The sequence below is a fragment of the Rhinolophus sinicus genome, chromosome 1, assembly GCF_057876585.1.
Source record: "Rhinolophus sinicus isolate RSI-liver-muscle chromosome 1, RSI-T2T, whole genome shotgun sequence".
In the NCBI taxonomy this organism is placed as follows: domain Eukaryota; kingdom Metazoa; phylum Chordata; class Mammalia; order Chiroptera; family Rhinolophidae; genus Rhinolophus; species Rhinolophus sinicus.
The window spans coordinates 75589011-75852742 of NC_142501.1; the positions used below are offsets into that span (position 1 = coordinate 75589011).

Here is a 263732-nt window from a genome sequence, read left to right on the forward strand (position 1 = left end):
TGTATATTATTCAGGGCAGAATATATCAAAAATGTTTATTTCTTCAGTTTCCCCCCTTCTTTTTCTTCAGCCTTTTAAAACAAAAATCTAGTTATTTTGTGACCTAGATGTTTAGTGGAATTTAAACAGTGAAAAGTTGGGGCAGCTTAGCTCAAAAAAGCTTAGGTCTAATGCACTTTAGAAAACTGGTAATAAAACTGTTACAATAAGATAGAATTATTTGTTACATTATAGAATCATAAACGTGTTTTTATTTTGAATTTATTACTTTGTAATCTGGTCATTTTGTAGGCATGGAACAGCAATATGACACTCCCTATACCACTTACCTAAGAGAAACAGCACTATGTTGTTTATATAGCACTTAACCCAAGAGAACTTTTCCAAAATGAAAGAAATGTATTTATTTAGATATATAATAAAATAGGAAAATAAATACTTCATTCTATACCCAATCCTTTTGGACTGCAACTCTGTCAGATGTGCATTACCCCTGTTGAACATGCACGTTCAAGACACAAGAGACCACACACGTACAGCGTACAACAGGGAACATCACAGAAAAAGACTGCTTATCAGCCAGCTTTCATCTTCGCAACCAAAGGTTTTCATCAGTAAGATATGGCTAATGGATAGTCAATAATTGTTAATGGAGTTTGCTCTGTATGCTGCTTATCATGACAAAGTGAGGGACACTTACGAGGCTATTATGTCCTATGGGAAATACATGGTTCTAGTTTGGAGGAAATTTGGCACTCTGGATACTTTCTTACAACAGACTCAGTGTTTCGGACTAGCCAGGAAAGACTAAGTGGTAATAAACGTTTAAGGAAGAGAATAAAATAGCCTAATGGATTAATGAAATCTACTTTACCTTTTTTTTTAACTTTTTTTTATTTTAAGTGTTTTCCAGGACCCATCAGCTCCAAGTCAAGTAGTTGTTTCTCTAGTTGTGGAGGGCACAGCTCACAGTGACCCATGTGGGGATCGAACTGGCAACCTTGTTGTGAAGAGCACTGCGCTCTAACCAACTGAGCCATCCGCCCACGCCCTACTTTACTTTTTATATGAATCTCTCCTATAGTTCTATAGCTGCTTTCCATTTGGCTCTGAAGTATTTGCATATGAAATTCATTTTTATAGAGGACAAACAACAACAGTAATATCTATCATTCTGTGAGCATGCACAGGGAAAATACTGGGTAGCAGAAAGAAGAGAATTCAATTCTTGTATTAATTTAAACACAAGTCCTGTACCAAAGTTTCCAACTGAAAGTGTGTCTTATCTAGTTACAGATGTGTTATTAGATTGGGGTTGGATCTTGGACAAATCTAGATTGCAAAATGATCTGATATTTCATATTTCAATGGAATATTACCTTCATATGTATTCACAAGTCTATGTTTGCAGCTAAGAAAAAGCACAGGTTTAATTTAGAAACCACCAAATGTTTATGTAAATGAAATCTTGTGCTACAAAGCTACTATCTTGAAACTCACTGTTAGCATTATTTTTTACCCACTTATTATCATAAAAAACTAGTTCTCAGATTCTGCATACAGACAGCTTTATGTAAAATATATAAACATTTGTCCAAATTGGTACACAGATTGCATAAATATGGCAATTAAGATTGCATTTACATATGTGCATGTACAATGTTGTGCAAATTATCACAATATTACAATTTCAAAAATTATTCAAATTGGAATCAAAATAAAGCAATTAGTGGAAAAATACCCATGCAGAATTAAAATATCTCAGAACAAAATTTCAAATGTCTTCAGTAAAAGTTCACACATTTAAAATAGTTTTATTCGTTTTATTTGTATATGTCAAAATACATTTTTTATTTCCAAAATAGTGGGTTTTGCAACTAGTTTCATGCAGAAACAAGGTCTGCTCAATACTACCAATAAAATCAATATAGCACAGTAGCTGTTCAGTTTTAGATACAAAGAATAAATAACCTAAATACAAAACACTAAAATATTAGAAACATGTATTTAATCATTCTTCACAGGCATCCAAACTTCACAAATATAATCCTTAGCATGCCTAACTGTTGTGCAACCAGAACACGTTGCAGTCATTCAAACTGGTCAATTAGCTGTATATTTTATGTCCACATAAGACCATGGAAATTCTCTATATTCAGACCCACCATTCATACAGTTCAAATATAACCCCAAATAAAATTCCCACAACTATCCTTGTACCTTTAAAAATCAAGAATCCTGAGCTTGGTAGTAAGAGCATAACCTTATATCTTCATAAAACCAATCAAGAGAGAGGACTTGAAATCCTGCTTACCAAAACACCTTTTCCCAACCCTAAAGTAATCTAAAATAGGCAGTAGAACACAATGACCTTTTAAAATGGAGGGGTACAAATTCACATTTAATATAGTATACAATACAATCAATAATACAATTAGCTACTATAAGCTTTACAATGTACAATTTACTTAAATGGCTGAACTGTTCAGTGGTTAAGGAGACAGTTATGTGCCAGAAAGATGGAATAGTTTTTTGCATGGTTCAATGAAAATATAAAAGCTATTTGTCCAAATAAAAGCCATCTTCACTATGTACTTGGTTTTACTTTTTTGTCTTTTGTTTTTTTAAAAGGCCACTGAAATGTATAAAATGGTCTGAACATGATGATGGTATCAAAGTCAATGCCTCTTCACATGGCAATAACAGTGCATTTAACATGAACTCACGGGTAGGTCTGCAAATGATTTCATAGCATCACTTTGGCTAGCACAACAGTTTTAGACAGCACTCAGATAAATATAGGTATGTGAAATGTGAAGCAATTATCTTATGCAACTTTAATTATGGTTGAATACTATCAAATGAAAACTGAAAATAAAAGTAAAAGCACTTTACAGTAGAAAACTTTTGTAAAGATAGGGCTCCACATGATGTGTTAAAGTCTTTATATCACATTGTTAGCAAATTTTGTTTTTAACACTAATATGGAGTAGCCTACTTTGCATTAACAGACATTTGAAATAAGAAAATAGTCAAGCATGCCATGTGGTGGTTTAAAAATCAAAACAATACACTTATTTATATATACAGCATCACTCAGTACCTGCTAAAATGAAAGTGAAGATTATAGAATCTAACTTCTTGTACTGCAATAGTAAAAAACAAACAAAAACAAAAAAAAGTGACCAATGAAGGCAGAAAATAGGACTTAAAAGAATCTAATCTCAACTGACTTTAAAGCATTCATATAGGAAATAAATGCATATTGCACAAACAGTGAAAGCCAATGTTCCACCAAGCAATTCAGTTCCAGGTGGGAGGAGACAACACGGCATTTGCCTAGTACATGACAATGACCTCAGAAGAACAAGTGTTCTTTTCACTAAATGAGAAAGCTGTGAAAACATAGAAGAGTCTGCCACATGAAGAGTTAGAAGGAAAAACATACAAACCCAAACTTAGATGTAAAGCAAAAAAAAGTATTTAAATATTGAAAAACTGGAAACTGTGGCACATCAAAAAATGCTGAATAACTGTCTTCTGTGAGAGCTGAAAGTTTTTGTTGACACAAAAGTATTTATGTACAACTAAGGCTTACTGGTTAATTATCTGAGGCATATCTGGCCTTGAACACTTTCCTTATATGCTGGAGCTGTAAACAAGTTTTCTCAGTCATTAAAAAAAAAATCTTCTCAGCAGCTGCATTAACATGAAACAATGGTCTTGATACAAGAAAAAAAAAAAAAAAAAAAACAGAAAATAAAACAAAACAGAACAAAACTCCTAGATAAGAGGGCATTTGGCAGGATATCCGAAAACGACAGTCTCCAAGGGATCTTCCCAGGCTTCCAGTGACTGTCAATTATGGTCCACTGGGTTACTAATATGTGCAATTCCGTTACTTGCTGCTTTTTAAAAATTATTTGGAAAGTTTGCTTATAACTCTGATCAAGGCCCCATTTTCATCCTTTAGCCTCTGGTTGTCTGCTTTTAGGTCTGGTAACATCTATGAGGGAAAAAAATGAAGAAAAAGTTTTGCTTCAATAAAGATAAAATATTAGTCTTAATAAATGTTATATTTTCACCACAAGACACATGAACAAGCTTTGTCAGTTATATTTATTTCTAGTGGCTAAAACATATATCAGGAAGAAAAGAAAAAAAAAACCAAAAAAACAAACCTCTGATTTGTGCAGCTAATTAGTTTAATAAATGATGGAATGAAAGGTTTATTCTCCCAAGTTATCAACTGAAATGTACTAAACCACTTGATATTATGACTTACAAGCACACCATATTAGAGCAGCCAAGAAAATGAAGCCTGTTTTTGTTAGGACAAAAGAGAGCTTGAAGGGAGCTCCTTTAAGAGTTCCTGTCAGTACCTAAACCAAGGCTTTTGCTTTATTTATGTCAGACCTCAAACCATAATACTTACATAATTTCACAACAAAACCAGCCTATCTGGGAAAAGTCTTGAGGTTACTAGATTTGTTCTAAATCATTAAAATTCCTTAAACAATTCACCTATAGTACTAGTTTAAGTGCATAGTACAATGTCTGATCCAAAAATAGGTGCTCATTAAATGGCAACAAAGCAGTTACTATTATCAGAATAAAATAATTTATAAGCCAAAGTAGTTAAGTCACTATTTATGACAATATTCAAGCATAGGAAAAATAACCAGTATTTGGAGCAAAGAGGAAAACATACCTTCAGATCCTCAAAACAGAGCAAATTAATGTTCTGTTTTACAGACAAACTGAAGGACGGGGTGAAAATGTTTAAACTGGAATTTCCACTAAGAAGGATTTATATTACATTTGCTCTACCAGATTTGCTAGGAAATGGAGTAACTTATATTTTGGACGTTAAAATGTACTTTCCAAGATATGTATTTAGTCCTCTTCCTCAGTTTTTAAAATGTACTAGATTACTGAATTTGATAAAAATAAAATTTCTACTTGCAAAACTACTTAAGCAAAATCTTTTCTATGAAGAGTTTACTTTTATGCGCACCCAATCAATTTTTACCTAGGTTCAAATGGATAGATATAAAATACAGTAATCTGAAGTTTATGTATTAAGATACTTCTGCAATACAGAACTAAGTGAATATTAATTAAAATGGCTATGACTAAAAATGACATTCTTTTGAAAAACAGAACACATGGTTAATCTTCAGCTTCAACATATATTAATTATATGTAAAATACATTTTATATTGTTTATATTCCACTTTCTTTCTAGTAATTTTAAATAGCAATATTTTTAAGCCAAAAAATCTCTCTTCAGCCAAAAAATGTGTACAAACATTTTTGCAAAAGTGCAGACAAGTCTTTTATTTAAATTCCTAAATCATTCCCTAAGTTTTTTGTAGTTTATCAGTCTCAATATACAATTAGTGACTTTCTAACATTCTGAGAAGCCATGCATAATTAAACAGTTATATGATAAGCTCCAGACAAAATGGCATTAATTTGTAAAAGTGAACTCAAGACACGCTTACTGATACAAAAACACCTGCCTGGCTCTACCAAGAAGAAATGATGAAACTATAAATTATAGGTTCACAGACTGCAGTTTCCTACAGAACCCTGAGCGCTTGGCTACCACTCTCGTCAAGGCCCTATTCTCAGTCAGCAGTCGTTCATTTAACTCTCTCAGAGTTTGAATCTGCTTTATTTGGTGCAGGTTCTGCAGAAATCAGAACATAAAGAAATAGCAAGTAAAAAATAAGAAAATGGAAAAGAGTACAATAAAAATATAAAGAAGCACAGATAATGAATATAAGGAAAAAATTAAGTCTTAAAAGAATATCCCATGAGATTTAACCACATTAAAACAGCGTAGTCCTAAAATTCCCTATCAAACAAAATACATAAGCAAACAAAATTCAAAAAATTTGTCTCCAAAGCCATTCCATAATAATGTTCTAATAAGTAACCAAATAATTCAATATTAAAACTTTTAAATTTTAAATTCAAATTCTATGTACACAATTTCCTATGCATTAGTTCCTTAATTCATAGTATGACAGAGATATTTTATGCAAGACGATATGATAAGGGTTAATCAATTAACGACGCTATTTTATCCCTGCAAAAAGTGTTCCTTCCAACATACAAAACAGTAATTTTCACAGGTAATGCAGAGTTTAATAAAATATAGCTCTGCCTGTCCACTACTCTAATGTCCTTTATTTTCACAGGAGAGTATTTTTATATTGATCCCCCAAGAAACAGAGTAGGTGAAATGTGAAGAATAAATGGTAAATCTCAAATCTTATAGTCATTATTGTCTAATCTGTTCTATGCCTGAGCTTCAAAAGTGCCAAAAAATTGATTAGCATAAGATTTGCATTTTTAATACTCTCCTAGACCACTTAAAACCTGGATTTAGGAAGAAAGAGAAGCATAGATACAGATAAATCACAAACTGCATAAACAGCTTTGAGAACACAACATCTGTTACAGTACCATGTAAAATCTGAGTTCATAAACAGCACTCTCTCTCATAAGCAGCACGGTTTACTTACTTTGAGCTCTTCTTCCATTTCAGATATTCTTCTTTCTAGAGCTCTTCGTTCCTAGATCAATTCAAGGTACCAATATTAATTATATAATTATTATATTCTTAATTTTTCTTCTAAATTGTGAAATAGTGACACTTTAAAATGAAAAATCAAATCAGGAGCAGTGTAGAAAAAGATGTGATGCCAGTGATGTGTAAAGAGCTTTCCAAAATTTGAGAAAAATACAAAGATCATTATTTCCACTACTTTCTATAAGCTTTTTCTTTAAAGCTTTGATTTTCTGGCGAGATGCTACATGTTTAAAGTATTATTTTAGTTCATGTAAAACTCAAGGATAGAGTAAACCGGTACTGAAGACTGAGGCTTGTACAGAAAGAAAAAAAAAAAAAAAACTCACACAGAGATGCAATTATTCTACAGTGACAGAAGCAGAAAAGCAACAAGCAAACATGCCTAAAATACGGGTACTTTAAAATTTCAGTTAGGATCTAAGAGAAGTTCATCTCTTCCACCTGCAATGTTCACTAGCCATTATTTGTCCAACTGGCTTTATAGCTTTTTATTTAGGTTGATACTGTGTAGCATTAATGCAGTGAATCTAAGGAAGAAGCAACCGCAGCACTTATTTTATTTTAAACTACCTTATTTCAAAGAGTGACAGGCAAAGGCAACATACATTAATTATTGCAGTGTTCTGTTTTATTCCCCCTTAAATCGTAAGCATTCTAGGGTGTTACGCAAAAAGCAAGCAGCAGTAATTAATGTGCTGTAAAACTTTGGTTAGGTCATACCGCCCAGAAGATACTGACTCTTGCCGGTCACCTTTCAGATACAAACCATTTAAATTTAGTTTAATCATACTGAAACTATTTCCAAGACATTCTTTCCCAGATTAATAATTAATGTTCATATTTAGTGAAGCAGTACATTTACCTGTAAATGTTAATGTCTTTAGGGTATGTGATTTAAAAAAATAGATGGAATCCTACTAATAGTTTTGTATGTACCATGTTATTCTATTACCAGCATATTTGAACATTATTACATAGACAAAAATGTTATTTTCTATAAATAGACCTTTCTCCTAGTTAATAATGCAGCCATGACAAATTCATAAAAACCACTGCACTTTTTAAAATAGGACATATAGTGTCATATTTAATCCTCATAACTTAGTGAAATACCAGAAATAACATTATTTTATCCAAATGATAGGTAACCAACCACCCCATCATCCTCCATTTTATTAGGTGCCTTCAAGATTTTAACTACTTAGTGGTAAAGCAAGAACAGTATCAAACTGCCCTGGTGCCAAATTGACAATTGTAAAGTTGCAGGCAATTTTTCATGTCTAACAAATAAACTTTTTAACATTAAAAATGCACGTAAAGGTGCAAGCAATTTCTTATGTATGACAAATAAACTTAACAACATTAAAAAATACGGTTAAAAGAAAATGCATATAAAGTGCTTAGCCCAGTACCTGTCTGGTACATAAAAAGAGTGCTGACTAAATATTAGTATTTATCATTAATAATACTATGATTACCCCTGTCTGTTACATTGAGAGTGGTTTAGCTACTTTGTAATTTATCTGCATTTGACAGGCACAAAAAAGAGAAGGCCAGATTAGAACATCAGAATACAAAAACATGTATCGTGTGTGCTTAAGCCTAGATAAAACAAAGGACAGACATCAAAGTATCAGTTACCTTTGATGACAGGATTATGGATGGTTTTATTTTTTTCTTTTGCTAAAATTTTTGTAATAAACATTGTTTTCAAAAGAATTAAAATATTCTTTAAAAATCTGTCTCAAAATACTATTTTAATAAACTATTTTCTGTCATCTATGTCTTTCATCTCAAAAAGTAGTATGGATAACAGAGAAATGAGAGATTTTTACTATTTCTGCATATCTTAGACATAAAATTCAATAAGTTATATTGTGAAAGGATATAATCAATACTAAATTTTATAAAATAAGTGAGTCTAAATTTTTTGCAACTATTAGTTATGCCAATAGCTTTTTAAATGGCCCAGAACAGTAATTTTTAAAACTTGCTGAAATCATAAGGTACAATTTAGTAAACCACACAGACATTAACAGACTATTTATTTATTATATATATATATATATATATTTTTTTTTAAAATAATTTCTCTCTCTCTGTCAGAAAGGTAAATTGGCTATTTTAAAAATGGAATGGAAGAAAGTATTTTTATATCAACTGTTCCTGATTATTTATTCTTTCTTCGATCTAGAGATCATAGTTACCCAGGAATTTCTTTGGTCGAAACCCTGCAAATCTAGCCACTGCTCACTTGCATTACAGATACTTTTTGAGCACTTTTCCTTTAACTTTTGAAGATTTGAACATTCTTAACTGCTCAGACTAAACTTGTAGAGTTATTCCTATGGTCCTGAGCAATGATATTAACAAATGGAAAGAAAAACAAGTGAATATATCATAGCAGATTAAAAAAATTGTAAAAAGACAATATGGCAAAAGGATTTTCTTGTAATCATTTTTTGTTTAAAATATTCTACTTAAGTTAAATACTTAAACTCAAAATTAAATAAAACATTATTAAATTAACTTTAAAAAGAATTTGAAAGTTTGATGTCCCCACAATCTTCAAAACCTTTATTTCAAGAATACATGTATACATGTTTAAAATGTTTTAAGTATATCACCACAGAAAACCAAAGACAGAGATAAATGGCATTTTAAAAATAGGAGATTCACTATCACAATGTGTATATTTCAGAATCAAGGCTAGATATTTTTTAATCTACGGAAAGAGTAATATGTAAAATCAAGTCTTATTTATTAACAAGGCAATCTCACAATCAGAGACACTCCACAGAACTCTATGTAGAAGCTAAGCTAGAAAACATTTTAATTAAATTAATGAGTACAGTAGTACCTCGGTTTTCGAACCTCTCTGTTGACGAACATTTTGGTTTATGAGTGCTGTAAACCGGAAGTAAATGCTTCGGTTTTCGAACATGACTCAGAAGTCGAATATGTCACACAGCTTCCGCTGAGTGCAAGATCCTGAGGCCTAGCTGTCGGCTGTTTTCGAATGTTTCAGAGCTCGTGGATTATGTTAAAAAACCGAGGTAGCACTGTATTCATTTACACCAAAACTACCATCTATAAAAATAAAAACTAAAGGAAAAGAACGCCTACCATTGCTTATAAAAAACAATAAAGGGGGACAATGATTAGTTATTCAATAAGACGGACACTTACCCTTTTTTCCATTTCCAATAGTGACCTATCAGCAAATCTTTCTTGTCTCTGCAAGAAAATAAGAAATGTATAAGGAATCTAAGCACAATAAAATGGGGGTGGGGTGGGGAGAGAACCATGGTAACTCTCCTCTAGTGTTCAAAGAAATCACACTACTCAGGTGAGTAATACACAGGTACAAGGAAAGGAAAGAGAAAACGAGGTTTGTACTGAAATAACAAAGAGTTAAATAAATGTTTAGAAACAGAATGGTCACAGCTCTCAGGCACTACATACTCCTTTTACTCAGGTCTTTACATACTTTGCTAGGGGGAAGGATGTGTGAATATTGAGGAACAAAACCAAGAACACCCTACTTTTCCCTCCTATGCCCAAGCTCTTTCCTTTCCTATACCCCCAGGAGGAGTGGCTGATCTGAACGCGCAGATTCCAGTACCTTGACAGAAATGTGATTATAACCAGGTTGAGTGACTTTGTATCCATGCAGTCAGACTAATAAACTGTCCTTCTGGTCCTCTCTCACTGCTCTGTCTCTGTCTCTGTCTCTGTCTCTGTCTGTCTCTCTCTGTCTCTCTCTCTCTCTCGTTTTCTTTTCCAATCATCCATGCTCCAGAATTGGTAAGAGGGTTCTACCTACCGTTAGTTATAAGAAATCCTAGCTATATAATAGCTTTTCTTGTCTTAGAAAAGTGAGCTCAGGTCTCCCATTTTTTCTGCTTCTTGTGCTATGCAACCAACTCAAAGTTGATAAAATCCTGTTATTTAGGGGTGGAAAAGGACCCTGGGGGTTTTAAGCCACATATTGCACCCAATATCTGAGAGTTCTGCATCTGGATATTGAGCACAGGCTCAGTTAAAAACAAGTGTTATCTTAGTTGTTACTTACATTGACCTTTGTACGTACATGTCCCTTGGGATTCCTGCTTAATTTGCTGAATAACTCATTTACCAAAAAATGATTTTTGACAACTTTAACAAGAATGCTCTTTTACAACTATTAACTGCCAAATATGCTTAAAAATATATATATATATTTCTCTACATAATTTTCTCTTCTGTCAACCCTTTATACATTCATGTTTTAGCATCACCAAGACTTGAAACCAAGTTACTTTTTAATCTCTTTTTCACAATGTCTTTTTTATGGTTAAGGAATATAAAATGTATAGATGTAATCACGGCCAGGTATCCTTACTATTTTTTTTTAATTGTTGTTATTTTAAATGGTTTTATGTTTTTGTGCTCTTTCTGGAAAAAACAAAAGTTGATGTATCCCAATTGCTTATTGTTATAAATCAAATTCAGAATTTCTAATACGATGAGTGTTTCAGCTAATTCTGATTTCTTTTTGATGTTTTTAAATTTAAGTCTATATTTTAATAGCTAGAAATATTAAACAAAGACTAATATAATACTGGAGGACATATAAATGAATCCTAAAAACACTTAAAAGACTGAAAAACTTCAAAATTACCTTCAAAAGCACCTGAAAAAAATCCGAAATAGCTGGAACAATGCTATCGCATGTAATTTAAATAAATTTTAGATAAAAAATTAGCATTTCACTGGAGACCTTTTTTCATATAGGAATATTTTCACAATTTTATGATGTATCTGGGAATTTCTTAGGTTAAAAAAATTAACTTCAGTTAATATTTTTGGTAAAGATTCTAGTTAAAACTTATGTTAAAATCACTACTAGTAAATTTGGTGAACTGATATTTGACAAAATGATTAGTCATCAAACCAGTTTCTGGTAAACTAGCCTATTTCCCACCCTTGAAGACAAGGAGGAGGGTGGGGGGGCTTAGGCAGAATTCAAGGATTCGAGAGTCCCTTGGTTAAATACTATCAAATACACCTAAATGTCAAGATTAATTTTTAGTAGGATGATAGTTCCCTTGGAAAAATTCCATGCAAATATCAAAATTGCCACCTCTACGTATATTCATGAAAAGCATGGAAGTAATGCTGAAAAAAAAAAAAATCAGGTGGAAGGATTCACAGCAGACTTAAATACTCAGGATAATCTAAAGATGAATGAAAAGTGTAATGTTTATCCGTTTTAATTTTACATATATCCCTAAATTTTGAAAACATTTAGTTTTTCCAACTAATATTAACTTTGAATACCTCACTATCTTATACTTTGAATTACCCTTCCCTTAATTAATTCAGTATATTGGGCACGACACTCAATGCCTGTGACGGCAGAAACTGTCATATCGTTTAACCCAGTGCTGTGTTTCTCTGTCCACAGTCCACACGATCAGAAATTTGTTTAGGACCCAAAGGCAGTTTGCTGTTAAGTTATCCGGTGTTCTACCAAATGGTCACTAAGGGCCCTGACTAAAAGCATTGCTCCATGCTGATAGTAACTGGCTAATTTTACCAGTCCCCTCACCTCTCTTGTAGAGACTGCAGGAGAGACACACAGGAAGTATTAGATAACAACAGGGTGGGCAGAAGAGCAAAAACAAAGAAGCAGTAAGCAGTGGAAACACAGATCAGCTGAGTCACCACAATGATAGAACACGACACTAGAGAACAGTGGACATTTTTATACAGAAAACATTATTACCAAATCTCTAGTGCTCAAGCTATTTTCAGAGGACTAGTTATGATGTTTTTATGTGTGAAGGCTCACTAAGCTACCAATGCAAGCTGAAGAATGATGACATTCCAGTTTACCATGAAGCCTAAGTATAAGCCAGCAAGTTTTAACATGTATGACATTCCAAGGTTTTATGACACCTCACTACGAAATGTGTTCTTGTTCAGCCTTACTTTTCTGTGTAATGTTTTCCCATTTTTAAAATTAAATCTTTTCCCATTTTTAAAATTAAACTTATTGGAGTGACATTGGTTAGTAAAATTACATAGGTTTCAAGTGTACAATTCTGTAATACACTATCTGTATATCTATCACATTGTGTGCTCACCACCCAGAGTCTAGTCTCCTTCCGTCACCAAATATTTACCCTTTTCATCCTCTCACCAGACCCATTCTCTCTGGTATCCACCGTACTGTTATCTGTGTCTGTGAGTTTGCTTTGTTTGTTCTGTGTATCTTTAGCATACACTTATTAACTGATGAAATCTGAAGAGCCCTCATAACCTCCTAAGGTTAGCTTGGCCACAGCAATTTTAGCACAGCTTCCATTTTGCACAGACACAATTACTTCACAATGTAATAGTGGCTAACAATGACAACAAAAAGCCATTTGGTAACAAGTGTAAGGTGCACACAGAGAAGTAATTTTAAAAGTTATGAAAAAGATGGATGTAAATGAATGGCCAAAGAAAGTATGCAGTATTATTTAAAGAACTGGAGATGACATTTTAGATCAGTGCTTTCCAACTGGATTCCAAAAGTTGTACTGCAGAAATGTGTTTATGCTAAAAAGTCGCAGGTTAAATTTAAACAAGTTAGTGTTCTTAAAAATTTTAGGACCTCTTAGAGTCTTTAACATATAAATAGACCCTATAAAACCTCCACGATGTAAAATATACAGTTTTCCCCATGTTTCTTGGATCACAAAGCTCTTTCTTTTAAAGTGGGGCAGGAGGAAAATGAGGAGACACTGTGCTTATTACTGTCTCCCAGAATGGTGTTCTATGGAAAAAGAGCTTGGGAAACAACAATTAGATCATATACATCCTAGATCAATGTGCAAGCCTGTGAGTTCTGTTTGGCTACCCCAGTTTTCTTGTCTAAATTGTCTCCTCTAGGCTGTTGCAACAGAAAGAAGGTAATAGTTATGACTAAAATTACCTTCTTCCAGAATTATTATCAAATCACTGTTTTTTGAACTGGAAATACTAATAAAAACGATAACAAAGAAATGTTACACCTCTAAGAAGATTCTGCGTAATTGCTTTTAATACCTTGATACTTTGGTATGCTAGAAATAACCGCTTAAGTCCCAAATGTATCACAACATAGGTGTTAAAAAGGCTTAAAAATATTTTGTCTTTCCATTATGAGGCTATATGTCTATATTTTTAATTTATTTTAGAAAAAAGTACGTGAAGTTATCTGCAAACTGTATTATCTTGTTTTCTTCTTACTAATAAATAAGCTATTATCAGGAACTAAACTTACGTTTAGAGCTAACACTAGAGAACACTTCAATGCAGTATTTTAGATAAAATAAATCACAACCATTATGTTTAGAATAATAAAGAGAAAAAGTTACAAACCTGAGTGGCCTTTTCCAACTGCAATTTAAGATCTGTGAGTTCCATATTTGTATCATGTAGCTGTGCTTTCAGCTTTTCATTTTCAGCTAGAATTTGTTCATAAAGCTATAAAAACAAGGAGAGAACCAATTACTTTTCTGCTCTCCTAATATTTTAAGATTTCTTTTTACTTCCCAATATTAAAATAGAAAGATTAATGTAACATATGAGCTATTAAATGATACATTAAAATACATTTTAATGCTTTGTGGCTGCAAGGCAGAAATTTTTGGTTATGCAGATATGTTTGTCCTACATAAACTCTTAAGCACTAATTCTAGTATTTAAAATTTAAGACATTGCTGAATAATCTGACTTTTCGGTTTCCATTAAAAAAATTCAGCTACATGATAAAGAGGGACCACGTATGTGCAGAGCAATGACAGCTGCTTATTCGTGGTCTCTGAGCTTTTCTGCCTATCATTCCCTCATGAATTCCTGACAATGCGATGGAGTATAAGTTGCATTTATCATTATACTTACATTATTTTTACTAACGTTGTTAAAAGGAAAATGAACTATTTCTAGAACACTTTCATAACACCTGAATCTACTACATCTTTTTCCCTCATCTCTACAACTACCACCATAGATAGTGATAATCATCTCTTATCTAGACTATTCTAATACTAGAATTGTTCTCCTGACCTCCATCTAATCTGTTTTATACAGAGCAGCAAGAGTCAACTTTTCAAAATGATTTTCATATGGCAAACGTTCTATCACCTACCCTCATACATTAAAAACCTATGAATGGCTTCCCAATGTTCTCAATATAGGATATCCTTAAAGTAGCCTGTAAGGCACTATGTTCTTGGTCCCAGCCCACACACCTAGCTGCAATCCTATAGCATCACCCCTCCGTTTCATTAGCCATAAAGAAAACTTAATTACTTCAATGCATCATATACCCTTTCCACTATCAGCTCTATGTGCTCGCAGTTCACTCCCTCTGCAATACTTTGTCCCACTGTTGCCAGTTAACTACTAATTATCCTTCTGTTCTTGGCTGAAACTTCACTTCCTTAGGAAATCCATCCTCAAGCCCTGTCACTTTCCTTTGCGTATGTTTATAAAATTGTTTCATTAATTTCTAAAACTTTATATAACTTTGTTATACACTTTATAAAACTGTTCGAGGATAATTGTTTCAATTTTTAAACTATACATTCATTACTGTGATTGTATGATACTGTCTGATTCTCCCACTACATGGAAGATGCCCGTAAGAGCAGAGACAGTATCTCCCTCTCCCTCTCCCAGGAGCAGAAGCTCACTACTTAGCACAGTTCAGTGTTTAGTTATTTACTGAATGAATGAATGACTGAATCTTATTCTTAAGGTAAAATGATCCCCTACCTTCCTTCTCTTGCTGATGTGGCTTGTAAGAAAGTGAGTAACTGAAATAGCTGTCAAATACCTGGGGACATGTACAAATTTCACAAGTCTTTTTCCCCCTCCAACGAACTTTATCAGGTTTATTCCACGCTCATAATATGAAGAATCATAACAGTAAGAATCCTATATTGCTGACTTTCCACTTATTTCTTAATTACTTCCATCCTTAATCATTAACAGCAGTTGAGCTACCACAAGTTTTTCAGTTACCGAGAGAAAACTATATTCTCCTAGGAAAAGCCATATTCTTTGGCTGCTTTCTATTAACAAATAAAGAAAAGTGTGTGTGTGTGCTTGCTGCGTTCGTTTCCTCTCTCTCTCTCTCTCTCTCTTACCTCAATGTCCCTTTATAGCTCAGTCACTGTATAAGTACTGATCCGTGACATTTAAATGCGAAATACAGTACTGGGTAATTTTCCCCCTTCCTTTAAAACAAACAAACAAACAAACAAACAAACAATTTATGTTCTACTTACCATTAATTGACCCAAACTGAAAATTAAAGTAAGTTATTTCAAGATACTGATTTCATTATGAGTTTCTAGGAATATCTCAACATAATGTATCTGAATAAACAGATTATTTTTAATTAAATATAACTAAATAACCCAGGTACCTTTTTAAAGTCCGTTGAGTCATCCTTTTCTAGCCTGCTACTGTAAGGTTTTCTTTCTTCTAAGTAACTGTATGATCCAGAGCGACCCAGCAAGGAATCATACCGATCACTAGCTGATGTGGAACTGGTTTCGTATCTTCAAAAGACGAGTTTCAGTCAAAATCTCAATTAGAGGCTTTCGCAACTTACATTAACATGCATCCTAGTATATATTAACTTTATGTTCCAAATAGTAGGTAACTTTCTCCCTCATCTGTTAACTAATCAAGTTTTGCAATATATCATAAACGGGAAATTATTTTTAATATTACTAATTTCCATTATTTGTGGAAGGGATTCAATATTTTTATATCTTAAGTCAAAACTAGTTTCACATGACAAATTATTTCAAAAATTTTAAATTGTACATTTTTCTTTCAATATTAACATCTGTGAAATCAGAACATGGCTTACAATTGATAGTGTATTATGGTTTAATTGATAGCACTTTTCATTTTTTCCAGTCATATATCATTTTGCTTTAAAATTAGTAATACCTTTTGATTTGATGAAGTAACTATATAGTCTATCCAAAGTGACAATAGGTTTGTCCTAAACAAGGAAAACACATCTCATTTGTAAACGAGAATTCTCTTATCTGGTTCTGAACTTGGGTTACATTATCTGATGAATGCTATTGCCTCTGTATTTCAATTTAATACAATTATCAGAATACAAAAATTTGTTCTTGGTTTTACAAGGCTCTGGTTAACAATTATGGGTAAGAGAAACAGAATGGAGGTTTAGATTCAAGGCTATTATGGAAGTTCTCTAAAAAGATCAACAATTTGAGCTAGATAACACTTCTTAAGAGTCTTCATTGGCTTTCTTTTATTTAAAGCAGAGATGAGAGAAGATTCTGAACACCTAATGAAATACATTTCTGGTGGGTTTCAGCAGCCTCTGATTTTAATAATGAGATAGTCATCGCTGAAGTAACTTAGGAAGCTTAGGACAACTTAAGATAATTTATCACTCCTAAAAACATTTAACAAAAATTGTCTTTCTTAAGGGACTTACTGTGACTACTGAACTAGAATCCTTTGACAAAGAAAGCTAATAACAGTGACTAGGATATCTAAACATTGATAGATTTTTATTACACAAAATATTTCATCAACTTCTAAAATCCATAAATATCTAGCAACATAGTCTTAGAAATGATAAAAACAAGAAAGTGATCAGGAAAAAAAGAGGTAAAACATACCTTGAAATGGAATCCGTCTAGAAAAAAAGAGAAAAGCAAACATAGGCATATTAAATTTTTATGCTTTCATTAAAGTAACTTACTGATTAATCAAGTATATTTAACATAATATCAATATTGTTTTCTCACTATTAAACTAACATCTATTTACTATGTATGTTTTAATTTTAATGTGGTTGTTCTGAGAAAGAAGTTCTAAAGCACAGAATCACTGTATATTTTTATAAGCACAATACCATACAATTACATTTGGCAATTTCTGGTCATATGTTGTGAATTCCTACAAATGCCACCATATCTTATTTTTTAATCAGGAAAAAAAAAAGTAGAGACTAAGATACATATCCACTACCTATACCCGTTCAGCTGGAGAAAGTAACATATTCACATTTAAGAAAAGTCAAGTTTACTATGTGACATCTCAAAGCAACTATTGTTCCTTTTATTTTTTTTATTTTTGAGGCAATAAAATGAGACAAACAAATGAATACCTAAGGTATTTTATACACAACAGCATACACACATCTTGTTTAAAATTTACTTTCTTGGAAGTCCAGCTATACATCCTTCAAGGTTTAGAAATCATGAGACAGAAAATTAAGATAATTTTAATTTTCCTAAGCTAATGGTATGCTATATTGAAGCTCCAATAACGCTCTTATCTAAGTGGTGAAATAATAGGATAAAAATAAACTTCTTGGGGGCCAAAGTAGGTTTGTTTTGGTGGTCACCTCTAGTTCTTTCTCTTTCTATTGAAACACTCACTGAATCAATAATTTTCTGTAAGGTAACTAACTGTTCACAAATGGTGCGTTAAATTCCTGAATTTAGATATTTGTATTTTCCCATTATACTTATCTTTGATTGCACTGTAAAATTACTAGGTTCCTTTGGGACTGTTTGAAGTCTAATTCACACTAAAAATGTCTTACTAAAGTCTATTTAAATTCCTTTTGCAAAACTAATTTTGTACTTGTTCACTATTTTTTTATCTAATGCTTTATTTTATTGATTTATTCTTTAGTTTTATAACAATAAACAATTTTGAAGTTAAATTTTAATTCTCAAGACATTCAAATTCAGGGAATGGCCGGTTAACTCAATTGGTTAGAGCGTGGTGCTAATAACACCAAGGTGGACAGGTCGATCCCCACATGGGCCACTGTGAGCTACACCCTCCTTACAAAAAAAAAAAGATATTCAAATTCATAAGCTACTAAGAGAGTAGATCTTGAAAGTTTTCATCACGAGGAAAAAACTGTAATAACTATGGTGATGGATGTTAACTAGACTTATCATGGTGATCATTTCTCAACATATACAAATAAATCGTTATTTTGTATACTTGAAACTAATATTATGTTATATGCCAATTATATATCAAAAGAAAAGAGCAGAAACAAACAAAAGTTATTCAAATTCAGGAAAACACCTATGCATGAAATAAAATGTGTGCACATCAAATAAAAATATCACATTTCACCTCAGGTTTGCACTCTGGTTCACTGATTTAAAATTCAAGAGTAAATAAAAACTCTAAGCAATCACAGAAATCACTGAAATTCTATTTCTTTTTCTTTAAAAGTCATGGTGCCATCATTTTAAAAAAATATTTTTAAATTATGGTAAGAAACACATGACATAAAATTTACCACCTAAACCACTTTTAAGAATATAGTTCAGCAGTGCTAACTATATTCACGTTATGCAACAGATCTCTAGAACTTTTTCTGTTGTCGTTTGTTTTTAAAGGAAGGTGCAGCTCACAGCGGCCCACATGGGGATCGAACTGGCAACCACGCTCTAACCACCTGAGCCAACCGGCCAACGACCCTCTGGAATTTTTTCATCTTGCAAAACTGAAACTCTGTACCCACTGAATAATTCCAGATATCCTCCTATCTCCAACCCCGGGCAACCACAGCTCTACTGTTTCTATGAGTTTGAATACTTTAGATACATCATATAAGTGGAATCAAACAGTATGTGTTTTTTTGTGTGTGTGACCAGCTTCTCTCACTTAGCATAATGTCCTTGCTCCTTATGTTTCAATTTTTTTTCCAAGGTAAAAATACCCTTTTAATTTTTCTGATTACAGTACCATAAGCTCATATAAAAGCACAATATAAAAAGTTCCTCTATAATTCCCAATCCCTCCAATCCCCTAGATAACCGCTGTTAACCATTTTTGTACTCATATCTATGTGAACATGTAAAATATCTATCTATGCAAAGACATTTTATTTAATCTATTCCCTACCAATAGACATTTAGGGTGTTTTCGATAATTTGCTTTAAGAGCCATACTGCTATGAACACCTTGTGGATTTATTTTTATATTCTTCAGTCATTTCTTTGGGAATAAATTTCTAGAAGTGAAAATTGCTAAGCTAAAAGGCATGAGCCGTTTTTTGGAAAGCTTCTGATATGTATTGTTAAACTGATCTCCAGAAAGGATGAATTTATTTCAGCCCCAAAATCTTACATGAAAATGCCATTTTAATAATAATCATGCCAAATCTGGGCATTATTAACCTTTGTCAATTTTATTTTTGTATTGTTATGTCTGGTTATTATTGAGATTAAATGCATTTTAAGCTTATTGGCCATTAATATTTCATCATTTGTAAATTTATAAATTTGATATATTATGCCCCCATTTATTTTTTATTGTCTTTTATACAGCATAAATATTAATCTTTTAAATGTTATAAAAGAAGGCTAAGATTATTTACTTTAACTCAGCAAAAATGTGTCTCAACTTTAGTAACGGTGTCTTTTCTGCTACAGTCTAGTTTTATGTTTAAATAATCAAATCTATTAATCTTAACGGTTACTTGCTTTAGTGTCATACTTAAATTCTTGATTAATTACTAATGTCCTCTGCATACTAAGTTTTACCATCCAATATTTTAATGAAAGGGAATCATAACCCAAGCAACAGAAGTCCAATTTTTGAAATAATAAACAATATTGGTAAGTAATTCAAGCTTTCTGTGATAAAATTTATTAACTTTCTTTTAACTTATATCCTGAAGGCAGACAGCTTGAACTTCATATGCTGTGCAGAATTTTGAAGAACTTTTTGGCATCTGACAATTTACTTTTTTGAAAAGTACATGCCAGAAAACCACTTTCAATGTGGTTAACTTAAGAGTCCATAACAAAACTACTACTGAGTTTATAGAATCTAAGTGTGTTTGATAACAAGTGTTACTGAGTTTATCAAACACTCTTCTGAGGTGATGATAACACTATTTCAGAAACTGCACAGAAGAATTTTACTGCTCATACTTTTTAACAGAAAAGGAAAGGCTAATGCTACAAATCTGCAAAAGAGAGCAGCACCCTTGTTGGGTAGAAGCACTTTCCCCGTCTTCTGTAGAAGCCACCGGGTTAATGTCTGAACTTCCTCCTTTTCCTCATGGTGTAGCAGTCATTAGGTTTAGGTGAGATGGTACCCAGATCACATTAGTAGCAAAATGTCTTGTCTGACCTAAGCCAATTATCATAATCCCAGCCCTATGAGGTAAACCTGCCTGAGGACGAAGCTGACATAAGAGGTTTGGTTAATGTAAGTGGACTACAATAAATTCTCTTTTTTTAATCCAGTTTGAGTTGTATTTTCTGTTACTTGCAATTCAAAGAATGCCGGCACAAAGCAAGAAATAAACCACCCCCTATTTAAAATGAATAAAAACTATTTAAACTGTCTGAAACTAAGAAAATTTTTCTTAGAAAAATGTTCTACTCAACCTTAATGTATCTCATGTATAATTTTAACAGTGAAACTTAAACAACATGTATCAATATGTTTCAAAGTCACAATTTTGGAAACTGGAATATCTTTTCCTTCCAACCCTGGCTTTGTGGGACATGAGGTCTGTGCCTGACAGGGCAGTGAGAAGTGTCAGCTGGGGATGGTGTACTAATTCCCTCCTTCTTGTTTACCTGACCACTGTTTTTCCTTGAAAGATGGGAATTCACAGATACTGGGAAAGAAAGATGATGGACAAGTTTATAGAGTATTATGAACAAGAGACATAAGTGAACTGGAGGGAGTGCTGACAACTGACAGGCAAAGGGTTTAAAAGTGACAGAGCTTTAGTCCTGCAAATAATTTACCCTTAGAAGTAATTAATTTCTCAATCTGTCTGCCTGGTCACCTAAAGATAAAATAAAAAGTACCACTTGGGTTAGGAAAACTTGGTCCTAAAAGTAATATCCACAGCACGGATAACCAACTTCTGGTCATTTCTCACATTACTGTAGCTGTAGATCCTTGATGACTAAAGGAAATCTTAACAGCTCTATTTAGGAACTCTGAGTCAAAATGAAGAAGACAACCAGAATGTCATTTCAGGCTAGATAGTGCTGAGTTTACAAGATTAGAACTCATGTTGTACAGCTCTATCATGCTGTACAGCTCTGTCATATGAAAGAACTCTTTCAAGTATCTCAGTTTTCTGCACAGCCAAACAACAGGCAAATGGGGGCAGTGGGAGCTAGTAGGAAGAAACTTTCAGCATTTGTTAGCCATGCAACCTTCAGTATTTCAAACTTGTCTTAGTTTCTTGGTCAGTATTAAAGACACAAATCCTTATTCAAAAGACTATTGGAAAGATCAGTTGTGATAATGAATGCAAAAGTCCTTTAGAGACTCTAAATTTCTAAACAAATGTAAAGAAAATTTAAAAAGCCTACTGTCTCCTCCAGAACATAACTCTGCCATTTACAAAACTAAAATCTAGGTCTGGTAACGTATCTACTACTTTTGGATATCCTTCAGATCATTTTTTTGGTCAAGGGTACTATTCTCTTTTTGTTTATTTCTTTTCAACTTTGAAGATTAATTTAATACAATAAACTACATCCACTTACAGTATACAGTTTGATGAGTTTTGACAGTTGTATATATCCACCACTATAATCAAGATGCAGATGACGGCCATTGCCTCTAAAATACTCTTTGCGCTCCTTTCTGGTCCCTCCACCCTTGATCCCAGAGAACCACTGATAAGTCTATCCAGCATGCAGGTATATTGTGCAGTAACTCATGCATGAATAAACATAAAGACAAGTAAAAAGTAATCCTTAAACAATACAAATACTTCTAAATGCAAAAAATAAAGCTTTTTACCTGAGTTTCCTTCTTATTAGATCCCTCTTCTGTGTCTGATTGTTGTTCTTGTTCATTTTCATCACTCTAAAATAGATTAATTTATTTTAGAAAAGTTAAATTTCAAAACTTAGTATTTATATACTTTAGGGTTTTTCTAATATAAAATGGCCCTTGAGAAAAATCTACCAGGAAACAGATCAAAAGGAAAACTGATTTTTAAATAGGATTTTGTCTACCCTATTTAGAGAAAGCCTATTTTGTCTGCATGGCACAATCGAAGTAGGTTAGCACACATGGTGAAGAAAGACCATCCACCTAACAACCTGATTTAGGAAAAACTTTCATATTGGGGATGAGAAAGTTGGAGGACTAGCAAGAAAAAGAAGATATTCCATTTTATATTGTAATGATAATGTATGTACTTTAATAGTCAATATACGCACAATTTAGCTGCTCAACTATAATAAGGCCACAAAAATAGTAAAGTCATTATCATAAGCAAGAAAAGCTGGATTATATAAGCTTGGCAAGATTTATGCAACAGCTTTATTATGTTTAGATAGTTAATCCATCTAAAAATTTCTTGGGAGTTTGCAGCACACCAAATAGAAAATCAAAGTCTCAGCAAGCTAAAAGCTTAGAATCCCTATATTCTATTAGAGGACCTTGAACATCTCAAGAAGCCTTAAAGAACCAAAAGAAAAAAAAGAAAAAAGGGGAAACCTGCATTCAAACATATCTGGCTCCAGGCTCACTATAAAAATACCACAGGCTTTAAAACTAGACCATCCTAGTTTCATATGGTATAGTTATTTTCAGCTATGTGACTTAGGGCAGATTTATTTTATATTTCTCTGAGCCACAGTAACCTTATCCATAAAAATGAGGATAAAAACTTTACACAATTGTTCTAAGGATTACAGAATCCATATGAGCTACCATTTTGGTACCTAGTAAAAATGATATGTGAACACAAGGCTTGTAACAGAGGAAATCAATGCTGCTGCTGCTACATTATTTACTAATATATTAATTCCACATCATGAACTGATCGTTTTTATGCATTGCAGTTTCTTTTATGGGAGAACAGAGGAACTGGAAATAAAAAAGGGGGGGAGGTTCAGAGGTCCTGAAAAGTACAGACAAAAAAAAAAAAAGGAACCTAATAATACAATAGAGCAAAAAGCTGCCTAATACACACTACCCTTTCTTTGACGGAGCCCTTGGTTCGTTCTTTTTGTATGTTGTCTGATATAGGTTCAAATGTGTGGGTATGAAGGGGAAAGGAGATCTGTGCTTTGATGATTGGTGAGAACACAATTCAATGCAGGCTCAAGTTAAAAAGATAAGTATTGCCAATATGGATCTCAGAAAAGATCCTTATAATGCTGGTCAAGTGTATGACTCCAGAAAGTGGAGTTTTGAAGGGAGAGCTGGTCGGAATAAAACCAGGGAAAAAGAAATACTATACTATCATAAATACAGCTTTGACTATGAAACTAATACATGAGTTAATAAGAAGATAATTTTAAGTGATAAGTTACTACATTAGGGTGTTAAGACTGTGGTTTTATTTTACTGTTATCAAAATGTTACCCAGCAGTCAATTAAAATCAGTCACACATCATATACTTCCTAATGGAGGAGCAAAAATACCTGGTCAAAAGAATATTGAACCAGAATCTGATCAATTACCTACCTGCAACTACCAATTGATAGGAAATAGAAAAAAACTACATGATTGTGTTAAAGTACGTTTTAGGGATATGAGAGCCCAGTTCACTAGAAAATAATTATAAGAAAAAAATGGGATGGAGGGAGAAACTCACTGGTTGAAAGAGACTTGAAAGAAATATTTAATCATAATGTATGGTCCTTACCTGGATCCTAATCAAACCTGCAAAGTATAAAACTGTAACAACAAAACATTTATGGCATACATGAATTAACTGGACATTAAAACTGACTGGATATTCAATATTAAGGATTTAGTGTTAATTTATTTAACAATAAATGTGATCATGGTATTGTGATAATTTATTATGTGACAACGTATTGTGGTTACTTGTTTAAAAATAAAATTTTAATAATTAAAAAAATGCTTATCTCCTATAAGTACATACTGAAATTTTTACAGATAAAACACGTCTAAGATTTGCTTCAAAATAATATGGGAGTTGGGGAAGTGGTGAGGATTTAGCTTAAATAATGATAACTGGGGTAGGGTCAATAATACTTCTCTGTTAGTTTTGTACTGTTGAACTTTTCTGCATTAAAAATTAAAAAAAGAAAAAGGAAAAAAACCCAAGAGGTTAAAAGAAAAACAAAACAAGACGAACAAATTATGTGCCGTTCTGTAGTTATACGTTGCAATGAAACAGTATAGGGACTTCTGTGGGGCCCAGGTGAGAAAGGCTCACCTGAGTCCTGGGTGAGTCTTCCCAAGATCTCTGGTGCTGGAGGAATCGTCAAACTACGGATTACCCATATATGCTTTGACACATGCTTTAGACGTTTTTTTTTAATGGAAGCCACGCAACTACCCTAAAAACTGAATGTATGTATTATAGAACAGACCTATGGCCAATGTTGGCTGAGTCTACATAGAACTATGCTTTGTGTTGTTCTGGGACAAACCTTTTGACTTGTTAGCTATACTATTCAGCCATAGCTCATTGTGCTTTTGAATATGTTGGTGGTGGTGTCATGTGTTCTGGACCATCAAAGGAGCTTATAATTCAAAATCTAGATACTGTTTTTGCAGAAAATCTTAAGTTGATATTTTTACGGTATCCAAAGAGGTGACACTGTGGTTGCAAAAAGCCCGAGTGATCCAAAATCAAATATTTGTAAAAGAGTAATTGGTTTGGAAGGAGACAAAAATCCTCATCAACAGTCTATCAGATATCTTTAAAAGCCATACTTATGTGCCAACGGGTCATATTTGGTTAGAAGGTGATAATCTACAGAATTCTACAGATTCAGGTACTATGGACCCATTCATGTGGAATGGACTAATAAGAGGATGTATCTTCTTTAAGATTTGGCTTCTGAATGATTTTGGATTCTGCCCCCTTCTCTACCCCCCCCCCCCCCCCACCGCCACTATGGTTCAAGCCGCTGTTTCTCAGTCTAGTTGTGTAGGACACAGCTCCCTGGCCCATGCGGGTATTATGAGCCTTGCGCTGCCCCCGGGCTGAGGCAGTCGGTTGCAAGTCATCGGTCGGTCACTCACAGCAGCTTATCGCAGCTCTCGCCGGCCGCTGGCCACTCATGCTGGCTACCAGCTGCTTATGGCAGCACATGGCAACCGGTGGCAGCTCACACCAACCTCTGGCTGCTCTGGCTGCTCACGGCAGCCCAGCTCCAGGGACAGCCATTGTTTATAACCTTAGCTGTAGAGGGTGCAGCTCACTGGCCCATGTGGGAATCGAACTGGCGACCTCGGCGTTAGGAGCACGGGGCTCCAAACACCTGAGCCACTGGGCAGGCCCTGATTTTGGATTTCTACATGATAGACCTAATGGCCACAGATTTTCTGATGATTAGCAAGCAATTCTTTTTTGATTTGATTATTATCTCCTGATCAAGTGAATTTGTTATTGCCACTGAAACCATGTACTTTCTAATAAACTATCTGCTATTCAAAAAAAAGTATAACTTGCACATTAACAGTGCTACCCCACAGCTCTCTTGTCCTCCTGCGTATGACTAGCAATGCCAGGCAGACAATTAAGGAACAGGAAAAAAAAATGAAATTATACAGAATTGTTATAATTTGGTAAGTAAAGCACTGCTTCTATCCCGCATCACTTGAGATGGAAATAACTGTTATGTATATCTTATAATCATATTCATGAAAATGGGATTAAATATAAAACATCTTTCTTTCAAGAATCTCTAAGGGAGCATTATTATCAATATATGCATATTGAGCGGCAGTCATTATTTTTATTACAAAATCAGGACAGAGCTCAAGCATTTAAGTAATACCAAAAATCTAAATAGCTGGTAACTATCCTTTAGGAAGAACTATTCTTATTTAGTAACGTGGCTCAAAACATACATAGTGATGATCTAAAGAGTATATACATATATATGTGTGTGTGTGTGTATATGTATATACACACACATATATACACTCACACACACACATATATATATGAGGAATGTAAGAAATTATTAGTGTGTACTTTTGAAAAGATTAAGCATACTATCAAGGAGTTTTATTTTAATAGGTTCTCACATCTTGTGTCCAAAACGAAACTCCTGTAGATCTTCTTTTCTCTCTTGGTCGCCGTCGTTCTCTGATTGATTTAGGTTGTGATTTATCTTCTCCTTCTTTTTCCTCTTCTCTCTTTTCTCCTTCTGTTAAGGATTACAGTGCATCACATGGCAGCAATGTACCTTGGCAGTATTTTGCAAGGCAAATGTGAAAACAGTTCTAAGTCAACCTCCTTTATGAAGCCTCTAAAATTCTCTCCAATGATTGTTAAATTTTGTCCTCTCAGTGCTCCTGTACCACTTGTTTTAAACATGTATCTGTACCTCTCACTAGATACGTTCTTGAGGATCAAGACAGAACTAATTTTAATTAACTTCATTTTCCTAGTGCCTAAAACAAAGGTTTTGCTCAAAAGAAGCATTTAATAATATTTGTTGAACAGAAAATAATTGAATACTAACAAGAGAATGGGGCTCCACTTACTAATGCCTGATAGGGAGGTAGTTATTATACCCAAAGTTAACACTTCAAAAAAATAAACAAACACACACTCCTTAATGATGGAATAGCTAGTTGGCATCATATAAATTAATCAGTTTCTGCTTCTACTATTCCCAGTCCTCATTCAACAGAATACATACAGTATTCATTTCATTTCTATTAGATAGCATTTAGCAGTATATTCTTTTTTCTTTTTTTTTTGGAAAAATTATTTTTCTTTCATTAAAAGCAAATCAACGTGTAAAAAAAAAAAAGCTAGTCCTAAAATTATTTCCTTCCTGGGACAGTTAAAATGGCTTCAGACATATACATATACTAAAAGAATATTAGGGCTTTTGAATATGCTTTAAAAAGTACATATATAGATCAAAGTAACGTTAAAATGATGTTTTAAAGGCTCCCTGCGTCATTAGCAAAGAGTCACAGCAAAAAAGACATCTCAAAATTACAGTACTAACAGAGGTTTTTAAAGTTATTTTTGGAATCAGTTTAGAGCAAAGATCTCCAACTCCGATGCCTACAGTGGCAGTCTAAGTAATATAATGTGTAATGTGGGTCGGGGGGCACTATTACAAGGGGGTGGGGGCCACTACTACTTGGCTCCAGCCAACTGATGACATTGAGAATTCAGAACCAGTGATGCCAAATGTTCTAGTTATTCAACAGAGATGGAAATCTGAACTTTTATGCGAATGTCCCTAATTTTAAACGTTGGATCAAAATTCTTATAAAAATTATGTGGGCATCTCAACTTAGTGTAGCACCAAAGAAACTCAATGACCAACAAAAGAAAAGCCAGTTGGAAATTAGGAAAAACTTAATTTTCTGAAGTTTAGCCTACATAATTACTGCTATTATCATGACTAATATTATGAGATTTTGCTTTTAAAACATAAAATGCCTATAATTAGAAGTAATTTTATTTAGTAGCCATCTCTGTCTTAAGGCAGAATTAGAATTTAAATAGAAAGTTTATAAGAAATAATAGGAAATGTTAACAGTGAGTGTGAGTATGCCAATCTAGCTGAAAAAAAAAATCTATTTCTCAAGAAATGAGCAATTTGCTTTAGCAAGGACATTACATGTGGTAAGTGATTTTAGTTTAAAACAATTTCACGAAAAACATTTAAAAGATATGATCTACATAATAGGTAAGAAATAACTTAAAGCACTAATAAACTGCTCCTAGAAACAGTCACCCACCAGTTCTTCTATACTGACTTTTTTATCTTGGTAGACATAAAGATTTTTGTGACACCTTAGTTTACAAAGATATACATATCAATGCCAGGTCATATAATTTTCTATTTTTATTTTCTACTTTTCTCATTCTCAAAGATCATATCATTTAGGCAGAATGACTCCCAGTTTAGATTGTTGTTTCTTTTCTGTTGAAATATTAATTAGGGAAAATCAATTTAAAGGATTATTTGAAGGAAACTAAGTGTTTTCAAAATTTGGTCTTCTTACCTCTTTCATTTTCTTTTGTTAATCCTCTTGAGTAAGCAGAAGTTATACCTACAAGACTATTTGGCCTGTTCAGTTGACTTGAAGCGTAGAGTGAACTGCTCATGGTAGAAAGTGAAGAGGATGGAGTGGATGAACTGGATGATGATACTGATCTGTAACGCTGATAAGTCTGTGAAATATTAATATTAAATATTATAAATATAACTGTGAAATATTAATATTAAAACACACCTGAAATATTAAACACAGTTAAAAACATACAGAACACTTAAATTCACTTAAGTGGAAAAATAAAATTCTAATCATGTCAAAATAATTCAGATTTCTAATTAAAATCTTATTGAATATTTTGTATATAGTTTGTTGATATATAAATCTCTTTGTGTTTTGAGTCACAAGAACTATTATCTACCACTTGACCTCGCTGTGTCATTGGTATTCTGTTACCTCATCATATGATCTGGAGTACTTTTGTTTATATTCATCTTCTCTAGATGTTTCTGACTCTTTCTTTTCTTCTTGCTTCTCTTTATCCTGTTTTTCTTTTTCCTCTTTTTCTTTTTCTTCATTTTCTTGTTCTCTGGTTCGGGTAGAACGACTTCTTCCTATTGTTTTTTCAGCTTCCTGAAGATCAGTCAATGTCACCCCCTGCACATAAAAAAGATAAATTTAATTATGAGAGGCATTAAAGCTCGTTTCAAACAAACATTTTATAAGTAAATTAAATATTAATGTATTAAAATTCAAATATGCATATTTGGAATTGGTTTGGAAATTGAAACAACTTCTACTTAGCAGGTTACATTCATTCTATGAAGAACCATCAGGAGCAAGCACAGTAACAGGCACTGGGGAAGATATCAAATATGTGTGAGAAAAATGTCTTTATATTCAAGTAGTTAACAGACTAGCATAGGAGACGACAGAAATATGAATATAAATATTCCCAAAATTTCAGCAAAAGGAAAAGGCAAAAATACATTGTTTATATTAAATTTATACATTATTTATGTTTTTACATATGTATATGCACACAGAAATTTCAGTAAAGAAGTAACTTTGAAGGTCAAGCCCTGCTTAAGGATCAAACAGCTGAATCTAGACTTTGGTGCTCCTCAAAAGGAGGAAAGGAAAGCCACAAAGGGATATATGGATGTAATTAGAATGGCAAGGAGGAGGTAAGGAGATGATAACTAGTCTGAGTGACATTTTTCTCATACTTGCACAGTAACTGTCTGATATACCTAATTGAACTATTTGCCTCAACTCTATATATTCACAGAATTCTTTAGTAATTGTTAGACATCATATAAGATTAATTCATTTTAACACTTATCAAATACTCTGTGCCAGAGACAATATTAGGAACAAAAAAATACTGAGGTACAAGGCATATGCTAATTAGATTAAATATAATATTAACAGCATAACCATATAAAAAGGTTACGGGAGGAGTCCTAAAGGCAACCTTTATCTTTAAAGATTCACTCACATTATATACTGACATCAATAATTTCACACAGAAGTGAATAGGGAAAAGCAATTTATTTTGAAGTTTTATATATTACACACATTAAATATACCTGTGTTGATCTTCTAGACTGTCTTGCTTGTCTAGATCTTGCTTTTCTTTGGGATTCAGACTCTTCATCTCTAACAGGAGTGAGGTATGATCTATAGTAATAAATAAAATTATTAGTTGGAGATATAATACCTAGGAAGGTAATTAGATACAAATGTATGTGAATGAAACATGTAAGTTTAGCATTTTAAAGGGTTTTAAGAAAAGGAGTCTTCAGAAAATGGTTACACGCACTCCAAAATTCAACAATGCAATCTGATAGATAAGTTTTCAGATTAGACAGAACTAATATTAACATATCATATTTTTCAAGTTCTTCCTAACTACAGTTTCTTTTTGTTTTTTAAAAAAACAAATAATGCCATTCCTTTTAATTTCTTTTTTGATTCCCTGTAACACCACCCTACGTCATAGGTGAAGTGATCTGGCTAAACTCTAGACTGTCTGCGTCTTTTATGGTAGAATGGTTAGTTAGGACTGAACGCAACATTCAGGATATGGGATGACTAGTGCGTAAGCAGCACTCCTGCAGTCTCGTCATTGTATATTTACTAATGATGTTTTTGGCAGACATCATACTCTTGTTCAGACTTTTGAGTTCTTTAAAAATTCAAGGGGTTTTATACATGAACTGCTTTAAAATTAGCATTACTCTTGAGTAATTGATTTTCTGATATAAAGAAGAGGATTTGGCATTTATCCTCAGTAAACTTCATCTTATAAGTCTATTTTCTATCCTGTCTTAAGACACGCATAATTTCAAAAGCATGCAATCTATGTCAAGAGTTAAACGATTAATTAAAGGGCTGAACAAGCAAAAACAAGTCCTGCAATACAAAAAAAAAAATCTTCCCTCCAATGATCAGTATTACTTAGGAGTTTTCTTTTTTTACTGCAGGGCTCTGTGTTATAATTTTCATTCTGTCTATATATCACCTCTCTAGAGGTTTAAGTTTTTTATTTAGATACAGCAGATACTTCCTATTTTTATAACTCTAATGACTTTTCTGGGACAAGTAATATAAAGGGAGAAGAAAGAGAATAACCAGTAAACTTGTTTTTAATTTAAGAACATTAACTCTGGAATATGAGGGAGTTGTTTGTTGAAGTTGGTTTTTTAATTTGGAAAATGGTATATATACTCTTCTCTAGGAAAATCACAACATATTAAAAGGTGTAAGTACTGAGGGAAGACACTGGTTTATATTTAACCTAGCATTTCCCAAAGTCATTTAAGGAGGAAACACTTTTTTTTTCCTTTGGTGGTCCACTGATTAAATGTGGACAAGTGTTCCATGAGATATCAGCTTAGAAAATATGGTCCAGTGGCTATTGTTTTATCCATTCATTTAATACTTATTTATACACCAACTGGTCCTATGCAATTTACTGCTTTTTAGATAAGAAGAAAATAATACAAGGAGATGAAACCTAAACGTGACAGCAAATCTGGTTAAACAAAAAGTTTATAGCAGCCCATATGTCTGCATATCACTTCAGAATTTCATGAGCTGCTCTAAAAGTAAGCATGAGCATGGACTATTGAATTCTAACTCCTATGAATATGGTCAAACTTTTCCTATTTAGTTTAGAACAGGGAAATTTGCATTGCCACTTTGCCGTTTTAACCTATGGCAAATAGCACTAATCAACCATCCCACTCTCCTTCAAGGAGCCTAGATTCTTTTCTAACACAGTTTCAAGTTGCCATGAAAGTTAATAAATCTATTTATCATATCTGGTTTAATATATGCAGGTTGGGGGGATAAAAATTAACAGTCAAAAGACTTGTAAAATCTGATTCATTTAAATTTTCCATACATTTGCATGGAATAAAATACATTTCATGGAATAAAATACAGGTTAGGGGAATAAAAATTAATAGTCAAAAGACTTGTAAAATCTGTTCATTTAAATTTTACATACATTTGCATAAAAATCTAGCCTATCGATTTGTAACACATATATTTCCTACATTTGACAGTCCCCATGTGATATTCAGATCTTTTCTCTATCCTTGAGGTGTCTGTACAGAGAAGACGTCTAAGAATAGGATTGAGAGTAGAAAAATAATTCATATATTTTATGCATTTTTAATTCCAAAGAGCTGATCATTAAAAAGACGGCTGAATATACGAAACACCACTGCTGCCTTAATCTTTACTATATCATACTGCCATACTAGATCTCTTCCTTATAACTACAAGGGAATATAAGCTTACTCCTTGGTAGTCTTCTGGTAGTCTTAGATTGCTAATTATTTTCTGAGCAACTTAAAGGTTGTTATTTTCAAATTAAGGATTTTTTTCAATAAATACAATTACTCCAAATATATTTCACTGGCATTTATTGGCTGAAATATTTATATTGACTTATAGTATTTACATTTTGGCTAGTCAACCAAATTACAGCTCTTAAAACCTGAACACCTACTCTTGTTTCACTCAGCTTTTTTCCTTCCAGAGGGAAGATAAATGGGCAAATGGAAGATGACTGAGCCAATGGGAAATGAGTGTAGTTACATTAAAGCAACAGTTCCATGTGAATCCATGCTACAAATATGAAGTTATCAGAAAGGTACTGTCTTGCAGTTTAAAAAGACTATGGAGAAGCAGAAATACTTAAACAATGAAAGAATTTGCTATTATGCTCCATCTATTTAAAGCTAGCTTCTCCTCCTTACTCCCCATTAATCCATTCATTGGACACCTTAACAAAAACAGTACCCTTCATCTAAACCTGACCCATAAAAACAGGAAAATTCTAAAATACGATAGAATTTAATAGTGTGCATGCTAACTTTACATAATATCCAAAAGTACGTATGCGAGGGTACCAAACGGTATAAATGTATTGACTTATCTTTGGTCAGCCACAATATGTTCTTAAATCATCATACGTCTATACATTTGGAGGCAAATTTTCAATCATATACATTTCAAAACAATTAATGAAATCTCATTAAAAGACAAACAGAAAAGGCCAGCAATATATTCAAATTCGCAAACAAATGTTTGACGTAAAACAAAACACAAACATTAATATTACTGCAAACATCATTGACACAATGTTAGACAAACAAAATTTCTGTACTAGAGACCAGGAAAAATGTCAATAGACACATTTTGTTGCTTATGCTATTACAATTTGCTATCCTTACAATATCTCTAAATATTTAATTCTTAATATCCAATGTCTTCTAGGATTAATTCTAAAAAGTTGAAACTCAACTCTCTCTAACAATATAAAAAATAAAGAAATCTGAGATTAAAGAATCATAATTTGTTCTGAAACAACAGGAGATTTCGGGGAGCTATCCACTGGACTTTGTCACTGGAAAAAATTTTAAAGCATGGAATGCTACAGATTAAGGATTTTGGAAGTTAAAAATTATATAAATCAAACACCTCATTTTACAGAAAAAAATTCTGATCCAGAGAGAACTCTAACTTTAGGATTAAGACAGAGGAAGGAGAAAAAAACCATGGACTTCTAACCATATCCAACCTTCAACTTGCCCCTACTCCCAGCCCCATATAAGCAAAACCCTCAAATTTATTTTCACTAGAAGAGAAGAGGGGATGCCTAAGCTCCTTTAATTTTTGTTGGCTGTATGGTCTTATTGAGAATACTTCAAAAATCTAAAACTGACTTAAATTTATAGAAAAATAAACAAAGAATAATTAAAATATGATATGACCTATGCTGGTATTCAAATCACAAAATTAGAACTGCTTATAGTGGTCTTATAGAAGTATCACTAAATTTCACCATAAAAATAGAGATAAAATGTAAATATATGGACAGAAACTAAAGATCAATGATAGGAAAGAAAATTAACATCTAAAAATTTAACATTTTGTTACTTTTCATATATTCACTACAAATCCTACTCTAACGTACTTTGCAAGGCTCCAGAAACAAAGGATGTACAAGACTGTCTGTTTATGAGCACTCTGTGCCAGATATAAAAGAAAGTTAATCTGGTCGATATTTTAGTAAGGAAAATATCAGTTATGTAGCTAGTTTAATTTTATAAGAATGAAATATTTAAAAAGGTCACAGTTAGATTCCTAAGATTTTCCTCTTAAGAGGAAAAACAAAAGTCAAAGCTAAGGACTATGCATGATATAGCAGAAAGAACACTGGACTGATTCTTCTGCAATCTTGGGCATAACCTTAGCTCGCATACTAATTAACTATATAAAAGTGGAAAAGTCACTTAATATCTCCGGATCTCAGTTTACTTCTGTAAATTGAGGATATCACAAAAGATAATAGGTAAGTTCCTTTCCACATCTATAATTCCATACCATTAACAGTAGCAGGAACAAGTGAGTAATGCTCGTAAATGCATTAAAGCACACAAAATAAGGTCACAGACCCTTTAAAAAATATAATTAATGAATGCCTTTATGTACCAAAATTAAAACTAAGTGAATGTATTAACATAGTTAAAATTATTTGGCTTATACATATGCACAAGAATCCTTTCTTCATCAAGAGAATCTTAAAATGAAATTCTCAATAACAAAAACAGTTTAACATCCATCAGATTTCTGAATAATAGGAGGAAACAATGAGAAAAATAAGAAAACCTGTTTTTGTCATGTTACATCTGGTTTTCCATGAGTGTGACTATGGGTGTTTAGATCTTCATCACAGAAACATTTTGAGTTAAAAGGGCCATTAAGAAAAAACTAACGTGGCTAAGTAAGAAGACAACTTTCTGGCTCGCTGCCTTAAACAAAAAACATCTGTCAGTGGTAGGTTATCAAGCCTAAGTGCTAATAATAGCTAATTAGATCAATTGGCATAGTTCTGAGCTGCTACAGGTTATTTCATTTATTAACCTACTGGAGAGATGGTTACCAACTTTACAAGATGGAAAAACAAAACAAACAACTTTCATCACCGGGCAAGGTATTATCAGCGGTCCCGTGAGGACCTTTACACACCTGCGTCTCTCCCTGACCTCTGATGTGGAGGAAACAGTGCCAGCAGTAGTTGTAGTCAGGGTTGTGGTAGAGGCTGCAGCATTTACAACAGTTGGAGCAACAGGGATGGTCACTGCCGTAGGAACACTGTCCTTTTCTTTTTCAGTACTATCCTCAGCCCACAAACGATTTGAGGTACTATAACATCACAAGCAGCAACACAAAAAGAGAAAAGGAAAACAGCTAAACAATGAAAGCACTTTCTAGCAGCTGAAAACACGTGATTACAGGGATGGATTTTTTTAAAACACAAGGCAAGATCTCTTTTCATCTAGGAACCAAAAAGCTCACCCAGAGCTGTCACAGAGAAAAATTTATATTTTAAGCAGCCTAATTCAAGGCAAGTTCGTCATTCAGGAACTTAATTTTTTTACCCCCCAGACATGCATAACTGCCTCTTTTTGGAATGGAACCAATTTTTATTTGTAAATAATTTTAACAAGGTAAATGAAAAAATCCAGAGCCCCACAATCTTCTAAACAGAAACGCATGCACGTACATAAGCACACAGTAAGCCTGAACACAAAATGTATCTGTGACTCACCTGCTTTGTGTGCCTGCTGAGGAAGAACCCGTTGTAATCTTTGTAGTAGTGCTTGTGCTGGAAAGCAGGCTTTTCTGAAGCCCAGCTGCAGAGGTAACTGTTGGTGTTGATGTGGTGCTTGGAACACTAGAACTAATCAAATCATCTTGTCTTCTACCAAAGGAGCAACTAAAGGAAAGAGTCATATCTATATAGGATGTGTCTGTATGTGTATTCTATAATTAAGGTCTATACATTATACAGATTCCCAAGGCTAGGAAAAATCTAAAAAGCTGTGTTCCTAAATACACCACCAGCTCCAGCACCAAGAGTTGCACCCACAACTTGCTAGAGTCTAGATGAGTTCACTAATTTGGTAGTGTATCGTTTTACTGCCTCCCCCTCTCCCTTGCCAAGACTCAAAGATGATCTGATCTGATAGTTTACATTTCTGGAATTGTTCCAGACCAGACGGTCATGCCAGGCTGGGTCTGAGAAAAACACTTTGGTTTGGTTTTACTCAGGGCAAGTTAAGACTTTGATATTTTTGAAGAAAATTGTTGCAGCAATGGGTCACACCCCTAGGAACAACTCATGCCTATATTACACTTTTCATCTTTTACCTTTCTTTTTGGTTGCTTTTAGCAGATAAACAATTTATAGTCCCTCTCCCCCAATATGATATTACCAACATTCTCATTCAAGGCATTTCCATAGCTCTGAGTTCTAAGACAAGTGAAAACTTCCCAGGTTACCAAATTATGACCAGACTGATTAAGAAACTGATCAATTTCAATGGCTCTAGTCAATTACATAAGAATTTTCTTTGTAATATGCTACAATCTAAAAGATATTTCATAATATATCAGTTTTAATTAAATATATAGCAGTCCTCAAATAATGTTGTTTTGCTTAAGATCATTTCATTACAAGATTGATGAGACACCGTAGGAATGTAACTCTCATTCATACCAATTAGCCCATGATAAAATTAGTTTCGTTATACATCATTTTGTTTAAGCAGAACCTACTGATAACGTTATCTGAGAGCTCACTGTAATACAACAGGAAGGAATTACTAGGAGCAAATTTCCACCCATCTTTAAATATATATTCTGTGTCTTTAAATGAAGTTTTATGTAAACAACAAATGCTATATTTAAGAAAAGTACATATTTTCCTATGTGATATTAAATTGAGGTGTCTAAACAAATTGCCTTATATTTTTATAGAATACACGAAAGTTACTTAAGAATTATATTATTACCTTTTATGATAAGTTGATCCTTCATTAATTGAGCTATTCCTTTTGAGATCATCTTCCCATTTTCTTCTTGTATAAGAACTACTTGTTCGCAAACTTGAAGAGTCTCTGTGAAAAGAATATTGTTCAGATTCTGGTAGATAATTTGTAAACAGTGTTAAGCTGAATATTAATTAATAAACATTAGAAGTAGAAACTAGAGAAATCTCTTGGGAAAATACTTTGGAATATTTATTAAGAAGTGGAAGTAATTCAAGTTCTAAGAGTCTATCCCTAAGGTATAATCCTAATTACAGAACAGAAATTCCGATATTTACAGAAGTTTAATTTATGGTCATGAAATATCAGACAATTTAAATGTCCACAGTTTGAGGAGAGAAAATGGTTACTTTAAGCTCAGCAGATCTACTCTACTGAACATTATGTATTGATGAAAAACAATGCTTATTGAAAATATACATTATCATCCAAGAATATGCATGAAATGTTAGATGAAAAAAAAATCAAGACACAAAACTGGACGCTATAACATGATTACAATTATATTAAAAAGCTCTCACACTCTATTGCTGAAAACCGGGAAGAAACAAACTAAATTAAGGGCTTTTTTCTCCCTTTTTTTTCTTTTTCTATTTATTCCAAATATTTGGAGAGCATGTGCTAGTTTGTGACCTCACCTGTCACCACAGTCTCCTCATTCTGTTCTAACCACATGCCTTTTTGTTGTTGTTGCCTATTCATGAACATACAAAGCCAGAATGTCCGGAAGAGCACTTGGTGTTCTCTTTATCAGGAATACTCTCCATCTCTTACCGTAATCCATATCACATAATTACAACAATGCTCATGCTTTAACTCTCATAATAGACAATCAAGATTTTATAGTAAAAACATAAAGCAAATCATAGTGAATCCACCTGTTTTCTTTCTCTTCAATGTCAGATGTACTGGCTAGTCGTCTTGGTATTGTAGGTGCAACATATGCAAGCCGAGTTCCTTTACTATCTTTCTCCTACACAACAGGGGGAAAAAATGAGTGAAAATAAATCTCTGTGATACTTATAGGTGCTGCTAAGAGATTAAAGAGTATCCAAAATGTATAATTACACAGCCATCACAGTTCACTTTATAGTATTTCCTCAGTTCCTACCTAAACTCTAAAATTGGTGTCTATCAAAAGTACTGTAACCACTAAAGGACAGCCTGTTCAAATAAATTTTCTTTTCTTTCTCCAAGAAAAATTCCTCTGCAGTTTAATGACTTTTTTTAAAACTTCTGTAACAGATTATTTAAAGTAACATAGTATCATTAGGTAAAATATCCTTCTATATCCCAAAGAAATAAGGCCTCAAATATGGCTCATTGATATGTCTCAATCACTTATGTTATATAAGGTATTTACTACCCTGACATCCTATCCTTTAAAACATTAAAATAGTCAAAACAAAACAATTTAGCTTATATTTATCCAAATCAGGTAGAGTGTGTAGTTACAATGGCACCTGATACAGTCTCATTATATTAGCATCAAGTAGTTGGAAACAAATGGACAATACATTTATACAAAATAAATTAAAATTACTTGATGAGAAATTCCATTTCTGAATTTCTAATACAAGGAAAACACTCCTAAATAGAGGAAAAAACTATATGGAAAAAAACACCCAATTGAAAAACGCAGTAGAAAATAAATAATCCAACTACATAAAATAACAATGAATGAACTGTGGTACACTGTATTTGATGAAATTTTATACTGCCTTTCAAAATGTAATTAAAACTACTTATTAAAAGTTGCTTATGATGTATCAGATGCAAATTAGGTAACGAAATCGCAGATACTGGATGAATACAAACTATGAGCATAATCACCTTCGAGAATAAATGTGTTCCTAAACTCTGGAAAACTTCCCTAATAAACAAAATAAGCTTGCCTCTTGATACATTTTATTATAAATTCACAAGTAAGATAAAGGGTTCCTTTACTTGAGTATAATCTGATCCTCCCAATACTTAAAATTCCACACAGATATTTAAGGCAGGTAGGTACATTTGTATTGTCATGTAATGCATTAAGTCAGGTGAACTATTAATAAGTTGAAACACAGATCTAATGATATACAGTAGAAAATCCACCATATTTGATATTCCTGGAAAATAAATCATAAGAGTTTTTATAGAAACCAGACTGTGAAATAGATTACCTTTTCTTTATTATCCAAAGAGGAGGAAAGTCTGGGACTTGAAGCTGAACGCATAACACCTGCAGTGTCTTTTTCTTTCTGAGCCTCTTTAGATGCTGTGATTTCTGCAAGTGCACCGTAACTGCCAGTTTTTCTAAGTCCTAACCTCCAAGATGCAGGAGACTCGTCTTTTCTCTCTTCTTCTTTGGAAGAAATTTTTGCAGCTGAGGTTGGAAACTTTTTATTTTATTTTTAAGGAAAAGAAAAAAGAATTATCAAGACCTATTAGTCCTTAAGCTGGAAAAGCTAAGTTCACAGATAAAATGTCTAAAGTTATAGTTAATAGTTTCAGGAGAAACATTTTTACTAAGTAGGTTAATATCTTAGTCAAAAGTGTAAAGATCGAAAACTGAAAAAAGGAATGAACTACCTTTCCAGAAGTTAGATTTAAGAAAACACACTCCACACTTTATATCACGCAGAAATATTATGATGCAAATATACAGAACAGAAATGAGCACACCATAAGGACTTAAAACCATGCATCTTTGGAACCAATATTCATATTAAAGTTGTTATGTTGTAACCTAACAGAAATCCTTGCACATAGAAATGCCTCACCATAGATTTTTCACCCTTATTGGGCACAAGAACAATGCCAGTTTTGCGCAAGCCCTGCCTCCATGATGCAGGATCTACTGATTCCACCACAGGCATGATGGGAGCAATGAAATCATACTAAAGCCAATTAAAATAAGACAGGTAAAGAGATAAAGATCGAAAGCATGAAACAGAAAAGGAAGTTATGAGCAAAACACACTTTTTTCTTTTTTAAAAGAATATTATAATAAATTAAAGCCCAGTAACTGGGTAAGAAATCCAATCTTTGAAAGTCACTGGGAACGAGTTCCACTTTCATCATGAGAGAATCTGAAAAGAATCTAATAGAGAAATTTCTAAAGCAGTTAAAGGCATATAGAGCAGATAATATTATATGTGAGTGAACAAACTACTGCAATTCAATTTTACTTTTATTCATTTATATATTTGGATTAAACACTTTTAAAATCCAGCATAAAAAAAGGAATACTGATATATTTTCTAATTATAATACTTATTTCAGTAATATTTTTAGTGTAATAACCTTATACTAACTGCTTGATTTTTCCACCAAACATTAATATAAACATTTCAAACTAAAAAGTATTTTTCTGTACAAATATTTATTTCATTTCCAGGGATTTCCTTCCAACAGCCCTAAAAATGAAAAATCTGTTATCTTTAACTAGTTCACTTCACCAACTTCATTTACGGAATTTAAATATTCAACCACAGTTAAATATAGGTGGGTAAACATAGTAACTTAACTAGTTGCTACAAGCATAGGCTATAGGTACTTAAAAAAAAAAAAGACCCTTTCTTTCATATTTATTGCCAAAGTTTGCTATAATTAGCAGTTTAATAGAGCTCGTTAAAATATCCATAATGTCAGAGGGCTACTTCACAGATAAGTGTTACACCTTTGATACTTCCAGTAATTAATTCCTATCAATAGGGTCGATAACAGTCACAGGATATATACACAGCATTCCCCAGTTTCCAGAATGTGCACTGAGGCATTCCAGGGCGCCAGAACAGAATCACAGGGGTGCTATGAGATACTTGAAACATTTTGAGAGAAGCACAGTGACATCTGTTGGACATTGCTCAAACTGCCATTATTAACTTATTTGCACTTACTTAATTCATAAATGAAACAAATAGGTATTTCTTTTGGCCAAGTGGCACTAAGAAAAAAATTAGTAAAACACCAGGGGCTGCTTCGTTGACCGCTAAGTTCAGGAACCTCTACAGTATCTTTATGTTATATGAAGGTGCTGAGGTGACTGGTTATTCATTTCTGAGACTGAAGGCATAGTACTCCAGACCAGGGGTTGGCAAACTCTTTTCAGTAAAGGGCCAGATTGTAAATTTACACTTTGAGACCACAGTCTCTGTTGTAACTTCTCATCTGTGTTGCTGTAGCACAAAAGCAGCCACAGGTAATACCTATGTGAATAAATGCGGCTGTGTTCCAATAGATATTTAGGAATATTGGAATTTCAATTTGTGTCACAAAAATCTTCTTTTTATCCCACCCTTGACAACCATTAAAAAAATGTAAAAACCATTCTTAACTTGTGGGCTGTGAAAAACAGGTAATGTGGGCTGACTTTGGCCCACAGACCATAGTTACTAACTCCACCCTAAAATCCACCCCACACTGGAAACCAATGTTACTTCCTCCATAATAGAATAGTCAGATAGCAGATAACATTTACTGAATGTTACAACAGAAGCTTACATTTAATAAATTTAATTGATAACAGATGTTTACTGGTGCCAGGCCCTTTGCTAAGTGTTTTACATGGGTTAGTTCATTTAATCCTTAAAATCACCCATGGAAATACTATTATTACTGTTATTTTAGAGTTGCGAAAAGAGAGGCAGTATTATCAATTTTGAAATGGACATTTGTTGCAGTCTGTCTAACATGAATTTGCATTTAAGTTCTGGTTTATGTGTTTAAAAGCACCTTTCAATTTTTCTTGGTGTATAAATGAACCTCTGAAATACTCAACTATACCTACTCCCTGAACTCTCCTTTTGGCTTTTATAACAAGACACCATTTTAACTTGCCTACTTTTCTGATCCCCCCCTTTCTTGGTCTTTTTGTTATTGTTAGCAACTTTCCTTGTCATAGCCCTGTAACATAAGCACTCAAAGAGACTGTTCTCCGATTTCCCATCTTCCCTTTCCACTTTCTTCTCCCAAGGGTTGGGAGTAAGCTCTTCTCTACTTCCTCAGGCTAAATGTTAATTATATTCCGCTTATTCTCAGATTTGTTACTCTCTAGCTCAGTCTAACTCCTAAATTCCCAGTCCTGAATTTCTATTTACCTGCAGAATGGACGATCTAGAACAATAATCAGAACCTGAAACTCAACATACCTAAAACCAAACACCTTTGTTTCCAAACCAACCCTTAGTTCCCTATTTCTGTCAATGGCACTAATAACCTCTTCAATCTCCTATTTTTGAAACTTCATACTCATGTTAGACTTAGACTTCTCTGTCATCTTCCTCCATAAGTGCTAAGTCTCTAAATCTCCTTCTCTCTTTTACAAGACCACTGCCACTTCTCTAGTTTACATTCTTATCCTGGGCAACTTCAATGACTCTACTAAACCTCTCAACCAGCCTCTCGCCTTCAAACAAACCTGTACATTGCTGTCAGAATAATATTCTATAAAAAATAATTCTCTCCTCCTGTTCAAACATCTTCTATAATTCTCTACTAATATAATTCTCTATTAAATTACAAGAATGTTACCACAGAAATGAAGACATTCCACAATTTGGCTCTGTATATATACCCTATACGTCAATCAAACTAGACAATCCATTTTTCATGGAAAATACTCCACATTATCCCTACTTGGCTCACACTGTTTTCTTCTCTCCCTTCCAACAAACTGTACAAATCTTCCTTGTCTTTGTTTAGTTGAAATACTATCTACTCATGCAGGATCTCAAATGTGCTAATTCCATTACCACAAATCAAATATGATTTCTTTCATTTTTAAATCATTCTACATTTGTACATTTATTGGCATACTTCATATACTTACAGCATATATAGTCTTTTATTACATTATTATGCTTAGAAACTGGATTTAATTAACCAAAACATTTAATTCAAGAACATTCTAATTTTTATGATCTAGTAAAGAAAAACTAGTTTATACTTATTGGAATTTATGCTCATACATAAAAAGATCAGTAATCTTTTTCAGAGATCCCAACAATATTTATTTTCACTAGAGAGTTATATAAATTTGTTAGTTAAAATTTTAAATCATAAAATCAAACTGATGGTTTTATAGCTAACATCTCCATAAATCATAGGCTTGATCTCATTGCTATAGAAATAGTTCTTTATTTTCAGCTGAAGAGTTGAGTACTTAAGGGAAGATCACTTAAACACATTCATGTTTCTCTGTAGTTATCCTGAGTTATTATGAAATATAAGTGATATTTAATACTGTTTTAGAGCTTCCCGGTTTGTGATCTATTCCTTGCCATGAGATCACACGTGTACATGTGTGTGTGTGTGTGTGTGTGCATGCGCGTAGTCTATGCACTGGTGGATGAAGCTAAAGAACTTAAGATAACTTTGTCTAAATATCAAAAGCAGAGTAGTGAGTGCGAATCTAAGAATAGATGGAACTCTTTAACTGCATAATCTTTTAAGATGCAGTTACAAATTAACAATTCATGTAAAAAAATTGTATACCAGGTCTCTAAAATACAGGAAAAATCTTGAACCAAACTTAAGAAACACTATAATGCTAAATTAAAGTACATAAAGTATCACTGAACATAACAACAGGTCTTTAAAATCATACAATACTGATAAAAAGATTGCTTCATCCATTAAAATAACACTTCAAATGTTTTGTATACCATGACTTTATTGCTTTGAATAAAATTTGGATACAAAACCTTAAAAACAAAGACTGAAACAATACAATCTTCAAAGTAAGTTATGATGCTTGAAATTGAGAATTGGAATTTCTAAATAGTCACATTAAAGAAGCAAATAGTTGTCATTGGATCAATTTAATTACAGAATCAGAAGTAATTCTGAATAAGAATTTTATAAGCAAAGAGGTTATTAGCCCACTAATCTAACAGAGTTATTAAGCTACCTGCTTTAAGTTAGGGCAATAGGCATAAATCGGGAATTTGTCATAAATCTGGGGCTATGCTTGAGAAAAATATAGTTGATCATAAGGAGTATACTATAATTATTTGACTATGGTAGGAAGATTGCTTAGTAAATACTCAAAAGAAGACAGTCAGTTTTTAGGCCGGCTATTCCAAGGGGATGGGGCTTTTGGGAACTTCTGATAATCCTACAGTTCTAGGAGATAATAAATCAAAAGAGCTAAAGTTTAGTATTCATTGGAGAAGTACATAGGGGTTCTAGAATTAAATAAAACTTTAATGAAGCAGCTGATAGTGATACCAGTTATGGCATGATAACCATCTTAAAATTCTGCAGACCGGCAGCTTCTGGAGAATTTCATTTTAAAGCATATATAATTATGATCATGAACATGGGTTCTAACTGAATACAAGAAGCCTTAAGTTCTAGAACACAGAAGGTAAGATAACTCATTGATACAGTTTCCTAATATTCAAACCATACCAGTGAAATCCATACATTTTTACCACTAAGAATTCACATTATTGCTTTCCTTAGGAAAAGTTTTAGAGGAGAATTATTACTAACAGTATGGATTTAAACAACATTCTCTAGTTTATGATTTTAGAAGATTCACATTTTGACCCGTTAGAGTCAAATCCAAAGATTAGCAAGACTGACGCTGTGATAGAAATAGTGATTTAAAACAGGGATTTCAAATCAGTCCTCAAACCCATGCAAACCAAATAATGTCAGACAAGTAACAAAATCAGAAGTCCAACGGCAGAGACATGACAACTAAACAAAATGTGCAATCGTTGAGGGGATTCTTGATTTGAAAAAACAAAACAGTTCAAAAGACATTACTAGAAGGACAATCGGGAAAATGTTGAGTATGGTCCTTAGTGAACAAAGCTAATAGTATTATATCAAAGTTAAATTTCCTAAGTATGATAATTTTAGAGTAGGAGTGAAGGATAATGACTTTGTACTTAGGAGATACATACTGAAGTATTTAGAGGTCAAGTGTTACATTGACTGGAACCAATTGTTAAATGGTTCTGAAAAAAACAAAACAAAACTGCCTGCGAACAGAGAGGGAAAAGAATATGTTGATTAAAGACAAGTAAGGCTGGTGGAAAGAAGTCTTTAAAAAAAGTAGGTAAAAAAACAAAACAGAATCCTTAATCTTTAATTTGGGTTAAAAGAAGTACAGGTTCTGGAGTAGTAGTACCCTGTTTCTCTAAAAATAAGACCTAGCCGGACAATCAGCTCTAATGTGTCTTTTGGAGCAAAAATTAATATAAGACCCAGTATTATATATTATATTAATTATATTAATCATATTATATTAATCATATCGTATCATATATTATATTATACCCGGTCTTATAGTAAAATAAGACTGGGTCTTATATTAATTTTTGCTCCAAAAGACGCATTAGAGCTGATGGTCCAGCTAGGTCTTATTTTCAGGGAAACATGGTAGGAAAACAAAGTCTTTAAAAAGATCAACATACTAGAAGGAAAGCAATGTTTGGTAGAGAAAAGAAAGCAAAAAAAAAGAGAGAATAAATGGAGAACCAAATAAGGGACAAGAGGAAGAAACGAAACTAATATTTTGGGAGGGTTAGTCACTAGCCAGGCTCTCTCAACCAAAGCTTACAAGGTTAACTTACTTTCTCTATTTATTCTTTTTGTTTTACCTTTTTGAGCAGATAAGGAAGATAGTAACTCACTCAAGCTCATAACAACTTATAAAAGGTGGTGGAATCAGGAGCTAATCTCTGGTTTCTCATCCTAGATTATGCTCTTACTGGTGTACCATACTTGCATGCTTGGTGCTTTGTACTGAGTTAGAAAATCTAGATTCTAGTTCTCTCATTGACTTGTGGTAGTACTTCTGGTGCTTAATTGATGCTCATATGAAATTATCAAGCTGCACCTTTACTTATCAGAGATAAAAGATATGATGAAGTCCGTGTTTCTCAAAAGTTCAACAGAAATAAAATTTACCATGATTAGTTTTCATAAGAATTTTAATGTCATTTATTTCTGACAACTATCAACTGTAATATGAATGGCAAAAAGTATTTACAAAAAGAATATAATGTAGTTCAGAGGAAACCTCAGTCAAATTAAAGAAAAATATATTCTTATTCTAAAACCTTAAATATTTTCAGAATGAACTATAAAAATTTGTAACTTAATGCTTTAGCCCAAATGGTACGTAAACAGGATATATGTATTTTTCACAAACACAATTTTGGCTTACCTTTTTAACAGGTGATGTAGGTGTTGCCTGGCCAGATGACACTGTAGGTGTTGTAACAGCTACAGGAGCTGCTTGTGTACTAGAAGTATTGGCATTAGTTACAGAAGCCATGGGTTTTGTCTTATCTATTTTAACAAAAAAGAACAACATTAAGAGTCAAGATTCTACATTAATTCGGTTTTAATGGGTAGGAAAATATTATTTTACATTCTATTTTTTACGGTTTTGCTAATTTAAAGTCTTTTTCTACTACTACCATTTTAACAAGTGAATTTTTTTAAAGGAGTTTCTAGAAATGTCTCAGTATGTATGCTGAAGTAAGTAAGATTACATGAAGAAACACAACAAAGCTTCTAAATGAAAAGCACAAATAGAGTCTGACTTTTGTGCCTTTAACACTATGGAAATTTAAAAAATCTTTAAAATTAATATTTAAAATTTGAATGCATGAATACAATGTAACAAAAAAAATTACAAGAGCCATGCAATTTTCTAATGGATAAACAACTTACATTGCTTATCTAATATTGATGGCTCCTCTATATTCCAGGAAATCTAAAAATGGTTTTTGTCAATAACCAGTTTATATTCCTGTCAAACAGCATGCTTCAATGTCATAAAGAGCATGCCTTTTCACCCCTAAAAAGTCTATAGTTAAATGGGCATACTATCAGCTGAATTAGGTCAAATCTCTTTTCACAATGTATTAAAATAATTTCCAACTAATAGTGAGTGAATCACTTAGAAAAAGATTTTTAAAAATATTAGAAAAATCAATCTGATGCTAGAAAAAATTCAAAGACTGTATTTGACATATAAATCAGATTGGCTTTTAGCAAAATGGCCACATAAATTTAAATCTTTAAATTAACTGGAATTTATAAATGAGCTAGAAAAGCTTCCTTTCCAAATGGTCAGAAGTCATTTTATCTAGTTTGAAAGTCCTCTTTTGGTTTCAAAATGAGGCAGGACAGGTTTCGGGAACAAGTATAACAAGTATAGTGCTTTAAAATCCTATGGTATTACTCATTTTTATTATACTACCTCTCTCCTTCCTGTAGGTCAGTTTTCCAAAGAAATCTTCCACCTTAAGTTATCATCATTATATGCTGTTATACTTTATAAGTCGATAATATGAAAATATCCTTAATCTTTAGGGCAAGTATAAACATCCCACTAACAATCTGAATTTGCAATGACTCATTCAGTTCTATTTGTGACTAAGAAAATATCCGTAAGATGTCAATAAGGTGAAAAGCATAATATTTCAAATTATACCAAAGGAGAAGGCCCAACTGCCACATCTAAAAATCACTACAACCTTAGCTTTGCAAATAAACGGAATGAGCTAGACTCTCAGTCTAATAAACTTTATTCTCATTGCTAAATAATACTCCTTTTCCTTCAACAGAAGCTAGTCTATTCAGCAAAGTACAAATCATATATAACTTAACTAGACCATCCTTCTGGAAAACAATCCACCTAACTGGGGAGAGTAATTAAACAAATATTATTAAGTGCCTCCAGACTTCAAGTACTGTCATAGGTGCTAGGGATGTATCAGTCAATGAAAAGACAAAATATCTTAACAGCATAGAGCTTACAGTCTAGTAAAGGAATAAGACAAAATTCAAGAGATTTTCTTTCATTTTTATATTCTCCTTTCCCCCTATTTTCTCTTGATTTAAAATTTTGTTTTATATCAGTGAAATCTACACACCAAAGAATGCATATGCATGCATGAAAACATTTGTTTGGTTTAAGAATAATAGCGACACAAACTCCAGGTGCCCACCATCCAACTCAAGTAAACATTATCGATATTGTTGAAGCTCTTCTATTCATTCGATTTCAATGAAGAATGAAAATTTCAAAACCTAAAGGAAAAAACCACTAAAAGCAAAAATATACCTTCCTTTTTTCTCATTCCCTCAACTACCTCTCAAATTTATAAATCATTTGAAAGTAAATTAAACTTTTGGTTAAATTCCTATTTTATTTCACCTGACTTATGAAAAGAACACTGATAAAAAAAAGCTTTATGAAACAAAATTCAGCAAAATACCTATTTTACATCAAATAGTTTCCCAAGGAAACAATTTTACAAAAAGTAGAAAAAAGAAACAGTTTAGAAATTGTCAAATCAAGCTGTAGCTCTACAGGGAAATAGCTGCTTTCTCAAGCTTGCCAAATAAAGTATGATAAAGCCTTGTTGATATTAAAAGAGCGAGAGGGGAAGAAACCACACAGCATTTACATGGATTAATTCTTGAGACAGAGTCAAATTTTCCTGGCACAACTGACCACTAGCAACAGGAAGAACAAAATTATCATAGTACAATGCTTCAGAGGAACATTTAAAGTTAGCTCAGTGAGAAACTGGAGTGATTGGTATGCTTCAACTCCAAACAGGGAACTAATACAATGCAATTTGAGGGTAATTAGTCCTTTTTATATTTATAGAATTTAGAGAACTGGCTAGATCATCTAGTTTAATTGTTCTCATTTTACAAGCAAGGATATTTGAACCAAAAGAGGCTGAGAGAATTGCAGGTGGCAAGAATGGCCTAAATCTGAAGTCTATTTGTTTTAAATAGATCCTTAGTGCCTAACATTGAACAGTGATTTGTATAGGAGCAGCCAATTAAGCAAAAACTCAGATAACAAAATCTCAGAAATCACTGCAAGATACCTAGACTTCCAATTCTTGAATTCTATTACATAAGTAGTAAAAGCCTTGACACACGAATTAGGAGATCTGGGTACTAGTCCTGCTTTCTCTTGCACATGTGCATATAGTGTGATTTGTAATTACATATTTTCTATATACTGGGGGTCAAAGTCTGTCTCAGAGGGAGAAAATTAACTACATAAAAACAACTTTAAATACTTGCAAAAGTATCTGAGGCAATTTAAATGTCAATGATATCATTTCATTTTTCAGTTTTAGTAAAAAGAACAAGGGAAATAGCACAAATTTAAAGCGTTATTAAAGTAAGCATGTATATTGATCATATTTAAATTAGTAGTTTCATTTTATACATACAAAAGCAAACACTTGAAAAGTAATTGTTATATAGTATCCATGTAAATCAGATACTATTATCCTGATTTTACAGAGAAATCTGAGATTACATAAATTACACATCTACAAGTACATGCATGAATCAGTCTGTGTTCTTAAACACTGTGCATGCTGATTCTTTTTGCTTTTATAATTAGAAATATTTTAATTAGCATGTTATACAAATAAATTATAATATTCAATGACTACCTGTTGCTTTAGCTTCCAATTTTACCCAGGCTACTGTCTCACCAAGGTAAAAGATACACTGGCTCACCTGACCAGCAATGTGATAGCAATAAATAAAAAAAAATGAAAGCCCCAAGTGACTAGAATCTAGCCATTTATAAATCTCAAAAACTGTTTATCACCCAACAATAATTTACCTGTAGGATTAGCAAGGTTCAAGAAAATAAAGGAATCTAAAACACATTACCTGGCAACATAACTAGCCTATATCTGTTTAACAACATATTGTTTTCAATGGGAAACAGAATTATCAGTATGTTCCTTGACATGTGTTTATTTAGTAAACTTTAGCTTCTCACATTTTTTTATATGAAACATTTTGTTGAGTGCATAAAAATTATTCAAAACTGTTGTTGTTTCTAAAGGAAATATAGGGAGCCCAAGAAATTCTAGGGCTCTACTGGTCTTTATCAATAACCACCAAACTGGTTCTGATCATGATGACCATTTTTTCACTGATTAAGTCTTAATGGAAATGGCATTTTGTTTTCTTATAAAGTTATGTTAAAATGACAGGTTATACAACTCAAAGATGGCAATACTGGAATCTCATGCTGTTCAGAAGTTTTAAGTCATTAACTGGTACAGAATAATGTTAATTTAATGTTAATTTAAAATGTTAATTTAAAAAAGGAAATTTGTAAACAAAACCTACAAAAACATGTGGGCCAGAGGAAAAAAAATGCAGAAACAATATCCTTGATAATAAAAAGGACTAGAATGTAAATTATAGAAGCCTTATAAAGCAATTTGGCAGCATCTATGAAAATAAAAAAATGTGACTAATAATTCAATGTTAAAGTCTATCTATTAGGGAAACCTCTGCAAACATACCACCAAGAGGCAATTACACAAATGATCACTGCAGCATCATTTGCAACAAGAAAAACTGGGAATAAGGCAAATATTTATCACAAGGGAAATGGATGTATTTGATGAATACTATAAAACAACTAAAGGGATAAGTTAAGTAGATAAAGATATAGATAGATATGAACAAATAAAAAAAAAAAAACACTTTCAAGTGAAAGAAAGCAAGCTGCATAACAACTCCTAGGGTGTAAAAATAGAAACACAAAACTACCTTATAATTACTATGTATGACTTCTGAGTATACCTGTAAGAGTATAAAAATGGACTAGAAGATTACAGAAAAAAACTCATAACGGTGATTGTCTTTGGGAAGAAAGGAAAGTAGACTAGGATTCATGGTTAAAGAAGACAACTGGAATGTTTTAATCTTATTAAAAAGAGAATTTTAAGTGAATATAGCTAAATATCAATAACCGTTAAGTCTATGTATTTGGAATATGAATATTATATGTTTCTGTGTCTTTAAAATTTCTCAAACAAAGCTAATTTGCCCATACTCCCATAGGAAAGTATCTTGCTTCATGTCCCACTTTCTAATTACTATTTCTTAGGTAATGTTTGGGATGCTGCAGGGACCAGCTTTCTAGACTTCTGGGCCTCAGAAAGCAGCTGGAATATCCTTGAACTGCTGGAAACCCACTTACACCCTATCTGCAACACAACATTCTATGGGAGATTTAGGAGCCTCTTCACCTTCAAACCTAAAAATATAGGTCAGAAAAACACAGAGATGAACAAAAGCCTCCAGGTAATTAGAGAACAATAATATCACAGCTATACTTAGGGATTCAATACTCCATGAATTAGGTAACTTCCTGGCTTAGTAGGTATCTGAACAAGTAGCAAATCAGTCTGAAAAGTTTCAAAATTAAAACCTGATCTCTTACTTTACACTAAGTGTCACTGAAAATCCCTTTACCCTTCCAGTTGTACCTGTTTCAGCCTCTGATTCTGAGTCATCTTCTTCGTCTTCTTCACTGGAGCAGCTAGATTCGTCTTTCTTTCCTTCTTCTTCATCATCAACCTTTTCCTGTTCCAGAGATTCAATACGGGTCGCATTTTTCTCAGGCTCAATAATCAAGGTTTCTTTGCTGTGAAAGGAAAATAGCTTTCAAATAATTATAAACACAAAAGGTCAAAATACATTAATTTTTTCCCCAGGTCCACAAAATCTAACAATCATGTCTGCAGCCATCATGCCAACTCATTCCCAACAGTAACAATACCTACTTTAATATTTTACTTACTTTTTAAAGGTCTTCTGTGACTGATTATTGTCCATATTGGCGGTTGATTCAATTAGTGGAGATTTCTTCTCCCGTTTTTCACTGTGGAGCTTTAGAAAAGTTATGCAAAGGAAAATAAGAATACTATTAAAATAATATTAATAAGTAAAATACTGAATTTAAAATAGTAACAAAGTGGTTTTCCAAACACAAAACAAAAACAAAACAAATGATGTATATTGTACCTGAAAAGGTCCTGGATAAAATAAAAAAGATTAGACAGCCCAAAAGCTCCAGGAAGGACTAAGTTGGATTTGTTAGATCCCTCCAACTTTAGTTCACGGAAAATGTCAGGGTCCAATCATTACTTAGGACGTCTGGGGATACTTTACTTAAACGTCTACGGTATTTCCTAGTCTTATCACTCCTTGCTTATCTAGAGCCTGTCATTTGAGAAATCTGAGATTTTATAGTCTCCACTTTCTAAGCAAACTATCTTATGAAATCATAAAAACATGTTCTTGAGAATATATACATCATTGAAGTATTCATTTTGCGAACAGAGGTTAGAGAAATGGGAGTAAGCAACAGAAAGACAAAGCACTGTTACTCCTTTATTTGTTGATCACTGTCATTTAGTTTGACTCCCAAGAATAATTTAAACCAAAAGGTACAAACATCACAAGAATACTTTTCTTAACTGTTTGAAATTCAAAGCTATTAAGATAATTCACTAATACAGACAATTTTTTGACAGTCTTCAAACATACCAGATTTTGTTTCTTTTGCAACTCTTCTAAATATCCTAAAATGTCTTCATCTGCTACATCAAAGGCTGTCTGGCCCTAGGTAGGAAACAAGGCAGGTAGTGATGGTAAAAAGTCAATAAATTATAAAATGCCTTTGGTGATTCTGTATGATTATATAAAAAGAAGTTAGATAACATTTTCTATGGTAGTTATAAAATATAGTACATATGACTCAGAGGAGATTAGGAGAAATCCATGTCAGAAGCAGATGATAAACCTCCCCTTACCTTTTTTGGTAACACCTTTATTTAGATGTAATTCACATACCATACAAACCACCCATTTAAAGCATACAATTCGATGGTTTGTAGTATATTTACAGAGTTTTACAACCATCAACACAATCAATTTTACAACATTTTCATCACCCTCAAGAAACGACACACTCATTAGCAGTCACCGCTCCACTTTCTCATCTCCACTAGGCTGAGGCAACCACTAATCTACTCTGTTACTATGGATCCACCTATTCTGGACATTTCATGTAAATGGAATCACATGATCCTTTGTGACTGCCATTTTTTACTGCGTAATGTTTTCAACGTCATTCATGTAGCATGTAACTACTTCACTCCTTTTTATTGCTGAATAATACTGCATTGTATGACAACACAGTTACTAATCTATTCATCAGTTGATGAAAATTTGCTTTTGCTTTCTGGTTTTTGGCTATACATAATGAGAAATACTGCTATGAACATTCGTGTACAGTTTTTGTGTGAACATGGGTGTTCATTTTCTTGGATATATAACCATGAGTGAAATTATTGGGTCATATGGTAACTACTCCATGTTTAACCTTTTGTGGCCTTATTTCTTTTTGATACCTCCATAAAAGTTAACTATATTTTTAGTAGAGTAATAAAATAAAAACATATATTTCTAAACTGCTTAAAGTTTAGCCAGCCACAGGTATGGCTTAGTTTCAAAAATTAGTCCAGATGAACATCTGTCGATCTATTTTTATGCACTGTGGAAAAGAAAATTTCAAAGAGCTGTTGACCAAACATAGTAAGGATTTTTCCTAGTGCTTGCATTAGTCCTTATAATAACCTTACTGGTACAAGTTTCCAGAATGCCAAAAAGTTCATTATTTAGAATATATTCTACCGAATATGTTAGCCAATGTATGATTCTTTCTTAGAAAAAATTCCACTTACTCTTTCATTTAAAAACAAAACTACAACCCTCAATTCTATACCAATATAGGATGTTGACATCTACTTACATAGGAGTTAAATTTTCCAACACTATAAAACGAAATATAAGCTACTCTACATTTGAGCTACTTTTTCCAGTGTCTGTTTATAAAATAAAAGATATGGTCTATGACATATATCTTAAAAGTACATAAAATGCTGCTTTATTAAGATAGGGGAATGTTTGTATTTAAATTTTACAAGCTTCAAAAAAAACTTTTATGTCTACCTTTTCTTGTTAGAACATCTTCCAGTAGGAATTTAAGAGGCAATCTATTCTTCACCACTCAGTTCAAAAGTTTTAGCTTTAATCAATCTTTTTCCCCCATTTCCACCTTGAGTATTAAATGCTAAGAATTAAATTCCCAAAGAATAAAGGGCTCTGAAACAAGTTACTGGCTCCAAATTTGAGGGTGACTTTTAGATTAGCAATACATGTTAATCTCAGCTTTGCTGTATCATACTGTCTTTGTATGGTTAGTTTACAATGTTACACACGCTATACTTATTAAGCAAACTGTGTTCAAGATCATGTTATCATGTGGAAATATCTCACTGGCTTCTTTTTAAGTATTACTTTAAGCACTTATCCTTCTCATATACGAAATACCACACCTTGGAGCATTTTTTGAATTGTAATAAAATTTTAGCAGCAATGAAATGCAATGGGTTATTTTAGTAACCACGGAATTTTCCTTTACAAGAGTAAGAAATTGGATCGCCTTACTAACCTTTCTTTTCACTTTCTCCCTTGATAAAGGAGTCTACTTTGCAAGCAGCAGCTGATAGAGAATAAAAACTAAAGTAAAATGTAGGCTATAAACATAGAAAAGTTTCTAATTTAAAAGAAAAAGCACACTTCAACTTAACCATGCTCTTTAAAAACCAATCAATAGGACAGTTATAAAGCTAACCAACTGTATAATTATAAACATCACCTGATTCATAGCTACTATAAGGCTACTATCCTTTGTTAATGGGGCACTAATGAAGTAGGGCATATAAGCTGTCACTCAAAACAACCAGGAAACAACTGAGGACAGCACAATGTTGAGGTATGAAAAAATAACTCTATCAGTCTAGAAAATTATCTTTAAAAAAAAAAAATCACTGCTTAAAAAACAATCAGTCCAATACATTGGTAAATTACAAGAGCCATATTAGAGCCATTGCTTAAGTCTGTAACTTCATAGTCTCTCCATTCTTCTTTCCTGATTTATTCGAACTGAACTGCTTTTGAGCTAGCATATCTCTTCACCTTCACAACCAGTGAGGTAGTCAGGACAAGCATGATTATGATTCCCATTGTATAGATGAGGAAACCCAGGCTCTGAATGTATGATATTTATCCAAGGTCATGCAGGTAATGAATGGAAAGTGGAACTACAATCCAGGTCTGTATTGCATCATCTTTATAGAAAACAAGAATACGCTCAGATAAAATTAGGGGGGGAAAATCTTTGTGCCCATTAGTAACAGAAGCAGTTTTGTTACTCATTTAAATCCTTACAGTGACAGCTATGAAGCTACTTGTTTACTAATGATTGTAACACTGCATTCAAAGAAAATTCCAACTAGAAATGCACCTTAGCTAATATTTCAAAAGGGTCAATATCTGGGTACATTCTAGTATAACAATTCTTTTAATAAGTTAAGAAAGTGAAATAAAAATCTTTGTATTTAAAATCTGTATCACATAATTTATAACGAGTTAAAATGACAGCAAATTTGTTTTATAGTTTGTAAGTTAAAGAAACGAGATCAAAATCTGTACATACTGTAATTTTAGAACATTTTCCTCACTTTCATGTAGAAAAACTTTCAAGCTTTCTATATGATTTATTGCATTTTCCATATTATCTATTTCCCCAAATTATGTTTTGCATTAGTAGAAAAATCATCTAAACTCTGAAAGTACCTTATGCACATTTCTTGATATCATTTTTTAAAAGAAATTTAGTAAAAACCTTTAATCTACAGGTACCGAAGGTACCAATGACAAGATAAATTCATACAGGCAGGCTTACACAATGAAGACTAATTTGTTTGATTGAACATGAAATATAACATGTTATTTTAAAATGTAGCCAATGAAAACAAACAGCCTAACTTACATAGGCAAAATTATAAAATTAAGTCTTACAAAAATATCTTCAATTACAATATAATTTTCAAAAAATAAAGCTTGTATTTGGGTATATTTATACTACAAGGGCCTTTAAAATTCTCTCTACATATTATGTAGCTCCTTGCTAGTAGCAGGTGTCTTGAAAATTTTGATATTTTAAAAGAAAATCTTATTTTGATAAAAATTTTAAAATCCTATTTTTAGAACTTATGAGTTAGTATCTGGAAAAATAAAACATATGAGAAATAAAAACATAAGAAAAGTTGCAGAAGAACTTAGCGGAATAAAAGGAAACAATTATTAGGGCGCTAGGAAAATTATTTGACTTCTCTGATCATGTTCCTGAATCTTCAAAACTCAGATAACAACTTCACAGCGTTGTTAAAAGGATAGCACTGTCCTAAAATAAGTTGAAAACTATAAAATTCTAAAGAAGTATGAGGCACAACTCTTTTAAGATCATATAAAGATGCACTAAAGTTATGAAATGAGGTGATAAGATATTAAAATATAGGGTGACACACGAAACTGCTACTACAGTGATACAGAAACAAAAGAAGATAAAACAAAGATTTTATAGGTAGTTTTCCTCCTAGAGCATATTACGAATTGTATGGCACAGGAATTAGACAATTATAGAACAGATGCAAGATACTTTTTCTCATACATACTATATGTTGTGTATGTTTCACTAGCAAAACAACATGAAGTAGGAAGTGGTATAATCTTTTTGGAAAACCATTTCAATTAACAAGGTTCTCTCTTCTGGTCCTTATCCAGAGGTCACTATCACTGAATGAACCAGCATCAGCTCTGCCCATTTTACTGGACAAGTGGCCTGCAGGAGACACTATTTGGAAAAGAGAGGAATGCAGAACAGAGAGAAGGTAACAGGTATTCATTCATTCACTAATTTCTTCAGAAAAATCCCAAGAGCTGGGGGAATTTCTACAAAGAAGAGGAATATGAATTGTCAAGCTAAAATTAGTTGGCCTTTCACTAAAATTAAATAGTATCAATATTTTGTCTTCTAATGCTAACTACAGAACAAAAAACTGTTATAATAAAAAAAATAAGAGAAAGCAAATTATCAAGTTTTGATAAAAATTTAGATTGAAGACTATTATATGTAAGTGCAAACCTACACTTACAGATGGATCACTCGCAAACATTTTTTATCCTCACTTTTCCGAAGATTTTCAAAACCTCCTATGATTTTCTTGTTTGCACATTTTTTTACTTAAAATACAGTTATAAATACATATTGGGGATGCCAAAAAAATGTACACACATGACTTGTCTTCATCTTTTGTTATTGGTATACATTGAGTATTACAATTTTAATACAGTTTTTTCCTTTCTTAAAATGTGTATGAGTATACAATGTTTTTGGCACCTTCTGTATATGAAATACTCCAGAAAGAGAAAAGGAATTCAGAGTACTTCTTTCTGTTTTTATGTCAGCAACTGGGACATGAATCTGTACCATTATGAACCTCAACCTCTAACCATGTACCCGTAGGAAAATCTTGGGCATGTAGTATTCTCTATTCCCTTTGCAGATCACCGATTAGAAACTGCAGTTACTAGAGTAACCAACACCAGCACCTATATTAATGGATACAATAGAATCAGATGTACATGTCTGAATAAAGATGAAATTATTTTTAGAAACCCTGCTAAGTAATTTACATTAGCCTATAAATGTAATCTGTAAGGGATATTCTATGGCAGGTAAGGGTAGTTAAGCTCACTAGAAGCTCAATAAATGATCTTTATCATGCACCAACAGAGTGAACTAGTAAGAAGGAACTAGTAAGAAGAGTGGGAACTAGTAAGAAGAGTGGTGACACTGATGGGATGTGACAGGGAGCAGAGGAGAAAAATCTAATCTACTAAGGACTCTGAAAACTTGAGCATGTTCATGATTTTGTGAAAAGCACTTACATGACATTTGCTCCTCCCTTCTCTCTACCGAAATGGGTAATATTTAAGTATACCATTTACCTCACTAAACTTTTCTCATCTGCAAAACTAGGAGACCAGATGTTGCATCTCAATGATCTTCTTTGGCACACAACTATATTTTTAAATATTCTCCAATATCCATGTCTCTTAAAAAGCTTATAAGCAAGTTAGTAAGACTATCAGCTACAGAGAATTAGGAACACATAGTAATGCAAAATTTTCTTAATTTATGAAATCCTAAGAATATAATTTCAATGGAAGTACCCAAATCTACTCTCTATACATATAGTAATGATTACTGAAAGAGTAACACTTTTTTCTTGGCAGAATAAGGCCAAAACCACCTCACACGTAGCTGAAAAAGACTTAAACAATTAGTTAACAATAAAAATCAGTAAGTAATTGACAAAACATTGTTTTGTATAGTTAATAAAAAACACAATTATAAAATTTATATTCTTTTAATATTTTTTGAGACTAAAACTGTATTTCAAAAAGTTAAAACATTGAAAAGGCCTACCACTTTGTTGACCATGTCCATATCACACAGATTGTCCACTAAAATTCGACACGCTTCTTCTTTACCCCAGTGAGCTGCAGCATGAAGAGGTGTCCAGCCATCATAATCTTTAATATTAACATCATAGCCTGCCTGTATTAAAAGTCTAAAGAAATTACAGTAATTAGATAATCATTACAATATAGAAATAAGTAAACATAATCAACAGCTTTATACCATGCGAGTTAACAAAAATTGGCAATATAATTCTCTTTTTATAGTTCAATACCCCTTCTCCTCAACAAATTAACTAGGGCAAACGAAAGTAATACTCAGAAAACACTGGCAAAGAGGATCTTGAGCTACTGCCATAATAATACATTAAGCTTTAATTAATGCCTAATGACTGTAAGTCTTAAATAGTTTGGTGTGACACTGATTAATTCTTGTTAATATGTTTTGTAATTAACATTTTCAGAGGAAAGCCTATGATTTTTCCAGGTGAGATCCAAAACTACTGGATCATTTGTACGTTAAACTGATTTATTGCAGGACATGTCCTCAGGTGTCCATATGATACAGCACACCAGGTTAAATGTATTCTAAAAATACACTGGGCATCAAACAAGCTCATTTTGTAGTGTTTTTGTTGCCTTACAGTTGAAGAACTGGTTTATGAATGTTTCATGAACCTTTATGATCTTCTATGGGAAATTTTCATAGGAAAATGACAATCTGACTATTAGGAACAAAGCAAAACAAATATTCCAAGAGGTCATGTCTACTTTTCTGCAGCAGTAGACAGCAAATATTCCAATCATCAACAAAGCTAGAAAATAGAAATACATTTTATTACAACACAAAGAATTGCACAAAATATGTTAGTATGCCCTTCTAACTGTATATTGACATCGACCTTTATTTTATTTAGAAATTGAGCTCCCAGAGAGCAAAGAATGGCTCTATAAATTGCACAAAGCACAGCCTCACACACACAGGCGAAACACTAAGTACTTCACAACTCAGGAAATCTGGTGACCTTTACCTTACTTTCCAAGACACTGAGCTTGAGAACAACTTCTTTTTACCTAAGGATGAGGTAGTGACAGCTAACACATAACCATTTATTTATGCTTTAGAAACTGATTCCCTAATGCTTAGTATCTAAAGTACCTAATGCTGTTTCCAATTCTGGCTCCATAAGAGAACCATCTGAAGAGTTTATTAAGAAAAAAAAAAAGATTGCCCAGCTCCACCCCAGCATATTGGAAGATGGGCCCTGGAAATCTGTATTTTTTTTTAAAAAAATATTTCATTTGCTCATTTGTGAGATTGAATTTTTTTCATGTGTTCATTGACTGCTCCAGTTCTTTCTTTTTCCTTTTTTATGGGGGGTGGGGTGAGGGGAACAGGACTTTATTGGGGAACAGTGTGTACTTCCAGGATTATTTTTTTTTCCAAGTCAAGTTGTCCTTTCAGTCTTAGTTGTGGAGGGCGCAGTTCAGCTCCAGGTCCAGTTGCCGTTGCTAGTTGCAGGGGGCGCAGCCCACCATCCCTCGCGGGAGTCGAACCGGCAACCTTGTGGTTGAGAGGATGCGCTCCAACCAACTGAGCCATCCGAGAGCTCAGCGGCAGCTCAGCTCAAGGTGCCGTGTTCAACCTTAGTTGCTGGGGGCGGAGCCCACCATCTCTTATGGGACTCAAGGAATTGAACTGGCAACCTTGTGGTTGAGAGCCCACTGGCCCATGTGGGAATCGAACTGGCAGCCTTTAGAGTTAGGAGCATGGAGCTCCAACCGTCTGAGCCACCGGGCCGGCCCTGGAAATCTGTATTTTTAACAAGTCCCCCATATAATTCTCCTATCATTGCCTGTCACCTGCAGACCAACATTTAAGAGCCATCGATCTTGTGAAGAACAGGCTAACACATATAAACCCAGAGATTTAAGTTAAAAAAAAAAATACATCCATTAACGTATACGTTACCAGAAACTTTATAACAGAGACAGAAATAATACTGGGATATAAGATAAAAACAAATCTCCCATTGGAAAATATGAACTATAGTACTATTAAATAGCCTGAATGATGTCAAAATATAAGTACTTGGGAGTTTGTGTGGAGAGCAAAGAGTCAGGAAGGTAGATACACCTCCCCCTTAACCCCCCAACCACAAACATATAGTTCTCTTTATATGCCAGGCCATACAAAGACACTCAAAAATGTAAGACAGTACTTATTGTATTAAGGAGCTTCTGATGGAGGACAAAAGTTAAGTAAAACAATCAACCCTCACAGATTCTGTGATGGAGATGCAATGGGAGTACAGAACTGAGAAACATCAAAATCAATTGAATGGTGTTGTATGTGTTTGGGAGGAGGGGTAAGTGGGGAGATTACATTTGAAAAAGATATCTTCTATTTATTTTTCATTTCATATGTACTTTTATATATTTATTTTCATAAGTAATATATTCACAAGGTTCAAAAACATAAAAGAATAAATGGCTACATAGGAAAGTCACTCTCCCACTGCTGACCTTTAGTAACCAGATTCCCCTCCCTATACATAACCATACTAATTTTGATTGTGTCCTTAGAGAAATTTTAGGCATATAAGCAAATACAATTAAAAATATTTTAAATAACAGAAATGTATACTTCTCTCTTTGGTTTCAACACTTAATACTAGTGCTCTTTCCATATGTTTGTAATGTTTTAATTGATACAGAGTATTCAAGTGAAAGGATGTATCATAATCTTTTCAACTATTCTCCTACTATTATAAACAATGCTGCTATGTGAGTGTGAGAATACCTTTAAAAAAATACTCCCAAAGGTAGAAGTGCTAAGTCAAAGAGTAATTGTTACTTTGACAGAATTTGCTCAAGTGTCATTTACACTTCCACCAGTAATGTAAGAGGGCTTTTCCCTGAACGTTGCCAATGCAGGGTACCAAATGTTTTGATCTTTGTCAATATGATAGATGAAAAATGGTAATTCATTATAGCTTTATCTGCACGTATTATGAATGAGGTTGAGCATTTTGTTGTTGTTGTTGTTATAAGCTTAAGAGCCCTAAACTGAGCCAAAGGATTGAAAGGAATTTGCCTCCAAGTTGAAGAGATGGTGAATAAAGATATCTAGACAAACAAGAGCAGGCATTAAGACATCATAACAGAACTTCAAGAAGATATATAGCTGGAATAATGCATGCTTGAGGAGCAATGGTAGCAGCTTAGTTTAAAAGAGGAACCAGTGGTCAGATGACAAATGGTCTTACGTGCCAAGCTGAGGAATTTAATATATACGCTGACCTCCACTGAGAATCTTAATGAAGGATTTTAAGAGCCTGGATAACCTAATTGCAAAGACCACTTGGAAGAAGTCTAGAAACCTATTTTACAATGTAATCCAATGTGTGTGTGTGTGTGTGTGTGTGTGTGTGTGTGTGTGTGTGTGTGTTGTATGTTTACAGAAACAAGAGTTTTAAGAAACAATATTTACCTTTACCATATGCAATACTACTTGATATTTTCAATTCTCTCTTTAAAAAATGCTGTTGGTGACTAAGTTCATTTCATGACCTGCTAATGGGGTCTGAAAATTTGAAAAGTTTTGGATTAGACAGAAACAAATGTGGGACAAGAAAACTAATTAAAAGTTAACTTACTACTCTAGGAAAAGGCTTAAGCTATTGAAGTGAGTAGGGATTGAACAGAGGAAATCTGGAAATAGCTGACCCACTTAAACTTCACCGTTTTTACTGAGGAGAGGGAATAAGAACGTGGTATTAGAAGCCCAAGAGAACAAAAGGGTGCAGCTGATTTTGCTGAGGGCCAATCTTACTTCCTTTCACATACATACATATAACAAAAGTTATACAAGGAATCATTGTTTTCACATAGTTGCCAACACCTTTGTATTGCATAAGTAAAAAACAAAACAAAAAATTATTGTGACATAAAGAAGCTTTGTTCCAAGGAAATTTGCTGATCAATGTATTTGCTGATCAATAAGTTGCTTATGGCTTGACATTTAATATTATGCTAATAGCATTCGAGTCTCAATGTTCATGTAGTAAAAAGAAACTGTATTTTAGATAAATTACAGGTAAATAAATATTCAATAGGAACCAAGCTCTCAGAATATATTAACAGAAATATGTTTATATATGACACTGTTCTTAGTCTCAGCAACTAGAGTCAGACAATCTGGGAATCTCAAAATGACTCTGTAATAATGTATTAGCTCAGAAGGTAGCACATAGTGGTTGTCTGACACTTAAATTTAACTTACTGGAAAATTAAAACTAAAGAAAACAACAGCAGAAAAATCAAAATTTGAGAGTCAAAGAAAGCTTTAGAAACAAAGCAATAATATCCAAGGTAGTTTTTCTTTCTATAAATGTACACTGAATAACATTTATAAGCTGTTTCAAAATGTTTGCAGGTATCTTAAGAAAAGGAATAATGAAATAAAGAAAACAAACCAAAGTAGGAAAACAACTGTGAAAAACAATACTTACTTTAAAACTTCTGTATAGCCTTTAGCAGCTGCAACGTGAAGTGCTGTACCTCCAGATTTTGCATGTCGGACGTCATTTATGTGGCCACTATTCAGCCACTGTCTTGCATCTCTTAGCATTATCCGTTCTTCTTCCTTTCGAGCTGCTTCTATGTCAACCCCTGATAAAATTAAAATTGTTTTTAGTTTTTCTTCATAGAAAACGCTCTTTCTATATGATGGGAAATAAAATTATCTAAAATATTTCAAGTTTAAATGAAAACAAAAAGTGAAATTATACTTTTGAAAACTGGACTGCTGATAACAAACTGGTTAAAGGCAGAAATGTGGGAAGATTGTAGGTATTTTTAGCCTTCTTTACTTATAGTTTAGTTCTCGTCCTACAATATCATTTTGGCTCTCTTTTGACCTATTCTGATTATTCATTTTGTTTTTAAAAATCTCAATATTTCTCTAGGTATACCATCTCTTGGTCTAAAAAATGCTTTCTAAAAAAATCAATCATAGGTAATTAAGTCTCAAATGTCTATCTACTGCTTTGACCAATTCTATGAACTCCAGCCTACTAGATATAAATGTTTATTGTACACTTCAACTTGGAGGTGCTGTCTTGATCTAAAATTGACTAGACCTTAAAACAGATTACTTCTCTACCAAACTCTCTTTCCTTTTCCAACATAGTACATTGTTCATATCATTAGTTTTATAATTTTAATAACTTATATAGATGTTCATTAATTTAAAAGAATTCATTAAGCACTGTACTAGGCGGACATAATAATAATAATAAGAGTGGGGAGATTTCATAAAGGAAAAGGATGCTATAGTTGTTACCTTCAAAGAGATCAACTTCCTGAGAAAAAAATTAAAATAGAAAACATAATCCTGAAATTCATGAATGACTTCATGTTGTCTTATGGGTTCACCTGCTATTTATTTAATAAACAGCACATACCACAATGTACTTATTATCTACACTTACTTGAAGATCATGAGTTTCTTTTCTATGAATTTATTAAAGGTAAAGATACTGCTTTTTTTATCTTGTATTCCCATTGTATGAGGATGAGTACCTGATACCAAGTAAAAGGGATAAGTAAATGTTTACTAAATGAGTAATTAATTAACGAGTGAAAAACAATTATACACACACATGTCCTCCGTTAAGATCTCTCCTATAATTCACATTCATGTGTCCAACTACCTGTCCAGGACTTTTTTTTTGATTGATTTATTCATCCATCCATCCATGCATGTATCCACCCAATCATTCAATATGTATTAAGCGCCTACTATGTGTCAGGTACCTTTATAAGGTCCTATGGGTACAGAAGTTAACTTATTATATGGCAGAAGATGATCTATGAAGAAAACTGAAGCAGGTAAAAGGACAGACGATAATGAAAAAAGAGGTGTTACTTCATAGGGGTTGGTGTCGAACAGTCTCTTTGATAAGGTGACACTTACATCAAGAAGTGAAATGAGTGACAGTCGTACTGAAACCTGGGAAAACATTCCAGGCAAAGGGAAGTACTAGCAGGCTCTGAGGTAGAAGCCTGCTTGGCCTGTTTTGTTTAGAAGGCTCGGGTATCTACAATGGACAGGATGGCCTGAGCTGGCTTAATGGGATCACTTAAACTGAAAATTAAGAGTAGAAACTGAGGTATTAATTTGGAGGCTACTGCAATAATTCAGGCGAGAGATGATGATTATTAAAACCACAGTAGTAGCAGTGAAGTTGGTAAAGAGGTTAGATTTTGGATTCTTCAAAGCACACCGACAGAATCTGCTGTTAGTTTGGATGTAGGAGAAAAAGAGAATTCAAGGATGAATCACAGGTTTTTGGCCTGAGCAATTTGAAAAACTAAATTTTCAATATAAAAAATGTGAAGTTTGAGATGCCCTAACAGACATGTAACTGGAGATATCAAGTAGTCAGTTGGATATCTGAGCCTAGAGAACAGAAATGATGTTAAGACTAGGCTAATAATATAATAAAATAATATGCCACGGGCACCTCAACTCAAGGCTAAAATCTTACCTCCGTTTTCCCCAGCCCATCTGCTTGCTGCTGTCTTGTCCTTACTATACTAGGTACCACCACTTAACCAGCAACCTGGAAGACATCCTTAACCCGTCCCTTTCATCACCAGATTTGGAGTTGCCATCTCCTAGGCCGTCTTCTTGGCCATCTTCGCTCATGTCTTACGTCTCCCACTTTGACTACTCCTACTGGCCTTGAACTCATTCAGCCTCAGTCCCTCCTGATTCATTCCGCATACCAACGTCATACTAGTTTTTCTGTATCAAAATATGATTTGCCTCACTTTTCTACATAAATGGCTCACCTCCTATAAGACAAAGATCAAGCACTGTACTGTAGCACACAAAGCCTTTTATGATTCGGTCTCAACGCTTTTTTAAGTCTCCTCTATCATCACCCAGTGCTCTAACCATCTAGATCACTGCATAGCTCCCCACGTGCATCATGCTTGCATGCTGTTGTGCAAGCTATCACCCTCTCCCTGGATTGTGCTCTTATCTTGCCTGCTTAGCAAATTACCATTTATTCAAGATACAGCTACACTGGTCAATTGAAGCTCCATCTTTAAAAAACCGACTATAATTGAAAAAAAATTTAATTCCAAGATTACACCAGTACAGATAATCTTTAAACTAGAGGTTGTAATCTCATTACCACATGTGAAAGAAACTTGCAGCAAGGATTTCTCAAATAGACTTTATAAAAAATAACAAACATATACACCATAGATAAGTGAACAAAATCTATTATAATCTTTATTTAAAAACTATTACAATTTCCTTAATAAAGCAATTTTATATATTAAAAATTTCCCACCAAAAGATAATCAGCCCATCTTATTTAAGATGCCTTTAATGTAACTCAGAAAAAAAATTATAAAGCCTATAATACGGGGGTGCCAAAAAATGTATACAAGTAGACACTTTGGTCAACGTTGCTCAAGCAGTAGTTGCTGTAATCATAAGTGTCTAGAAGCTGATGGAAACCACTTTGAGAACCTCTTGTAATTGCAGAAGTCAAATGTGATTTGTATTCATCTTTTGTTGTTGGTATATATTGAATATTATCATTTTAATACAGTTTTTCCTTCTTAAAATGTGTATACATTTTTTGGCACCCTCTGTACATTAAAAGTAACTTTTTTACACCCAAAAAATAAACAATCCAATTAAAAACTGGGCAGAAGACCTGAATAACCATTTCTCCAAAGAGGACATACAGATGGCCAATAGACACACAAAAAGATGCTCAACGTCACACTGGTTAGAATGGCTGTCATCAACAAACAAGTGTTGGCGAGAATGTGGAGAAAAGGGAACCCTTGTGCACTGTTGGTGGGATTGCAAACTGGTGTAGCCACCATGGAAAACAGTATGGAGGTTCCTCAAAAAATTAAAACTAGAACTACCTTATGACCCAGCTATTTCACTCCCGGGTATTTATCCAGAGAAATGCAAAACATTAATTTGAAAAGATATATGCACCCCTATGTTTACCGCAGTGTTATTCACAATAGCCAAGATATGGAAATGGAAATGCCCATCAATAGACAATTGGATAAAGAAACTGTGGTACATATATACAATGGAGTATTACTCTGCCATAAAAAAGAATGGAATCTTACTATTTCCAACAACATGAATGGACCTAGAGGATATTGTACCAGGTGAAATAAATCAGACTGAGAAAGACAAACACCATATGATCTCACTTATATGTGGAATCTAAAGAACAGAACAAACAAACAAAAAAACCAACCCAGAAACAGACTCATACAGAGAACAAACTGATGGTTGCTAGAATGGGGGTGGGGGGGGTTCGGGGGGTGGGTGAGAAGGTGAAGGGATTAGGAAGTACAAATTGGTACTTTACAAAACAGTCACAGGGATGGGAAATACAGACAATAATATTGTGTCAGATGGGTAATAGACTTACGGGGGGGATCACTTTACAAATTATGTAAATGCCTAACCGCTATATGCTGTTCACCTGAAACTAGTATGAAATAATATTGAATGTCAACTATAATTAAAAAAACATAGTCATAGAATGTACAGTGCAGGGAATATAGTCGATAGTATTGTAACAGCTATGTAGTGTCAAATGGTTAGTAGACTTGTTGGGGTTACCACTTTGTGAGGTGCGTAAATGTCTAATCACTGTTGTTTTGTATACCTGGAACTAATAAAACAAATGATCTTTTTACTAAATGATTTTTCTCAGACTGATTTTATTTTCTTATGCTTTATTCATTTACTATGTCTTTTAAAACATGGATCTCTTTATTATCTATGTTTTTGGCTTTCACCAACTTAAACCTTCTAACTTTCACTGTTCCAAATTTCCTCTGGACTTGAAATAAAAAATACCTACTTGTTGTTGTAGGTTTATATACTTTTATATTATATTCATATAATTACAAAGCAATTACCCTTTTTTGCGTCCAAATCGTGCTCTTAAATGAATTACATAAAAACAAAAGTTTACAATTAAAGTATATCTGAAGGGGCACTTTCTTATGCTTAAGAAGATTCAGTTAGAAAACTAGTCCCTTGTTATTAATTTTTTTAAAAAAATATTACTGATTATATATAGTTATAGACCCTACTTAGTTCATTAAAATTTTTAAAAAAATTCATTGTACCATATATTACAATACTTGCTTTCTAATCCCAGTGCTTTAACTAGATAGTGACCTTGAGAAAGCCACAACTTTAAATATTAGGATAATGGGTTAAGAACACAGACACTGAAACTAGGCTTCGGGGTTTCAATACCTGATCTACCACTACTACATTATCTTGGGCAAGACTCTTTAATCTATGCTAATGCTCAGTCTCTTTATTTGTAAACTGGGGTAATTAAAGTACCTATCCCATAGAGTTGTTGTGAGGATTAAATTAATTGATGTATGTGACTGCTTAGATCAGGAGTAAGCACTAAGGTGTTAACAATCATTATAAGGTCTAAAAGTCTGTGATTCTACTTCTGTTTTTTTGTTTTATGGTCCAATAGAAAGAAAATCCTATAATCCATTTAACTGGACTTTAATTTACCTACTATAATCACAGGGGTTTTAAACAATGAAAACAATAGATATTAAAACTAAATTGGGTATGACATAATAAAGTAATCAGACTATTTAACATCTGTCACTACTATTAAAAAAACAAAACAAAACAAACAAAGCAGTAAATTTTAGATCGAAATGTAGCCAGATCTTTTAGGTAAGAAAAAATAAAATCAAACTGGAATTTGGTCAGCTGAGAAATATAAAATTTGACTTGTGTCACAAACAAAATAAAGAAAAATTGCATTAAAATATAAACCAGAAATAGTTTTAGCTATTGTTCAATCATTACTATTTTCAAAGGCAATTTACTTAAACATAAGTTGTTATTGATCAAATATATTAGAGTAAGAACTAAGAACCAAAAGAATGATTAAAGAATTTAAAAGCATTAAATAATAACTTATACCAGGATAAACAATTTGAGAAATCTTATTATTAGATACATATTTAGAGTGTGTTTTTTGTAATTATTAAAATCTGTTAGATATGTCTCTATTTTATGGTTTCTTTGGAATATAATTATGCTATATAAATTCATGTATTCCCATTATATAACAAAACAAACATCATTAAGTATTTTCTAGGAGACATTTTTAATAAAACGTAGTCTGGTACAGTAATGAAGAATGTGGGCTCAAGTTATGTCATACTGTTTGGCACTGAACTACAGCACCACGTCCTACCTGTATGACCTTGGGCAAATCATTGAGTCTCAATTTCTCATCTGTAAAATGGGGATAATAGTGTTGACTTCTTAGAATTGCTCTGAGGATGAAATGAAATGATATAATGCACATAAAAAGTTCTTTGCTCAATGCCTGGCCTATAATCAGCATTAGTAAGAGTTAGCTACTATTATTAGATTGGTGCAAAAGAAATTACGCTTTAAAAGGTTAATAACTGCAAAAACTGCAATTACTTTTGCACCAACCTAATATTAGCTCTTCACTTTTCAGTTCCAGGGTCATCTCATCTACCTTTCCCCAGAATTCTCCCCCATGTAATATTCTCCCAGATTTACATTTCCCTTCCTGACATCTCCTAATTTCCAACAGTGCACTAAACACTGTCATCTAGATATCCTTCAGGCACCACAAGCTCAATATATCCCAAAACAAACTCATGTATTTCCTAAATCTGTTCCTGCTTCATCTCACAATTTCCTATATAAATTCATCCAGTCATCACTTCTTAAACTGAAAACTTCAGGAGGCAAATGAGTTCTTCCTTAATCTCCACATTCAATTCTTCACCAAAGTGTTTTAATTTTACTTTAATATTTCCTCTTTAAAAGTAATCGTTATGGCTCTTACTTTCACCTGAACTAATATTTAAGAGCCTTCAAAGAAGGCATGTCACCATGCACTCCCCCCACCCCCATCCCCATTTTAATTCATCCTCCAAACCATCATCAGTTTTATTACTAAAAACCAAATCCAACTGGGTTAATTTCCTGCTGACATCTTTGTTGCATCTGTCTAATGCCTACAAAATTGATGTCCTTCCCCATAGGGCTCTGGGATAATCATTTCAGTTCTCACCTCCAACTCCTAATTCCATCCTGACTTTCTATCTCCATTACAATTCTAATGAATTCTTCACATAGAGCAGGCTATGTCTCCAATTCCTTTCCTTTGCACATGCTAATAGCCCTGGCTGACATGACTTTGCTGTCCACCACCTCCCTCCGCTGTCAAGGAAACTCCTTCTCAAATGTCATCATTCTGACTAGTGTAAGCAGTTAGTCATAGCCTTTTCTGTTCTCCCACAACATCCTGCTCCTATCTATATTTTAGCACATAGGACACTGCACTGTAATGTGGTTTGTATATGTGCCACTTCTACTTCATTGTGAAATTCTTAAGAACAAAGGTTGTCTTCTTTTTTCTTCAATACATTTCCTAGCACATTAATCAATACTGAATGAATCATTTTAATTAAAATCAGCATTGCTAACAATAGAAGGAAACCAAAGGAAAGATGTTTTCAGTACATCTCCATGCATTTCTTATGTCATATTAATCACTAGCTAATATTAGATAGTATAAAAAGATTTTAACCGTTGTTTTACAGGAAACTGTTATCTGGCCACTCATTTGGGCAAGATGGGCAGATAAGGTACTCACTCTTCTTTCTAGGTTGTGTGCTTGGTATCTATTTTTCTGGTTTTCTCAAGTCTTGAAGATCCCACTACTCCAGAATGCCTGCCTAGAACATAGTTGTTAGAAGCTGTTCTGTGTACGAGTACTTATCTAAGCCTCAGTTTATGACTATTTTTCTAACGTGTGTGTTTTGTTTCTCCTGGGCTCCAGGTTATCTTCAACCATTTGTTATAATGCTTCATTCTATTTAGGCATTTAAATATTCCCAGTTTTAGTGCCTAAGATTTTTTTTTTTAAACAACTGAGTAGTCATCATGAATTTTCCTAATCACAAGAAATAAAAATCTCTTTTTAACGGACTGGCCTAGCTTCTATTCCTTTGCGTCTATTTCCTGATGAACCACACTTCGGCAGGAGTCTACCCTCTACAGCAATATCCATATCCTTCCTTTATCTTTTAACTTTAGCAAAACACAGTTGCCTTCTGATAATACCCATTTAATCACTGCCATAATGAAATATAGTAGAAATAACATACAGTAATTTCATTAATTTCTATATTTTTAATTGTAAACTACACATGAAATTTACCATCTTAATAACCATTTTTTAAGTAATAGTTCAGTAGTGTTAAGTAAAATGATAGGGTCTCCAGAACTCTTTTCATCTTGCAAGACTTAATGCTCTACCCATTAAACAACAAATCCCATTCCTACCTCCTCCCGGCTCCCAACAATCATCATTCCACTTTCTCTATGAATTTGACTACTTGAGGAACCTCATATAAGAGGAATCATTCAGCATTTGTTTTTTATTTCACTTAATGTAATATGCTCAAGGTTCATCCTGGCTGTAGCATGTGTCATTATTTCCTTAATACGGAAAAGTATTCCATTGTTTATTTGTGTGTGTGTGTGTGTGTGTGTGTGTGTGTGTGTGTGTGTATGTATCACATTTTGTTTATCCATTCATCCATTCATCTGTTGGTTGGCGACCATCTTTTGGTTATTGTGAATAATGTCACAAATATCTCTTTGATACCTTCCTCTTAATTCTTTGGGTATATACCCAGAAGAGGAATTGCTGGATTATACACATATATATTATATATAAAGTAACTACTTTATCATGGTATAATTCATACACCATTTAAAGTACACAGTTCAGTGATTTTTAGTAAATTTTTAGAGTTGTGCTACGATTACTACAGTTTTAGAACACCTATCACTCCTAAATCTACCCATAAGCAATCACTTCTCATTTATAAATTGACACCACCCAAAATTTATATCTCCAGCCAGTACCTCTCTCTACTCACGTATTCAACTACTTGGATATCTAATAGGTAAAAAAACAAAACAAAAAACTTAATATGATTTGAACCTCTTAACTTTCCCTACAAAACCTACTTTCCCCACATTATTCACCTCTCAAATAGAAACTTTATCCATTCAGTTGCTCAAACCAAAAATCTTAGAATTGCCCCTGCCTTCTTCTTTCTTACACACCCTACACTTAATCACTCAAATCTGTTGCCACGCAGCAGCCTATCTGTCTGTCCCCTCGTACCTACCCCTAAAGAAAGAAGAGTCTGTGAGACGGATCCTTTCAGGGACTTTGCTTCACCTTTGTGCTTACACCTTATGTCTCCGTTTGGCCCCAGGGGATGGCTGGTCAGCCAATGATGAGTAAGATTGGGGTGGGGGGACAACTCAAGCCAAGCGCAGTTGAATGGGGACCAACAGGAGAACCCACAGGGTTCACAGAGGTGGGCACAGCCCCCCACCTTCCCCCGGCTAAGGAAGGAGAGCCTCTGCCTCAGTGGCTGCATTCCTTCCCACAACCTGCAGGGGAAGTGACTCAATGATGTGCTCTCGGTCTATTCATAAGCATAAAGGTTTTGTCCCTTGGGGAAGTACATACATCCTGAGACTTACAGTCCAGCTGCCTGCAGGCAAGGGTGATTTGCTTAAATCAGTTTCCTATTATAATATGTGGGATTCACAGATCTTGAAATTGACAAGCTTTATCTCCTTTACTTCCCCACCTAACTAATAAAAGCTATGCGTAGGCTTATTGGGGTCCAGTCCTTGAGGCTGGAGTCCCTTGGCCCCGCTTGCACTCTATTCATGGCTACTGTCTTTTCTTAATCCTGCGCTGTCCTCCTCGCTCTACACAACCCTCGCCGCATAGGACGCGACACAAATCCTCTTGATCATTCAAAACGATATCTAAAATCCAACCTCTCCTCATCACTTTGTCTACTACTACTCTGCTTCTGCTACTGCCATTCTACTTCTGCCCTTACTTTCCTACAATCTTTTCTCAACACAACAGCCACAGAGATCCTTTCTGAAGTCAGACAGATCATGTCACTTCTCTACCTCAAACCCTCCAATGGTTCCTTATTTCACTCAGATGAAAAGCCCAAGTGCTTCCAATGGCCCATAAGGCCTTGTGTAATGTAGTCCTCTGCGACTTCTGTGACTTCATCTCCATCCAGACTTCCTTGTTCTGCCTGTTCCAATCACACTAGTAGTCTGCTTGCTATGTCTCTGAATATACCAAGTACCCTCCCATCTTTGCACTCGTTGCTTCTGTGCCTGGAATGTTCTTTCCCCAGTGTCGTGCTCGGAGGCCTTCTCGCCGCGCCATCTTTCAGGCGGGGCGGCCTGCGGGGTCTCTGCTCCAGCTCCCCACACAAGAACGCAGAACATGGTGAGGCTGAAAAGGAACAGAGTCGAGAGAGTGGAGAAGAGTTGTCCGTCGGTCGGTCGGTTGGCGGAAAAGCGGACGGCAGGTCGGCGTCTGGTGGGCCCAGCCTCCAGTGAGACTGTGGTGGTATGGCTCCCCTACCTATGGCTCCGTGGGTGTTCCTTTTCTGCCTCACCATATCCTGCGTTCTTGTGTGGGGAGCGGGAGCAGAGACCCCGCAGGCCGCCCCGCCTGAAAGAGGGCGCCGCGAGAAGGCTTCCGCGCACGACACCCAGATTCACATGATTCATCCCCTCATCTCATTCAGATCTGAGCTTAAATACCACCTAATCAGTGAGGACTTCTTGACTGCTCTGTTTAAATTTACAATGTGTCACCTTCACCCTATACACTTCTTATCCTCTCTGCCTGTTTTATTTCTCTTCAAAGCTTATTACCACAGAATATTAAGAAGATGCAGAATTGAGAATGATGTACTTTTTCAAATAGAATCACACTGCACGTTAGGTAAGCTGATTTTTCAGCTTACCATGGTTGTCCTTTAATGTCAACAATCATTTTATTGAAAAAGTCAAGTATCATATTCTTTCTAAAACCGTTTTAAACACTTTTCCCATTTAAGTTGCTGTTAGTTACCTTGCCGATTAACTTCATTTTGAAGGAGCTCCTCCATCGCCTCCTCCTCAGCAATATCTAAAGGCGTGTCTCCCTCACTGTTGACGGCCCCTACGTGTGCGCCCTGACCAATCAAAAACCTGTAAAATCAAAGGGAAAACAGTTAAGCAATGAGTATATCACTGAAATAAGACTAAATGCACAGCCAATGAAGAAAACTCCTACATAAACACAGCAATAAAAACCAAGGATAGTATATGTATTACACAATTTTTAAAAGACTACCATGGAGCATGTTTTGTTTTTGTAATTTGTATTTCTTAACTTTTCTATTATGTACACACATTGCTTTACTAACACAAAATAATGTTTAATAGTAATTAGAAAGTCTTTCATAGGATCACTTCAGACTGTCTCCACTGCGATTTTTCATTGTCTCCATACCGACTGGTTTCCTAACCGAATTCCATGCTCCCAGTCTCATGCCATAAGCAACAGTTCTTAACGTGGGACCCATGGGCAAAATATAGCAGACCATTCAACTCACACAGGTATCTTAAAATATTATTTATGCTCATCACTATTTTGAAATTAATTATTAGACCAACCATTAGGTCTTCTTACTTAATGTGTCAAAGAAGCACATATATAACTATACCACCACAAATGTGTTTTTCTAATATTTTGATAAATGAAATCCAATATAATTGGTTTTTCATTGTACTTGTATTTTATGCATCCAAAACACAATCCTGAGAAAATGTCCACAGACTTCATCAAACCTGCCCAAGGGATCCAGATACAAAAAAGCTTACCAATCTCTTTCATTGTGTCAACCACACATCTCCTAGAATCATCTATTAGGTTGATGCAAAAGTAATTGCAGTTTTTGCAATTACCGCAATTACTTTTGCACCAGCCTAATGTTTAACATGACCAGTGTCAATTCCCAACTTAAAAATTTTTGAATGGTTGTAGCATACTAGGAGAAAACACACATGGCCTTAAATAATTTAGTTTTATATTCCTTTTCAGCCTCATTCCTCTTCTTTCCTGTGTCACACTTTAGGCTTCAATAAGGAACTGTTTATAGTTCCAAATTAAACCATGCTCTTTGGCATCCCTGATTTTACCTTTCTGTATGTAAAGAATGAGCTTTTTTTCTCTATGTCCCTAACCAACTTAACTCTTATCTGTATTTTTTTTCAGACTACATAAAAATATTCTCATTATAAAAACAGTAAAAAAAAAAAAAAAGTTAAAAAAAGAAAGAACTTCTTTATACCTCTTCTTCTACGACGATCCCTTCTCACATATATATTATCAATAGTAAGGCAAGTATGTTTCCAGTACCTTTGCTCTTAATTTATATATGGGTGTATATAAACATATATACAGTTACTTTTGAGGTTCTTTTTATAAAACAAAAATTAATGGGACTATTTTAAATGCACTGTAATACAATGCTTCCCCCTTCCAATAGCTGTGAATATTCCACAGTATGACTGGATCACACTTTTATTTAATACCATCCTCCTAATGGACATGTTCTGAAATGGACACTTGATATTATCAATCTTTAAAAATTTTCCGAGCATGATGTGAATAAAACATTTTATCATTGTTTTAACTTGTTATTTCCTAATTACTCATGAGGTTAAAAGTATTTCGATGTTGACCGGCATTTGTATTTTCTCCTTTTCTGAACTTCTTATTTACATCTTTTCCTTGTACTTCTAATGTGTTCATTAATTCAACAAACACTTATGGGGTGTTGTTATGGACTGAAATGTTTGTGTCTTCTCCAAATTCATGCTGAAACCCTAAACTTCAATGTGATGCTATTAGGAGGTGGGGCTTGTGGGAGGTAATTAGGTTTAGATGAGGTCATGAGAGTGGAGCGCCCATGATGGGATTAGTGTTCTTGCGTAAGAGGAAGAGACTAGCTAGAGCTCACTACTTCCTCTCTGCCAGAGGATACAGCAAGGTGACAGTGATCTGCAAGGCAAGAGCCCTCACCAGACACAGAACCGGCCAGCACCTGTATCTTGGCCTCTGTAGTCTCCAGCACTGGGAGAAATAAATGCCTGTTGTTTCAGCCACCCAGTCTATGGTATTTTGTTACAGCAGCCAAAGTTGACTAAGTCAGGTGTCTGGTATGTATCTCGCACTATGTTTCATGCCAGGAATCCAATGGTAAGCAAAAATAAAGATGGATTTTCCCCTCGAAAGTTCCCAGTTTAGTAGAAGAGTAGATGAATAAAAACTAAGATGTCTTTTTATAAAAGTAATATAGCTATTTATTCAGCCTCTTGTCATGCCAAAACATTTTGTGTATAACCACTATAATTAGCACACCCTTTGTAAGAGGGAAAATTGTACATCAAATTGTATTTCACGCTACCTCAGTATATAAACATGTAAAGCGAAAATGACTTATTAAGTTCTTTTCAAGTTCTTTTAACATTACTAGTAAACAATTCTGCAGGCGATATAAGGCACAAAATCTCGGTAAAATGACAAAGAAAGCGCAATAATGTAATTCTCACCTAAGTTTAACTTGTCATAATTTGTGAAGACTATCCAATGACAAACTTTTAAAATGTTGTATTTACCAAGATTCTGGCAACAGCTTTATGTAACAACACAATATACCACACCTGTCACTCAACTTGTATATGGTTATGTCTCAACTTCAATATGAAGCTGTTACCCCACACCCCTCCCCCCAAAAATAAAAAACTTGCTTTTCACATGCTAAATATCTTAGCAAGAATGCCATTAAATGCAGTAAAGATTGAAGATAGCAAAAATAAAGTTAATAAGAGCTAAACATTACAGCCTATACAAAATTCATACCCCCAAAAAAAAACAAAAAACCACAAACTATTACTGGTTACATAAAATTTTCCTGACTGGGTAAAACATAAAAAAGTATAAAACATGCATTTTAGAATCTTTAGCTATCAAGTTCAATTAAGTACCCGTGTCTATTTGAAATGACTCCTCTCCAAAGCCAAAATGTAGCCAAATTAATTCAAATGTAAGACATTCTAATGCTAAAAAAATCAGTCAGTATTACTGAAGTGGAGGTAAATCCCAGAGCTTCTGGGGTTTTCTCGGACTGCAAAAGGCTGTTTCGCCGGTTACTCAAAGCAGCACATGACAAGAGTCCAAGGATGTCACTAAGCTCAGTAAAGGCTGAGGCTGCCATACCAACTGTGACTCCCCACGAAGCACGGCTACTGTGTCTGCAAAAATAGGACGGATGAGGATAAAAAGCATGCTATTCTTGTAGGTAAAGAAACAGCAATCCACCCTCCTCCAACCCTAGAAGATCCTTCCCTAGGTAAATAAAACATACGAGGGGAAAAATTAAAATACACTTATCTACAGAGTAAGTATTTTGAAATATCAATGTAACCCCTACCTCAAAAACGTTACTTAAAAGCCACCTGATCATTTCTGATTACATCTTAATGATGTACCCAGATTCATTTTCTGTTATCATTAAATACTTATAGTAAAAAATATTAACATTATCCCCAAATATCAACCACTAGTACATGACTGTAGCGTATTATCTCCCAGGGTTATTAAGCAATAGAAGAGAAAAAGACAGATGTTCGAGCAGCAAGCAACTATTACGGCCTTTTTACACAGCGGCATTGGAGTTGCCATTAAATAGTTCCGGAATAATTCTAAAAACAAGAAAATTCATGCATTTTAGAAAATATGGCATAATTTTCACAGGTGTGATTCCCTCAAACACTGCACTTGCGTTTTAAAAGAATCCTGACTTTTATTAATGTTATGGTGAGTCAGGACTTGACATAGCAGCCTTCTTTTTCTTTTTCTTACTGTGTTTCTTATGCTTTATCTTTGTTTTTTTCCTGTTGCTTTTTCTTGTTCTTCACTGCTTTTCTTCTTTTTCACTCATACGCCAATATAATCTGACCTAATAAAGTCTCAGATGATAAAGGTTTTTCTTCAGGATACGTCTCCCTCTTTTCGCTGAGACTTGGAACACCTTTTCTTTCTTTGTTGCATCCTTTGACTTTTCTTTTTTAAACTACTTACTGTCTGACTCCGTTTCTGACTTGGAGCTATCAGAAGGTGGATGTGAATGGTTCTTTTTCTTTTTCCTTATTTCTTATTCTCATTCTCATCTTCAGAATCCAAAGAACTGCTGGAAGAATCAGAGCTTGATGAAGATAAATACCTACCAGATTTCTTTTCTTTTTTCTTTATTGTTTTTCGGACGAGCTCTCATCTCCACTTAATAATTTCTCCCTGTGTTTTATTAGTTCTTTCTTGCAGTTCTCATTCATTTTTTCTTCAAATTCAGCTAATGCCTTGCAGTATTTTTGTTTTCCAGTTGTTCTTTCACTTCTTCCCTGGTAGGCCTTGGTCAATTCAGATAATCTTGGATCATTGGCCCCGAAGACTGGATTGGACCCCTTGATCTGGCCATGGCTACTGGGTTCATATAGATCACCCACGGTGCTGGACTGAGCCCAGTCAGAGGCTGAGGGAGGCCGGGCCAGCAGAACAACCAAAGCGGGCCTGCCCAGGTCCTTGGGTTGACTCCCTATAAGCCTCATGCCAGATAATTTTGTGGTGTCTAGGAGTAAATAATAGGATAATTTGATTTAGTGAGGTCAGGAAAGAATTCTCTGAATATGTAGGTACTAACAAAAATAATGGAAAGACAGTGTGTTCCAGGAAGAGAGAACAAAAGGCACCAAACACTGTGACAGGAAGTGTGTATGGCTAGACAAGGGCCAGGTTCATATTCCCGCGAGTAACTGAAATAAATGATCAATCTCTATATATTTCTGTCTCTGACACCTCACCCCACACACACATGCCTCCAAAGTCGGTGAGTGTTTTTTGGGGTAAGATGCTTACATGATTAGATACGTGTTTCAAAACGATCATTTTGTACAGTATGGAAAATAAATTAGAATGGAGAAAGAATAAAAGGCAGACCAGTTAAGTAGATACAGCAGTAATATAGAAAATCATGTTGGAAGCTTGAATTTGATGGAGGAAATGATGAATTTCAGAGAGACCTAAGAGATACTGGGAGATCAGCTGGATATGAGAAATAAGGGTGAAAAAGGTGTCTAGGATAAAGTGAAGTTCTTGACATATGCTGTAATGGATGGTGGTGCTAATTAATGATATGCAGGAAACTTAAGGTATTCCCTACATCTGACAAATAGCTGTACTACAAATATTTTTCCATATTGTCACTGCCTTAAGAAAAAACTTTCCTTATTTTGTATTTAACTGAATTTTAAAGGTTGTATGAGTCAGGTTTGTCAATTTGTCAAGGGCTTTAAGAAGGCCCTTTCCATCTAGCTATATGTATCTACGTGGAGATGTAACTTTTACACACACACACACACACACACTATACACACAGAAAAAGAATGAAAAAATATACACTATAAAGTTAGTAATTACCTGTAAGAGGTAGGGTTAGGAGGGATTTGTATTAGTTGTATTTCTTCGGTGATAAGAGAAGTAATTTTTGTTATTCAAGTTTTCTGCAGCAAGCTTTGTTTTGTGTGTCAGACCACAAAATGGCTACCATATCATTTCGTAGCCTGACATTTTCACACTTCACAATATGTTGTAAACATTTTTTTCCTGTACAAAGTAATGTTTCATTTTTATGATTTTCATGGTACTTTTACAAACAGAAGTCATACTTGAATTGAGGTTATTTTTTTTTTTAAACTGTAATATGAAACTAAACAAGAACATTTATGTACTGCAAATAAATGAATCTGAAGCAAAAAAGAAGAAAGATGTAAGTGGAGTAAGAAACTGTACTATGCTCCAAGAGAATATGAAATTATTCTGTTAGGCAAAAATCTCAACCAAATAATTAGGGATATTTCCACATAAAACCACTTCTATTTTGTTTAGGTACAGTATTAGAAATCATTCACTGGATATAAAGACTGAGAACAAAAGGAATACCTCAATGTAGCTACTGTGCTTGCAGCAGAGGGAGCTATATATGGGAAGCAGAGTCTCAAGGAAATACAAGGTCAAAGCCAACTACAGACAATCTAAAATTTATATAAACAGGAAGGATGTTAAGAGAAACTAAGACGAGCAAAGCTCCAAAACTACTAGCAGGAAGTAGAGCCCGGAGTACTCCCTGAGCCAAAAGTTTGTGTGTGTGTGTGTGTATACAGACACACATACACACACATGTGCGCGAATACAATTTCCAAGCCTCTTCTGCACTCCTACTATTACTTGCAATGTAAATATATTAAAAAATATATATTAAAATGAATAAAATCCCATGGTATTAATTCTTATCTATCATGAGTAGTCTCAAAAACCATTCACAAATGTTGGTTAGTAGGAAAAAAACCATAAATGTGTAAGTTCTGCAGACTTTGGTTAGACTCCAAACTCTGCCTTGGACAGTAGTGTGACATTCATTAACTTAAAACATTTAAAGCCCTGTTTATAGCTGACTTACAGGGCTGTGTGAAGTTTAAATGAGTCATCTCATGTAATGTCTAAAAATAAAATTAAAATTCTGTTACCACATCATGTAAAATCATGACATTTACAAAGTAATGTTTAAGATAATGTGAAACAAAATATAGCCTATCTGAAATAACACAAATTCACTTTGAGGGACACTGAAAACAGATGCCTAGACTTCCTTCAGAACAAAAAAGCTAGGGTATTCTATTATAAGCAGTTCTTGTGACTGCTAATTAAGAAAAATATACTCTATTTATTTTAAGATTTCTTGGGAAAACAACAACACAAAGATTTCTCAGAGGAGTCCCAAACTGAAAATCAGAAGATTGGGCTGTGTCTCAGATGGGCAACTTTTTGTAATACTTCAGGGGTGTTGGGGCGGGGTGGTGGTGGAAAAAAGCAGGCTTTTATTTCCTTAACGATGGTTAATGATTTCCTCAAGTAATACAAAGGGGGCTAAAATAGGAGATGCCACTTAGTGAATGATGACATTCTTTATAAATTGTGTAAGTCAATAATGGTTAATTACCAGGTTTATTGAGATTTACAATAATCTACAGCTTTGAGTCAACGAATAACCTAACAAAAGATGTAAAATTGTTAACCAAGTTATTGGTTGAAATTTGGACACGGTAAATAAATATTCAGGCAGTATTCTACCTGTTATAGAATCACTCAGTGTTAACTGAATTTGGAAGACAAATTTTGACAGTGTCTCTTAATTAACTTGGATTCTGAGTTTTGTCAAAAATCAAACTACAGAAGAAATTGAGAAAAAAAAGTTCATTTAAAAATTTTGATCTTTTAATTGAAAATCTTTCTTTAAATCAGAGGCTGAGAACACAGTGATCAGAGACAAGGAGAAAGTAACTTCATCAGCAAGAGCTCGATATACTTAGTGTCCAAATTTAATGAACATTGACTTCCTTATGTACTGCAGGAAAACTAGTATCAAAAGTCATTTTAACCAATACATGAATTTTTAAAATTCAGAGTATAAAGTTAAAAAAGGGAATTCTGTCACATAGATGAACCTCAAGGCCATTATGCTAAGCAAAATAAGACTGCCACAAAAGGACAAATGCTTTGATTCCACTCATATTAAGTACCTAAAAGTTGCCAAAATCACAGAAACAGAAAATAGAAAGGTTGTTACCAAGGGCGGGAAGGAGAGGGATAGGGAAATTACTCTTTAGTGGGTAATTTTTCGAGATGAAAAATTCTAGAGATCTATTGCACAACAATAAACACCACCACTGAACGGTGCACGTAAAAATGGTTAAGATGATAAATGTAATATTCTGTATCTTTAATCACAATAAAAATATTTTTAAAATATCAGGAAGTTTGGATACCAGTGAAATAGTTGTTTCTTGAAAAGCCAAATGAATTACTCAAAGCTATCATATGAGACAGAAGTTATGAAAACTAAGCTATCTGAACTTTTCAAAGATGGGTAAGTAGAACGTTACACTAGTAACTTCAGAAATAAATACTACTTTCTTTTGGAAGTCTCTGAAAGAAACAAAAATCATAAAATAAGTGTAAAAATCTTACGCATCTTCAGTGGGAATGCACTTTGCTATTTCATTTTTGACGTTCTATATCACGTTGAAAATAGTTATAAGAGTAAGAATCCAAACAAAAGTTCTGACTTGGGAATTTTAGAAGTTTTTAAAAAAATAATTTCTTTTCTTTCAGCACTTGACAAATGTGCCACTTCCTTCTGGCCCCCATGGTTTCTGATGATAAATCTGTCATTCAATTTTTTCAAGATGATGCAGTTTCTTTTTCATAGCTTTCAATATTTTTAATTTTTTTAGTTTTTCAGAGGTTTGTATATGGCATGTCTTGGTGTGGACGGCTTTGGTTTATCCTGTTTGGAATATGCTAACCTTCTTGAATCCGCAGGTTAACATCTTTTGCAGTTTGGGTAAGAGTTTGGACATCATTTATCATTTCTTTAACTACTTTTCCAGCCATGCCCTCTTTTTCCTCTTCTTCTGGGACTCCAATAGTACAAACGTTAGCTCTTCATTACAGTCCCATGGGCCACTGAAGCTCTGTTAATTTTGTTTTAGTCTGTTTTCTCTGTCGCTCAGATTCGAATAATTTATTGTTCTATTTTTCAGTTCACTAATTCTTTCTTCTATCTCCTCCATTCTGCTGTTGGGCCTATTCATTGAATTTTTATTATTTTTGCTATTAATTTTTCAGTTCTAAAATTACCATTTGGTTCTTCATATCTTCTATTTCTTTGCAGACTTTCTATTTTTTTTCCTGAGACTTATTTTTTCATTTGTTTCAAGCATACTCATAATTGCTGTTAAAGCATTTTTATGATAGCTGCTCTATAATCTGTGGCAGATAATTTTAAGATTAATGTTGCTGTTATAACAATGTTGGTCTCTATTGATTATCTTCCTTCATTTGAGATTTTCCTTGGTATGACAATTGATTTTCAATTGAAATCTGGACACTTTGAGTAATGTTATGAGACTCCAGATCTTACTGAAATCTATGCCAGCGGGTTTTGTATGGCCCTGCTCCAGCAGAGGAAGGTGGGGAGGTGCCATCTCGTTATTACAATGTGGGGAATAAGTCCAGGTTCCCCACTTAGCCTCCACTGATACCAGAGATGAGGCAGCAGCTTGTTATCTGTGGCTCCTCACCGCACCTTCATTGACACCCCCCTGGCTGAGAAGGGTGTGAGTGCCATTCTCCATGTAGCCTCCCCTGGCACCATGACGGAAGGGAGGCAGGACTCTTCTGCTTGGAGATGGTGAAAGTATTCACTTTCCACTAGGCCCCTTTGGACACCAGGGAGGAGGTAAGAGCTCCTTCTTACTGCCAGGTGAGGGTGGAAGTCCAGGCTTCCCACATGTTCTCCACTGCAAGTGAGGGAAGGGCCAGTTAACCATCTGATGGGGATAAAAGTCTTGTCTGGCTCTGTATCTAGCCTCATCTGACATCACTACAGTGTGGATGTTGGGGTGTTTTTACAGCCTAGTAAGGGTGGAAGTCCACACTCCCTAAGTGGCCCTTGCTGGTGAGGATGTGGGTGGGACCAAGATTTTTTTTTCCCAGTAGTGTATGGCTGGAGTAGAGTGGTAATTTATTTATTTACTTTTAAAGTTTTCTGTCTTGCTAGGGGTTCCTCTCCCAGTATTTGGCCAAAGAGATAAAAGGCTTTTTTGATCTGCGCCCATCAATGCTTTGGATTATCAGTTTCTTCAACTCCAAGGGTCGGATATATGAGGCAAAAAAGCAAGCCAGAAAACAAACCATTGTGTCATTCTTTGGGTCTCGAGATCCCTAGCTGCTCTGTGTTCTTCTCTCCATCGTTTAGAGTCTCCTTATGTTTATATATAATGTTCAGGGTTCTTAGTTATACTTTGAAGAAAGAACAGGGGAAAAAGTATCTATTCTATTTACTTGGAGGCAGGAATTCTCTCTCCCAATTTTAACTGTGAAGAAATTGTGAAGTTTATAATAATACCAATTTTTAATCTTTAAAAAAAATTCAATTTGCCAAAACCCCACAGGTGGAAGTATTATTTTTGTATATAAATCATGTTATTAGCACAATTGTTAGTAGTCCTGACACCTTGCCAAATTTTAATTTCTGACATCAAAGTTCCATAATTATGCTAGATAAAATTATGCCAATAGAAAAGACCAGGTTAACACTTGTGAGAGAAATGAGTCTATTTGTGAAACTGAGCTCTATTTTCCAGTTGTCTAGGCACCTGAATTGACATTTGTAGAAAAACAAATTCAAAATGTAGGGAAGCATTTTATTCCTCCCTTCTCTTTGCAAAGTCACTGTTAAATATAGGAAATCCTGAAGGTTCTGTTTTCAGCATTTCCAATTTCTCTCAATTATTCCCCTAAAGCAGCAGCTTTATGCTTTTTTGATCATGTACTAATTCCTGAAAACACACATTCATTCATTAAAATCAATTACTTTGTTACTTTATTGTTGCAGTTCTCAATTTCTAGAGGCAAAAATCCTACTCATTGCATAGCAATTCTAAGATATTAATTTCCTCTACATTTTAATATCACTGAAATCTTCTACAATTAATGGATCTTACAATAAATGATTTTTTAAAATGGAAACTGGCCAGGTGGCAGACAAGATGTACTTGTCAATATCTGTCCGCATGCGACCCTTGTCACAGCTCTTCATATTATTCACACTTCAATTGATTTATGTGCATTGCTGGTACCTAATCTGTTGAGCTTAAATGTTTAAAATGTTTTCCTGGATGTTGTCTGAGACTTTTTATTGATACCTTCTGGTAAGATCAAGAAAGTACCAACATCGAAACATACAGAATGAATATCAGTGGCTTAGAAGAAAATGCCAAAGACATAGTCTAATACTATTAAGCGCTCTATAACCAAATGCATTAATATTTTTATAAACCAGCGAAGACTGTGGCTGAGTGAGACACAGGGAAGCTGGAGTCCCAGGCCTTCCTCTTAAAGGGCCTGCACATGGACTTACTTGCTGACAGACTCACTTACTCGGAGCTGCACTGCTGGGGCAGCAGCCTGAGAGGTGCCAGAAATACACAAGGAAAAACTGAATTGTCTGGCTTCAGGGCAAGAGCTGGAGGGGCAGCTTTCCCACAGACAGAAAAGTTGGCAGAACCCATTGTTCCTTTGTTGAGCCCTTCGCCTACCCAGCCTGCAGACCAAATTGAGTGCCATATCTAAGTCTCCATCTACTTAGCTAACACCATTTGCCCCACCCTGGTAATTCCCTGAGATCTTGCTCCACCAAACTTGTGGGCTCACCCAAGCCAATTCCAGAGGTTTTTCCATACAAACAGCCTGACTTGGCTCATGCTGTGGAGTTTTCTATACTCTCTCAAAGGTTCACAAACCCCAAACAAGCAGCATCTAGCTTTGGCATGCCCTATACTGCTTGCTGAGCAGCCCCATGTCTGGTATTAGCGGCAGCGGCAGCTGGCCTCGGTTCACAGCTTAGCCCCTCCCAGGCACCTCCAAGCACAGCCCAAGTGGCAGCCATCTGCAGACTGCTTTCTTGCTCGTACCAAGTGGCCCTGTGAAGAGCACGGGCAGTGGCTGACCTTGGCCCGAATCATAGCCACTCCCACGAAGCCCCAGAACCAACATACTGGGTGGTATGTCCAGCTTCAGGCTACATCAGAGCACCCCCCAACCATCTCCATGAACAATAACAAACAACACACCTAAGGCAGCCTCAGCAGGCTGTTAAAGTCATTCCTGCTCCATAGGCTCAGCCCCTGCACAACAGCTCCTCTACTGTAGTCACAGCCAGGCCTCATAACCAATCAGTCCGAGGGTTAATTTCTCCCACTGATGTACCAACAGCAACCAAGGCTCAATGACAACAGAAGAGCACATACAACCCACACAAGGGACACACCTGCAGCACCTGGCTGAGGTGACCAGGGAGACTGTGCCACTGAGCCCCACTGGACACCTGTTACAGAAGACCACTCTACCAAGACTGGGAGGCATAGCAGCCATACTTAATACATAGAAACAAACACAGGGAGGCAGCCAAAATGGGAGAAAAAGAAACATATCCCAAATGAAAGATCAGAAAAAAGCTCTAGAAAAAGAACTAAACAAAATGGAGACAAGCAATCTACCAGATGCAGAGTTCAAAACACTGGTTATAAGGATGCTCGGTGATCTCAGGGAGAATTTCAACAAAGAGACGGGAAACATAAAAATGGGCATAGAAAACACAAAAAAGAACCAGTCAAAAATGAAGACTATAATAAAGAATACATTAATGGGAACCAACTATAGATTAGATGAAGCAGAGGATATAATTTTGGAAGCTAAAGTAGCAGAAAATACCCAATCAGAACAGTAAAAATAGAATCCAAAAAAATGAGGATAGCTTAAGGAGCCGCTGGGACAATATCAAGTGTACCAATATTCACATCATAGGGGTACCAGAAGGAGAAGAGAGAGAGAGCAATAAATTGAAAAATGCATTTGAAGAAATAATGATGCAAAATTTTCCTAACCTGGTGAAGGAAATACAGACAAGCCCAAAAAGCACAGAGTCCCAAACAAGATGAACTCAAAGAGGCCCACAGCAAGACACATCGTAATTAAAATGCCAAAGGTTAAAGACAAAGAGAGAATCTTAAAAGCAGCAAGAGAAAATCAGTTAGTTACCTACAATAGAGGTCCCATGAGACTGTCAGCTGATTTCTCAACAGAAAGTTTGCAGGTTAGAAGGAACTCGCACGAAACATTAAAAGTGATGAAAATTAAGCACCTACAAAGAAGATTACTTTACCCAGCAAAACCATCATTTAGAATCAAAGGACTAAGAAAAAGAGCTTCCCAGTGAAGTAAAAGCTAAAGGAGTTCATTAATACCAAACCAGTATTACCTGAAGTCTTAGACACTTCTTTAGTAAGAAGAAAACAAAACAAAAATACGAATAATAAAATGGCAGTAACTACACATCTATCAACAATTACTTTAAATGTAAATGAATTAAATGCTCCAATCAAAAACATAGGGTGGCTGAATGGATAAGAAAACAAGACAATAAAATGCTGCCTACAAGAGACTTGTTTCAGATTGCAAGACACACACAGACCAAAAGTAAAGGGATGGAAAAAGACATTTCATGAAAATGGGTGTGTGTGTGGGGTGTGTGTGTGTGTGTGTGTGTGTGTGTGCGTGTGGGGGTGGGGGGGGTGGTAAAACAAAACAAACAAAAAACTGGAGTAGCAATACTCATACCAGACAAAACAGATTTTAAAAATAAAGACTATAACAAGAGACAAAGAACCCAGTAATTACCCTTCTGGGTATTTATCTGAAGAAACACAAAACATTAATTTGAAAAGACATATGCATCCGTATGTTCACTGCAGCATTATTTACAATAGCCAAGATATGGAAACAACCTAAGTGTCCATCAATAGATGAATGGATAAAGATGTGGTATACACACACAATGGAATATTACTCAGCCATAAAAAAGAATGAAATATTGCCATCCGCAACAACATGCATGAACCTAGAGGATATTATGCTAAGTGAAATAAGTCAGGCAGAGAAAGACAAATGCCATATGATTTCACTTACGTATGGAATCTAAAAGACAAAATAAACAAAACAGAAACAAATTCATAGATACACAGAGAACATTTTGATGGTTGACAAATAGGAGGGGGTTGGCGGGTGGTTGAAAAAGGAGAAGGGATTAAGAGGTACAAATTGGTTGTTAGAAAATAGTCATGGAGATGTAAAGTACAGCATAGGGAACACAGTCAATGATATTATGATAACTATGCATGATGTCAGATGGGCAATGGATTTATTGGGTGATCACTTCATAAGTTATATGAGTATAAATGTCTAATCACTATGCTGTACACCTGAAACTAATATTGTATGTCAAGTGTAATTGAAACATAAAAAAATCATTTAAAAAAATTTACAGGGGCGGCCAATGGCTCAGTTGGTTAAAGCATGAGCTCTTAACAACAAGGTTGCCGGTTCAATTCCCACATGGGATGGTGGGCTGTGACCCCTGCAACTAAAGATTGAAAACAACGACTGGACTTGGAGTTGAGCTGCGCCCTCCACAACTAGATTGAAGGACAATGACTTGACTTGGAGCTGATGGGTCCTGGAGAAACACAGTTCCCCAATATTCCCCAAAAAAAAAATAAATAAAAAATAAAAAAGTTACACTAAGTGGGATAAGCAAAGACTTCCCAGTCTTACCAGCTAGTCTCCGTATTCCACTAATGTTCTTCTCCTCCAAAAACTATAGCTCCAGAGAAACCCTTTTATCCACTGCAATCAGACCTGATATTTGCTTGGTTAACCAGAAAAGCTGATTAAAAAAGGGAATAATAAAACATAATACATATATGAAATAAATGTAAATAAGACATTTATTTCAACATAAAAGATCGGAGAATGTCTCCAATGACTTAAATCCACGCTGCTTTGCTTGCGATAACCATACCCAGAATGTGTTGTCTAAGACTCCCAAGTGCTTTTAAAGTGAAGGAAAAACTTGAAGTAAACAGAAAAACAGTCTAGATATTTTTTCTCTCAGTCTTTCAGTGGCCATACCCACATCTGATTAAACAGCAATTGTATTTTGGGGGCCTTGCCTTTATTGAGTGTTTCTGGAGTGTTTACCTAAGTTATAGTAACAATTTTATTTTTTGTACACATTTCGTCAATTTGGGGGCCATCTGGTTAAATTACTTAACCACTAACAAGTTCAACAGGCATCAAAAGGCGAAAACACACACTAACTTTTGGTAGTCTTGCAAATCAGCTGGTGGAAATGGAAGTGAGTGAGCTTAGCAGAAGTAGCCTATTAGCTGCAGTGTTCATTTTAACAACTTTATGGGAATCAGTACGTTTTAATGAAGAAATACTAAATGTTAGCTAATGCAGTGAAAGAACTTTACATATATTATTTCTCATGAATAACGTGACTTTATTCAGGCAGCTCCAATTCCCAAAGACAAAAACTCTGTTCATTGTTAAATATAAAAATGTCGCTTTCTTTGCTTTCTTTAGAATCTTTCTCTGATTGGCCTAACCAGAATTAATCAGTTCTTCCTCAGTGTTCCTTGTACATCTGTTGGTCCATTTATTCTATCTAGTATTAGTTAATTGACTTCCCATGTATCTGTAAGCTTGAAGATTAGGGACTGTGTTGCAGTAATTTTTATATCTCACAATGCCTAACCCTGCAATAGGAGACAGTTGTGCGATAATGGAAAGAACATCAGAATTTGAGTGAGAATGAGGGTCCAGTCCTAACTGAAATGGAAGTCACAGTGAACATTCTCATAGTTGTTAAAAAATGGAATAAGAATGTATGAATACATTTTTACAGTTTTAGACAAATGTATCTCATTGTCATTATCACAAGACGTAAATATCTCTCAAATAAAATTTTACTATTTTCATAGGATCCTTTCACCTTGAGACTTCTAATCAAAATACATGGTCTGGTTTACACTAATAAAGTATCATTTTCATAAGAAATATGTAAATAAAACAAATATTCATGGATTTGCCGACTGTTCTTGGGGCTCAAATACTCACATATCAAAGTAAATGGCTATATCACTCTCTTCTGCTCCTCTCATCTAGTTAGGGTCGTCCTAAGACAAAATTATAATAATCCAGGAGGATCAAGAGTTTATGTCTTTTTCACTAAAAGTAACCAAAAACTGCATTATGTATAATAACTAATTTAGCTAACATTTACTGAATATGTGCCACATATTATGCTGAGTGTCTTATACACATTATCTCATTTAATCTTCAAAATGATCTTATAAAGCAGGACAAGTATTAACATTTCCATTTTATAGATGAAGAGACAGAGATTCAGAGAAGCTGGCAATCTGTCCAAAGTTAACAGCAACTATTTGGCAGAGTTAAGATTTAAACAGAGTTGTCTGATTCCTGAGCTTGAGCTCAGTAATGCTATTTCTTCCTGGCGTGGTGAAGTTTATGTATTTCTTAAATTGGTAAAAATATCTGATTTTCTTTTTTTACCCAAAATAACATTATGTAATTCCAGACATCAGCAGGTTCAGACTATGAAGCAAGACGTCTCGTTTGTTTAAAGGCTAGACCAGTGTGACTGAGAGAGCTCAGAGAAGAGTGGAGGAAATGAAGTCAGAAAGGTGACGGGACCAAACAATAGCATGGTAGGCCACCAGAACTCTGGCTTCTATCCCAGATGCATTATGAATCACTGGAGGACTAATAATAAAAATGTGATGTTATCCCACTTACAATATTTTAAAAGGATCATTCTGGCTGCTGTATGGAAAATAGATGGGTAGAAGAGGATGGTTATAGTTAGAATTACTGCAACGTCAATAATTCCAGCGAAAAACAAGAGTCCAGGATCAAGGAGAAAAAAAAGAGGTGATGAAAAGTAGATACTGGATATATTTTGAAGGGTAAGCCAAGAAAAATCTTGAGAACACTGGTGGATGTTTATGGAATAAAGGTTACAGTGAAAAAAAAGCCAAGCTATAAATGAGCCACCACAAATATTTAAAAGTTTTCGTATCCTTAAATAGTTGTTCTTTAATGATCAAATGACAAAGAGCTAATGAAACTTTTTCTTTGCTGTAAATGAAATCATGAAAATGTCACTGAATGCAATTCTACCAGCATTTTATAATGATACGAAATCCTCAACAGTAGTATCTTTAAAACTAGAAGAAAAATGTTAAATGTACTAATTAATCAATATTCCATTCTAGTATATGAAACTACATAATGATAGCCTAATACAGGCCTAATTTTCTCCATTATTGGAAAATTTTATGGCAAACCCTAAAGAAACTCAAGATTAAAGCATTCCTTAAGCATCTGTAGTGGAGCCCTAAACAAGAAATATGGTGATGAAAATACAAAAAAAAAAAAAAAAAATTATATCAGAATAATAATCACATCAATAACTAAAATGCTAATAAAACAAGTCATTTAAGTTTTATTATTCAAATGCAAAATATCTGTCACATAAACAAAAATCCCTATGATTTGCAAGAATACAGAAAGACAATTCCAAGGCTAAAACTGTAGTCATTCAAATAAGTAAAATTCATTGGTTAATCAAAAGGGACAAGCTGAATAAACTACAATGACATACTAAACAACGGAGTACTAAACCTAAAAAGAACAATTACAAAATAACTATATTCCACTATATAGTGATCTCCATAATAGACTGTTATGTGAAAAAACAAAGTGGAGAAATACTCGTATGTGTATGATATTCTACCATTTATTTACAAAGGTGGAAAAATACTGATTTTAAAAAACACTTACATTAAAAAACACACTGGGATAAAATGCAAAATTAAAAACGGTTACCTATATAGGATGTCGGAGGAAATAGGGTGGTAGAGCAGCGATTGCCATTAGAACCTGATATTTTATATAAATTATAAAACAAAATTAAATTTAAAACAAGTAAATTCTAAAAAATAAATAAAATTAAACAATGAACCTAATTTCATGTGTGTGCGTGTGTATATATATATTTGGTGACATAATCACAGAAAAAAAAATACTTCAAGTAATTTCAACACAGTTATTTGATGGTACGTATGGCTAAGGTATCCAAGTGGGATACCTTAAGGACAAAATGAAATGTTCTCCCCTTACCCCTGCCAAAAAAACCCCAACCAACCCAACAAAAAAACTTCAGATTGCTTTCAGTAATAATGTTGTTGGTGGTATTGTTGTTATAGACAGTTTAATATATGTGTAACACAGAATGAAGCAAATTAGTAATTATGTATTATTTTAATACTATAGATCCTGGCAATCAAGTGAGGGAGAAAGGAAATACTGATCAAAGAGAGAAGAGATTAAAGAAAAATTCACCTTGGTGCTGAATCTGAATCGGAAACAATGACCAGCAGTAACAATGAACACGGCTAGCACCCATTACAAGAAGAGGGCTCCTTGGAGAAACGGCAAGTCTAGACCCAGGGCAGGAATGTAACTGATGTCTGGAACTGTGATACTGAAGGGCAAGGAAGCTTTTAAAGATCACTTTATTTGATCATGTTCCAAGGACTCAGATGCCAGCATGAAGAGACTCTTAGTGACCAAAGATGGTACAATTTGCTAATCAATAAGGATAATAACAAATGGATTGAAACACATCAACTATATTTAAATGCAGGAGCTCCTAAAGTTACTTAGACCTCAATAAAACCAATCAGTCCTTTTTGAAGGTAACTAGTGAACCAACTCATTATTTAAAAACTCAGTATACAGAAGGAAAGAGTAATATATCCTATCTTTCCTATAAAATTTGTACTAGGGCATAGCCAAATAGTAGATATGAGGAAGTTTCTTTTACAGAAATATTCCAGCTAATAAATGAAAAAGAATGACAAAATTAAAATGCTACTATTGTATAGTTCTTATGTTTTCATCCAATTATTTCTTAAGTGAGGGGACTTGGTTTTCAATGCTTTGCACAGTCATAATTTAAATTATAACATAATTTAGTTAGTTTACAGTGAGAGAGCTATAACTAATTGATTGTTATAAATTGTAACGATAAATTGAATACATGGTTTCTTGGGCTCCACAATTGTTTGTTTTTTTCCTAATATGTTGAATTTTTCTTCTAATCCATAGCCCTATGACATCAACACTATAATTTTTAGGAAAGAATACCTTGATATGACAGCGAGAAATTCCATACTGCCTCTATTAGTTTGCTGGTGCTAACAAAATGCCATAGATTAACTGCTTCAAACAATAAAACTTTATTTTCTCCTAGTTCTAGGGGCTGGAAGTCCAAGATCAAAGTGTTGGAAAGTTTCTGAGGCTTCTCTCCTTGGCTTGCAGACGGCTGCCTTTTCGCAGTATCCTCCCACGGTCTTTTTTCTCTGGGTGCACGCCCTGGTGTCTTTTTGTGCCCAAATTTCCTCTTCTTATAAGGATATCAGTAAGACTGTATTAGAACACACTCTCTAGGTCTCATTTTAACTTAATTGTCTCTTTAAAGGCTCCAATTCTACAGTAACATTCCAAGGTTCTGGGGGTTATAGTTTCAACACATAAATTTTGTAAAGACACAAGTCAGCCCCTAACACTGCTAACTCAGTCACCAAAGGAGAGAATGATGCTAATGCACACATTTCACCACCTGACCCACCAGTATTTAGTAAAACAATACGAATGCTGAACATTAACATCATACTCCCAAACTCACCTCATTTATACTTCTTCCAATCCAATCTGGAGAAGGGGCATTATTAAACAATCTCCACTTTTTTAGTTTTCCCTACGATTTCTACCTTATTCAAAGCGGGGAGAGGCTGAGAGTAATCATTTCCATGAAAAGGTGAGAAAATCAAGCCAGAATGTGAAGAGCTATCATTCACCTATTCACTTGGCTTCTGGCAGGTTACACACCAGTTATGAAACTGTTAAATGTTTAGAAACTAAACTGTAAATTTGCATTCTTTGCTCCACTATCTCCAATACAGGTCAAAAATTTAGAACTCACTGTATCTTAATCATCCTCAAATCCTCAGAGTAAAATATCTGCGTTTCACTGTTTGTTTCACCTCCCATTTCAATAGGCTTGAATTAGTACTATTCTGTGCATAATGCAGTTGGTAAAGAAGAATGTAAACAACTGATATGTTAGAGACGATGACGAATCAGCCAGGAACATCAGAAAGGTTTCTAGAAGAAGCGACACTTACACAAACTGCATTTTAAGAGGTTTGTCAGGAGCTGGTCAAGTAAAGAAGTGAGGCAAATGAACCACTGTGAACAAAGACACATTGATGTGAGCCAGCAGGAAATGGGAAACTAAAAGTAGCTCAGTAGTGACAAAGTGAAAAATGTGGAAAGCAATGAGAAATAAGAGCTAGGAAGATGCCAGATCATTCCCAAATCATTATATTATTTCACAAATAATATTAATCATAGAGGCTAAGTAGCTTAGCCAAGGGCACAAAGCTAGTGAATGCTGAACCAGGATTTCAAAAAAAAAAAATTAACTCCAAATACTCTACTTAACAGAGTGACCCAATATTCCTATGTCATTCCTGGGTTATAACTATTGTCTCTACATCATTAACAGGGCCTTTTACTCTACAAACGTTCTGATTTGGGGGATATCTTCACTCTGTCTCTTAAGCCATCATGCTCTATTTATCTAGGCCAAAGAAAACTAGGGTTTCATTAACTTCTCACACTCATTAGTGAAATTGTGGAAAAATATAATGCTGATAAAAATAATCACGCATTTGGAAGAGTCTGGGGCCATCATCACCCAGTATATACTAGTTAGTACAAACAACCCAGTATATACTTGTTAAATTGTGTTTTATACAACATTGTCATTGAAGTGCAAAAAAGCAAAAGTCATCATTTTTCTAATTTCAATTTGGTTCAAAGAAACTGTGGATTTCTATACTTCAGTTATACTTCTTTTTATGCAGGATAATATATAGCCATAAATTCTAACTGCCTATAAAAAGGTAGTTAAAATCAGCACAACTCTAGTCAACCTTGGCCAAACAGATCTCTTGTTTGCACAGGTCCTATGAAGCATATATGCCATACCCTACCTTCCAAAAAATAAAAAGTTGTAGTTACTCTACTGAAAATATTAACACCTGCAGCAGGCTGCTCACCCTCCTCATACGTGTTTACTGGCATATAAAAAAACTGAATATGCCAGATACTTGCTTTTCCCAGAGTAGATATGGGCAAATGACCAAGCCAGGCCAAAGGAAATCCCTTAAGGGGAAATAAGCCACAGTCAGAGGGCGCTCCAGGACAGATTCCCCTCCTTGACAAATACAGAATATGGAGAAGACTATCCCACACCCCACCCAATTTTTATTTTGCTCTTGGGATATGCACCTGTAAAAACCCAATTCAGGAGTTGTAGCAATCACCTTGTGACCAGGAGGGTCAAGGCTAAGAATAAAATCCATATTGGGAAAGTCAGAAAAAGACAAGGACTGAAAGACCCCAGGCCCTTGATGACATCACGGAGAAACTGAATAAAACTGAATGCCCTCCCTCCCTCTAAACTACATGTCATCCTGTATAATAAGAGCCCTTACTCTTTAGGTTATTTTAAATTTGATACTTGCAGCTAAAATCATCCCAACTGACACAATGGGTTATCAATCAAGTCTATGGAAATTATTTCATAGGAAATTATTCAGGATAATTATCATTGAGTTTTCAAACTCAGAAGCACAAATTTAAAAAAAAGGAAACACAAGGATTAAACACCTGAAAAAAGAAGTTGGGTTTTCATTTTCCCAGGGGAGATAAATGAGATAATGGTCAAAAGTTAACACATACTGAGTATTTCCTATGGCCAAGTACTATGCTTGATGGGTTCTTCAGTTAACCCTCACAACAAACCTAGCAAATGGTATTCCCATTCTATAGAGGAGAAAACTGAAGCTTATAGAAGTTAAGCAATTTGTCCAAGGTTAGATCCCTTGAGAGTGGGTGAGGAAGCCTTCATAATCCACATCAGTTGACTCCAGAGCCTAAATACCAAATATTTAAGGATGGCTAAAGATAAAGGTATTTTTTTTTTATAAAGAAAAGATCCAAGTCCTCAGATGAGCATGAAAAGAACAGAAAGGAGTAAGGAACTTCAGAACCATGCTTATAATTATAAACGACTACTATTGTTTTGCAATGGCAAAAAGACCTCCTCATTTTACACCAAAGAAATCAAGGCCCAGAAAGAGGAAACCAATTACCAAAAGATGTAGTACAGTTAGTGTTCAAGTCGGTAATAAAACTCAACTCAGATCTTATGATTCCCAGGCCAGAGCACTTTTCTTTTCACCAAACACGGCCTCAATGTAAACGTAAGTATTGTTATCCCCAATACATATGGAAGGGGAATGTGAAATCCACAAAGAAAATTATGAAGCCTTACTAAGGGAGGCCCCATAGAATACAACTCCCATATTCAATATTTATAGTTGAAAAGCTTTGATGTGAGCAGGTAGACAACAAAACTTTACGGTGTTGACACAAATCAGAAAAAAAATTATTTAATTAAAAATTATTTTGTCAGGCCATCTACACTCTCCTATTACAAGTGTAAAGAATGAAATTTTCTTGGAAAGTACCTGCCCGTTAAAGGTAGTTAAGAATACAATGACTATTCTCACTGACTTTTATAAAAAAACATTTCTAGAAAACAATCTTAATAAAAAACTAAGCAAGCATAAATACATTGACTAATTTGAGAACTATGTATTTATCATATTCTCCCTATAGCAAAGTAACCAAATTAAAAAGTACTGTTAATTTCCCCTAACAATTCATGGTTATACAGGGATAGACTAGGTTGTTAAATATGAATATTAACTGAATCATTTGACAATTCTCTACATGAAGACAAGGAGAGGGGATTTGCAGTTAACAAAAAAGTTCCCTCATTTTATCATTAACAACAATTTCTGTAAAATCTCAAGGCTTTAAATTTTCATTTGGATAAAAGTAAATAGAGAACTAGCTTACTCGGCAATATCAAGATATCCACAGGAAGCAGCTGCATGTAGTGGTATCCAGCCTTCATTATCAGGTTGATTAATATTTGCTCCATTTTCTACCAGAAACTTCACCATATCAACATTATCATCAATGCAAGCCTAAAAACACAAAAGAAAGCATTAGAAAAAATTTGAATCAACACTCCCAATAATACACCAATAGAATAAAACTCTTCTTTTGTCGCTTTTATAACATATCCTCCACAAATTAGTCTGCTTCTATCTTGATTGTACTGCCACCCAGCAGGCCAATGTACTAAGTAAATTGTAATATAGTCCTTATTCAGATACACGTACAACAGTAGTGTATGAGACTACTCTTTATGTCACCCCATGAGGAAAACAAGTACACTTCATTAAATTGAAAACAATCAAAACATTGTAATTAAGTATCACTAATACCTTCTATAGCAGTGGTTCCCAAAATGTGGTTTGCTGAGGGGGGAGCGATCCTTTCTGGGAGTTGACACGGTCAAAACTATTTTCAAAATAATACTAAGACGGTATTTCCCCCTTTCACTGTGTTGACATGTGCATTTGTGGGTACAAAAGCACCAGTGGTAAAACTGCTTGTGCCTTACCACAAATTAAAGTAGTGGCAAAAAAAAAAAAAAATTCAAACCAAACTAACAATTACTGTCTTCCCTATGTACTCAGTTTTTAAAATGCTATTTTTACTTATTAATGTTCTTTACAAAGCACTACAAAATTATAAACTATTAAAATCTGACTCTTAAATATGCATCGTTTCATAGTCTGTGGAACAAGGTAGAAGTATGCATAAAGTACTTCTTACAAGGATGACTGCCCTGATGAAAGGCACTTGTGCAACAGGTGCGAGCTGAACTAGCCACTTTTTCCATGCAGTATCATTTTTACTTAAATAACAAACTACAGTTCGCCTAACTTGGATTTTTGGCAGGAATTTTCTTGAAAATGAACAAAGTAAGCCTGTCATTTCAAGAAAAACAACTAAAAGTATTTGTTGTCCATGATAAATTCAAGCTTTCAAGAGTAAAATAATTAGTTATTTTAATTTAAAAAGTTAATCATGCAACATGGGCAAAGTTCTGCTATTTTAAAATAATAGTTAAAATCCTCAGTTTTAACCTCTAGTATTGTAAACATTAATATATACAACCCACAAAAGCTCTTTTGGGGTTCCTTCAATAATTTTTAAGAGTAAAAGGGGGTCCTGAGATGAAAAAGTTTCAGAACCTCAGCTTGTAGTAAATAAGGGAACTTTTATCAATGCTTACTTTGTACCAAGTAGTATGACTCGTGCTTTATCTATTTTACTGATTTATATGTTACCCTCACAGAAACCATTATGAGAACAAGAATTTTGCTGTATCCCCAGCACTTTGTACAGTTCTTGGCACATGGTAAGGGGCTCAATAAATGAATGAATGGACGAGAAAGCAAAGAGCTTAAGTAGCTTGAATAAGCCACACAGGTGAGAAATGATAGCGCTGAGATTCTAACACAGATGTTCACATTCCAAAAAACAGGCTTTTTACACATTTAACGCTGCTTTCCACAGATGCTCCCGGTTCATCAATGTATTTCTCACCTATATGCCATCTCTGCAGCAGGATATCATGCATTCTAGGCACTTAAGTGTTATATAAAAATGAAACCTATTTTTCTTTACCTATCATAGAAGCAATTAGCATTTTCTTAGGGGGGAAATGACAAAGCTGGTGTCAACAAAAGCACTAAAAACAAAATACATCTAAAGTGGAAAAGCACTGACAGGGAATCATAGTTTTTGGCTCTAGGCTTTAGTTCTGACTCTGCGACAAATTTTGTAGCTGTGGACAAGCAACTTAATCTTTTGGGGCTTTGCTATCTTTATCATTCAAGTGAAGGGAAGAAACTAAAATTCCATAAGACGTTTAACATTTTTATGTATGCATGATTCTCCCCCTTAGAACGAGTTACAAACAACCTGATGGCCAGGTCCCAAAGAGCCCCGAACACTACCTTACACACAGCAGACGGGAAATGAATATGTAAGCACTATTCATATGAACTTTAAGTATGCACTGCTTGGGAAAAGAACTGGTTTTTATCAAGGAGCAGTGGTTAAAGAAAGAATAGGAGAGATTTCAGAACCATAGCTATCTAATAACAAAAGAAACATCCAAATTCTATAGTCTTAGAAAGTAGTTTATAAGATGTTATTTAAGATAGATGAAGACTCGCAGTGGCTTGAAATAACAGACCTATTTATAAGCTTAATCATTAATTTTCCTTTAAAAAAGATATTAAACGCTATGCTCCCTTTCTCTCAACCTCTTTTAATTCCTACAGACTCCAAAACAGTATTTTGAGTTTTATCATCAATTTAAAAATACGAAACTCTATTCGATAAATGCATCCAATACAAATATGATTCTCTTTTTTAAAAGTAGAGAATGTCAAGCAAACAAGAAATAATTCTTTATAAAGGGAAATGGGAAAATGCTCACAATATATTAAGTTTTTAAAAAAGGATGCAAGACAATTAGCCAAATGAGTCCAATTTTACTATAAATTATGTACACCAAAATACTAGAATGCTATATATAGTCATTATCATTGGTTGCGAGACTGAACAATTTATATTTTCTTCTTTAAACTTTCCTTTATTTTCAAAATGTTTACAATGAATAGGTAGTGTTTACATAAAAAGAAAATCTAACAATATCTAAAGAAAATCTAAAATATCACCAGGGACATAAAGAGATCTTCTTGTGACTAAGATGGTCTCATTAAGGAGTATATATAATTGAGCTAGGTTTTGAAGATTACATAGGAGTTGTTCCCTTAGCAAGTTAACTGGAAGGAACTTCAATGAACAAATGTACTATGATTAAAAACATGCATGGAATAAACCAAACAGCAAGTCACCCAGTGGTATAGAGTATCTGTAAATCACAAAATAGTATAAGACTAAAAGGTATAAATATGTATCAGGTAAAAGATCTGAATATACTGCAAAGGTGACTGGATTTGATATTATAGGTTGTTTTAAATCTACTTTTTACACTTACACATCAAAGGAATCTGCACTCCCATCAGTAACAGTAGCTCAATTCAGCAGCAAGGAGAAGTAGGAGCAAACATTTTAGAATTTCAAGATGATGTCTGAGAAGCTATTCAGAGTTTTCAAGCACAGGGGTTGAAATGATCAGATCAGTATTTCAGAAAGATTACTGGAAGCAATCAATATTAGGATGGAAGAGCCTGAACCGAGCAACAGCAGTTACACAGAATGGGTCTATATTACGAAAAACTTAGGAGAAAATGTACAAGTTTAACACTTTGCGTACGGATCACGAGAATCTTCGTTTTTTTTCCTGAGCCATGCATTAAGGACAGATAACGAGAATTCTCGTTTTCACTGTTGACTCTTCTTACTTTGCATATTTTATTGAATTATTTGTGTTTCGTTAATATCAAGGAATACAATCTGGCCAGGCTCTCGGGAGATTTGGCCACGCATCATCTGGAGCCCACAGTGGGAAGAGGAAAGAAAAAATATCACACACGGGTGTGTAAAGTGTGCACATCAAAAAAAGTGAGAAGTGAAACTCGGTACATATGCAATTTTTGCAGTGTCCCGCTGCACAAAGGAAGCTGCTTTCTGCAGTATCACACCAGGAGGGATTACTAACATCATAGGTGAGTAAATCCTAAAAAATTCCATAGAAAAATAATAAATGACATAGAAGCATTTACGCTTTAAAGAGAAGAGTACATTTTAAAGTAGTTTCTTTTAAAAACCTGCCGGAACAGAGGGGTATGAGGGATTTAAACCCCGCTGTACGCAACGTGTTAATTAAAGATTGAATATGAAGAATGAAGGACAGGGAGAAGCCATTCATGGAAATAAATACCACAGATTCAAAGAGCAGGTTGGGAAAAGATGATTTTTTAGCTTTGGATATGCTGAATTTATACGTCTGTACACCTAACTAACCATGCATATACAGTGCTCAACTGGATACGCAGATCTTTGAAAATAAATGTGGGATTAATATATCAATTTGGGAATTATCTTCATTAAGGTAGTAATTAAAACATGGGACCTGAAATCAAAGTGATTATGAAAACTTTAAGAAAAGGGTTAAGGTTAAATTATAACCAGTATACTCAATGTAGACATCAAAGACATCTCTGGTATTTTATTCATTTAGTTCAAGAGAGAGAAATTTCTGAAGTTTACCATCTAGTAAGGAAGATAAACACACAGTAGATGCTATATCAAAAGGAATATGATAAATACAATTATAGAGCCGTGCATTGCTAATGGTGGAAGCTCAGGGGAAAAAGAGCTACAAAGGAATGCTGGTAGTCAGGGATTATTTCCTGAAGGAGGCTCTCCACCTGAGCTTAACATGTGAACAAATGAAGACACTTCCTGGGGTATGCAAAGTCACATGGTGAGTGGAAAGACAGGTAGGACCCGGAATAGAGGCTCGTCTGCCTTATCTTATCTGAGTAATTCTTTGACATTGAAGATAAAAAATTCTCAGGACGAATGGTTAATTTTTCAAGTTTTTCCATTTTAGGAAGGTGCTTGCCTTGGTCCTTTGAAAATATTAACATACAGGAATGGTTATTTCCCAGTAAATGAGCACTGCTGATTTTGATGTAAAATGATTATGTTTTTCAATTTATTACAGTAAGAAACACCAACAATACCTAAACACCAAAAATACCTAAAGCAGTTAATGCTACATCTGCATGTTCCTTTATTTTGTTATAAGCTTTTGAAATATTTTAATATAAATTAAATGTAAAAACAATATCACAAAAATACACATTATATGTAAATCTCAAGTTTGTGGTATAAATTGTTCCAAGTATTCTCCTGAACATTTATAAAGCATATACAAGAAACTGGGAAAAGCATGCCCATAAAAACATTGTTGCTAAGAGAATCAAAAGCTAGCACAAGCAACACATTAAGACACATGATTTGCTGATTATAAATAATTGACTCAATTTGATCAGTTTATTAAGCCATATAGAAAAAAAAAGAACGGCTCAAATATACTTCCAAAATCTTATCTGACGTGGCTTATCTTAAATGTTTATGGAATACATATCCAGAGCAATTACCAATAATAAATGGCTGTATAATGACACTTTTGTCATTTAAATTCAGGTACAGGCAATTTTGTCAACTTGAGCTATAAACTAATTCAACAAGGTAGTTCAAGTATATTAAACATCTGTTTTTATTTTAAAGGGGGCCTATTATTTTTCTCAGCAAGTTAGCTTAAGGATCAATTTTGTTCCCCACACATTTTAAGGAAAAAGTTAAGCAGCTTAATAACAGAAAGTTCAATACAGGAGCTTATACAACATTGGCTCAAAGTAGACAGAGTTCATGGCTTAAAACAGATTTGGGGTGGGGCATATGTATCTTAAAAAATCATTAAATTTCATTTCTAAGAGATAAAAACAAATGTGTTTAGCCACTATGTAATTCAACTGAGTAAAATGACAATCACAAATTTAGTAGTATTGGAAATACATTCTAACACTGTTATATTCCTTTGCATGAAAGCGGTTTTGTTAAAAGTATAGACTCTTAAGGGTCAGACTAGACAGTCTGGGATTAACCCAGTTCTGCCACTTGCTGGCCAGGATGTCATTAGGTAAATCACTTAACATCCTGTGTGCCATGGTTTGCCCTGGAAAATGAGGATAATAACAGTTCCCACCTCAAAAGTTTATTATGAGAGGTATATGAATTAATATATAAAGCACTTAAAACGGTACCTGCCCCAAAGTGCTATTGTTACATCAATACATAATCCACATTCTACATCATCCATTTACATTTTTCTTTTTTAAAATTTTTATCCAAAACTTACTTTTTCATCCTTCTACAAATTACAAAACAAAATTAAATGGTGGAGAGTTGTTAAATATTCCCTTTAGTATCACTACTTTTGGTAAAAGTTCCATCCACCAAAGTTTTTGAAGAGGATGATTAAATTTTAATCTTAGAAAATCTTAGGGATTTCAAACCTTCAAACACTTTTAAAGTTTTATATAAGTTCATTCATATAAATTATATACAATGCAGGAGAGTAAAGCAAAAGACTTAGTTGTATAATGTAACAATAGCAACTTAGGTGAAAATGTCATTTTAGCCAATTAGTTGAAATACTTGCAATTTGTGCCTAATCACTAGTAATACAGTTAATTATTGATAAATGATAGGCAAATTAATTTGAGACAAAAGTTCTCTAAATCAATTTTCACTTCTTTGAAACAACTCTTTATGACTCTTAGGAAGGAAAACTCAGTTCTGTTCAACTGGTGGGGACAGAAATTTGTAGATACACCAGAAAATCACCCAAGCCCTACGCATTCTGAGTGAGACACAGATGTCAGTCACGATGCTTATAGAGGAAAGGAACTGGAGCTATCACAACAAGCTTTTGTTGTATTTTAAAGAAAACGGAATTTAGACATATCAAAGAAAGAATTATGGGTATGGTTATACAAGAAAATGAAAAACTCCAAGCACTACTTCTATACTAAATAATAAAAAACAAACACCTTGATTTCGCATTAAGACTGGCAAATAAATGAACATATCTTTGGAGCATAATCTTAGGAGGTCATCTATTATATGTAGTTATGGAAACAGCTAACGAGTTCAGCATTGCATTTAAGTTTAAATGCTTTTGCCTTTCTACTCTTAGCATATAAGTAGGAAATCTAGATATAAAAATAAAAACCTGACCTCATAATAAATAATATATTCACACGATAAAATGACTGGAACAATACATTCAAAATAGGTCATACACAATGGCTAGACCATGGGAAATTGTTCATTTGGATTAAGAAAAGTTCAGGCTCACAGACTCATATATGTAGTAGTATCCTACAGAAAATACAGGAGACACAATGCCCGACTAGCAGAAGACCTAAATATATCTTTGTGGACTGAATGAACTAGACAAGGCAAGTATAGGCTGTAAGAAAATCTGAGAAAACATTTTTGAGATAAAAAAAAAAAAAGTTTCTAGGGTAAAAGTAATCTAAGTAAACATCCCTATTTAAACATCCATACTTCACCCAACAAGTACTGTTTCCCCGAAAATAAGATGTAGCCAGACAACCAGCTCAAATGCATCTTTTGGAGCAAAAATTAATATAAGACCTGGTCTTAGATTATAGTAAAATAAGACCCAGTATTATATTATATTATTGTACCTGGTATTATATGTTATATTATATTATATATTATATCCGGTATTATAGTAAAATAAGACTGGGTCTTATGTTAATTTGTGCCCCAAAAGACGCAGTAGAGCTTATTGCCCAGCTAGGTCTGATGTTCAGGGAAACATGGCACTAAATACTTGAATGAGAATGTCCCAAACAGGAAACCATAATATTCAAAGATTAAAGTACACCCTTTATCTACTCTTATTACACAGCACTGTATTTCCTTTATTGATAAATATCTATAAAGTACTAAGTTATTAAACCTAGATATTTAGAGGCCAACACTTTTACTTGGGGACTTAGTAAGGGAAGAGCATTTTTTTAGAGTTTAGAATCCTTAGGGACATATATAAGAAATCGCCTTGTTAAGATCATTCTCTCACAGTTTTTATTGATTACCTACTATGTATAACAGATTGAGTCAGCCATTTTGATGGCTACAAGGATCAGCAATAGACAGTACATTCTCTATTTCCTTCAGGCACAGTGCCTGGCATACAGCAAGTACATAATAAACATATGCAGAATGAATCAAAATAAAATGCTAACTTCTCCTTAATCAGTAAGCATTTATAACCTACTGTGTCTATGTACAAGGTCTGACAAGTTTGTGAACTTGTTGTAACGATGTTGCTAATCTTTTCTGATATAAGAGGGATTATTCTCTATGAATTTGTACGAACTGGACACACAGTTAACCAAGTTTACTATTTGGAAGTGCTGAAAAGGCTGCATGAAAAAGTTAGACGACCTGAACTTTTCACCAACAATTCATGGCTCTTGCATCACGACAATGCACCAGCTCACATGGCACTGTCTGTGAGGGAGTTTTTATCCAGTAAACAAATAACTGTATTGGAATACCCTCCCTGCTCACCTGATCGGGCCCCCAATGACTTCTTTCTTTATCCGAAGATAAAGGAAATATTGGAAGGAAGACATTTTGATGACATTCAGGACATCAAGGATAACATGACGACAGCTCTGATGGCCACTCCAGAGAAAGAGTTCCAAAACTACTTTGAAGGATGGAGTAGACGCTGGCATTGGTGCACAGCTTCCCAAGGGGAGTACTTCGAAGGTGACCATAGTGATATTCAGCAATGAGGTATGTAGCACTTTTTCTAGGATGAGTTCACGAACTTAACTGCCAGACCTCGTATACATAAAACTATACTAAGTAACTGTGTGAGACATGATGCCTTTATTGTTTCACGTTTTCCAGTCCTTTCTTCCAAATAGATTATAGTCCCTTAAGAATGGAAACTGCCCACTATACACAACAGCCAAAACATGGAAACAACCGAAATGCCCATCGGTAGATGACTGGATTAAGAAACTGTGGTACATTTATACGATGGAGTATTATGCAGTCATAAAGAAAAAAGAAATCTTACCATTTGCAACAACATGGATGGACCTAGAGAACATTATGTTAAGTGAAATAAGTCAGACAGAGAAAGACAAATACCATATGATCTCACTTATACGTGGAATCTAAAGAAAATAATAAATGAATGAACTAATCAGAAACAGTCTCAGAGACATAGAGGAAAAACTGAGGGTTGCTAGATGGGAGGGGGGTGGGGATAAGGGGGAAGGTGAGGGGATTAGAAAGCACAGTCGGTAACCACAAGATTGCCACGGGGATACAAAAGTTCATTTGGGGAATGTAATCAATAATGTTGTGAAGATTTTGTAGGGTATCCGATGGACTCTTGTCTCATTAGGGAGACCACCTCAGGGAAGATGTAGATGCCTGATCACCGCACTGTACACCCGAAGCTGAAGCTGAACAATAATGAATGTCAACTACAAGTTTATATATTACGTATATAGTTACAACAAGTGGAATATAGCATTAGGAATGTAGACAGTGGGAATGTAATGGCTCTGTGTGATGTCAGAGGGGTAGGGAATGGGGTAGAGGGGTTGACACAGTGTGATGGATATAAATGATAAACGTCTATTACTTTGTTTTGTGCACCTGAAACTAACAAAATAACACGTTGCATACGGCAGGGTTTAAATCCCTCGTGAAGATTCTCGTGATCCGTACGCAACGTGTTAAAAAAAAAAGAATGGAAACTGCCTTACATACGCATAATACCTACCAGTGCTACTCAATACATTTTTTTAATGGAGTAAAACAAATGATTATGCAGTACTGTCCTCAGGATGCTTATAATCTAATTAGGAAATTAAGATAAGCAAATAAAGAAATAAACTAAGCAATTTATATAAGTATAATAGCATTAATAAAGGAAAAGTCAGCATGTGAGTAGAGGGAAATGAGTTAAAAAAAACCTTTCTGGGGAAAATAAATCTTTTGCCAAGTTTTGTTACTGGCTGGGCTCTGGAGTTAGATGAGAAAGCAGGAACAGATAGCTGTTCTCCTTGTTGAATTCTTTTATTAGACATGGTCGAAACTAACCTGTGAGTGTTTAATCAATGTATACATATTAGTAAGAAAATAATTTAGTTTCAGTGGAAGAAATAAAAGAATCGGCCTATTTCATTCAATTAAAAAAACCCAACAAGTTATAAGAGTATGTATTATCTTGGTACTGACAGGCCTAATCAAGAGTCTAGAATACATGCCAATATTAATTAACTGAAGTCAAAGTCGCTGACTCATTTTCCATAAGCTTATCTATAGTGAGGACATAAAATTCTTATGGCTTTCCAAAATAAAACAAAAGATTCACAGTTGTTAGTTATCTAATTGTTTCTTGACGAATTTCTCCAGTGTTCAGCAAAATATGTGGCCAATAAAGAGCATAGATTATTCATGAATTCAACAAATATTTATTGAGTGCCAACTAAAGCCAGACACTAGGCTAGTTGATAGGAATGAGTACACTGGTGAAGGATACAGAGCCGATTTCTGCACTCATAGAGCTTAGCATCCAGAAGGCAAGACAGATAACTAAACAAATAATAACAAAAAGAAATATGATAAATGGTATGGCCTTAACCAGATTACTTAACCTAGATTTTGGAAAGAGGAGAAATTAGAATCTCTGAAGGTGGTGCCCAGAATTTCCACTTTAAAGAAGTCCCCCATCTAATTTGTAAAAACACACTAGACTGAGAACCACTGATACCCATGGTGATTGAAACTAGATAAATAAATGACAAGACACAGGCAGCATATATAAAATGCTACTGGAAAAAGTCTATGCCAAACCTGGGAGGCAATAACTATTAGAGGGGAGGCAAAATGGAAAAAAGAAAAGTATGTAAGTATGCAAAAATCTAGATAGAAAAAACAGTGTGGAAAGAAAATACAACCTGACAAACCAAAGGCAATGCACCACATTTTGGTGCTACTTAATAACATATTGAATAAAACGAGATGAAAGGTAAGATGATAAACCTTATTTAAGAATAAAATCGGGCAATGAAAAGAACAAAATATATCCAGAAATCAAGATAAGATGGTCAAAGACTCATAATAAGCCAATCAAAAAGAATGTAAATATTATAATTTCTTAGCAAGGTACAAATATTAATATGGCTAACAAAATGAGATGGGGGAAAGCAAAAACAGATGAGTGCTGACTTCCTTCTCTTTCCTAGAATCTTTCTAAAATGGGAGCATGGTTTAAAAAATCTTATTGCAATGTATTCATAGCCTATTTTTCTAATGTTAAAGAATATTTAAGGAAATACTCTCTGGTTGCAAAAAACATTATCTAAAATTTGACCACTACTTCATTCTTTAGTTGTTTTTTTTTTTTAGCAAATTAAACCCAAACAAAATTTAACACTTTCTAATTAAAATAGTTACATAATATGTGTCCATTTAAATAAAAGTATGTCAAAGGATTTGCATAGAGATTCTGAAATGTTCCCTAAACGAATGATGTTTGTGGATAATTAACATCCACTGAGCAATTACTATTACTTTTTAGCATACAGCACAGTGTTTAGCTCAAAGTTAAAAAAGCCAAACCCTGCCTGCGATAAACTCACAGTCCAATTAGAAATAAACATATACTTAGATAAAATTACGAAATGATCTTATCTCCTTTATCTCAAATTCTCCTCATCCTAATATACCTGGATTATTTCAGTATACCTTTTCTGAAACATGAAGAATTAATGTCAAATTTTTAAAAATTTAGATTGTGTGTGTGTGTGTGTGTGTATAAATTCAAATTGATGAAAAGGGGATGGACTTGGAAAGAGAAAGGCAATTTTTTTTGGTCATCTCAGGATATGGATAGGGGAATAAAAGCAGGGAAGAGGCAATCTAAACCTTGGAAGTATATTCCTGCATCCTTTTCAGAAAGGAAACAACAAAGATGTCTAACAAAGGCTGAGAACCTGGTAGTTGTTTTGCTATCTTCAGATATGCTTCAACAAAAACTACCAAGGATGAAGTTGAAATATGTAATTCTGGGTCATGGGGAAGGAAATTGAAAAGAACAATCTTATTTGGCTACTTTAACCAAATTTTTTTTTTTTTTTTCCATTTTAGACTACCAAGCTACTCTGCATTTCTGGGACCACTGATGGAGGAGTTTAGGAAGCAGTAGTTAATACTTCAAGTCACAAAATTAAGAGGGGCACCATTCTGGTGGAGAGCGGGGGCGGCGGGGGGGGGAAGCAAAGATATAATTGACTTTCAAGTATTTTGTTGAACACTAAGAAACAGAGAAATAAACAGCTCCTAGTAAGCAAAGCATAGTAAACAGCAACCAACCGTATTTACTAATATAAATTGAGGTATGTAAAACGCCACAAAATTATTTTATTTTAGTTTGCTAATTATGGTAAGTAGCCACTAAGATGGCAAATGATCCCTGCCTCATGGTAGTCACACCTGTATGTAAATTCCTCCCCTTGAGCGTGGGCTAGACCAATCAATGACTTGCTTCTAATAAACTGAATGAACTAGAAGTGATGGGGTGGCCCTTTTGAGACTAGGTTTTAAAAAGATTGTAGCTTTCATCCTGGCATTGTTCCCTCCCTCCCTCCCCCCCTCCCTCCCTCCCTCTCTCGTATCACCCACAACCTGAGTGCATTCAACTGCCAGTAGAAGAGGCAGTCATGTGGAGAGCCCATGTGGCAAGGCCTGCCAATCACCACATGAGTGAGCTGTGAAGTGCATCCCTACCTACCTCCAGCCTCCCCGCCCCATCCTCCTTAAGTCTTCAGATGAGATCAGAGTCCCAGCCAAGAACTGAGGGCAGTGTCTTGTGTGAGACCTTGAGCCAGAAGCACCTAGCTAAGTCACATCCAAATTCCTGAACAATAGAAAATGTGAGATAATAAATATTTAGTATTTTAAGTTTAAGGATAATTCTCTGTGCAGCAATAAATAATAGCTACATTGCTAGATTACTGACGAAGGTAGAGGCATTTATATTAGCTTTCTTTGCTTCAGCTTGTATATGTATTCAAACATCACGTTCCCTTCTCTTCTTAATCTCTAATCTGTCTTTTCTCCTGTATTTTAACTCCTCTTAAATGTCATCAGTTAGTCCTTTAAGCTAAAGTTATCTAAATTTAGACCTAACCCTCCATTTCCACAAATTCAAAGCTCTAATCACACTGAACCATCCTCCATTCCTTGAAATGCCAAAACAATCTGAAGTCATAAATTCAAAATAAATAAGAATCACCTGATCATGTGCCAGTACTCACGCTTGGTGAGTCAAAAGGCATAAAAGCATAACCTTCTTAACTAACGAGAGCTATCCTAAAAAAATAATAAAAATTATTATTCCTTCAATGTTTACTTTTGAGGAGGGAAGGCATATGAATAGCAACCAGGAAGCTTTTATATTAGGATGGTGCAAAATTGCGGTTTTTTGCAATTATTTTTAACCTTTTAAAGGGCAATTACTTTTGCAGCAACCTAATACAATCCTCTGCATTGAGGAAAAGGGATATGTATAAATTTGTATTGCATAATTCATTCATTCAATCATCTTGCCCAAATTGTTATGAAAAGATGCTAATACTTGTATATTTACAGATAATAAAGTTTTAACACTCCTTCAAATGTAAATCACTACTTGTCAAAAGAGAAAGTAATAAGGCAGAAATAAGAATACCTAAATATTCAATTTGCCTCCTGAAACAACTGTCAGGATGAAGCCCTTTTGAAAGCAATTTATCCCCAAAATTTACTGCAGTATTTCCCAAACTGTTTCTAAAAAACTACTGAACTAGAAAAGTTAATAAACTTTTTTGACAAAAAGGCTCTTAAAAACGATTAAATTTAGGAAATACTGGAACAAAACAGATTTCTTTACTGCAGAACTTGTCAACAAATCCCATTTCCCCCTAACATTTATTTTTATTACCAAAATCTATTTTTATGTCTAAATTGAGGCACACATTTTGGTAACCACTGTCCCATACATACAATCTATCTATAATATAATAAATGTGTACATCACTGCACTGTGAATTCTAAGTCACTCTCAGAACAGATAATCGATAATGGATTAATAATTTCACAATTTTAGTCCTTTAGGGGGAAAACTTTGTATGCAGATTTTATGCACCAATAACTACATGGATCCAAGAAACTTCTGAACGGTCTTTATACTGCTTATCTAAACTAGACACTCAACGATTAACACGGCTGACTCCCACTACAAATGAGATTTTCATCTTTGGGATGGTTCTCCACCTCTCTAAAAAACGCAGGTAGGTATTCCTGCCAGAAACACAGAAGCTACAAAACTCTGCTGAGGCAGACATGACAAATAAAAAGTATTCCGATATAAAAAGTATTCAGATAAAAATCCCAGTGCTAAAAACCCTACAAAATCCACATTCTTAGTTCCATCACAAAAAAGCAGGTTAACCTGGTGGGAGGAGTTGTCAAGAAAAAGTAACCTAATAAAATTTCAATTCTTTTGATAACAACAATTAACCAAGGTAGTTTGGGCTATTGTAACTTCTCTGGAAGAAGACAAAAGGGTACCCGAGTGATGGCTGAGGCGTTGCTGGACCCTACAGACTGCTCCTTTATTTCTAAGGCCTTCCACAGCCCGTGTTAATACAGCTACAGTTAAATCATTCTCTCCTTCCATGTTACGTAAGACTGAACATATGTGTCCTAACACACTTAAGGCATTGTATGATAATTATCTACCCAAATGTACTAACTCTGCATTCATTTTCCTTTCCTTCTGCCTCCACTATACTGTTCTCAAAGGCAAGGACTCCATTATATAGAGGGTACCAAAAAAATGTATACACATTTTAAGAAAGGAAAAAACTGTATTAAAATTGTAATACTCAATATACACTGATAACAGAAGATGAATACAAGTCATGTGTATACATTTTTTTGGCACTCCAGGTATATTCAAAACTTAGTATCTAGAATACATTAGTCAGTAATCAAATGTTGAACGGAGGAACCTACAAGTATGATTTAGCTTCATTGGTAGGACTCAGAAACCGATTGCTGATTCTTTGTCACCTGTGGAAGACAATATCAGAGAAATCAATTTTTCCATGTCATATCTGACTTACTACAGGAGGATGGATACGTTACAAAACATTTTGCAATCTTATTATCTTAGGGGGAATAATATCTTCTCTTTTCCTACACGAAAAAATGTGTAACTCATACGAAATTTAATACCTACAAAATAGTAAACTATCTTGTAGTCAAATGTACAAATGAGTGATACTCATGATCACGCAAAAAAAAAAGAAAGAAAAAAAAAATCACATTCTTCAAAGCTAACGGATGACCAGAGCTGAAATGATCATAGCAGTGCAGAAATAAGTTACTGTTTTAACAGCCCTTTGTTTTGGCCACTCTTGAATATTCACACCATTTTCACCTGTGTCCCCTAACCAGGTAGGGGGAATTCCAAGGCAGGAAAGACTCCAAGCAAATGATTTCACTTTCACTTTCTGTAATACCTGCCATTAACGAAACCTACACTTCCCATGGTACCACATGCAGATATCAGATATGATCCCCTCCTCTCCCTCATAGTGACATAAAATAAAACAGAATTGTCTCTAAGTTTCCTTTTTTTAAAAAAAATCAAATTATATAACCAATAGCATGTAATGTTTTGTTAAAATAACATTAGCATTCTAGCATAAAACTACTGCCACAAAAGGAATTTCTTCCACTACTAAGACTCCCCATGCACATCAAGTTCTTAGTAATTTAGCTACTGTGGTAATAAAGGCGGCCAAGACAGCGCTGAAGACAAAGTGAAAGAAAGCCAGCTAGTTCGTTTTATTTTTTTTGTTTTGGAGTGCTGCCTTGCATTTCCCTGAAAGTCTAAAAGCTAAGTCTTGACCATATAAGGCCTTGGGATTCCCATGGATGGAAACGCCTAGACAACAGTCAAATCTAATAACCTTAAAATATACCAAACACAGGTACTGAACTACCATGAGAGGATTTTTAAAAAATTCTAGTTTCACTTAATTCTCGCAAATAATCTCAAAAGTGTTCCTGCAAAACAATACAATCAAATCAATAGAACATATATTAATCATTGAAATTTCCTAAAAAACAAACAAAACAACTTTTGATGACAATCTTCCTAAAGTCTGTTACACATTCCTTTGTCATTTCAAACAAGGACAAAAAATGTAATTTAACTTTTCTCTATTAACTAATTATGGTATCGACTATTAAACTCAAATATTACACAACAATGTCCTTCTTGCCAATAGTTTAGGCAGCCAAAAGGATACCTAAAATGCTTTTTGGGAATAGATTGTCTTGGATTTTGCTTCCATTTGTCACCTCTTTAAATTACCTGATAGCCTCCTGTTTTTCATTTTAATTCGTAGCTCTTAATTTGCCAAACATTAAAAAATAATTCAGCCTAATATAGGAGTACATAGAAACTATGTGAGGACTTCTCCCGAGTAAAATGAAGGTACTTGTACTTAAGAGTGGATTTGTTATGTCTGTTCCAGTTCTATGAGTAATGCTTATTTTCCAGTTACTCTTTAAATCATAAAATTTCCAATATGAGACAAAAAATTATTGAACAATTATGCCCTGTAAAATGCAGAGGGCTGACCAATAACCAAATAACATCAAAACTTACAACTGCTGAAAATAAGAAAACTAATAAATTTTATTGGCAATGTTTCCTCTGCATGGCAGTAATTCAGAACAATCACGTGACGCAACTAGTGATCATTTCAGAGCTCTGGGAAAAACAGTGGTGACCCTAAGAAAATGCAGACCTCAGATAAGAGTTTACTTTTATATTGTTTATATTTTATTTACAACTTTGCATGCTCATATGTTTAGAATAATAAAATGTACTAATAACTTAGTGATTTCATTTTCAAAAATTAAGGAGCAACAAAAAAAAGAAAAAGTAGAAGTTCATTTTATAGAACTTAGCAATGTGTCAAGTTTAATAATGGAATAGTCATGTGTGATACAAATGGAAGTCTTTTCTGTTATAGCTGTTTCATGTTATAATAATATGAGAACAGAATACATAAATAAGACATGGAGGTAAACCCCAAAGCTCGACTTTATGACAATAATAAACTTCCTCTTCCAGAAAACCGAAGCCTGTTTCTGGGCTTTAACGCTCCTCACCAGCACTACTACACTGTTCAGACCTTTACAACAATTACTGAGTGTCATTTATTAGGTACAATATGCTGGGCATATAAAGATGAATCATACTGATACAGATACTCATGAAATCTATGATTTTAATTGGGAGCCAAAGAGGAAATAAGGCGACCTTTTTTCATAGGACAAGTGCTATTATGTTGCAGGAGCTCGGTAGATAGGAATAGTCTGGGGGAGGAATCAGGGCTTCTAGGAGAACCTAAACCATGTCTTTAAGGATAAAAAAATTGTGAAGGTTAAACAACTTTCCTAAAGGGGTGGGGGGGCAGTATAGCAGGTAGAGAGCGTGGGTATTGCTGAAGGATCATCAAGTTCGAGAAGGGATGGGAAGGTGATTAGGGAGAATTAAGTAGAGATGAGAGGGGGAGATAGTGGCTGGCCTCATAAACCAGGCTAAGGAGGCAAAATTTACTCTGTACACAGTATTTGCCAAATATGAATAATATAAGGGGATCCCTCTAAAAAGAAAAAAAATTCCCACAGACTTCCCTAAAATTGACTGAAATTATATTTATCCTGCTATTTAAAGAGCTACCAACATAAACCCAGGCCTTTATATGTGCTTTCGTACATGTAGAAATCAAAACAAATTTATACATTTTCTCACCATTGTTTTCTTTAGTTTGTAAAGCAAGTCTGTGATCTCATTTGTCTGGGTATTGACCCCCACCCATTGCAACCATGACATTTTCCTTAAATTCATCTTGGTCTTTCCTCATTTGTCTATGACAGTTAATCTATTATATTTGGTATCAACTCCAACATAAATGGAAATGTATGCAACTGAAACTAGGAAGCAATATCCAGCTGTAAGACGTTCATTCATTTGCTGTCTATCTACCCATCTACGTAGCTACTCATGCTCATATATTTAGATTATCTTCACAATGAAACCTCGAGAATTAAAACACTCTTGCTGAACAGAGTCAATGGAATCGTAATAGATATATATGATTACAGAGGGGCAATAGATTGGGGGAGAGGGGTTATCACTTTGTGAGGGGTGAAATATCTAACTAGTGCATTGTTTGGTACACCTGAAACTAGTATTAAAAAAAAGAAAATTCTTGCTGAGATGGAGTTTAAGAGAGTTTTAAGACTCCTAAACTTCTGGCTTATGTGATTAGGTGGAGGATAATGCCACCATTTCCAAGTTTGTCACCTCTAAGATCTCAGGATTCTGAAATTCCCAGAGAAGAGTATGTATCTCATCCTCCATTTCATCTCTTCCTCCCTCTTTTGACTGAACCAACAAATCTCTCCCGTCCTTCTCCTTCCCCCCACTCCTTGTGAATTCCTGATTCTTGACCCCTTCCAATTCTTTCCAGTCCATTCACAGGCTTTACTTGCCTGCTGTCTATTTCAACTATATCGATTCACCACCCCAGAATGCCTTGTAACTCTAGGGCTGATTAAAAAAAAAGAATTTCTAATGACTTCATATATAGATGGCTTCTACTTTTCTATGTTCATGTTTCAATATTTCACCCTATGCTTCAGCCAAACTGAACTACTCACTAGTCCAATTTTTATCCTGGTATTTCTTCTAATGCTGCTCCCCCCTCCTATAGTGCTTTTCCCCTACACCTCTGCCTATCCCTAGCCTCCACTCCCCAAATCCTTTCCATCCCTCCACATCCTAAAAACTACATAAAACATAAAAATATTTCCTGATACTACCTTCAACATATATCCCCCCCTTTCTCCCCATTTTATTACAAAATGTTCATACAGCAAAGCTGAACAAATTTTACTGTAAATATGTATGTATCCGCCATCTAGATTCTACTACTAGCATGTTACTACTTGCTTTGGCACATATCTATACATCTTGTCATTACTTTATCCAGCTGTTAATCTAGCTTCTTTGAAATGTGTTGAAAAAGTAGAACTGTAGAAATTGGTATAATTAGTAAATTATCTCTGTAAATATTTCAGCATATGTATCACTGAGTTCAGTATTTGCCTAGTTTTCTTTTTATGCAAAATGTATATACTATGAAATACAGGGATCTTATATGTACAGCAGGTGTGTTTTAACCAATGCATAAACCTGTGTAAGCTAACCCCCTCTCCAGATTTAGAACATTAACATGACTTCCGAAAGTTGCTTCAGGTCCCTTTCTAGTCAAAGCCCCCACCACACAGACACACGCACTCAGAGGTAACCACTATTGTTGTTTCTTTTTTTCCCACCTTAAGCAAGATGTGGCCATTTAAAAAGTCATGTTAGTGGAATTCTTGAATAGATGCTTATTTTGTGAAAGATTTCTTTAAACAAAATGTGTATGAGGTTCATACTGTTTATCAGTTCATCTATAGTTATCTTTTTTATTGCCTAGTAGTTTATCCATCCCCCTATTGATGAATAATACTTGGGCTGTTTCCCGTTTTCAATTATTAAGAATAATGATGCTATGAACATTCTGGGACAAGTCTTTTTAGAATATATGTTTTCATTTCTCTTAGGTAAACATTAGGAGTGGAATTTTTGGGCAGGTGCACATTTACTTTTATAAGAAAATGATAAACATTTTCCCAAGGTAATTGTACCATTTATATCTCCATCAACAATGAGAGTTCTAATTGCTCCATATCCTCGCCAACATTTGATGATGTAAGTTTTCTTTCATTTAGCCACTGACTGGTGTAACACCCCCCCTTTATGAGGAAGTGGCACTGGGCTGTACCTTTCATCCTGTTCTGCATGGTATTACTTATGTGTGCACTTGACATGCCTCTATTAGACTATAGAATTCTTGAAGTTACAAATTGTGTTAGCCTTCTTTTTCCCCTACAATGTTTATAGCACAGTGCTTTGAACATGCTGGAAAATAAATATCAGTTTATCTAAATTACTTATTAAAATTTATTTGTCCTTCTTGTTGTAGTTAAGCCATGAAAAAAACGCAAAAAGGCACATCTGTGAAACGAGGCTACAATCAAGGGTTGGAAACTACCCTTCAATTTATTTCTTCCAGAAACAGATTTAGGTTTCTGTCTGGGATTTTAAAATATTTTCTAAAGTGTATCTTCACACAATCTGGAATGGTAATTCTCCGTAACTTAAGCACAGTATACGGCTTCAGAAAGTATACCCACTGAATTTTAAGGAAAGGAAAAGGCTCCAGAATAGTAATCACAGATAGATCAAATCAAGCCAGCAGCCAATGAGATGTCCTGTACCACACTACAGGATTGTCCACCCATTAAAAATCTTAATTTACTCACCCGCACATCTACGCATCAAGTAAATTAGGAAGAACAATTTCCAAATATCCACTTCTATTCAAACCCTAAGACTGAGGTCTTTGAAATGGATTATTGTGAAGAGAATGCCTACAATCAGTATTTTAGTTAATGTGCTAGGTGCTATGGCTACAAAGACAAAATTAAGGAACTTATATTTTACTGAAAGAGACAGTCAAGTCAATAAACAATCACAGAACTGTTAGAGAAATATGCCAAGTGTTCAAGGACAACACACAAGAGGGCTCTAGATCAGGAAGGAACAAGTTAGGATAAGTTTCTTGGCAAAAGTGACTGCATGAGATACCCAGTCATGTGAGCCAGAAAAACAGGGGTCATCCACGAAAGTTAAAACACTCAGTAGTAATCATGCTTAAGCACCAGCTCTCTCTACAGCAACTGATCTTCAAAGGGGTTCCTACTGACATTTGGGTTCTTGATGTGAGAGCTAAAGGACATTCGATTTGTTTTAAATAAAGCCACTACAAAAGGTTGCATACTGTTTTTTGTGTGACTATGTTTTCATTTTTCTCGAAGAAAAAGTAAGCTTTCTTTAACTTGCTCCTCCCTTTTGGGAGTCATTCCAAAAACACCCAAAGAAACGCACAGCTTCCTTAAAGGTAAATAAGTATTACCACACAGTAATAGTAAGTTATTTGCTAACTGAACCTGCCAAAAAGAAAGAGGTAAGAAAGCGAAAAAGCAAAGTAAAAACTAGACTGAAATTCAAAGAGAAGCTACTGAATTTTTAAATTTAACCATCCAACAATTATTTAGTGAGTATTCACTATGAGCCAGGCACTGTGAAAAATGCTTGGACTTCAATGCTAGACAAATCAACAAATAAGTAAATAAATAATTGCATAATTACTCCCTAAGAACAGGTCTGCAAGAACAGAGCGGTGATAGGAACAGGTCTGTGGAGAGTAAGACCGGGATCCCTGTCAGCGAAGGCTTCCTCCCGGAAGTCACAAAGCTTAAGGAATAGGAGTTAGTCGAGAGGTGGAGAGGTTGTTTCAGGCAAAGAGAAAAACACACTGGGGCTGGAGGTATGAAGATATTTAAGGGTCTGAAGAAAGTGTAGCTAGAATGTAGATGAACAAGAGGAAGAGACTACAAGTCAGCAGAATCCTTATCGGTCTTGTTAAGGATTTGGGATCTTTGTCCCTAACAAATTTGTTCAACTTGGACAGTGTCAATTACTTTATACCTGACAATTCATTTAAAAGGGAGAGAGAGAAATCCAAAGCTGATTTCAATTTCAAGTCTATAATAAATATTCTCTAACAGAACATCATTTTCTTACAGATAATATCAGTACCAATATTGAAAGTGAAATCTGACATTTCTTCTTAAGCCCTCTTATTACTATTACTTTTTATATATTCAGTATTTCATCTAATCCTCACAATGCGTCCAATTTTTCTAGCAAACACTAGGCTAGATCTTTGAAATTTTTGATTCCCAAATTGAAAAAAAATAGTGTGAGATTCTTATTGTAAAATTATAAAATTCCACTCAACTTTTATCTGATACACAAAAGATGGTTTTCAAAGAGATAAACAATAAATGTTGAACTTGGAAAATAACTTTTTTTTGAAAGTCGTGCTTCCATGCTGTTTACCACATAAAGTCATTTTTAACTGATTCTACCTAAAATACCAATCAAGCAGAACCTACTCTTTTGTATTATTCTAAATATCACAATCTGGATCTTGATAAGACTGGATCTTGATAAGACTGTATCTTTTAGTTTTATGCATATATACTTTATCTATTTTACATATTACAATTCTTTGGGAAAATTAAGGTAAATATAAAGACAATCATGAACTCACATCTTTTCCAAAAAAAAAAAAAAAATTAATGTAAAACCACATAACACTATTACTGACTATCTAACCCATTTCTCCTCTACTCAATACCTCTGCCTCTCCCCCTATGCTACATTAGATTATTCCCCCGGAAAATCTGCTTGTGTATATCATTTACAAACAGGACAACAATTACTTTTATGTAAAAGTTCTTCCCTTTTCTTCCCAATTCTGCTTGACTAGAATGAAATGATACCATTTATATGGTTTCAAATCATACTATATATGGTATTTAATTAAACAGAGAGAAAATGTTCCAAAGTCATTTCAGATACTTCAATTTTGTACCCCCAAAAAGACAAGGCAAATACTTTGTATTTGTGCCCCAATACCTAACAAAAAGTCCGAAACAGAGTAGTTACTCAAATATTAGCTCCCTTTCCCTCTGGTAGGAAAGACTGTGCTAGGTAGTTTCACATATACCATCTCATTTCATCCTCTGAAAACCCTGCTGCAGAACATAATTATCCTTACTTAGCAGACTCTGAAGGGAAAAGGACGCAGGGAGATGAAATAGCTCAATGCACTGGTAGTTGTTCTTCCCTCTACACTTCACTAGCTCTCTATTTCTTAAACTCTGATATCACCCTACAAAATTACACATATTAAGCAAGCGACTGTTTAATAAACTTGAAAATACCTGCAGATTTCACTTGTTCCATATTCAACTTTTTAAAAGGCAACAACTCTAGATGCTTACAAGGGCCAAACAAAAGTGTGTGTGGTATAGCAGTAAAGGAGGAAAAAAGGTGAGAAAAAAGCAACTGTATTTCTTCAAGACACGTTGAAGCATCTTCACTTTATTTGAAGTGAATACCAATACAACATAAAAGTTCAAATATAAATACAAAAACATTTCCCAAACCCAAAATAGCAAAATTCGTGTTTGAAAATCAACTTTAACACATTATAGTGTAATTTAACTCACAGATGGCTTGGCTAATCTTTCTTCCAGCTGCCATGTTACTAAAATAATCTTTCTCCATTAATTCTATTCATGTTTTACTACAGCTATTATTTTGCTGCTTGGTATACTTAAAAGCCTTCAAACAATTTTTTATAGGCCATTCTGCAAAATTCCGTGTAAGCATTCTAGCAAAATAAAACTGAAAAACCCACTAATCTAAAGACAGCACCAGCAGAGCTTCATAACATAAACTAAAATGGTAACAATAATTGAGAGCTGGAGCTACATAAAGAAAAGTTGTTCAAACATCCTATTCTAGAATCTTTTTTCTTTCCTTTTCTTTTTCTTTTTTTCCTAAAGGAGAGGCATACAATAACTGAGTATTCCAAATCTTCTTCCCTACTTCTCCTGGCAATCATTTTCCAGGCTTTCATCATCCACATTTCCAATTAAACAAATTTTTGTACGTTTGTTTACGTTTTTGCTTCATTCTTAATTCTTATGTATTTTTAATTATGATTTTGACTCAAGCGTTTTCTGTAGAACCACTAAAATAAATTATGAAATGGATTTCATTTACACACACTTTTGACAATTTATATAATCTACTTGTAATATATTTAGATGCTAAAAATTATCCATATCTCTAAACTCATCTGAATGGGGGTGAGATGTGTACAGTACAAGTAAGGCTAGAGTAAAACAGACTCCCATTCAAGAGGGCAATTAGGTTGGTGCAATCCTTTGGGAGCAATTTGGTAATGCTTATATAAAATGGTTTAAAATATTCCTTCATTTTAACCCAGAAGATTCAGTTCTGAGAATCTATGCTAAAGAAATTATGATACTTTCACTGAAAAAAAAAATCTTCTTTTTATTAGTTTCAGGTTGTACAAAACAATGCAATAGGTAGACATTTCATCCCTCACAAAGTGATAACCCCCTCCCCCCAATCTATTGCCCCTTTGATATATCTATTACAATTCCATTGACTCTATTCCCTATGCTATACTCCATATCCTGTGACTATATATACTAATTACAGTCGACATACAATATTATTCAGCCTCAGGTGTACAGTGCAGTGGTCAGGTGTCTACGCAGTCCATGAAGTGGTCTCCCTAATAAGACATGTGCCCATCTTGACACCCTACAAAATCTTTACATTATTGATTGTATGAAAACAATTCTTATACATTAAAGTGTTCACCAAAATATAAGTGCCAGAGCAAGCACACAATAAATATTTGCTGGTTGAAAAAAATGAATAAATTAATGAATGAGTAAGCTGTGAATAATAAAAACCTAGAAACAGAATTGAAATGGTTAAGAAAAGTATAAACATCCAAATGAATACTATTCAATAGTAAAAATTTAAAAAAAATAGCTATATGGTAAGTTGGATTAAAAAACTGTACCTGAAGTACAATCACAAGTATATAAAAAATACACACAAACACCTATGCAAGGTAGAGGGACTACAAGGAAAAAACACCCATCTACTAACACAGAATAAAGGGACTATTCTTTTCTTTCTTTAGTATTTGCGAAGTTTTCTGTAGAGCAGATATATAACCATTAAATTTTTTTTTAAAAGCTAAAAACTGAACATTTAACAAATGTCAGCAGAAAAAAAATCAGCTTGCTTTGTACTGCTTATTTTATATAAAACTGATACTTCATAAATTACCTAAGTTTATCTTTACCCATGCATAATTAAATTTTAAAATGTATTTCATTAATATGTAAATACAGGTTACAATAATTCTCTGGCTCCTCTCACTCAATGGTCCCTTAGGTATATTTCTATGAGACAGACAAGAGAGGCAGGTGGGAGGAGTGCAGCTGCCATCTAGAAAAGCCCTTATGAAAAACATTAAGAAGAAAATTAAAATGTGTTTTGATAAATTTCCCAATTATCGTAAAAAATTAAGACAAGTACTAAACCTTTTCTTAGTTCTACTGGAACTCATTTGCTCCTGATTTTTAATCTATAATAAACATATGTTGGCTTTCAAAAAACAACTGAAAATATAAAACTGAACTCTTGAAATTGGGGGGGAAAATTGAGCGTCCAAAGACACTCAGCCTATGCTAACAAAAAAGATCATCAAGTTAAAGAAAACAAAATAAAAACAAAAATTTCAAAGTACAGAATATTTCCTTGGAAGGGGATGAAAAGAAGACACTGGTAAACAGCAAGCACATTCAAAGGAAGATAAAAGTTCATTCTGCTACTGTCTGCTTTCACTAATGGTGGCTTAACCTAATTTTATTACTCTATATAAAAATAAATCTATTTTCTTAAAAAGTTGGAAAACAGCTATACTGTATGGTACATAGTCAATAAGGGTTTATAGTATTTTATATAGCGTAATCTCCATTCGTAGTCCAGGAGCAACCAGATTGCTTGCTACAGTAAATTTCCAAACATATAAATCGTGTGTCTGGGACTGGGAAAGTTTAGTTAGGCTACTAACTCACAATTCATTTTTCCTATATAAAGCTTTCTTTAAACAATGTTAAATTTTACAGTGTCTTGCAGAGTAATTAAAGAGTAGAATCTTTCTGGAAAACTCACTTCTATTTAAAACAGGGTGATAATCCAAAGCATTTTATTTAATTATTTCAGATCTTCAAGAAGTATATTGCTTGCAGTACTATAAGTATCTATGGTAACTACCATCCCTAAACTAGGCTCTAGCTTTACTTTAATTCCAAAATAGGAAGAGAGCAGTTAATAATAGAAAAAACCCAGATGCCTTTGACTTTCCTGCTGAAACTAGGAACTGCTTTTCTTGTAGTCTTGGTTTTTTATCTCCCTGTCATCCACAGTCCTGTAAAACATAGAGGTTCTAAACTTGGAATCAGATTATCCAATAAAAACAAACAAGCTTTTAGTAATGGAAAAAATGACTTAATATAGGAGCAGAAGCTAGCAGAAAAGCAGGTATGAGATCCCATGTATGTAAATTGAAAATGAAACAGAAGCATTTAATAAGGCTTTTTACACAACATCTGACAAAAGGAACATTTTGAAGAATTTAATGGAAAACATAAAAAGCTCACATAAGACCTGTGACCTGCTATTCTGTTATATTTTAGTCATTATATGTTCAGTTAACATTTTTCAAGTATAAGTATGTAGAACCAAGGACTGATAATATAAAAATTAACCATATCCAACAGGGTCCTAAATTTCTTTTCTGACAGCACCCACGATCACAAACCCCAAGCCCTGGGACAGTAGAGCACGCTGGCTTGCAGAAGCCAAACCTTGGTGCTTTCCTCGCTGTATCTATAAAGGGAAATTTCTTGGAACACTCCATTGGTACAGCTTTAGAAGGTAACTGACCTACCGGATCTGCTCCGGATCTGCTCCGGCCTATCTATTGTCCTATAATTTAGCCGCAGGGATTCTGAGGATACTACAGACAGACTCTGGTGATTCCAGCAGTCCACAGGGACTATAACATAGTGTTTAAGAGAACAGTGTTGAGTCAAACTGTCCAGGTTTAACTCCCAGCTCTGCAATGTATGAGCTTTGTCACGACCTTGCAGTCACAACTGTACCTCCTTTTCTTCATTGGTTTAATGAAGTAATAAGAATAAAAATATTTACTTCATATTATTGTTGTGAGACACTATAACAGCCTACAACAGTCTCTGTTACATAAACACTATTATAAAAGTGTTCACTATATGTTATTCCAATGAAATTGGTCCCTCTGAAGATGCAGAAATGTTCTAAGAACCGGTTATGAAGTGAACGTTCTATGCCCTAACCATAGCCTCTCTTTAAGGCCATATTTTTGTTGTTTTTACAACAAAGAGGAATCATTTTTTAAACTGACAACAAATCATATTTCTCATTTGGGTGGTAGTAAAGAAGAAAGGAGTTTACTGGGTGAGAAAAGCCCTATGTGAGTTAATCTAAAAGACTCAACTAAAACGGGGATGGGACAATTATGACATCTATTAGGTTGGTGCAAAAGTTAGTAAGTTTAAAAGGTTAAAAATAATTGCAAAAACCGCAATTACTTTTGCACCAACCTAATAATTAAAATGAACCTTAAAGTATATTTCAAAATGTAATATCCATGAAGTAGTTTGTTCTTAAAATTTTTTTAAATGATCTTATAAGAGCTACATAAAATTAAAATGCCTTAAATTTGGTTTATTCTACTATGAATTTCACTAAAAAATGTAGGATTAATACACTACTAGGACATTTAAAAAAACCCTCAAATTTCAAGGGTCAGTCACAGTACAAAGATGAATACTAATATTAACAGTTCAAATTATTTAAAATTTTGTCAATTTAGTGTTAAGTATATGCAATTCTGTTAAAGCACAGAATGTAATGGCTAAGAAAGTTAGTATTACTCACGAACAGGGAAAGCAGAAAAAAGTATCAATTCCTAACTTCTTATAGCTTCTAATATAAATCACCCTGTAACTTAAACACAAAATTCTACAGATTGAAATTATTAAAAAATACATTTTTCGGTAAATAGGAAACTTATAGTATCAAATAAAATCAAAGGGAGACCCAAAGCAGTATTCTCACTGCAGAAATGGCTTCCCAGCTGCCGAGTCCTAATCTACTTACTTCCCAGAACTATCAAAGTAATCCTCCTACAGTAGACCTTAGTTCATTCACTCTACTGTTGTTACAAATTCTTCACCAATGTATAAATCAAGCCCATACTTCCAGACTTGCCAGGATCGCTCCACCCAACCTTTCTTCACAGACTCTGCTCTATTTCCTAAAACCAAACCTCCTTCAGGCTCAAATTCCATTTCTGTCACTTGGGTTCAGCTCCTCCCTCACTCATGCCTTTCAGCACATTTTAAAGATTGTGAATAATTCTAGCAAAATTTGCTTAACCTTGTGTTATGAATCATCTCTCAAACATACTGACCAAAGAATTCTTCCCCACCCCCAACCCCCTTACCACGCCTTTTAACATTTTGTGAAATACCAGTGTTCAATTTAAGAGCCATCTGAAAAAAGATCTCCAGTCTGAACTACTGCAATAGCCTCGGGAACTGGTCTCCCAGTAGAAATCCTTCCCCACCACCACCCCAATCTTTTCTATAAGCAGCAGTTGTCTCTTAAAAATGCAAATCTGATGACATTATGGGAATTACAAGTCTCGGGTGCATTTCTAGAGCTCTTTGTATGAAATGTGATTGAACAGGGTTTCTAGGGTTCTACTAGATCTGACCTCTATCTACGTCTTCATATCTTCTGTAGCACCATTCTTCCCCTCACCCACTGTGCTTGTCACACTTCTAGTTCTTCCTTTGAGCCTTGCTTCCTCCCCCTCCTTCCTATGAAAGACCTTTATATGTATTTCCTTTGGCCAGAAACTGTTTCTTTACCTTTTACCACCAAGAATCTACCTCTCCACCCTCTACCAACTCTTTACCTATTCATATCTCCGTTCTAGGTTCAATCATCACTTCTACAGAGACCCCATCCAAAGTCTCAAAACCTTTTGCTCCCTTATAATATTATTATTTATTTATTGAAATATGTTTGACATATATATTTTATACCTTTCCTTCAAAATACTTAACACAACTTGCATTGATTATTTGATTAATGAGAGCAAAGTCTTGTCTCCTTTTGCTAATCTCTGTACTCCCTAGCTCTTAGCAACAAGCCTGACACATACAAGGCACTCAACAGACATTTGTTAAATTCATGAAACACTGACAGTTCAATCACCAACTAATAAGAGAATACCTACCATCTATAAATATAAATTCTAATATTTTTATAATGAATCAATTTAACAAGGAGCCTCAGCAGAGTGCTGTGAAATGTTAGCTTTAAAGTATATATTAATACACAAACTGAATGTTTCCATTGGTATGAAGAGTGTCCAACCCAGCAAGAGAACCACGCTCTGAATACATGTGAAACGTCACATACTTCTTATACCAGCAGTGTGTGAGAAGACTAGTTTCTCCACATTCTTCTCAGCATGTAGTATTATCAGTCTTTTAAATTTCAGCCATTCTGGTGGATTTATACTGACACCTTACTGTGGTCTTGATTTGCATTTCTGATGACTGATACTGAATAACTCTTTGTACTTTTATCACCACTTGAGTATTTTCTTTTGTGATGTGCCAATCAATATTTACGTCTTTCTGAACTCACTTAATTCTAGCTTTATGTCTCCCTCATCTCCTCAAAATACACTACACTTAGAATTACACTTAGAGTAGGTATGTTTGTTCAGAGGGACCCAGCCCATCACCCAGTGTTGAAGACCTAATATAGTAGATCCACCACCTAAGGTGGATCAATTGGTCCCTTTTCTGGAAATAGGGAATTATTAGAACTCAAAAGGAAATCAATCTCTCTAGCTATCTAGACCAAAAGACAAACTCTGGAATTGTTGGTCGCTTATATTTTGCCTTCTGAACTGGGAAAACAAGAAATCTAGTTGGCTATAAAAAAGAATAAAGTGGATTTGTTAAAAACAATAATGAGAAACTTAGACGACTTCCTGGGCTGCATATAGTTCCTGGTTCTAATTCATTCCAGAAGCCCAAATTCTATGAGATCCTCTACAATCTTACACTGAATTACTTTATTCGGGCTAGTGCCAATGGCCTTTTCTTACTTAACGAGGAAGCCTAACTAATATATGCAAGAGGTTCTTCTACCATTTCCTACTAGTGGTTGGTATGTGGTTTTGAAAATAGGTTCCCTTCTTTTTCTGAAGGGCTCAGAAAGAAAATAGTTGAGTTGATGGTTTGGGGGGAAGGTCGGATCTTAGAGCATATGAATAACTGCAAGTCAGGTGTGTAATTATGCATAAATTTGTTAATAATTCTATAGAAAACAGTATTGGAATACTTGCATATGTTTGTTTTTCTCTATAGAATTGTTCTACAAAGCCATTCCCCTGGTGGGTAATCAAAAAAGGCTATAACTGGTAAGCGCTGCCGAAACAGTAGACAAATATCAAACTGCAGAACTAGATCCAGTTCTACAGATGTGATCTCACAGTATAGAGGAACAGATTTTTTAAAAATCTAGGCTAAAAGTTAATTTAATTTAGTTTACAGTGAATTAGTATGTTTTAAAATTATTATACTATTGTCAGATACTGAGCTTGCTGTTAAACTTTCAGTGACTTTTTTCTCATGTTTGTCAAAGATGATGTCTACCAACCTGTACAACGTTTTAATGCAAATTTTACATTAATACTCATTATCTTTTCATCTCATTGCTTAAAGCCTACTTTTGTATGCTTTCTGAAGTTCTCTCGCAGCTCTACAGTTCTATTTACTAAAATGCTGAATAGCATAGGGTAAAGATTAGAACACAAGGACCACTACTTTACTCTTCCTCCTGGGTTGACAGAGAGAGATTAATCAGTAGGCTGACATGTATAATAGTGGTTCATCCAGCGGTTAATCCATCTAATCCTGCTAATAGTCATGCCAGATTTTTGTCACATTAACCACAAAGATCTAACAAGAGCCAGTCCAAGTGCTTTAATAAAAAACAAGCTATACTCGGTTTGCAACATTTCCCTCATTTAAATTTATCAACTCTGTCAAAAAAGGAAGCAAGGACAGGTCAACACAACTTGTTTTCAGAAACCTAAAATCGGCATCTGGTAATCAAGACATAATCTTCTAAAACTACTTTTCAATAATGGATATTAGATTTTCCCTTTAGAGCAGAAGACCATTTTAAACAAATGTACACGAAATTAAATGCCTTGCCAACAGTTATTTCCTTCCTTTTCCTGCTCCAGTTTACAACTATTAAAAGCCTTCTTTTCATTGTCTTCAAAAATATTCTCACAAAATTCATATTAACTCTGAGCTTCAATTCTTGAATCTACAAGATCTGTGACCATTGTTTTTTCAATTCATTTTAAAACCATCATTAAATGCTTTTTATATTCATATAAAACAGAGCAAAAGAGCTCACTGTATATAAAAAAAATGCTTTTCTAGATCTTTCCTCTACCTGTCCCCCACTGAAACTGTTTAAAATTCTGAAATCCAAATTCTATGTTTTAAAATTCCTTTATCCCTTAAAAACTATCTGCCTTTTTGGGAATTATGCTTATCTTAGTCTACTTGCCAAAAGTTTCAAAATACATCCAACTAAACCCTAATTTATTTTCTTACTTGTTTTAAAAACTCTCCCAACGTGTCCATCACATAGTCAGCCAGTCTTTCCTTATGAAATAAAAGGTTAAGAGAAAATGCAGGCATAATGCAGAAATACTTAACCATCAAACACCAGCTTCCTTGAGTGGCCAAAGACTAAAATTCATTAATTATGGCATTGTCTCTACATTTAATCCTTAATACATTAATGAAAGTAACCATTTCAACATTATTCTCCATTTCAGATTCATCTTCACCATTTTTTTTCTGCTTGTTGTAAAAGATCCAAAGATGCCATAATTCAAAGTATGCTATATTTTCTTCCCATACATAACTAATCATTGTTAATAAAGTGGGATAATTTCCCCAGGTATTTTTTCTATACAATTTGCCTCCAAATTGAATCATACCATATATATATATTACCTTGCAACTAACTTTTTGACACTTCAGTGATTTTTGAAAACGAACAATTTATATACTATCAGTCTATTTCATACATAAAACAAGCAAACATATTACCACCATCCCCTACCTCAAGACTGGCTTTAAACGTCAAGGTGGGTTGAAAAGAGAAGATGATACCATGTTAATTTTGAGTTAAAGTTTAACATATAATAACCATTTCCTGTTTCATCTAAGCCCAAACAAGACTAATTACGAAACAAGTCTAATTACACTTGCTCAAGATCAAAATAAACCACACTTTTTTGTACAACTGCTACTTTCCTCATTAACTGTACAACTTTAAAAAACATTAAAATCTGCAAAAAAGTCGCAAATAAAGCAAGTCTTGCAACATTTTAGGCAAAAACAGAAAAAAGTACTAAAATATATTCGGTAAAAGAAAAATATATCAAGGTGTAAGTTTCTTAGTTATAATTAATATTTTACCTTTATTTCCCCTGAAGACAACATTTCGTAAATTTAAATTCTCTAACTGCTCAATTCTTAGCAAAAACCCAACATGCTCTGAGAAAATGTACTCTCACCTCTTATTTTAACCTATGACCTTATATTCACACTGCGTTATTTCAGGCAATAAAAGCTGTTTAGTTTGTCACTACTGCCACCCCTTTATTCCTCTCCAACAGGCCTGTGCTCCACCCCTCTCCCATACCTCTAAAAAACACTCTCTCCTCACCCACACTATCATAAAGGTAAATTTGGCTAGACTTAGAAGTTCTTAAGTAATTCTTCTAAACTGAAAAGTACAGGAAAAAAAACACAAAATTTTGCATGGATTTTTATTTGATAGTTCACCAAAACCCTAAAAAAAATCTAACCGTCTTTATTTATCCTGTGGGTTTTCTGTAGTCTCATAAATTGTTTTCTATTTGGTATTCACACTACCAGAGAACCAGAAATACCTAAGAAAAGAGGTTAAGTCGAAGACAAAACAAAACAAAAAACACCTCCAAATAAGATTTTGACCTATTATTTCTAGTTTGGCAACCCCTTCTGTATGCTGGCTCAACATCCTGTACATGCTTTAGCATACATTTTATACTTGAATGTAATTTCTTGTTTACTGCCTGTCTCCCCCATTTTCATTCAAATATACTCCGCCCCTGAGCTATACAGTAAGTACATGAAGTGTTTACTGAGTGAATACATGCTGTGAAAAGCACCTCCGTTCACCTAGTTGTCCAAACCAGGAACAAAGTGCACACACATCTTTGACTCATTCCCTCAGGCCAATCCAGTTCCAATTCCTACTACCAATTCTACTTCTTAAATATGTCTTGAGTACGTCTACTATTTTCTAACTCCACTGCCACTGAGCTAGTTTATCTCTTAGCTACTCAACTTCCTAAACTAGTCTGCCTGCCTCCAGTCTTGTCCTGAAATGCACTGAAAAGATGCATTCTCCACACTAAAGCCAGTGATTTTTTCTTAAAGAGAAAATTTGATTGTCCCATTTAACCTGATTAAAATCCTTCAACATTTCTGTTCAAGTCTTTGCATATGCTATTCCCTCTCTCTGAAATAGTTTCCCATACTCTTCCCTCCCTCACAACCTGGGATAACTGTTGTTACTCATCACTCAGCATCTCAAACATCAACTCTCTCCTTCTCTCTCCCCAAATCTAAGTGAAATGTGCTTCAGGAACTTCCATAGCACTCTGTACTACCACCATTACATACCATTACCTGTAACTGACAGAAATGTGTACTTGCCTGTACAGTTATTTATATATCCTAGTACACTGCAAGCTGTGTTAGGGCAGGAATGTCTGGCTGTCTTCTCTGCCATCATAACTACAGTGACAAATACCAAGCCTAGGATGGGTTTGGGGGATGGGCAAATTAATACAGCCTCTGCCAGTGCCTCAATTTTTTGTAGTGAACACACATCAACACACATCACACATTAGTTGATAGACTAATTTGTGTTGTTTCCATTTTTTGGTCTATTATTAATAATGCTTCTATAAACATTAATGTACGCATTTTTGTGTAGATGTTTTCAATTCTCATGAACATATTCTCTACTCACCTAGAAGTAGAATTGCTGGGTTATATGCTTTGAAAGTGGTTGTACCATTTTACATTACCACCAGCAGTGTACAAGGGTCCTAATTTCGCCAAACCATAATCAATACTTACTATCTGTTGCTTTTATTATAGTCATTCTAGTGCATGTAGAAAAGTACCTCATTACGATTTTGATTTGCACTTCCCTGATGGCTAAGTAATTTCATTTTACTGTAAACTCCATGAGGGGAATGTTGATATCTGTTTTGCTTTGAAATATATCCCCCAATACTTAATAGTGTATAGCACAGAGTAAGCCTTTAACTCTGTTATATGAATATATAAAAGCTAGTATGAATCTAGGAGTATTTTTTTCAGGTGTAATGGAAGTTATTGACTGTACGTGGGAAGTGAAGGAGAAAACAGAAGATTACCCTGAAATTTTAGTTTGATAAATGGAAGAGTGATGATAGCAAAAATAAGATGTGGATTATATAAAAAGAAGAGATCACATAGAAAGAAAACAGTTGAAACTGTAAGAATGAATGATACTGAAAAGAAAAAAATAGAGACATACAACAACACTGAAACATTCTTCTTCAAGAAAGAAAAGAAATAGATCAAAAAGGGAAACTGAACAGAGAAATTCAGAGGCTAAAGAAAGAGGGAGCAGGGCTCAAAATATCTGTGAAGTTACCTATAACTTAAACATAAGTTTCTCAGGGACGTCTTTTCTGACATTCTAAGTTATCTCCACCTAATACAAACTTTCATCCCACCCAAACCTCTATTCTGACATTTACTAAAATTGTAATTACTTGTTCATACTGCCACTTACACTAAATTGTACACCACATGCAGGCAGGGACCATTGCTTTGAGAGATTGGCACAGGGCCAGGCATACTGTAAATAATGATTCATAGATTTGTTGCATGAATGAGTTAATCACTAACTTAAATGAATAGCACCATATTATCTAGAAAATACTGTTTAATATATTAAAAAACTGCAAATTGTATTAAATACACACACAGTGACACAGTAATAAAACAGACTGCCCTATGAGAAACTTAGAGAAGGAAGATGACATCACATTATGACTATAACAAATGTGTCTTCAGGACTACTTTCAAGGTTAATCTTCTATACTAGATATACTACGTAGGGACTACTGAAAATGTATTTTGCATAAATAAGCATTAAAACAGCATGGTACTTTGAGCAAAACATATAAAATTGCAGGTGAAATTTCTAAGAAACAATCCTAGCAATACAATGTCACAAGTGAGCAAAGATGTACATAGTATAATATTCACCATATAAAAAGAATTTGAAAATATACTAAATATTCATCACCGGACAACTAGGAAAATAAATTTTCCTAGTAGAAATCAAACAGTAGAATCAATATTAATCAACACAGAAATGTTTCTAAAAATTTGTAATTTAAAAAACAGGTTATAAACCAGAAAATTAAGAATAATTATAGAAAATTATGTATTAGAGGTAGATAAACGGAGTTTACCAAAGTTTTAAACGGGGCTACCTCCAGGCCTGAAAATTTGAATAGCATTTAATTTCTTGTCTTACATTTTTCTTTGACGTTTTAATTACTTAAATAATTGTTTTTCTTAAATTTTTATTTGAGATAAAATACATATAGAACAGTAATAAACTTGAAAGTCAGCCATGTTTAAAAATAAAATGAAGACAGGGAAGACAAAAAGCAAGAGTAAAAGGCATTGAAGGCTTAATGATTACTTACGGCATTTTCATGTACAACGTAAGAAATAAAAACGCTGAGAAGAAGTTTAAAGACATTTTACTATAAAGATGATGGTTGGACGAGTTAAACAGCAATAGACTTTTTGAAAGGGAAAAACCTTGAACATGAGGCGAAGTTTTTATGCAGATTGTTCCATGTACTTGGAAAGGATATAGAAAATTGCTGAACATGTCGTCTGTTCTAATCTTTTTAAGAAAAACTATGCTAATTAACATATTTTAGAGTAAACAATAGTTCTTGACAAAACAGTCTCATGATCTGGCAACAACAGCATCAAATTCTTTTGTGGAAATCACAAACATTCACAAAAAAATAAACAAAAAACAAATCAAGTTCAAATTACAAGCTATAACTTTGATTTGTTTCATGCAAAATCTAGAACACAAATGAGAGTACACTACGTTAATCATAAAGAAACTCTAAAGCATTATGAAGTCCAAACAAGAGTTAACTAAAATCCAAGATGGACTTTTTATGATCATGTTCCAATGAGGAGTAAGCTTTTTAGAAAATACCTAATCACTGATAGTATTTATTACCCACAATCTACCTACCCATTAAACTTGTCTCCAAATAACTATCATTTTCAAAATTTAAAAACTCTCTTGAAAGAAAAAAAACAAAAAAACTCAAAGGTGAGGATATTCAAAAGAATGTTCTCAAGCTCAAGTTCCAATAGAAGACTTCCAGAAATGTTCGAAGCAAAAGCATAAATATTGGAGTAAGTTTATAACCATCTAAAATAATTTTGAAGGCAAATAAAATGTACCGGGTGGGGTGGGGTGTGTGTGCCAAAAAATGTATACACATGACTTGTATTCATCTTGTTATCAGTATATATTATTACAATTTTAACACAGTTTTTTCCTTTCTTAAAATGTGTATGCATTTTTTCGTCACCCTCTGTATATACTTTAGTATTTTTAATACAAAATAAAGGTAATTGGGGGTCTGGGAGTGTGTGTTTTAACAGTTAATCCAGGAAAATACACTTTCCCACATGGCTGACTTCTAAGAGGGTATCAATTAAAATCTCATAAAATTTCTCATATGAGAAAATATCATAACCTTATATTTTGCTTAGAGAACATATGTTAAATAACAAAAAATGTAATTTCAGCTCAAATATGGGTCAGTAATTAAGTTAAAGTAATGTTTTTTATTCACTGAGGCTCTCCCTGCAGAATATCACACTCAATGCACATAATGTATTTAAATAGATTACTAAAAAGGTGACAGCTGAGGAATGCCTCATTTCTTTCTATGGTTTCTACTGAATGTCATTTCAGAAATGCCTATATAACACATGACAATGTGGAATGTCTCCACCCATGAAAGAACATTCAAGTCGAGCAGGCACACTTAGGGCAGTAACACAGAGCTCAAGTTTGTCTTTTTATGGTTAGCCAGCACAATAATGAAAAGATAAACAACCAAAATACTAATAAGGTCAGAAAATACTGACATACAGGGATCCACAGTGAAAATATTCTTTAGAAAAAAAGTGATTAAAATTGTTGGAAAACATGAATTAGTTTCTAATGCCAGTATACTAGGGATTCCTTTTCTAAACAAACATCCAATAATTTGTTTAAAGAAATTCATTTTTAAAAAGTTAACATAAACTGAGCATAATTCTACTTGTATTGATAATCAGGAATATATTTCATTTCAAAAATAAATCTAAGATCCTGCCAAACTTAGATGCAATAATGGGTGCCTTTACATTATAAGTATTATAAAAACTATTGGTATAAGCTTTTTTATTAGAACAGTTTTAATGTTTGTTAGCTCTGTTATATTTACCCACACAAACTGTGATAATTCTGTTTTCTAAGAACGCTGCCCTTCACAAGATTAGTCTACATTGTGTTCATTTTTTAAATCAACACACATTTACTGTACACCTGCTTTAAAAAAATGCAGATACCAAAGGGGATTTAAAGAAAAATGAATCAAAGTCCCTATTGAAGGAATTCACTATTTTGTCTGCAGATAAGATATACGAACAATAGCAGGTAGTGTATAAGTGCCAAACTTGGGGTTTAAACAGTAAGTTAGAGAATCAGTGTGCCCCAGTGCTCAAGCAAGCCCACACTTCGTGCTCTGAGCTGTTCCTTAATGTAAATAAGCTGGCAAATACATTCCAGAGGAAGATTACATGTGCAAAGGCTTATAGAAGTATAAATATGAAACCAGTGGTACCTAAAGAAAGGTTTCACCAATCTTCTGAATCTCTTCAGGTAAATTCCTTTTTGCTCCTTACTGAGTAATCAGGAGCTGGGCATTTGCACCCTGATAATCTAGCCTGCCACACCACCTGCACTCTCATAGCTTACCCAAAAGGAGGACATAGTTATGAAATCTGTTCACCCCCAATTACTCTATTTGCATAAAAGAGCACCAAAAATATCTGTTGTCAATACAGCAATATAGACTGATATGAGTCCCCACTGTCCTTTATTCAGACATATCCATATCCTGTATCCTTAAAATATTATTTTTCTTTATGAAATGATAGAGGGTGATCAGCTTGTTTGTTTTTAATGCCCTAAACATGGTAAAATAAAAATTAGGCTATCCTCTTTTAGTCATCAAAATTTTTTTAAATATGTTGTTGGTCCATGAAATGTAAAATTCTGGGAATCGATGATTTGATGGGCAACAAGCAAATCACATTTCAAATGGTGCTCTCACTTATTACTAATGAGGGAAAAAAATTATATTGCTTTTTCCAAGTTAAGACCTGAAACATAATTTGGCTAAATTTTGCAAAATGATTTAAGGAATGGAATATTCTTATAACTTGGCTATTCCTACTAAAAAAAAGGCTTCCTATTAAAATCAAACATGACTAACATTAAAAAGTTTGTTTTACTAATTCAGGAGTTAATTCAAGTATCTTTATTAGCATTTCATGTAATGTCTCAAGTCCTATTTATAAATACCAATAATCACTGCACAGAAAGTAAATTGCAGGAGAGTCAGCTACATGGTAGTAATAAATTGGAGGTTGTTTTTCTTTCTTCCTATCTTTCTTTTACTATCACTGATAGGAGTGTACTAAAATGTATCTCTTTTCATTAAATGAGGTAAGAATGTGTATGTATAAAATGTTTACTATAAATGAGTATATATAAATGCCTAAAACAATATAAATTGTTATTAGGATAAAGGTAAATTAAGACGTTTAAAGATTAAACTATGTCCCCAAAAAGGAAGAGTTTTTGTTGCTGTTGTAACTTCCTTTGCAATTTCCCAAAGCACATGATCAAATATTTTGCATATAATGGTTAGTAAAACACAATGTTGGCAGTTATTAAAATTTAGGACAGATTCTGAGATTAATTTAGATATAGTACGACTGCTTTTCAATTACCATAGAAAGTTCTTAAAGATGTTGGCTATGTAAAACAAAAGTACCATAGATGAAGGAAAAATTACATATATGTGTTTCATTTGATTTTCTGCTGACTAACGGGAAACCTCCAACTACTAATCAACAACCATAATGACTGGAAGATTTAAGAATACATACTTCATCAGTTAAAAGAAGACCGCCAGCATAGTGTTAAGTCTGGGCTTTGGAACCAGAGCAACCTAAGTTAGAGCCCAGCTCTGACGTTTATTATCTTAGTAACCTTGATCAAGAGAAAGGGGGCATTGTGAGAATTAAATGAGATACTGGTTGCAAAGGCACCTCCCGTAGTGTTTCACATGTAACAAATCCGCAGCAAATGTTCACCAGCCAATTCCACTCCTCAATAAAAGCCTGTGATAAGTCGTGGTTACTACATATTTAACCCCAACTTAAATAAACACAAAATGACTGTTAGAGGTCTTCAACCTTTCAAAGATGTATGCGTATACCAAAAGGCCAAAACTCCATCCTTTCAACATGATTATGGAACCTCACAAACTTTCAAAAGAAAAGTGGGATAAAAATGGCAATTTTTTGCAGGCAGAGGTGCAATGAAAATAGCAATTTGGGAAGTGTCAAGAATATGTTACAGCAGTAACAGAACAATATTTTTTTATATACCTGCCCCAAAAGGTTCCTAAATAGTTATATATTAAAAATTATGACTAGATTTTCTTAAAGCACAACTACTTATTCTTATTCGAAGAGTATTTGTAAATATGGTGACAAATGGATGATGAAAAAAAAATGTCCTCTATTCCATCTAGTGCTTCTACCTGGCTACACTAGAAAATGCTCAGTCACCGCGTGCAATCACACTGTAGCTGAGGCACATGAAAGATGGTCTTGGTTGTGACACTTCAAAGTCAGACCACAAAACTGTTGCCAGGAAGCACAAAGGCAGCAGTGCAGAGAAGGCATTATAACGGCAGCAGTGTGGGCTCTGATACCCTACCAGCACAACCCATATATGGCGAGGGTTGTCCATTTATTTGCAGGAAATGAGGAGCCAGTACAGGGTTCGAAGTTGTGTTTGTTTGCTTAGGTGGGGGGCTTTAAAACATGAATTTAGAATGATTTCAACAAAAAATTTTAAGAGCCATCAGCATAAAGTATAATCATTTTTTAACAAGAAAATTATGGAGAGAAAATAATTTAAACTGCATTCTTTCAAACACAGATTTTAATATTATTTAATATTCTTCCAAGATCTTAACATCCCCCACCAAAAAAAGGGTAAACAATTATAAACTTTATATTTAGCTATAAATAGATGTCTCCTATATACCAGTTACACTTTTGTTTAACAAGAGTCTCAGTGTCAGCTGCTTCCAGTCTCTTTTCCTTCTGGTTGGAAAACACTTTTAAGTAGCCCTATTAGAATACTTTTAAAAAAGAGTTACATTTCAGATTACAATTCAGTGAAAACGGATTGGTTGAGAAGATTAAGCACTTAAGAAAAGACTGCACAAAAGTATTCCTTTTACTGACAAGGGGGGAGTTACATATTTTTACAAAGAAGCTTCAAATGGCTCCCTTAGAAATTGATAAAACTTGTATTTTAAGGGCAAAAGGATTTAATACAAAATTATCTGCAAGTCTGTGTTCAAAAGTAAAAGGAAGACTTCAGTGTTTTAAAATTATAATCGCACAGAACACGGATCTTATTTTGTATTCCTCTATAGGACCTAGTTCAGACCCTTATAAAGAAGGCAGCAAATTAATGACTCAACTAAATATTTTTCTATCACTTAACCAAGACTTAAACTGGTTTAGGATTTTTTAATAGGAAGGAGGTTAATATTAAGATTTTTTAAAAATCACAAGATACTGAAAAAAAAATATACAGAAGATCCACAACAAAGTTTTTCATTTCTTTATAAATATAAAAGTTCTACTATGTGTGAGAACAATAAGTATCTGGATGTGAAGGTTTTAAAGATTCATCTCCCAACATACAAATAACAAAAAACTTCACATCTATGATACAAGCAAAAGATACAATTCAATAAATCTCTAGTGAGCACCTACTATGCTCTGGAAATACAAAAATGTGGAAGTCTGGGTCCTTAGAATCACCCAGACAAGACAAACTTACAAACACTATTCAGTAGGAAGTCTCTTAATAGCAGCAGAGAGGCCAAGTGTAAGTTACAGCGAGCACCCCGGAGGACAGTGTCTCTCCAGAACCATAGTATTACACGAACTCATAAGACAGAAAGTTCTCTTCTGGCTGGCAACTGGGTTGAACCCTGAAGAACTAGGATTTTGACTGGCAAAGGAGAGGGAGGATACTCTAGCGGCGGAAAAAGCATGTTGAAAGGCATGGAAATAAAAAAGCAAAGCGTAAAGGACATAACACAATGGAGATGCACCAGGTATAAGCTAAGTGGTGAAACACTTTAAATGTGAATTTAAGGAGAGGAGTGACACAAAATGACATTGTTAAAAGATTAATCTGATAGCAATATGAATGCTGGATTGGACCAAGGAGAGGAGAGGTGGGGAAAGCAATTAGCTATTACTATACTCCAGGGATAAAAATAATAAAGTTATGAACTAAGTTGATAGTGAGAGTGACAAGGAAAAGAATTGATGCAAAGGCAATTTTGACGAAGACTGACTGAATATATGCAAACAAGGGGATGAGAAAACAATTAAAATGTTTAAAGCTTGATCTAGAAATTAATGACATCATTAACAGAAACAGGCATCAATGAGAAGAGTAGGCTTGGTGAAGAATGATAAGTTTCATTTCCAGGTTGAAGTGATAAAAGTAGATTATACAACTTAATTACAATTATGAAAATACATGTCTGAATAAGGTCCTTTGACGAAATCACAACGGTAAATAAATGTAAATGCAACACAGTAGTTGCTAATTCTATGGCAATGGGGGTGACTTCTATTTACTATATTACAACTAAAAGATATATTTCAAAATATAAAATCACAATATATGAATAAATATTTCATTTTAAATCAATACTTCATCATCAATAGAAAAATGGAAATGAGGGATTGGAGCTCCGCAGAAATGCGAGAACTGGAAATTGACTTGGAAGTCACTGGCACAGAGGAAGCAGATTAAGATTTTAAGGTAAAATCGAAAGGCCAAACTAAAAACTATTGGAGATCTCAGTCCTGCATTTTATGCACATCAGTATTACTAAGAATCAGCAATAAAGTACTATATAGAAAGCTCTATTACTACTCTCCTAAAATCTTTATAAACTGAAATACAGATCACACAGTATAAAACGCTACCAGATAGCTCTATAATATCAGAGTTGATTATCACCCAATGTAAAACTGAAAATCTACTGTAGACCTCAGTTCTAAAAAAATCAGATATTTATATCATAATATCCCTACATTTTCCAGCTATGGGAGTGTGTGTGTGTGTGTGTGTGTGTGTGTGTGTGTGTGTGTGTGTGTGGAAGCTATTCTAGAGGACAGGATAGGAAAGTTGACAAGAAACACTGCTTTTTATCCTATATGGGAGACATAACTGGGGGTGCCAGAAATATGTATACACATGACTTGCATTCATCTTTTGTTATCGGTATATATATTATTACAATTTTAATACAGTTTTTTCCTTTCTTAAAATGTGTACATTTTTTGGCACCCTCTGTATTTCTATACAAAAAGAAGAACTGCAAACTGATTATCTTTTGACTTCTAGTGACAGCACATTTAACCAATTAAGAAATAAACTTGTAAACATAAGATACTTATATTAAAACTGGGAGTAAAATATTAGACTCACATTTGTGTATTGTGAAGCCTCTAAGAAACTTTTCTCCTGACAGTGAAATTTAGAATACTTGATCAAAATCAAAAAAAAAAAGGAAATGAATATTCCAAAAGACTAACCAATAATTAACCTAAGAAAAACATTTTAGGTATCCTATGATCTTTCTAGAGGTTAAATAAAAAAACAAAACAAAACATCTATTTAAGGACTATAAAACAAATCAGGGGTCAACTTTACATTTTTATAATTTAAGTATTTAAAACAAGTAGCATTCAAGAGATTCCTTAAAAGCCTAACATTTTCTTGCAATTCTTTTTAAAAGAGTTTTATTTATCACCTTTCACTATCTGTTGTCCTGAATTTGCTTCAGGCAAACTCCTTGTGCTCGCAATCACTATGGGGGAAAAAGTACAAGTATTTAATAAAAGAAATGAGAGTGGAGAAAACACAATAAAAAATTTAATGCTTAATATTTTAAAGACTTTGACTTCACTGATTTAAGGAACTGGCAGACCAATTACAAAAAGATATTATGCATCAACGTGGAAACTTATGCTTAAGCCCTTGTCAGTTAAAACAAAATACCGAATAAAGACTACACACCTATATAATGCAAAACTAACCACTGAATTCAGTTAATGAGGAAAACACTGATAAGTCTGATAATTCTTGCAACATGTCCAAATTGAGAGGGAGGAAAGAAAAAACCTTTAAGAAGACTGTTATATGTATTTTCTCTTCCTACCTAAAACAATAATATTAAGTGTTAGGAATTTTCCTCTTCCTCCAAGCCAATACAATTGGGTTCCTCCACAGCAGTAATAAGTTTAAACTTCTATCTGACAATTTTAATAAAACATATTGATGTAAACCATTATCCAATTGTATCCTGACCTCAAGCGTATAACTGTCTTTCAAAATCAATTCCATACCAACATGTGTAAATCACACCTGAAAGAAATTTGAAAAGATTCATCTCATATAATTACATTATCATTTTTAATCCAAAACTTACTTTCATTCTCAACACCATGTTTTTAGAATCTAGAGATATGTTATGCCTTAAAATAAACCTCAGCCAAATAAAAAGCTTGATACACATTACAGACTCTACATTAATGGAACAGATAAAGATATAAAGACCATGCTATATTTTTACTAGGCGCCACATTCTGAATTCCAGATTTGTCCTGCAATTTGTCTGTCATTTCAGTTCATCCAGTCAACTTTGTAAACAAAGGCTATAAGCCAAGTTTGATATGAGAATTCAATTAACCAAAACTTAAAGTGATCTTCATTCCCTAAACAGGAAGCAGTAAAAAGAAAAATGCCACTACACACCTCTCTTTTAAAAAGTCAGCAAGGTGATGTGTATAAAATACAGTCTTAAGTTTCAACCTCCCAGACAAGTTTTTAATATTAATCAAAATAAAGCTGCAATCTTCCACATATAACGAAGGCAACTTTGAGATAGTGTACAAGTCTTTGCATTGTAAGGGGAAGCTTTGCTGTAAAGTTGTTTTCTAGTAAATTCCAAGTGCCCACTAAGAAAATGGAAAGTCTATGTCTTGTCACCTATTACCATCACTTAAAAATTACTTTTTATGCAGAATTCTACGCGGTTGTGTTGCTTTTGGCCTGTTAAAGGCAAAGGAACATTATCTCTGGATTGCCAATAGTTTCTCCTTATTTGGCTAACATTGAGAGATCCCAATCGGACTACTATAAAACTTTAACATGCACAAAGCATCCATTTTGAGAAAAGTTTGTGACCAGCTTTCTTTTTTCCCACCCCCAAAAGAAAAATCAGAGCCTGGTAACCGTCTTTGAAAAGACTGCCCCGTGTTTATTCCTCTCTTTCGAACCCCAGTGCACACCCAGGACCTGGGGCTCAAGGATCTCTGACACTGCGGCAAACTCTTCCCCTAGTTGAAGAGACTCTTCACTACGTTCCGCTCCCGCGGTGGGCAAGCCCTTGTGAACGTTTCCTTACCCCATCCCCTCCCTTTCGGCCGGTGCAGATCAGCTAATTACACCCCATTTTACCCTCCCCAGTGACCAAGAGTAATAAAGAAGAAAACAGGAAATCGTTCGCTCAGGGCACTCGGCTTAGGGCTCTTGATTACTATCATCATCACCATCATCATCATCACCAACATTGTCATTTGTAATCAAGTCCTAAAGACCACAACAAATCCAATGCCCACATATAAGCCAAAGACGTCCATCTGCCCAAGCGTCCCTAATGCCCCTTGTTGGTCGTTTTCTTCAGCATCCCCCGTCCTCCAAGTATATCACTGACATGGGGGCCCAGGCACAACCACCCCACAACCCTCCCGGTCTCGACCTCAAATCCCAGACGCATGTCCACATATGGCCCTGGAGCCCCAAGCCGACCACAGTCCCTTTTCCCCTCTGCCCCGGAAATCACCCGGTTCCCAACTCCACCACCAAATGGTCTGAAGGGGGCCTCGAGCCCCAGCGCTCTTCCTCCACCAGTTTTCTCCCTCCTTCCCTCCCTCCAACGCGAGAAGCCGCCCCCTCACCCCGCAGCAGGGAGTCTGCTGCCGCCCCCAGCCTCAGGAAGCCCAGAGCAGAGGGGAGGCCCGGCGCGAGGCCGATGAGAACCCGCACGGTCAGAGAGCAGGCGGCGGGGCGCACAGACCTGGTGCAAGGCAGTGAGTCCGTCCACATTGGCGTAATTGATGTCGGCGCCGCGATGCAGCAGCTTGAGGACCTCGTCCGTGTCGCCGCTGGAACAAGCAGCCAGGAAGACGGCGCCATCGTCGAACTTCACCTTGGTCTTCTGGCGCTTCACCACAGGAGGCTCGAGGTCCGTCTCGGAGCCGATCCAGCGCTTCAGCTGCTCGTTCCGCTTCTGCTTCGCGTCCGCCATCTTCATCCCCTCTCCTGCCGCCGGGTCTTCTTATCACGAGGGGGGGAAGGGGAGGCGGAGAGGGAAGAGAGGGGAGGCAGGGGGTGTGTGACTGTTTCTATGAGTGCGGGCCAGAGGAGGGCTGGGAACCGGGAGGAGACGCTTGAGACTTCCAGTATCCCACAGAGCACTGGGGCGGCGCGCCCGGCAGAGCGGACCTCCCTTTCTACCACCGAAGCCCTCCCGCCCCCAGCCGGCCACCCGTCACCCGCGGCCAATCTAACGTAACTTCGCGAGATCCGGACAGGGAGGCGCCCTTCGGCCAGTGCGCATGCGTCCTAGGCCTGCGCCCGGCCCAGGAAGAGCGCTCCCGCGAACTGTGGCGGGGGCGGACGGGCCACCGGAGGGAAGCGGGTGTGGTCCAGTCCGCCCGGGCTGCGGGGCCTGGGACCAACCTGTATGGGCGGAGACAGGGAAGGGAGGCTGTCCTGCCCCGCCGAGGGTTCCTGAGGTTCCGGAGGCCAACAGTCGGGCTGTACGGCGCCTCTCTCCGGGGCAGTCCTGACTCCGGGGTAGTCTCAGCTCTGCCGAGTCGTCTGCTCAGGGAGGATTTTCCTATTGGCTGCGTTATTTGAATAGAATGGAGGATAGGTTGTGAATTAGGCGTTTGTGATTTCTCTAAGGAACTCGGGCGAACGCTCTTTTAAAAATGGGGTTTGTGTACACGAAGGGCTTTGGTGCTAGCCAGATCTGGGCCGAAGTGGCCGCCTGGTGACAAGGGTGACAAGGGTTGACCTGCGGTAATTGTGATTTCCTCCCAACCTCCACAGTAGAAACGTCTTTCCTTTTACGCTTGTTTTTTTTTTTTTTTTTGGTGGTGGTTGTTGCTTTGTTTTGTTTTTTCTCTACGCGTGTTTTGGGTCCTCTTCCCTTTCCTTCAACACTTTAAGCCTGTCGGGTACTACCCATTAGCTTAGTTCAGCCTTGTGAGTGGTTCTGACCTTTTAAGGGATTTCTGGTTCCTGCTCCATCGCTTTCTAAGGATGAGTAAAGACCCAGCAGCTTCTAGAGTTCAAAAGGAATGTTAATATTACGCAATTAGTTCAACCGGTGTTGAAGACATGCTATGAGCCAGTCATTGTTCTAGCTAGGCACTGTTGATAGAATGAGGACAATGACATAGTTAAACCACCTTTGAGGTCACGTGTTCAAAAAACGTTGTGATTTATAGTAATAAAAAAGGCTTTAATTTTGTCTTGATGACTCGACACTTCCCCCCCACACACGATTAGTAACAAATACTAATGTCTTTTGAGTCATCTATTTGTATTCACCAACTGATATCCTAAACGTTCCACCATTTTCATCCACTACATTGCAGTCTATCATGTTAAGAAATAAAATGACGGTAGACTAGGAAACCACTTGCTTGTAAGACTGAATTTTCTGAACTGCAATTACTAGGATAGTAATAGAACCCAAGTTAGGGTAAAAATATTTCCCCTGAAAATGTAGAAATAGAAAGTGACATGCATAAAATGCACCAATGGTAGTATCAGACCTTTGAATAATGATGGTGTTAGATGATGAAGAATTCTGTCAGCACTAAAATATGAAATTCCTATTCACTTAAAAAAAAACTCCAGAATACAGCTCTTAGCATAAACGATAGGACTTTGAGGATTGCCTCGTCAGCTCCTCCATTACCTAGAAAAACTGACAGCTCATCCTTACTCTTTCCCAAGAATGTTGTGGTTTATTCGGTAGTTCTTAAAAGGGACCTGGAATACAGATTGGTATGTCAAGTTTTCATTTGAGCAAGAGTTTGGTGGGAAGTGTGCTATTTCAGATTCAAGCACTTCAGGATGTAAAATTAATAAAAACAGTTTTTTAAAAAAACAAACAAGTATCAGTTCCCAAAGGCTACCAGTCAAAACGTTTATCAAGCAAAACAAAAACCCACCTGGGCCATTAATGTATGCAAGTTTCACGGAGTTTAGCTTTCCTTCCCCAGCTCTAAGGGTCTATGTTCATCTTATTGGAAGCACTCTTAAATGGCCAGCTGCTTGGATTTTTTAAGGGAGGATTGTAAAAAAATATATTATTAAATTAATGATACTAAAGACCTATGCCTAATTCCTGAGCAGGCAAAACTTTTTATTTAAAAAACAACACATTACCTTAATAGCCTAGTGAACTTAAAAATTGAAGCAGAAGAAAAAATTGAGAAATGCAAATATTTTCATTTCCTAATGGCCTCTAAGTAGATTGGGGTGTGAGGACACTTTTCAGCACCTTTCAGGCAAATTAATCCCTAAAATAGAAGTGCAAATTAAACTATATTAATTTGCTAATTGTTTTTCTTTGTTGCAGCACATCATTAATCATGTTGGGGTATTTACTTATTACAGACAGAAGGTTGTCAGAAGAGGATCTGCCCATATCTTTTTCAAAGCTTAATTACACTATGGATATCCCCTACTAACCATTAAGTTACTTGTTAATTATGATCAATTTGAAGACTTTTTAATTAAATCATAAATTTATTTTAAATGCTCACACCTACAAAGCTTAGATTTTTTTCTGTGCTCTCTGTCTGATGTACCATCACCTAAAGTGTCCATGATAATATGGCACTATACTTACAGTCAAGTTTATTATTAGCTAAACAACTAGAGAATATAATACAAAAGCTTGTGTGTGGATGGCCTTAGCTTAGTACCAACCTATGCAATGTGGAGATTGATTTATTTGTTTGTTTATTATTGAACCTAAACTTGAAAATATCTGTTTTGATTATGTAGCAATATGTGACAGGATAAGAAAAGGAAAAATTTTAAGTCAACCCAAGTAAAAAAAAATAATTTCACAGTTAGTCTTTTTTCTAGTACAAGATTAGTTATTTGTCATTTGGTAAAAACCTTTTTTACATGTAAAAAGAAGTTAGTCTCTGTTACAAAGAAAATAGTTAAGAGCTCCTGGGATCTAAGTTGTTTCTTTGCTTGTTTGATTGATAGCTCATTGCTTTGCTGACCGTTACAATCTTTATAAAATAATAATGAAGGTGTATGTCATTAATACAAAATAATATACCAGATTTTTTTATAAACCAACTTTCTGTTCAGTGAATCTTTTTTTTCCCATTAACTTTTATTATACAGTTGGAAATGTATGTAGGTACAAAGTGTATATAAGATATTGATAAGTGCTTTTAAGTCATACATTTAAATTCTCCTCATCCCTAATTCAAACCTTCTAATTTACATTTAAGACTGGAGAATACAATAGTCAGCAAGGCATTGGTCTTATCTCCTGTACTCTACTACATCTGGGCTAGGCTCTCTTACATTGTATAATGATTTCTTTCCAATGTTTTTTAGGAACCTGAAGAAAAATTTGTAATCTGCTAGCATTCTAAGATACTCAGTCCCACTCAAGTTGTTGACTGGAACCAACACTGAACCACCCTAAAATTGCTTCAGACTCTACTTTTAGACCAATCCTGATTTCTGGATCATAGCATCTAACTCCTTGCTTTGCCCCTGGGTTACAAAGTCAGCCTCACTCCCCAGACCTAGTGGTTCCTTCCACAACTCTGAAATTCAGCTTGTTTTTGACTCTCCAGGGGAAATTCTCTGCCACATCTGGCTTCATTCCAAGAACTTAACTCTAGCAGTTGCTTGTGGTTGATATTCCCATGAAGTTCCCTGGTCCCCACAAACGGAATCATAAGTGTCTGGCAACAATCCCTAGTACAAGCATGGTGCTAAAATCCCTAGTACAAGCATGGTGCTAAAGAGATGATAACTTGCCTCTAATGCACATGACCTTCAACCTGTGTTATTCAGTGTCAGAACATCATGTGGCCATCCATATGAATCCCTTAATTTAGTGTTTCCCAAACTCACAATTTTTGCCTGCTCTAGGGAACACAAATATTAATTAACAAATGCTATTATCAATGAATAAATATTAACCTTTTAAAAAACTTAGATTTTTAAAAATAGGTTTATTTTAAAAAGAAACATTATGTCTTTCATAAATAGAAAACATTTCCAATTGACATAAATAAAAGAAGGACCTTAAAAACAAGTGTAATGAAAACAAAACAGTGTTATTCTAGTTAGATACCCTATCAAGGATCTGAGCCCAAGGCTGGCTCTCAGTTTGTTAAAAAAAAGGAAGATTGGTAAGGGTTGGACGCATTAGCTTCAACCTGATATTTTTCTGCTTAATATAATCAAGAAGATTAAAGGGTACTGAAAAAAGAATAGCTTTTTTGCTGAGTGGCTTCACTGGTATTTTAATATCCCATCTGTCTAAAATTACCTCATGTACCACCAGTCTACATGTCCCACACTTTGAAAAACACTGGCTGACTTTAATTACCATGTATAATAATTATTATAATTAATGTAGTGAAGGTTACAAGAAAGACCTCTGTGACACACCCACCTTGGCGTATCAAGGCAGGCCATTGGAAGGCCCATTTATATGAAAGTATCTATGAGCTCTGAGAGAAAACATGAAGGAAACTTCACAACTAAGAGGCATCTGCCATAGCATTGAAATTGTAAGAACAACTAAAAGCTGCTCCAACATCTACAAGGAGAATTTTGGTGTATGAACTCCATCTCGGAGCACTAGCATTTAGTTGAGGGATTCATTCAAATGTCATTCAACTCAAATCCTAGGAAAAGCTTCTAAATTCTTCCAGAGACCAGAGTGCAAAAACAGAGTAGGATACAACTGAGAATAAATACGTGCAGTGGTCACAGACACAGCATCACTGGTAAAGGCTATGCCCAGTTTTGGCAGGTGGAAATACCGTCAGTTTCATGTGGTTGTTTTAAGATTAAATGAATAATGTGTGTGAGGAAGAAAATAAAATTGAAATTTTGTTTGTTTTCTTGTATTTGCTTCTTTTCCTTCCTCCATTTAAGCTGAGAGCAACTCTGCTTCCTTGCCTCAGGGTATGTTTGCAGCAGGGAAGAAAGCAGAAGTTGCTTTCAAAACAGGTTCCTTCCTGGCTTGAAGTGGCCACCCCCAAATTTCTATTTAATAAGTTTGGGGCTAGCAATCTGGTTATGGTGTACCAAGTGGCTAGGGATTTATTGAAGCTGCATTTGCAGAGTATTATCAATACAAACAGGAACATTTTCTACATTTGCTTTTATTCTCACTCTTAAAAATGTCAATTCATAATATCATATAATATTATTTGTATTTAGGATGGAGAAGGAGGAACCAAGCAGAGGGGTTCTTCAAAGCTATCCTTGGGTACTGCCATGGGAAATAAAGATTTCGCTGAGAATAAAAAGTGATGTCTGGGCTAAAAGGATGAGAAAGAAATCAGTGGGTCTCTAGAGCAGTGGGAATTTGTTCCCGGATCCCTGGAACGTCCCTAGAATGTGACAGGATTTCAGACTAAATAGTTGAATGCTGCATTGGAGAGGCTGAAACTACCACTAGGCCTGGGACAACCACTAGAGATTCCCACTAGCCAAACATGGCTGGTGCTGTGGTCTGGAAGTTTGTGTGCCCCCAAATCTCCTTTGTTGAAATTCTAATTCCCAAGGTGATAGTATTAGGAGGTAGGGCCTTTGAGAGGTGGTTAGGTCACATTAGTGCCCTTATAAAAGAGGCTCCAGAAAGCTCCCTGTCTCCTTCCACCATGTGACGACACAGTGACTCTGAAAAAGACTACCGTCTATGAACCAGGAAGGGAGCTCTCACCAGACACTGAATCTGCAAGTGCCCTGATCTTAAGACTTCTCAGCCTCCAGAACTGTGAGAAATGTTGCTTATAAGCTGCCTCGTTTATCATATTTTGTTATAGCAGTCAGGATGGACTAAAGCACCTGGAATCTAGCAGTTTGGTAGACATGAGCTGGATCAGTCAATACAGATTGATTGACACCTATCTTTATCAATCATTCTAGGTTCTGGGGATAGAGGATGACTAAAACAAATGAAGTGCCTACCTTCCACAAGCTTACATTCTAGTAGGGAGGGATATAAAATGAACCCCCCTTTTTTTTTGAATTTTTGTAAGAGTTTGTTTGAGCCGAATTGACAACATATGGAAGGGGAGCAAGATATCAAATGTTCCTGAATATATTTTAAATGAATAAATAAATTCAGATATTGTAAGTGTAGTGAAAAAAATATTAGGATGAGAGAAATAAAAGACAATGTGTGAAGTTACTGGTGGGGGACATGGGGTAGGGAAGAAGAATTACTTTAGTTAATCAGTAAAGTTCTGCACTGAGGGAATATGCAGGTTTTGTGGTGTCTGACGTTTATGCAGTTTGGGGGTCCTCTTTAAGAAAAAGGATATAAAATTACAAATACTCAAGTATAGGGTCTTGGAAAGGACCCATTCAGGTGAGAAACCCCGAAGTTTCACAGTAAATCTGCCCCTAGCTGGGACTTGAATGTCAAAAGAGATCATGCAGATGAGGATAAGTGTCGCCGTATTAGCTATGAGCAAATATGACTGATGACCACAGTAGCACCATGTAGTATGATCTCAGAACTTGGCACACAATTCTGGTGAAGTGAAAGACATCCAAGAATGACTGATGTGGAGTTCTCTACTAGTCAGGTGTTAATGTTGAAACGAAGTTCTTTATAGAAAATTAGGAAACATGAGGAGTCTTTAAAGTGAGATTCATTCCCAGTACACATGTAAAGAGCCTTGCATATAGTTGCCATATAGTTCATTTTCTATTGGTGCTGTAAGAAATTACCAGCCATGTAACACTTTATAGCAGTACCCATTTATTATCTCACAGTTCTGTAGCTCAGAAATCCCGGTCCGGGCTCTATGCTTAGGGTATTATCACAACGCCACAGGCAAGGTGTCTGCTGGGCTGGGCTCTTATCTGGAGGATCTTGGGAGCTCATTCAAGTTGCAGTTGCAGGACTGACGTCCCCATTTCCTTGGTGGTGGTGGACTGTGAGTCATTCTCAGCAGCTAGAAAGCTCTCCGTATTTCATACACACGGGCCTTCTACCTTCAAAGCCAGCCATGTGTCCAATCCTCATACTTTGCTTCCTCTCTCTGACTTCCCCTTTTGCTTCCATCCTGAGAGAGTCGTCTGCTTTTAAGAGTTGCTGAGATTAGATAATCTCCCTAATTTAAGGTCAATTGACCACATAACAGAGCCTAATAACAGCAGGAAAGGAAGACATTTTGATGACATTCAGGACATCAAGGGTTATACGACAACAGCTCTCATGGCCATTCCAGAAAAAGAGTTCCAAAATTACTTTGAAGGGTGGACTAGGTTCTGGCGTCGGTGCATAGCTTCCCAAGGGGAGTACTTTGAAGGTGACCGTAGTGATATTCAGCAATGAGGTATGTAGCACTTTTTCTAGGATGAGTTCACAAACTTAATTGTCAGATCTTCATAGTTAGTGGCTTTAAACAACACAAATTTTTAAATCATAGTTTCTGTGGGTGAGCAGTCTGGCACATTTTAGATGCATCCTCTGTTCATGTTTTTTTTGGGCTGAAATCAAGATGTTGTTGCCAGCTGCATCCTCAACTGAGGCTCAGGGTCCTTTTCCAAGATCACTGGCTGTTGGCAGCATTGAATTCCCTGTAGTTGTAGAACTGAGGTTCCCATTTTCTTGCTGGCTATCAGCCGGAGGCTGCTGTCAGCTCCTAGAAGCTGCTTTCAGGTCCTGTCATGTGACCTCCTTAATAGGCAGCTCACAACACGGTGTCCACGCCAGTAGGAGAATCTCCTTCCAGGAAGAGCCCAGTCCCTTTTTTAAGAGCTTTCCCTATAAACTCAGGCCCACTCAGGATAATCTCCTTTTTAAAAATTTTGTTTTTCATATTTTAAAATTAAAAAGATTTTTGTGTTAAAATATATATAACATAAAGCTTACCAGTTTAAGTGTACAGTTTGTGGCATTAAGTACATTCGCATTGCTGTGCAACCATCGCCATCCATCCACAGAGATTTTCCATCTAGAAAAACTGAAACTCTGTACCCGTTAAATAGTAACTCCATCCCCTCACCTCTCAGTCCCTGGAAACCATCATTCTACTTTCTGTGTCTATGAATTTGAATATTCTGTGTACCTCATATGAGAGGACTCATACAGTATTTATCCTTTTGTGACTGGCTTACTTCACTTAATGTCCTCAAGGTTTTTCCATGTTGTAGCATGTGTCCGAATTTTCTTCCTTTTTTAAGGCTGAATAATAATCCATTGTATATGTATACCACATTTTGTTTATCCATTCATCTGCCAATGGAAACTTGGAATATTTCCACCTTTTGGCTATTGTGAATGATAGTGCTATAAAAATGGGTGTACAGATATCTTTTGGTGCCTCTACTTTAAACTCTTTGCATATATACTCAGAAGTGGAATTGCTGGATCATATGGCAATTCTAGTTTTAATTTTTTGAAGAACCATCATACTGTTCTTCATAACATCTGCACCATTTTACATTCCCACCAGCAGGAATGTCTGCTTTAGATTAATTCAAAATCAACTGGTTTGGAACATTAATTACAACCTCAGAATTCCTTCACCTTTTTCCATATAATATAACCTAATAACAGGTGTGAAATTCATTGTATTCACAGTTCCTCCCAACACACCAGATGATTATACATATTATGTACACCAGGGACAAGAACCTTTGGGGACATCTTAGAATTCTGCCTACCAGTTCCATAAGCAGAAAAGATATTTATGGAGAGGATGTTGAATGGTTCCAAAATTAGTGGGAAGGCTGGAGAATGAACCTCAAAAATGAGCAGGAACAAAATATAAAGCAGATAACAACAAACATTGTCAAGATCACACAATATGAAAATTCTGATAGAGTGACATTGTTGGTGCCACCACCACCAGATAGTAATTGTTATAACAACTGTGGTAACCAGCTTCAAGAGGGCCCCCAATAAACCCCACCTTGTGATAGTCACACCCTATCTAGTGCTCTGCTTTGTCCCTGTGTTGTTTTGTGACCAATAGCATACAGCACAAGTGATGAGATGTCAGTTCCAAGATTAGGTGCTAGAAGACACTGTGGCTTCAGTCTTTGTTGCTCTTTCACTCTCTAGAATCACTCACCCTGTGGGGCTGTCATGTGTGAAGACACTCAGGCAACTTGTGGAGAGACCTACCTGGGGAGAAACTGAAGGCTCCAGCTAAGTGAATGAGCCTTCTTAGAAGCCGCTCATCCAGTCCCAGTCACGCCTTCGGTTCTGGCTGCCAATGAACTAGTGGTTTCTACATCTTCAGAGGATATTAAGCAAACGTGGATATGGAAAAGAGATTATATGTACATGGAATATCTAAATTATTTACCATCTAGCTTTTACAGATAAGGTTTTCTTACCCTTTTTCCACCATCACTGAGAACAATCATGAATTCTTCTTTCAGCTTTCCAACATTTTCTTCAAATTCAAAATCCTTATCATGAATATGCCATTGGTCAAGCTTAACTGCTGCAGCATTGGAAGACAGAAGGTCTAACCCCATGTAGCTTCTGCAGTGGGTGACATGGTCCTTTCTTCTAACAAGTTTCACAAAATGAGAATTGTCACCAATTAAAAGGTATTCAGATGTCAGAAAAATGGCATGACTCCCTCTAAACCAATCAGGTTTGACCTCCTTAGCATCTAGCTGACAAAGTGGATTTGGCCAGATGATGGTGCCCTAAAACGACGGTAGCATTCTTATCATCCCCCACTTTGGTTCCTGTAATGCTTATTTTTATAGATTTTCTTTCATTTTGGAAACTACCCCATATCCTTCCAATAAATTTATTTTTTGCTTAAAACTAGAGGCAATTTCTTTGCTAGCAACAAAGAACCTATCTGGTAACACTATTATTATTATTGTGTGAAGAAGATCATCAGAGAAAGTTTTCAAGGTTGTTAATAACATTCTATTTCTCTAAGATATTTTGTTCCACCAAGTGAGAACTTTTCACCATAGGAAATATTTCATAATCACTTTTCACAAGCAAATGGAATCAAGATATATGTTTCTGAACCCCGGCATAATAACGATGAGCAGAAAATTATATACTCATTATAAAACATAAGATTTAAAACTAAAGAATAAATGTTCAGTAATTTCTTTCCACAGATCTATAACTATTCTAGAAGTTGTGTGTCAGAACCCAACTCCCTCTATTTTGTTAACTATCTTTTAAAATTAGTTTATATCATTAATTTATTCAGTTGTTCATTCAATAAATATTTATGAGCACCTGTCATGTGCCGAGCCCAATATTAGTGCTACAGTTATAACCAGGTAAACATATATTCCCTACAATCAACAGCTTATGCGGGGCAGTAACTCAATACCACGATCAAACATAGCACGATGAGTAGCAGAATAGCCTCCATTATGTGCCCTTATATTATCTATAATATATTTTTGCCAAATTTGAATAACCTGAGTCTAACCAGGCCTTTTAGATCAAATATCACTTTGTAAGAAATAAGGAGACTGGAAGAACATATTAAATGATACCATAAGAATTCAATCAGAAAAACACAGATGTAGGGTAGTTTACAGGACATTTGGCCTGGTCTCTTAAAAAAATAAAATAAAATCAGTGTTGTAAAAAATTACACAAGGGAGGATGTTTTACATTAAAAGAGACTGAAAAACATAACCAAATTAAACATGTAAATTTTGGTTAGGTTCTGGCTTGAAAAAAGTTATAATTGATTATGGGAAAAAATTGAGTATAGATTGGTTTTTAGATTGATACTAGGAATTTTTGTTGTTATTTGTGTTCTAAGATGTGGTGATAATGTTGTGATTATGGAATCTGTCCTTAATTTAGGGAGATGTATGTATAAAGTGTCATGATTTTTGACAACATTTATTTCAAATGGTTTAGCAAAATAAAAAAATAAATACAAACACATAAATAGGTAAGCCAACTGGCAAGACGTTAACAATTTCTGAATCTAGCTAATGGGTATTCAAGTGTTTATTATACTATTCTTTTGACTTTTCTGTTTGAAAATTTTCATAATAAAATGTTGAGAAGGAAAAAGATCCTATTGTGGTTTGTGGTTTCTAATGCCCAGAGGCATTTGGAAATGTGGATTGGTGGTATTTTCGGTTATTAAAATGACTGGGGAGCACTACTGTGATTTAGTGGGGAGGGAGGTGGCATGGATGCTAAATAACTTGCAATACGAAGGATTTCTCCACACAACAATGAATTACCGTTCTCAAAATGACAATATCTCCCTTGTTGAGAAATCCTAAAAATAAACCAAAAAGCTCTTCCAAATACATCCTCTCTTCCCTCCATGTACAATTCTAGTGTTTATTCTTCAACCCACAAAAAATAATCAGGTAAACTTTATTCATGGTTTCCACTTCCTCATTTTCTACTTATTCCTTACTTCACTCTAGTTTGGTTTCACAACCACCTTTCCTTAAAAACTGGTCTTATCAAGATGGTCACTAATGCTATTGCTAAATCCATGGACATTTTGAAATATTTGATACGATGAATACTTCCTCCTTCTTAAAAATCTCTCCTCATCTCCCATGATACCACTTTCTGCTGCTTTTCCTCCAAATTTTCCAACTGCTTTTAAGACTCCTCTCTACCTACATCTTATTTCACAGGATTTCGTCTGTAGCCCTCTTTTCTTTTCCTTTTACAAGGTTTTTCTCAGATGCCGCCCCCCAAGACCAGATATTACATCTAAGTTCCATACCTATTTATAAATTGCCTACTGACATGAAAAAATATTCAAGAGGAATATGTGGATTCTTGGGAATTAGAAAGTTGTCAGGTGGCATATTTCTCCCTTTCTTCTTTTCTCTCTTTTTCTCTATTACTCTTTCTCTATACCTCTATTTCTCTACCTCCCTCTCCTTATATCTCTTTTTCTTTGTCTCTCACTTTCTGCCCAAATCTCAGTTTCTCTTTTCCTCACTGCTGCCTTAATTTTTCTCTCCTTCCATTTTTTTGTTTCCCTCTCTGCATCCTTTCTTCCCCCTCTCTAAATCTTTCCATCTTGGCTTCCCCCTTCCTTCCCTTCTTTTTTTTTCTCTTCACTTCCCCCTCCCTTTCCTTTTGTATCTCTTTCTTTTTCTATTTTGCATCATCTTTCATCACTTATTTTATGTATTTCTTTACACTTCTTTCCTGAAGGATGCCTTACTTTAAACTGAAAATATTATGAAGATTCTAAAATCAATTTTAGGTCCCATCAATGTTTTCTGAAATACAAAACTTCTCCAAAGTCTGGAGATTATAGAAGGCTCAGCAATCTATGGCAGTATTGAGAAATTGGAGGACATAAAAGGCCTCAGAGTAGCTAATGTAAATGTCTCAAACCCCACGAGCTCCTGTCCTTCACGTAAGAGTTCCTACCTTTTCCTATCCAGGTTCTCATTCTTAGCCTGCAGGAAATTAGAGGAAGAAGTCAGAAGAGGGGTGCTGCTAAAGTCACATTCTTGGCAGTAAGTAACAGGAGGGACTTGAAAAGCAAAATATTATATAGATTAAAAACTATAATAACAAAAAGCAGACACAAGAACTGAGAATATATAACAGCATGAACCCAGTATATAACAGCATGAACCCAGTCAACGCAAGGGCAAATTGGCCTATGCTCTTCAGTAGTCTCGAAGAAATCTTTACCTAATAGTGGATATTATAATGAACTATGGAGAAAGTTTCAAATTTTATTTAGCTATTTAAGAAAGCAGGAACATGCTTTATGAATATTTTGGTAAAATGATAAAAAGTGTGACCCTGCAAATGTAAGCTCTGGACATCAACAAAATTTAGATATAAGGAACACCACATTTTCAGATTATTTAAATTAAAAGTTAATTATATTTAATAAAGTCTGTTAGCTTTTTTTCCATTGTTGCAGGAGAAAATATAATGAATTCATAAATTTAACTTTTGGCATAGTAGAGTCCAACAGATCCTAAGACACTAATGCCTATAAAATTAGAAATTTTAAATGATTAAAAAAAGAGTACTAGAGGTCTGCTTCAACCTCATCTTATGCACAAGCACAAAACTGTAGATAAAAGACAAACTTCCTTCTGCCCAGAAATATCAGTTAGCAAGTTTTTACATTCCTTACTGGTTAATAGTGAAAATGGATCATGAGGGTATGTTTTCATTCTTCAGTTAGTTCTAAGGTCCATTAAGGCAGACTTAATTTCTTCTATTCGCCTACATTATGAAGCACCATGTTTCTCATGTTGTGCATGCTTGAAAAATGCTTATAAATGATTAACTGACATAGTCTAGTTTGCAAGTGGGGCTATAGCAAACATAATAGATTCTTTTCAAATGTACTACATACATGGACATGGCAAATATTTCTCCAAATGCTCCTCAGAGTTATTTTGAGTAGGTTTTGTTTTCTAGTTATAAAGTTAATTTATTCTCATTACAAACTTAACAGGAAATAATAAAAATATCAAGAAGAAAATGATGTCACATAATTCTATTACTCAGAGATCTGCTAAAATTTTGGCACACATTTTCCAGATTTTTTTCCTTTGAATACATTCATGAATACATACATATTTGTTTGTTTCTTTTTTTGATTGAAGTATAATTGACATATAATGTATTAGTTTCAGATGTACAACCTAATGATTCGAGATATTTGTACATATTACAAAACAATCACCACAATAAGTCTAGTTAACATTTGTAACTACACATAATGACAGTTTTTTTCCTTATGAAGAGAACTACTAAGATTTACTCTCTTGGCAACTTTCAAATATGCAATACAGTATTATTAACTATAGTTACCATGCTGTGCTTTACATCCCCATGGCCTGTTTATTTTAAAACTGGAAGTTTCTACTTTGATACATTTCTCCCATCTCTCAACCCCCACCTCTGGCAACCACCAGTCTGTTTTCTGTATCTATGAGCCTATATATATATATGTATTGCAGATTTCACATATGAGTGAAATCATAAGATATCTGTCTTTCTCTGTCTGATTTATTGTACTTAACATAATGTCCTGAAGTGCCATCCATGTTGTGACAAATGGCAAGATTTCATTTTTTTTAATGACCGAATAATATTACATTGTGATATGTACAACATTTTCTTCATCCAATCATCCACTGATGGACACTTAGGTTGTTTCCATATCTTGGCTATTGTGAAAAATGCTGCAATAAATATGGGGTTCATATATCTTTTTGAGTTAATGTTTTCATTTTCTTTGGATAAATACCCAGCAGTGGAATCACGTGGTAGTTCTATTTTTAACTTTTTGAGGAACTTCCACACTGTTTTCCATAGTGGCTGCACCAATGTACATTCCTACCAACAGTGCATGAGGGTACCCTTTTCTCCACATCCTTGCCAACACTTGTTATTTCTTGTCTTTTTGATAACAGCCATTCTAACAGGTGTGAGGTGATTTTGAATCATGGTGATTTTGAACAGGTTTATTTAAAAAAAAAACAGAAATGAGATCACCTTACACATACAGTTTAAGAACCATCTTTTTCATTTAGCCGTGTATCACGGACATCTTCCCGTGTCAATGAATATAGGTCTACAGCACATAAATGTCATTCTATACACTGTATTTTATTAATCTTCTTTTGGTAATTTTTTCAGACATTTAAAACATTTTTTATTATTAAAAAAAGCATAGTTGAACGTTTTTCACTCTTTCTTAAGGAAAACGTCTTTCTTAAGGAAAAATTCCTTGACGTGAAATTGCATAACAGGAGTTTGAGCTCTCAGCATGAGATCAGTGTATACCGACTGATCATCAGACAATATAACTGATGGATAGGGACACAACGATTGTTAAGCTAATATGGAATGGCTAATATTTTAACTATATGAAGTTATATTACAAAAGTATATTTTTGAGGTACTAACAGGTATTTTGAAATGGTTGTTTAGTAAGACAATTTTTGAGAATCTTTGTTGTAAGGTTTTGGGTAAACTCAATACATTGTTAACCATCAAAGTCTTGATATCAATGTCTGCCATGGGGAAATACCAAACCACAGATGCTCCTGTGGTTGATATTAGCTGTGATGTGAACTGTGAATAATGTTCCCTACCAATGATAGCGTGATTCTTTATAACTGTAATTTGGTTATCACATATCAATGGAAGTGGTAAACTCATATTAAATCCTCTTCTGGCAACTCAGAGATCTTGAGCTTTTACCCTTCAGTGACTAACTCGTTAGTTGAGTTTTCGATGAACTCATAGCCAGACAAATTTATGAATTCTTGGAAGTACTATATGAGGCAGTTAACATAACAAAGTGAACATATTAGCATGGTGTTTAGGAGAATGGATACGCTTTGCTATTTGACAGTTTGGGATGGACTCACACTGTTCTCTCTAGGAGAAGTAACAACTTTTTTAAGCCCTAGTTTTCTCATTTTAAAAATGGAGATGAAAATAATCTTTGTTGTTGAGAGGGTCATATGAGGCAATGCAAGGTGCCTATCATACGGTAAATGCTCAAAAAATATCAGTCTTTCTCCCTCATAATCCTAATGATGCTCCATATCCAGTAGGTACTAATTAATGTTGTTGAGACATGAGTGTTCAATCTCAACATATTAACAATCACCATTAAAATTAATTCCATATTCACGTAGAGTTTTGTGAGTTTTGTATAATTTTGTATGTAGTCATAGAAATATGTAACACCAACTAATTTTATTGTTAGAAAGAAGCCTAAATTAGTGAAAAATAGGAATTACAAAATTTGTAATAAAGTAAAGATATTACTTTTAAATTTATTTAATAATTGCAAGTAAACTAAAAGGAGTGTTTTCAATAAGTTCTTTGAGGGAATACATTTTGTTATAGAGGTAAAGCTAGTGCTTTTTCACTACTAGATTGCTAGTAAGTTATTGTGTGTTACTCAAACTTCTTGAGGTACCTGCACAAGTAATTTAAAACATTTTTTCCCTGAAATCTCATTCTCTTAGAAAATTCTTTACTTACAATTAAACGCAAAATTTGTGAACCTAGATTTTCAAAAGTACAGGTTGGCTTACTGTGATTTTCCTCACTGTGTTTTTTTCCCCTTTAAGTTAGCTATATAAAGGAAAAATAACCTTTCTTTGAGACCATTTAGAATTTAATTTCAAATGTAACATTGAAAGCAATGTAAGGTTTAAACTAAATCACTGTAAAGCAATGTATTAGAGACCCTGGGGCAACTTCAATCTAATTCAACCAAAAAATATTAAGCTCATATTATAAGTCCAGCATTGTGTTAGGAATACAAAGATGAATTTACTGTGGATGCTAATGCTGGGAGGGAATTTAGAGGTAATTTAATACAAACCCCTTAGTGGACAGAGGAAGAAATTAAGGCCTCTGAGAGATAAAGTGGCTTTCCCATAGTTAGTAGATCAGTAGTAGAGCCAAGATTAGAACATTCCCAATTTGGTATTCCTTGCATAGCCTCACACTCACTGCCCCAAGGTTGGACAAAAGATACTTGGTACACTTTTCCCATTGAATAGAGCTCTTGTGTTTGGGCTATCCCAACAAAGCAGGTCGGGAAAATTTCCAGGAAAGTTAGCATCTCAAAATAGCAGCAGGTCACTGCAGCTTTGTTCCTAACTCTGCAAGACTGAAAGAAATTCTAATTATACAATTGGCACTGGACAAACAGTTCCTCTCAACAAACATCTGAGTGCTTACTATGCGCCTAGTTCTGTGTTATACTCTAGGAATACAAAGTAGACTCCAAACAGTCCTATCCTTAAGAAACTAATAGTCTAATGGAAGAAACAAACCTGTAAGGAGGTAATTTCAGTAGCATTACACAGCCCAAACCAATGCCTAGGAAAACACATACCAATTTTTTAAAAAATCATTATTTGTTAAAATTTTGTTATGTTTAGGGTGTTATGGCCAAGCACAAATACCCAAATCCTACTTCAACACCCCTCAAGAAGTTACTATAGCATTATCTGTTAAAATTTTTAAAAATTTGTTAAAATTTGTTAAAATGCAAAAGAAATAATGGAAAAGTAAAGCGAAGTTGACATTTTGACTCCTCACCTGAAGAGGAATATCATATACTAAACTGCAGTTTTAGAGGATCAACCATTTTTCGAATCTAATTGGATTTAAATGACCTAAGTCCAAAGGACCATCTAGCACTCAAACCCACATTTTAGGTGTTATTCTGGTCACTTGGAACAAAAATTAGTGTGAAATAGAGATGAGCTAGCTGATCAGGCCTCTGACATTCTGGGTTAGCCCCAGTCTTACTGCTCTGATGGCCTGGAAGGGAGTGAATCAGAGAGAGCACCTACCTTTAATATTTAACACTTGGAAATCTTACCCACTATCAAATATTGCCTAATCAGTGACTTTATTTTTTTTTAAAGATTTTCATTAAAATATAGCTAACATAAAATCTTATATTACTTTTATGTGTACAAACAGTTATTCAACATTTTGTATACCTAAAGAAGTGATCACCATAAGTCCAACAAACATCTGACATAGTACTATGCTATCACAATATTATTGACTATATTCCCCATGCTGCACGTTACATCCCCATGACTTATTTGTTTTATACCTTGAAATTTGTACCTCTTATTTCTCTTCACCTTTTCCCTGCATTTTCTAATTTTTCAATTACAATTGACATTCAATATTACTTTATATTAATTTTAGGGGTACAGCATAGTGGTCAGACATTTATATAATTTAAGAAGTGATCCTTTTGACTAGTTGTGGGGACAGAGCCCCAGAAAGCAGTTTCCAGGTTCTCGGCCTCACATAGGAAGCTCCTGGCTCAGGTAGTAAATGGCCATCAACTGTGATTGCATGGCCATCAGCTGTGGCTAGTTGGCCGTCAGCTGTAACCAGTGAGCCATTGGCCACTAATATAACTGCTGTGGCTACGCTAGCAGAAAGAGAAGAGGAGAAAGAATGGGGGCTAGCAAGAAGATGGTGGCTGGGCTGGCAAGCGTGGATGGCGGTTTGTGGACAGTGTGGATCCAGCCCCCAGTGAGAGTATAGTGCCGCCAGAGAGAATATAGTGGGATGACTCCCCTACCTATGGCTCTGTGAGTGTTCCTTTTTGGCCTCACCATATCCTGCGTTCTTGTGTGGGGAGTGGGAGCAGAGACCCCGCAGGCCGCCCCGCACAACAAATGGCGCAGCGAGCAGGGTCTCCCGCACGACACTAGTCTAGTACCCAACTGGCACTATACATAGTTATTACCATATTATTGACTATAGCCCCTATGCTTCACTTTATATCCCTGTGACTATTTTGTAACTACAAATTTGTACTTCTTAATCCCTTTACCTGTTTCACCCTGTCCCCCAAGCCCCTTCTCATCTATTACCCCTATAAATCTAGCACACATCTGACACCATACATAGTTATTACAACATTATTGACTATATTCCTTATGCTATACCCTACATCTCCATGAGTACTTTGTAACAACCAATTTGTACTTCTTAATCCCTTCCCATTTTTCACCCATTCCCAAAATCCCTCCCACCTGGCAACGATCAAAATGTTCTCTGTATCTATGAGTTTGTTTCTGTTTTGTTTGTTTGTTTATTTTGTTCTTTAAATTCCATATATAAATGAAATCACATTGCATCGGTTTTTCTCTGACATACTTCACTCAGCCCAATACCCTTCAGATCCATCCATACCACTGCAGATGGTGAGGATGCATTCCCTTCCATAGGAAAGCAATTTTCCATTGTATATATGTATCACCTCCTCTTTATCCAGTCATCCATTGACAGACACCCAGGCTGCTGCCACTTCTTGGCCAATGCAAACAATGCTGTAATGAACATATGGATATACACATTCCCTCGAAGTAGCCTTTTGGGTTTCTTTGGATTATTACCCAGAGGTGGGACTGTTGAGTCCTTCTTTGTCGCTTGTTACAGACTTTGTTTTAAAGTCTATTTTGTCTGGTATAAGCATTGCTACCACAGCTTTTTTGTTTGTTTCCATTTTCATGAAATATATATTTCCCCATTCCTTTACTTTCAGTCTGTGTGTCTTTTGATCTGAAGTGAGTCTCTTGCAGGCCCTATGTCTTTTGATTGGAGCATTTAGTCCATTTACGTTTAAAGTAATTGTTGATAGATATATAGTTATTACCATTTTATTATTAATATTTTTTATCTTTATTTATTTATTTTTGGTCTTAAAGAAGTCACTCTAACATTCTTTGTAATACTGGTTTGGTGGTGAGGCGCTCCTTTAGCTTTTTCTTGTCTGGGAAGCCCTTTATCTGTCCTTCAGTTTTTTGCTGGGTAGAGTAATCTTGGTTGTACGTCCTTGCTTTTCATCACTTTCAATATTTTGTGTCAATCCCTTTTGGCTTGCAAAGTTGCTGTTGAGAAATCAGCTGACAGTCTTATGGTAGCTCCCTTGTAGGTAACTAACTGCTTTCCTCTTGCTTCTTTTAAGATTCTTTCTTTGCCTTTAACCTTTGGCATTTTAATTATGATGTGTCTTGGTGAGGGCCTATTTGGGTTCATCTTGTTTGGGACTTTGTGCTTCCTGGGCTTGTGTATTTATTTTCTTTGCCAGCTTAGGAACGTTTTCCACCATTATTTCTTAAAATAGGATTTCAATTCCTTGCTCTCTCTCTTCTTCTTCTTCTTCTGGTACCCCTATAATGCAAATATTAGTATGCTTGAGGTTGTCCCAGAGGCCCCTTAAACTTTCCTCATTTTGGGGGATTTGTTTTTCTTTATGCTGTTCTAATTGGGTGTTTTCTGCTACCTTATCTTCTAAATTGCTGATTTGATCCTCTGCTTCATTTAGTGGTACTATTGATTCCATCTACTGCATTCCTCATTTCAGTTATTGAATTCTTTATTTCTGACCTGTCCTTGTTTATATTTTCTATCTCCATTTTTATGTTTCCTATGTCTTTGTTGAAGTTCTCCCTGTGATGATTGAGCATCCTTATAACAAGTGTTTGGAACTGTGTGTCTGGTAAATTGCTTGTCTCCACTTTGTTTAATTCTTTTTCTGGAGCTTTGTTCTGTTCTTTTATTTGGGAAATGTATCTTTATCTCCCTATTTTGGCTGCCTTCCTGTATTTGTTTCTATGTAGGGCTGCTATGCCTCCTGGTCTTAGTAAAGTGGCCTTACGTAGTAGGTGTCCTGTGGGGCACAGTGGTGCAGTTTCCCTGGTCACCAGAGCCAGGTGCTCCAGGTGGGTCCTTTGTGTGGGTTGTGTGCCCTCCTGTTGTAGTTGAGACTTGATTGCTGTTTGCACATCAATGGGAGGGATTGACCCTTATGCTGATTGGTTGTGAGGACTGGCTGTGACTACAGTGGAGGAGTTGTTCTGCAGGGGCTGACCCTATAGAGCAGGGTTTGCTCTAGCGGGGCTCTGGTGCCTGCCCAGTCTGCCCTTTGGGTGTGTCGTACTTGGAGGGGGCCGGGGTATTCTCTGGCCCAGTTCGAAGCTGGGTTGTGGTCCTCCTAGAATGGGACCTGCTGCAGGCCAAGTTCAGCTGCAGTCTGTGCCTTTGCCCGGGACTACCTAGCATGAGCGCCAAAGCAATCCCCAGATAGCCACCACCTGTATTGTGCTTGGAAGTGCCTTGAGATGCCAAGCTGCGAACAAAGCAGCTGCTACTAATGCCAGGCTTAGGGCTGCTCAGCCAGAGATATGGGACATGCTGAAGCCAGATGCTGCTTGTTTGGGTTTTGTGAACCTTTGTGAGATTTTAGGAAAGTTGGCAGCATGAGCGAAGTCAGGCCGTTTATGTTGAAAACCCCCTGGAAGCTTTGGATGTGCAGGAAAGTTGAGTTGGGCGTGGTCTTAGGACATCACTAGGGTGGGGCAGAGGAAAGGTGATAGCCAATTTGATAGAGACTCAGATATGGCATCTGCCTGCATATGCACACAGGGAGCAGGAAGGACTCAACAAAGAAACAATGGCTTCTAGCAGCTACTCCATCCAGGAGAAAGCTGTCCCTCCAGCCTTCACCCTGAAGCTAGACAACTTGATTTCTCCCTGTATGTCCCTGATGCCTGTTGAGCCACTGTACCAGCACTGGAGCTCAGAGTGGGTGAGTCCATCAGCGAGTAAGTTGTGCATGGGCCCCTTAAGAGGAATGCTTGGGAGTGCAGCCACCCTCTATCTCTCTCAGCCACAATGGTTTCTGCTGTTTTTCACGACCAGAAGTTATGGGGACTTCTCTCCCTGGCAATGAAATCCTGGGCTGGGGAGGGGCTAGGGCCTCTCACTCCTCAGGGGGAGGGACTTCCACAGCCAGATATTTCTCCCAATTTTTAATGGTCACACACAGGTGTGGGACCAGCCCTTTCCATGTCTCTGACCCTCCTACCAGTCTCGAGGTGGCTTCTTCTGTATGCCTGTAGTTGTGGGACTTTAGTTCAGCTAGACTTCAGGCGGTTCTCAATAATGGTTGTTCTGTGGTTTAGTTGTAACTAGTGTGGTCCTGAGAGGAGGTGAGCAAAGCATTTACTTATTCTTCCATCTGGATTGGAAATCTCCCTAATCAGTGACTTTAAATCTAATCAACCCCTCCTTTCTACCTGGATAGTTTGGTGCCCTTGCCTAACGCATTATTTCCTCCCTAGAGTGTTCTTTTCCCTTCCTGCCCGAATATCTCCTTGAAAACTCCACTTAAATTTTATTTACAAAACCTTTCTTTTTTAATGTTAGCAGATTGGAATTAATCCTTTTCATTATACCCGATCACCTTTTATGCTTATACACATATGAACACCTAAGATGCTTAGACTTAGTTTCCTCTCCCAAGTCAACAGAAGAGGTGAAAATTTCAACAGAACTGACCATACACAGAGTTTTAAATATTTTAAAATATTTTAGATGATTCATGAGAAGCAACACAAACATTTTGAATGATTATACCTCTACAATTTTACTGTGAACCCAATTTTATTTTTGAAACTCTTGCTCAGTTAATCTTGGCATTACACAAGAAACAGTCTGACATAATCTGATGGTTATCTCATAAGGAAGTGCAACTACATACAGTAAAAAGCAACAACATGGTAGCTTTGGTTCACAAAGTTTTGCTTTTAATTTTGTATTTCCATAAACCTGATCTAAGCAACTAATAATATAAGTTGTGAATTTTTTTAAATTTATCACTTTTGAATGATACTGGGCTCATAAATTTTTACCTGTCAAATCTCAATGGTTCCAAAAAACAAAACAAAACAAAACAAAACAAAAAAACCCCACATTTTTATACTCCCATGGAAATAAGTACTTAATTAGCTTGTTTTTCAGATTAGTCTGCAGGAGGGTTAACCATTTGATTTACATAAGCAATTCAATTGAACACACATTGATTGTGTGTCTACTATGTGGCAGGCCCTATGCCAGGTGCTGGGAATACAAAGATGAAGCATTCACAGTGTGTAAAGGTAGATACATTAGACAGCTATAATAATATATTGACGTGTGCTATTGGAGCAGTAGGAGCATAGAAAGGCAGAACATGGAGGCATAATTCTTCCTGGGTGAAAAGGAGAGCAGTCTTGGAGAAAAGCAAATATTGACATCATTGCCACTCTAACATGACGTCCAATTTCAGCTTCCCCCACAGGGCTTCTTGACATTCTGATTTTATACCCCAATCCAGCTGCTTCTTCCATTCCCTTCACCAGCTATTCCAACAATCACCATCCTTTAGGTAACTCAACACTTCTCTTGTGTTTTATCTTCTTTTCCTTGTTCTCTTCCCTTCCAGCAAACTACCAGAAAAAATGGTTTTTCTCACATGAACTACCTGAACTTCCTGCTCTTCTTCTCCCCCAACCCAAGTATTTCAAATGATATATGCTTTTCTGAGTGAATGCGTGTATTCTCCCATGACGCCCAGCTCAAAGCAGTGGCTCAGTTACAACTTGTTGCTTTTATTAAAACAGTATACTGTGGCTATTGGTATATAGGCTATTGGTTATCAAAGCTGGCTGATTACCAGAGTTTTCTGCAAAACTGAAACATATATGGAATCTTATTCAAGAAAATTACATTTGTGTTTGCCCTTTGACCCAGTAATCCTACTTCTGGGAATCAACTCTGAAGACTTGTTGATTTAATAAAATATGACACCTCTATTTTAATTATTATGCAGCTATAAAAAGAATAAGAAAAATCTCTATGATATATAGCTAAGTGAAAAAAATGTCATGGTACATATATTTTGTTTGTTTTTGTTAAAAGGAACACTGGTACTATAATCAAGGAACTAAAATAATTGTTATCTATAGGGTGATTTTGGAATGAAATGGAGGGGGGAGGGAAAGATTTGACACTTAGAAACCTAAGTATGCTTTTTTATTTAATTTAGCTTTCGAATCATGTAAATATTTTTATATTAAAAAACACAGGATTAATTTAAAAAGAAAAAACCTCTAAAAACAAAAAAGAGATGTAAATAAACCTTAACTGTATATCAAATTGCTAACATAATCACATAGACAAAAAAAATTTGTTTCCAGTGAAATTTGAATTTAATACTCTGTGCATCCTTAGTGAGATATAATCTAAGGACTGAAAGAACAATAAGAACACTTAAATATCACTTACTGATTTTATTGTTAGTAGTAATGTCATTATTATAATTGTTTAATCATTGCATATTTTGGGGAAAAAATAAGTGTTTCAGGAACAATATTTCATGTAAGAAAAGGACACATGAAATGAAATCAAAGAAGTTAAGAAAAAAATTAAGAAGTTAAAAAAAAATCCTGTAATGTTAAATTTGAATGGCAAATATTGATATGCACTCTATCTATATATCTGTCTATCATCTATCAATCTAATGTATATATATGTCATATATGGTACATATATGATATACATTATATATATTATATACATATTATATATATATATATATCTTTACTGAAAAGATCTAGAAGCAATGACAACTCTATAGTGCCCAGATCTTGTTTATTTATTCAATTCTCTGAAAGAAACCAGGTTTACTTAAAGAAATGGCTTATGCCAAGTCTGAGACAGTTAGGTAAAAATTGAGCTTGCAATATCTTGCGGCAGAAAGCTAGAAAGTCCTCAAACATAGGAGATGGTTTGAAGCAGCTTCCATACCAAGTTTGGAAGAAATTAACCATCTGAGAAGAATAACCAAATGATTAGAAAACATTGAATGAAATAAATTCATGAGTTCATGGCTTCCATTAATGAAATTTGTAAGAAATTAAGCATCCCTCCTAAATAAGTAAATTATCATAAAATGTTAAATAAATAAATAAATAAATAAATAAATCCATGAGTTCTGAGGAGAGAGAGAGAGAGAGAGAGAGAGAGAGAGAGAGAGAGAAACTCATTTGCCACCTTTGGAGGTGACATAGCAATACCTTACTCTGGAAATAGGTAAGAAACTATTTATGTCTTTTGAAACCAATTAATATGTGACAGCTCTCTCTCTCTCTCTCTCTCTCTCTCTCTCTCTCTCTCTCTCTCTCTTTTAATAAAAGAATGAGAGCTTATTAATATGAAAGAAATAATACAATGAGAAAAATCACCATTTGGAAACTTTAATGCAATTATTGATTCAGGGAAGGATAATCAATAGAAGCCCAAATTATTAGGTAAGAAGATGGGGCAAAGCATATTTGCAGAGTGTGTCCAAGTAGCACCACAGATTACTTGTTATTTGCAAAGGGAAAGAAAACCTTCCTTTTGCAGTGGAGACACCTGATCACTTAAGATAACTATCAAACTTAGTGTCACTGACAGACAAGCTGAATTATGTGGCCACAGGATTAGAGTGTCAGTGTGAAGTATTTGTGCCCCCAATTTTTAAACTAAAGTTAATCAAGTTTTAGACCCCGTTCCCAGTTTACAGGAAAAGGAATAAAAAAGAACTAGTTTAATGACACCAGAAGGAAAGTCAAATTGCCAAAAGGCCATTTTTGTACGTAGCTAGCAAAAGGGTTTGAGCAGAGAAGCCTGAAGGATCTTTGCATTTAGAAAGTAGATAGGCAGGGCTGTGTCCCTCAGCTATTATTAAAAGCTGTATTCCTTCACAAGCATAATATGCTGCTGCTGCTGGTCTGCGCATTTTACCCAAACACAAAGGAAGATTTTTTTTGTTTTACAGAACAATTCCAATTTAAACGTGAGGAAGCAATTCAAATTTCAGAAACATTGAATTCTACCTGGAATGGAAGACCTTTCTCTAGATAAAAGAACTGTTCTTGTCTAAATTCAGGCATTTTGATTGCTTGGTTCCACTGATCTCTTTTTGCTGCTTGCTGCATTAAGTTCTTATTGAATGTGCACTTGCCTTCTTTGCAATGAAGGCAAATTAATCCCTAACATTGATTTTTTAAATGTTGTTTAGACTTCTAACTGGATCATTTCTTGTTGATGCTGTTATCCTGCTATGACATCTGGACTTAGTGAATGGCACTGAAAATCACCTCTCTCCAATTAGATTTAAGCTTAGGTGAAATAGCAGAGAAATGTGTGATTCATTTCTTCCCCACAGAATGGAGAGAGCTTAGATTAAGGGATCTCCTTGATTTGGAGGGGAGAGAGTGAGGGAGATGGCAGAGCAGCTACGTTCTGTTTTTGAAAGGAGAAAATTCAGGCTCACCCTTTTGGAGCTGCCAGGCAGCATAGCTTCTTAGTAGAACTGTCCTATTTTTGCCATTGGCAACTCCACCCTTGCCGCTCCCAGAAACAACCTCTAGTTTCCCCTCTTTTTGAACTATGCCATTTTCTTCCCCTACCAGTCTGCACCTATCATTACTGTTTAATAATAATTAAATAAAGTTCCCTGTATAGTTTGGAGGAATCAATTTATTTTATAGTCTTGCTACATTTCTGTTAAACCTTAGGTAATATTCCTGTCTTGTATATGTGAGTGCAAGAACTAGATCACTGGTAGAAAAATAGTTACTTTACTGTATATATGGAGAGAACGCTTTATAGTTTTACAATAATGCACTGTCATGGGCTAAGCTAATAGCTCTCAGTGTGTAATTTCTAGACTTGCAACATTAGCATCATCTGGCAACTGGTTAAAATTGCAAAATTTTGGGCTTGAACTCAGACTTGCTAAATCAGATACACTGTGGATAGAGCCCAGGAATCTGTGTTTTCACAAACCCTCTAGGTGATTTCTTATGCATACTAAAATTTGGGAACCAGTTTAAGCCACGAGATTCCCTATGTTCCTTTATTAAGTCAGCAAACATGTTTAACACCTTCTGTGTACTATGATCCACAAAAAATATAACATCCTCTGTCCTGAGGGTGAGTAGGGAGAACAGGTTTACACAAAAAGCTATAAGAAGCACTTATTATAATTTCCCCAACTTCTGGGTGTCCTCAGATTAGGGTCTGTAGGTCTGAGTGGGTGAACCATGTTAGCCAATGCCGACGAGGCTAACCTGACCCATGTATTTGTAGAAAAGAACAGCTCTTGATGTGGCTGAGGACAAAGAGTGAGTTTTCAGACTCTCAGAGTGTAAAAAGAAGACCCCATTCTATTTTATGTTGAGGAAAACTAGCTGGTAAAGAGCATTGAGAAATGGTGGGAGAGGTGGTAGGAGAACTGGGATGATCTGGTTTGAAGGGAAAATTATGCCCTGTCTGTGAACACGGTATTATCTGTATATATACCTGTTGACTCAGCTGGTTAGAGTTCCATCACAGATTCAGTTCCCTACAGAGACTGGACAAATTATTCCTGCTCTTGGGGACAGTCTACATCCCACTTACAAATAATCCAAATCATCAAGTGAAATGGGGGGAAAGTTACGCGTTCATTGCTATTCCTGGGGAAGTAACTGGAGGCTACTGAAGGTGAGTGGGAGTACCATCTTTGTAGGAGGTAGTAAGTAATAAATGGTAAATTTCTCAAATTATTTCCCAAAGCTATCATTGGTACAAAGAATTGTTACTTTTTTTCAGACAAAGTTATTGTTAGGAAGAAAGAACATAATTTCTCAAGGAAATTATGTTTAACTTAATGGTAATATAATTTTTAGGTTATATAACTTCTAAAATGTTTCATTTGGTAAAATCAGTTCATTTAAATATTCACATCAGCACGTAAAATATGTAGCTCTTTTTCTATGCACATTAAACAGATCTTAGAGATATTAAAAAAATTTAGAGGTTAATCTCTTGCATCCTTATAAGGAGGCAAAAATTAAATGCCTCACTTTTAAATATAGCAGACTGCATCCACTAACATTAGCTAAGGATGCCTCAATGTTTCCATGCAAAATGTTGTTTTTAACTCAGCCTTAGGAAAATGACTCAAGGTAAAACTTGAACGATACAGCTATCAGCAGACTGTTCTATAAGGCTTCTCAGTGTAAAGTTATCACGATGATGGACAGTGTGGTGGTTTATCCGTATGCCCGCTTTTCCCCTGCATCTAATACTTGAACAAATAGGGAAAGTTTATAGAGCACATAATAATAATAATGAAAGTCAATGGCAAAAACATACTTCTCCTACATGCTTTAAGGAAAACCCTCAAATATTGTTTTTTTAAAAATCACTTTTAAAGAAATAAAAAGCATAGATACTTCCCCCTGCTGATGGCGGGGTTCTTGATCTTAGGCTACCTCCATGGAAATATGCTATGTTTTGTAATGTTATTTGTCAATTATCATTAAGAATGCTTTTCTAGTGAAGGGGTAAATAATTATATGGAAATCTGAACTTACAAAAGTATTTTTTTAAAAACTGATAATCTGCTGAGTAGAAAGACTTGACTTTCTGGTTTTTAAAACAACTAGCAAAAAGGATTTTGTTTTGTTTTTGTTTAAGGATCATAAGACCCTTACAAAGGATCATTTTGAAAGCTAATAAAGAGAATACTTCAGTCAACATATCAGTATCCTCCACTATGGGGTAGGAAGGAAACAGGGAAAATAAACTTTTGATTAACCAATTTACTGGGTAATTAAATTAGTCTCTATGGAAACCAGGAATTGCAACCTCCAATGTCCCCAGGAGCCAGGCAGGTAACATGAATGATGCAGCAGTCTGTGTGTGCGAAGCATGGAGACAATCCTTGAACTGAAGAATCACACCCCGTTTAAAGGGAGTAGCAGTAATCGGCTTAGTCCATATAGTAATGACAGTCCAATATTTCCAGATCTTTTGATTGGTTTCTGTTTGCATGTCAGTGGGAGGGATTGACCCTCAGGCTAATTGCTGTGAGGCCTGACTGTGACTGCAGTGGAGGAGCTGCTGTGTAGGGCTGACCCTATGGAGCAGGTTCGCTTTAGCAGGAATCTGGTGCCTGCCCAGTGTGTCATCCACGGAAGCAGCTGGGTGGTGCTTCAGCTTGATCTGAAGCTGGCCATCGGGCATGCCAGGCCTGGACCCCCTGGAGGGGCCTCACTGCAGGCCAAGTTCAGCCTCAGTCTGTGCCCTGCCCAGGGCCAGGTGGCATGAGCCACAAAGCAGTCCGTCGATGGCCACCACCCATGCTGGGCTTGGAGCTACCTCAAGAGGCTAAGCTGTGAACTGAGATTGGCTACCACTAAAACTGGGCTTGGGGCTGCTCAGCAGGAAGTGTGGGACACGCCAAAGCCAGCTGCTGCTTGTTTGGGTTTTGCGAACCTTTGAGAGATTTTAGGAAAGTCTGCAGTATGAGCCAAGACAGGCTGTTTGTATGGAAAAGCCACTGGAAGTGGGTTTTGTGGGCCTGAAAGGTATGTGGAACAGAGTCTCAGGGAATGACAGGGTGGGGCAGACGATGTTAGCCAGGTTGATGGAGACTCAGATTTTGCGGCCACCTGCCGCCTGCATCAGCATACCAGGAGTGGGGAGGGCTCAACAAAGAAACAATGGACTCCACCAGCACCTGTGTCTGGGAGAAAGCTACCCTTCCAGCTCCCAGACTCTGAACCCAGACAACCTTGTTCCACCCCGCTGCCACTCCACATGCCACAGCATTTCTTAAGGCTCTGTCCCGCACTGGAGCTCAAAGTGAGGGAGCCCGTCAGCCAGTAAGTCCAGGTGTGGGTTCTTTAAGAGGAGGGCCTGGGACTGCAGCCTCCCTCCATTTCATTCAGCCACAATCTCTGCTTGTTTTCACAGCCAGAAATTATGCTTATGAGAATATCTTTCCTTGGCACTGGATCCCTGGGTTGGGGAACCTTTGCTCCTCCCAAGGGACATCCAAAGCCAAGATAGCCCTTTTGATTTTTAATGGTCAGGTGTGGTTGTGGGACCAACCCATTCTGAGTGTCTGACCCTCCTACCATTCTCGAGGTGACTTCTTCTGTATGTCCTTAGAGGTAGGAATTTGTTTCAGCTATACATCAAGCTATTCTCAATGATGGTTGTTCTGTAGTTTAGTTGTAATTTTGATGCGGTCACGAGAGGAGACAAGCACAGCATTTACCTACTCCACCATCTTGACTGGAAATCTCCTCTTCATTTAACTTCTAACACAACATGTATCATCAATACAAACAGGCAATCCTTGCCATGAACGAGTGATCTTGTTTTATAAATTAAAGAGATGCATGTTGACGAAAAACTAAAGAATAGTGAGTTTTACTTTTTGTATTGATAGCTTAAAATTGTCATCATCTCAAGTGCGTATTAAATGTGTTAGAGGGTATACCTTTTTAAAGTAAACTTTTAAAATTGGAGTATAAAACCCATAAATCATTACATAGCTTAATAAATTTTTACAAAGTAAACACAAGGCTGTGTATTATTTTCAAAGGACCAAATTTTAAATCTTTTGGAATGACTTGACAATGCATTTTACATGTTTGGTTATCTCTGAAAATAACATTATCTTTAAATTGTGCCTTTTTTGTTTTTGTGCCCTTGATCCTTTGGTTAAACTTTAGATAACTTATTTTTATAAAGCATCCATCACCTATAGTCTTTTCATTACACAGCTCTAAGGCTGTGTCTTAAGCAAATTCATCAGTCTTACTTGTAAGTTATTCATTGGAGTTACAAGGCGAACATTCTCTAACATGACACTTATTTTTTGAAAAGAAGGGACATTAGTCACGGTATCTAAAAGTGTATAAATATTGGTAAGTACTTTTACCCTTTAAAATTTGTTCATTTTCACATAAACTTTTTTGCAGGAAACGGTAAGAGGAAGCACATTCAAAAATTTTTCGTTATTAGAATCAAAGTCTATCATAGATTTAAGCAATTTTACTACAAAACACATACCTATAAACATATTATGTAATGTCTCTTGTCTGAATAGTTAAAGCAGGTCACATATTACATCAAAACAAAGATAAACACATGTGGTAACCTAGAAACATGATTAAAATTCTTTTATCTTACATAATCAAAGCATCATCTAAGTAGGTGAGCCAAAATGATTACATATTAATCTATAAATTCAGAAGAAAATTCAATGTCTGCTCATAGAGTGTTATGTTCTTGTGTCTACTAGGAATTTTTTTATGGATTATTTAGATGAGGTTAGAATATTATGGTAGAGTTTTCAAACTGGTGCCCAAAGATACTCTGGATCTTCTCCAGAATGATGGTGCAAAGTAGGCTATGTATAATTATAATTGAGGGAGACAGCCCAAGTTTGGAATGTTTTCTTTCATTTTCACAAATATAATATGCATATTACAGAACCATAGGCCATTGAACCTGCAAATTGCTAATGAAAGTAAATCATGTTGTCTAAGCATAAGATTCCAATAAAGTAGAATTTTGTCTACTAGTTCAGAAAAAGTATGGTCCGTTGCACTGAAAGTGCCAAGGAAAATTCTTTACACTTGGTCTCAAGATAAGCCACTCTTAGTTTTGTGTATGGTCATGTGATTAGCAGAGAGTTGGTAGTATCTATTGGTCCAGTCTTGCTTTTAAATGTATAAATACTTGATGATTAGGTTCATTTTGATAGACACTATGTCAGGTACTGAGGATTTAAAGATGAACTCTCATGTTTAAGAAATTCAGTATCCAGCCAGAGAGGCTGACACATAAACCCATAATCACAATATAATATTGTAAATGTTAAGTAGTAACCAAGCACAGAATTCTGTGGAAACCCAGAGGAACTATGTGGACCATGGTTTTCAGGAATGTATCTCAAAGTAGGGAATCCAGTGAGGGGACAATTGCAGTGCTTTTCACAAATGATGAGGGCCTGAATCATGGCAACAGTTTTTGGGGTGGGCAGAAGGGGTTGGAGTCAAGCAATATATAAGAGGAAAGTTTTGATGATTGACTAGATAAGAGAAAGAATAGAGATAGAGACAGAGAGAGACAGAGACAGAGAGAGTGAGAGCGAGAGAGCAAGAGGCACGGAGAGACAGAGAGCGATAGAGACGATGGACAGATTTCTGGCTTAGATGAAGGTGCTACTAACTGAGATTGAGACTGGCAATATAGGAGAAGAGCCAGGTTTGGAAGAAAATATTGTATTGGTTGGGGCAAGGAGAGGTGGAAGCTGCAGTTAGGTATCTGTGGCACATCTTTGTAGATAATATTCAACATGCAGTTTAATATAATAATCTGAAACATGCTTAAAGGTAAAGTATCTGTATGGGAGAAGATACGCAAGACCTAATAAAGTAAGAGATAATAATGGGTTGCCATGGTGACACTCTGAACCTTACTATCACCCTGATCTTTCTACATCTAACATCTTAAATACTTCTGTATTCTCTAATTCATCATTGAATGCTACCACCACCTTTGCTTCAGCAAAGCCTTCTCTGTCAGTACAAGTGGTGACTGTGAAGCTGACCCTATGCTATTCCCCAAGAGGCTTTAGACAATCAGCACTTTGCCTTCCCCTAACTCCCATGATTGGCTCAAAAACAATGTATGTTCCAAGCAAAAGCAATGCTATATACTCCCCCCTCCCCCCAATTCATATGTGTGAAAGACTTTGCCTTTCTTTTGCTGGATGAGACTAGGGAAGCATATAGTAGCTGGTGGTCTGAGAATGGAGTCATCCAAAGGAAAAATGGAGAGACCACATCCTGATGCTAATATTTGGGCCCTGCATTCAGCTGCTGCTGACGTCAAAGCTAAACCTGGATTCCTTGGTTATGTTATTATTTTTTTGCTGTTGTTTAAAAGAATTTGTGTTGGGGCTTGCTACAACTGAAAAAAAAATCTTACTTTATTCATAATTTATTTACTCAGTAGATAATCATTGAGGATGCACGATCTGTCAGGAATTGGCGAGGTGCTGTGGACATAGGAGAGAAGGATCAGAGGCAGGCCCTACCCTCAGGAAGCTCACAGCTGACTGCAGGACTCTTATTAGTTTTTCCCGAGGTTGACTTCATGCCTTCCTGGACTTCTGCCAGGACTTCCATTGACAGATACCTCTGATTCTGGACTTGGTTTGCCAGGTCTTCTAAAGTCCCTACCACTGAATAGGCAAATAATTCATTCTCTTGTCTGGAGAGCTTCATAATTACAGGCCATCAACAACATGGGCAATCTTGCTCTGGTTGGTCTCACTAGACTCTGGGTCTCAACTATTGCCTGTCTGACCTATACCACTGCTATCCTAGCTTTAGTACGTTACTTCTCATGCTTTACTTTATTTGTTGGTTTCTGATGTCACAAAAAATAAAGATTAAATACTGTTAAAAAGTCAGATGGTAAAAAGGAAGGTGGGGACTGCTGTGAGCTAGGAAAAGTTAGGTGCATATTCATTATACATGTATTCTTTCATAGAAGCACTTCAGAGTCATTTTGGTGGATAAGTGAATATAAGTCATCATAAATTGACATTGACTGACCACATAATTGTCCTCTTTCCTTCCTTCCCTCCTTGTCTCTCTTTCTCCTCCCCTCCCTCCCTTCAAAATATATTTATTAAACCAATTCTTGGTACTGCTCTGGGGCTTGAAGTACAGATTCAAACCTGCAAAATCCTTGTCCTTATGAAAATTGCCTTCTGTTGGAACAAGGCATTGAATTCAGAGATTTGACACGTAATTCCATTTGAACTATACAGTAATTCATTTTTACAAATAAGGAAATGGAGACTATGGGGTATGAGTATGTGATTTGTCCAAGATCAGAGCAAAGGCCGAGACAGGATTCTAACCCCAGTGTTTCTGACTCTAAAGCCCATGTCTACAGCAGAAGAAATCAAGCTAAGCACTTCAGTTGTGTGAAGAAAAATAGAGCAAGTTACATGGGAGACAGTGATGGCGCCAGAGAAGGTTTAGTTCTAGAGGTAGAGCCGGGATCTGAATTAGGTCGTGTGGAAACCTCAGCTTTGCAGGCACAGGGAATATCGTGTGCAGCAGGGGCTTTCTGAATGCATCTGAGGCTCTCAAGGAGGGCCGTGCAATGAAGGGGAGCGTGGCAGGAGAGGAGGTCACAGGATAGATAGTGGCCTTGTGATGAAGACGCACTGCATGGACCACAGTAAGGACTCTGGCTTTAATGATACTCGTTACTCTGATCCAGTTCTAAAAATGCTAGCTCTTTCTGGTCAAGGTTCAGAGGGTTGAGAAAGAATGAATCAGAGATAGACTTTGAGAGCTCAGGGAGTGTGTGAAGCAGTGGAGATAACAATGGTCAGGCTTTGGCCCAGCTCATATCCCACAGTGGAACCACACCCTGCTTGGATTTCATTTCTATCTTTGAACTGGAGTTGGAGCAAATGGGAGGGGAGGGTCAAACTGCATCCCTGGAAGAATTCTGTTCTGATCTCTCTACTCTGCCTGGGCAGAGAAAAAGGAAGATCGGCATAAGTGGGTGTGAGATTAGAGCAGAATTATGCAGCTGATACTCTGTTCAAAAGGAATTCCAGTGTTCACCCCTGCTCCAAAATATCACTGGGTATTTCTGCCAACACAAAAAATTGACACTGCAATGTTATGCTGATTCGCTCTTCACGTTATCAGGAAGTACATTTGTATAACTCTTTATAACTCAAAGATATAAAGAAAGTCAAACAGAAGACCCTATATAATGTGATCTCTAAACTTGTCCTTATCTTATAGTTTAGAGTAAATCTCTCTGAAAGTATTGGCTAATTTTTACTGCTTGGATAAATCTTCACTATTTGCTTTAAATGGTAGGCCTAAGAGAGATTTTCTTTCATCTACATTTTCTCTGTTGAATGGGAATTCGTTCCATAGTAGAAAAAAAGAAACTTTCTTAAAATAACAAAGACATAAACATTCCATATGAAAAACATTTGACATTAGAATTGGATGAAAGTAAATGACAGTATTCAGCTTTGGGTTTGGCAGAACAGAAGAGCAGAATAGAATAAAATAGAATCAGGTATTGTGAGAGCTTAGATATTCTTTAAATCATCTCTGATTTTTTTTTTTTTTACACGAGACAATTAAGTTTGGAGAAGTTAAACTTAAGTTTGAAGCTTGTTTTCCAATCTTTAAGTAACCTGTTCTCTCTGTTTTAACTTTTAGTTATCCCTGGGCTTGTGAAAGGTAGTCATTTTATTATGATTGTATTTCTGTAGATGACCATGAGTATTATGGTGAAGAATGTCTCCATGGGGTTGGTGATAATATTTTGGGGAGAATTTGCTATTTCTCTATATACAAGGTAAGACAATTAAGTTCGTGAAGTCATTTTAGAAAGAGTGCTACATACCTCATTGCTGAATATCATTACCATTACCTTCGAAGTATTCCCCTTGGGAAGCTGCACTGACGCCAACACCTAGTCCACTCTTCAAAGCAATTTTGGAACTCTTTTTCTGGAATGGCCAGCAGAGCTGTCATCGTATTACCCTTGATGTCCTGAATGTCATCAAAATGTCTTCCTTCCAATATTTCCTGATCTTTGGGTAAAGAAAGAAGTCATTGGGGCTAGCTCAGGTGAGTAGGGAGGGTGTTCCAATATAGTTGTTCGTTTACTTGCTAAAAACTCCCTCACAGACAGTGCCGTGGGAGCTGGTGAATTGTCATGATGCAAGAGCCATGAATTGTTGGCAAAAAATTCAGGTCGTCTAACTTTTTCACACAGCCTTTTCAGCACTTCCAAATAGTAAACTTGGTTAACTGCCTAGTTGGTGCAAATTCGTAATGAATAATCCCTCTGATATCAAAAAAAGGTTAGCAACATTGTTGCAACAAGTTCGAGAACTTAGTTGTCAAACCTCTGTATCGCTATCTCTGTATTTATATCTATATCTATGTCTGTGTCTATATGTATTTTTTAAACTGTAATCGCAGGAAAAAAATACATTTTATATTGGGATGCAGCACACAAACACACAACTAAAGCAAAAGTTATTTTTTTCCTTCTCTTTGCTCATCTTCTCTATTCTTCATTTTATTATTTTCGGTTTAAGAACTCTAGTTCCAACCCACTGAAATAATTTCATAATCCACTTATAGGTCTCAACTCAGGTAGAAAAGAAAGTATAATTTTGAAAAAAAAATTGGCTAATGGTGAAAATCTATAATTGCTATAAAAGGAAGCTGGGGGTTATTTTGGGATCATATTCCTAGGCTTTGGTGGTTGCTGCCCTAGAATCAACCCATTCTCTACTCCTGGGCTAGATGGGCAATGGCCATGAGATTGTTCTCAAATAGCATTTGTTATCTCCTTATCTCTTTATTCTTAATGTCACTAATTAGCTGAATTGATCTTGAACAACCAGAAAGAATAGTCACAAGTTCTTGAAGCACTTGCTGACTTACTCAAAGCACTTGCTGTATACGCTAAGCTGTAAGTATATGCTTATAGCTTTCAATAGGCCGAGCGAGGGAAGTTGAAAGAGAGCAAAGGTCATTACTGCATTCACACAGCAAGCTCAATTATGAACCCAAAGTTCACCTAGAACTTTCAACAAGATGAAGATGCTGTTGTCCAATACATTAAAATCATGTGAATCCTACAGAAGTTAATGATTTTGGATGGCTCTAGACCATAAATCTCCATAAATCTCTCAGAATACATGCTATCAATTTCCTGTTCTTTTTTATTCATTAGATAAAAGAACTGTGTTGAAAACTCACTGTAGGGGACAGGTTTTTTTTATTTTCCAACTCAATATTCATGAACTCTTCCCTTGGTAAAGTATTAACTTCTGTTTCCTCTTGGTATCATCTCCCTATCTCCTCTAAGTTCCTGCAGTATAAGTCATGATGTTAGGGACCCATTCTCAGCACTGTTAGCGGGATTTTGCAGTACTCCACCCTATGCACCCCCAACACTGCTTATTGTGCTTGAACCCCAAAGCATATTCAACCTCACTCTAAACTTCAGGACCAATATTAAAGAGAAATAACAGTAACCTAAAGAATTCTGTGATGCAGCATTATGAGTTTTGCTCCTATATTGTTTACTGACTTTGTGCCTTACTTCTAATAATGAGCCACCCACCTTCATACCTGGGGCCTGAGTCGCTGCATGTAATTTGTCCTTGAAAATCTGATGCTTTACCTGACTCTCGCTTGGTTTTAGAGAGTTAGATTATGACTGCACAATTGTCTATCTTCACTGGTACTGCTGTCAGCTTTTCTGAAAGCTCCTGGAGGATTGGATTATAGTCATTAGGCATCTCATGGTTAGGAGTGTTCCTATTTCCTTGTAAAAGCCACCTGAGGGACTCTTTTCCTGGGCTACCCCCTGTTGTTTGTTGTAATGTTTCAGATAATGAGTATTGTTCTCTCACTGGGCCTTCTCCCAGCATCTGTGGCTGAGTTGGTTCCAAATGTCTGCCCCACTCCCATGGATGAGTCTGTTATCAGAACTGAGCCCCTCCTTTATTTCCCTGCTGTTAACTGGACTATATCTGGTGGATTCTCAAGATACATGAAACTAACTTTTTGTTATCTTCCACAAGTCCAGCGTAGTATCTTGCTCAGGAAATAGTTGTTGAATAAGCACGTCCAGTTGAAAATTAGTATCATTTGTCACAGATATTTTGTTGGAAGGGTCAGATTGACTCACAAAAAGAAAACTTGTATCTTGATAACTTTTAAGTGAGAAAAATTTGAGAAGAATGTGCCTACTTTAAGATTTATTATGAAATAAATGTAAAATGGCCAAGTTCAGAGGATCTTTATTTAATGGCAATATTCAAACTGTTTCATTTTGGTGCTACAACTTTTGAACGTGGTCCATGTAACCTCAAATAGCTTTACAAATTTATTTATTATTATAAAATTAAAACACTATAATGTTATTATATGAAACTGTTTTCTGATGCAGCAAATTAAGAAGGAAAGAAAGAAAGAAAGAAAGAAAGAAAGAAAGAAAGAAAGAAAGAAAGAAAGAAAGAAAGAAAGAAAGAAAAAGGAAGAAAGAAAAGGTTGTTTTCATTGTAGTCCCCAGATGGTACTAACCCAGAAGTCATGACCTCTATTGTGTTCACTTGGGAACACTATTTTGAAGAACCTAAGAACTAGGTTCAATTAATATTTATGTGCCAAGTTTTGATTGGAAAAAACAACAACACCCTGTTAATAGAGAAAAAATAGATTGTCTGCTTGCTAAGGAAATACATTAGATTTGAAGTGCAGTGACTGAAAGTGCGTTATGTTGATAAGTTAAATGTAAATTAACTAACAAAAACATACTAGTTACAGTTCCCTGAAAATGCACACAGGATTCTAAAGGATTGAAAAGTTCTCTAAAGGGTCTTTGTGGGTTTGGATATTCAATAATTTAAAAACACAGCTGAAACATTTATTTAGTCCTTCTTACAGATAAGCTTATCAACCTTGCATAGAGATGTTTTCTCTTGTTTTGGGGTCTGAGAGCTGCAAAATAGGAGATTCAGCTGGAAAGGGATAAATACGGAAAGGAAAATTAGTGTAGCAAGAGAGAATGCTGGACAAAAAGTGCTGCTAAAATTGCTTTAAATGCAACATCATGGGCCATTTGCATTTTTTACCAATTCTGCTTAAGCACCAGAATATTAAAACTAGCTTTCAAGGAGCTCCCTGTCTCAGCACAAAAGCAGACATACAAACAAACAATTGCGATATAATGTAATGACAGAGCAGTGGAATGAGAGACCAACTATCTGGATAAGTGAGTCATGAAGGTTTCACAGTGTAGGTCTCACAGGGGATAAGAATTTGCTGGATGGACAGGAAAAGAAAGGCATTGCAAAGCAGAGAATAGGTAGAGCAAAGGCATCAACTTGGGAAAGTGCCTGGTGTTGTTGAGGAAAATGGTGAATGGCCCAGTGCGGCTCTAGTTAAAATACATATTGGGAAAGGGGCTATTGGCATGAAATGACGAGAAAGATGGATTGGGACTAAATGATGAAGGACTTTGTATATGAGTCAGAGGTTTTGGACCAAATCTTAGCAGCCTTTTCTTTTTTAATAAAAGAATTTAACATGACGAATGTACATTACCTCATTTTTACATCACAGTACAACAGGCCCGTTAAATAGGAGACACGTGGAAGCAACTGATTTCTCTGCTGAACACAGCCTTGTTTATACTCTTTTCAAGGCTAGTTACATGATGATATGATTTCCTTAGATGACCACCATTCAAGTAGTGTTTTGTGGCCCCTACTTGTGATCACTGCACATTCATCTACATCTAGGATTCATAAAAGGAAAAAATCCCTTTAATATTCCTTGGACATGTCTGCTATGATTTAATTTCAATGATAACTTCTTGTCCTTAAATTTTTTCAGCTTGGGAGGGTGAGCTTTGCTCGTGGTGTCTACTCAGTGGGCTTCGTGTTGCCTTGAAACGGAACTTGCAGTCTCCCTCACACTCTCACAGTTTTTAAAGAGGAAAATGGCACCGATATATCCAACAGTCTTTTCTAGGCTAATCTACTTGGGCCACTATGTCCCGGGCCTTGTTAGAGGAAACTCCTGCCCTCTGGGTCATGGCCACCTCTCACTCATACTCTCCAACCTTAGCTAAGAAATCCATCTCATGCCCCTTTTATCTTTCCTTACCACTCCTCCCAAACTTTCACAGCTTCCTTAAAACCTACCAAGTGCCAATATCCCCTTCCTTTCTTCTTTCAAGCAACTGGTGATTGCCTTTACTTCCCACACCATATTTGATCCCTGGAAGATCCATTGTTTTTATGTCGTTAACCTAGGCCAGTTAACACCCTATCATGGTCATCCCCGGCATTGGTGGCCCTGGACATGTGACCTCCCCATTAATGCAAGCAAGATCTGTGCCTGTATCAGAGAGTAGAGTATTCATCTGTTTAATCCATATGATTGAGTATCATTATATGAGAGATATTTTAGGCACTGGGGGAACAATGAAGAATAGAACAAACGAGACATCTGCTACCAGGAAGTTTACGGCCTATAATAGTGGTTGGCAAACTACAGCATGTGGATCAAGTCTGGCCTACCATCTGTTTTTGAATATAAAGCTTTATTGAAGCACTGTCCCATCCATTTTTGGGGGATTGTCGATGGCTAGTTTCATACTAAAAGGACAGAGTTGTGTCGTTGCAACAGAGATTATATGACCTGAAAAGCCCATATGTGTACTAGTTCGCATTTTACAGAAAAAAGTTTGCTGATCTCTGATGCAGAACAGTGCTTCTTGAACTATCTGTAATGAAAGATCAGTGGTATTTTATATTTTATTTTATTGGGAGAACATCACTTAACATAAGATCTACCTTCTTAGCCAAGATTTAAGTGTAAAATATATTATCATTGACTACAGATGCAGTGTTGTACAGAAGACCTCCTGAACTTACTCATCTTGCTTGACTGAAACTTTATGCCCATTGATTAATAATTCCGCACTTCTCCCTGTCTTCACCTCCTGGCAATCACCATTCTACTCTTTGATTCTATGAAGCTGATTACTTTAGATATCTCATATAACTGGTAGTATTTAATACAGTCATGTGTCCCATAACAATGGGGATTTGTTCTGAGAAATATGTCGTTAGGCGATATTGTTGTTGTTTTTAGTATTGCCTACTACATATCTAGGCTGGATGGTGCAGCCTATTGCTCCTGGGCTACAAACTGTACAGCATGTTACTGTACTGAATACTGTAGGCAATTGTAATGCAATGGTAAGTATTTATGTATCTAAACATAAGAAGGTACAATCAAAATATGGTATAAAAGATAAAAAATAATACACCTGTATATGGCACTTCCCATAACTAGAGCTTGCAGGACTGGAAATTGCTTTGGGTGAGTCAGTGAATGAGCGGTGAGTAAATATAAAGGTTTAGAACATTACTATACACTACTGTAGACTTTAAAAACACTGTACACTTAGGCTACAGTAAATTTATTTAAAAAATAGTGTAGCATTGCACTCCAATGCTATGACAGCTACAACTTCACTAGACGGAAGGAGATTTCAGCTCCATTAAAATCTGTTGTATATGCTGTCCGTTGTTGACTAGAATGTTATGCGATGCATGACTGTATTTGTCTTTCTGTGATTGGCTTATTTCACTGAGCATGTCCTCAAGGTTCATTCATGTTGTTGCGTATTGCAGAATATCCTTTTTTTCCCCTTAAGGGCAAATAGTGATCCATTATATGTATATACCACATTTTCTTTATCCATTCAATTGTTGATGGGCAATTAAGTTGTTTCTATATCTTGGCTATTGTGAATAGTGCGGCAATGAACATAAAAGTCCTAATATCTGTTCAGAGATCTTGAGTTCAATTCTTTTGGATTAATACCCAGAAGTGGAATTGCTGGATCATATGATAGTTCTATTGTTAATTTTTTCAGGAATCTCCACCCTGTTTTCTATAGCAGCTGAACCATTTTGTATTCCCACCAACATTGTACAAGGGTTCCAATTTCTCTACATCCTCACCAATACTTCTTATCTTTTTTTTTGATAATAGCCATCCTGACAGGTGTGGTGATAGCTCATTGGTTTTGATTTGCATTTCCCACACTGTTTGCTGAAGAGACTATCCTGTTCCCATTGTGTATTCTTGGTAATCTTATTGAAGATTAGATAACCGTATATGCATGGATTTATTTCTGGGCTCTTTACAATGTTGCATTGGTCTATATTTCTTCTTTATGTTTTGATTACTATAATATTGTGTTATATTGTTTTAATTACTGTAGCTTTGCAATATATTTTGAAATTACGAAGTGTGCTATCTCCAGCCTTGTTCTTCTTTGTCATGGCTGTTCATGGTCTTTTGTGGTTTTATATTAATTTTATAATTGTGTTTTTCTGTTTTTGTAAAAAAGAAATTCCATTGGGATATTGATAATGATTGCACTGAATCTGTAGATCATTTTGGGTAGAATGAACATTTTAACAATATTATTCCAGTCAATAAACACAGAATGTCTTTTCATTTGTGTCTTGTTTTACATATTTCTTTATTCAGTGTTTCATAGTTTTTAGTATACAAGTCTTCACCTCTTTTTAAATTTATTCTTAAGTATTTTATTCTTTTGGGTGTTATTGTAAATGGGATTGTTTTCATAATTTTCTTTTCAGATAGTTCATTGTTGTTTTATATAAATGCAAATGATTTTTGTATGTCGATTATGTATCCTGCAACTTTACTGAATTTGTTTATTAGTTCTGTTTTTTTATTTTAATGGTGCTTTAGGGTTTTCTGTATATCTTATAGTTTGTATACTCTATAGTATACATCGTGACTGCAAGTAGGAACAATTTTACTTCTTCCTTTTTAATCTGGAGGCCTTTAATTTCTATTTCTTTCCTAATTTCTCTAGCCAGGGCTTTCAGTACTACCTTAGGTAGAAATGGTGAGAATGGGCCTGCTTGTCTTGTTCATGATCTTAAAGTAAAAGCTTTCAGGTTTTCACCATTGAGTATGATAGCTTTGGGCTTATCATACATAGTCTTTATTATGTTGAGGTACATTCCTTCAATACCTAGTTTGCTGAGAGTTTTATCATAAAAGAGTGTTGGACTTTTTCAAATGCTTTCTCTGCATCTATTGAGATGATCATATGATTTTTATTCTTTAGTCTATTAATATTGCATATCACATTAATTGGTATTCATGTTGAAATATCCTTATATTTAGGGATAATTTCCACTTGGTCATGGTGCATTATCATTTTAATATGTTGTTGAATTTTGTTTGCTAATATTTTGTAGAGGATTTTTGCATGTATTTTTATCAGGGATAATGACATGTAGTATTCCTGTGTTTTTGTCTGGATTTTGTACCAAGGTAATTCTAGTCTCTTAAAAGGAGTTTGGAAGGGTTCCCCCCCGTCTTCAAAGAGAAGGATTGGCATTAGTTCTTTAAATGTTTAGTAGAATTCATCAGTGAAGCCATCTAGTCCTGTGCTTTTCTTTGTTGGAGGTTTTTGATTACTGATTCAATCTCTTTACTGGTTTTAGGTTTATTCATACTTCCTATTTATTCATGATTTAGTCATGGAAGTTTATTTTGTTTCCAGGAATTTATCCATTTCTTCTAGGTTATTGAATTTGTTGTTATGTAGTTGTTCACAGTAGTCTCATGATTATTTTTCTTTCTGTGGCATCAGTAATAATGTCTCTTATTTCATTTCTGATTTTATTTATTGGAAACTTCTCTTTTCTTCTTAGTCTAGCCAAGTGTTTGTCAATTTGTTTATCTTTTAAATAACCAACTCTTAGTTTCATTGCTTTTTTCTATTGTCGTTTTCTTTTCTTTTTAATTACTTCTGCTCTTTGTTGTTTCTTTCTTTCTGCTAACTTTGGACTTACCTTGCTCTTTTTATAGTTTCTTGAGGTATAAAGGTAGGTTGTTTATTTGAAATCCTTCTTCTTTTTTAATGTAGTTATGTATCATTATGACCTTCCCTGTTAGTACTGATTTTGTGGCATCTCATGCATTTTGTTGTGTTTTCATTTTTGTTTTTCTCAAAGTATTTCCCAATTTTCTTTTTGATTTCTTCTTTGAACCAGTGGTTGTTCAAGAGTATGTTGTTTAATTTTCACATGTGTGAAGTTTTCAGTTTTTCTTCTATTGATTTCTAGTTTCATTACATTATGGTCAGAAAAGATACATAGTTTTATTTCAATCTTCTTAAAATTTTTAAGACTTGTTTTTTGACCTAACGTGATCTATCCTGGAGAAAGATCTGTGTATACTTGAAAAGAATGTGCAGCTTACTGTTGTTAGGTGAAATGTTCTGTATAAGTTTATTAGGCCCATTTTTTCTATAGTGTTATTTAAGCCCTCTGTTTCTTTATTGATCTTTTGTCCAGATGTTCCTGTACATTATTAAGAGTAGGGAAATGAAGTCTCCTATTATTGGTTTATTGTTGTTTATTTCTCCTTTCAGTTCTGTCAGTGTTTGCTGTATAAATACAGGTGCTCTGACATTGGGTGCATATATATTTCTAGTTGTTATATCTTCCTGCTGGATTGATCCTTTTTTTTTTTTGAGCCTGGGGCCTGACTTCCCTGAGCTCAGTTTCCTCCTCTGGAAAGTGTGAGAACTTCAGGTTGCCCGAGGACTTGGTATGTCATATTACTATCACATTGTTCTCACCCTCACACCTCACGGTGCAGCAGGGCAGAAAGCTATGCACAGTCCTTTTCTCCCTGAACCTCATGACCACCCTGTGAGGCCCATAGCACTGGATGGTGAGCCCTCCACGTCCCAGTTGAGGAGACACAAAAGCCCACAGAGAGGCAGTGGCCATCCCAGGGGCCCAAGGAGGACAGGCCATTTGCCCCTCCCATTTAGAAGCTGTGTCCCAGCTGCCCCACCCCACTGGAGTCTCTGGATCCTTTTATTATTATGCAATGTCTTTTTTTCTCTCTTCTGATTTTTTTTTAACTTAAAATCTATTTTGTCTAATGTAATATAGCTACCCCTGCTCTCTTTTGATTACCATTTACATGGATACCTTTCCCATGACTTCACTTTCATCTTATGTGTGTCCTTAAGTCTAAAATGAGTTTCTTGTAGACAGCATACAGGTGAGTCTTGGTTTTCTTTCTTCTTTTTAAATCCACTCAGCCACTCTGTCTTTTGATTGGAGAATTTAATCCATTTATATTTAAAGTTATTATTGATAGTGTAGGCCTTACTATTACCATTATGTTAGTTGTTTTCTGAGAAGATTGGTTAAATTAAAAAATAAATTGTGGACAGACACCTTTGTAGGTTATAATAAAAATAAATCACTAGAAAAACAAAATAAAAAATCAATGAAAAATAAAAGCCCTAATTAATATATATCAAATTGCTATAAGAGTTTCTAAGCAGTTAATCTTAATTTTTATATTTATGTCCTGGAGGATGAATAATGAATAGTTTGCACTGGCCAGTAGACCATACTACAAGTAGTATTAGTCTAGACGGAAAGACAGAAATCAACCAAATAATACAAATACTTATCCTAGATCAAAACATTTACAATTGGCACAATCTATGTAAAAAGAATGTACTTACTATGTACATGTAAACTCAAGTAAATTCATCAAGGTCAAAGATTTTCAAACCAAAGCCTGCCACGCCTGGGATACAAGATTTCCCTGTGAGTTCTTGGGCACATATAAGTTTACGAGGGTCAGTTAATACATATTAAATTTTCATATTTATTCCTTCTGAAAATTGATCTACCTGAGAATTTCCCTGTGGTCAAGAGTCATTGTATATCTTCTTTGCTGCCTTTCCTTTTACAATTGTCCTTCTCTCACTTGACTAAAAAAAGGCCCATTATCTCTCTCCCATCTTCAATCTTAGCATACTGCAAATATGCAATATTTTATGATTTTTGCAATTATTGATGTTTAAAACTAATGATAACAAGAAGACTTTTAATGAGACACAGATCATTGTGGTTATAGGGAAAACCCACTTAATTTCAATTTATATACAAAGTTTTATTGCAAAGAAACATTATAGATGTGATTGATATGTGATGGAAAACACAAAATATATTGTTACACAATTTTGTGAGGCATGTGAAAAGAAAATAAGAATTGAAGGAGCAAAAAGAACTGTTAAAGAATAAGTTGTTTACATGCTTTTAAAATGAATAATGGTGGTGTCAAATCATCATATTATTTACATTCTTTCTGATACATTTAAAAAAGTGTTATAACTATTTTATGTTTAAAATGTCAACATATACAATATGTTGGATTTGCATCTTTTGTTACTATTAACATATTAACTTATGGGGGGGGAATTTTATATTTAGATTTGAACATGATGGAGGGGCTTCATAGTATTTAAATGTTCTTTAAACATATACTCACGTAAAAATGTTTCAAGATGCTACTTCTATTATATTTCCCATTGTAACCGGATTACTGCCCACAAGCCCTTCCTATATAGAATTAGGAATCCTCGGCTACTCTGGAGCAAATAACGTCTTTGTTTAGAATTGCTGATGACTTCTGGATGGTTGCATATTGTCTATGGGAGTCAAACGAAATTAGCAGAAATTTTGTCTGTGTAACCGGTAGAAGAGTTTAAGCTTCAGACTTGGGTAGAATGGATGGACCTTTCAGTTTAAGTGTAAGCAGTAACATTAGGTTATTTGAGGTTAAGAAACACATATGGAAACAGTAAAATGTATGCCTGTGTTTTTTCTTCTTTTGATAAAATTTTACTTTTCTCTCAGAAAAGGTTGAAAGTATGCTTTCTCATTCCTTCCATATTTCATACTGTGACATGGAGATAATCTTGCTGAAACAATGTTATTCTACATGCTTTCCTTGTATCCAAAGCAAATACTAGTTTCCAGTCCTTTGTATTTTTTCAAATAGGACTGTTAGAGATCTCAGTTATGAACTGTATTCATTGTTATAGCTAGAAGGCTTGGCAAGTGTTTTTTAATGAAACATTGTATACCTTATTAGGTTTGCTACTTTTTTTTTTTTTTAACAAAGGAGATAGGGAAGAATAAGTCAATGGAATGTTTTAAAAACACTTTAGCTGATTTTCTAATAAGGAAAAAAGTGAATTGTACTAGCACACTAATCACCTTTTAAAAATATATGAGGATGAATGTCATTTTAATAAAACTTTAATTTCTCTTTAACAGAAATGTCCTTTCCACTATAGTTCATATTAATTATTACTATTAAAGCCAACTATGAAAAAGCTAAAAATAAGGCATAATTTGTCTTCTAATTGGAATATTTTGATTTTCCATAGTTCCCACCAGTTTTCCTGTAGAAATAAGAGGAATAAAACTTGCATTTATTTGATCCGTGAAGTTGAATACTTAGTGGGGAATCTATCCAGACAAATTTCTTTGTGAACTGTCCATTCTACCACAAGGATGTCTCCATCACCTAATAGTTCTTTTTCTATGAAAAGGCACACTTCCAAAGTACTCAATTGACTGGACCAGAGGTTGCAGTCTGCCTCTTCTCCCCAACCTGAGCTGAGCCAATCAGACTCTCTCCTGGGAATTTATAGTGGGAGCTGAGAGACTGGAATTTGTTCTTCACCTGTGACAGGGCCTACTGCTTGTTACCCTGGAGCTAGGGATATAGCCTACCTTTGGGAAAGAACTGGATTATCCTTAACATTAATGGGACAAGGAGCAACAGTAGAGGTGGTGATCCCAACATCATGTGTTTAAATATTGGAAAGACATAAATTAAGAAGCCAAACTATTAAATAAGATATTGTCTGTCTTCCTATCTTGACAAATATAATTCAGAACAACCTGGGAAGAGAGGTTTGAAAATTCTGAGACTCCTCAGAATTCCATAACAGAAAGTGACTCTGGGGGAGAGAAGAAGTCTGTAGCCTCTCCTCTTTCCGTTAAGCACAGTGGGCCATGCATTGCGTATACATGGACACTCCACAAGTTCATTTGAGCACCATTCTCCTTGACCATGCTTTGGGCCCAGAAGTGCGCACCTGCAGAACAGTTGTCTTAGGAAGACAGACCCAGGAAAGAGGCTGGTGCAGGCTTAGAAATAAACTCATGTCCACTGGGGGCAGGGAATTCTGGGGACTCAAGTGCCCAGAGCACATTCTGGAAGGAGCTCTGTGGGCTCTGGAAAGACACAGTTATTTTTTTTTTAATAGATTTATGTTTTGGGAGCAGTTTTAGGTTCACAGCAATACTGAGTAGATGATACAGACAGCTCCTATATACTCCATGCCCCCCTGCCCCTGCCATACAGGGGAGAGGCTTTGCATGTGTGAGGGCATAATCTTTTTTTTTTTTTTTTTTTTTTAATTATTTCTATACTATACATTTGTAGACTTCTACCCATTTAAAAACAAAATTTTATTGGGGGTGGTGCTTGGCCTGGTGGCTCAGGCGGTTAGAGCTCCGTGCTCCTAATTCCGGAGGTGCCGGTTCGATTCCCACATGGGCCAGTGGGCTCTCAACCACAATGTTGCTGGTTCAACTCCTCCAGTCCTGTAAGGGATGGTGGGCTCTGCCCCCTGCAACTAAGATTGAACATGACACCTTGAGCTGAGCTGCCTTCCGGATGGCTCAGTTGGTTGGAGCGCAGGCTCTCAACCACAAGGTTGCCAGTTCAATTCCTTGAGTCCCGCAAGGGATGGTGGGCTGCGCCCCCTACAACTAGCAACAGCAACTGAACCTGGAGCTGAGCTGCACCCTCCACAACTAAGACTGAAAGGACAACAACTTGACTTGGAAAAAAGTCCTGGAAGTATACACTGTTCCCCAATAAAGTCCTGTTCCCCGAAAAAAAATTTTATTGGGGAATATTGGGGACAGTATGTTCCTCCAGGCACATCAGCTCCAAGTCACCGTCCCCCAATCCAGCCATGGAGGGCACAGCCCAGCCCCAAGTCCAGTCACTGCTTTCAAGCTCTAGTTAAGGGGCACAGCCCACCATTCCATGCATGAACTGTATTGGCAACCCTGTCATTCAGAGCCTGTGCTCCAACCAACTGAGCCATCCGGCTGCCCCAGGACATAATCTTTTTAACCCTGTTAACTCCTTGCCTCATGCGGAAGGGCACAGTAAGGGAAGAGCAAGAGTGGGTCCCTCTAAAATTCTGAGCCTAGGGCACAGGTCCTTCTTGCCTGGATCTAAGGGTAGTATTGGAGAAGAGTAAGGTAGACTGTAGTGATAAAACAAGAGACAAGACAGAAAGAGTCCCAGGGTACTCCCAATTTCTGGCTTTAGTCCCTTGTAAGGCTCTGCTATTTCCCTGCTCTAGTTTTTTTGTTGTTGTTATTGTTGTGTGTTTTTTTTTTAAGAAGCCATGGCATTCTTATAAAGCATTTCTCTATTTTTTTGTGTGTGCTTGTGTTTTTTATTATAAATTTTAAGGATTTTATTAAAATACAGCTAATGTACAATATTGTATTACTTTCAGGTGTGCACCACAGTTATTCAATATTTATGTACCCAAGGGAGTGATCACCATGGTAAGTCCAGCAAACACCTGACACCGTACCACACTATCACAATATTATTGACTATATTCCCTATGCTGTACATTATATCCCCATGACTTATTTATTTCATACCTGGAAATTTGAACCTCTTATTGTCTTATCTTTTCCTCCCATTTTTAAGTTTTCAAATACAGTTTACATTCAATATTATTTTATATTAATTTCAGGTGTATAGCATAGTGGTTGGATATTTATATAATTTAAGATGTGATTCCCCTGACTAGTCTAGTACCCACCTGGCACTAATCATAGTTATTGCCATATTATTGACTATATTCCCTATGCTTTACTTTACATCCCTGTGTCTATTTAGTAACTACCAATTTGTACTTCTGAACCCCTTTACCTTTTTCATGCTGTCCCCCACCCCCCCATCTATCACCCAGATAAATCTAGTACTCATTTGACACCATACATAGTTATTACAATAGTATTGGCTATATTCCTATACTATACCCTACTTCCCCATGACTACTTTGTAACAACCAATTTGTACTTCTTAATCCCTTCTTTTTTACCCATCCCAACCCCCCTCCCATCTGGCAACTATCAAAATGTTCTCTGTATCTATGAGTTTTCTGTTTTGTTTGTTTGTTTTTTTGTTCTTTAGATTCAAGTTATAAGTGAAATCATATGACATTTGTCTTTCTCTGTCTGACTTACTCCACTCAGCACAATACCCTCTAGGTCCATCCATGTTGTTGCAGATGGCAAGATTTCATTCTTTTTTATGGCTGTGTAATATTCCACTGTATATATGAGGTCAACAATTAAAGTTGAGAACTCATCCTAGAAAAAGTGCTACATACCTCATTGCTAAATATCACTATGGTTACCTTCGAAGTGCTCCCCTTCGGAAGCTTTGCACCAATGCCAGAGCCTAGTCTACCCTTCAAAGCAATTTTGGAACTCTTTTCCTGGAATGGGCATCAGAGCTGTTGTTGTATTACCCTTGATGTCCTAAATGTCATCCAAATGTCTTCTTTTCAATATTTCCTTCATCTTTGGGTAAAGAAAGAAGTCATTGGCGGCCAGATAAGGTGTGTAGGGAGAATGTTCCAATACAGTTATTTGTTTACTAGCTAAAACCTCCTTCACAGACAGTGCTGTGTGAGCTGGTGCGTTGTCGTGATGCAAGGGCCATGAATTGTTGGCGAAAAGTTCAGGTTGTTTAACATTTTTATGTAACCTTTTCAGCACTTCCAAATAGTAAACTTGGTTAACTGTCCATTTGGTACAAATTCATACTGAATAATCCCTCTTATATAAAAAATGTTAGCAACATTGTTGCAACAAGTTCATAAACTTAATTGTCACACCTCGTATGTACCACCTCTTCTTTATCTGTTCATCCATTCAAGGGACACCCAGGTTGCCTTCACATCTTGGTTACTGTAAATAATACTGTAGTGAACATATGGATGAGCACATCCCTTGAAGTAGCATTTTGGGTTTCTTTGGATAAATACCCACAAGTGGGATTATTACGTCCTTCTTTGTCTCTTGTTATAGCCTTTGTTTTAAAGTCTATTTAGTCTGGTATAAGTATTGCTAGCCTATCATTTTTTTCTTCTTTCCATTTTCATGAAATATCTTTTTCCATTTTTTTACTTTCAGTCTGTGTGTATCTTTCGATCTGAAGTGAGTCTCTTGTAGGCAGCATTTTATGGTCTTGTTTTCTTATCCATTCAGCTCTTTATATGTCCTTTGATACTAAATGATAGCTTTGCTGGGTAGAGTAATCTTGGTTGTAGGCCCCTGCTTTTCATCACTTTGGATATTTCCTGCCAATCCCTTCTGGTCTGAAAAGTTATTGTTGAGAAATCAGCTGACAGTCATATGGGAGCTCCCTTGTAAGTAACTAACTGCTTTTCTTTTGCTGCTTTTAAGATTTTTTTTTTAACCTTTGCCATTTTAATTACCATGTGTCTTGGTGTTGGCCTCTTTGGGTTCATCATTATTTCTTATAATAGGTTTTCAATCCTTGCTTTTTTCCATCTCCTTCTCATACCCCTATGATGTGAATATTAGTAAGCTTGATTTGTCCCTGAGGCCTCTTAAACTGTCTGCATCTATTTGGATTCTTTTTTCTTTTTGCTGTTCTTATTGGGTCTTTTCTGTTACCTTATCTTGAAATTGCTGATAAGACCCTGTGCTTCATCTAATCTTCTGTTGATTTCCTCTACTGTAGTCTTCATTTCAGTTAGTGTATTCTTCATTTCTTAATGGTTCTTTTTTATGCTTTCTATCTCCATTTTTGTATTTCCTGTCTCTGTGTTGAAGTTCTCCCTGAGATCTCTGAGCATCCTTATAACCAGTGTTTTGAACTCTATGTCTGGTAGATTGCTCATGCCCATTTTGTTTAGTTCTTTTTGTGGAGCTTTGTTCTGTTATTTTATTTGTCTCCCCATTTTGACTGCCTCCCTTTGTTTGTTTCTATGTATTATGTAGGGCTGCTATGTTTCCCAGTCTTAGTAGGGTGGCCTCAGTAGAGTCCTTATCCTGTGGAGCCCAGTGGTGCAGTCTCCTTGATCACCAGAACTGGGTTCTCCAGGTGTGTCCCTTGTATGGGTTGTGTATGCTGTCCTGGTGTAATTGAGCCTTGGTTGCTTTTGCATATCAGTAGGAGGGATTGAGTCTCATGCTGATTATTTGTGGAGACTGGATGTGACTACAGTGGAAGAGTTGTGGTATAAAGGCTGACCCTGCAGAACAGGATTCACTTTAGCAGGGCTCTACTGCTTGCCCAGTTTGCCCTTTGGGTGTGTCATCCTTAGAGGCAGCAGGGTAATGCTCTGGCTTGGTCTGAAGCTGGCCACTGGGTGTTCCAGCCCCATTGCCTCCTGGGAGGGGACCTGTCATAGACCAAATTCAGCTGCATCCTGTACCCTTTCCAGGGCCACCTGGCATGAGCTACAGAACAATCTGCTGCCCGTGCTGTGCTTGGAGGTGCCTTGAGGGGCCAAGCTGACAACCAAAGCTGGGTGTTGCTAGTGCCAAGCTCAGCCAGAGATACCAGACATGCCAAGGCCAGATGCTGCTTGTTTTGGTTTTGTGAGTCTTTGTGAGATTTTAGGAAAGTCTGCAGCATGAACCAAGGCAGGCGGTTGGTATCAAAAAGCCAATGAACGTGGCTTGGGTGTGACCAAAAGGTGGGTGGGGCAGGGGTCTCAGAGAATGTCCAGGGTGGAGCCATGTTGATGAAGACTCAAATATGGCAGCTGCTTGCATGTGTATGCCAGGAAGGAGGAGAGCTTAACAAAGCAACAGTGGGTTCTGGCAGCTCCTTGGTTTGGGAGAAAGCTGCCCCGTCCTGCCCTTGCTCTGAAGCCAGACAATTCAGTTCCTTCCCGTATGTCTCTGGTGCCTTTTGAGCTGCTGCTCTAGTGTTGGAGCTCAGAGTGAATGAGTCCATCAGTGAGTACATCCATGCATAGGCCCTTTAAGAGGAACACCTTGGAATGTAGCCACTCTTGTCTCACCAAGACACAATCTCCGTTGGTTTTCACAGGCATAAGTTATGGGGATTTCTCTCCTTGGCACTGAAACCCTGGGCTGGGGAGGGGCCGGGATCTTTCGCTCCTCAGGGATGGATCTCCGTAGCCAAGATACTCCTCCCGATTTATTTTTTTAACACTGGTATAGGGTATTTATTTATTTATTTATTTCTAGATTGGCTAACAATTTTTTTTTAACATTAAAAAAAAATTAGTTTCAGGTGTACAAAACAATGTAATAGTTAGACATTTATCATTTACAGCCCTCACGCAGTGATAACCCTCCTCCCCCCATATCCCTCCCGATTTTTAACAGTCACATGCAGGTGTGGGACCAGCTTGTCTGCATCTCTGTCTCTCCTACTAGTCTTGAGGTGGCTTCTTCTGCCTGTCCTTAGTTATAGGACCTCAATTCAGCTAGACTTCAGGCAATTCTTAATGATGGTTGTTCTATAATTTAGTTGTATTTATGATGTGGTAGTGAGAGGAGGTAAGCACAGCATTTACCTACTCCGCCATCTTGACCAAAATTCCACATTTCTCCATTTTTTAAAACCTAGTTTTATATGGTTTATATTACTTGTGATCAATGAGACCTGACTAAGAGAACCAGGACATCCTAGTAGCAGAGTTTTAGTTGTCAATACTATTAAAATTTCATTACCTGAATTTATATATTCATGATGTGTTTACAAAGTGATTTCACAATCACTTTATAATCTCCACAATACCTTGTGAGTTAAGAATCACAATTCCAAATTTGCAGATATCGAAATGGAAGCTCAACAAACTTGTCCAAACTTCCGAATAAGATTTCCTTGTGGTGAAGAAAGGGGACTTGGATATATTACTCTCAAATACTGGTGTGCATGAGAAATTACATTAGCAGGGGCTAACTGTGAAGTTAGGTGGATAACTCTTCCCACAAAAGCTATTCGAAACAAGGTAACAGTAGATTAGAACATCATTTGTATTCATTTTTAAAGCAAACATAATCCTTTAGAAATTTCCTTTGAAGAGAGTGCAAATGGCAAGAATAAGAGACTTCGACTGTCAACATCTTTTCACTAGTGTTGTACACACAGTGCTAAGCCAAAGGTACACTTTCTAAGTGTGGGTGTGCAAGATGGAAACCCAAGAAGAACTCTTTCTAGACACCAACAGGAAGTTGGGATGGGAAAGGAAAGCTGGTGTTAAATCTCCACCTGAGGTATGTGGGAGTGCTTCAGATTTGTCAGGAATCCACAAGTATCTGGTACTATTTCTGGTTACAGAATGGAAGTGAAGGTGTGGAGTCCAACTCCTTCAGTTTTGGCAATATGTTTCCCTGAAAATGGGGCAGGCACACAGAGAATAAATCTGCTGGAGGTTAATAACCCCTTTGGGTAGCCCAAGGAATACTGTGTGAGTGTGTGTGTGTGTGTGTGTGTGTGTGTGTGTCCCTCAAGCCAACTAATATAACACTATTGGTATGGAACAAAGAGACTCCAGAAGATTAAGCACAAATGAAAAAATAGATCTTAAATAAATAAGATTTATCATGGTGTTTGGATGCAGGCTAAGCAAAGGAGGATTTTAAGAGCTTTATCTAATGAATGTGGAATGGGAGGTGCGGTTAGTGTTTGAGTTCCCTCAGGTCAAAGACTGAAGAGTAAAACCTCAGTAGTGACCATGGCATCACAGATATGGTTATTGCTCAAACAGAGTAGAGCAGCTTCTTAGAGGCTCTTTAGGTGAAGGTTCAGGATCCAGCTTTGTGGTGATGGGGAATGGGGGATGGGAGGTGATGGGGAAGAGGCCTGATAAACAGGCCCGCTTATTCTGAGAACTAGAGCTGGGTGTGCTGAAGGAGGAAAACATGCAGAATTTTGATTTATCTTCACTTTCACTATGTATCTGCCTATGCCAGTCTTATGTGGCTTTCTGGTGTGAGGTGTTTTGGCCTAATAGCCTGTATTTTAGATTCTTAAGAAATCCTTGCTATATAGCTCTGTGTTTTCCCCACAATACATTAGGTTGCCTTGATCATTTTGAAAGAGTTTTGTGTGAGATTAAAAAATATACTAATTGTATATATTTGATAGAATTCAATAGTGAAACTATCTGGGCTTAGGGCTTTCTTTGTAGGAATGTCTGTTGAAAATGAATTTAATTTCTTCAATAGGTATAAGGCTATCCAGATTTATTATTTCATCTGTGCCAGTTTTGGTAAGATGTATTTTTTGAAGGTATTTGTCCATTTCATTTAAGTTGTTTAATGTATGACATAAAATTGCAAATATTATTTGTTATTCTTTTAATGTATATGGGATCTGTAGTGATATGCCCTCTTTACTTTCTAATATTTTGTAATTTGTGTTTTTCCTTTGTATTTCCTAATCAGTCTAATAATGGGTTTATCAATTTTGTTGGTCTTATCCAAGAATCAGCTTTTGGCTTTGTAAATTTTCTCTATTATTTGTTTTCTATTTCATTGATTTTTTTCCCTTTATTATTTTGTTCATTTACTTTCTTTGGCTTTTCTTTGCTGTTGTCTTTCTAGTCTCCTAAGGTGATTTTATATCTTTTTTCTTTTTCAATGTAAGCATTTAAAGCTATAAATTTTCCTCAAAGCATAAATTTTGATACATTGTATTTTCCTTGATATTTAGTTGGAAATCCCACAAAATTTGAAATGTATTTTCATTGTCATTATTTTTGAAATATTTCTAATTTCCTTGTGATTCCTTTATTAATACATAAGTTATTTAAAAGTGTGTTATCTAATTTGTAAATATTTGGGGTATTTTAAATATTTTATTATTATTGGTTTCTAAACTATGTTCATTATGGTCATAATATGGTCAGACAACAAACTTTATTTAGGATTTCATCTTATAAATTTATTTAAACTTTATTTAGACTTGTTTTAGAGCCCAGAATATGCTCTATTTTGGTCCATATTCCATGTGAACTTGAAGAAAATGTGTTTTCTGTTTTTGTTGGGTGTAGTATTGTTTAAACATCTTTAGGTTAAGCAGGTTGATACTGTTTTTTTAATTCTTCTGTTTTTACTGAGTTTGTCCTGTTCTATCAATTGCTGAGAGGAGTGTTAAAATTTCCAGTGGCAGCTTTGTTTATATTTCTACTTAATTTTGTCAACTTTTGTTTCATAATTTTGGATGCTCTATTATTAAGTACATGCAGATTTATGTTCATCATTTATTCCTGATGACTTACCTTTAAATTGTTATGAAATGTCTCTATCTCTGGTAATGGTCTTTGTCTTAAAGTCTATTTGGACAGATACTAATATGTCCCTCTACCTTTCTTATACTTGCTATTTACATAATACATCTTTTTTCATCCAGTTACTTTCATCCAGTCTGTGTATTTATATTTAAAGTTGTTTTTTCTAGGCAGCATATAGTTGTTGCTTCTTAATCCATTCTAAACTCTTTCTTATTTTATAATCTTTATTTCTATTTTTTTGTCTTGTCTTATTTTGTTGGTAGGATCTCTAGTAGTATACTGAATAATAACAGTGATAATACTATTCCTTGTCTTGTTCTGGATCCTAAGGAAAGGTATCTAAAATTTCCCCATTTATTGTAATATTTGCATTAGTTATTTTGCAGAAAGTCTTGATCAAATTGATGAAGTTCTACTTCTAGTGTTTTTAGTTTTTCCTACATATATATATATATATATATATATATATATATATATATATATATGTGTGTGTTAAATTTATCAAATGCTTTTTTTTTTAGAATCTACTTAAATTACTAATTTTCGGCAATTTTTTCTTATTTGGATTAAGAATAATAAAATTAGTTTGTTTTTTAATTCTTTGATTAATTTGTATAAGAAAGGAATTAATTCTTACATAAAATTTTGGGAGCATACACATGTAAAATAATTTGCACATGGGGCTTTTTGGGTGGTTTTTAAAGAGGTCTTTGATTAATATTTCAATTTACTTATTGGATATTAATTTATTCAAGCTTTCAATTTAAAGTAAATTTATTAATTTCATCTAGTTTTCACACTTATTGGCATATAGTTGTTTGTAGTATTTTTTCAACCTCTGTTGTATTTTCAGTTGTTTGTATTTATTTCTCATTTTGTCTGATTTTAAAAGACATAGATTACATTGCTCCAAGTAGGGGAAGAGAGATAATCCTCGGAATGGAGAACCTGTGGGCTAGACCACTTTCATGCACACAGTCTTCTCTCTCTCACCATCTCCCATCAGGTGTTCTACTCCAGTGACTTTTCCCAGTGCATGGATCTTTTTAAGGAGTTGTCTTCCCAGCTGTAACTATAAATTATGGCAGATTGGAATAGAGGGGGAGGAAAAAGAGTAAAGATTTGAAGGAAGTGAATGCTCAGGATGGGATGCAGCCTGCCTATACTTACAGTTTTTCAGTCTAACCCCAGCTGAGCTCCTGTGCTCTCCTGATGCTATTCTCCACCATTTTGCTGGTTCTGGGCTGATCTCTTTTACTCTGGCAAAGAGATGAGCAATGACATTTTAGGGTAGCATTATGGAAATAAATGAGCACCATTAGAAAGCTCATCAGCAGACTTTCCCCTGTAATTGCATCTCAGTCTTCTATATTTGGTTGCTGTCTTACCCTCAACCCCCCCCCCCCCCCCCCAGTTACACCATGCTCTGACCTCTATCCCTATGAGCTTCCCATACGTTTGGTGCAAAGTTCTGAGATTCCTCAACCTCTGCCTTATTTCTGTGGCATCATCAGAGTTTGTTTTCAGGGAAAGTAGTCAGAAGCTCTTGCTAATTTGCCATCTTTTCTATGACAACCAATAGATTATTTGTAAAATAGCAAATCTATTGACCTCATAACTAATTGTTTTTCTTAATTGTCGTAGTTATCAGTGCTGGTCATTAAAATATTTTTGCTTCTTCTCCTGGGCACAGGGTAGGATTGTATTTCCTCACCTCTGTGCTGAATTCAGTGTAGCCATGTGATTTGCTTTAGACAATGAAAAGTGAGCAGAAGTTTGTGTGTCAATTCTCGGTGGAAGTCCTAAGAATCAGTGCATGATTCACCATTCATTCTTTTACTGTCTGCCACAGTGACCAGCCATAGTCTGGTACAAGGGTTGACAAAAGTTTTCTGTGAAGGACCAGATAACAAATATTTCAGGGTTTGTAGGCTGTATGGTCTCTGTTACAAGCACTCAACTCTGTTGTAGAGGGAAAACAACCGTTGGAAATACGTAAATGAATGAACTTAGTTATGTTCCAATAACACTTCATTTGTGGACCCAAATGTATATTTCATATAATTTTTACATAGTTTTTATAAAAAATATTATTAAAAATTTATTTTAACTCTTCAAATGTTAAAACCATTATTAGCTCCTGGGTCGTACAAAAATTAGGCAGCAGGCTAGATACGGTCTATAGGCCGTAGCTTGGTCTTTGTTTTAGTTGGAGGCTCTCCATAAACCTGATTACCAGGGGGAGGATAACACAGACCAAAGCCCCCAAATGATCCACAAAGGATATCCCGTGTGTGAAAAAAATAAAACTTTTTATTTTAAGCCATCAAAATTCTCTTTCAAATGACAGCTTAATCTAGTCCAGTCTGATACATTAATTTGATTTTTTAAATGATAAGGCAGCAATGAATAAGTAGAAGACAAAAATTAATGAAGAGAAAAAGGGAAAAGGATGCTGGGAAAGAACCAGGAGAAATTTGGGCTGAAAGTTAAAGAGCTCATTACATTTCTGATAGATTATCCATTCTTCTCATCTGAATTCGCTGTCTTCAAATCACGATCATCTGCTTATTTGCACATTTAATAATGTATCTTCTGTTCTTTCTCAGATGCTGAAATGTTGACTGCTTTAAATAATTAAAAAAAAAAGAAAAAAAGAAAGTCAGGGAAACATTTTAAAGTAGATCTGAAAACTGCGTCAGAAAGTCAAGAAGGCCAAAATAAGGAACTCTGTTAAGAGACATTCCATCAACAGAAATATCTTTTCTTCTCTGTCATGGCAACTCCAAAATAGTAAAGAATATGTAATATGCGGTATCCTTATTTGAACCAGGATGCTGAGTATCGGGCAGCCAACAAATATCTATTTTGGTGGCAAGAAGGGGCAGATTCTGAAAAGAGATTGTACTGATTTTGTAGCATGCGCTGAGCTTTCCAGAGATGCTCACCATATCCACTTTCCAGTGGCGTAATAATATATATTCACCTTGTGTGTCTTTGTAATTGTTGGAGCCCTGCTTCTATCCCGATTGGTGCACGTTAAATAATCTTTTTCTTTGGACATGCCAGAGCAGGAAAGAGAAGAGATGTTCGTGGTGATAACGGTTGCACTTGTCAGAGCCTCTTGCCCTATAAATGTTGGTGGGGAAACAATCCTTATTTGATCATTTTCGGGGTGATGGCAATGAAAATAAGTTGTGGGCAGAAGCTCTAACTCCCTCAGGGCAGCTGAGTGGGAGAGAGGCTCTTTGGAAAACGTACAGTTTATTCTTACAAAACAATGTAGCCTCTAAGAAGTTGAAACATTTTGAGAAAGTACAGAAATGAAAAGCATTATTGTGTGAAGTTCAAAATCTCGAGAAAAAAAAAAAAAGGTGTTCTCTGAAAGGTCCAGACTTTACTTTTTCCCTTGGAAATCCTCTGACCTACAATAATATGATTTGTTTAAAATATGGCACTTAAATATTTAAATGTAGCAGGCCCTATGTGTTTAATTTCTTTGTTTAACTGATGCATAGTTTCCCAACTATGTAGTGACTGGTGAAAAGTGTGAGGCTGTTCTATATTTATGTAGATCAGCTTTCCAGAATAGTTGGATACTGACCTTAAATATGTACAGTATCGTTACTTTGCAGCAGTTTTGATAAAGCCCAAATATATTAATATTATACCCCCATAGCCCACTTCTCTGAAGCATGATTTACAATGAGCAAAGTAAATTAAATTTGTTAAATAGTTTATTAAAAAAATGCAGGGACTACAGAGAATTACAAAGTAAAATTTCCATTCATTGTAGAAAGTCACACGCTTGGTAAATTTTCTATTTATTTATATTTTAAACGATTATGCCTTTACTCCATGGCTTCTATGTGCAATGCCAGTATGTATTCTGATGGAATTATAGTCATTTAATAGCAAGAGCAAAGCAGTACAAATTACAAAAATAAAAATCGTTTAGCTGTCTTTTTTTTAAAATCAAAAGCCATGAAAAAAAGTTTTTGAAGGAAGAAAGAAGTGAAATTTTACTCTCCAGTGAATGGTTTTACACAGAATGAATCTGTCTCTAACAAAGGGTGGACTATACTGATGCCCTGTGGTACTGATACATTGTTCTAAAGTATAGAAAAGTGAACGCTGGTGCCATGGTCTGGTTATGACCTCTGGATACAGGGAACCTCTCCCTAGGCCTGACCTTCTTTGGAGTGAGGTCAGTGACAAGAATTTGGCCTTGAAGAAATCATAAATGGGTAAGCAAGTAGAGAATATCAAAGAGTACATTTTCTACTAATCATCCATTATTAGTCCCTAGGAAGAGTGCATATGTTTTAGAACAAGTAGTTCCCACTCCCGGGAATGGAAGCCCAGTGGAAAAAGTGAACAAAAGAATATGGAAAACAGACTGAGAGACCAAAGAAGGCTAAGGAGAGTTTACATTATAACACACACACTGGATTCCATGATGTACAATATTCAAAATAAACATGGTTTTAAATGATACAGATGTTCCCAAGATATAAAGCATTTAGTGGTTCTAAGAGTTTTTAGGCAGCTGCATAGACTTTTGCAGTTCAAATAATATGATATAATGTTTCTGTGTATTCTATAGGATGCCATTAATCCAACAGATTCTGTACAGCTTCCTAAAACACTTTATTAATTTCAGAAAACTCTGTGTTTTAAGAGACTTTTTTTCTTCTGTTTTGTTATTGCTGTTAGTCTAATTTTAGAGGGGACAAGTGTTATAGGTTGAATTGTGTCCCTCTAAATTCATATGTTGAAGCCCTAAACCCCGGTTCTTCCAAATGTGGCTGTATTTGGAGATGGGAAGCATCAAAGAGGTAATTAAGCTGAAATGAGGACTTTCGAGTGGGTGCTAATCCAATCTGGCACTGCTTCTTTCTCAACTCTTGGCTGCATCAACTTGTCTTACGCTAGGACAACCCCATTAACCCCTAGACTTTGGTGTGTGGATTGGAAGCATGGATTTGGTGTGGATGTTTGACCTTAATTCCAACTTTGCACAATCCACAGGCTTTTGGTAATCCAGTCTGCCTTCACAGCTTTGAACAAGGCCATCCTACTCCCCGAGGCCTGCTGCAGGTGTGCCTCACGTTCTGCTCACACCTTACATGTGCTTAGCTGAGATAACCTTTCCCAGAATGCTCCTCCTGTCTGGGGGTACCACACATCCACAAAAGTAAATCTTAAAAAAAATTCATCTTGTCAAAAGTTTTGACTTTTATAACCACAGAAAACTTTCTTAACCTTCATACATCTTCCCTTCCTGTACCTTTAAAATGCAATTAATGGCTATAGCTCCATGAGGTGGAAATAACACAAATATTTCTGATGTTTTACAGTTAAATAAAAGCGTTTTTTTCTTTAGAACACATTCTTATAACAATTTTAATTAAAATTTAATATAACAGGGGTGACATATTTTAGTACAAATTAATTAGTGAAGTGAAATGTTCTACCTCAGAAAAAATAAAGTGAGCTGCATGACATGGGGGTACTTGACCGTAATTATTAGGCTATCAATTCTGTTACTTTGTAATTTGAATTCTATTTATCATCAAAAATCATATAAAACGAATTCGTGTTTTTTTCTGGTTGATTACATAAAAATGTAACAATGAGTAGGACACATTCTTAATATTAAAGCTGATACAGGATAGGTGAACATTTTTGATACCTGATTATCAGGAAAACTCAAAGAATTAAGACTGCATAAAAGTATTGATTGATTTCTCTTGGAATTGTAGCAAAGCTGTGGATGCCTGTTAAATCAGGGGTGGATGGGAGAAATAGTAACAATAATTCATAAAGGCATGAATTGGAAAGCTGAGTTATAACAGGGCAGCAGTATCAGCTCTCAAAGATATGTGTGTGAGAAACTGTCATGTAGTGTGTCATGCATGGCTTCTGGCCCCGCTCCCCTCCATAAGAACACAGAACATGGTGAGGCCAAAAAGGAACACCCACGGAGCCATAGATAGGGGAGTCATACCACTATAGTCTCGCTTGTGGCTGGGCTGGATACACAGGAAACAGGAGCCACACTATCCACAACCTGCCATCCACTTCTCTCTGCAAACCAACCTCACTTGCTAACTGCAATCTGCTCTTGCTAGCTCAGCCACCATCTTCTTGCTAGCCCACATTTGCTGCTAGCGTACCCATGGCAGTTATATCAGTGGCCAGTGGCTCACCGGCCACAGCTGACGGCCAACTAGCCACAGCTGATGGCCATCCAGTCACAGTTGATGGCTATTTACTACCTGAGCCAGCACCTTTCCAAGTGAGGACGAGAGCCGGGAAACTACACTTCTGGCTCTGTACCCACAGAAACTAACTTCTGTAATTTTTCTGTGATTGAAATTGTGGGGACAGAACCCCAAAAAGCAGTTTCCAGGCTCTCGGCCTCACATAGAAAGCTGCTGGCTCAGGTAATAAATGGCCATCAACTGTGATTGGATGACCATCAGCTGTGGCTAGTTGGTCGTCAGCTGTAACCAGTGAGCCATTGGCCACTAATATAACTGCTGTGGCTATGCTAGCAAGAAAATGGGGGCTAGCAAGAGGATGGTGGCTGAGCTAGCAAGAGCGGATTGCAGAGAGGTGGATGCCGCCAGTGAGAATATAGTGATATGACTCCCCTACCTATGGCTCCGTGGGTGTTCCTTTTTGGCGTCACCATGTCCTGCGTTCTTATGTGGGGAGCAGGACCAGAGACCCCGCAGGCCTCCCTGCACGACAGAAATTAACACCCATTTTGAGCACTAGTTACATGGAATGGCTGAAACATTGTCCCAGTTGCTTCAGGGATTCACAACACTTCTCCAAGCTTGCAGCCAATTTCCCGGACTGTTTATAGAGTACCAATGCAGTAGTGTGGAAGTTTTATAGTTTGCCTCGATTGTTTTGACCAGTTCGTCCAAGAATGTGCTGAGATGAACATTATCTGTCTGGTCCTAGCCATCAGTCCTTGCAGGTTGTGGTGCACTGTCTCTTGCTCATGGTCTAGTGGGAAAGAGAAACGTTTGGTTACTAAGTGACCCCTCCAGGGGCAGTGGCATCTTGGTGAGATGTCTTAGCCTCTGTGTGCTTCTACATTCCCTATAGTCAATACTACTCCATTGGTCCTGCGCTTTACTGAGCCCTGGAATCTCGGAGTCTTGCTGTCTTTTGAGTATCATCTGAGAAAGGGAACTCCAAGCCTCTCTTATTTGGCATCCTTCCCACTCTGCTGCCCCAAATTCTGGATTTGGTCTGTGGATAGTGCCAGGGCACTGGGCTCCTGTAGAGACCCAGAGTACACATTCTTTTCTTCCGATGTCTGAGTCATTATCTTACTCAGATCTGATTTCCGATGGGAGTTATAAACATTGCTACTAACTGACAATATGATCTCACAGAGATATTATTTATAGCATAGCTTTATCCCTTGAGCTCTTTATTTAGCTACTTTAAAAGTTATAAAGCCCAGGTCCTAGAAACTCAAAAGTAAAAAAATTTGACACTTTCGTTTTTTGTTCTAAGTTGCTTAAACAGCTGCCTAAATGGGAGAATGGGTCCTATGTACAGGAAGTACAGAAAAATGAAACCAAACCAACCCAAACATGCAAAATTAGTAATTATAACAAAACTAGAAGAGTGCATAGAATTGAAACTTAACAACTAACTCCTCTCTGAGCCAAAAGTCCAGTTACCAAAGTGTGGGGAAAGAGTCCCAGAAAACAGTTTCCAGGCTCTCGGCCTCATGTGGAAAGGTGCTAGCTTGGGTAGTAGATGGCCACCAGCTGTAACTAGTTAGCCATCAGCTGTAATCAATTAGCCATTGGACACTGATATAACTGCCGTGGCTGAGCTAGAAAGCGTGGATTGCGGTTAGCAAGTGGGGTGGGTTGGTTGGCAGAGAAGTAGACGGCAGTTTGAGGATTATGTGACTCCTGCTTCCTGTTTCTCCAACCCAGCCACCAGCCAGAATATAGTGGCATGACTCCCCTATCTATGGCTCCGTGAGTGTTCCTTTTTGGCCTCACCATATCCAGCGTTCTTATGCGGGGAGCGGGACCAGAGTCCCTGCATGAAACAAAGCTAAGAATGTAGTCCCCAAACTAGATAGGTTATTACCTATTATCTGTCGGTCTATCTATCTATCTATCTATCTATCTATCTATCTATCTATCTATCTATCTATCTATCTATCTATTATCTATCATATCTCCCTCCCCCATCATCTATCATCTCTACCCTTAAAATCCATGAGCCTTGAAAGGTTTAAACAGGCATGCATTGTAAATGAGGTGTAGTCATCAGTGGTAACGAGGGAGGGCCAAAGGCAGGCCTAGAAGTCATTAAAGGTTTTTTAAAGGAAATGACTTCTTGCCTCTAGTTGTATTCAAGTCCTGTGGTCACAGATGAAGGGCAAGTTCTGAGTGGTTAAAGGACAGAAGTTCTGGCTACCATATCAGTCTACAAATGTTAAGTGGAGCTGACTTGGATCCTCATATAACCTACAGCTAGGCCTAAAAGGAATTCATTCGTTTAAACTCAGAACTTTATAATGATAATACAATGGACTGAGAATGACTGAATCACCGAAGAACAGACTTAACAGTTTGCAATAAGAGTAGTGTGGCTCATTGCTTATGAACATGTCACTTTTGTTAAAGCTAAAAACTTGGCTTTGTCACTTCCTAACTTTTTCATCTTGAGGAAATTGCATGACTTCTCTGAATTTCTGTTTCTTTATCTGCAAAAATGGGAATAATGATCACCACCACCTAAAGGTTGTTGTCAAAGTTCAAAGTTTGAGCGAATAGATTCATTTAGAGCACTTTCTTAAGTCCTTAGTAAAATTTAGCTATGTCATTATATAATTATTGTCGTTATTATATGATCTACTATGTATTCACAGCATTAACTTCCAACTCTTCCCACTAGAATATTGGCAATATTCTTATGGAGGTGTCACTATGGGAAATGTGTTGATATTTTGTTTTTCCTGTAGTCTTTTCTAAGTTTATTTCCCTGGTTCTCTGTCATTCACTGACTCTCCTCTGCGTTCCATGCTAATTCATTTTCCATTCTTGTTTGTGACCGAATGGTTACTTTGCATTTTGGGGAACATCCCCGCCTCCTTCCCACTTACAGAGGATGGTCGATCAGTCTTTCCATCAACACTTGCTCAGATTTTATCCTTTCAATTGTAGTCATTATCAATTGTATTTCTTCAGCTCTCTTCCTACTTAGGACTGTCAGACTCTGTGCAATGGCTAAAACTTATAGAGGTTGGAGTTCGTTTATTCCACAGGATTCACTGAGCTCCCGATACACGCTAGGGAGGCACTATGTCAGCTGCTGCAGCACAGGATCCCTGCCCTCCTGGAGTTTCCAGAGTAACACAGGCTCTCAAAATGCCGGTGACAACTGCTCCTTCCTCTGGGGATGGCTGAGGTGCATTTCTCCTTGCCCAGCCTCCTGTTCTGCATGTTTTCTGATGTGCTGATGAAGTGGGAGAGATTTTTGTACTCTGCCTTGGCATTGAGATGGGAGCACTTTTGCCTCTATGCCCAGAACTTATTCATTCCATAATTCTTATTGCTGTGTTGCAACGTTGCCTCTCTGGCTCCAGCAGTGCTAAAGCCTTGTTGCTTTTGTCATTTCTTATGAGCACTCCGATGGGAGACTGGGATTTTTTAAAGACTGATATTGTATTTAAAAGATGAAATATATGGAACTATATGGCCTTGGTGTAGTAGAGAGTTTATTTGAGAGCAAGATAAACTGGGGTTACAACCTTGACTCTTGAGCATATTCGCCATGTGTCCTTGGGCAGCTTTATCCCATACAGTTCTCAGACTCTTATTTCCTCATCTGTAAAATGGACCAATAACTCTCACCTTGAATGGATGCTGTAAGAAGAGTTGATGACTAATTCCCTATATTGCCAATATTCTATGAGTGTCTCAGAAAATGTTAATTGGGCTCAGATATTTGTAAGGCATACAATAATAATAAAAATAATGAATTATTTATGTTTGTATAACACAGTTAAATTCTAATAGTACTTATGCACCTTGAAAAAATAGCACTATGGTTTAAAAAAACAAGAAGATATGATCGTCTTTATTTGACAGGCTTATGTTTCTGGTTTGGTTTTATTGTTCTAGTTTTTGGCTATAACAGAGTACATGTCTTGATTAAATAAGGCGGACTTAATCTGCTGATCTTAGGATGGATAAGTAATTGAAATTTTATGTATACATACACATATTTTCAACTTTTTTCTTTCTTCTGATACCTTCTCTCGTATATACTGAAGTATCTGCTGTCTTCAAAACTCCTTCCCTTAATCCTGAGAGCTTCCACTGTTCCATCATGCTGAATAGTCATTTTTATTGCTGTGTCTAATCCTTCATCCAAATGTTAAATGTTTTTTATCTTGAATTTTAGAGTTATTCCTTTCTCCCGTCTCAGTTCTCAGGTATTCCTAAGAATAGAAAGTAACAAATATTTCAAACAAGTAAAAGAAAAAAAAGAAAAGAGCTGATGGCTGTAAAGTATCTGATGCAGCACATCAAAGTTAGTACTAAAAATTGGACGTTTATATTGTATTATGCAAATGATCCTATTATTTGTCTTCCAATGCTATGAAAGTCTGTCAACATTTATTGGCTATCTACCATGCAATTTCTGGGCGTGATTCAGAGATTAAGAGAAAGTATCCAGAGAGCATTATCCTTCAGGTCAGGAAAAATCAAGGAAGAAAAGAAAAGAAAAAAAGAGAAGAGAGTAACAGAGAGCATAAATAGGGATTTTGTTTTTCTTTCTGTAAGACGTAAAAGCCCATTTAAGCTTGCTTAAATGAAGGTGAGTTTATTGTAAAATCCTGGGATTTTTTAAAGGCTGCCGAGTCAGAAAAGATATCTGTTGCTTCACGAAGAAATGGGAAGTTATCAGTAATTAAGAAAGATTTGTTCTCTCTTACATTCTTGGTCTCGTTTTGCTTTCTTTTGTTACATGGCCTCCTGTCTCTGCATGTTTGTGAATGTGTTATTTTACTTTCTTCTCTCTGAAATCTGGTGCTTTCTGCTTCCTCATCAGCAAGGTTACACCTAAATGGCCAACCTAGCTCTGACACTAGCATCTTTTCAGCTCTAGCTGATTCCCAGCTTCTGGGAGTCTTAGTTCAAGTACTTAAGTGAAAGAGTCTGATGGGACCAGAACAAGGGTCAGATGTCCACCTGTGATCCAATCAGCTGTTGGCCAAGGAGGAATGAGGTTTTGTGTTATAAACAGCCAGGACTGTAGAGGGACAAGGCAGCTCTTGGAGAAGAAGACATGAGCTGGGCAAGTACCTTCAAATGTGTGATGACAGACAGTGAGCTGAGTACCCAGGATGGCTTTAATTCAGAGTGTGGCTGCTGAAGAATGGTTTGGAAAAACAGCTTATGGCAGATATTCCAAATGTGTGCATATTTCTGAGAGAGAGAGAGAGAGAGAGAGAGAGAGAGAGAGAGAGAGAGAGAGAGAGAGAGAGAATAGAATTCCCATTATGGAAAAACATCAGGCCTAAACAGGAAGGACATTAACCTTTCTAGATATCAAAAATGAGTCTAAGCACAGTAGGTTGTCCTAGGGCTGGAGGATGAAAATTGTTTAGACTAGCCAGAAAACTAGAATCTGGAGGACAGGACTTAGAGGAAAAGTCTTCTGATTTAAGGTGTGTGTGTGTGTGTGTGTGTGTGTGTGTGTGTGAGACAGGGACTGTTACTAATGATTTCTTACTGCAGCCTTAGCTTGTACATGTAATTAGAGTGGGTTTCCTGTACGTCTAAGGGGCCCAGGTCATTTCAACCTTCCAGCCTTTTATGTGACATATAAATGAGAATAAGTAATACAAACGAAAAAAGGTTAAAAGAAAGAATGAAATGAGGGGAGGATGGGAGAGAGCGAGGGAAAGGAAGTGGGGAGAGAGATTGTTTGGTACTTTACTTTTTTTTTTTTTTTAAAGAGCAAAGGTTTTTTTTCTTTTTTAGGGGGGGAAGGGGAACAGGACTTTATTGGGGAACAGTGTGTACTTCTAGGATTATTTTTTTTTCCAAGTCAAGTTGTCCTTTCAATCTTAGTTGTGGAGGGCGCAGCTCAGCACCAAGTCCAGTTGCTGTTGCTAGTTGCAGGGGGCGCAGCCCACCATCCCTTGCGGGAGTCGAAACGGCAACCCTGTGGTTGAGAGGATGCACCCCAACCAACTGAGCCATCTGGGAGCCTAGCAGCTCAGCCCAAGGTGCCGCGTTCAATCTTAATTGCAGGGGGCGGAGCCCACCATCCCTTGCGACTCAAGGAATCGAACTGGCAACCTTGTGGTTGAGAGCCCATGTCCCATGTGGGAATCGAACCGGCAGCCTTCGGAGTTAGGAGCACAGAGCTCCAACAGCCTGAGTGACTGGGCTGGCCTGTTTGGTACTTTAAATTTAGACTCAGCTAAGTACTGAAAACCTACTTTAGAACATTAACCTTTTATTTTTTATGTTTTTTTTTAAATTTGTTTCAGGTGTACAAAGCAACATAATGATTAGACATTTACACCCCTCCCAAAGTGATAACACCCACCCCAAGTCTACTACCCCTCTGACATCATATATAGCTGTTACTATACCATTAACTATGTTCCCTATGCTGTACTATACATCCTGTGACCACACACACACACATACACACACACACATAAAATTATAGTTGACATTCAATATTATTCTACATCAGCTTCAGGTGCACAGTGCAGTGGTCAGGCATCTACACAGTCTAGGAACATTCACCTTTAAAAAGTGTACACCCAATGCTTGCTTTGGCAGCACATATAGTAAAAAACATACACCCAAGTAACTGCCATCTAAAATGTAAGTTCGCTGGGTCCTTGGACTGTGTGTGCATGTTGTAAATAAATGGAATGAGAGAAAGAGGTACTACCAGAGAAGAGCCAGAAGGGACAGGTTTGGTCCAGGTACAGTTTTGCTGAAAAAAAAAAAAAAATGCCGTTAAAAACAAAACAAAACACCAAAAACCCCTCTCAAATGGGTGGTAACAAAGAATGCAGTCAAGCTCTAACAGTAGATGCGTTGGTGGTAAAATCTACAATGTCAGTTTCCAAGCAGAATTTTAAAACATATATGCTCACAAAAAAGTGTTAGCAGGATTTTTCCTGGGGATTGGATTCAACTTGAGAAGGAACTAGGAAGAGGGAGGTCACTTTAAATTTGGTACTCCTTTGTAATGTCTGATTTTAAACAAATAATTAAAAAGTGTATCAACCTTATAAGAAAATAAAAAATATCTATGTTAAAAACTCACAAAAACACATTACTAGTGTCACTTAATGTTTCTAGCTTGGTTGGGGTGTTAGGTTCGTGTGTGTGTGTGTGTGTGTGTGTGTGTGTGTGTGTGTTTGTATGTTTAGCTACCTGAAGTTTATCCCTCTTCAGTAACAACATTTTAACTATTTTCAGTGAAAATCTCTCTAAGGTACATGCTGCTCCCTTGCCTTCTTAGAAAAAAGAGTATATTTAGCGATTCAGAAATATGGTGATCAGAGTGTGTAGAAACTCAGACAAAAAGAAACAAAGTTCAATATCTTAAAATTTATGTAAATTTCTAATCTAAAATAGAAATACAGACTAGTGCACAATTGGACCATCAGTTATTATTTGAAGTGTACAGTATACGTTTTCAGGATTGTGGACTAAGGATATGGAAAACAATGCAAAGATATCTGTTAAGTAATAATGACTTCATCAAAGCCAGTTGTTCTTAAGTATTTTGATAGTAAATTGATAAAAAGGTGATAGTGCTTAATTATTATTGTTATTTTAAGTAACTGTTATTTTAAGTAACTGGAAACCAAATCAAGCCCAATATGTTGCTTAGCAACTATGAGAAACAAACACTTTAGTTTCTTAAGCTACTGACATTAAAACACTACCAAAGATTCCTAAAAATACCTGCTTCAGAGTTCAGTTCTCAGTTAATCTTTTTAGTCCTCAAACATGCTTTCCCCCCATTAGAACATGTGACATTAAAATTCCTAAGATGCACTTTATTAATTACATTAGTAATTCTTCAACTTTTTCCTTTTTAAACCTTTAAATAATTTTAAGTTGCTTTCAGTATTAGTACTCTAAAATGACAAAACAAATACCTACAAACTGGTAACCTAGCAAACACTTTTTTCTTTGGCTTGGATAGTTACTGTGAGGAAGATGGTGTGTAGGTGAAAAGTTATGGTGCTACAGATGTGTCCTGAAGAAAGAAGTACTTACCATTTGTCTTTTATAAGTGAATTCCCACTAACTGGGCCCTCCTTCTGCAGATACAAGGTGTGTACAGGAGGAGGGAATCTTTATAGCTCCATTGCTCATGCTGTGTCATCAGAATAGGATTATAGGAAGTTATATCTTCTAGATCAGGGCCTTGCCTGAAAAGGAAATCCAGAAATCACCTAAACACAGTTGGCTATGTGACTCCCTCGGGAGGAGTTCGTCTATATTCCTGCTATGAGAAATATCAGCAACTTGCTGTTTTTTGAAAATACATTAAAAAAATATTGCATATTCTAACAAGAACAAATGCTCTATTGTCTCATTTGCTTGGAGATAGATGGAGACAAGTTAGGTGGGGAAGATGTAACATGGGTAAAAAATAACTGCTGTTTATTTAAATTCAGGGAAATAAAAGTGATGCCAGCAAATATTTATTAAGCATTTATTAGGTGTTCATCACTACGTAAATGCCCTACATTTAATCCTACTTGAAGTAGGTAGCTAGAGTTACTCATTTTACACACAAAGAATTGACAGGTAGAACGTTTAGATATCTTGCCCAAGGTCACACATGGAAAGTGGCGGAACCAGTTTCAAACCTGAGCCTATCTGGGTTCCAAAGATCTAGTTCTTGACCATGAGAATCCATTTAAATCCTTATTTATTGTTCAGTATTAGCTAATTGGTCTACATGAATAGGCTTTTATTCTGTTTTGAAATTTTGTTTAGATTGCCAGATAATCAAGAGATTAACAAATTTACTGGAACTAGACTTTTTTTTTTGCTAAATTTAATTGAGGTAAAACTATAATCAATAAATCTTAGTGTCTTTTCTTTCTTTCTTTCTTTTTTTTTTTTTGGCTTAAATAACAGAAATTTATTTTCTCACAGTTCTGTAGCCTGGAAGTCTGAGATCAGGGGTCCAACATGGTTGGATTTGGATTTTGGTGAGGGCTCTCTTCCTGCTTTGTGAATGGCCACCTTCCCACCAGTGTTCTCATGTAGCCTTTCCTTGTGGTATAAGGGGGTGCGGAGCAAGCGCTCTGGTCAATCTCTCTTTTTTTTAAACTTAAATTTCTCTCTTTTTTAAAAATTTTTTTTTTTTGGGGGTAAAGTGTGACAGTGTGTTTCTCTAGGGCCCATCAGCTCCAAGTCGTTGTCCTTTAATCTAGTTGTGGAGGGCGCAGCTCAGCTCCAAGTCCTGTCACCGTTTTTTTTTTTTTTTTAATTTTATTTTTTGTATTGGGGAATATTGGGAAACAGTGTATTTCTCCAGGGCCCATCAGCTCCAAGTTGTTGTCCTTCAATCTAGTTGTGGAGGGCACAGCTCACTGGCCCATGTGGGAATCGAACAGGCAACCCTGCCACTCAGAGCTCGCGCTGGAATCAACTGAGCCATCTGGCCGCCCCTCTCTGTTCTCTTTTTATAATGGTGCAAAAAGTGTCATTTTATGCATGTGAGCTACATGCCAACTCACCTTAGTTTCCTACTGTATTTTATATAATTGTATCCTTCTAGAGCTTAGCTCACAGCCTTAAATATAAGTGCTCAATTAAAAACTGTTGAATGAATGATTCTAGTTTGTATGCAGATCTTAACTGCGATTTGTTAGTGGCTAAGTATTTCTCTTTGTCAAGTTCTCGACGTGGTAGGCAGACCAAGGCACTATGAATCACAGTGTTTTGCAGATGTCAGACACTTTTAAGTGCTGTAGATACATTAGCTTGTCTACTTCTTACAATAACCCTACGAGATGTATCTCTATAGATGAGGAAACTCAGAGATTAAGGAATTTTCTGAGGTCAGATAGCTTGCAAGTAATGGAGTTATGATTTGAACGCAGACTGTCTGATTCTAGAGACTTATGGCCTCGATAGGGTCAAGAGAGAACTGAGTTGTACCAGGTTCCCAAGAAAACATCAAGTTGTCTCTCTTTATCTTGTCATCCAACCTAATATTCTGCTCCATACCTCAGCCCTCTCTCTTCTCTCACTTTCAAGAAGTATACTTAGGGTGACCAAATTATCAGGCAGACAGAAACACTTTTGAGAGTAAAAGGCTATATGAATTGGATGGAATGCCAGGACAATAAGCATAAACTCAAACTGCTCTGGAAACCAGGATTTTGCAGCACTTTAAATATGCTCTGCCCTGTACTCTGCTTTATTCTTTGTTGTTTGGAGTTTTATGAAGTAAGAATGGTGAAATTGATGCACCAACTTTTATTTTGCCAGCTCCTATTGTGGGATATTAAGCTGTTTTCAATAGTTTGCTATTAAAAAAAAGTCTGTAATGTATAATCTTATGCCTTCACATTCCATACATGTACGTTGGTAAATCTATAGGCTTATCTTTGTTAGGCACACTTGTACCTTCAATAGACATTGCTAAATTGCACTCCAAAGAGGTTTTACAAATACCCAATCCTCTCAGCATGCATGAGAGTGCCTGTTTCTAATACACTTGCCAACAGAGTGTGCAATACAACTTTTGGATCTTTGACTACCTGATGGGTACAAAATGATATATCAACGTAAAATTTATTTACATTTCTCTCGTTTTTCTTTTCTTTTCCACGAAACTGTCTATTTGTACTCCTTGTTTTAATTTGGTGAATGGCTTTGCTATTTGATTTGTATGAGCCCTTAATATAGCACTTTGTGATACTTCTTGAGAATGTTTTCTAAATCTTTCATTTGTCTTTTCATTTTGCTTATATGTTTTGCTCTGTAAGAAATTTTACTTTCTTATAGTTGTATTTCTTTGTCCTATTATTCTTTTGAGTCATACTTAAGAACTGTCCCATAGTGTAAGATTACATATTTTTAAAAACCCACCATGGTTTCTTCTACAACTTTTATATTTGATTTTTCACATTTTTTTTACAATTTCCATCTGAAATTTATTTTGTGTAAGAGTGCTACAGATAGAATGAGCTTGTTTTCCAAGTGACTACCCAGTTTCCCAACATCGTTTATTAATCCATCATTTCCTCACAATTTGTAATGCCACTTTCATTATACACTAAATTCAGGTATGTATGTGGCTCTAATTCTGGACTTTTCATAGTGTTCCATTGATCTCTATGTCTAGTCATGCGCAGATACAGACTGTTTTAATTATTATAGCTTTATAATATGCTTTAAATGTCTAATAAGGCAATTTCCTCCATTTTATACCTTTGTTTTTCTGAATTGTCTTAACTGTCCTTTCATATTTATTTTGTATTTAAACTTTGGAATTAGCTTGTCCAGTTGAGAAATCCTAAAGATATTTTAATAAGATCATGCTAATTTTTAAGTTGTAGTAAATAAAATTGGTATTCTTGTTATACTACTGTGTGCACCTAGCCAAGACCATAATATGTTTTTCCAACTGTTCAAGTTTTCTTTGTTCCCCTTTCTCAGCATTTAGAAAAAAATTTCTTCATATAGATCTTGCAAATTTCATATTATATTTATTGCTTGGAATTTTATCTTCTATTGTTGCTTTTATAAGTGCTATTATAATGATATTCTTTCATTGTGTTTCCTAAGGTGTTATGTGGATACATGAATGTTTCTTTTAAAGAATGGCTTACAAATGCACACACATACATCGCAAATCCAAAACCATACATAAAACAAATAATTCTCTCCTTCCAAAAAACATAAAGTTATTGTTAAACTTATTATAGTATATATGATTGTACAGAGCATATGGATAGCATGATAGTTTATGGACTTGCATAGTCATATAAACAAGAGTACATAAAGATTCAATATGAAAATTATCACAAATACTGCTGTTTGTACATTTCTTCGAGCTCTCACAGGGCTTTCCTTCCATTATAGTTCAGCTGTGAACTGTCTCCAATTTATTAGGATTAATATTTTTTTTAGCCAGATGGTAAAATCAAGAGAATGCCAACTTGAAGTGATTTCCTTGTCTTTTGTTTCTATCTCCTCTCCTTTGGGAGTATCAAACTATATCAGTGACATCAGCAGATATATTCCAACTTGTTTCGGAAAAGAAAAGAAACTCCTTGGGTCCCTTTAGTCCCAAAGGAAAATTTAGGGAATCATTTATCTCTGTGATTCAATTTTCTTAGATTCATATCTTGTTTACCCAATTTATTCTATAATTAAGAAAGAAGAAACACCTTCCCTTTTGATAGCAATGTTTGACCTCACTGATTCTGTAGTCATTGTAGTGAAATAAAAACCGAATTTTGTGTTAGAGACCACACGGCTCCTAAACCACAGTTATCCTGATCACTGACACTACTTTACCGTTCTCTTCAGTAATATTGGCTGAGCTCATATAGTTGAAATGTTTTCCTTTTGCCTTTCTTGGTGACTGTACCAACATGGCTACCAGAAAGAGAGGTGTTGACACATAAGTGCTCAAGACCATCAGTCAACTATTTCTCATACGTTTTTCCCTTTCCTTTCCTTTCCTTTCCTTTCCTTTCCTTTCCTTTCCTTTCCTTTCCTTTCCTTTCCTTTCCTTTCCCTTCCCTTCCCTTCCCTTCCCTTCCCTTCCCTTCCCTTCCCTTCCCTTCCCTTTCCTTTCCTTTCCTTTCCCTTCCTTTCCCTTTCCTTTCCTTTCCCTTCCCTTCCCTTCCCTTCCCTTCCTTTCCCTTTCCTTTCCTTTCCTGGCTGATGCTGGCTTTGGTTTGGTTTCTTCCCCAAATGAAGCTTTTAGAATATGTGAGAAAAATCTCTTTGATATGAGAAAACCAACAAAATTAAAAAAAAAAGAAAAAAGAGCTTTTCCCCATCCCCATCCAAAATCTTTCTTATAATTTTATTCCTGGAGATAATTTTAGAAAATCATCTCTGTATCATGAGAACACAAATTTGTTCCTGTTCTTGACAGCCCAAAGTGTTCAAGATGAGGACTTCTCTAAACAAGTAGCTTAACGTGAAGATGATTATGAATATTTGGAAATTCCATGCTGGGTGTGCGGAGCAGAAAGTGTCACTATGTTAGGAGGTGAATGTTTCTGCTTGGACTCAATGTACACTAATGTCTTGCAAAGGAAACATTAACTGTGCGATAATTAGGGATGCGATTAGAATTTGATTGTTTAGCCAAATAGCGCCTGGCATAAGGCAGCCTTAGAAGTCAGACAGACCTGGTTGGGAACTCTGGCTATACAACATACAAGGGTCACGAGCTCGGGTACATCCTTAATTTCTCTAGACCTCAGTTTCTTTAATCATCTTAACTCTGCGTGTGTGTGTGTGTGTGTGTGTGTGTGTGTGTGAATGCTAACTAACTTTGTTTAATTAGCTAAAATATGCAGAAACACCAAATCAAATGCTTAAAGAGTAGTAGGTACTATTTTAAGTTTAAAAACTGGCTTGGTAAGACTGTAATATAAACATTAAAAAACCTGGAACATGTCAAGTACCAGTACAGAGTCAGAAATCAATGCGCATTTAATTCAACTGCATTAAGCTGTTAGTGACAGTCAGCTGTGAGTGCTATAAAGACAAAATGATGTGGGGACCAACTCCTTGGGAGAGAGAGCTTTGTGCCAGCTGTGAATCAAAGAGGAAGAATTTCAAACAACGACAGTTTTCCTAAAACCATTGCTGCCATAATCCAAGGAAGGTTTCCACATTTATAGTGTAGAAAGTAGGCTGAACATCGTTTCAGCAGGAATTTACTTAGTGTATGAAAATGCCCAATAGGAGCTCAGTCCCCTTCCCCAAGGTGATTATCATCTCCTTAAGGAAATCGAGACACCCACGAATAAAGCAATGAAACCCAGCCTTGTACTTAATTGAATTATGTACTGAATTCCAAAATGTGTTTCAAATGTAAAGGGTGCGAAAGCCAAATAGAAAGAGTCCCCATTCAGATGTTCTGTTGCTCCTGGTCGCCTGAGACCACTGCCCCGTTTTGTGCTTACTTCCTTTGGGAACTAGCTTGTTAACCACAACCACGAGGTAGTAGACGAACTATTGATCAGTGTTTCCTGACTTATTCTTTACAGTCTCCCCAACAGTGCCCCCATCCAGGGATGAGGAAGTGACCTGGGTTAGTCCAGCAGAGGACCCTGTTGCTCACAAGCGTTGGTCATAAAGTGCGAGAGTGACTCAAGCCAGGCTAAATGGTGTTCTTTCCTGTGTAGTTTTTGAACTGGAATTGGGGAAGTGTTTTTTTCTTTTTTTTTCTGGTGGTGAAGCTAGTCAGATGTGAACCTGGAGATGGTAACAGACATAGTTCCAGCTTCATGGAGAAAACCTAACTGTGAGAATGATGGTCAGAGAGAAGCAGAGGCACCAAAGAAAGAGAGAAAGAGGGAGCGTGAGGCCCTGGTTCCAGTTGTTGCTGACGTTGAGTTTTGAATTGTGTTCCTGTCACTCTCAGTCACAGGGTCCTACGTGAAGTGATTCAGTCTTGTAAGTCATTGATTGCTTGCTTCATTTGCTTATTTTGGTCACCAGCACAATGACTGCTGGTTCCCTTTAAGTCTCAGTTAGGCCCTTCTCCATAACAATCTCCAAAGGAATCCTTTAAATCTGAACCACAAAAAGGTTAGATGAAAAGAAGTAAAGTAAGTCCACAAATTGAATTTGTATAATTGACTGTATTTTTTCATATTTAGCAGAGTACGCCTGGTTTCACCACTTACTGGCTTTGTGACTTTGAGTAAGCAACTTGATTTTGCTGCATTTCTTTGCTAAGCTATAAAATAGATATAATGATTGTATATGTCCTACCTAAGGGGTAGCATAGGATAATGAGTAAGAACATAGTCTCTGGCAGGAAGACTTCCCAGGGTCAAATCCAAATTCTACTGTTTACTTGTTCGTAGTTTGTTGTGACCTTGGGCAAGTTACTTAATCTTTACATGTCTTCGTTTCCTTATTTGCAAAATGGTGGTATTAGTAGCATCTATTGTATAAGGTTGTGATGTACATTTAGTGAGTTCATGTATTTAAATCTATTCACATAGCAACTATTATGTAAGTGTTACAATTTATTATAATGACTCCATTCAGTTGTAACAGGGATTAAATAGATTTAGTGTCACAATGCCTTCTTCATGGTAAGTGCTCAGTAAATGTGGCTGTTGATGTTTGGGTCTAATTTCTGCTCTCCATTGGCAGTTGGCATACCACTGCCAGATTAATGTTATGAAAGTAACACCTTTGTCACGCTTTACTCATGCTAAACACTTTCAGTGGCTGCCTATTACCTGTAGATTGTGGTCCTCCTTAGATCGTCTTTATCCTAATCATTCTAATCTGTTCCCCAGCATTGCTTCACATGGTCACTTTACTTAGTTAAAGCTTTTCTCATCACTCATTATATGACTAGAACTGTAAGGAGTCTGAGATTTTACCTCACTGACAAGTCTGTCACAGTTTCATGGATGATGGCAGAAGACAGGAAATTCCTGGGTCATTACTCACAGCTCAGCAAGCAGCATGAACCTCACATTTGCATTGATATCCTTACTCCCTAAGGCCCCTGGTGGTGGTGGTGGGGTTACAGAGGTGCCCAGGTGAATGTTGGGAGTGTGCATAGCATAGTGGCTTAGGTCATGGCCACCTTGGTTCAAATTCTATTTCTGCCACTTTCTTAACCAGTCTGTGCCTTGGTATCCTCAGCTGGAAAATGAGTAAAATGATAGTATCTACCTCAAGGGTTTGTTATGAGAAATACATGAATAAATATTTGCAAAATGGTTAGAATAGTGCTTGGCACGTAGTAACATATGTACATATATTAATCCAATATATGAAATCCATATATATTTTAAATATATGTAATCCATAGATATATACTATATATTATATAGCAATCCATATATATAATTGTGCTACATAAATGAAACAGAAAAATGGGAGTATATGAGATTGCTCTGGATGGATAACAGGAGAGAAGAGAAGAGGGTTGAGGATTGAGGGCAACCAATATGAAGAGAAAATCAAAAGAAAAGGAACCAGCAAAGAGACAGAGTGATGAGGGTAAGCAGCAGTGTGAGCTTCAGGCAGGAATGTAAACCTTGAGATGGCAGCTGTTGCTTCTGCTTTATTTGGGCTCAGTTCCCTAGACTTAGCACAGTGCCTGACATATAGGAGTGCCTCAGACATACTTGGTGAACAAAGATGTTATAGAGAAGTCAGAAAAGATAAGGGCCTGAATATAGTCACTTATGTTTAACCAAAAGAGGTCCGTTGGGGACTTAATTCCCTCTGTATAATGCCAAACTAACACCAAAATTTGATGTTAAAATCTTCTTAATCCTTGGTTTATCCCTTAAAGCTATTGCCTCTTATTACCATGGTTTCATTACAATTTTATGAAACTGGCCTGAAGTCTCATTTTTTTAAATAAGTGAATTCTGCCGGTGAGCACAGTGATATTTTTAGTCTTTTTTCTAAATGCCAAAATTAGTCATTAGATAGAAGACCTGGTCATCAACCAGGTCTCTGGATGACTCAACATTCCGTCATTTGACCTCATATTAAAAATACGAGGACCAGAGTTTGTGAGACAAGTAGCACTGCAGCAGTATTTCCTGCTTTTCAATTTCACTGTAGGTGAAAAACGTGATCAGATCTAAAATACTGGTTTTCCTTTTATTTGGCAGTATATTGCTCTTCACTGAGGATGGTCTGGTTGTAAAAATCTCCACATGAGAAGGTGGTCACAACTGAATATCAGTATCACAATTTCAGGGCTGCTTACACCAGTGGATTCCATTTAACTGGTGTCAGATTAAATTCCCCTAATTATTATGTTAATTTTGCCACTTCTTTGCTCAAAAACTATATATAGAATGTATATTCAAGCCTCTTTAATCTGGCCAAATTCTTTTTTTGAACTTCCACCTGGAGAAATCTTATACTACAGTCATTCTAGTCTACTTTCCTTTTTTCTTTTCTTTCTTTTCTCAAACACTTTATTCCCCTACTTCTTTATCTTTTGTTAGATGTACTCCTAGATATCCTATGGTATTTGTTTTGAATGGATTTTTTAAATTATGTTGTCTACTGGATTGTTACTGGTGCTTAAGAATATGCCATCATTTTTTGTATGTAGCCCTTTTATCCATAAATCTGCTGACTCTTTTTAAATTGTCATGGCTGAATTTAGAGGCTATTGAATTTTCTGTCTAGACAACCATATTTTTCACAAATAACAACAATTAAGTCTCTTCCTTTTCAATTATTATGCCAAAAAAATGTATTGGCTTGCATTTTCTGAACCTACTCTTAAATGTTAAGCAGCAGTAGAGAGAGCTGGCATCCTTGTCTTTTCCTGACATTTATAAGAATGCTTCCCAAATTTCATCATTAAGCTACTTGCTGAATAGCTACATACGAGTCAGCATTCCGAATGGTTAAGAGTTAGGAGTCTGGATAAGTCTGTCTGGGTTTAAATTCTACTTCTGTCACTTACTGCTGTTATATAGGACAAATTAATTTCCTCATGTGTAATATTGGGCATGACAGCACCTAATCGTAGGATTGTTTTAAAGATTCAATGAGTTAATACATATAAAGTACTTAAAATTATCAGGAACATAGCAAGCATGAGATAAGTGTTCTTATATAAATATATTGAGATGATCATTTAAAATTTCTCATTCAGTGTATTACTTTGTATTATTATATTAAATAACCTTTAAGTTCCTGAAACAAGTCATATTTGATTATGAGTTTTAAAACAAGAATGGTTTACTTATATTCAATGTTGTGCTAAAAGTTCTAGCTAGGACAATTAGGCAAGAAAAAGAAATAAAGGGCATCTAGATTGGAAACAAAAAAAGGAAAACTCTATTTGCAGATGATATGATATTGGGTGCAGGAGTCCTAAAGAATTCACATACACACACAAAAAACTATTAGAGCTAATAAGCAAATTCGGCAAGGTTACAAGTTATAAGATCAATACATGAAAATTAATTGTATTTTCTATATACCAGGAACGAACAATTGAAAAGCAAATTAAGAAAACAATTTCATTTACAATAACATCAAAAAGAATAAAATATTTAGAAATAAAGTTAACAAAAAAGTGTAATACTTATACCCTGAAAACTAAAACATTTTTGAAAGATATTAAGGAAGCTCCATAATAAATGGAAATACATATCTTGCTTATTATTCAGATGGAAATACTCCCCAAATTGATGTACAGATTCAGTACATTCCCTATCAAAACTCCAGCTGCTTAAAAAAAAAAAAAAAAAAAAATCCTAACGAGTGTGAGGTGGTATCTCATTGTGGTTTTGATTTGCATTTCTCTAATAGCTAGTGAAGTTGAGCATTTTTTAATACCTCTGTTGGCCATTTGTATGTCTTGGGAGAAGTGATGTTCAGGTCCTCTGCCCATTTAATTGTATTGTTTGTTGTGTTTTTTTGTTGAGCTATCCGAGTTCTTTATATATTTTGGATATTAGTCCCTTATCAGAGGCATTGTTTGCAAGTATTTTCTCCCATTCAGTTGGTTGACTCTTTGTTTTGTTGATGGCTTCTTTTGTTGTGCAGAAGCTTTTTAGTTTTTTAGAGTCTCATTCATTTATTTTTGCTTTTACTTCCATTGCCTTTGAGGTCAAATTCATAAAATCCTCTCTGAACCCAAGGGCCCTATGTTTAGTACCTATGCTTTTTTCTATGAAATATATTGTTTCAGGTCTTATGTTTAGGGCTGTGATCCATTTTGAGTTAATTTTGGTATATGGTGACAGATAGCATGTTAGTTTCATTCGTTTGCACTTGGCTTTCTAATTTTCCCAGCACCATTTATTGAAAAGACTTTCTTTTTTCTTTTGTTAAAAATTATCTGCCCATATATATGTGGGTTTATTTCTGGGGTTTCAATTTCAATTTCTGGGTATTCAATTTATTTATTCTTTTAGAATGGCTATCATCAACAAGATAAATAATAAGTGTTGGAGAGTCTGTGGAGAAAAAGGAACCCTCATACACTATTGGTAGGAATGTAAATTGGTACAGCCACTATGGAAAACAGTATGCAGCTTCCTCAAAAATTTAAGAATAGAATTACCATATGACCCAGCAATCCCTCTTCTGGGTATATAACCGAAACATCTGAAAATATTTATCTGTAAAGATATATGTACCCCGATGTTCATTGCAGCATTATTCATAGTGGGCAAGACATGGAAACAGCCTAAGTGTCCTTTAACAGATGATTAGATGAAGAAGATGTGATATATATACACAATGGAATATTACTCAGCCATAAGGAAAGATGAAATACTGTGATTTGCAACAACATGAATGGATCTTGAGGTTATCATGCTAAGCAAAATAAGTCAGGCAGAAAAAGTCAAGAACCATATGACTTCACTTACATGTGTGATATAAAACTGAAAGCAACAAAGGAACAAGACAAAAAACAAAAACAAAACCTCATAGATAGAGACAACAGTGTAGTGGTTACCAAATGGTAGAGGGGCAAAGGGTGCTGGAAGAGGGAAAAGGAGGTCAAATATATGGTGATGTATTATAGAAGTGTACACTTGAAACCTATATAATTTTACTAACCAATGTCACCCCAATAAATTTAATAAATAAAGAAATTAACAAACTAATTCTAAAATTTATGTGTAAATGAAAGGGTCCCAGACTAGTCAAACTAACTTGCAAATGAATGAGGGTGGAATGACTCACACTTTCTGATTTCAAAATTTACTACAAAGCATGGCTGGCTGGTGGCTCAGGCGGTTGGAGCTCCGTGCTCCTAATGCCAAAGGCTGCTGGTTCAATTCCCACATGGGCCAGTGGACGCTCAACCACAAGGTTGCTGGTTCGATTCCTTGACTCCCATAAGGGATGGTGAGCTGCGCCCCCTGCAACTAACAATAGCAACTGGACCTGGAGCTGAGCTGCACCCTCCACAACTAAGATTGAAAGGACAACAACTTGACTTGGAAAAAGTCCTGGAAGTACACACTGTTCCCCAATAAAGTCCTGTTTCCTTTCCCCAATAAAATCTTAAAAAAAAAAAAAATTACTGCAAAGCTATAGAGTTTGGTTGATTACGCCAGTAATCACTGGATAAAGATAGACATATAGATCAATGGAATAGAATGAGAATCCAGATTCCAAAACTAGAAAGAGACATTGCAAAAAAGAAAAGTATAAGACAATATCCCTGATAAACACAGATGTAAAAAGTTTGTTTGACTAGTCTAGGATGCTTTCATTTACATATAAATTTTAGAATTAGTTTGCTAATTTCATTTTTTATTTATTGGGGTGACATTAGTTGGTCCAACACTTCCTAATAAATCACAGTCCCAGGCAGCAAGTAAATTGTGATGATAGAATATTAGTAAATATTTGTTTTGAAGAAAGAATTCTAACTTAATGAAAAAGAAACAAGGAACAGAAAAACAGGGTACAACCATTACGTCAAAACCATACTTCAAAAATTAAACTCTCTGGACCACAAACATGCCCCCTTACCTAGGCACAGGTAGGTTATAAGTGTATCTGAGTAATAAATAATAATGTCATATGTTTTCTGGCAGAGTATTAAGGAAGTAGCAAGCAGCATTATGTAAATTACCCTTGCAAACCTGAAATCTGCAATGAGATGACAAATGGCCCAAACATAAAAGGATTTATTTACTATTCAACAATAGCTTCACTGTACCAACCTGAATAGATGAGAAATATAGTTGTTTCTGACACCCTGACCCACTGGCAGGGCAAACATGGGGAGCAGTAGTTTTTTTCCGATACTCTGCAAATCATATAAACTAGGCAAATGCCCATTCCATGGTTACTCTTGTACAAATCTGTACATTTCCAAGGGAGAATGATTACCTATACAGGGCGAGATTTAAAGAAAATTGCACATTAAGCACAATTAAAGTTTAAAAAAAATGAAAATGAGATGTTATCAATATTTGTTTAATCCAACCTTGTTTTGCCTCCTAAATTTGAGTTTGATCAATTCACTTTGAATTACAAGCATTGCTTTTATTTATCACTTTTATTATTTTTGTTGTTATTTGAATACAAGGCCCTGATGGTTGATTACACTCAGTATTTGAGGAAATCTTTAGCTGCTTACTTAGGAACTAGAAGGCAAGTTACAATTTCTTGGGAAGGTTTGGTTCATAGGAAGGGATAGAAAAATGGATTTTGTGGACCTATCTGTATCATCTGAGCCTAAAGTTAGGTAATCCCATCTGAACCATCTCTTAAGTCACAGTAGAACCTTTCTAGAAGTTCTAAAAATTTCCTTTTCCCTTCCTTATTGTTTATATATGTTTAAAGTCCAAAACATTCCAATTAAAAAAAATCATCTTACAGATTAGTCTACCCTGTCTTTTGGGGTTCTGGTATATATTGGAAGTTAATCTTAAAATTCCTATTGCAATAGTGTTATCCTTAAAAACCAGTCCTTCCGTTTCTACCTGTCTAGTAGTGTGGATGTCCCTCCCGTATTAAACTACAACCTAGCTGACCAGAGCAAGGCATCTCCTTTAGTTAGACTTGCTGAGATGGCCAGGACAGAGAGTCACTCAGGTAACTTCATGTGAATGGGGGTATTTTGTAAAGATGTGAGGGGATAGACAGCAAGAGAGGGGTGTCTTTAGCAGGTGTATGTCCTTCATGGAATCTCATTCATCAATTGTTCAGTGTTCAGTTACTGAAGCTCCAGTGATCTAATAGCATCTTTGGTGACCTGGTCATTTGCCTGCCCTCAGAAGTAGGCATCCATTTCTCCTTTCAAATTTTAATGCCTCAGTTTTCCTTTGTTTCTGCTTCTCTCTTTCTCTGTTTATTTGTCCCCTGCTTTTTTCCTGTTGCTTCTGCCTGTCTTTCACTTTCTCTCATTCTCAAATTCAAAACTCCTTTTGGTCTTATTTGAACTTCCAATACCTTGCTACTCAAAATCTGTATCAGCATTAACTAGGAACTTGTTAAAAATGCAGAATCTCAGGTTCCTCCTCCAGAATTGAATGATATTCTGCCTATTAACAAGTACCTCAGATCTGAAGAAGTATTTCCCTAATGTGATAACCCCTTTATTTTTTCCAAGTTCATCAGCTCCCACCTTAATCATCTTTTTTCATTCTTTCATCATCATCATTTAGTTTAGATCCCACAGTCCATTCTTTGAATAACACTCAGAAATATTCTTAACTCTCTTGCTGCTTTGTCTCTTAAGCATTTTTCCGCCTTTATCTGACAAAAAGTCCAACTTTGGGTGAATGCATCTATATGCCTTCTCTATGCCTACAGCTGAACAGCCTGGCACTACCATGAAAAGTCAGCCATCAGGGAAGATTGGTGCTAATACATTGGGTCCTTTAAGTCTGCTAATCCTTCCATGTTTCTGGTAAATCCTCTCCCTCTATTTTCAACAATTGTTTTCAACATTCTACATTCTAAAACCTCAAATATTCTTAACTCCTCATTCTCAGCAGATGACTTCACCTCCTACTTCCTGAAGAAAATAGAACGCATCAGATGGGAACTCCCTCAGCTTCCTGCTGCCCAATTTATACAGTTCCATCTGCACCCATGTTCTTCTATTTTTCTTCTATTTTAGTGTAGGATGTAGTCTTCTGATCTTTTAAGGCCAATCTCTGCACCTGTGTTTTGCATCTCATCTCTTCATGTCTTATCAGGAATTTTATGTTATCAATTCCGCCTCTCCACCTCCACTCTGCTATTTATTCAACATATCCTCTCAATTGGATTATTTTCAGTTACATTTAAACCTGTTCATGTTTCTTCCATCTTAAAAACAACAACCTTTTCTTGACTCCCATGTTCCCCCTCCAAATTTTCTCAGTATTTCCCGTTATTTAAATCTAAATTTTCTAAGGAGATTTCATTATTTGGTGAGTCAATTTTCTTACCTCTAACTCCCCAACTCTCTTCATTATGACCGTTGTTTCTAGCACTGCACCAAAGCAACTGTAGCTAAGGTCACCAATGACCTCAATGATTGAAATACAATGGACATTTTCCAGTAATTTTTTTCTGATCTCCAAGCACTCTTGTCCATTCTTTGTTTTTTCTGAAACATGTGTTCATTTTGGCTCCAGGACACCATGCTATCCAGGTTTTCCCTCTTACTTTCCAGCTTTTCCTTTTCTGATTTGCAGATTTACCCTTCTCTGGTTGGTTGGTTTGTTCTAAGAACCTTCCCCTTTCATTTTACACTATTAAAGGTTAGGTTTTTAGACCAGATGTTGTGATAGTGTTTGGGGTGCAAAATGTTCATTATAAATAGACACCTGTGGAAAGAAAGCAAAGATGTGAGAAATAAATTGAACTCTGATGCAGTTCCAACAAAGTTTTGGCCAACCTGGGAGTGGGGTCCATTTTAAATCATGGACGCATCCACCATGAATAGATTTGGATTGAAGTGGCTGAGCCTTCATACTCCTGCCTTATTCATTCACCAGGTGTGGGATGCCCAGAAAAGGCATGTAGTCCTTTGAGGAGGTTCTCTGATCTGGGGCAGATGCTGAAGGAGCTGAGATCCAGAGAATGTCTGTCGGGAGATGTGAGTGGTGCATCTTGCTGTCTATCACATGTTTTCTCTCTTACTGAGTGGCTCAATTTTTATTGATTGGCTAATGATTTCCAAATTGAGACATCTATACCAGACCTCTGAGTTCCTAACACATACACTCAATTATCTATTCATTATCTTTACTTGAATGTCTCAAAGAGTTCTCAAGTTTATGTGTCTAAACTTCATAAGAAATCTTTTCAAATCTATCTCCTAAATATTCTGTGAATCCATTCACTTTTCTCCTTTTCTACTGCCACTACTGTAGCCCACACTACAAATTTCTCTAGCCTGAAATCCTGCAATGTCATTCTATTTGGTCCCCCATATCCACTGACCTCTTTTACCAGTTTGTTACATTGCAGCCAGAGCAATATTTTCATCCAATATAGAGCCCATCATGCAAAATTTTTGTTCCAGGCTATCTAAGAGGCACTTGGTTCAGCTTGTCAGGTGCTTCTGAGGAAGGAATTGGTTGAGGTCTGCGTAGTCAAATCACATACAACCAACTTCAGGCAGTCTTGCATTAGGAGTTACATTTGGTTGCTTTCTCAGAAACTACCTATAGGTATAGCAGGTCTTGGAGACATGAGGCTCTTCTCCAGTTCAGACTTTGAGTTTATTTACACTAGAGATTAGATGACATTAGATAAGAGTCTTTGGTGGATATAAGAGGAGTAAAACCTAACCCTACTTCCCTTTCCTGACTGTTATGTGTTGTGCCACTCTAAGCAGAATCCTCAGTAAGCAAACCCTACTGAATGTGCTATTAACTCTGAGTAGAGTTGTAGGAAAGTTACCTTAGGAATGTTCATTGCAGCTAATCGACATAATCTAAACATTTTGCTCACGTAAGTGCATGATTACTAATGGCTCTCCATTGATTGGAAAATTCTCATAGTGATTTGCCAACACACAGGAAGTTCACCAACACCCGCCAGGTCTGAGACTGCAGCTGGGGGCAGCTGTTTAGTGCAGCACAATTAAGCCTTTTCAAAATGCAAATGCAAAAGAACACCTTATTCAACTGAAACTGCAGGGGAAATTTAGAAAGGCAAATGCAATTATGCAAATTGGACAGCTGCCAAAGAGGTAGTTGGCCAACATCTTTAATTTCGCAAAGAGGGCCATTATCAGTTTTTATATATAATCTCCGTCTGCCCCTGGAGAGATAATGAGTCCTCCAAGGTACAAAGTTAAGAGATGTTTTTCATGGAGAATCAGTAATATGTGTGGAGTCATTGTAAGAATAGCTCAGAGATGCAAAGTGGGTTGGTGCCATGAAACTGTCAATGTAAGAAATGTCCAAACCCATAGAGAATTTTTGTAAGACTTTATTTGAGCCAAATTGATAACATTCTGGGGAGCAAGATCTTAAATACTCCCAAAGAATAACAGATTTGCACCTTCTTTATGCATTTGAAATTAAGGAGGGAATATAAGAAAGATTACATGAAGGTCGGAGAAAGCAACGAGGGGATTGAATTACAGGCTAGTTAAGATTATGTTCTCCTTTGAGTGTTCTTATGGTGTATTTCAAACACATATTAACCTAGAAGCACAGAAACATGGATAGGGCTTGCTTAAGGCAAAGATAAACCCTTTAAATTAAATTACAGTTGACATACAATGCTACATTAATTTCAGGTGTACAGCATAGTGATTAGACATTTATATAACTTACAAAGTTATCACCCTAATAAATCTAGTATCCATCTGACACCGTACATAGTTATTACAATACTATTGACTACATTCCCTATGCAGTACTTTACATCCCCATGACTATTTTGTAACTACCAATTTATACTTTTTAATCCCTTCCCCTTTTTCACCCATCTCCCCAACCCCTCTCCCATCTGGAAACCATCAAACTATTCTGTATCTATGAGTTTGTTGGTTTGTTTATTTTGTCTTTTAGATTCCACATATAAGTGAAATCACGTGGTATTTGTATTTGTCTGACTTAGTTCACTCAGCACAATATCCTCTAGGTCCATCGATGGTGTTTTGGATGGCAAGATTTCATTCTTTTTTTCTGGCTGAGTAATGTTTCATTGTATTTACAAGTACATAGCACTTCTTTTTTTACACATTCATTTATTGATGGACACTTAGTTTGCTTTCATGTCTTGGCTATTGTGAATAATATTGCAATGAACCTATGGATCCACATGTCCCCTCTTCTGTATGTCCTTAGTTATAGGACTTCTGTTCAGCTGGACTTTAGGCCATTCTTAATGATGGCTGTTCTGTAGTTTAGTTGTAATTTTGATGTGGCCGTGGGAGGGGGTGAGCACAGCATTAACCTACTCTGCCATTATGACTAAAAGCTTTAGATAAACCTTTTACTAAAAAGGTGGTATGCCTGGGGCATGACTACTCACCATGACCTGCCTAGTTAGGAATTTCTGATTAGATCACCCTGTGGTATTACTTTCCATAGAACACCCCCCTTTTTTCTGTTCACAGAACAGCCATGGTTCACAGAACAGTTGGGACCTCAACATTGCTTAGCAATATTTTTTGTATCTCTGGTTAGGGTCTTTCCCATTCTCTCAGTAATTTTATTTTATTAAAAAAAATCTTATTATACTCCCTATGCTACCAATTCTACCTTTAGTCTTGGTAGATAACGCTGCCCCTTACCTCCCTGAAAAAACTGAAACCATGTAGTGAGAATGTCTCCCTCCCTACCAGTGGCTCAGTATCTGCACTCTTCCTTTCTTCTTTTCCTCTTGGCACACAGGAAGAGATGTCCTTCTTCCTGCACGAGATGACTTTATCTGGAGCTTTCATTTCCATTTTCTTCACCTCCCTGTGGTCATAACCCTGTTGATCTTCCTGTTTCCTATGTTATCAATCTCTATTGGTTTTCCATATGTCGTCTCTCTCTTTCCCTTTAAAAAAATCTTCTCAATTCCATATCCTCCTCTGCCTATGACCTCTTCTTTGTTATTTTTCCTTCACAGCCACACTTCTTGAAGTAGTTACTTCAATATCTCATCTCCTCACCTCTCATTTAATTCACTATAGTGTACGTTTTGCCCATAATTCCATTCAATCAGCTCAGATAAAGAATACCAATGTCATCCATATTGCCAAATCATTTTTCTCCTTATGTTCCTTGAGTTCTCTGTAGCACTTGGCATTGTTGATGGCTCTTGCTTCGAAATGGTCTACTTCCTTATCTGCCATAAGTCTTCTCTCCAGTGACATTCCTTTTAGCTTTTAGGTTGTTTTCTTCTGTAACTCACCATTAAAGAATCAGTCTGCTTCATGACATGCACTAAATAATTTATTAAACACTTATTTGTGCCAGACCCATTAACTTATGTAATTGTAAGTACTCTTTGAGGTAGGCATTATTATTATCCATGGTCTATAAATTGAAAAGTTGAGGCTAAGAGAGGTTATGTAATTTGCTTAAGATCATGCAGCTTGTAAGACTGGAGTCAGGACTTGAATGTAGAGTCAGCTTTGTATTAATTTAAGTAAACTTTTAAATAAAGTATAATGTAAAACAGAAAAATGAACAGCTGAATGAACTTTCACAAAGGGAACATATCTGTGCAACCAGCAAATAGATCAAGAAGCAGAATCTTTCCAGCACCCCAGAAACCCCTCATATCATCACAACACCCCTACAAAGGGTAACTACTATTCAGATTTCTAACAGTGTAGATATTTTGCTCATTTTTCTACTTCATATAAATGGATCATGGAATCATAGAGGATATAAGTAAGATTCACTCATTAAGTTGTGTGCAAGAAAAACTCTTTCACTGTTAATACATAATTGTATTTTAGTACTTTATTATGTAGATATACCACTATTTACCCATTCTACTATTGAATGGACTTTGGGTTTTTTTCCCCATATTTCTTTTTTCTGTAACAAATAGTGCTGCTGGGCATATTCTTGTATACATCTTTTAATATACATTATATACATTTCTGTTTGCTACACACCCAGGAGTGGGATTGCTGGGTCATGAGCATGTCTACGTTGATTTTAGCAGCCACTGACAAATGATCTTCTGAACTGATTTCATCTTAATAATTGATTGCTTTAGCTCCTATATGCCTCCAAATAAGCCTATTTTCTTTCTAGTAGAATATAAATGTTTTCTTTGCTCCTTGATCAGATATTCTACATGTACCCTTCACTCAGAATTTACTTTTCTATACATAGAGGATACTTTTATTCATTCTAGGCTCAACATTTGTTATTATATCAATTGAAATCTTTATCTCCTTCATTCACCCCAAAAGTGGAATCTTGGTCTGAGTAAAATTTTTTGCAAGGGTGCTTTATTCTCCTGGCTCTTTATCCAGATACCATGGGCACATTAGCTAGAAGTTGATACATTATAATGTTACTTGAAAGGTGGGTGCCTTTCATTTGCCAATATTTTAAGCACTATTCGTGGATATCGTACTCAAAGATATCAGACTCCTATCTTTTTGCTTAAAATTTTTTTCCTGGGATGGGGTGTGGGGTGGATTTTCCTTCAATTAGTGCCACAGCAAATGATTAGTGCCACAGCAAGCAATTATTGTTGCACAGTGCTCTAATTGTTATTCCTACTTGGACTAGCTGAATCAAACCCTAGAAAACCATGTGTGATGGAATACATACTGCTAACCCAGTGGTTTTCTGTAAAGGAAGCCCATTGTGAGGACTAATTTTCCACTGTACAGTTTTGAATAGTCTCTCTTCATTCTTTGAGAGATTCCTCTATCCCACAGATGTGCGTAAGTTAAAGCCTAGCATTACCAAGTTGAAATGTTATGTGAACATATGCAAGGAAAAATGCCCCAAATAATATCCTCATGTGTTTGGCTGACTTATATTTTCTGTTTGTTTGCATCACTCATATGCTCCAGCTGTGTCTTCTACCCATTGTAACAAGTGAGGACCACATTTACCAAAACATCTATTCCCACTGTTGTGTTCATCAAGGCGGGAGAAAAATTATATTTTGTTCTTCTTCCATGTAAATTTACTCCCCATAAATAAATTAATAGATATATAATGTTTTAATTGACATATAGATGATGTATCACAGAATTGTACACTGGAAACCTCTGTAATTTTACTAACAATTATCACCCCAATGAACTTTAATTAAAAAAAAGAAATATATTTGACATATAACGTTGTGTAATTTTAAGGTGCACCACACGTCGATTTGGTACATGTATATATTCTTATGTATAATTACAGTGATAGTTAGCACCGCTAACACATCACATACTTATCATTTCTTCTTCTGTGGTGGAAATAATATCTAGTCTTTTAGCAAGTTTGATGATTATAGTACAATATTATTGTCTCTATTCACTATACTGTGCACTGGACTTCCAGGATGTATTGAATGACATGTAGTATTAAACAGTTTCTAAATAAATACTCTAGAAATACATAGCTTATGATCTTTAAGCTTTTAGAAAAAAATAATCTTTTGTGGAGAATGAATGCTTTAACTTAATATCAAGGCATTGTGATATAATACAGTGGTAGCCAACATTCAGAGTTCCATGAATTATTTTTGTATGTAAATAATGTGGAAAAATATGTTTCTAAAAGTAAAATCACTTCTCACCTTTTAAAACTAATATTCATATTTACAGGGATTCTACAAATTCGTGTGAACTAAGAAATTTCATAAATAGGTTTAATACGTGACTGATTTGTTTTTTTATTTAAAAAATTTATTTTTATTAATTAATTGGAGTGACTTTGGTGAATAAAAAGGAATAGGTTTCAAGTGTACAATTATACAATACATCATCTGTATTTTGCATTGTGTATTCACCGCCTAAAGTCAAATCTCCTTCTGTCACCATATATTTGACCCTGATTAGTTTCTTTAAATGCTAAAATATTGGTTTAAGGCAGCCATACAGAGAAAAAAAGCAGAGGTTATGCTTTGACTATGTTTGTTTTAGTCTAGATTGAATTCCTTGTGTCTGCTGATTGGTCCCATGAAGTTTGCTTGTTTCCTTTTTACGTGTTGTGGCTGGTATGCAGTATGATCTGAGGAGGAAGTAAGTGGCAGATAAAAGGAATTTCTTGCCACTATATTATTCACTTCTGTTATAACTCTAAATGCTCTGTCATTTTTATTTCTTCTCCTACTTTTAATAAGGTATTTGAAAATCTTTACTATCTCCTTCCACTATTGCACTTGAAAAAAATTAAACTGTTTAGAAGAGCTTCTTTATGTTACAATTTTCCTGAGAGCGTAAAATCTGTTGTAAATTGGTAGTTGGTACAGTTAAAGTCTCACTTGAATATCCATGGAGTAAGCCCAGGGATTAGAGATCCTGGCTCAGTCTCTTGATTATGTTCAGGTAACTTAAGTCTATCAGATTCCTTATTGATAAAACAGCTACTATAAGAACAGCTCACATTTATTGAGCCAGGCACTATTCTATGCACTTTACATTTTATTAACTAACTTAATATCGACAGGAATTCCTTGTGCTAAATACTATTAGGATTCCTGGTTTCCAGATAAAGGGAAGATACTATTATAACCCCAATTTTACAAAAAAAGAAAAGCAAGCAAGAAAGAAATTCAGACTGAGTTAAGTTACTTGCCCAAGGAACACAGCTGGTAAATGGCAGAGCTAGAAGTTGAACCGAACTAGATCATATTGTCTCTTACCTACCAGGTCAGGTTGTGAGACTTAAGTAGATAATTTCGTTAAAAAGACATCATTGTGAACTTAAATTAATAAGTGCTCAGTTAGTGGTGATTACTATTATTTTCATTGAGACAGAAGGGAAGGAAGGAGGCATGGCAATGGGATTGGGGGTAAGGTGTCATATTCATATTAACTGTGGCTCTCTCGTACATGGAATGGTGCTTTCTAATGAATGAAGTAATGCATGACGAGTGATTTTTAAGGCAGAATTAAACTGATCAAAATTGATAGAAACCCTATATATGGGTACAAAGTATTTTAAGTGTATCATGAATGTCCTGATTCAATTAACGATCCTTATAGTTTCTACATTGATAATAAAGTTGAGAGAGTCTTCTAGGGATAGGAGAAATGAAAACAGGCTATAAGAAAAAGTCCTTAAAGATGTTAATGTTATAATAATTTCATCAATTATTTTCATTCATTGTAATTATACTTACTAGCTAAAAAAAAAAGAAAGAGGGACAGAGACAAAAAAAAAAAAAAAAAATCCTGCAATAAAATGTCAATTTGTTGTAAATTTGGCCTAAAGAAAAAACATTTTGTGACTTACTGGAATTAAAAAAATAATGATTATTCAATCTTTGGGAAATTTTGTGAATGCATAGCTACTTCAAATTACTTTTTTGAATGAATACCAGAAATGTATTAATCTAAAGGTTTTGTTAATTCATCTCTCTATGAGGAGAAAGAACAAATCATTGAAATGTATATATTTACACAAATATTTCTAAGAACACTGGTGGTGTTTTGTTAGCCTTGGCTGATAATACTTAAATACCTTATTTAATTGAAGAATGTATTTTATTTTTAATAGATCAGGATAATAATTCAGCTTTTATAGATATATGTAATTCAGCACAAAACAAATCATTGGTCCATTGAAAAAGAGATAATTTATCTGTGCTTGTGTCATATATGTTAATCATCTGTTATTCTTATTAAAGATAAAAAAGTAAAATCTCAGCATTAAAATAAGCATAGTCTCCGTATTAAATTTCTTATAACCCTGCAGTGGTTAAAACTTTAAATTCTTGAACAATAGACATACTGTATAAAGTTTGGCTAGTATTATTTTTGGTTGAGAAAACAGGTCATTAATTTTTTTGCAAAGCTGTACCTTTATGAATAGCATTCAAATTTTAATAGCTTTTAAAAAAGTATAAACAGGTTTAATTCTAAACAAGAAAAATTTAAGAAAATATGTAACTGTGTGGTCATTATCACTTATTTTTAAATGATGGGAGAGAACACTGTCAAAAGTCAAATTTGCTTAAATAATTATGATTGCTAGAGACAGATTCTACTTGACAGATTTCTGCTTTCATTATATGTGAAAAATAGAGGAAAGCAGGCATTCTCCCGTTTGCTTTATTTATTGGTTTCTTTGTTGGCTGATAAAACACAAACTTGTATACACATGGAAAAATGCATGTTTAACACTTAGATTGATATACATGGTATGAATTAATTGTTTATTTTATTATTAGATTTAACTAAAATATCAGCAAGAAAGTATTAGAGTCTATAAAACTTGTTTTTATTTTTTTGAGACAAATAGCTACTAGTACTTTTAAATATTGTCAAACATAAATAAAATATTTTAATTTAGTAATATTCTGTAACACAGTCGCTAACATTCATATGTCTACTATATGCCAGACACTGTTCTAAGCATTTCCCATATCTTAATTCATTTAATTCTCATCACAAACATATGGGACAGTTATTTATTATTCTCTTTGTAATGGAAAATTGATGCACAGAGAAGTTAAGTAGTTTATTCAAGGTTGCACGTCTAATACAAAATTTATTACTTAATATGACATTTTAGAAACTTATTTTGCTCCAGGTAGTATTTTAAGCCCTACAGATACAGAAGTGAATAAAACAGAAGGAGATAAAAAATATGGAGGATTTGTAATATTAGAGGGTGGCCCGAACACTTCACTGGAAGGGTGACTTGAAGGAATTAATTTAGAAAAAAACCCAATCTTTTTCTGCCATGTGAAAGTAAGGAAAATTTCTAGGTATGGAGCCCTCTAGAGGAAAACCATTTGGAGATAAATCAGCTTGAGTTGATGATTAAATATAAAATATTAACATTGAGTGCCGTGTTGGTACTGCATAATTTCTGTTTGCCCCTCCAGAGCTGCTGTCTACTATCCTTCACTCTCTGTGCTCTAGAATCTGAGAGTATGGGCTACTTCAGTGTCCTTGTCCTTCAGCTTCTGGTTTGGTTTGGCCAATGGGAGTCCTAGTAAGAGCTAAAGGGAGGAAGAGAGAGAGGTCAGGTATTTATCCCCTTATACCCGCCCTTGGGGGGTTTTCATGAGTTGAGTGTTTTCCTCTACCATAGGTTGTAACTTCCATCAGGGGTCTCCCTCCACAAGACTATCCTTTTGGATCTGGAAACGGCTATCTCCCCATACTTTCAGGCTTAGGATGGTAAAGATTCCTGCTGTGACTAGCCACAGGTACTGCATTGTCCCCTGTGCTTTCCTTAGATCCCATCCACTTCTTTGGAAAAAGTCACTTTATTAAACTCTCTACCAATCGCTTAATTTGAGTGTGCTCTCCTCTTCCTGAAGTGATCCTGACTGACAGTCGCCATACGAGTTGCATGTACATCACTCCAACTCATCTTTGTAATGATTCTGAATTTGCTTTTCACCATAAATCACTCCATACAAATGAACATGCGTAAAAGCGGGTATTCATGTTTCTAATGCACTCAATGCTTGCACTTCTCCTTTATTCAATCCCATCTTTTAATTGAAGTATTTATAATCGACTCTGAAATCTCTTTGACTTTGACCCTCTTTGTCTTCATCGTGTGTTGGGCTCAATGACCCAAGGCACTATGGATGAACGTTGTTGAAGCAAGGATATGCTCAAACAAAAAGTCATTAAAAAATAAGCCGTACTTTTACTTTCAGGGAACAATTTTAGGAAATGCTGGAAAGTTAGAGACAAATTATTCCTGAAAATTAAGACTAATGGAATTTTTATAGAAATAATCAAATGCGTTGTCCTCCCATAAATACCAGTAAAAGGTAAAATTATGAGAATGCAGTTTTTAATATTTGAATAACGTCAGGGGAATCATATATTCCAACTGATACATAAGTTAAGAGGGAGTAAATTCAGTAGCTAAGCATATGGATCCTGTAGGCAGAATACCTACGTTCGAATCCTCACTCTGCCATATTTACTTGTTGTACAACCTTGAGCAGGTTTCTTATCTTCACTCTACCTCAGTTTCTTCATTAACAAAGTTATCTCAAAAAAATTGTGATGAACAAACAAGTTAATACATGAAAAGCAATTAGCACAGTGCTTGGCATATAATGAATACTGTGAATGTTATTATTATCATAAAGAATGCTGGATATTTTCAGCATTTTATAGAGAAGTATGGGTAGGAAAAATAGGTTTTAAAAGACATTTCAAAAGTGAATACAAGTGAAATTATGAAACCATTTACAGCTACAGATATTGGAAAGCTTTATAATAGCATTTCAAAATATATTCTAAGGACTGCCCAGTGTTAACAATTTATATTTATTATATGATAGGCTTAAACTCCCAATGTTCATGAATCTTTATGACAACAAAACTAACACTCATGTACAAAACTAAAAAAACCAATAAAATTAATGACATTAATTTAATGTGATGGATGAAGTTTTGCTGAAAGGAAATTGTTACTTTTTATGTGAATACTGACTATCAAAGATAGGATCTTTTGAGCTTGGCATGCCTATAATATAACACATTTTATGATGATTCAATTTTACCACCATTTTTTACAAGTTAGACTATAAAGAAGTCTTTGTACAGCCTGCCATGATGTCATTTGGTCTTCACTTGGCACAGAGTCATCATTTAGGTATTAAGTCAATCTCTGTTCTTTTCTCATTAACTAGGGACAATTAAAGCAGTACTCTTTGTTAAAAATGCAGTCATAAATCCAAGTACAAACACAGGCACAAAGATTGAGTGGCAGTATTCAGTTATAAGATCATTCAAATGTTCCACAATCTTTTTTTAATTGTGCTATTTTAACATCAAACTAAACACATGACATAAAAAAAATAAATAAATAAAAAAAAATTCCACCGAGCACTCTCAGATCCTTGAAAAAACTCCCAAGGATCAATTTCAGAAATAATGATTTATAGACTTTTCCCCTCAGAAACTGTAGATGTCATTTAAAGTAATTTTATTAAAATTTATGAAAATATGTCTCAAAGTCACTAAGCTATGACGGAGTAGGGAAATGGACATTTTGAAGAAAAAATATTTGTAAAAGTGGATTTCCTAGAAAGAATGCTACTGATTATGAAAACTTATAGTTAATGTGATTTTCTAAATGATCACAAATTTATTAATGTAATATCATAGTAACTTAAAAGGAGATGCTAGACATATCAGGATAATACAGATACTGTAATTCTTAGGAATTTCAAAAACTTATTAAGGTTCTGATTCATTTTGTTTGATTTTGATTCCTGGTACTACATTTCTAAAGTAAACCAAGAGTAAATGCAAATTTAATGAGTAAAATGAATCTTTAGTACTATGTAGCTCTCAAGCATTAGCAAGATATTAAAGTTTTGATTTTCTATTAGGATCATTATAGAGTTTATTTAAGTTGGAAAACTGAAAATTGGATTTAAAAAATCAGACTTTTAACCGACATTTTTGGTTTATTGCTAGATGAACACTATCACTAAGAGAAATATTCCTGATAAAGACCAATAAACAATCAACATATAACAAAACTAAGTAGTAGCAATTTCAATATTAATGTCATCATCAACATATTAACTAGCAGCAGCTAACGTTTATTGAGTTGTTGCCAAATGACAAGGCTCTATGCTAAGGACTATATCTGGATTTTCTCATTTAGTCTGCACAATAACCCTGTGATTAGGTGCTATTATTATCCCTGTTTTGCAGATAAAGAAATAGAGTAGCTTGCCTGAGGTCACGTGGTCAGTGAACATGGAATTTGAATCCAGGCAATCTGACTACTGAGCCAGTTCTTATGACTCTAAGCTGAGAAGCTTCCAAAAATAGTTCACTGGTTGGACCAATATGGACAAGTAAAAAAAATTTCTGTCCCCTTAATGACCCCTTCTCAATTTGCATTTTTACATGGTTTGTAGCTTAAATAAGGCCTCCATATGTTGTTTTTCAGATTGAAGTACTGAAAACATTGTTGCCAATGAAGCACACAAAATGGTGTTCATTCCTCTTAGTTACTAAGTTTACAGTAACTGAGAGTACTAATTCTTTCAATTTCTTCCTTTAGGTCTATTAATATTGACTTGATATATTTTGGTGCTCCTATGTTGGGTGCATGTATATTTATGTGTTATATCTTGCTGGATTGGATCCTTTATCATTATGTAGTGAATGGCTTTGTCTTTTATTACAGTCTTCGTTTTAAAGTCTATTTGGTCTGATATAAGTATAGCTAATCCAACTTTTTTTTTCCATTTCCATTTCCATGGAATATGTTTTCCATTTCTTCGCTTTCAGTCTGTATGTGTCCTTACTTCTGAAGAAAGTCTTTTGCAGGCAGTATATGAATGGGTCTTGTTTTTTATCCATTCAGCTACTCTATGTCTTTTGATTGGCAAATTTAGTCTATTTACATTTAAAGTATTGATTAGTATGTTCTTATTAACATTTTGTTAATTGTTTTCTGGATGTTTTTGTAGTTCTTTTCTTTTCTTTCCTCTTCTCTTTCTCTCTTCCCTTTCAGTCTGATGGCTTTCTTTAGTGTTATGTTTAGATTTCTTTCTTATTATCTTTTGTGTATTTACTAAAATTTTTTCCTTATGGTTACCATGGGGTACACACACAACATCCTACATAAAATAGCAGTCTGTTTTAAGTTGGTAGCAATTTAAATTTGAACACATTTAAAAGCTCTACCTTTTTACTCCCCTTGCCCCATACTATATTTTTGATGACATGTTTTATATCTTTTTACTTTATGTATCACTTAACTAATTATCATAATTTTAGTTAATTTTACTATTTTTGAGTTTTACCCTTCTTGCTTGTTTTATATGTGATCGACCCAATACCTTTACTATATATTTACTTTTCCAGTTTGGTTTTTATATTTGTATGTTTTCTTATTATCAATTAGTGCCATTTATTTTCATCTCAAAGGAGACACTTTAACATTTCTTATAGGGCTGGTTTAGTGGTGATGAATTCCTTTAGAAAACAATCTCTCCTTCAATTCTGAGTGGTAAGCTTTCTGGCATAGAATTCTTGATTGGGAGATTGTTTTCTTTCAGCACTTTGAATATATCATGTCACTCTCTTGTGGCATGTAAAATTATGACTGAAAAATCTGCTCATAGCCTTCTGGGATTTCTGCTGTATGTAGCACATTTTTTTTTTTTTTCCTCTTGCTACTTTTAGGATTCTCTCTTTATCCTTCACTTTCACCATTTCAATTACAATGTGCCTTTGTGTGTGTCTCTTTGAGTTCATCTTATTTGGAACTGTCTAGGCATCCTGGATCTGGATTTCTCTTTCCTTCCCCAGATTACGGAAATTTTCAACCATTGTTTCTTCAAATAATTTTTCTGGCCCTTTCTCTCGCTCTTTTCTTTCTGGGATCCCTATAATGTGAATGTTATCTGGCTTGATGTCATCCCAAAGTTTCCTTAAGGCATCGTCATTTAAAAAATATACATTTAAAAATTTTGCTTCTCTGTCTGTATGAGTTTCATTGCTTTGTCTTCCAGCTTGTTGATTCATCTTTCTACTTCACCCAGTCTGCTGTTGAACCCGGCTAGTGTATTTTCCATTTCATTTATAACTTATGTTTGGTACTTTCTTATATTTTCTATCTCTTTGATGATATTCTCACTGCCTTCATTCATTCTTCTGAGTTTAGTGTCTTTATGACCATTACTTTGAACTCTTTATCAGATACATTGCTATCTCCCTTTCATTTAGTTCTTTTTCTGAGGTTTTGTTTTATTTTTTTGTTTGGAACATATTCCTTTGTTTCCTCATTTTGTCTAACTCTCTGTGCTTGTTTCTATGTATTAGATAATTTAGCCACCTCTCTGACTTGAAGGAGTGGACTTATGTGGGATGTAGAAGATGGCCTGTGGGGCTCAAAAGTGCAATATTCCCTGGCCACTAGAACCAGGTGATCAAGGGGCCCTATGTGGGCTGTGTGTGCTGTCCTGTTGTGGCTGAGACATGCCTACAGAGTGAGGATGAGTTAGGATCTTACCTGGCTCAGTTGTGATGTGTGGCTGTGACTGCTGTGGGGTATTTGTGGAGGGGCTGGTGTCCATCCCATTGAGAATATTAATTCCTAATAAAAGAGAACTACTACATAAATTTGGCAAATCAAAATTACACAGAGAAGTAAATGAATCAATCATTCTTTAATAAATCCAATATTTTGTTAAAATTTTACATTTTGAACATGAACTTTGGACACAACACACTATCAGCTGTGTGGTGAGTTCTTCCTTTGCTTGAAGTTATTGTCTACTTAAAACTAACCAGAGCATTGCAATGCTGGATGCTGAAAGCACACATGGAATGCATATATTTCATATAGTCTAGCAACGAAGAATTCTCGAGAAGACCAACCAAATAACTAAATAAGGTGGCATTGAAAGCATTGAATATATCAACAAAATAATTTTGAATTGTCTCATAGAATTCAGGGATGGAAATAAACAAGTAGAACATCATGTCCATTCTCTGTTGGTGAGTACGTATTTTTAAACAAATAGACAAAAAGAAAAAGAAAACCTAAACCAAACATTGTACGTTCTTACTTAGGATTTTTTTTTTTTTAAAACCTATGGGAGATTTGTTAACCTTGAAGGGGATGATATAAAAAGGAGGGCAAGACATGAATGTCATATTAAAAACATTACATTTTTTTCTGTTTATAAAAGTAAACTGTAATCCTTATACAAATTCCAACAATACGGAAACATATTAAAGTGGAAAAATGTCCTGTAATTTTATTTAGCTTATAAAATATTCTCACAGATTTTCCTCTACATGTAGTAATATGAATAAAATATATTCATATTCATACTTACATGAACATATTGTGTTTATGTTATATGTATACATGTATGTACATTTTCTTTTTACAAATATGGAATCACCTGATATATCGTGCTTTGCAACTGACCTTTTTTTCATCTTAATGATATATCATGGGCATCTTTCAATGTCATCATGTGTTTCCTCCCAGTTACTGGTCCTTCTTTCATTGTACAATAATGTGTTTAATCAATTGTTTATTGATGATATGGGAGTAGTTTCCAGTTTTTCATCATCATTGACACATGCAATAGATATACTTGTATATATTCAGTTAGGTGTCACTTGGTGACTATGTCAGTTAGGATAGACCAAGTTATGCTTCATTAACAAGCAAATCTAAAGTCTCAGGCACTTGATACAACATCAATGTATTTCTTGTTTATGCACATTGCAGGTTTAAGTGATTCTTCAGGGCAATTGTCCTATATGTGTTGCTTCAGCATTACTGGATTCTTTGATCTTCTGATGCATCCATATCATCAAGTACTTTTATAATCACTGTGACAGGAGAAAAATGAGCTAGAAAGTTTGGCACTAGCCATTAAATTCTCCCACTGGGAGATAACTTTTGCTGCCATTTTATTGAAGGAAATAACTTGGTCATGTTTAACTTCATAGGGTTGGAGAATACAATTGTTCTATGTGCCTGGGAGGTGAGGAGACCTAAGTACTGGTAAACAGAAGAAATTACTACCACAGTGATTAATTCATTGATTGATGTAAATGATAATAAGAGGAGGGGTCCAAGATATCAGAGAGTTTTAAAACTTAAGTAAGTGAGCATAGGAATGTCTTTAATTAGATCCTGGGGTTCATCTTGGAATGATCAGCTAACTAAGATAGAATAGACATTGTGGGTGGGGATGGGATAAGAAATTATACCTGCTTCTGGGCAGTGTTTTGGACAGAGGACTTCATTCCAGAAAACAAAATGCAGTGTTGAAAGAGAACTGCAATTTCAGTCGTAGAGTAGGTCAATGTTTGGCAGTAACACAAAGGTGAATATGAAGTCCTCTTATCTCAATAGTAGTTGGAGACCAGGGTTGGGAAATCCAGAGCTTGTGACACTTGGAATTCTAGAGTCTTAGAATTGGCCTTGGAGAGTGATACGGTTCTAGGTGCTAGGATGGGATTCAGGATCAGAAATGCAGTGTCTCTTGGGGGTATCATAACCTGGCAAGACTGGTTCAGTTGTTCTTAATATTTATGAGCTCATAGTGCACTTTCTAATGCTAGAAAGGATAAACAGATGCATATTAGTTTTAAAAATATACAATCTTTGGAAAACTGAAAATATTATATGAAGTCAAATAATTAAGTTTGTGAACTTGTTGCAATGATGTTGCTAACCATTTTTTGTTACCAGAGGGATCATTATGAATTTGTACCAACTGGACAAACAGTTAACCAGGTTTACCATATGGAAGTGCTGAAAAGGCTGCATGAAAAAGTCAGACGACCTGAACTTTTCACCAACAATTCATAGGTCTTGCATCACAACAATGCACCAGCTCACATGGCACTGCCTTTGAGGGAGTTTTTAGGCAGTAAACAAAGAACTGTATTGGAACACCCTCCTTACTCACCTGATCTGACCCCAATGACTTTTTCAATGAAATATTGAAATATTGAAAGGAAGACATTTTGATGACATTCAGGCCATCAAGGGTAATATGACGACAGCTCTGATGGCCATTCCAGAAAAAGAGTTCCAAAATTACTTTGAAGGGTGGACTAGGCACTGGCATCAGTGCATAACTTCCCAAGGGAAGTACTTTGAAAGTGACCGTAGTGATATTCAGCAATGAGGTTTGTAGCACTTTTTCTAGGATGAGTTATTTGTTTGCTCAGACAGTGCTGTGTGAACTGGTGCATTGTTGTGAAGCAAGAGCCATGACTTGTTGGCGAAAAGTTCAGGTCGTCTTATTTTTTCATGCAGCCTTTTCAGTACTTCCAAATAGTAAACTTGGTTAATTGTTTGTCTAGTTGGTACAAATTCATAATGAATAATCCCTCTGATATCACCAAAAGGTTAGCAATATTGGTGCAACAAGTTTGCGAACTTAATTGTCCAACCTCGTGTCTATCAACCAATCAGTACATAATCTTGTTCTACGTGTGCTTCTGTTTAAAGGCACCTTATTTAATATATTGAAATTCATTAACAAAGACCTCAAAGCCAATAGCACTATAACTCATATCTGAGTGAAGATTATCTAACACATATATTTTCTCTGTAAGACATCACAGCTTTTTTACTCTTAAGAACTCTAGACAGCATTCAGCGGCATGCTTAGGGGCATTTTCAACAGTGAAATCACCAACAATGCAAAAAAAAAAAAATTGGCATTAAGTGGATGATGGAAAGGTCACTTGTTTACAATACGAGAGCTGAAACAGAAGGTAGAGCGTTGCCTTGTATGACCTCAGCTGTGAAGGTACTGCTCTGCACATGTCCTTGAATGACTTTGAAAACACTGCAAGTGTTGATTTTTGAGGTTATAAACACATTTTAGTCAGTAGGTGAATTTGCAAGTATTGAAGCTTGTATATTATAATATACAAGAATAATGTATATTATAAACCTGGAGGACTGACTTCATAGAAGAGGTGGGTTTTGAGGTAGGCCTTGCAGGATGAGCAAATAAAGGAGTGAGAAATGGTTGGGGTGAGATGGCAGCCCCTTACAGGCTCTAGTTTTGGTCACACTCTTACCCTCCTGATCGTAGATTGGTTGCTTACTGTAGGATATCATGTTGTCTCCCAAGCTGAGTCTTTGAGCTTTACAATGTCCTGTTTGTTAAGGGAGTACGGAGGCATCTAATTTTTGAAATAAAGTATTGTTAGATGTTTCTTTATATCTTATAAGGTATATTTTTCTTGTCTGTGAATGAAAACAATCTAGGTATTTCACACTTGGGGATAGATATCAATTAAAAACTCCTGGTCCAACCTGCAACTAAGTCTGCAAATCAGGACAGATTATTATCTTGTTGTACACCTATATTAGACAGAGTAGAGATAGAAAATTGGGGGATGATCAAAGAGAGCCTTTCAAATCTTAAAATGATTCCTAACTCCCAAATTAGTTTATGTTGTTGTAGATTGTCTTTAAGTGGAAAAATATTATTTCTCCTCAATCCATAATTCAAACATTTCTTCTCAAATGTGATAAAAATAACATGTAGGTATTAGTGAAAGATTTGCTTTCTCAAGATTTGGCTGAAAACCAAACTAAAACTTCCATGTGCTCCAATAAACCCAGTGTTTTCATAGGTTGCTATTTCTAATCCCTGTTTCCATGGAAATGGACTTTACATCAGCAAAAAGGGGATGAGGTACTGAGTGATTTATACCCACTGTTTGATATTTTAAGTGATTCACCATTGCTCTTTTCCTTTCCTGTACAAAGGATATTTTTCTTGTAGGGCTCTCAGACCTTCAGATAAAGGGGCTCTAGAAATATAACCCTTAAAGAATAAAGTCACAGCCATTGCCCCTTTATAAGACACAGGGGACGTTAGCTTAAGTGTTTATAAGAGAGCAAACCTTGAAGTCATGGTAGTTGGCTGCTCTACTCAAAAATGGTTTAATAAAAATAGGAGATTTATCACGCATTTATTATATAATATATTCTTCAACACTTGCTAGGGGGTAAAAGAATAAAAAAAATTATTATTAAAATCAGTAACTCAGGAATGACTTTTATTTTTCCCTTGGTAGGATAATCCTATCTTTGATAAATCCAAGAACCCCTGGATGTTCACTGAAAAGAAGGATCAGTGGTTTGGTTCCAATCACCTTCCGGAAAGGAAAAAGTCACTTCTGATGAGTTCACTTATGAACCTGTGTGCTCCGTGGCCATTGCTGCTGTTGCTTCAGCATTAGTGGGAATAACTCATTAATCAAAAGTCAGTTCTGAAAAGGTCCATTACACGCATGGCTCCTACCAACTTCCCTTTTCTCTTGAGCTAAGATCTCCTGCTTCCCCAGATCCTGGAAAGTAGGGATCCCTTCCACCTGTAATTGACAGGTTGGCACCCTCAAAGTTTATCCAAGAACTCAGGATTTTCAGCTGCCCTATTGGTAGCAAGTATTGTTAGTGTAAAAATATAGTTTACACTAAACTTATTGGTAGTGAGGCCCATATAAACTGATGTAGTTGATTTCAACTTCTAAAACTGCATTGTTTTTCCAACTGCTTGAAAGTATTTGAACAAATACACTGTGTTAACCAGTGTTCAGTCAGGTGTTATGAAAAACTAGTAACAAGCTCATCATTTTACACAAGTTAACCTCTTTTCTTTTTCCTTCAAGCCAGGGTTGGGGGTGTGAGCCATTCTTACAATTCTAGAATGTTTATGCAAAGGAGGAATGATTCAGTCTGGCTGTATTCATTGTGCTAAGATGAATAAATCTTTTCCTACTTTTGTTTTTCCAGTTCCTCGCTTTCACTTTTTTCCTTCATGGCTGTTTCCCATTTCAAATAGAGAACATAATAATACATTAAAAAGCATTCTTTTCAGTTACTAAGGCAATTTTTTTTTAAACTCCCTTTTCTAGCACGAAAGCTCCTTGACATTCAGGAATTATTTGATTTTCTTTACATTTATATTCCTATGGCAATAGGTTTACAGTTGGCACTGATCAAGAATTAAATAAAGAACTTGAACGAATTTTATAATTCCTGCATGCTTATGAATAAACATTCAATGAACGATGAAATGCAAAGCCAAAATTCAAAAAATGAATGTCTGTTGTTGTGATTCAAATGTTTGCTTTAAAAGCACTTAAGAAGTTCCTGCAGAATCTCTTGCTCTCTCTTGTTAACAAATCCGACTTGCTCCTCCTACGTGAAAGGTTGATGTTACCACAAGAGTTCAAATAGAATGGCGTGGTACAAGTCAGTACAGGCTGAATGCCTCCAGTCCTTTCTGCGGTGGTAAGTGGGTGGAATACATATCCAGTTTTCCTAACACAAAGAATTATAAGCACTTTGAATATTTTAGTGTAAGAATCCAGGCAGTCATTCACCTCCGCGTTGCCACGCCTTGCCAACAACATCTTCCCTTCTGATGTGAAGGCTCCTTGGTGCTCCCCCCAAATACAAGGCTGAGTGAAGACTGTGTTCACCCCTCTTTTGTAGTCTATACTCTCTTATAATTGTATTATAATTCAATTAATGTAAAATGAGAAAAAATAGCTAAAGCATATTCACCACGAGGCCATGTGGAGACAGTACAAGGGGAACAGTTTTAAAAAATTGTGCTGGTCCTGTACATATGTTATGTCATGTAATCATTATGTGTGAAAGCAGATTTAAAAAACAAACACACAAAAAAATCACCCTCATTTAGCAGATGAAGAAACTGAGTCTCACACTCATAAAGCAGCTTTTCCAAGGGCACAGAACTAATTATAAAGGAAAGCTGAGGTCGGAATCCATTTTTATCTGAGTCTCACACTATACGTGTAAAGGAGGGAAATTGTTATAGGTAAAATGTCCTCAGTGCAGTTAAACAGAGAATCCTTTGGAAAGGGCTACAAAATTAATCTGCTCCATTTCAAATTTTTTATTCTGGTGAAAGGGTGTTTTTTCTCCAAGCATCAACTGAAGTCAAATAATGTCTTAATTTTGCAACACAACTTTATGTTCTCTTATATAGCAATTTGTTCAATCCAGACCTGGATTAATTCCAGACCTATGCATCTACTTGGTTTGAAAACTGGTCTCCACACACAGAGGGCAAGGAGAGACTGAATAAAGAGGCAGACCACTTCAGATTGGTAGGTGGCAGTTTTAATAAGCAGAAGTTACACACGAGGTTTGTCTTGGGTGCTGCAAGATGAGTAGATCTTTATCTCTGCCCTCCAGTATCTTAAAAGCGTATACAGTCATGTAATGTATAATGACATTTCGATCAATGATGACCCGCATATCTATTGGTGGTCCTGTAGGATTGTAATGGATTATAAGCAAAAATTTGTTTGCGATGTTGGAAAAAAGGGTGGACCTCACTAGGACACTGAATTTACTGCCAGCTCTGGGTAGTTAAATAGATGAGGAGGCTCAGCGTGCTGTCTACCTGCCCTGCAACTGCCCCAGCTGGGGTCTGCAGTTGGCGAGGGAGGAACTTGAGAGGGCTGGAGAGATGGGAAGCTGGGGAGCCCACCTCTGCCCCCAACTGTCTCTGCACGCACGCACGCACATATGCACACTCACCAGCCCTCCTGTGCAGGAACTCACTTTCCCCTCCCTCAGTTTCTCTTTATCTCTCTTTCTTCCCAATACTGTCCCTCACCTCTCACTTGCTCGCTCTCCTCCCTCTCTTCCTTTTATTATTTCTTGTGTCAATCTTTATCTCTCTGAGAAGTCTTTTGATCTCTGCTCTCCCTTTCTCTCCCCTTCTCTTCCTTCCCTCTCTACTTTCCTCCCTCCCTTCTCCTGAAGGCCACTCTCTCTCCCATGGTGGTGCCTCCCTCCAGAGCCATTCCCCCACCATGCACATGTGCACACACACACTTTATCTTTGATGCCATATTCTGGCTATACCTTGTCTATGTTTCAATACACAAATACCTACCATTGTGATGCAGTTGCTTACAGTATTCAGTACAGTAACATGCTATATAGGTTTGTCTTGTAGCCCAGGAGCAATGGGCTGTACCATATCGCATAGGTGTGTAGTAGGCTATACCATCTAGGTTTGTGTAAGTGCACTCTGTGATGTTCGCACAATGGTGCATTTCTCAGGACATATTCCCGTCATTAAGTGACACATGGCTGTGTAGAAGTCTTAACTGGGTTTGATCATGTTTGCAGCCCAGATGGTCTCAACAACATCTTATTCTCTCACAGCTATATCCTTAATGTGGCTCCAGCTATAGGCATGGTGAGCAGAAGTTACATTTCTAGGATAGGTTTAGCAGTAAGTAGCCTCCAATTGTTTGGTTCAGTTCATGGGGCAACTGGCGGTCATGTCTTCTCTATGACATCCTCCAACACTACTCATTGATAAATTGTATACAATGCTTCCTGGACACCTCAAACTCAATACAGGTCAGTTGCAATACAGGTCAGGTCTCGAAGGACTCAGCCACTTACCAGTTGTGTGACTCAGCAACTCACCTAGCTATCTTGCATCTCTGTTTCCTCATTGGTAAACTGGGGATTATATAGGATCTATCTCACAGCCTTGCTATGGGTTTTTGGAAAATAATATAAATACAGCACCTAGAACAGTACCAGGTGTAGAGAAATTTCTATGTAATTGCTTGCTTTACTATCACCAAAATGGCCTTATTACTTTTTCCCCAAGGCCAGACTGCTTCATCTGTTTCCTGTGTGAGCTACTCTGGTATGCGGGTTGCCCAGTGGTCCAAGCCAGAAGACTGGGGGTCAGCTTTTATTCTTTCCCCTCCTTCACCCCATGTTTAATCAGTTACCAAGTCCTGCTGATTTTAGCTTGCTTTCTCGAATCAACCTTCATCTCCACTGTCACCTCTCTTTTATCTTGCCTACTTGAGCAGCCTTCTTAATTTATTTCCCTTTCATTTGCCCCTATTCCCAAGTGCATCCATTATCTTCACTTCAAGTCAGAGTGGTTTGAAAAATGCAAGCCTGACTGTGCAGCTCCTCAACTTCAATCTTTTTATGGTTTTCCATTGTTCTTGAAATAAACACCAAAATTTGAATTTTAACAAGGCCCAACTGACTCACTGTCTCGCCAGAACCATCTCTTACCTCTCTCTCCTTGCTCTCTGAACTCTGGGCACAGGGCTTTCTTTTGTTTTCTTGTTGGTTTCACACTCCTTCTGGCTGTCGGATCTTCTCACTTACTGTTTCCCAGGCTAGAATGTTCTCTCTTCTCTTTCCATAGTTAAATTCCATTAATTCTTCATAATTTAACTCAAATGTCAGTCACTTCCTTGACCATAAAACTGAATAAGCCCACCTGTTATATGTTGACACCATTCTATGCTTCTCTTTTATAGCATTCATTTCAAATGTAATCAAATAGTTACTTAGCTATCTTGTGTGCTAGAACGTAAACCCATGGTTGTCCTATCATGGATGAATAACTACTATCCAGAGTGCCATGCATATATCTGGCATATTTATTGAATGACTTTCTCCATTTAGAACTCAGGAATGGTAGAAAAATACTGTTAGTATTTTAAAAATGCCCAGATCTTTATAAACTGTCACATAACTCTGAAAAAAAAAAAAAAGAGGGCCTATAGTTATATAACTGGTTTCAAAATCATATTATATTCTAGGCACATGATAATTGATAACTTTGTCTTGCTTCTAAAGATGCATTTGAATTGTTTCAAATGACTGCCACTTTTTGGCTAGAAGTTTTGAATCTCGATTTAGTTTGTGCATGAAATAACTCGATACTTTCCCTATTGATTTACTCTAATTGCCTACTGAAATTGGGTTGCAAAGGTGAGAATTTCAGGTATTCATATCCATTTTAATCTGAAAATTACCAACAAAGCCTTACCAGGTATGAAGCACCCTGCTAGGTGCTATGAAAGATACAGCTGCTGTATGAGGTGAAGGATCTACTCTGAAAGCAGCTTACAAAATAGTAGAAGAGGTAAAAGAAGCACTTGAATATCCAAATTTTGTAGATTTGTGGGGAGGCCAGGATTCTGACTTTTTAAAAACCTCCCCATGTGACTTGCATAGTTACCCAGATGGTTTGAGAATTAGTGTTGTGTGGCTGACGTTAATAATATTCTGAATCCTACGTATAATGTCCTCTTCTGGCTGGAAGGGCACAATAAATAAGATTATTTTATAAGCAAAACAGTTCATATGTTAAGTGTGCATGCAGTAAATACTTTTATGTTTATAACTCCATCCCTTTGATATCATGGTAACTAACCTCCTTGAAATGGGATACAGGACAGATATACCAACCCCTGCCCACCAAGAAATGTCCCAGGCCTACAGATCTCCCTCCATCCAGACTCTGTAGGAAGGTGTTTAGAAAAGCCATGAGCCTCAAGTTCTTCCACTTCTCAACACTTTCTGTTCATTAGAATTACCTTGGAGCTGCAACAAATTGAGACTTGGGTCCCGGCCAAGACCAATGAAGTCAGAGCTGCCAAGAGGGCCATACTCTGTGCTATCTGCGGCATCGGGCACTCAACTAACTTGGAGAAAGACCCAACTCAATTGGCTAGTTAAACCCAAAGATACACTTACTATTAAGTGGACACAGTGTCTTAGTTCTCCATTGCCTTTCTTGTTCCTTCAAGAAGGTATGCTTTGGATTAGGGGAGTGAGAGCAGGGTTGTGGGAGGCGGTGCCTGGTCAAGTGTATCTTAAGTGCAAGGCATTACCTTAGGTATCTATAGATGCCATACAAAAGCTTTAGTAATGCTTGTGCATCATCAGTCATTTAAAAAATATGGTGAACTCATAAGCTTTCAAATTATGAACCAAAAAATGTTAGAAAACAAAAACTAAAATTAAGAAAATATGCTGAGAAAAAATTATTGTGACTAAATTAGAAATTTCCTGTCTTTGGGTAAAATTTATTTAGAACTATTTTAAGAACATATACAATAGAGGTCACCATAGGCTGAAAATATCTGTGAAGAGAAAGTCACATCAAAATAAATTTAATTATCACTCAGTCATAAAATGCTAGAGGTAATAGACATCCTAAGTGTCACCTTTTATTTTAAAGAGTAGTTAGGTTACTTGTCTAATGTCAAACAGCTAGTTATTAGAGGAACGTTTCTCATATACCAGCTAGATTTCCAAAGGAAAAGAAATTGTGATACCAATTCAGAAGATGTTATTTCAAAATACCCCACAGATTTTATCTTTGCACTACATATTTTCATTGTTCTTAGTATCCAAATTGTTCTAATTAAGACATTTTCCATCTGGAGAGTAAAAATATTAATGTTTTAAGCCCAGCCTTATAAATGTTTCAATATATTTCAAGAATTGTAAGTATTCATGAACCTTAATATTAATATGAAAAGTGAAAATTGATAATAACATTTTTCTTCCTATTCCCTAAATCTTGTTTGCCCTTACCATTGCCCCCTTTTCCTATCCAGATTTTATGATTCTGGAAGAGAAATGGTAAATTTATATCTCCGGCATGACTGCATTTAAATAACTATTCCCAAAGGTGGTGTATGGAAAAGTTTACAAAGCACTGGAACTTTGCTGTCCATACATGAGGGTGAACCCAATAGAAATCACACATGGATTGGTTCCAAAGGTACTGGGAAAAATAACTTTAACCATTTGCAGATAAAAAGTATTTGCATCAAAACATGAGCAAACTACTTTTTTTGGATATGTTCAGAGTTAATTGTAAGATGAAATATCATATCATTAAAAATACAAGGGAATCATTCCAAGATCCACAGGGTGAGTGGATGCAAATCGTTAACTGCTGGGATGTATTGATGAAAACATTTGCTGGCTCCAAGGCCATGGTGCCTTGTCAGCTGTTATATTCAGATGTCATCAGTCAGTGTCTGTGTGTGGCAAAATTTATGTGTGAGACAATAAAGGAAAATTCTTCAGCTTTTGGCAGCTTCATCTTCTCATGAAATCATCACTTCTTCCCGTCTCCTTCTGGAACAGAATGGCTTAATGGTACCAGGAACTACCTCTTGCTGATGCCATTGCATCTCCATGCCCCTCACAGACTATGTCCAGGATCCCATATCACTAAACTGGTAATCTGTTTTAGGTTTATTTCCAAATAGATTGGCAACTGACTTTGTGTTTGTTTTATTTCTCCAGAGATTGAGTGTTCACCTTCTTTATTTCCCTTTCCTTTATTCTCCCTCTTTTTTCTGCACATATGTTTTAGTAATTCTTTCTCTCTTCATCTTTGTGTATTTCCTAAGCTGATGCACACTCTTAGATTTTTCAGGCCACTGGCACATACTCGACAGGACATGAAGATTTTTGCAGCCATCTTGTGATTACATACATGCATATACACATGTACAAACATGCACACACATGCTTGTGCACACACACACACACACATACACACAATCCTATACACCAGGCCTCACTAGTACTCATTCTGTATGATACTTTGGGTTGAATTATTCCACATTTTATAACTGCTTTGGCTATATCTGATTAATCATTACTGTACAGATGGCAATGCAACAGTGGGCATTAAATTCTTTTTATTTGTGGTTTCTATCTTTCTCCTTTGTTTAATTGATTCAGCAGTAAAATGTATGACAATGTTTATTAGCCCTATAGGGAAAATAACATTCTTTGAACCATTTTGTCCTACTTCAGTGAATTTGTTAAAAATTATGTTGAACTACCAATTTGACAAATTTACCAAGATTTTCAATTTATAAACAATTAAAAGACATGTAGTCTTTTAATTGTTAATAATTTTATAGAAATTTTTAATGGAAAGAATAATTTAACATTTGGCTGATGTTGTCCGGGCTTACCCAAGTGTCTGCATGCAGAGGGCAGCTTGGATGTAGACTGTACAATGTAGACTGAAGAACGGCTGTATTAGTTTTCCATTGTTGCTGGAAAATTATCTCAAATTTAGTGAAATGTTATTTTAAAAGAGAATCAAGCTTTTTGTAAATTGCTGATACTGGGAAGTGAAGAATGGACTTTTTAAATTTAGTCATTTAGCTGAGTGACTTTCAGTGACCTGGCTTTAGAAAATTTGACTTTTGGCATATTGACTTGCTTCCCTTTCAGATACATTATATCATTTGAACTTTACAGAAATTCTGATTTATTATTTGCACTAATTCACAATAATTGTTCTTTTTGTAGCGGCAAGTAAGCAGGGTCATGTCCAGTTTTCTTAACATATTATTCTAAGCACTGTAATCATATCGGGATACACACATATTGTCAGTTTATTCCATAATTGGTGACAAAATTTGATGACTTGGCTAAAGCGGCATTTGCTAGATTTTCCCATTGTCAAACTTTTTTTTCTCTTTGCAATCCATAGCAATCTATGTGAGAGATACTATGAGAATATGTAAATATCCTGTATTTCAACAACATTTTATCCAAAAGTTTTAGCATCCATTGATGATTTTTTTTTAAATTATTAGTTTCAGGTGTACAAAACAATGTAATAGACATTTGATGATTCTTACTTCAATCAATATTACCTTGATGATTACACAAAGGTGGTTTTCTAATTCTAACATTCATTTATTAGCTGGCATTCTTTTATAAGGAAGTTCTCTCCCACCCCTCCTTACTTTAGTATCACTTTGAACACAGGGAATTTTTTTTATAATTCACTATCATTATTATTCATTCTGATGCTGTAATTATGCCAAATTATGCAAGCTTTTGGGTAGCTCTGGTATCCTTCTGACTTGTCTCTATTCATTTTTGAGCCCCTGTTTGCTTTATGACACAATAAAATGCTCCAGGATCGTCTTGTACTTGCAGTGCCCAGATCTGGAATCATTAATTTCTTGAAGGTGAAATGCTGTTTAGAAACAAAAATGTAACACTAAGTTTTTTCATTGTTACTAGGATGTTGTTGCTTCTAGACCTGCCACATTTGCATCTTCTTTCTCTATCAGTGAAATTTCTGGTTCTCGAAACAAATATATTTATTCATTTGATTTATCATACAATTTTAAGTTCATAGTTTTTTATTTTTTATCCCTGAGTTATGCTGTAAATATGCATTGTGAGAAGTTTTATTTGCTGTCCTTGTTGATTCATGAGATTTTTTAAAAGGATGTTTAGACAAATTTGGATTTAAGAAGACTTCATTAATCTATGGGGGGACAGAAAACTACACACTCCCTTTCAACCTTTGAAAACTTGAGTTGACCAACATCCTTTCAATTCACATTTCACTGTTGGCCAGAGAACACCTGATTGATCACATCTAATTTCAAGGGATGAGAGAAGTACAAATCTACCACGTGCCTAGAAGGATAACTGAAACACCACTGATGACTGCCACATCAATTTCAATCACCAAAAATGCTTATAACATATATAAACAATCAATCTTTGTTAAGACTTTAGCTATTCTCTTAGACTAGGTTGCCCAGAAAACAAAGCCTGAGACAAAAGCTTATGTGAAACATTTTATTAGAGAGTACAGGGATGTGTGAATGAATTATTAGGACATTCAAGGAAGCTGGTGTGAGTGAAAAGGAGAATGAGGCAGAGAAGGAGAGAGAACCAAATGAGGATATATTTTGAGCAGGCCTTAGTACCACTGGGTATCAAATGCAACTGATTACTCACTCTCGAAGGGCCGCCTTCTAATAGGCCATACTAAATGACTGCATCTTTGGAGGGTCCATCTTGGAAAGAAGAAATTAGCCATCAGCTCTTGTCTCCCATTGCTCAAAGGATTGCTCCATAGAGAGTTAGCTTTCCTGCACTTTGGTTGTACACGTGTCTGTCCTGAGCAGGTGAGGAAGGGTCATACACCTCAGTGGTAATAGGGAAGCCCTGGGATAGCAGATGAAAAATGGATCCATTGGCATGAAGGGTCAGGTACTATTGGGTAAACTTATTGGAGCCATATAAAGTTGGTCATCAAAGTGAAGGCTCAGGTGGACTAATTGGACAAGGATCCCTGAGGCTAATGGAGCTGAGAGTATCTGCAGTGGCACATCAGAAGTATCTTACATAATCACTTTGACCTCTTAATCTTAGTTAGCATCTTAATTATCATCTATAAAACTGAGGCAATAATAATTATCTAGGGGTGGCTTAAAATTACATATATGTAATAGAACTACTCATGTTCTTCAAAACAAGTCCCTTTTCTGGCTCTGCTTTTTCCATAAATTTTAAACATTTGAATTATTCAATTAATTTAGGTGGAGACTTGGCTTCTTCTCACTCTGCAATCACAGTTAGAAGCCAAGTTATATAGAACCTAACTCCACAATGGCTTTTTCTTTTCTTTTTTTGTGTTTCTGGATTATTTGTTTATTTTGTTCTTTAGATTCTACATATAAGGCAGTTTGCCTCCATATCTTGATTATTGTAAATAATGCTATAATGAACATTTGGAGGCACACGTCCCCTTGAAGTAGCATTTTAGTTTTCTTCAGATAAATACCCAATAGTTGCATTACTGGGTTCTTCTTTGTCTCAGTTGTCGCATTACTGGGTCCTTCTTTGTCTCTTGTTATAGCCTTTGTTTTAAAGTCTATTTTGTCTGGTATAAATATTGCTGCCCCAGCTTTTTGTTTGTTTGTTTGCATTTTCAAGAAATATCTTTTTCCATCCCTTTACTTTCAGTCTATGTGTGTCTTTCAATCTGAAGTGAGTGTCTTACAGGCAGCATCTGTAAGGGTCTTGTTTTCTTACTCATTCAGCCTTTTGTTTGGAGCATTTAACCTATTTACATTTAAAGTAATTATTGATAGATATGTAGTTATTGCCATTTTATTATTCATATTATTGATTTTTTTTTCTTCTTAAATAACTGTCTTTAACATTTCTTCTAATACTGGTTTGGTAGTGATGAGCTCCTTTAGCTTTTTCTTCTCTGGGAAGCTCTTTCTCTGTCCTTCGGTTCTGAATGATAACTTTGCCGGGTAGCATAATCTTGGGTGTAAGTCTTTGCTTTTCATCACTTTGAATTCATGCCAATCCCTTCTATCTTGCAAAGATTCTGTTGAGAAATCAGCTGACAGTATTATGGGTGCTCCTTTGTAGGTAACTAACTGCTTTTATCTTGCTGCTTTTAAGATTCTCTGTCTTTGTAATTATGTATCTTGGTGTGGGCCTCTTTGAGCTCATCTTGTTTGGACTCTCTGTGCTTCCTGGGCTTGTATGTCTATTTCCTTTGCCAGTTTAGGGAAGTTTTCAGTCATTATTTCTACAAATCAATTTTCAATTCCTTGCTCTCTCTTTTCTCCTCCTGGTGTCTCAATAATGTGACGGCTGGTACGCTTGATGTTGTCCAAAAGTCCCCTTAAACTATCCTAATTTTTTTGGATTCTTTTTTCTTTTTGCTGTTCTTATTGCGTGTTTTCTGCCACTTTATCTTCAAAATTGCTGATTCAGTCCTCTGTCTCATCTAATCTACTGTAGATTACCTCTAATATATTCTTCATTTCAGTTATTGTATTCTTCATTTCTGATTGGTTCTTTTTTTGTGTTTTCTATCTCCATTTTTATCTCTTTGTTGAAGTTCTATATAAGATCATTGAACATCCTTATAACCAGTGTTTTGAACTCTGCCTCTATTAGATTGCTTCCCTCCATTTGCTTAGTTCTTTTTATGGAACTTTGTTCTGTTCTTTCATTTGGGACATGGTTCTTTGTCTCCCCATTTTGGTTGCCTCCCTGTGTTTGTTTCTGTGTGTTAGGTAGAGTTGCTATGTCTCCTGGTCTTAGTATAGTGGCTTTATGTAATCGGTGTCCTGTGGGTTCCAGTGGTGCAGTCTCCCTGGTCATCAGAGCCGGGTGCTCCAGATGTATCCCTTGCATGGGTTGTGTGTGTCCACCTGTTGTAGTTGAGCCTTGGTTGCTGTTTGCACACCAGTAGGTGGGATCCTTGTGCTGATTGGTTGTGAGGACTGGCTATGACTACAGTGGAGGAGCTGTGGTACAGGGGCTGACCCTATGAAGGAGGATGCACTTTAGCAGGGGTATATCATCCTGGAAGTGGCCGTGTTGTACTCTGGCTCAATCCAAAGCTGGCCACTGGGAGTACCAGCCCTGGGCCTTCTGGGAGGGGCCCTGCTGTAGGCCAAGTTCAGCCACAGACTGTACCTTGCCTCAGGCCACCTGGCATAAGCCACAATACAATATACAGATGGCTGCCACCTGCACTGGTCTTGGAGGTGCCAGGAGAGGCCAACTCACAAACTGAGCATTAGTGGCAGCTGGCCTTTGTGCTTCTCAGCAAGAGATATGGGGCATGCTGAGTCCATATCTCAGCATGTTTGGGTTTTTAGAACCTCTGAGAGATTTTTAGGGAAATCTGCAGCATGAGCCAACACAGGCTATTTGTATGGAAAAGTCACTGGATGATGTGGCTTGGATGTACCCGCAAGTTTGGTAGGGTGGGTCTCAGAATCACCAGGGCAAGGTGAACAAATGGTGTTAGCCAGGTTGATGGAGAGTCAGATATGGCGGCCCACTGCATCTGCATGCTGGGAATGGGAGGGCTCAACAAAGAAACAATGGATTCTGCCAGCACTTCTGTCTGAGATAAAGCTGCCTCTCAAGACCTTGCCCTGCAACCAGGCAACTCAGTTCCTCCCTGTATGTCACTGGCACCTGTTGAGCTGCTACCCCAGTGCTGGGGCTCAGAGTGAGTGAATCTGTCAGTAAGTAAGTCTGTGCACAGATCCTTTAAGAGGAGGGCCTGAGACTCCAGCCACCCTCTGTCTCACTCAGCCACAATCTCTGTGGTTTTAACAGCCAGAAGTTGTGGGAACTTCTCTTCTCAGCACTGGTACCCGGCTGTGGCGTCCAGTGTGGGGCTGTGATGCCTCACCCCTCCAGGGGGACTTCTGTAGCTAAGATATCCCTACTGAATTTTAACTACCATGTGGGAGTGGGGCCAGTCTGTTTGACATCTCTGACCTTCCTATCAGTCTCAAGGTGGCTTCTTCTGTATGCCCTTAGTTGTAGGACTTCCGTTCAGCTAATCTTCAGGTGATTCTCAACGATGGTTGTTTTGCAGTTTAGTTGTAATGTTGATGTGGTCATGAGAGGAGGCAAGCACAAAGTTTACCTACTTTGCCCTCTTGCCTGGGATCCACAATGGCTCTTGAATCTGTTATGTCATTTCAATTCCCAATGCCATCACATTAACTCAGACTTTGAGTACATTTTGCCTGAAATAGCCACTTGATGTTTTCCTTCCTGCCTCTTCTTTCTCTTATTCACTCTGAAAACTGCTTGCCAGAATAATCTTCCTAAAGCATCTGATAATGTTTTTTCTTCTTCATAACATCAGCTGCTTCCAAGAGTCTACCAAATTAAATTTAACCCTCTTTCCATAGGCTCAAGAACAATTCACAAATTAATTAAACCTGCCTTATATACCTGGTTCAGTTTTACTAGGATTCGTGTACCAAGCCGCAGCCAAATTGGATTTCACAGGTTTTCTTGAACAACTGGGCTGTCTAGAATTTATTCCTTGCTCATATGCCCTTTCTACTACTGCTATTTTTCAAAATATCCCCCTTCCTTCAAAGCACATCTTTAAAATTATCTCCTTCAGGAAACCTGGGCAATCAAGCCTGTTATTTTTAATCAGTGCCAGTAGCCGATCTCGTGCCTGGGTGTTTGTCACTTCTTATTCAGGCTATTTTTTACCTTCCTTTAAAGAGAAGTGTGTGTGTGTGTGTGTGTAAAACATGTGGCTGCTCTATTATCAGATCCACCGAACATCCTGATTTGCTGTCTAGTTTAAGTGCTTAGTCCAAGGTAGGGAAGAGGTGAACTTGGCAGGCTCAGATGAGGGAAATCGGGGGTAATTACACTGCAACGGTATCTGTGTTCTGTACTCCTAGATTGAGTTCCTTGATCGTACAAGTCTGTAGAAAGGTCTTTCTCAGCTGCCATCAGACTGTGAGGCATGATTGAGACAGACTGTTATTGACCAATTTGGCAATGACAGTAAACTGTAGTATCTGCTGATTTGGGCAATCTAGCAGGACTGGGAGGAGGTCAGAAGGAATGTCTTCTTCCTTTCCCTGATGGCTTAGGAAGGTGAAGAGGACATTGAATCTTGTGTGCCAAAAATGTTTAATTATAAACAAACTCTAAATTCAATTATATTTACAAAACGTAGTAAACAATAGCTCAACCAGTAAATCTCTACTACAGCCCTCCAGAGTAATATGAAATATTGTATAATTGACATCATTTCAAACACTCAGATATCATTTGCTTTATTTGGGTGGAGTTATTGTTATTAATAACAAAATTGAAGTGAAATGACTTATTGCATATAATCTAACATTTTGTACTAGAGAGGACATATTTTTGGTAGGAAAAAGATGAAAGCTAAAAATAGTAACCTGGAAAAGTCATTTTTGTCAGGCAGATTCTGACTGAGGGAGGTCCTAAAACTCTTGTCTTAAAAAGTGTTTAATCTTAGATCTGTTTTTTTTTTCCGTTATCTTAAGAAAAGTAATAAGATTGCCTTCTGATATTGATATTGGATATTAAACAAGGTTTCTGGTTTCAAAGAAAATAGAATTCTACTTCTCGAAAGAGGCCTGCTTATAAGGAGGAAGCTGGCTAATTTTGGCCCATTTCCCTGGAATCACAATTTCCTATCTGATGGGAATGTGAGGAGCATAATTGTTTATACTCCAGAAAAGACAGTGGGAAGAAGAGAGGAAACAGCATCGAGGGACTGACCTTTTGACCCAGCTGACAGCCACAGAATCCAAGATTCTAGAATTAGGATCACAGGGCATCAGGGGTGCATCTTCCTAAGGCAAATGAAATATGATTCTGAGTTCTGTGAAGAATGCAGGACTCTCTTCCAACAATCTCTTTCATCTGTTCTTTTCTTTTCATCCTTTCTCCTAAGGATAAATGTAACAGTTTCTAGCTGGTCTCTTTGCCACCAGATTCACCTGGCTTCAGTTTATACTGCAGTCTGCTGTTAGCATTAGAACTGGAATGGTCGCTCACCAGGACAGTATCTGGCAATAAAAGATAAATAAAAATATGTAAAAAATGAATGAATGAATGAATGAATACATTTTCCAAAACAACAGATTCAAATAATGCCATCTCTTTGCTTGTAAGCTTCTTTTGTCTTGCTATTGATTATAGGAAAATGTCAAAATCCCTTAACTTCACCTTCTCCATCAGTGAGCGGCCCTTTCCCTGTGTCCTATTGTACTCTATCACTGCATGGTAGTGATTTATTGATATCTCACTCTTAACACAGTGAGCTCTGTGAAGGAGGAAATTGTCTTATTTATCTTCGTATGGAGGGTGCCAAAAAAATGTATACACATTTTAAGAATGGAAAACTGTATTAAAATTGTAATACTCAATATATACCAATAACAAAAGGTGAATACAAGTCACGTTTGACTTCTGCAATTACAAGAGGTGCTCAAAGTGGTTATCATCAATGTCCAGACACTTCTGATTACGGCGAACTACTGCTTGAGCAACATTGACCAAACTGTCCACTTGTATACATTTTTTGGCATCCCCAGTATATTTAAACCTTAAACATATTTTTTTTTAGTATGTAGTATGTATTCATTAAATGTTTCCATTTAAAAATGCTGTTTAGTAAACAAAGGCATGTTCAATAAACCTCTCTTCCCCAAGGATCTCTTCAAAAATCCCAGTTTAAGAAATATTGATTTAAGAAACTAAAGTTTTATCCTATGGAACTGTCCTTCAATTTGAATTATTGCTGCAAAAGAGAAGTTTTAGATTTATTACAGGGTAAGGTGAATTGTTAAAATATTTCCACCAATACAAACACACAAATTTTAAAAATCTCCTATTTTCACAAATTTGTCCTTGGACTCTAGGGTCCTTGGACACTAGGGTCGTTAGGCAGTGGCAGAACAAAGGATTATTTGGAGTTCAGAGAAGTGGATGGCGTTGCACCCCCACAGTCTCCATGGTCCACTGCTGCAGTGGATGCTGTGCTGCTTTCTCAAGCTCCTGCCTCCAGCGCTCAGACTCTCATTTCCCCAGGGGCCAGACGTGTTGGCTGCTGAGGGTTCACAGCTGATTCCTGCCCCAGGAAATTCTCTTGGCTGCCCAAGGTTACGTCCCATCCCTGGGGCCAGCATGTTTCCTGACTAGTTGATGGGGGTGGAAAGGCTGAGTGAGGGTGTGTGGTGGGAGGGACCCAAAGGCCCAGCTCCTTACTTCAATTCAGGTCAAATCTGAGGGGCAATTCCAGCTGCAGAAAACTCTGTGTGCTGGGCTGAAGCCTCTGCTGCAACTGCACTGCAGTTCATCTTCTCCCTCGGCCCTGTCCTGCTTTCCTTACTCGGTTATAAGTGCTGTTCTTGAGAATACCTCACAATAAACCACCTCTGTGCAAATCTTTGGCTGAGGAGCTAACTCATGACAGGCTCTAAAGCCACCTCAAGCAAACACTTAATCCAAACAAAACAGAATGATTTCTATGTGTATGCAGCTTTCAGAAGAGATGCGTAGGCTTGCCTTTAAATCAGACCATTGCCCCCTTAGCTCCATCAGATATTCTGGAAGAGGAACTCTTGATTCTAACACAGTACAGTTATGGATAACAATGTCCTCATCCTTAGAAACAATCTTATAGAAGTCTCTAATTCCTCCCTAGAGGGGAGAATCTATACAACATAAAGTGAATTCAACCAGTTTAGGTAAAAAATAAATCATAGCAGCAACCTCAACAATTTTGTTTGCTTTTCTACATTGATGAAGAAATGGAATAGTTAACACTAAAAGTCTTTACTTTGTGTTATGTATTATGTAGATGACCTAATGTTATAAAATAATTTTTAAGCTGAAGGAATTTAGCAGACATTGTGAGGGTGATAGGATAGTATATATCAATAGTAAAAGGTTCTTTGTGGGTTTATATGGGACTAGTGACCAATCCTTTTGTCCCTCAGTAATCTTAAACAGGAACAATTTGTGTTGAGTTCCAGTAGCTGGAGGTATGCCTGAATTGATGGGGAGTAAGAATGTAAGACGTGCACAGAGTATGTGGGATGCCACACGCTTATATTTTGTACTTAGTTTCAGAACATGGTTTTATAAACATAAGAAAAAGATTAATTCAAAATCATCATACAGCTTATATAAATAATTTAAGCCAAAAAATTCATCTAAGGTTCCAATGATTTTATTTGAATCATTTTAGGTTGATTAAAACAAACAAACAAACAAACAAACAAATATCAAAACAATTCTTTTCCTTTGAGTTGTGTAGATAACTAAAAAGGAAAGAAACAGTGTATGAGATCACATTTAAGACTGACATACAGACACAATTCTAACTTATGAACTTAGTTCTAAGGTAACAGTCCAATGCATAAACAAAAGAAGAAATAAATGCACTGTACCCAACACCAAAATAATTTTAAGTGCCTTTGTGTTCCCTTTGTGTGCCCATCACAACGTACCTTGATAATCAATGGAAGGCAAAAATAATTGTCCTTGTTCATTACACAGGGCAATGGCAAAGCTCAAGTGAGACTAGAAGGCAAGGAGGAAGTTAGAAATATGGTACAATACAAGGTACATTACATTGCTAATTATTAGCATTATTATTGAATGGAAGAGGGGAAAACTTTTCTAGCTGGTCAAGATGTGGCAGCGGAGAAAAAATCCAGATGGAGATTCAGAGGATAATTTCTTTGCATAGTCTTGGCTCACTATGTTTATAGAAGTAAATGTCAAGGTAAGCTTGGCAGTGACAAAAGGGATGAGTCACATTTCTCCAGTCTCATTCCCGAGATGCTATCTTTTACCTTTCTAAGTATGCACAAATCTGACATTGAGTTTCTGCTCCTTTATGGGAAACAGTATGCAAACACTCAAATAACAGCAGGACAGTCATTTTTCATACATGCTTTGTTTTCATTCCTGTGACTTAGAAAAACCGAGTTTCCAAACGCAGAAATCCATGTAGCTGCTCTGCAACTGGAGTCCTTGCTTGCACTCTGGACTTTATAAAGCAATTAGTTTTCAACATGTCCTTGAAAAGATGGTGTAAGCTTTGAATTAAAAACTCTTTCCTCTGTGTCTTGCTTTCACATCAAACAAAACCAATTTCATGTATAGGATAGAAAGGTGTGAATAAGACTTGTCAGGACCTTGGTCGCTTTGTGGTTTAAGTATATTTTTCTGTGTTTCTGAGACAGTGGCTACGTAATCGACTATTATGTCATAACCTGCCAAGTCAACAGGTGTTAACAGAAAGAAACTGGGCCAATCCCTTTTAGAATACATTGACTTTTAAGGTTAAAATCTTAACTCCTTATACTTGTAGAAAAGACCAGTTTACAAATTTCTTACAGCTTTTAATGAGGGTGGTACGACACTTCCTCAACTTCAACATTTTGAATCATTGTCTCATATTTTTGCTTTTCTTTCATTTCCAAATTTCCCTAAAATATTTCATATTTATCACCTCCAATTTTTTCCACCTATTTATTATTTCCTTGTGGTCTGCTTTCATCCCTACCACTCTCCTGAAATTTTCTTCGTATCCATCAGTTACCTTTCAGGAAACTTATCTAAAGACTTTTAAAAACTGACTCATGTTTTGGACCTTATTATAACATTTGCCATGTTGATGGACCTCACTGCCTTGAAACTCTTCTTTTGTTCTCTTAACTTCTGTGACACTATATAAAACTGATTCTCAAAACTAGCAGATACTCTCAATTTCTCTATTTTGGTCATGGCTTACAATCATAAAGTTATTTTTGATTTATCTCCATCCCTTTTCTACTAAATCTTATCTACTTTTGCTTTGTAATGTTTTATCTCTTTTTTTCCCTTCCAAATCCCACTGGTATCACCCTTGTCCAATTCCTATGTCATACTTGTTCTTCTTAACTGATCTCTTTGTATTCAGTTTTTTTCCTCATTCCAACCGTTACTAAGCTACTGCCAGATTTTTTTCCCAAAACACTTTTTATTTTTATTTTTTTGAACAAGTCACTCTGTCATGCTCTGTGCTTGGAAGCGGCTGGATTCAAGCCAGGTGGGAGTGC

The 263732-nt window shown here is 35.7% G+C and overlaps 1 protein-coding gene and 2 pseudogenes across 7 annotated transcripts; 1 reads left to right on the forward strand and 2 right to left on the reverse strand.

Annotated features, from left to right (window-relative positions):
- Positions 1-1809: 1809 nt before the first annotated feature.
- Positions 1810-141857, reverse strand: PPP1R12A (protein phosphatase 1 regulatory subunit 12A). 7 transcript variants are annotated; one of them, XM_074325370.2, is made up of 26 exons: positions 141728-141857; positions 141063-141319; positions 95881-96011; positions 73300-73418; positions 62731-62890; positions 58224-58368; positions 52370-52444; positions 51621-51709; positions 51307-51464; positions 46188-46312; positions 39184-39399; positions 37897-37991; positions 36983-37087; positions 35737-35904; positions 35154-35330; positions 30197-30287; positions 29061-29261; positions 28614-28782; positions 26664-26785; positions 22436-22501; positions 17296-17312; positions 16050-16185; positions 13997-14101; positions 9794-9841; positions 6537-6587; positions 1810-4006 (listed from the first exon to the last, which is right to left on the reverse strand). In XM_074325370.2, the coding sequence occupies exons 2-26, from the start codon at positions 141297-141299 to the stop codon at positions 3920-3922; spliced, it is 3093 nt and encodes a 1030-aa protein (XP_074181471.1). In that variant the 5' UTR covers positions 141300-141319; positions 141728-141857; the 3' UTR covers positions 1810-3919. The 7 variants fall into 7 exon arrangements, with proteins under 7 accessions (XP_074181471.1, XP_074181472.1, XP_074181473.1 ...); XM_074325371.2 differs by lacking the exon at positions 141728-141857 and adding an exon at positions 7325-7355 and having other exon boundaries at positions 141063-141564; XM_074325372.2 differs by lacking the exon at positions 35154-35330.
- Positions 25029-25966, forward strand: LOC109457975 (mitochondrial inner membrane protease subunit 1-like; annotated as a pseudogene).
- LOC109457974 (uncharacterized) lies at positions 75712-78686 on the reverse strand (annotated as a pseudogene).
- Positions 141858-263732: the final 121875 nt, after the last annotated feature.

Excerpts from the sequence above, each read along its gene's own strand:
- PPP1R12A (XM_074325370.2), bottom strand. The coding sequence starts at position 141,299 with ATGAAGATGGCGGACGCGAAGCAGAAGCGGAACGAGCAGCTGAAGCGC. Across the intron at positions 37,992-39,183 it reads CTTTGGATAATAAAGAAAAG|GAGAAAGATAGTAAAGGAAC; the intron begins GTAATCTATTTC and ends CCTGTTGTGTAG. Across the intron at positions 35,905-36,982 it reads GGATCAACTTATCATAAAAG|TTGCTCCTTTGGTAGAAGAC; the intron begins GTAATAATATAA and ends TCTTTCCTTTAG.